The sequence below is a fragment of the Lytechinus pictus genome, chromosome 8 (genome assembly GCF_037042905.1).
Source record: "Lytechinus pictus isolate F3 Inbred chromosome 8, Lp3.0, whole genome shotgun sequence".
Taxonomy (NCBI): Eukaryota; Metazoa; Echinodermata; class Echinoidea; order Temnopleuroida; family Toxopneustidae; genus Lytechinus; species Lytechinus pictus.
Genome location: NC_087252.1, coordinates 19,381,021 through 19,610,876, shown reverse-complemented (window position 1 = coordinate 19,610,876; position 229,856 = coordinate 19,381,021). Strand labels below are relative to the sequence as shown.

Below are 229,856 nucleotides of genomic sequence, written 5' to 3'. Positions count from 1 at the left end.
CTAGGTTACAAGACCCTTGGCAAATATCAATTTATAATCAATACATTAGATAAACTGCTGCAGAATAAATATTAATGGCGATTTAACCCATGATATTTCTAACTAAGATATTTGAGAGGGTTGAGTTTGATGAACATGTGATATTTGAAACAAATTACATAGCTAGAGAGAGAAATTAAAAATTCAGTCATGACTACTTTGTAGATTGAACCTACGATTTGATGAAAATAGTTTAGTTTTGAATTGTTGAAAAGCAGAAAACAGTGATATAATTCAATAAAAAGGTACGTTTGGGGCAAAATTTGGGAAATCTCCACACCCACCAAGACAACAAGGGGTCTGCCACATGCAGTATAGTTCGATGTAATGATAATCGTATTATGCAGATAAAGCATTTTTGTATAACTAGTTCCGCTTTTCTCTGAGTAAAGGCCACACGCAACGTCGAGGACTTCTTTGAAAAAAAAATATATCAGATCAAATCAAGTGATAGGCCTACTCATGAAAATGATAAAGGGATATGAAGGTTAGTAATGAAATGTTAAATATATAATATATACTTCCCTATTGTGTTCTATGATATGAAAATAACCGATGTGTAGCGTGTTTATGTCAATGGTCTCGGGTGACTAAATTTTCATTATTTATTTACCTATTCTATTTTTGCATTCTGGATTTATTTCAACCCTTTTTGCTTGTTTATGTATTTGTGAATTCATTAATCAATATTTCATTAAATATACATTTATTTATGTGTGTGTGTGTGCGTTTTTGGGAGTGTAGGTGTGGCATTAATATCTTAAAATTGGATCATGCCGATTTATTATGTATTTCGTGCAATGGGAAGATCAAAGCATTTCTACCAATCCTTCATAGACACACTTAGCTCAATGAATATTATAACCACATAAAAATTTCCATAAACAAACCATTAACTAGAGTACTTTATTTTATCCAGGGTTGAAAAGAAAGAAGGGTAAAAAAAGGTAGTAATCACTCGCCCTAAATATGCCCTATTATATCCACCCATCAAGTATCTGCGGTCCCTCTCATGTAAATATTTGATATTAGATTAAACAATGAAGTCTTACAATCCGGATCAAACTTCTATTGGGTAGTTTCGTTTACTCTGTTCAAAGGCCGACACTATAATTTACTTACACAAATCGGTAAATAGTATCGGGCAATTAGCAATTTTCTCATGTGATCTTGATATTTACTAAAAGGAAATTACGCATATTTTCGCGTTTACATCATCTCATGAACCTTGTCTCTTAAACTTATTATGTTTTATTCTTTAAGGTGTTGGTTAACATTAATTTGATTTCTGGGTTTATCGATATATGTTAGATTTTAGAGCACATCTTTCACACATGTATCGTTTTGCAAATAATTTTTCATATTTACATTAGATTTAAAATTTGAAATTCAATAACCTTCAGAATGACCTAAAACTAATGGATTTTGCATCATATAAAACACATGTATACAACAAATACATTATTTCTCTTTATCTTTCTTTCTATCTTCATTATGTCTTATTTCTCTATCCATCACGTTCCCTATGCTTTCTATCTATCTATCTATCTAATATATCTGTCTGCGTGTATAAATATAGTCTAGAGTATCTCTTTCTTTATCTTCTCTTCTCCACGTCTCCCTCTCATAATATAATTGTTCAAAAGAAATTCCCATATAATTTTATTTTACCCTTTGGATTGTATCGTGATAAAATACTTATATTTGTTCCACCGTATCATCTGATGTCAACATGTATACTTTTTGTAATACACGTGCTTTTTATTCACGTTTTAAATTTATTACGAATGCAATATAAAATAAAACAGGCTTATCAATGAAATAATAATAATAATAATTAGACTTATATCGCGCCAAATCCACTCTGTAGACTGCTCAAGGCGCTTTTTAGGAAATAAAAAAAAATTAAGAAGAATTGAAGAGAAATGTTTAGAGGTAATGTTTAAAAGTTTCAGAGGTCAAGCACTGTTTGATGTTTTCAGGGAGGCTATTCCATAACTTAGAGGATGAGTAAACAAATGATCTTTCACACCAGGTTTTGGAAACTTTGGGGGTAACAAGAGAATTGGAAAAGGAGGAACGTAATGTACGTTTAAACGTACATATCCGAAAATAATTTGATAACGGTTTTCTTCCCTAAAATAGCTATATAGTAATGATGTGGATATTACCTCACTGCCTAGCCTCATATTGATGGCTCATATGAAATTTGGATGCATACAAGAAAAAAAATCATAAAATAAAGATCCTATTGATAAAAGTGACATGTTACTAATTATCCGAAGGCTGTTGGAAGTGGCTCATCTTTTGAATGGAGAGCTCTTTGAATAGCGGGAGCGCCTATTTCCTGGCGAGCAGGTGTTCTTGGCGCCTCCTCTCCATCAAACTCAATGCGTATTCTCAGTGAATGCAGCCGAGACACAGTCAGACTCCCGCCAAAATGGCAAATTAATACACATGCCTTTATATGTATTAATATATATAAATACATATGTATATATTTTTCAATACGCACCTTATTCGAAATGCATTCAAATGAAACTTGACAGTGTTGTACATCTCTGATAAAAGCGAAGGAAAGGATTTTCTTCATTTCTTTCTTTCTTAAAAAAAAATTGATGATGAAAAAAAAGATGGTGTTGGTGATGATGATGGTGATAATGATCCAATGATGATGATGATGATGGTGATGATGATGTTTATGATGATGATGACGATGATGAAAGATAAGAAGGCGGATGATGTTCAGGAGGACAATAGTAATGATAATATGAAAAAAAATCGTAGTCGTATGTAATTGATGATATTGCCAAGTTGCATACACTGTTGCAATACTGCAGCAGCAACTGCTGTCGTCGTCGCAGAAATAGGCTTCGTACTAGCAGTATAAATCAAACTTCAGATTCATCCATTTATTATTCATCGTTTTAATCTCTGATGTGTTTAGTGTGACTGACCCGAAGTAAAGGGATGATGCTATTGTTTCCATCACCAGTCCCCCAAGCCACCAGTCCTGCCAGTAGAGAGAGGCAAATCATTGGAAACAGGCAAGAGTACACAGGATTACCAATTTAGACTCTATCATACTTTATTTAATTCATCCTGGTAATGTGTTTACACCTTGTTATAGTGCACTGCCTAACATCTTAAAAGCAGATTTTGTCCTTTGTGCTGCCATCATCAGAGAGGGTGTATTTCATTTTGGAAGAGAGGACCAGTGAGAGAAACATTGTTCGTCGCAATCGATCTTCTTGGGAATAAGTTTGATCGCGAATTAAGCATAAATTGAAGATGGACGCTCAATGAAATGATGGAGAAATGCGATTGGAATTCACAAATCTTCAGCTATTTATCATGATGATGTGAGGTACCTAGCATATATTGTGATCATTGTGATCTTAACATTGGAATCTGTGCATACCTCATTACTTTTAAAGCACTGAATTAAGTAACATATGGAAGGATACAATTGGCTGAGGATTTTCCTCAAACAAAGGCGGTATGTAAATGCGGGCTCATCGTCACCACCACCACCACCATCACGACTGTAATCACCGTTGTCGTCGTCATCATCTCAATCATCAGCAATCATCATCATCATATATACATACATACATACATACACACATACACATACATACATACATACATTGAGAATTTATATAGCGCTTTTCCATTGAACATGCTCAAAGCGCTTTGCAATAAATTCTACTCTCCACAAAACCGTCGTCATCCTAAATCATCATCATAATCACCGCTATTACCATCAATCCAGTCATCGTCATTACCATCTCATCGCATCATCATCACCTCCATCACCACCATTACCACCACCACCACCTCCGCTGCCACCACCACCATCATAACCAGGCTGTAATCAGTGACCATGCATGCAGCATGGAGATAATTTCTTATAGAACGAGGAGCTTTATTTCGACTGTGCTTTTTCTCCACATACTTACAGGTTTGTTTCATTGACCTTATTATTCTATTTTTTTCTTCTCATATATTGATACTTTGTTAGAGTATTTATTTGTGGGTGTGGGTTAAGGTATGTGGATATCTTATGCATGTGCGGATGAAATTTTAATTTTGTTTGGTTGATGCTTCCAGGGATGTGCAGTTTTTATAAACTGCACCGACTTGATATCTTGATTTACTTTTGCTTTGATAATATAAAAGTGTTGTTCCTGACGAAATCAATTACATATGTATCAAAATGAATTGAAAAGGGAATGTTTGTTCAAGGGTTTGAGATTGGAAGATTTAACAGTCGAGCAAGATTTAGAAGAAGCAGTTACATATATTAGAGGAGATGAGTAGGATGATTATTTGCGCATATTATGAGTGAGCCTGCCAAAAAGTTAGGATGTTATAAGACACCGGAGTAAAATAAGATAAGATAAGTTAAGTTAAAATTAGATAAGATGAGATTCGGGGGGGGGGAGATTGTTTTTCCCCTATGTTCCCTTACAGAAAACGAGAATATTAGATGATAATTGGTTGAAAAAACACACAATGATTACATTCATATATATATATATATATATTTATATATATATATATCTTTCATATCTATCAGGTTAATAATATGATACCAAATATATATACCAAAGTGCAGTTGAGTATATGCACATAGTAACTGCGCTATATAAATGGACATATTATTTTTATAATTATATATATATATATATATATATATATATATATATATATATATATATATATATATATATATACATATATATGAATATGCTCATTGTGTGTTTTTTCAACCAATTAAGAAACAAAGCAAATCTCACATATAACAAGAATATCTTATCAATAATTTACCCCATCAAATAAATCACAAATAAGATACATCTTACTTCTACAGAGGTATCACACACTTGAGCATATTTCATTTTGCATCGCCTACAATGACACTTTTACTTTGCAATAAGTAGAAAATATTACCCCTTTCCATAAAAAGGGCACGTATATAAATATACATGTTAATCAATCCTTTGTATTTGAAATGCATTTATGATTACTATTCGAGATAAGTTTTGCTTAGCATTTCGGGTGAGCACTTAACGGTTATTCTCTTGAATAATCTAATGTTCTAAAGAGGTAATCTTAAATCTGCAATGACATTAAACCATCCCTTATCGTCCAGATGTAACTCGCCCACAATGGCTGGAAGAATGTCCATCGAACTGGCTCGAGTTTAATTCCCATTGCTATTTCTTCGACTTAAACACATCTGTCAACTGGAGTGAGGCACGAAACCAATGTGGGCTGGATGTTGCTGGAGCCGATTTGCTTGTCATGGAAACGGAGGGGGAACTGATGTAAGTGGTAACCCAATGTATGAAACGGTATATTTAAGACATCAATTGATTGATTGATAAATGATTTATATCATTTAAATTTTTCAACAATCAAATTAGAGTAAATCGAAAAGCAGTACAACATAATGAAAGGATATGAGAACATTCTGAAAAGTATATGGCTTGTTGATGAATGTTTCCTTTAATAAATGAGTAAGTTTCATACTGTTACACAATTTAAAACATCTATTATAATGAAATTAATCATATTTTTGCTCATGTAAAACGATATATTAATGTCTTTTAAATATATTGATAACCATTTCTATCATACCACCCCCTTAATAGACAAATGAGGATGGGTGATAACAGGATATGAGATAAGAGAACAATAATTACATTAATATTGTTATTATTTTCATTCTTTATTATCATTATCATTATTATTATTATCATCATCATCATCATTATTATTATTATTTTAACAACAACGGACAACACGATAAAAAAACATTGATCAACATGAAAGGCCTTAGTATTAATATCCTTCGGATAAAAACACCATGAAAGGAAAAATAATCGCGCAGGCACTACCTACATATCCGTAACTAAAAAAAATCTAATGGCGAAATTAATATTAGTACATGGATGAAATAGGGACGATATTTCATTTCATTTTCATTTCGTTTATTTCCAATTCAAACCTTTACAATTAGACTTGTACATCATGCCATAAGCAAGATATAAGCAATAAAATGATACAAATAATGATATAAACAGTATTAAACATAGAAGAGCTATTCAGAAATTAAAGTCACGAAAAAAAATTATACTCAAGACTATCACACAAACATACACACATTGATTTGCTATGATGTTGAATTATTTGTTAAACTGCAGGGCGCCTTTGGAAAGCAGTTTTGCATAACTGAACAGACCTACCCTGTAGTATAAAATAAATAAAACCTATAAATGAATAAATAAATAAATAAACAAACAAACAAATGAATGAATAGATGAATAAATAAATAAATAAATAAATAGATAAATAGATAAATAAATAAATAAACAGGTCGGGAATGGAGGTGGCGGCTAAAAGCGGGGCTTGTAGAGTGCAGCCTCCGGATTATATTCCCGGCCTCTTTGTGTCACCTTTTTTAAAGGAATAATTAATGATTTTCGGGGACCTTTTTTCAGGGCATCATTTTTTATAACATATCACAGGCAGAGAAAAAAATGGAACCTTGCAGCTCAGATTTATAGAGCAAAAGGCAAATAAGTTCCTTCAGTCATATTACATATTTAAACTTTCGCGTATGAAATTCAAATCGAATGTGCTCTCTATATTGAAAACGATTTGCATAAGAATCTGTGTAGGAAAAGGGTATCGAATTTCAGAAAACAAAACACCGGAAACGAAAGTGAATTCAAGTGCATTATTGCCTATTTCCTTTACACGAGGAAATAATTTTACTCCAGATACCTAAAAAAAATCAAGAGTAATTATTTGTTTGCTGTGTCTCAGTGCGTATGGGATTTATTCTACGTGATATCTATCTTTAAAAAAATCGACCTGACTAGTTATCCGATAACTATATACATGTTTTTGTTTTTAGTATGAGGTTTATCAGATATTAATAAGACGATCATTATAGCATGGAAGATTTCAACAGTTAGGATGTGATTTGAATTATGTTACCTATTAGTAGGTCTGGCAAAGGGGAAATCTATACTTCTGCCCTACCTCGCAATAGCTAACTAACATCATATCTATGATAAGATGTTAGCTAGCTGTGATCATCATCTTCGTCATCATCACCATCATCGTTTTTCTTCATGCTTATATATTATAGCAAGTGTTTGTTTGTTTGATTTTTTTCCTTTTTATTGAATTGATACTTAAATAATTCTTAGATATCCATTTTGCTCATAATATGATAAATATATGTTTCGGTTCGTCATATTTCAAGCATTTCTGCTTACAATGGCAATCCATCTGATTTTTATGTTCAATGATATACATGTCTGATTTATTGTCAAATATATTTGTTATATTTATGTTATATGATATCGTTATGTAGAAACAAAAAAACAAATCAAAATCAAATTTCAAAATGAACAAATAATATTCACCAGAATCTAAAGGCGCTTCCAAAAAGTTGTGACGAATTCTATAGCAGACTCTATTTCGTCCTTGGACAAGTGTTTATTTCATAACAGCCATGTCAGACACTAAGCAAACCTGAAATTGACTAGAAACATTTCAGTTGGCACAGAATACCGATAAATTCATAGTTGCTTTATGTTACTGTTTTTGTATCTTTATATCATAAAGGTTCATCAATGGTATAATAAGTCCCCCCTTTCCGCTGGCGTACCTTTGGATCGGTCTCACAGGTAACTATGAATCCGATGGGCGATACTACTGGGTAACGGGGGTGGAGTTACTCGACAATGTATCGTACTGGGAGTATGGGCAACCAAACAATTATTTCGGTGAGTTTATTCTTTCACGACGTTGATCAATCCCAATGATATAAACGTGTTCCTCAAATTTGATAGAAGTTTCTGCGACATATACGTGTAGAAACAGATATTATCATACCATTCATACAGGAATTACATACATGAAGTATATAAACAAACGATCAGTTGTTTCATGATTATGATTATGATAAAGATGATTATATGACTCTGATCATGAACATAATTTTGATTATGATTATTATATTACCCTTGTCTGATTTATGTATATTCAATTTTCAGGTGTAGGGCATTGTGTCATTTTACTTTACTAACATGCGATTATAATCATAATTATGATTAAAAAGATAATAAAGATAATGGTTATAATTGTGATCGTGATTTTCATTATAATCAAGGTTAGTCTAATCATTTTAGTTATAATTATATTATGATTATCATCATGTTTACGATAATAATTGAGTGAAAATTCTGATTATGATTGTGATTATATTATTTTTTAAAATTTTTTGTCTGCATTGAATTTACTGGCAAAAGAACATTTGTCAATTTAAAAGCAGGTGATCATGATCATGATTATTAGAATGATTCTATAATCGTTATAATTATGGTCATGATTGCGATTATTATTGTGATTATGATTATGATAAAGATACTGACTATGATTATGATCGAAATCAAGATCCTGATTATGATGAATAAGATTATGATTATGATCAAGATTATAATCATAATTAAGAATACGATTTTAAAGTTATAATCATGATTGCAATAATGAATATGTTTATATCCTTGCATAATTCAAATCTGCATTCATTTTCTAGGAATGGAGAATTGTGTCGATTTACTAGCAAGTGATTATGATCATGCATATGACTTTGAATATTATTGTTATGATTAATATCCTACTTGTGATCATAATTGTAGTTATGATTATGATCGAGATCAAGATAGTGATTATCGCTATGATTATGATCAAGATTATAATCATGATTACGAATACGATTTTAAAGTTATAATCATGATTGCAATAATGAATATGATTATATCCTTGCATAATTCAAATCTGCATTCATTTTCTAGGAATGGAGAATTGTATCGATTTACTAGCAAGTGATTATGATCATGCAAATGACTTTGAATATTATTGTTATGATTAATATCCTACTTGCGATCATAATTGTAGTTATGATTATGATCGAGATCAAGATAGTGATCATCGCTATGATTATGATCAAGATTATAATCATGATTAAGAATACGATTTTAAAGTTATAATCATGATTGCAATAATGAATATGATTATATCCTTGCATAATTCAAATCTGCATTCATTTTCTAGGAATGGAGAATTGTGTCGATTTACTAGCAAGTGATTATGATCATGCATATGACTTTGAATATTATTGTTATGATTAATATCCTACTTGCGATCATAATTGTAGTTATGATTATGATCGAGATCAAGATAGTGATTATCGCTATGATTATGATCAAGATTATAATCATGATTAAGAATACGATTTTAAAGTTATAATCATGATTGCAATAATGAATATGATTATATCCTTGCATAATTCAAATCTGCATTCATTTTCTAGGAATGGAGAATTGTGTCGATTTACTAGCAAGTGATTATGATCATGCATATGACTTTGAATATTATTGTTATGATTAATATCCTACTTGCGATCATAATGGTAGTTATGATTATGATCGAGATCGAGGTAGTGATTATCGCTATGATTATGATCAAGATCAAGATAGTGATTATCGCTATGATTATGATCAAGATCAAGATAGTGATTATCGCTATGATTATGATCGAGATCAAGATAGTGATTATCGCTATGATTATGATCGAGATCAAGATAGTGATTATCATTATGATTATGATCAAGATCAAGATATTGATTATCGTTATGAATATGATCGAGATCAAGATATTGATTATCGTTATGATTATTATCAAGATCATGACCATAATTATGGTTATGATTACGATTATCATCAAGATTGTAATGATAATAATCATGATTCCGATTGCAGTTATGAATATGATCATATCCTTACATAATCTATATCTGCTTTCATTTTTCCAGGAATAGAGCATTATGTCGATGTACTTGCAAGAGATTTATGATCATGATTACGATTAAGACCCAAAATTGCGATTATAATTGTGATAATGATTATGATTATGATCAAGATCATGATCTTAATCATGTTTACGATTATGATTATGATCAAGATTATAATGATCATATTTATGATTACAATCATAATCATGATTATGATTACGATTTTTATGATGTCATTGCATATTTCATAATTATCCAGGGATGGAACATTGTGTCGATTTACTAGCAGGAGATTATAAGGCCCATGGTGTGTGGAGGGATGTATGGTGTGGAGCCAGACAAGGCTTCATATGCGAAAAGGAACGAGGTAAGAAAATAAGAGAAAAGTGGAGATCTCCGTGCATGATTCTACAGCTCATCAATTATTTTCTTTTGACTTCGACTGTACACAACATGAGGCAGTCGTTTTGTACGACCAAAACATCATTCAACATGCTTCTGATGACAATACCGGCTAATAAATCTTTTCATTCTTTCTAAGTTCTATACATTCACACTCTTGTCAGGGACTCTTGTCAACCCTAAATAACGTATAACGCCGACGCCGGGATTTTAAATAGAGTTCAGTCCATACACTTGAATAATGACATTCTATTAAACACTCACTATATTTACATAGTATTTAAAAGCTACTTGACGGGATGTTTAATACAATTACCTGTATATTGCTTAATTTGTCACAGTATTTATAGTACAGATAGAATAGAATATTCCTTCAACATAAGTATAATTTTTCATAGATATTGTCATATTAAAAAAAATATATATAAAAATTTAATTAATACAACAATTAAACGGCACATATATCTCCTTGTTTTTACTTCTTCCATCTTTCGTCCCTTTTCTCCCTGTCCCCCTTCTCCCCTTTATTAATACTACTAAAAAAAAAGCATTGTAGCGCCGCCCCTTTCTCCCATGTGGTGCCGCCATTGGTGTATCTAAGCACATTGATGACATTGCTTTATTGCGTATTACAGAACCTTCAGTCAGCACCACAATTGCACCAAGCACTGAGGAATCGAACCATCACACTTTTCTGACACCTGGAAACAGGTTCAGCACCCTTGCCACACCAACATTACTTGAAAGAACCTTATTGACCCCATATGTCACTAAAAGCACATCCGTACTACCTGGGTATAGTGAAAACAACTGGAACCTTGAGAGTAACCTTGAGAGTACTAAAGTCGCACCAACCTATAGTAGGAATACGTCTCCAGTAGTAGGATTTAGTACCATATACCCAGACAAGCTGCATTATGATGGAACCACCGCAGTACCATCACGGTATACGGACAGCACAATTAAGATGGTTCCACAATATGGTACCAGCAACAAAGAGGAACCTCAATATAGTGGAAGCACATCAGTACGACCAATGTATACTAATAGCAAACTTGGTGTGGTACCAATATATAGCACCAGCACAGGCGAACCACGAGATATGAGAACCACCTCAGTTATACCAAGCTATATTGACTTCAGTTTTGGGGTGGTACCAAGATATAGCACCAGCACCACATTACATGAACCACGTAATAGTAGAAGCACCTTGGTAACATATCGACATACTAACAACGAACCTGAGGTACCATTCTATAGCACCATCATACCAGGAAGCACATTAGTGCCACCAAAACAAATTATAAGCACATCAATCGTAAACACTTATGGTTCAAGTGTACCAGCATCGCGGGTTGATGGAAACACCTTTCCAACACCAAGCTATGAGGGCACCACGGATTCATCAGGGTCTGGCGAAGGAACTGGTGTTACGTCACATCCGGTGACATATGACACTAGCGAAAGCACTGCAATCACAATTCATTCAACGCGATCTAGCAATTCTGAAAGTACATTATTGACACCGAGTAGCCAGGAAACACCCAAAGGTCAAAACACTGTGGCACCAACACCAAACACTCTATCAAGGCACATAACACTTTCTGTCAGTTTCCAAACCACACGATCAAAGCACATCACGTCTGTCTTTACACCTGTTTCAGGTGTGGGGCTATCAAACCACCGAACAGGTAGGATAATGATTCCTTTCTCAACAATTAAAAGGGAAAAGTCTGAGCCTGTGCACTTATCCAATATCAGTATCATCCCATATTTCTAAGTTCAAGAGAAATATGGAACAAAGAAACTGTTTAGAAGTTGTGGGTAATAAGCAACTTTTTTATGTTGAAAACATTACACATAATTATTCCTTTTGAAAATCCTTTAGAATATTTTTATTTGATTATGTTGTTCATTCCGTATACCGCATGGCAGGTAAGATGATATCAATTTCTCTAGTGTTCTATCATAATGAAATATACGTTGGAGATTTGCATAATTATCGATGGGGAAGAAATGGGGGGTGTACCCAAATAATAAAGAGGCCTGAGCACAAAATGAATCTAAATTAATTAAAGAACAGTTTTTCGTTATCGTTTTTCGTTAATTACGTTATCATGAAGTTTGTTACTTTCTTAAATTACTCTTTATAAAAGCATAGGATATAATTCCCCCAAATCACCTTGACATATTTTAGGACTAAAGTAATGTTTTGTTGTTATTACATCCACAGATGAGCTATCAACGATAACTGATTTATCGTCACTTATTGTGTTCCTAACGAGTGACCTATCCAGCTTCCTATCTAGTCCATCCACCCAACGACCACCCGGTACCACGTCTGACGTCATCCAGACAATGGTAAAAACGAGCCCACCGCTGCCACCAATTGCAACGTCCGGACGAATTTGGAGTTCGTTGAATACACCAGTTGGATCAACCGTTCTGCAGAGTACGAAGGCATTGAGTGAATTTGAATCCGGCGGTAAGACAGCTAGGCCTCTGTCAAGTTTTGTAAGCACAACCCAATCTGCCCAGGATTTTTATCTCTCTGTCACCTCCCTCCTTTCCTCTTCGGGAGCACCCTCCGTTACAACTTGGTTCACCATCCCTGAACTCACTTCCGGTGCATCAAGCTTTGGTGGGCCAAACTTGAAAACCACTTCCTGGATCACAATACCGACTGGCTCGAAAATGACACATTCTAGAGTAGCTTCTGGAGATAGCCTTCAGAGTCTGGAATACCCGTCGACCTTTATTTCTCCTGCACGCACATTAGGAGTTTCCGTTGCCACTTCTAAATACCCATCCATCTCAACAGTACCTGCAACACATGAGAATCGTTCAGTACATAGCCATGTCCTTACTGCTTTTCCACCAGAAAACAACACGTCGACAGTCATATCCACTAAGGACACGATGACAACATCAACAGCCGTCTCCTTGGAGCGGTCAACAACGGCTTCAATTCCGAAAGCATCTCAAGGCACAACATCAGCTGTCCCTGATTCGACAACTTCTATGCCCTCTATAACTTCATCTCTGGCACCCTCCTCCTCCTCCTCATCATACCCTAAATTGTCCCTGTCGTCATCAGCTTTCTCCGCAACTTCGACAACCCTTGATTGGTCGACAGCACAACCGACACCGTTGTACATATCCCCGTCGTATTCGCTTCCGGTGACCTCATCATGGACACCTACCCCGAGCCTCCATTTTACTACGCCTCCATCAACGTCCACAAACGGTAGGTTATTGGGATTACCAAGTACACTTTCTACTGATCCTCTAATCTCTAATTTAACACCCACAGAAATTCATGCACATTCTCGAAAGACGCAACTGCACATCACTCCCCAACGCTCGTTCACGACCACCAGGCATTCTTCTTCGCCATTAGACTCACCAATGCACTTGTCAAGCGACGGTTCTAAGACGGAAATTGAGAAATCCGCAACCTTGACTGCAAGAAATATCATTGTAACAGAATCTATAGATCTAAAGTCAAGTCGTACTAACACTTATCCACTTTGGTTGCACAGTTCACTCTTTGCAGTATCTTCAAGCATTCACCACACTTCTGATGTTATCCCATTAGTAGGACATTCATCACTCACTGCACACGATCCTTTCTCCTTGATGAATTTATCAAGTATTGACGCATCACGATCTTTTTCTAGCACAACAATCGTAAGTCAAAAGGTTTCAGAGAGTCACTTCGAACATTCTTTGACCTTGAACACTTCAAGTGACATAATACCCACGATATCCTCTTCTTACATCCAAGCTGAATCAAACATAGATATATCAGACACCCAATCGAAATTGGAAAACCGTTTCCCAACCGACTATTCCGGAGTGGAAGAGAGTCTGCAAGACACTATGGCACAGTCTTTGACAGATGCACCCTTCAAGACAAGAGGCCCGAGTATGGAGACAGTTGTCAGCAACTCTCAGTCTGGTCTTATTAGCTCTTCCATGGTGGATACTGGAGGTTTATCGGCCCCTTCTTCTCCTCAACATAGTGGCTTCCTTACAAGTGAGGCAAGAACACTTACAGTAAACCCTCACGCTTTTAGCACTTCCGGTGTCATCGGGAGTCAGTCACAGACGTTGTCTTTTACAGTAGCACCGGACCAAAGCAACAGGAGGACGCCTTACTCAAATACAGTATCAATTCAAAGTACAGTTCATTTGAGCACTTCTATCCCTCAAAGGCTTACCACTATGGCAACCCTAACCACCACCCCTTCTAGCACAAGCACCAATAACGTCAACTGCAATTCTTACACTCCTGGTAAAACACTTCCAACAACCTGCACATCAACTGCCATACACGAGGTCCCTACAAAGGATCCTTTGATCAGCACCACTGCACAGAATGGTAAGTTAGAATATTTATGCTTTTATTATATATCTATTTCATTATTTTTTTTAAAATTTCATTATTTATTTATTTTCTTTATTTATTAATTTTCTTTTCTTTATTGAATAAATTATTTTCTGATTTATTTATTTATTTCAATTATTCATTCTACTTTATTTCATTTAATAGTTTATTTTTTAATGTATATATTTATTTTTGATTTTATTATTATCATTATTATTTTTTGGAGGGGGAGGGGGTTCATCGCAATAAAAATAAGTTCATACATTTCCATTCTGTATTGAGTTTCACAAACAATACATGATATATGAGGTAAGACTGTGTTAAACTTTGAAAAAAATACGTTAAAGCAAAATGAACTTAGACTTTACTGGGATAAGGAGAGGGGTAAAATACATTCAATGATTTTTTGCTTAGGACTGATCATAAAAGAAGGAATTTCGATGATGATGATGGCGACGATAATGCTGATTCGATTACAACAACACTTCTAACACAAAACATTGTTGATTAAAATAATGTCAATAATGATAACTGCAAGGATGATGAAAAAAAGAGAGTAAAAACAACAATAAAAGCAATATCAGCCAAATATTAACGACAGAAATATCATTAACATCCACAATCAACAATGACTGATAAGTGAAGGAATAGTTAATATATATATAGTGACATTAGAAATATGAAAGTTACAGGGATGGATTCATTAATCATTTTTGTTTTTTAGTGGTATGCATGGCTGAGATATATTCAGGACAGCGATGGGAAGAAACTCTGATGGGCCATACAGCAACTACACAGTGTCTTGATAATCCATACGGTAGGTTATTGTACGCTCTTAAATAGGTTTGGCCAAAAAAGGCCAAATTTTTAACCATCACTGGGCAACATATTGTCCACACAACTATTGGTTAAAATCTGTCCTGATTGGGTAATACAAACTAATAATTGGGTAGTAAATTTGCTCAATTGGATAATAACTGCCCAGAATATATATATTTTTTTAACAACATACATTACCCAACACAGTTGACAGTATGTTGCCCAACATTTTAAGTGTGTGTATTCATCTGGGGAGCGGACTTGTCAGACGTTTTATCCGAAAAGTCATATTTTATCCGATAGTTACCAAAGTAAAGGGAAACTGCTTCTTAGCCAATTAAAATGAAAGAAAGTTTTCAGATGTGTCAACTTGTCGAACGAAAATGTTGATGAAACGCTCCCTTGGTTAGGACCGTAGCTAAAGTGGGCCTCCCTCATACGAAGTGGATAATAAAAGGAAAAGCGTGAAAAATATGAAGGGAAGAATGAACATAAAGAAGAAGGAAAGAGGATGAAAAGCTAGGTCTTGGTCTTGTAATAATATTGAATCTAGAAAGAAAAAAATGGCGTCAACTAGATCTCATCCTGACCACCTGTGATATTTATATATCTCAGATTGAATCGGAGTAAGTTGCATATGACCATTTCCTTCCATTGTATTCTCCATCTCAATAATGTTATTTGTTTTAATATATATATATATAACCTGAAATGAGACAATTGATTATTTGTACAGAAATCATTACACGATTTTGCTGGACATCTGGGATATGGGCGGAGCCAGACATCCACGCATGCGCCATACCTCCAATTGGACAGCAACTTGAAAACGTAGGTATTCATAGGTCTGTCTATACTTATCTATATACATGTAACTATCTTATTATCTCTGTATGTAAATGATTATTTTTCCATTTTAATCTATTACGAATTATAAAGACCCCTATTCATGGGATTTTTTATGTACATTATATTGACAAGATCCATCACGCGAAGTTCTGGTTTATTAAATGTTTGAGGTACACATAAATGAATTAGGAATTTATATTGAACCAAATAAGAAACGTGAAATAAAACGTGTTTGCTGTTATAGTAAAAATATGCACATAATTCTCTAGCGGAAATCCATGCTGTAATTGATTTAAAAGAATGTCTGAAATATTCGCTTCATATCATTTTTCCAAATGTGTCAAAATGAGGAGAATTGAACAACAAGTGTATGTGTAATTGAGTTTTTTCAGACGCATATCAATCAGATGTGACTATTTACGTCTGGGACCGACCTTTAACATCACCATCCGAAAGACGTGACCAGGGATCGAACCTCTGCATCAATTTGTAACTTCTTTTACGTAACTTGGGTCCCGGGGGGGGGGGCTGGGCTGGAAGTTTGGGTTGATGCACTTTTTAAAACTTTCTTCTTTGAGTTAATTTTTTTTTACTTAGTCCATTGAGACAAGTTTTTTATCCCTTTTTTTAAGTTTTTACTGTTTACTCTGATGGTGAGTCAAGTTGTTTTTTTCCTCATGTAGCCAGTCAAGTAAAACAAATTCAAGCCCCCCCCCCCCGAGGATATCTAAAGGTGCGTCCCTAAAAGGGGACCACAAAATAGCAATAGCTATTTTGAACAGTTGTGAACAGCGATATCATTATCTCATCTGTATTTAATTTGATTGATAAGCTTCTTGCCCTCTTGTCGATTTCCAGTTGATATTGGTATCCTACCAATCGACCATTCAACCACGTGATCTGCCTCGACTGGCCTATCGCCTGTCACGATCTGCCGAGGAGCTCAGTTCCAATTATGACGTCACCGAAGGGAGTAGCCTATTGCATGCATACGTGGAAGCCATGCAGATCCTATCGGAGTTACCGAGTCGGGTGGATGGATGTGTGTTTGAACTTCAACTTGAGTATGCAAATGTAAGGTTACTGGGGTGGTGCTAAGCTCTTGGGGGTTGGCTATTCCAATCATTTTTCGAGAAATAAAAAAACTGGGGAAAAGAGGATAAAACAAGAAATCAAATTATTGGATCCTTATCCAAAAACAAGTACTTTGTAAGAATGTATGGTAAATATTCATAAAATGTATCTAAAATGAATTTTAATTGAGGTATGGAGTATTTTCACGCTATAAATCCACCTATTATTAATAATCAGTCGAGAACGGAATTTAGATTATCATGATTAAAGCACTAAATAGGCATATATAAACTTCAGCCGATCTGGATTTATATCAAATTCTTGCCAATTAGAGTGTATAGCATATGATAAAGGACATACCTCTTAATACTAATTTGAACAGGTAAAACATCGTTAAAACTTTTTGTAATTAAATCAACATTGAAATCTACTTGTAATTCTCATTTGAGCAGCTATTCCTGCAAGCAGTCGATGCTCTTCTTCTCGGGGTAAACATCGAAAAATGGCGCCAAGCACCTGATGTAAGTTTACGGTTTACCTCACGATATTAGGGACATTACGTAAGAGGATGGGGAAACGTCCTGTGAACGCTAAATACTATAAGAGGATTCAATTGAACAAAACTGATCAACCAAATCTGCAAGAATCTTCAATCCTGAAGGAGGCAGATTTAAACTGAAGAAGAAGAAGAAGAAATCGAAAACAAAACCCAAAGAATGGGGCAACGAAAACTTTATTTTGTATTCTAAATTTTCCATATGTCTTCAATTGAACAAAACTGATCAACCAAATCTGCAAGAATCTTCAATCCTGAAGGAGGCAGATTTAACCTGAAGAAGAAGAAGAAGAAATCGAAAACAAAACCCAAAGAATGGGGCAAGGAAAACTTCAGTTTGTATTCTAAATTTTCCATATGACTTCATTAAGACAAAATAGCGACTTTTTGTTAAGCGACCCGGAATGAATCCTACAGCGCAGCATCAAGCCACAATGGGTGATTTCAAGTTCAGTGTTGACCTTTTGGTGTTGGTGTTAAGTCAATTTTTACACGATTATAACACCAAACATAAAATGAAGATGGTCCCGAAAAGTCACTCACTAGTTGTTGAGATGTCAATAATGTGATCTCGATCAGTTTTACAAACTCTGAATAAGTTTTGGAGCTAGGGGAAGCAATCCAAATTTCAACACCAACACCAAGGCCAACACCGGACTTGAAATCACCCATTGAGGTCTTTGTCGAGGGTCAGTGAATCGATACAGCAGTTCGTCCAACGTTTAAAGCTGACGAAAAATCCCAAATATGTCATTTGTCCATGGTCACGCCACGGAAATAAACTACTGTTTTGATTCACAAACCCTCCAAAAAGACCTAATTGTCATGAAGGGAATTTGACAATAGATTATCTACGTTCCAGAAAGCGTCTGAGTAGCTGTTGCGTAAAGTCCGTATTATCGGACAAAACGAGGAAATAAAACATTTGTTCAACACAGCGAGCGGGAAAATTTACATTTTACACTTTACTTATTTGTACATGCTCGACTGTAGTAATTAGCGTTCTCTGAAATACTTTCGTTCTAAATGAAGTCTCAATTTCCTGGAATTGATGTAAACGAATTCTGAGTGTTTCGGCTCGGCTAAAATGAAGTTGGTTTAATTCCACGATTATCAGTTGAATTATAGCCGTATGTATACCATGCGTCTACTTGATATATACCACATCGAAGTGCCCCCGCCAAAAATCTTCCTACAGCTTTGCTAATTAAGGATTCAGTAATGAGAGTCATCCTGCAATATCAACATTCCACTGTTACAAAGGTGTTTTTCACCCTTTTATTTCCAAAATAAAACACAAATTGATTATTCTATTTTAAAAAGCTTGTAAAAGAGGTTATATTCTGAAATTATCATTCTGGTCCGAACTTAAGAGTGCTTATAGCAAGGTAAATATTAATACGAAGGTTATGATTTTTCCATTATTTACCTTCACGTGAAACTGCAAACTGAAATATATATATATCAACTAAAGCGCACTTTTATTCATGTCACCCATGCTATTATAGTTTTATGAAAAATTATGGGTTATATTCATGGGCCTTGTTAACGTGTACAAAACAACGGCCTTGATGAAATATCCGCTACAGTTTATATATAAAAACACATTTGAATTACTTTTCTTTCCACAGGCTGGAGAAGAAGCTGTTAAACTAATCGAAGCCATTGATACCTTTGCAGCAAGAACTTCAAGCAATGAATGTCATCTCACCCTCAACCCTTCAGGCACCATGAAAACATTTGAGGGAATCTACCAGAATATAGGTATGAGATATTCCTGTATTATGATGTAATGCATATCCATTTAACAGTTTTCGAATAAAAAAAAAGAAAGAAAAAAGAAATGTATATGTATATGGAGAGATGATTTAAAAGAGAATTAAAACAATTCTAAAGATCGTTGTATATTTTTGGCGCGGATTTGAACAGCGAATCTATTGTTTAAATTGGTGGGGCTTGATCAATTATACGCCCCCCACACACACATACATTTGAAAAGCATGAGGTCATATACATGTTTGCCGAACAAAATGTCAGTCTAAAAATACGAAGGTGATATAAGTAGAATACTATCCATTGTCGTTATAGAAAAAGTGAATTGGAAATTCTACAGTTGATTTTAAACACGTATTGATTTTAATTGAAATATATGAACAATCTGATTATTCATTTATTATATATTTGGTACTTGAAAACACATTAAAATGATATATCAATCTCAATACAAAAGTGAAAGTAATTATCATACAAATGCAATGTTGTAGCAGTTTTTACAGTACATCAGTCGGTGACCTTGGAAAGGAGAACATGCAGTAATCACTATGACAATGAAGGGTGCCGAAAAGTTAACGTATGAAGAAAGAGGGTGATAATATCTAGCATTATGTATTTACGTCATCTCGCCGCCATCGCAGAGGCTGAAGCTGCTGCCTTGCACCTGGCGCATCCCGATTAACTCTGTTTACACATATTCCTATATCCTCTTTGGGAGGGCGCAATGAAACATCATATGCATAAGGTCTATTCGTCTTGTTCGCTTTTTTTCTCAGTTTTCACAAAGATGCAATTCGAGACGGGTTTCTATGAAGGTGGTAGATACAAGGGAGGCGATGCTGAAATAGATATTACCTCTGGTTTCTATGACCTCAATTACGTGGCCAATGATACAGGTATGTAGTCTATCCAAAATCGACAAACGTGGTGTCTTTAGACAGACAAATAGGGAGAGGGTAAGGGGGGGGGGGGAGATAGAAAGAGAGTTAGGGGGGGGGGGTGTGGTTTGGGACTTTGGTATAAAATCATTGGAAATATAATTGCATACTTTTTCGTGTTAAGAAAATTCTGAGAATCACAATTGATTGCCACATATTGCCACAATAAAACGTGTCTCTGGTGATATCAAAGAACCCATTATTTTTTCCCCATCGAGAAAGAAAAATAGAATTCTAGTGAAAACCTCAATATCCACTGATTTCAACTGAACGTAGTATATATATTTTTCATACTGAATTTTATTAAGTTGAGTTGCAATATATCTCTGAAAGATACAGTAGGTTTTTTTTTGGAAGAAAGTGTATCTTAGTGTAATGGTAATAATATATTATAATCATGATAACACGCAAATAAATCAAAAGATGATGATGATGATGATGACGAACAGCATTTGTATCTGTAAAAAAAAATAAAAGGCGCCGGCTCCCCAGTATGTCACACATTATTTACGCAGTTGCTGGAAAATGTAGGTGTTTAGTTCAAAGTTGAGACTCTCAATGTTCATGTTGAAATCGCGGAGTTAGATGAGTAGAGAATTCCCAAAACGAGAAGCAACTGAGGAATAACGCTTATAATGCTTTGGTTTAAGAAGTGCGATCCCATACTATTCTCTCCGTCATTTCAATCATGAGATTTCTATAATTCTGTTTCATCAGTGACCCTGGTAATAGCTTTTTACCCAACTATTGCTGATTTGGTGGCGCAGATTCTAACAGAAGCTGGCCAAAGGTATGATCTTCTTTTGTCAATCAAAAGATTAATGTGTAAACTAATCATGATGATAAGGAGGAACATGCTCAGCAAGTTATCATTCTAGGGGGGGGGGGCGTTTCATAAAGCTGTTTGTAAGGTACGAATGACTTTACACACGACTGGTGTATGATATATCCCCTATGTAACCGACTTTGCGCTTAAGATCATGTTCTAGTCGGGCGTTAAGACTTGTGTAACCAAGGAGCTTCACACACACTGTGGTGGGTGTTTCATAAAGCTATTCGTATGTTACGAGCGACTTTACGAACAACTGGTGGTTCGTTCTGACGACCTAAAATCCGTCGTTCGTAAAGTCACGAACAGCTTTATGAAGAACTCACCTGGAATTCAAAGGGAAAGGCATTCTTTCAATTGTTATTGAAATTGTATTCAATTTGTATTTCTTTTGCCGAATAAAATAATGATGATTACAATAATAGAAATGATGATAATAATGATACTAATAATAATAATGATAATAACAACAACATCAACGATAATAATAATAAAAATAATAATGATAATAATATCAATAAATATAAAACATTAAATTTATATAGTGATGTATTACACAATAACAGGTAATATATCAATATCTCTTTTCCGGCTGTAGGCCATCTTGTAATGAAAAGCTTTTATTTTCATTATACAGTGCGTCCCACTAAAAACGAAACCGAGATTTATTGATAATTTATCATAACTTAAAGGAGAATGAAACCCTTGAAACCAGCTGAATCCATATCAAAGAGAAAAATCAAAGAAACAAATTGTTGAAAGTTTGAGGAAGATTGAATGAATAATAAGAAAGTTATGAGCATTTGAATATTAAGATCACTAATGCCATGTAGATCCTCCCATTGGCAATGCGACCAAGATCTGTGATGTCACACACGTACAACTCCCTCATTACTTAAGTACTTATTTCACTTATTTTCTCACTTTTATAGAGTCTATCACAAGGTGAGGTGTTCTCTTTATGAGAGGACAAGTACAGAGGTTTCACAACATTATATCATTGATGAATCGTTTGTCATATGATTAGAATGAGCAAAAAGAGATGTTTTGGGGTATATTTTCAGCGTCCAAAAGGGGAGAGTTGTTCATCTGTGACATCATAGATCTTGGTCGCATTGCCTATGGGAGGATCTCCATAGCATTAGTGATCTCGACATTCAAATGCTCATAACTCTTCTATTGGTAGTCCTATTTTACTCACACTTTTGTTGATCTTATTCTTTGATTTTTCTGCAATCACAAAAGCTAACTTGCTCCAAGAGTTTCATTCTCCTTTAATCACAAATACAATAGACAAATGACCTAGATTATTAGATTATTTTTCCTTCACGCATGAGTGAGCAAAAACAATTTTAAGAGGGGATACCAAAAAGTCACTTGGCGGGATGTATCTGGGTTTCAAAAAGAAAACCACATTTTTAAAAAGTTCAATATCTGCTCTTCAATTTGATACCTCAATTACAGAAAATGGTCAAGAAATAACAAAGTTCTGGTTATTCGAAATAAGGCTTGAATTTCAACACTTTCATAAAATGAAGAGGTTTTACAGGCTATCGTCGAGACTCACTCGAGACTCCGTTTTGTTGACGATCAGCCATGCATTAAGTCTTTTGTTAACCGTGCGATAGCTTCGGTGGGAAACCTGTGAAAACACGTTTATTTAATGAAATAATGGAAATACAAGCATTGTTTCGAGGGAACAGAACTTTTTTACTTCTTGACCATTTTCTTTGATTAAGGTATCAAATAAAAGAGCAAATATTGAACTTTTTAGGCACGTGATTTTCTTTTTGAAATTCAGATACCCCCGCCGAATGAGTTTTTGGTATCCTTTCGTCAAATTGTTTTTGCTCACTCATGCGTGAATGAGGAACATTCTAAGTAATGTCAGATGAAAGAGGAGATTCTAAGCTTTACATTGGTAGGTCATTTGTCTAACGCATTTATGATTAAGTTATGATAAATCATCGCAAAATCTTGGTTTCGTTTTTTGTGGGACGCACTGTATTGTAGCATATCAAGAATACATTCAACAATAGTAACCGCATCGACCATACATCAGAGCACGAGTGATTTTACCAACCGATTCAGCTCTCCATTCTGCATGACATTTAAACAGGTAAATGAATCATTGATCTTCACCGAGTTTAATAGTTTATTAGTTTATTGACCTTTCCGGACAATAGTTTATCGACTTCTAAAGATGGGATCTAAAAGTAAGGGACATAATATTCATAGATCGGTGATAAAAAGCAGTACATTAGACCCAAAATGGATTGAAAACTAAAAGCTAGTTATGCATTCCCATTGACATCACGTTGTCAATGAGTACTTAACTATTAATACTTTACGTAATATTCATCCCTGAACAAATAGACAAACGATATTTTTTTTTCTATTAAAGAATAAACTGTGATATTTTTCGGGATCAATTCTCGTTTCGATTGCAAACAGGAAAGATAAAATTGAGACTGAATATCGTTGGAATTATATAGTGATGGATAATTAGCGAATACGAAATGCACAAAAGTCGATGACTTAATCATTGGTTTCGTTTCGGAAGGAAGAGGTAGAATAACTCCTATTTCTCTAACAGATACCACGCAACAAGTACATTTTTCACCTGAAATATGAAATCGGGAAGAGCATGACCATGTGTGAACGAATGGGTACCATGAATTTACAATTCATTTTCGCGCGCATTCACAGGTGCATATGAAATATAATCATAACCAACCTAAGAATAATTTAAAAGAAAAAACATTCATATCTTAGTAAGATATGTATATTTGACTTTCACATGATTTAAAAACAGGCACACTTCTTTCGTAATGGGTTATATATTGCATGCAAAAATCTATTGGTAATTTGATTAATGTATATAATCCCGTCTATCGCATTTTTCGTTTCGTAGGAACAAAATGGAAGCTGGCAGTGTGCATTCATTGCAAGAGCGGCTACGTAAGAAAATCTTTAACGTCTGCTTCTTTAAATCTTATCAATATCGGACACATTATCTCGATGCCATAAATGTTTATAGAAAATTTTGCAAAGTCGTTCAATGAAACAGCCGCCAGTGAAGTTCACTGGCAAATAATTTAAGGTTCGAATAAGTTACTATACGTTTTACTCTATCAACTGATCAGGTATTAGTCAAATTATAAGCAAAAGTTAAGGAATTCAACCAGAAAGGTTAAATTGCATTCAAGTTGACAAAAAAGTTCAATCTTTTTAAATGAGTAAAGAACCGTAAGTCTACACATCAAACAAAGTTGTATTACCTTTATTTGAAGTTTGTTTAACTGCATGTAATAACAGTAAATAAAAGGGGGAAAAAGATGATTAATGCGAGATGAATACTGTTTTACTGTCAATGAAATGCTCGACATTACTTTTTAACTTGAAGAAAATTTTCAGGAGTCATTCTGACTACATATAATGATTGCAAGGAAGAATAGTTATGGATTTGATTATTATTAATAAACCAACAATTAAAGAGTGTGCATTATTTTCCTCCAATATCCATATTACCAGTGGTAAGTCTGAGTGGTCAACAGATGGTTGTTGGCTGGAGACGAAGATCAACCACTCTACAAAATGTTGCTGCGACCACATGACAATCTTTGCACTTCTAGAATTAGAACAGGTAAGACATCAGCCACTGAGCAGAATTGTTAAAACCAAATTTCCAACGATTAACGATTTCAAAAATTAAATCAATCAAACCCTAGGTCGAATGAAATTTAGATTAAAATCAAATGATAACATGGCACCGAGGTCAACAAAATAATGTAAGAAAATAATAACCCAGAAAATGCCTATACGCTCGTAGAATCGATCTATCTTTCATTTATGCAAAAACAATTTATGTAATACTTGGTACTTTCTGTGTGAAATGAAAATATACAATTCGAATTGAAACATGATAGGCATTTAAATAGACATTTAAAAAATCCAAATTAAGAGTCGCGTATTTGTGTGTATTTGAGTTTTGTTAGACATGTATCAATCAGATATGATTATTTACGTCTGGGACCGACCTTTAATATCACCATCCGAAAGACGTGACCGAGGCTCGAACCTCTGCATCAATTTGTAACTTCCCCAAAGCTTGGATTACAGGCGCACGCCACAACGCCCAGTCCATCATCTTTGAACAATATAAAAGAGTAAGTGTAGGCATCAGAGCTAGTTATTGAGTATTTTTAGCGACGTGATACGTAACCATATTTCTATTACTTCTGTCTTGGCAGGCCACGCCTTCCACCGGCGTTGACGTCATCCATGTTGCCTTGTTAGGGGTAGCATGTTTCATTCTCGTCGTAGACATTCTACTGCATTTTGTTTTCAGGTAAGAAGAAAATAGAAGGGCATAGATTTTGTGCTGACATCGGGTTATGAAAATGTGAGTGTATGCAGGTGGGGGCCTTCGTGTCTAGTGTGTTTGTTATGCCCGAGGTGGTGTGTTTTCACCCACAATCGGATTCAAATCGAGGACAGCCCTCCAACCGCAGACTATCCTCGGTTAGATATGAATTGTAAATAAATTTGTGCCAACAACATACACAATAAAAAGGTATAAGCAAAATAAAAATGTGTTGTAGGGTTAGGTCCACGGTTTGCCAGTGACATTCCACACATCGGGGATGTGTCCACAGTAAGCGAGTGAAATTTCACAGAGAGATATTACGTATTTTTTGTCGAATAATATAACTGATTATGCACCGATTGAATATTGCATATTCTTTGAGTCATTCGACTTCAGTCTACCGCAATGTGCGATGGTATGTCATTGACAACGAACATATGTCCTCGGCCGGTTTGGTTAGTTTTGAATTAAACATAAAGGCCCCAATTCACAAAAGTGGTTTTGAAATAAACAAGGGTTGAATCCTTGGTTTATGTAGATTTCCTGTGTAAATTACGCTTAATTTAGTTTGAAAACAGTGGACTCATCAATAAAATAGCGTGGATAACCACGGAAACAGGCATCAATTTGGAGCACTATGACAAAAGCGCACATCAGCATTGGACATTTCTTAATATACGCGGTAAAATAAGCGTAATTTATACAGGGAATCTGCATAAACCATGGACTCAACCGTGGGTTTTTAAAACCACCTTTGTGAATTCGGACCAATGCTAAGCCCTGTATGAAGTAAGAAAATCAGGAATAAAAAGAAAACATTGAAAAAAAAGTTTAAATTCATTAACTGTTCATGTCATCTTTTCTTCTTCAAATGTTTGTCGTATTTCTTTAGATACATTGATAGCGGAATAGTCTGTGCTCATGTTTCGCAGGATGTAGCCAGTATCTTGGCTTTCACATTTATCATCCTGCCATCTATTAAAATATTTACTGGGGTGAGTAAAGCATATTTGCAAAAAAAAAATTAAATAGAAAAGGGGTATCCCCTTTAAGTAAAACCTATTCTGTCTGCGGATGTGCCATCTGGTTGACGAAATTAAGTCAACGTTCAAGGTTTTTTTCAGAGAGACAGGCCTACTTTATTTTAACACAAAAGTTATTTCAAACTTGAATCAGTGTTCTATAAAGAATCGTATGTACATATATCTTCTTCTTTCTAAGCTATTTTATTCTTACTTTATGCTCTTTCAACACATTTAGCGCATAGGGACATGCAACCTGCTATGTATGATACGCTTACAAGAGCCAAATATTATTGTCAAATTGGTGACGAATAAAAAAAGTATGATACAACGAAAATAGGCCTAAGTAAAGCAAATTGTTTTGCATGCGTTCTATTTCTCCCTTCCTGTGAACCTTACTATATTTCCAGAGTCAAGGCCATTTAGTATACTTTGGGGCCAAGTGAACTGAGTTGATTCATAGTAGAAATTATTCCCACTTCAAGGATTTATCTTGGTTTATCTCTGAATTATTGAGAATGGTCAAAGAAATGCATCCCGATAATTATGTAGATGAATTAATGAAATTGTTCTTTATGATTTGAATTCCCTGAAGACATACACAATAAATTTTAAATCACTGAATGTATTGTTGTAGGTGACATGTAACATAATGGCTGGTCTGACGTACTACGGAATCATCTGCCAATTCTTCAAGAACGTAGAGGGCGCAATATATCTTTGTGTGAAGTTGTCCACAAGGGGAGGCCAGAATGCAGTGCGCTATTGGCTTTGGCAAATTATTGGATGGAGTAAGTTTTTTTAAATATTTTTTTAAACCAAAATAATCACTGCAGATGCTATTCAGATGGTTTAAAGTTTCTCCCCCTGCCATTTTTCTCCGCCAGTCCGTAAAAAAATGAATCATGTTATAATCGCCAAAATTTTGAAGGTGAGCATAATACATAATGAAGATTCCTTATTCTCATTGTTGTATGTAATGAGTCAAACTTTTTGAGGGGACTAGATATCACGTATTGGGCAATACTTTTAAAATCTGCCTAAATACAAATACAACATCAGAGCCCACTGAAACATAATGTGTTTTGAGGGTGGTATTGTGTCATTTCGTCAAATAGTCAACATTTGTATGTCTTAAATACCTTCTTAGAAAATTCTTGTTGACACGATGACAATAAACAGACTCTTTTTTTCCGGTAATCCATTGTTTACGGTTTCTTTTTAATTCAGTATCTCCTCTTCTACCGATTGGTGTATCTCTCGCATTCTGGATCGATGATTTTGGGGGCCAAGATGGGTGAGTAGTGCTATAGGAAGACACACCAATTTTCCGTTTTTCTAAAATGCCAGTTCTGTATTTTTTAATGTTCTAAACATCACAATGTATGTTCTTCGGCGATTCTGAATAGTGAAAATCTAAGAAAAAAGTAAAATCCGAATAGCCTAATTTAAAGTTTATTTAGTCTACTTAGAAAAGTACAGACATCTTTATGAAAGAATTTCGTAATTTGAAAGAAACGAACAAAGATTAAAGAAGAAACGAAATTTTGTTGTATTGAAACACCAGTTTCTAATCATACTTATATCATTTGTCCTTTAGTCACTGTTGGCTGCAAGGGAATGCGCAGGTATCAGCAATCGTTACTACTTCATTGGTAGCTATGGTGAGTATATATATATGTATATATATATATATATATATATATATATATATATATGCATATTGCGAAATCCGATTGATAGCCATATGAAATGAATTTGAGTTTTTCCTTGCTTTTGCAGTTCTAGATAAATTTCACAACGGTCTGGGATGTAAGCTTTCAATTACTTTTTAACTATCAAAATTTGACAAAAGTATCCAGTAACAGCAAAAAACAAACATAACCATTTTATAGTTTGATTTATTCTACATGTATAGCTAATAAATCAGCCTATTTCTACTCCAATAATCTAACACGATATCATTTAACTACAATTGTCATGAAAATCAAAAGTTTGTAAGAGATAATAATAATAATAATAATATAGGGTATTTATATTGCGCACATATCCACCTTGTTAGGTGCTCAAGGCGCTCCTATATTTCCCGGCTAAGCTAGGCGTTCATAGCGCACAAAGCTTTTTAAGGAATGACTTCCTACCGGTACCCATTTACCTCACCTGGGATCACTGTAGAATACCTGAGCGATGTCTATGATTATTTTCATTTTTTTTTTTACAATTGTAAACGTAATTCCTTGTACAGCATTTGTATAATTGTTTAAGAGTTTCATATAGGAAATTGAGAAATAGAATTGATGAAATTAATAAATAATTCGCATGCCTTATTATATGGATAAGATTGATATCTGAAAAGATGCTTGATAAATTATGAAAATCGATTTATCTATAAATACTAAGTAAATGTAAATATTTCGAATTTCTATGACTGATTCTTTGGTGTATCTAAAATTGTGTTTTTAATTCTTTTATTTTTAAACCTTAGGCCAATATTTGTTTGTTGGTCGGACTTCACCCTCATCTGCGAAAATCACGAAAAACATTTCCAAGAGGCTACTTCAGGAGACGATCTTACAAGAAAGGAATAAGGTACATTTGAAGAGAATACTTCTGACAAATTTGAATAAAAGACTATTCCTCTCAATCTCTCTGCACACTGTATCATTTTTCTTATAGCAATAAAATAATATTCCAAAAACAACCATACTTCATATATTGTTGATATGGATCCGATCACATGATTGGATCTAATCTATCATTTGATAATAAAATAATAGCTATTCATCATAAAGCACTTTTCCCATCATGGCCCAAAGAGCTTTACAGCGTATTATTACTCAGGTCATCGGATCATTTCATGCCCGCACACAATGTATGCACCTTCTCCATTCCCTGGGCAGTTTTCCAACAAGAGTTCCAAGACTCAATTGCTAGGCATACTACATAGGCTTTCGCATCCCACATGTCCCACCGGGTACCCAAAGAGTGGCAAAGTGTGGATGAACGCCTTGCTAAGGACGCTCGACCACGGTGGAATTCGAACACACGACCCTCTGTTTTCAAGGCGAGAGTCAGAACCGCTACACCACGGCTCTTCCATTTTAGCTAACTGTGGAATATGTTAATGACTGGTAGTAATGATTAGTAGTTATGATTAGTTCTTTTGACTGGTCATGGTCTTGAGATGAGGACGGTTAATCAATTAAGAATCCACATCACTTTCTCAATATTACATAACCATTTTAGAAGATACTTGTATTATTGTACTTGTTTCCATTATAAATGCCTAGAGAACACTTCCGAAGGTAACTCCTGGGTTTTATTCTTACTAAATATCTTTGATGATGTGTATTAGAGAGTTTTCGCTCAGCGACCTACGGAGAATTCAAGAACAGAGTAAATATATTGTTAAATTCTTTTCATGACGAAGAACACTGGTAATTGGGAGTTTTCCCTCAGCAACATACGAAGGATTCAAGAACAGAGTAGATGTATTGTCAAATGCCCGTCAAATGACAAAGAACAACCAAAAAGTCTTTGTCAAAAACTGATGAATCAAAATAGCAGTTTAATCCTTGATTCTATTAAAAAAGAACATTTGCAATTTTTATCAGCTTTGAAGCTAGGTCGAAATTGCTGTTCTGGTTCACCAATTTTCGACAAAGTCTTCTTATTTGGTCTTTGTCATTTGACGGGCATTTGACAATACATCTACTTTGTTCTTAAATCCTCCGCATGTTGCTGAGGGAAAACTCCCAATTACCAGTATACTTACCAACCTTAATTTCCGCCATTGCATACAGGTCTGAGATACTGTGTAACATCCTTTGTCTCGTAGTGTTGATTCTATGCTGGACATGTGGTCTGGTCTATCTAACGAGAGTCACGTCGACTCCCTTACGATATACCTACTCTGCGTTGGCAATAACACAGGTAACACGAATTAAAGATTGTAGTAGTTATGGTTATAATAACGATATAATATAGGTAATGGTCGTGATAGAAAAATAAGACTTAGAATAATACTAGTAATATATTCATTCGTAAATCTACTTTTTGAATAGATACAAAGCTCTTTAAAAAACTAGGGAAATGAAACAATTAAAGAAAAGATAATCTTAGATAATACAAAAATAAAAGTAAGGTAATAAAATATACATTAAAACAATTGTTGATTACTAGTTCCCTGAGTATTCGAGACGATTTGATTTAAGAATTCAAGCATTGTCTTAAGTTTTTTAAGATTTGCCTAAATCAAAGTAGTATTTGCATTAGATAGTAATATCCCGGTTTACCTGTCCCAAGACAATCCGGTAGATCGTGTTTGATTGAATAGGATCAGAAGGGAGTTCATTTTCTGCCCAATAAAAAAGTCAAAAGCTACTCCCCTTCAAGATCCTTACGTTCCTCCACCTCCATTTCTCCCTTTAACCACACAACGCCCGAAACGGGGCGGGAGGAGATCATTATCCACTCATCCTCTAAGTTATGGAAAAGCCCTCCTGAAGATATTAACTAATGTCTTACTTCTGACTTAAAAATAAAGCACTTCTTTTAATTCTTCTTAATTTCCTTTCAAATATCTTTAAAAGCGTCTTGATCAATCAACTGAAAGGATTTGGTGCAATATAAATCCAATTTATTTATTATTATTATTAATATTATCATTATTAAAAATAAATGTATGATTAGCATCTCATGTCAGTTGATTTCTTCGTTTTAATTTCAGAGTTTGGGGTTCGTTGTCGCTCATAACTTTATCTGTTCTCAAATGAAAACTGCCTTCAAACATGCCTCCACTATCTCGAGAGAGAATTGGGTAAGTCATTATTGGACTCTTAATCCACAAAATACTCAACCTGCTTAAAATAATAATAATAATAATAATATTAATAACGTTTTATGTACCAAATGTAGCCACTTCAGTTAGGATGCTGCTCTACCAGCGGGCCCTGTATAACATATGTTATTATTACCCTTCTCCAATCAAAATGCTGAGCGCCTAGCAAGAAGGCAGAAGGTACCATTCTTTTAGGTCTTTGGTATGACTCGGCCGAGGTTCGAACCAATGACATCCCATTCATGAGGAGGACGCTCTACCACTGAGCCACCATGCCCGCTTATGTTCAAATTTCTGTTTCTGAAATACATTTGTCTTGACCGGTCGGTGACGCTTCTTCTGTTTATCATATCAAATGACCATATTGTGTCCTGTATGTTATGTATACATTTCATTCCTTGGCATTCAAAATTTCTTTTCCATTTCATTTTTTGAGAATACGTTTATGATTCGCATTGCAAAGATTCTTAAGTGCAAATTGCTATCAATATCACTAATACAAGTGCCAGAGTGGAATATTTTATTTGAATATTGCTGAAACACTTTCTTAATTAGTTCATCTAGTCTGAAAAAATAGCGAGATTTCTCAGTTATAGAATCATTCAAGAAGTATGTTTAACTTCTTAAATAATATCCCGCTTTTATATAGCAATATAAATCATCGGAACGACGCGATGTTTCTAAAGCACTTCATATTCTTGCCCGTCATCGGATCCTGGCATGCAAGCACACATACTATGCACTTTCTCCACTCCCTGTGGAGCGTTTCAACAAGAGTTTCATAAATGTAATGCGATTATTAATTATTCCTCTTGCGTTTTCAGAGACAGCAGACTGCAACATCGGGACCGACCTCAACGTCTGCTTCTCAGATCCGACCTTGTGAGAGGGATGTTATCGTAAAACATCACGATAAAAAGCCGAGGAAGAGCCACGTGACCAAGTGGGAAGATACCCAGAGCCGTATCAAATCCGACGTAACGACCAGTGCCAGCTCTGCATTCAGGTTGGCATCTTAGAATATTGATTAGAACATACCTCGGGGCCGTTTCATAAAGCTGTTCGTAAGTTAAGAGTGACTTTAAGAACGACTAGTGATCCTTTCTTACGCGCTAAACCATCGACAATTTAATATACCACTTACCGGAAGAAGGGATCACCAGTCGCTCTTAACTTACGGACAGCTTGATGAAACACCCACCTGTTTCAAATAAAGAAGAGAGAAGGGTAGGAGGCACACATCCTCTCCCCGGGGATCGCCACGAGTGTATTGCACCTATGAAAATGGAATAGGATCAGAAAAAAGTAGGATAAATTGATTATGTAACAGTAATGATAATTATGTATGTATGAACGTATATTTTATTTCGCCTTTTACATCTTTATAATATTCAGGCGCTCTTTTTGAAAGTGAATTGAAGAACGAATAACCAAAGGGATCTCATGTATTAAGATATTGAGGAACTTGGTTAGGAAAATTAGTCAATCAAAGGTTTCCATATATAAGTTTGGAACCTGGAGTTTCAATACCAATGACTTCAAAAAGATTTTGTAATTTTTTTCTCCCAAATTTCAGATGGCGAATAGAAAATTGGAGACGGCGAACAAACCTGAGCAGTACGGATCAGAGTCGAAGAACAATGTCTACATCCATTGGCACCGACTCCAGACGTCTCGGCAGTGGCTCCGCTCAACCTCGAGATAGAATGGACACATTGTCTATACCCATAGAAGAAAGTGACCTTGACCTTGAACTCACAAGGTCACTGACAAAGTCAACCTCTAGGTCTGGTCACGCGGGGAATCACATTGGGAGTATTGTCGAAACAGAGAGAAGTTTCAGGAAGGGTAACATTGTCCTAGAGCACCTGAGACTAGAACCAATCAAGCAGGTCTCTTTGGTCGGCAACGATTCCCTGATAAAAGAACAGGGTGGAGGATTTTTGAATAGCAGGCAGAGCTCAAGGAAGCTATCTTCCACAGATCGATCTTTGATCCGACCTCGTCCTTACGATCATGACGTTGGTACGGTGGACGGATGGTCGCAGACAGGCAGGAAACGTGCCAAAAATACCAAACTAGTTTATCCACCAGTGGGATCAGTGTCACAGATGAATCCAGAATACAGTGATAACCTACATGATTCTCGCACCCCCTATTGTGTGAGATATAAAAAAAGGACGAGCAGAAGTTCTCATACCCCCAGCACCCATTCTCAAAGAGAGGTTAGTAGAAAAGGATTGTTGGCAATGATAATCACTTACATGAGAAATTCTAAAAATATCAGTCGAAACAGTGTAATTCAGACATCATTTTTATATCTCGATAATCAGACATATATTTACACTTCCGTTTGACTCTTTTCAGGATACAAGCAGAGTGGCAAAAAAGCATAATATGGCAAGGCGGCATAGATCTACGCTGGACGGTGAATATCAACATTCCCATTCTACGCAACGAGAATCCAGAGAACAATCTTGGAATAATCCTCAGTATCAAAGGTGCATAGAACACAAGGACAGCATCGAGGAAAATCGAGAACTATATAATATCAGTAGCATGGCAATTTCTGGAAAGCTAAACCCTCTATATCCAACAGGTGTTCATGAATATTCCGAAGTTTTCCATCGTCCAGATGGCACGAAGTATAAACATTCTGCAGGAAATACGCAAGGTGAGGATGATATTGGCGTTACTTCGCCATATGAAGCATTATTTTCCCGAGATTCGAGAAAGGCTCTACAGGAATCCTCGAAGACCTCTGACAAAAGAAAAGAGATGGACAAGAAAAGAAAGACTGAAATAGGTAGTGCAAGTCCGCAAGACGAGTCAATGGTTCTTTCGTATGAACCACATGGAAGTCACATGTCTCATGGTTTACCCGTACCTGGAGAAGAACATGCACCAAGAGCAGAAATGTCATCGAACGAGAGAAAAGCTAGGAAAAGATCTAGAAGGAAGAAGAAAAAGAAGTCCCAACTATCACAAGGACAGTTGTAATGAAACTCAGTGCAGAGCGAATTCATGAAATGCATGAACAATTCTGAGGAAGCGACGGCTCATGCTTAATCCCATAATACGAGTAAGCTCTTTGTAGGCTTATCGTCTGAATAAAAAAGGCGTTATACTATAATAAAAACTTTTGTAATTCCTCATAATTTTTCAACAAGTATTTTCTTTTTTTAAAGTCATGCATTAGCCATATCCCCGTCTTAATATATTCAATGTGTTAATCATGGGATAGTTTACATTTCGGTGAAGATGAAACATTCTGATCTCTCAGGTATCTCTCATTTTTATGTATATGATTATGAGACATATTATGACGCATGCGTTGTGTCTGAATTCATGACACAAACCTCGATGAGTTACACAATATACAAGACATATTTCATAAAAAATTAGGTGCAATTCCTTTTTTATTTGGCAACATGTCCTCGTACCCCCACACTTAAATCCCCTGCATACCCTCACTCATACCCCCCACACTCACACCCCCTGCATACCCTCACTTATAACCCCACACTCACATCCCCTGCATACCCCACACTCACATCCCCTTCATACCCCAACACTCACATCCCCTAAATACCCTCACTCATACCCCACACTCTGATTCCCTGCATACCCTCACTCATAACCCCACACTCACATCCCCTGCATACCATCACTCATACCCCACACTCACATCCCCTACATGTCCTCCCTCATAACCCCACACTCACATCCCCTTCCTCATACACCACACTCACATCCCCTCACTCATAACCCCACACTCACATGCCCTCCCTCATTCTTCATGCACCCACACTCGCATCCCCTCCCTCGTACACCCACACTCACATGCCCTCCCTCATTCTTCATACCCCACACTCACATCCCCTCCCTCGTACACCCACACTCACATGCCCTCCCTCATTCTTCATGCACCCACACTCGCATCCCCTCCCTCGTACACCCACACGTCCTCCCTCATTCTTCATACCCCACACTCACATCCCCTCCCTCGTACACCCACACTCACATGCCCTCCCTCATTCTTCATGCACCCACACTCGCATCCCCTCCCTCGTACACCCACACGCCCTCCCTCATTCTTCATACCCCACACTCGCATCCCCTCCCTCGTACACCCACACTCACATGCCCTCCCTCATTCTTCATACCCCACACTCACATCCCCTCCCTCGTACACCCACACTCACATGCCCTCCCTCATTCTTCATGCACCCACACTCGCATCCCCTCCCTCGTACACCCACACGCCCTCCCTCATTCTTCATACCCCACTTTTTTTTTTTTTTTCAATATGTTTTTATTAAGGATTTCATTCAAATGAATTACATAAACTGCAGATAAATACAAAACAAAATACAAATCTTCATTTCATATCAACAAGGATATGCAAAAAAGTACATATATATTTACCAAGAACTGAAGCAAATAAGGACGGAATGAAACTCCTTAAAATTATACTTTTATATCTGAAAAAAAAAATAATAACTCAACTGAGTCCCCAACCCTCTATGTATTTCAATAATAATTAATGTTAAATGGCTATATAAATGATTTGCAGGAAAACAGAAATCAACCTAAATGTATTATCATTGCATCCCATTTTAAATCAAGCTTCAACATAACTTTACATAATTATACACACATACACACACCCACCTTAACACCCATACACACATGCACATACCACGCATACGTAAACAAACATAATATATACAAATCTGCACTCACATCCCCTCCCTCGTACACCCACACTCACTTGCCCTCCCTCATTCTTCATGCACCCACACTCGCATCCCCTCCCTCGTACACCCACACTCACATGCCCTCCCTCATTCTTCATACCCCACACTCACATCCCCTCCCTCGTACACCCACACTCACATGCCCTCCCTCATTCTTCATGCACCCACACTCGCATCCCCTCCCTCGTACACCCACACTCACATGCCCTCCCTCATTCTTCATACCCCACACTCACATCCCCTCCCTCGTACACCACACTCACATGCCCTCCCTCATTCTTCATGCACCCACACTCGCATCCCCTCCCTCGTACGCCCACACTCACATGCCCTCCCTCATTCTTCATACCCCACACTCACATCCCCTCCCTCGTACACCCACACTCACATGCCCTCCCTCATTCTTCATACCCCACACTCGCATCCCCTCCCTCGTACACCCACACTCACATGCCCTCCCTCATTCTTCATACCCCACACTCACATCCCCTCCCTCGTACACCCACACTCACATGCCCTCCCTCATTCTTCATGCACCCACACTCGCATCCCCTCCCTCGTACACCCACACGCCCTCTCTCATTCTTCATACCCCACACTCACATCCCCTCCCTCGTACACCCACACTCACATGCCCTCCCTCATTCTTCATGCACCCACACTCGCATCCCCTCCCTCATACCCCAGCTCTACCCATATTCCCAACACATCTCGTATCTCAAATACTCCCTCATCTATAACCCCACACACTCATTTCCTGTACACAGCCTCACTACCCCCACACCCACCCTCATTCATACCCCACACATGCATGCACGCCTCTACACACCCTCTTCCATTCCCCACACACGTAAACTCGCATCCTCTATATAGGCCTACCCATCGACACACCCACACTAACATATACAACTGCATCTATACCAAGTTCATACCCCCTGCACCCCATTCATACCTCACACACACACCCTCATCCATATTCCACATACCATCCCTCACACCCCTATCTATATCCCATACATGCACCCTGTACTCGCCCATATCTCCCTCAATACAACCATACCCCACACTCGCATATTCTCTCCCACACCCACTCTTTTTCAGCCCAAACTCATATGCGCTCCTTTCACATTTGGTACATCTGAAAGCACTGGTTCGAAATGGTTGCAAAAATTGATTATGATAATATAATATGAAAAAATCTTTAATTCAGATACATGAAAAATATGAGATGTTGGGGTGACAAACAGATTTCTCAACTGACAATAGCATACACAGACATATAGATGACTCTTGACCCATTGGCACTAATGAACTGTTGGGCAAGACAAAAGACTGTTCTGATGATCAAAGAGAGGAGGCTTGGTCAGAAAAGGGTCCTGTTTCAAAAAGAGTTACAGCTACGGCAACTTCCATGGTAACAGGGCTCATCAGCCAATCACAATCCATCTTACCACGGAAGTTACAATGGTTGTGAGGCTTTATGAAATGGGCCCAAGAAAGTATTTTAACCCAATGACTACCAATTCCTGAAATTTCCAAAATGCATTGAAAAGAGACCACATCCGTTCAAGTAGTTAGCAGGTTAAGAAAGGAACATGTGGGATAAAAGCTGCAAGATCAAAATTCCTACAAAGAACAAGGGAGCGTTTCATCAAAAGTTAAGTCTGACAAGTCAGATGTGAAAACTCCCCTATGATGTTGATTGGCTCAGAAGCACAATTCCCATGGGAAGTCCTCCCATGAAACGCACCTCAGGGACAATATGCACTGCTCGTGTAAGATGTCTGCCTTCTTCAAAATTGTTTTCCAACCTGTCGTAGTCTCGATGGGTTGACTATGAATAGCCCCCAAGGAAGCGAATGAACGGCAGCCAGTAAGAAAGTCACTAATAATCTCCATCACTATTTATTTCACTAGCTATGTAAATACACCATAAAAATATGAATAGTTGGAAGAAAATTCTTCTCCATTGATTTTGGACGTATGATTCCGCCTGAGGACAATGCCAAGGTTGGCAAACTGTTGGCCTGAGGCCAGTTTCAACTACATCACTGTTAAGTTAAACTCCTACAAAAATACTTTTTAAAATGATGATATGTTGTATCCATCATACACTCAAAACATACACGTACATGTATGCATATAATGATACAAAAGGTAGTTTAAAACATACTAATGAAATTTTTCTTCTGACGAATGCATTTCCTTTTATTTTTTCTTTTAACCCTAATTCTCCGGGGGGGAGGGGAGGGGCCATAATGGCCCCCCCTCGACAATTTTTGCGATATATCTGCTGCGCAAATTTTTTTTCCTCGCCGCTCAATGACTTTTTACTTTCAAGTCTCGCACAAATTTTGAGACCAAATTTGTGATGCCCGGGTACGCAACATTATGTAAGCGCATGTCAGACCCAAAATTGCTCATAAACGTGATTTCATGTACAAATCCAATGCAAATTGTGTAATTTAGCCAAAATTCATAAATGTATCATTATTTCTACTTTTACTGATAAAACTGAATTAATTTTGCCTTCTTTATGATCAGAATTAAGTCTGGAACGATTTCCATCAAAAAAACAATAAAAAATCAAAAAGTAAAAAAAAACAAAGAAATACATAAGAAATTAGAAAAACAATAAAATAAATAAGAAATCGGTCTTGGTACCAGAATTTTTTTCATTCACAATAGTTAGGAATGCTATAAAGAATATTTTCACCAAAAAATAGCATTCTAGGTGCTTTATTTAGTGAATCAGAGCAAAAAGTATGATTTCATGAATAAATTAGCATAATTAATTCATATAAAATAAAAATATATAAATTCAGTGAAATTTACCAATGCAACTGCGTAGATTACGTCATTCTCTACCATCATGCAAATTTTCGTTGTGATCGCGCAATCTGCGGCCGAGATCTTAAGGGGGGCCATAATGCCCCCCCCCCCCCCCCCCCGGGAATGACAAGAATCAAAATACCCCGGGAGATTTAGGGTTAAGGATGTTTCAAACATCAAATCTTATACTACCAAGAATCATTCATAATTTTTACAATCCTTAGCCAGACATTTCAGTTTAAAATAAATCTGAAAAGAATATCGATTAATGTTAAATAGTACTGGGATACAAACACAATGCATACAAATATTGAAAGACTGGGGTTAATGTTTACTAACACAAATGAATTTTACAAATAAAAATGAAGAAAATCTAAATCAAATAATAAAATATGGGTATAGTTTACAAGCACCATGTCACTAACATAAAGAAAATCATTGTTTTTTAAATTATTGTTTTCATTCTTTAAATGGTAAAATTGAATTGTGTTGCACTCAACCCTGGTGAGGTGAATGGGTACCTAGTAAGAATGTATTCCTTGGAATGCAGTACGTGCTTAGAGACTTCTGATAAGTGCTATATAAACAAGTATAATTATTATCAATCTTCTTTAAAGTAACATTAAGTATTATAATATATAAAAGAAAACAGAAGAAAACAAAAAGAACCAAAGATCTTAAAATCTCAAGTGTAAAATAGCATTTTGTTTTCTTTTACATTTGTTTTTTATACAGGTAAAATGTGTGGTAAGCTTTCCATCATGTCTTAGATTACATTTTGAATAAAAAATCATATACTAAATGACAAAGTTTAGTTTCTATAATGTAATTCAATAGCTACTTTTGCAAAAAGCCCTCACTATTAAACAAAATTATTCAAAATAAGAAAATTAATACATGAAACACATTTCAGTTTGCCATACATAATCTAAACTACCATCTACTTTTATCCCCGAAGCCCACTAACAAATAAATGACTAGGATTAGCTGAAAGCATTTTTAATATATTGATTCAAACTTATAAATGTAGTCTAGTATTAGTTACCTTATTCATGACAAAGGATTAAGACTGGGTTATTTTAGGAACGATTGAAAAGATGATATTGACCATCAGTGTTTAACCTTGGTGCTGGTGTTAAGCAAAGCAGTTGTGAAATATACACTAGATAATATGCAAGGGTGTCAGGCGACTTTCAGCAAGCCTCCGGCAATAAAGGTGCTTTGCGTCTTTTCGTTTGAAGCAGCTTTCCTGCACGGCTTTGTCTTTGTTGTAAGGTGAGAATTGCTTACTTGAAAAGCTGCTTGTGTGTTCATTGTGGCAAAATTAAGCTCTGACTCTTTGACAACTGCATGGAGTTGCCAATTTGAGGAAGGAAAGGCGATCAAACGATCCTTGAAAAAAACATTCCTTGTCATGAGTGGTGAAAGTCACTGAGAAGGTTGTCAAACATCTGGACACCGATAAGCATCTGATACAGAACAATCCAGCACAGGAGAACATAATGTTCCACCACTGCATTCAACACATGGGCTTTGATCTCCTTCACAATCTGTTACCGAAACAAAAAAAAAGAAAACTGCTGATTCATGCTGGTTTCTAAAGTCTTTGATTTCATAGGCCTGAATTCATAAAGGGTGATTTAAAAAACCATTGGTTGAACCGATGGTTAATGCAGATTTCCAGTATTAATCACGCTTAATCTACTGCATATATGATAAAATTACCAAATAAATAGTGATACACGCTTTTGTCACAGTGCGCCAAATTGACGCCTGTTTCCATAGTTGTGCATGCTATTTTACTCACGAGTCCACTGTTTAGAATTAATGAATCCACTGTTAAAAACAGTGGACTCATGAATAAACTAGCATTCAAAACCATGGCAACAGGTGTCAATTTGGTGCACTAAGACAAAACAGCGTATCAGTATTGGTATAAATAGATATCAATCAAGCGTACTTTATAGAGGAAATCTGCATTAACCATCAGTTCAATTAATGGTTTTCGAAACCACCTTTGTGGATTCAGGCCATGATAAATGCTCCCCCGAAATCCCGTAATTGCTGACAATCTGTTATTCTTGAAAGGATTTTCATCAAACCTTAATCAATGATTCCCAAAGTTTGCTGCTTACATTTACACCTAAGTCAAGTTGGCAGGATCGGCTCCCCTTTTTAACAGTTGCAGGTAAAAATAAGTGGACTTTTTCTTACCATGTAGTTCAGCTCTGACGCGGAACTGCAAACTGGTCTCGTCCATTGATGAATCCACGGGTACCATGATAGAAACATAGGCCTCATCACTTAGCACATAGAAGTCGTATATTCCGAATGGAATATCAGTCCCAAAATGTTCAATTTTAGCAACATGAGGATCAAAGAATGGATCTGTGCCAAAAAGGACTTCAGAGCCGGGACTGAGGACATAGGCTGTAGTCACTTCAAACAGGAGGACGTAGGAGTCGCTTGGAGCATAGAAACGCCATATGGCTTCCAGGTAATCACCATTCTCCTGAAGAACACCAATGACATTGTTAACTTCATGCCACTCATTATCCACTGGTACACTCACTTGTAAAGACAACACAGATGAAAAATATGTTAGTTTTTATTTTGTCACATTCTAGTTATATTTAGTTACGTTTGGGTCATATTCAGTTATTTTCAAATATAAATTACTTGTCCATCAGTTTGATTTAGTTACATTTTCGTTATGATTTATTACACTTAATTATATAGATGTTTATATATATATATATATATATATATATATATTTGTATATTATATAATTTATATTTAGTTATAAATAGCCAATTATATTAAGTTATATACAGGAATATTTTCTACAGTATAATGACTTGCATTTTATTTTGAGGGCGGGTTATTCTCTTCTATGAGCTACTTCTCATGACATTACTTGAGAAATTTCTTTACATTTTCCCCAATACATGTGCATAACAACTGAAGGGGGGTTCACAAAGAGTTAAGTATCACTTACATGTGCGTTATCACTTATATGTGCGTGTCAGCACCAAGCATGACTTTAAATCCTAGTTCAATCCTTGTGACACCCCCCTCAATTATACCTCTACATATTGGTATATTATCTTGAGAAATGAGATAGATTGAAATGAACTCCAAGTACTTCTGCTTTTGCATGATAACGTATTTAACTATGCAGCAGTTTAAGCGGGATATTTTGCAACTAACACAGGAAATTTATTATGTCGGGATCAAGGTAGGTAATGACCTATGATTTTGATTTTTTACAAGGAAATTAATCACATAGATATGAAGTTAACCTAATATAAAAAAACATGTACTTTTATCTGTCACACGATTCTTTAATTACTGTGAGAGAAAAAAATGGGACGCACAGACAGATGGACAACCCTAAAACATGATGACCCTGGCAACCAACTATGGTGGACAGAGGCATAAAAACTTAAATCAAAAGATAACAAAGGAAGATAGAGCAAGAGAAAGTGAGGAGACACAGTAAAAGAGGGAGCAATCTAGAAAGAAAGAGTTAATGAGGGAGGGGGAGAGAGAGTGAGAGAAATAGTGAATGAAGGAGGGAGGGGGAGAGAGAGATAGAGAAAGAAACCAGAGAGTGATAGATGGAAACAAAAAACGAACTCTAGCAAAATAAGAGAAAAAGAGGGAAAGATAGAGAGAATTGGTATGTAACCTTCAACTAACCATATGTGTCGGTAGGACTTGTAGAAGTGGTTGTAGTAGTAGGAGTAGGGGTAGTTGTAAGACTGGTTGGAGAACTCGTATCGGGACTAACTGTAGGACTGGTTGGGGAACTAGTATCAGGACTAACTGTAGGACCGGTTGGGGAACTAGTATCGGGACTTATTGTAGGACTGGTTGGGGAACTAGTAGCAGGACTAACTGTAGGACTGGTTGGGGAACTAGTATCGGGACTAACTGTAGGACCGGTTGGGGAACTAGTATCGGGACTTATTGTAGGACTGGTTGGGGAACTAGTAGCAGGACTAACTGTAGGACTGGTTGGAGAACTAGTATCGGGACTAACTGTAGGACTGGTTGGGGAACTAGTATCGGGACTAACTGTAGGACCGATTGGGGAACTAGTATCGGGACTTATTGTAGGACTGGTTGGAGAACTAGTAGCAGGACTAACTGTAGGACTGGTTGGAGAACTAGTTTCAGGGCTGTTTGTAGAACTAGTGGCAGGAGTGGTTGCTGTATAAAAGAATAATCAAAACATGTCAAGTCATGAAAGATGTACACAAATATTGAATGCTCAATGGGGCATGGTCAAACCTGTTCGCCCAGAGAGGATTTCTTCACATTGCTAATATGCAGAGAGTTGTGGATCGGGGGATAAGTCTCCGACTTGGCAAAAAGAGGTTTGTGGCTTCAAATCCCAGCCATGGTGTAATTTCCATTTGCAAGAAATTGATCCATATTATGCTGCACTCAACGCAGGTGAGGTAAAAATGTACCTGACAGGAAATTTTCAGGGTGGAATATATAACAAGGTCCGACATCACGCAACATCGTACTTAGAATATAATCGGTCACATGATGCCTTTTGAACCAATCACCATACATGATTAAATGTATGTAAAGCTATGAACAGCAAAGCAATTGAGTCTGGAGGACACTTCTAGCTGCATTCAGGCAAGTAACATGATTCCAGCCCCAGTCAATTGAACAGAGCATCACCACACCCCTTATACCAGAGAAAGTTTGATAGACAGTTACCTGTAGACCAATCAGAACGAGTTTAGATCACTCCCACCTTAAATTGTTACACCCCTAAAACTAATGATATAAATAAGACTTCTTGATTATTAGAGGAGAGAGAATACAGAAGAATACTAGACCCACACTCATCCAGATAGACTGACTGATTTCAAGACTTAGACGTCCATCAAATATTATCTTAACTTCACAATCTCAATCTGATACTTCTAAATTATTTTATATTCATCGTCTCCTATTATATCTGAATCTTCAAGTACTTCGAACTGTAGCTGAATATTGATAATTAAATACTTTGTGATTTTGAACTGTATAACTTTCTCAAAAGTTTCTTCATTACGCTTCCCTTCTTATAATTACCGATCCCAACACGACACTATTACGAGCACAGATAAAACTATATCCTAAGTCACTAATTTATGGTACACCTGTATACTGTCCACTGTTAAGAGTGTTGTGAATGACTATGCATTTGAGGATTCAGACTTCAAGATGCTTATAGTGGGCGCATCGTGGGCTAGTGGTTCTGACTCTCGCCTTTCAAACAGAGGGTCGTGGGTTCAAATCCAAGCCATGGCTTGTTTTCCTTCAGCAACAAATTTATCCACACTGTGCCATCCACCCAGGTGAGGTAAATGGGTACTGGCAGGAAGTAATTCCTCAAAAAGCTGTGCGCACCAGAATCGGTAGACTAGCTTAGCCGGGGGTAATATAGGAGCGCCTTGAGCACCTAGCAAGGTGGATATGTGCACTATACAAATCCTATATTATTTATTTATTTATGCTGAGATTCCTCTTCCATTCAAGCCATATATAAATTTTACAAGATGGTAATGCAGATTATTGTTATTTGATAAACCATTATATGTATGGTCAATAGATCTGGCATCAAAGGGATGGTCCAGGCTGGAGATCTTTATATCTCAATGAATGAGGGTAAAATTCACAAATCAAAATGCTGAAAATTTGATCAAAATCGGATAATAACGAAGTTATTGAATTTTAAACTTTTGCATTATCCGGTGAAACAGTTCTAGGCATGTATTTATGAATATAAGGTGGGCTGATGATATCATATCCCCACTTGTTCTTTGTATTTTATTATATGAAATTAGGTTTATTCAAAATTTTTCTACCAAGAACTAAAACAAATGGATGGACAATTGATTAAGTACATAATTTATTTATTGCCGCAACTTATTTCATCATAATGGAGACACATAATTTACACATTTATGATTTCATGTATTAACATAAGAAAAGGGAAGTGGGGATGTGACATCATCAGCCCACCTAATGAATATTCATGATGATGTGCATATAATTGTTTTCACAAAATATCAATAAACTTTAAAATTCAATAACTTCATTATTTGTTATCCGATTTTGATGAAATTTTCAGCATTTTTCTCTGTGAATTTTACTCTATTCTAGATATTAATATTTCCAGCCAAGACCATCCCTTTAACTAATTAACCGGTCATTAGCAATTCTTTCTTTTAGCTATAATAAATGGCTGTCACAGGATAGAATTCAGCAAATCATTTGATCTCTAAGCACTTCTTTGCCTTGTTGCTACCTGAAATGGCAAACTATGACCTAATTGTGTTTCTGGTATACTCACCGTTAGCTGTGACCCTGAACTTCACATAAGTATTCACATTCTTGGGGAAAGCAAGGAGAACAAAGCCTGTGCTGTTGGTCAAGGAGAAAGCCCTTAACGAGCTGATACTGTACTCGTACCCTGTTGCATCATAGTATGCTCTGTTATTTGGACCAGATGCTGGATCTTCACCCGCTCCAGCAATGATGCGCAGGAGAGGGATAAGCTGAGGTGCATTCTCAGACCATGTGAAGTTCAACAGCTCCATATACAGTGTTGCACCAGGATCGGAATAGAAGACGTAATGGTAGAAGTCGTAGAACTCGCTGGCCCTTGTGCCGCGATCTTCCACGGCATCTCCTGAACGTTGTTCGATTGTGATCCATTCATCAGCTGTCACATCCACCGGTACTATGATTGGAAAAGACATTCAGAAATATTTGTAATGATTACCCGAAATTGCCACTCCACAAAATGATTCTAAATACGAGAAAGATGGGTTATCGGAGGAAAATAAGATACTAAGGGCACTTGTCACAATCATGATGCACAAAAAATGCAAACTACATTTTAATATCACTGCACAACTTGCCGCTATGTGGACAAAAACAATGGGACACTGCAGAGACAACTAGTACAGACTTTCGCTAATGATAATTTGGGTAAAAATAACAGACAACCTGTGAAGTGTATATTAAAAAAATTCTGCATGGATTAAAGCCGGTTAAACTTTGTGGATCGGCAAAAAAAGATATGCACTGCAACAAATGTTACTGTTTTATTCTCAATCACATTTTCCAAATATTTCAATCACTTGTTACATTCTAGTTGTGGCTGTGCGCCATCATTTTGACGGATAAAAAGTCTTATGAATACCAGTTGAATTTCTCCTGAAGATGAAAAAGTCTACACTGAGATCACCTGGGTCTCTGCTAAAGAATGAAAATAAAATTCTTACTGATACAATTTTCGGTTCTTCTGAAGAATAATAATACAATTATTACTCATATAATTTGAGTTTCTCCTGAAGAATGATAACAAAAGTTTTACTGATAAGAATGAGAACAGAAATCTTACTGATATAATTTGATTCTCTGCTGAAGAATAATAACAAAAGACTTACTGATAAATTCCGAATCTCTGCAGAGACTTTCTGCTTCATCTGCTCCACCATAGCAATTATCATAGAAGTCACAAACCACAGAGTCATAAAGGCAAGTGTAATATCCTGGGCACTTGAAACAATCTATAACAAAAAGATAAAAACAGAAATTGATACAAAGATATTATTACATTATAACCACTGTAAATTTTCATCAAATCCTACTGGGGCTGAACAATTAATTACCTCATACCCTTCTCTTATTAAAATATGCAACAAAGTCTAATGATAATGCAACTGATTTTGGATGATTGCAACTTGCAAGTCCTTATTCTGGAGCAAAGGCCAAATGGGTTTCAAGTCGTAACCAATTGAACAACTGCAATGAGGTCAGTAGATATCCAATTTTACATGTATTCTAGTATAGGATGACAGCATAGTCACAGATGTTAACACAAGTATTTGCAAGAAGATTTACATACAGGGCTTTAAACAATAAGATGCTCCATGTCTCATATTTGTATCAAATTTCACGTTTTATTCCAACATCATATTCCAGATCAATCATAACCATATGGAGTCTGTTAAAGTGGCTTTTACACAAAAAGTGTATATACCTGAATCACAAGCAAATTCATCTTCTCCGCCAGCACAGTCAATCTCGTCATCACAGTAATCATGAGGATATAGACAAGACGATTCATTCAATGCGCAGGAAAAATCACACACACCTGGAAAAGTAATAATCCATGTTATAATGATAATATTGACTGTTTTAACAGTTTATAGTTTCTTGTATAAATGTACCAATATGAATAATCAATGAGGATAGTGAAAATGATGATTGAATGAAGGGCCAGAATATTTTTTACACTGTTGAAACAAAATCACGCTTGATACTGGCTGATAGCGAAGGTTATAATAATACTACTGGAAAAAAGATGTAGTGCATGTTACAAGGATCTTGACCGTTAACAAAGGTTATAGTAAGTATATACATACATTTACCAATATGATTAAAGGGGAATCCAGCCTTGGCCATAAAATGTTGTGTTGGGAAGGAGAAAAATAAATTAAACAGAATGGTGAAAGTTTGAAAGAAACCGGACAAGCAATAAGAAAGTTATAGCTGCTTTGAAATTGAGATCACTAATACTATGTAGATTTCAAATTGGCAACTGCGTAAGTAAGTTATGACAAAGGGCACGGACAACTTTCCCATAGGCCATGTACTTTATTATCAGGGATTTGTGGTTTTCTCCTAAGTACCCATTCCCCTGGGGCAGTAATCTAAATATAACCCAGGTAGTATATATTGTTGTATGTCCTCATGAAAGAAAAATAAATTTGAAATAAAACTTTTGGGAAAAATGACATTTTCGCCATAATATGTATTGGAGTACATGGAAGAGTAGTCCTTGCCTTACATCACTATGACATCCCATATGCGGCCAATTTGAAGTCTACATGTGTATAGAGATTACCAATATTTACAACTGTTAAAAATTCATAACTTTCTTGTTGTTTGTCCAATATTGTTCAAACTTTCACCTATCAACTTGTCTGATTTTTTTTTTCCTTATAAAAACAAGTTTTTATTTGGGTTGGATTCCCCTTTAATTTATGAAGATACACATGATCATTTCAAGGCACAGGAAACATCACACACTGTTAGAAAAGTGTAATCCATGTTACAATGATGATATTGACTATTATTAACCGTATCAGACATCTGAGCAGGGCAACTTTGATACATTGTTGCCTGCTTAAGACTGGGATCAAATGGCCGGTCAATAAATTTCCAATTGTTTATCCACGGGCCCAATTTATTGCCCGCTCAGGAAAGTCAATGAGAAAATGCGTGGAAATGTAGCGGGCAATAAAGCAGAGCTAACATCCGGGTATTCTACGCGTTTTTGTACGCGTCCTTGAACCGCGCAGTGCTATACGTCATAATGGTAATCAAGTTGAGACAATGCTTGATACTGCGTCCCTAGGCCAGGGACGCATCATTTCAATAACGTCACAATGGTAAAGTTCAAAGGCCCAGTCTGCTCAACATGACAAACTAGATTCTCATTCTTAAACTTCAAAATATCTAAATTTTAACGATCTTTGCTCTAGATGTCTGATTTGGTTAATAGCAATGTTGACTGGCCTGGGGGCGAAAGGACATATATCGCCCTCACTAAATTGATATCACCCTCGTCTACGACTCGGGCGATATTAATCTAGTATGGGCGATATATGTCGTATCGCCCCGAGGCCAGTCAATATTGCTTTATTATAAACACAGAGGTTATAGTCATTATATACATTTTACCACTATGAATAATTCACGAAGATAAATATGATCCACAGTCCTTATATAAATACATTTTTAATATTACTCATTGAAGATAGAGATAAAGACAATCCATTGAATAGGTATGATATATTACACACTGTTGAGAAATATAATGCATGCCATAGTAATAATATAAACAATCATAGTAAGCTTGAATTCAATCCATAAAGAATTTGCATATTTTTTACCTTTCTTTACCACAATCATCATCAGCACCATCACCAAAATCATCAACACAATCATTATCAAATTCACCCCCTACCTCATCCGCATCGATCACCATCTTTCATTAGTTTCATCCCCACCATCCCATTCAAGCAATTCTCCTTACCCTCATCACAATTTAATTCGTCTTCCTGACTATTGACGCACTCATATTCTCCATTACATAGGTCAGTTTCCAGGTTAACACAGTGAGGTGATCCATTGCATAGACTCTCAGTCTCGTCACAGGCTGAGAACAAAAGAGAAAATATGGTGTGTTTTTTCTTAGATATTTTATTGTTATTATGATGGAATGTCTTTAAGAATATGATTGTGATCATTCTAAAAGAGAAGCATTAATCAAATGATGTAGGAAGTCAAATTAGCAGAGCTTAGTAGCAGTTGATGAAAACAAGAACTTTCCATTCATTCCAGCACATATTGATAATAATAATAATAATAATAATAATAATAGCGGTATATTTACCCAGGGTAGCCGCTTCAGTTCCGAAAACTGTTCTCCCAGCGGGCCCTGCTATTATTACCCCGGCTTTAGCTGGGCTGCCTAGGCGCTCAAGCATTCAAGGAATTAATCCTGCCGGATACCCATTTACCTCACCTGGGTCGAGTGCAGCACAATGTGGATAAATTTCTTGCCGAAGGAAATTACGCCATAGAAAATGATGATCATTTTGGAAACTAGCACTTATTTTATGTAAAGAACCCATGACCTCTTGACAAATTTTGCAAAATATGGTACCAAAAGATAAGATTTTTTTTTAAATAAGATAATGCATGTAGGTTCTTATTGCCATACTACTACAGGTATGTACAATCTATCTTGAACATTTGACAGTATGTTTGCCATGTTTTGAAATTCTACTCATAATTGGATTAAATTTTTTTCAAAATGCCATGCAGCTAGATCTCATGCCTGCACTAGCCCCAATCATGGGAAATTATTTTTTTCTTCAAAATTCTTACCAATTGCTGTAACCCGAAGCTGAATAGAAGCATTCACATCTTTTGGAATACCAATGAGTCCATAACCAGTGTTACTCCGAAGCGAGAAGTTAGGGGAGCTACTTAGGGACCCACTATAACCATCTCCATATAAGAATGCAACGTTAGACGATTTATCTGTGGGGTCCTCTCCGGAGCCAGCATAGACAAGGAGGAGAGAGGCAAGTGGGCCATCAGACCAAGTATAGTTCTGAATCTCCATGAAAAGGGTCGTGCCTGGATCCCCACGGAACACGTAGTGTGTGAAATCAATGAAGTTGCTTGCCGGGGTGTTGCGATTCTCCACGTTTCCAGACATCACAGTAATATCAACCCATTGCCCGGTTGATACCAGCACATTCTCTTGGGTGGGCCAAAAGAAAATGAAAATCACATGCAAGACATTGCTTTTAAACACAAACACAAGTAAACATTTTTGTGTGAATATAAAAGCAAAGACAGTTGAAAACAAACACGATGTCAAATACAATTTTCCAATATTTCTGGCATAGCGCTTTGTCAAGAAATGACAAAATATGACATAAATATATATATATATGCATTTATATTGGAAAATTTATACCTATTATATATCTGAATAAATATCATCATTCCATGACAAGGGCTATGCATGAAATGTTGGCTTTTTTCTTTTAGAAACTTTAAAATCGTTTTCACCCGTATTTGAAGAAAACTCACTATCTCAAGGGCACTACACAAATTCCACTCAGTCAAACGTGTTTATGCAAGCTAGCTTCAATAATCTTTACTAAACCCATGTAAATAATTACAAGATTCGTTCAATCACAGAGAGGTTATAGCCCCTCACATCAGTTGGTTTCTAAAATCCAAAGTCACAAAATGGCAAAAGAAAGACCAATGAAAATGAGATTCAACAAACTTTCCAGTTTATAAGCCAGTTCGTAGTTCCATTCTGCGCATGATCAGAAGTAGGTCATTTGTACTAAAGTAACATGGTGGTTTAATATTTGATGAGATAAGCACCAACTTTGATGTCTTGATTATTCATATATTCTTTTGAATCATGCTTTTCGATAGATCCACAAAAAAACAACAATGCGTCCACTAACGACTAATATTTCCCAGTTGGCCAAGTACAATGTTATAACATACTAACGCATCCAATGTTGAAATGTATCAAATACCTTAATGGATCGAGTGTTCATTGGGTCGCTTTTCTAGACATCTTCATCAATTTCTTTATCCTGCTATGTAATTCATGCTTACATGTACATGATACCTTTCTTTGTAATCTGCCTATCTTAATGAAAGAAAGGAAAGGTCATTTGACCAAAGTTGCCCATGAGGTAACTACAAACTGGTCTTATTACACATGTCCTTTACGGGCATGTTTAAGTGATTGCCTTTAATCATGCACAAAGAAGCTAAAGGAAGTTAAGATAAACATTTTAAATGACTGGATCAATCACACACAGATCCCCCAGGCTTGACCAGGTGAGTGTATCATGAAAGTTGTCAGCAATGGCTAAATTGTCAGTACGGACAATTTCAACAAAATTTTTGGTTTTGATTGACTCAAAAGCACTGGCCTCTGACTGTTTCTATGGTAACTGTCAGAGAATGACAGCTTGTCCGTGCCGACAACTTTCATGAAACGGTCCCCTGTTAAGCGGGGGATGATTTGAACACGGTGCATATCTGTGTGTATCTCACAATGCGACTGACCAAATGTTAGACTTACGGATGAATTCAGAATGTCTGCACAGATCCTCCGATTCATCTTCCCCTCCTGAGCATTGGCCAAAGAAGTCACAGACCGTACTATCGTACTGACAAGAGGTGCTTCCCTCACAGGCAAAACATCCTATACATGAATGAAAATAATAATAATTCAAATTCATACATGTTTGAAAGAGAATCATGAATCTAAATTGTTGCAAAAATGGACCAGGCAGTGACAACAAGAACAGATCCTAGAAAATGTGGACAAGCAGAAATCAGATTAATGAAATTCTTCTGTCTTGTTTAAAGTATTCAAGACCAAGTTGCAAGTTGATCAGTCTAATGAATATTTTAGTAGAAGCAAGGGTACCAATAAGGATGACCTCAAACTCAATCCGAGGATCGAGTCATGAAAATAAGTCATGGGACTATTGCTGAACCCAACTTGTCAAAAATTTGTGCTGCATCTTTTGGCAAGAAGCCCGCTGTGATAGTGCTACATGCATCTTGCCATTGCAGCTTTCCGAATTCCCCATTATTTTGTCTATGTTGAAATGTGAGGATTAAAAGTAGAAGGCTGATTGCAGGATTACACCAGGAAAAACAAGGCTACAACGTTTGATGCGCTGCCTAAAGATGCTCATAACTTATGTGAAATTGCTACCAAATAAAATTCACTCTTGTGTTTAACAAGGTTTTCCCTAATATTTTAACTAAATAACATTTTTCAATTTCATTATTGAGAATCTAGATTGGGACCCAAGGACATGTTCCAGATGTACATGCCAAATTTCCAAGGACGACTGTTAAGCAGTCCCTAAGAAATGCTGGGTGATGAAATGAAAGAGAATAAGATGAGAAAGGAGACTCTTACCTGTACAGTTGTATTCATCCGTACCACCTGGGCAATCATAGTTTCCATCACATCCAAAAGCAGTATAATTAAGACAGATTGAATCATCAAAGTAGCATGGGTATAGACCTTCTGGGCAAACTGTTGATAGTAAAAGAAAAAATAAACATTCAGACCCTATGCGAGTGAACAAATAAGATTGTGTAGGAAGCATTAATTTGGCTGTGGGTATGTGCACTGTGTAAGGGAAATTATTAACATTCAGATAGAAGATTCATATAGTAATGTGGAAGGGGCTGGGATCATCAACAAGTGGAACGCCTCTGGCAGTCTCGCCTGCATTACGCAATTTAATATAGCAGCAGTGCTAACTTTGAAAACTACAATAAAATAATCATTCACAAAAACACCATTCATATAATGACATAATACCACGTTCATTGACCATAGATGACATTTGAACGGTGACTTAAGACTTGTCAAATACACCCATGTCCACATTTCATTCACTCTATCCATAAACTTTCAAAGTTATGATGGAAATTCAACAATTACCCCAACATGGCCTAAGTTTATTGACCTTAACTGACCTTTGACCTTGGTTTTGTGACCTGAAACTCACAAGGGATGTTTAGTGATACTTGATTACTCTTATATCCCAAGTTTTATGAAATAGATCCATAAACTTCAGAGTTAGGATGGTAATTCAACAAATACCCCCAACACGGCCAAAGTTCATTGACCTTAAATGACCTTTGACCATGGTCATGTGACCTGAAACTCGTACAGGATGTTCAGTAATACACGATTCCTTTATGTCCAAGTTTTATGAACTAGATCCATAAACCTTCAGAGTTAGGATGGTAATTTAACAAAGACCCCCAACACGGCGAAAGTTCATTGACCTTAAGGACGTTCCACAGTTATGTTTGTGCGCATCATGATCTGCGCATAGTTTACACTCTGCGCGCTGACGTCACAATGGATGAACTGGCAATTTAATCAGCTGTAGGTATTGTGAGCTTATTTTTCTCCTTATCTGCATGCACTAACTGCAGATCTGATGTGTTATTTTATGAAGCTAATAAACTGGAATTATTCCATGGACCATTTTTTTATTCCTCTACAATTTCAAAATAGTTTCTCTGTAGTGCTGCAAAGTATGATGAATATGACCCCGAGTTTTGAATAAATGCAATGGGAAAGTGGTTTGGAATTTTCCCTCACATAGATACTGCTTTTGGCGCGTTTTCGGGTGTTTTAAGAAGCAAATTTTCTCTAATAAGAGTGATGATAGTTTGAAAACAGCTGACATGAACCCATATTTTTTAATGTTTGCACCTCTTAGGTATACCTTCCTCTACAACTTGGCGAAGTTTGGTGAAAATGACATAGGTTTTGAATAAGTTGCAGCATTTCTTTAACTTCTCAAGTTTGTTATTGAAATTGGAAATTTTTGAGGTTGAGTATCTTTCCCGCAATTTCTAAGAACTGAGAGTGTTGTTAGACTTAAATGAGCAAACAATTGACAGCAATATAGACAGATTATCCATCTTACGGATACAATTATTAATCATATTGCAAAATTTGATGAAATTTTCATGGATTTTGACTAAGTAATAGGGCTTTAAACTCATTGTTGTGATCTCGTGAGGTCTAAAAATGCCAAATTCTTTTGGATGCGTAATTCTTAAGAACATCATCCATTTTGGGTTAACTTTGAAGCTCTATAGCAAAAAATCAAGCACATGGACCCATGTAAATTTGTGCATATTTGGAATATTCAGGTGCTAAATTATCTATGTGCAAAGTATGATGAAAATGACATGGAATTTCAATGTTTGGGAGCAAGACTACCGAACCATTCACACTTTAGACGGTATTAACAGACTTTTGCTTGTTTTCGGCGAATTTTGGGCTGTTTTAAGCCAACTCGCAATACTTTGGACGCTGATAATTTGAAAACGAGCACATGGACCCCATAGTTTAAATGTCTTAACTTCTTCAGAATATATTCTTCTTCTAATTTAGCGAGTATGATGAAAATAACATGGATTTTGAATGTTTGGGAGCAGGACTAAGGAACCATTCGTATTTTAGACATTTTGGACGGTATTAAACTTTTGCCCGTTTTAGGCGTATTATAGATTGTTTCAAGCAAACTCGCAACACTTTGGACACTGATAGTTTTTAAAAGAGCACATGGACCCCATATATTTAATATTTTAACGTCTCTAGAATATATTCCTCTACAAATCTAGAGAGTATGATGAAAATGACATGGATTTTGAATGTTTGGGAGCAGGACTAAGGAACCATTCGTATTTTAGACATTTTGGACGGTATTATCAGACTTTTACTTGTTTTCGGCGCATTTTTTGGCTGTTTCAAGCCAACTCGCAACCGTTTAGACACTGAAAGTCTAAAAACGAGAACATGGATCCCATGTTTTTAATATTTCAACATCTTCAAATAAAATCCTCTACAAATGTAGAGAGTAGGATAACAAGTGGAATGCCTCTGGCCGTCTCACCTGCATCACGCGATTCAATATAGCAGCAGTGCTGATTTTGAAAACTACTATAACTCGCACAAGATGTTCAGTGATACTTGGTTACTCTTATTTCCACGTTTTATGAACTAGACCAATACACTTATAGAGATATGGCAATTCAACAAATACCCCCAACTAGCCAAAGTTCTTTGACCTTACATGACCTTTGACCTTGATCATGTGACCTGAAACTCGCACAGGATGTTCAGTGATACTTGATTACTATTATGTCCAAGTTTTATGAACTAGACCAACACACTTTCAAATTTATGGCTGTAATTCAACAAATACCCCAATTTGGCCAAAGTTCATTGACCCTAAATGACCTTTGACCTTGATCATGTGACCTGAAACTTGCACAGGATGTTCAGTAATACTTGATTACTATTATGTCCAAGTTTCATGAATCAGATCCATAAACTTTCAAAGTTATGATGGTAATTCGACAGATACCCCCAATTCGGCCAAAGTTCATTGACCCTAAATGACCTTTGACCTTGGTCATGTGACGTGAAACTCATGCAGGATGTTCAGTGATACTTGATTATCCTTATGTATAAGTTTCATGAACTAGGTCCATATATTTTCTAAGTTATGATGACATTTCAAAAACTTAACCTTAGGTTAAGATTTTGATGTTGATTCCCCCAACATGGTATAAGTTCATTGACCCTAAATGACCTTTGACCTTGGTCATGTGACATGAAACTCAGGCAGGATGTTCAGTAATACTTGATTAACCTTATGGCCATGTTTCATGAACTAGGTCCATATATTTTCTAAGTTATGCTGTCATTTCAAAAACTTAACCTCAGGTTAAGATTTGGTGTTGACGCAGCCGCCGCCGCCGCCGTCGGAAAAGCGGCGCCTATAGTCTCACTCTGCTATGCAGGTGAGACAAAAATGACATGGATTTTGAATGTTTGGGAGCAGAACTAAGGAACCATTTGTATTTTAGACATTTAGACGGTATTATTAGACTTTTGCATGTTTTCGGCGCATTTTAGGCTGTTTCAAGCCAACTTGCAACATTTTGGACACTGATAGTTAAAAAACGAGCACATGGACCCCATATATGTAATATTTTAACGTCATCAGAATATATTTCTCTGCAAATCAAGAGAGTATGATGAAAATGACATGGATTTTGAATGTTTGGGAGCGAAATATGAAACCATTTGCATTTTAGACGGTATTATCACACTTTTGCTTGTTTTCGGCGCACTTTAGGTGGATTTCAATATTTTCAAGCCAACTCGCAACACTTTCGACACTGATAGTTTAAAAACAAGCACATGAACCCCATATTTATAATATTTTAATGCCTTTAGAATATATTCCTCTACAAATCTAGAGAGTATGATAAAATTGACATGGATTTTGAATGTTAGGGAGCAACATTACGGAACCATTCGCATTTTAGACGGGATTAGACTTGTACACGTTTTCGGAGCATTTAGGTGGATTTCAATATTTTCAAGCCAACTTGCATCACTTTGGACTCTGATAGTTTAAAAAGGAGCACATGGACCCCATATTTTTAATATTTTAATGCCTTTAGAATATATTCCTCTACAAATCTAGAGAGTATGATGAAAATGACATGGATTTTGAATGTTTGGGAGCGAAATATGGAACCATTTGCATTTTAGAGGGTATTAAGAGACTTTTGCATGTTTTCGGCGCTTTTTAGGCGATTTTCAAGCCAACTTGTTACACTTGGGACACCAATATTTTAAAAACGAGCACATGGACCCCATATTTTTAATATTTTAATGTCTTCAGATTATATTTTTCTACAAATCTGGAGAGTATTATGAAAATGACATGGATTTTGAATGTTTGGGGGCAAAACTACGGAACCATTCGTATTTTAGACGGCATTATCATTAGACTTTTGCACGTTTTGGGCGCATTTTGGGGGATTTTCATGCTAACTCGCATCACTTTGAACACTCATAGTTATTAAAAAACGAGCACATGGACCCCATATTTTTAACTTCCCTACACCTTTGATATGCATTCCTCTACAATTTAGCCGAATTTGATGAAAATGACATGGATTTTGAAAAAAGTGCAGCTTACAAAATACTTTTTTAATTTTTGAGTAGATTCACGTCTTTGAAGATTTGTTTTTTCCGAGTTTTTGCACCATTCTTGCAAAATGAGGGCGCTGCTGACTCCAACTAGATATAGTTTTACCAATTAAAAGACCTATCTCTCCCTTTGGTATACACTTTGTTATATATCTTGAAAATTTGATGAAGTTTGATGCGGTATCCACTAAGTAAAGATGATTTAAACTCATTTGGTGAATTCGTGAGGTCTACGAGAGGCACAATTCTCTTGATTGCGCAAGATTGCATATCCTTCAAATACGGCAACTTTGAAGACCCGTAGAAAAAAAATAAGCACATGAACCTATGTTATATTTTGCATTTTCATAATGCATAGATACCAAAGTAACTCTCTGCAAAATTTGGTGAAAATAACATGGACTTCATTTTAACTGTGGAACGTCCTTAAATGACCATTGACCATGGTCATGTGACCTGAAACTCACACAGGATATTCAGTGGTACTTGATTAACCTAATCTCCAAATTTCATGAACTAGATCCATAAATTTTCAAAGTTATGAAGGTAATTCAACAAATACCCCCAACTTGGCCAAAGTTCATTGACCCTAAATGACCTTTGACCTTGGCCATGTGACCTGAAACTCAGGAAGGATGTTCACTAATACTTGATTAACCTTATGTCCAAGTTTCATGAACTAGATCCATAAATTTTCTAAGTTATGATAGTAATTCAACAAATACCCCCAACTTGACCAAAGTTCATTGACCCTAAATGACCTTTGACCTTGGTCATGTGACCTGAAACTCGAACAGGATGTTCACTAATACTTGATTAACCTTATGCCCAAGTTTCATGAACTAGGTTCATATACTTTCTAAGTTATGATGTCATTTCAAAAACTTAACCTTCGGTTAAGATTTTGAAAATAATTTTCCCAACATGGTCTAAGTTCATTGACCCTAAATTACCTTTGACCTTAGTCATGTGACCTGAAACTCAAGCAGGATGTTCAGTAATACTTGATTAACCTAATCTCCAAATTTCATGAACTAGATCCATAAATTTTCAAAGTTATGAAGGTAATTCAACAAATACCCCCAACTTGGCCAAAGTTCATTGACCCTAAATGACCTTTTACCTTGGCCATGTGACCTGAAACTCAGGAAGGATGTTCACTAATACTTGATTAACCTTATGTCCAAGTTTCATGAACTAGATCCATAAATTTTCTAAGTTATGATAGTAATTCAACAAATACCCCCAACTTGACCAAAGTTCATTGACCCTAAATGACCTTTGACCTTGGTCATGTGACCTGAAACTCGAACAGGATGTTCACTAATACTTGATTAACCTTATGCCCAAGTTTCATGAACTAGGTTCATATACTTTCTAAGTTATGATGTCATTTCAAAAACTTAACCTTCGGTTAAGATTTTGAAAATAATTTTCCCAACATGGTCTAAGTTCATTGACCCTAAATTACCTTTGACCTTAGTCATGTGACCTGAAACTCAAGTAGGATGTTCAGTAATACTTGATTAACCTTATGTCCAAGTTTCATGAACTAGGTCCATATACTTTCTAAGTTATGATGTCATTTAAAAAACTTAACCTTAGGTTAAGATTTGATGTTGACGCCGCCGCCGCTGCCGCCGGAAAAGCGGCGCCTATAGTCTCGCTCTGCTATGCAGGCGAGACAAAAACCTCTTGCAACCGAACCCTTTTCCCTAAAAAAAATAATGTGAATTGTGAGATTTTTTTTACCTAAGAAATTTACCACTTTGCCCTCAAGCACCAATTAAAAGGTAAATGTTACTTGGTTATTCAATTTGTATAAATTAATTTCATAAAAAATATGAATTCAGGCCTGCAAGCATGCCTCAAAACAGAATTTCTTTTCTTAGATTTCTCTTGCAAATTGTGCAAAACTTTCTCCAAGCCTAAGTAACATTTTCACCATAACCTGAAAGTTTGCACTTCCTCCCAATCCAGGTTTTTCGCATTTACTACAGGCTGCACGGCCTAATCACTAGTGGCAGGCCATAGATATTCATTCGAGCCAACCCATTGCTATTTTTTAAATTTTGATATGGCTGATTGACAAAGTGTATGCATATGATTGTCCATCTAACACTGAATCTATTTTTGGTAATTGCTGAACTTCCTTTTCCCAAATTGGGAAGAAATATCACCAATTTTGAACTATATTTTGACTGGCGGAAGGATTAGGGCTATTTTGCTGTTTGAGGTGATGAATCTGCTCCCCCCGACGATGTCTTCAAACATGCCAATTTATTTTTAAAATGAGCCGGTCGAGGGACCCTTTTCTGGTCAGATATGGATTGCCAGATAGATATTCTATCCACTGGTAGTAAACATTTGACCCCCGAATTTCATCCTTATTTTTTATGAATTTTTTAAAGTGCCAATTTAACACACGAGTCTATGGGGAATGAATTAGGCCTGTGATACCTACAGGCTGCACGGGCCTAATCACTAGTGGCAGGCCATAGATTTTCATTCGAGCCAACCCATTGCTATTTTTTTTATTTTGATATGGCTGATTGACAAAGTGTATGCATATGATTGTCCATCTAACACTGATTCTATTTTGGTAATTACTGAACTTCCTTTTCCCAAATTGGGAAGAAATATCACCAATTTTGGACTATATTTTGACTGGCGGAAGGATTAGGGCTATTTTGTTGTTTGAGGTTATGAATCTGCTCCCCCCCGACGATGTCTTCAAACACGCCAATTTATTTTTAAAATGAGCCGGTCGAGGGACCCTTTTCTGGACAGATATATATCCTATCCACTGGTAGTAAACATTGGACCCCCGAATTTCATCCTTATTTTTTATGAATTTTTTAAAGTGCCAATTTAACACACGAGTCTATGGGGAATGAATTAGGCCTGTGATACCTAAGGGGAAGGTCTCTACAAATCACAATGGAGAGCTGAGAGGCTTTTGTTGGAAGTTGGTGGACCGGGACAGCATCGGAATCTCTTGACTCTGGATGCCATATTTGCAATTGTTTGTTGGGTGCAATCTTTGGATGATCTGCTGTCCCAGTCCACTAACTTTTGACAAAAGATTCTCAGCTATCCATTGTGATTTTACTTCCATTTTCAACAGAATCAATGCATTGTTGGAAATTGGTGGACTGGGACAGCATCGGAATCTCTTGACTCTGGACGACATATTTGCAATTGTTTGTTGGGTGCAAATCTTTGGATGATCTGCTGTCCCAGTCCACTAACTTTTGACAAAAGATTCTCAGCTATCCATTGTGATTTTACTTCCATTTTTAACAGAACAGATGCATTGTTGGAAGTTGGTGGACTGGGACAGCATCGGAATCTCTTGACTCTGGACGACATATTTGCAATTGTTTGTTGGGTGCAAATCTTTGGATGATCTGCTGTCCCAAGTCCACCAACTAACTTTTGACAAAAGATTCCCAGCTATCCATTGTGATTTTACTTCCATTTTCAACAGAATCGATGCAATGTAGAGAGTTCCCCCTAGTAAATGCAGAAACTACCTAATATCACTTTGTGATATTCATTGCCTTTGAAAATTTACTTGTCATGTTTCAAAATGTAACAACAAAATCTATTTAACATACACCATGTTTGAGAAAATTTAACATCAAAATCATATTTGTGTATTTCTTTTAGGACGGTCAGAGAGTGGATTGGGCACCTGGAAGTCAGGGAAACTCTTTTATAAACCACATACCTCTTCTAAGTTTGCTTCCTCTGATACTTTTTCTCATCTAGCAACTATCAAGATTTTTTCTTTTCCTCGTCTGCCAGGTGCTCCATCCCCTCACTATGTCCGTATGTTTGTCATTGTAGATAAATCACATGTATTCGTATTTACAGCTGCAGATACCCTTACAAAGGACCCGTCTACTATTTTCTATTTCATTGGGATACGACCAATTCTGTCAAAATATTTCATGTCATCCTTAAACGTCGCAATCGTGAACAGCAATATAATAGATGGGTCTTCTTTCCTTCTTTCTTTCATGTTTTGGTTTGTCTTCCTTGTCTTGTCTAGTAACCTGTGTGTCTCTGTTCTTTGTAACGCTCTCTGTCTTCGTCCTTGCCCAGTTCTGTAACTTTCTCCGAGCTCAGCTCTATTTTTTCTGTAACTATTTTTAGCTATCAATGATTACACATTAATTATTTGTTAAGGGCCTATCCACAACAAGCTTTTACTTTAGGTCCATCCACTTTGAATCTGAATTTATATTGTAATTATGCATACTATTTCGGAATGAGTTATATGTTTTTTTGTATTTTGATTGATTTGTGGAAAATAAAATGAAATGAAATGGATGAAATAATGACATTTAAAGTGTTGGAAAATTTACCAGGGTGAGCTAAATGTAATTGAAGTTCGTTACAATTCAAAACTCACCGTCACATTCAGCTTCATCGCTACCATCCAAGCAATCAGTTATGTTGTCACAGACCCAGTCCTCAGAGATGCAATTACCATAGAATGGATCGCTTGTTGGGCATGAAAACTCAAAACATTCTGTGGCAAGAAATTAAATTGATCCATTGAAATTTTCTCCATATAAATGCTTTCCTTCCACAACAATTCTTTTTGAAAGTGAAGAAGACATGCACAGCTTGTCCTGAAAATTAAAATTACCCGATGGATTTATCCTCGAAGTATATAAAACATGAAAAACGTAATACCTGCAAAATTTGGATGTCCTCAACACAATGATTGGCAGCACTGTATATCACACTGGTTTGTAATTTCTCCCTTTATGAATAGAAAATAAATCTATCATTGAATGGCAAAGTTACTATGACAGTAACTTTTATGCAACAGGACCATGATTCGGGTGTGAAATGTCTTCATGCAAAGTAACATTTCTTTACAAATCACCTAGTGGATCATGTGTGACCTACCACCCCAAAACCACCAATAAGTCGCCAGGTAAGGTTCTCTGTAAATAACCCAAATAGTAATATAGTCTCCAAAAATAAAAAAATAGCTTATCTGAAAGAGTAATTCTTCTTCTTCGTACTGCAAAAATTTGAAGTCGTGAAGTTGAATTAAAAAAAGATACAAGAGTTTCTTGGGCAATACTTTTTCAGACTGTTTGGAAGTTTAACTGAGATTACGCAGTATGCACATTTCATGCTTGAGTGAACCCCAAACTTCAAACCTTGTTTTCTCCTTATTTTTTAAGCTCTTGCTGAATTTCCTCTGCATTCAATCAAGTACTTGTAATGGATATTGTTGGTCAATTTTGACATATCATATATCATTTTAAAGCTTAGGAAATGAATTTTCAAGCTCAATAAAAATCTCAATATTCATTTTGGTCCACTTATTGTTGGTTTTTGGGTCACATAAACAGGATAATACATTACAAAGTAAAAAACAAATAATAAAAATAGGATAAAGAGGAAAATAAGAAAACAAAGTAGATGAAATAGGCTGAAGGTTCTTACCGACTGCAGTAACTCGGAACGTTACGTTGGCTTGAACATCTTTCGGGATGGCTATAAGCACATAGCCCACAGAATCAGGAATGGAGAAGTTCTGAGAATTGCTCATGGTGTAGTTGTGATAAAGTCCAAAGTATGCTACGTTATTTTCATCAATGCCAGGATTGATTCCAGACCCGACTAAAACATTGAAGATCACGTTTAGGGGGCCGGGATCACCATCCACTGTGATGTTGTGCATCTCAACGAAGAGCGTTGAACCAGGAAGAGAGTTGAAGACATAGTGGGTGAAGTTGTAGAAGTTGCTTGCGGGTGTGTCGCGATCCCCGTAAGCACCATCCAGCCAACTTCTCTCTATGGTGATAGACTCCCCAGGAGCAAGATCAACCTCATCTATTGAATATCAAAGTAAAATGGAGACCACGGTGATAAAAGAAATGGAATGCATGTAGATATAACGATATAGAAGAGGAGAAATATGGTTAAAAGGGGTATTATGACAAGAGGAGGAGAAAATGCTAAGGAGTCTGAAGGAGAAAGAGATGATCAGCATTTGAAGAGAGGGACCAAATGGAATTGATAAAGTAGATGCATAGGGTGAAGATGGGTTGAGAAAATCTGGAGCCAGAAAAGGAAGAGAAAATACTTTGAGTGATGAATGTCAGAGGGAGAATAGCACAGATATTGAAGAAGGAAGCATGCTATCTAACTGCAAGCCGTTACTATGGAAATGGATTGAACAATGAACACAATGCCAGGTGGGTGTTTCATAAAGCTGTTCGTAAGATACGAATGACTTTACGCACGACTGGTGATCCTTTCTTGTGCTATGTGTTATCCCTAAGTTATGACCTAAGAACATGTTCCCCTCGTGCGTAAAGTCGTTCGTAACTTTACGAACAGCTTTATGAAACACCCACCAGGTCTTATTGGTAAAATAGTTGACTACTTTTGACTGCACATGTAGGCTTTCCACAGGGACTTGCAGTTGAAAAAGGATCAAATTAACCCACTGCTTCCTGATATCAGCTAACCCTGAAAAAAGCCTGTGGGTTACTACAGAATTTACTCCTCAAAAGGTTAATACAAGATTTTATTACATTTATGTGAGGTGTGCACAGAGGTTTTTAATCAACACAATCAAATTGACCTACATGTACCAATCAATTATCTATGGGAGCATTTCATCAAAATTTGTCATCTGACAATTTCCTTGAATGTGATTGGCTGAGGAGCTCTGTTTCTATGGTTACAGGTAAAACGGCATGTAAGATGAAACATCTGACAAGTCCTTTTATGAAATGCTCCCCTGGGTCGTGTTTCATAAAGACTTGTTACAGTAACAAATACAGAATTTCTATAACAGATTTCCCATCAGCCAATCAGAGGGAAGGATTTCAGTAGCTTTTAACTGTTACTTTAAATATGTTACTATGACAAGTTTTATGAATCTGGTCCCCAATCAAATAATCATGAATTGCCTTAATGAGGAAGGAAATTTGGTAAAGATCTTACTGATAAACGCAGTATGGTTGCAGCGATTTTCTGCCTCATCATCATCACTTGGGCAATCCTTGATATAGTCGCAAACTTGGATATCAGCAGGGCACCAACCAGTTCCGTTACAAGGGGTACATCCTTCAGAGAAATTTAATAACAAGAGTAATAGTAGTAATAACAATAACACTATAATAATAACACTAAAATACAATTAGCTGAGCATAACATCCAGTTTTCAGGACTGAAACACCGTAGCTCTCATTCATCATAATGTCAGGTTGCGGAAAAGGAGGAAAGTGTCTCGGAAAGGATGGACGATGCCAAGCATCATCACATGGTTCTACGTGATAACATCCAGGGTATTACTGAGCTGGCTGTCAGAACCAATTTAAAATAATGCAAACACCTAATATATTATCATTTGATGATAAGATTTCACTATCCTCCTTACATAATCATGACTTTAACAATGCTTCTACACGGAGTATCATAGGCTAATCTGCAGTTGAATGCCCAAAATGCAACGGTGCGAGTCAGGCTTGATGGGATGTCTCCATGTCTTTAGCTAGATCATGAGTTTTTAGATGGAGATTGCAACTTGATCATTACGGAATAGAGATTACAGATTATATATTCTGTGAGCAGAGTTTAGTATGCTTTCCGTTTCATTATGAGACTCTCAGGCCATCATTCTGGAAAGAGGTTGATTGGTACCGTGGAACAAAAGTAACACCATGGACTACGCGAATTCTGCACATAATTACTTTTTTCATCGCATACACTTAGAAAAGTGCAATTATAAATGTACGCTGGCAAAGGGAGCCTAAATAACACACGATAATATAAGAAAAGAGAAAATACTTTGAGTGATGAATGTCAGAGGGAGAATAGCACAGATAATGAAGAAGCATTTTTTTCATCGCATACAATACAATTAGAAAAGTCCAATTATAAATGTACGCTGGCAACAGGAGCCTAAATAAAACATGATAATATAAGAAATGTGAATTTTCCATGGTGTTGTACCATATGGTACAATTGAAACTTCTTTTGAGAAGAAAGGCCTTAGAGTACATGGTAACCACTAGAATTACTCTTACTCTTGTTATCACTGTTCAATAAATGAACTGTATAATTTGTCTCGTGTCTCTATTTCATGTTGTCTGAAACAAAAGAGGGAGCAAAGTCCTTGACGCGATACATGCACAACATGGTGGAGAATCCGCCGGGCAATTGATACCATAATAGCACTAAATGCGAGTTGCGTCTTAGCATAATTATTAGTATAAGAGTACTGTATGAGTAGGCCTATGGATAAGTCTTTATTTCAAACATATACTACAAAGTTAAGTGTTCGTACTTACCTGGGCAATCACTCTCATCACTTCCACTTGCGCAGTCATAAAGTCCATTACATTGATCACGAGGCTGAACACATTCATATTCATACCAGCAATATTCGCCATGGAAACATTCTGTCACAAAAAGAGAAGGAAAATTCAAGAATCCCAAAATCCATATTTTATTTGTTCAAAATATAAATCTGAAACAGAAATACTCTGATAATTTGTTTTCCTCAATTGATCTTGGGCCTGGTAGTTACCGTGCAGCACCAGATCAACGTTGCTCTATCCCTTTAGACAGGGTAGCAGCAATTCTGATTATGTAACATCTTTTTGGTCTGGCGCGGCTCTTGTATGACGGAGGCTCTACTGAGCCAACACACCATTCATGGACAATAGTTTCAAGCAAGTTAGTCAGCATGAACTTAAATTTCAACCCTAGGTGGAGTTTCACCAAAAGTTTAATATAGCCCATAAGAGGGGGGCATTATGCCCCCCTTTAACATTTTCTAGACAAATCGGCCGTACAAAACATAATCTACCAATGCGGTAATGCATTATTTACTGCACCCAAATGGGATTTTTTTTTAGAAACCTTATTAAACTAAGGGGGTCAATTTGACGCTGCGCAAAATTTTTTGACCGCGCTGCTCACTGACTTTTTACTTTCAAGTCTTGTGCATCTTTAGAGATGCCAGGGTTCCGAACTTACGCAACATTTTATAAGTGCATGTCAGACCCAAAGTTGCTCAAAAACGTGATTGCGTGTACAAATTCAATGCAAATTGTGTTTTTCATCCAAAATCATAAATGTATGTTTATTTTTACTTTTGTTGCTTTAAATGGATTTATTTTATGCTATTTATGATCGCAAAAGGGTCCCTGACGAAGTTCATTGGAAAAAACAATAAAAACAAAGAAATACATACATGTAAGAATTTTAAAAACAATAAAAAATATAACAAATTAATTATATTATAATTATCATAATTTTTTTGTAGATATTTGTTAGAAATGTAATAATTGATACTCCAACCAAAAATTAGCATTCTACTAGCTATATAAATTGAGTTAAAAGCAAAAACATACACAAAAAACAAAATTTAGGGTAAATTTCATACGCTTATTTGCATAATTAATAAAAAATATAAACAATTAATTTTGGAAAATTTCACAATACAGTCTTGTAGTTTTCATCCGGCTCTACACGCGTGCAAATTTTCATGGCGATCGCGCAATCATCGGCCGAGATCTAAATCCTACCAGGTACCCATTCACCTCATCTGGGTCAAGTGCAGCACTATGTGGATAAATTTCTTTCCGAAGGAATTTACGCCATGGCTGGGATCCTCTGTTTCAAAGTCCGGAGACTAATCTACTGGGCCACAATGCTCCAGAAAAATAAGACATTCTAAAATTTGAGTACCAATCTGAGTACTTACATTGTAAAATAATGATAAAAAAGATTTTGTATGCTCTCCGTAGCAAAGGATACCAAAACCTTTAATCTCATCCCATTTATCAAATCCCATTCACTATCTATACATTGATTTTTTTCACTTATTCCTTTTTCTCCTTCCTCATAATCTGGACTTCCTCTCCGCATTCATCTTCTTCATTATCAAGACATTGAACTGCGTCTTCACATTTATCATCCATTCTTTCTTTCTCCTCTATCTTTACCTTCACACCAAATTCATCCTACTGTCAATCCAATAAACTCCTGTCACATTTATCTTCCATTCTTCTTTCTCTTCCATCCAGGTATTCTTACCTTCACATCGGTATTCATCCTCTCCACTATCAAGACACTGAACTTCACCATCACAATTATCATCTATTCTTCTCTTTCTCCTCCATCCAAGTATTCTTACCTTCACATCCGTAGTCATCCTCTTCACTATCAAGACACTGAACTTCACCATCACATTTATCATCTATCCTTCTCTTTTTCCTCCATCCAAGTATTCTTACCTTCACATCCGTATTCATCCTCTCCACTATCAAGACACTGCACTTAACCATCACATTTATCATCTATCCTTCTCTTTTTCCTCCATCCAAGTATTCTTACCTTCACATCCGTAGTCATCCTCTTCACTATCAAGACACTGAACTTCACCATCACAATTATCCTCTATCCTTCTCTTTCTCCTCCATCCAAGTATTCTTACCTTCACATCCGTATTCATCCTCTCCACTATCAAGACACTGCACTTCACCATCACATTTATCATCTATCCTTCTCTTTTTCCTCCATCCAAGTATTCTTACCTTCACATCCGTAGTCATCCTCTTCACTATCAAGACACTGAACTTCACAATCACAATTATCATCTATCCTTCTCTTTCTCCTCCATCCAAGTATTCTTACCTTCACATCCGTATTCATCCTCTCCACTATCAAGACACTGCACTTCACCATCACATTTATCATCTATCCTTCTCTTTTTCCTCCATCCAAGTATTCTTACCTTCACATCCGTAGTCATCCTCTTCACTATCAAGACACTGAACTTCACAATCACAATTATCATCTATCCTTCTCTTTCTCCTTCATTCTAGTATTCTTACCTTCACATCCGTATTCATCCTCTCCACTATCAAGACACTGCACTTCACCATCACATTTATCATCTATCCTTCTCTTTCTCCTCCATCCAAGTATTCTTACCTTCACATCCGTATTCATCCTCTCCACTATCAAGACACTGAACTTCCCCATCACATGTTTCCTGTATCCTGTCGAGGCAGTGCAGAGATCCATTGCAGAGTTCCTCTGGATACTCACATTCTAAAGAAAAAACAAGAAGAAAATATTTAGCATTAAGAGAGCTTTTTTTTAATTGATTAGCAAGCAACTAAGTAACTTAACTTTCTGGCAATTACATGTATTACATAACTTTTTTGGTCGCATCATGGTTTGTGGGTGTGTAGTTGATTATTAATGAGAAAGCACCGAAAAAATCACCAATGTGTGTACAGGTAGGTTGGCAATTGATCATTCTTAACGGTTTGTGAAACAAATCCTCCTCCTTCTCTCTTCTAAGAATATTGACTCTATCAAAACAAACTTTAATATGAAGGATGAATCACTAGGCATTTCAAAGGTACCCAAGTCAGAAATCTGATCACACATTCAATAAATAAATCGTTATCCCTCTTTTTACTGTGTTATTTCAGACTAGGTCTTTTACCACTATTTAATTTTTTTTTTATACATGAACAGTTCATACCGATGGCTGTGACTCTGAAAGTGATATTGAAGGTTCCAGCAACAGATTTGGGGATGGCAATAAGAAGATATCCTTCATTATCAACAAGAGAAAAGTTGCTGCTGTAGCTAGGGCTTTCAATATAGCCATATCCATTTGCGTACGCTAGGGTTGTCCCGATATCTGTTGGGTCGGTCCCATAGCCAGCCGAGACATGAACAAGTTCCAAAAGAGGTCCGGTCAGATTCACTGTCACATTCTGAATATAATATGCAGGAGAATACTTGATTATGATAATATTTGGTCCTTGTATACCATGTACCTGTATCATGTACCATTTAAAATCCCCAACTGTTTTCGAGAGACTAGGTTAACATTAGCCTAATTTTAACCCTGTATGCCTTTTATTGCAAACAAGTATTTCAATGAATACATTCCTGCGAGGTAACCTTTTACCTCACCTGGGGGCCGTTTCATAAAGCTGTTTGTAAGTTAAGAGCGACTTTAAGAATGACTGGTGATCCTTTATTGTGGTGAATGATGTTAACCATTTTTTTTAATTGGTGATTATTTAGCGCGTAAGGTACACCAGTCATTCTGAAGTTGTTCTTAACTTGCAAACAGCTTTATGAAACATCCACCTGGGTTGAGTGTAGCATAATAAGGATAATTTCTTGCTAAAGGAAATCGATGCAATGGCTGGGGTTTGAACCCACAAGTTTCTGTTTCAAAATTTGGGGCCTAAACCACTGGGCCAGAGCACTCCACATAACGTGGAGTCAGAATCATAAATTGTTATATTCTACATGTATGTCCATAATATTGACAAGGGGCCCTTTACAGAAAGAGTTGCATTTAAATGCAAGTCAAAAAATCAATCGCAAGTCCCAAATGCGCGCTGTTGATTGGTAGAAAATCAAGTTCCGCATGATTTTTGCAGTTGCGATTGATTGCATCTTTTTCAGCAACAGGCCCAAGGTCTTTTATCTTCCATTTTAATGAAAATAACTGATTCTTGATTCTGCAGTTTTCCATGATATGAAAAACAAACAAAAATTCATGGAACTCAGGAAGAACATTGATTTCCCAGAATTTCACAGGAAACACAATATTTTAGGCCTTTAAACTTGAACTACAAAAATATACAAATAATCATAAAAAACAGAATTATCCAATAACACAAATGAAAAATATGTACCATTCAAAAGTTTTGCATGACCGTGTTTGCAAGGTTTCATCTGCATGGCAACTTCAGTTTTCCTAATATTTGTGCTGTTTTCACTATTTATTTGTATAATTTATCCAACAAGTCCAGTTTTATCCGACAGTTACCATGATAGTAACCATGGTTCTCAGCCAATCAAACTCAAGGGAAGTTGTTAAATCTGACTTGTCAGGAAATGCTGAAGAAACACTAACCTAAGAACTAAAAAATAAAGATCAGCAGACTGACTTTTATGTGACTGGAGAATGTTGAATATTATTGATTTTACCATATGCTGTCATATTTCAAAACTGAAAAATCTATTTGAGTCTGCCGAGAGTCATATGCACGTCACTCAGAACAATTCATCAAATGCACCATACAGTTGTGCTCAAAAGTTTTTGAACCCCACCCCAAAAAATGTATTCCTTCATACTGAGTATTGAATGTTGCCAACAACACTATATTGTTCAGTGAGGACAAAGAAACAAACTTCATTGAATGTAATCTGACTTCACAATTGAATATCTGAAACATGGCAGAACTTGAATGCTGTATATATGTTCATTTTCTGATGAGGTCCACTAACTTTTGAGCACCACTGATACTTAGATATAAAACAAAAACTATTGAGCACCACTGTAAAAATAAATGATTGGTGTTATAACATTTGCTCTTGCGACAATTGCTCTCGGGCTTAAATTCATCTAAGATGTAGGGTTACGGTTAAGGTTGCGATAGGGTTTTATGTTAGGTGTAGGGTTAGGTTTAGTGTAGGGTATAGTGTTAAACCCGATGTTGGGATGGGCCATTCCATTAGTGTATGGAATTTACAGTGGAGCAATTGTCGCCAGAGCAAATGTCATGGAACCAAATGATTAAAGACAAACCTGTATCTCCATAAACAATGTAGATCCTTCAGGACTTTCAAAGACATAGTGGGTGAAATCATAGAATTTACTAGCTGGAGTATTACGATCATCAAGAGTTCTTTGGGATACTAATACTTCACTGAAGTCTGTCCAAACGCCAACTTGGATGTCATGTAAGCCTATGGAATAAAAGGAGACAGAGAAAAGGAGGAGGGGTGAAGGGAATAAGAGATACAGAGAGAGAGATAGGGGGAGAAAGTATTTGAGAGAAATGCAAGCATGTGAGAAAGAGAGTAATTTAGAGAGTAAGAGAGAAAGAGTAAGAGATAGCAAAAGAGAGTAAGAGATAGCAAAAGAGAGTAAGAGATAGCAAAAGAGAGTAAGAGAAAGCAAAAAAGAGTATTAAATTAAAGAGAACATGAGTGTTGAAAAAGAGAGGGAGAGTAAGAGAAAGCAAAAGAGAGTAAGAGATAGCAAAAGAGAGTACTTAAGAGATAGCAAAACAGAGTATTAAATTAAAGAGAACATGAGTGTTGAAAAAGAGAGGAAGAGTAAGAGAAAGCAAAAAAAGAGTATGAAAGAGAGCATGGGCGAGTGTTGACACAAGGAAAGTATTAAATAGATTAAAGAGAGCAAGAGAGAGTAGGAAAGAGAGCAGAAGAGTGAGTGAGAAAGAGGGAATGAGAGCATTTTAAAGATTTTACTGAGGAGAAAACACTTCAATTCAAAGTATTTGAATCTCAATGACACATTCATAACAATGTGATTAAAAGGGCTGTTAGATTAGGGGCAGAGAGACACTTGCCAGATATAAAACAGAGCTTCAAAATTTCCAGAGCATAAATCAGTAAGAGAGAAAGCCCAAAATTACCCATATACTTTTATCATAGTTTAATATCATAATATTGGAGAGCTGTACATGTAGAGCACATAGTGCACTTTTGATTAATAATGTGCTATATAAGCACCAGATTACTATCATTTTTTTATCATCATTATCAAAAAGTACATTTTTTTAATTAGGCTACATTGCAGAAATATAAGAAATTTTTTATTTTGGTTTTCATTTTTAAATATCCAGATTCCAGACTAACATACATGTAGAACTTCTGAAGTGGCACAATTAATTATGATCCCTCCCCACTCCCACACATAAACACACACACATACACAAGAAAGAATAGTCAAAGAATCAAATCTAAACAAAGAAGAACAAAATAAAATTGTTTCAACCGTACCATGGTACAAAACCCTTTAAAAAACCCATGGACTATGCAGATTTCTTGCATAATCATGCTTCATTTGCCAAAAGTGTGCATTTATAATTGGGTTTAAAGGGTTCTCTACCATGGTACCATTGAAACCACCAATTTGTAAATTTGGGCCTGAACGAAGGTTCCCCTTTACTCGAAATAGTTCAACTATTTAATATAGAGGTTCGTAGCACAATAGCTAGTGTTAAAACTACATGTACTCTTCTTGACCAACATTGACTTACACTGACTTAAAATTACTTAATTGTTGAGTCGAAAAGCAAGTGACCAGACAAGTGCTGTAACAGTGTGTGCATATTGAAGTCAACATAGTCACGTTTCAATAGTTCATGTGAATTTATTTTTGCGTTTATATAAAAATGTGCTCAAAAGTTTGTGAAACCCACCAAAAAATGCACTCCTTCATGCCGAGTCTAAAATGTAGACAACACATGTTCAGCGAGCCCAGAGAAACGCACTTTATTGAATGTTTTGATACTTGATCATCTAACTTAACAATTATATATGTAAAACATGGCAGAAATTGAACACCTTACACAGGGGCAGATCCAGGATTTTCCAAAAGGGGGGGGGGGCAAATTTTTCAGAGGAAAATTTTGACAAGCCAAAAAAAAAAGGTTTTCAACCACAAGTTAAGATATTTCGTACCCGAAAAAAATTGACAAACAAAAAAAAATAAAAATTAATTTTGCTTCTTAAAAGGGGGAGGGGGGCACATGCCCCCTGTGCCCCCCCCCCCCCCCCGGATCCGCGCCTGACATTATACTGTTCATTTTCTGCTTGGGTTTACTTTTGAGCACCTCTGTATGCAAAATCCATTATTAACTACTGTAAATAATAGAGACTTACTTTTAAACTCTGTATGATTGCAAAGATTATTAGCCTCATCTTCCCCATCAGGACAATCGTTATAGAAGTTACAAACTTGAAGGTCAAGTAAACATTCCGAAGAACCATTACATGCAAAACATCCTAAGGAAAGACACAGAAAAATACAAAAAGACATACGTGTAATACTGCTTTGAGGCATCATTTACATGTACATGTATAAATCGCTATATAAAAGTGGATTATTATAACGCTGTTTGGAAGTTACCTGAGATACATGTAATTAGAGCAACTGCCGAATGAAACTTACTCCTATTCTTCAAAACATAACGAAAATATTCTGGGTTTTTTTTGTTGTTGATTAACAAAGTGCGAGTCACTTTATTCGAACCTTCAAACCCTACTAACAAATGACACATCAATTCAGAATACTTCGTAACAATAATTTCTAATGAACAAATTTTATGTTTCAACTTGGGTGATCATGGGATTGAAAATGAAATTATTAAACATCCGCTCGGAAAGATGAATACGTCATAAAACAAAATAAAATGAAAATGAAGAATCTTACCTGTACAGTTGTATTCATCAGAACCACCTGGACAATCATAGTTTCCATCACATCCAACGGCAGTGTAATTGTAACAAATGGACTCATCAAAGTAGCATGGGTACAGACCATATGGGCAACCTGTTGGTGGAAAAAGGTTGTATAAAATATACACGTATCACACCAATAGTAAAGGCCCTGTCACATCGTACGGTGCAAGCCTTGTGGGTGAGTTGCGGGTGATTGCCCGCAACTCATCCGCAAAGTTTTGAGCATGTTCAATACTTTTCTGTGTGTAAATCAGACTTGCAGCCCGCACTTCTGCGGGCAATTGCAGAATGCAGGTGACCTGCGGGCGACTTGCGGGTAGCAAAAATAGTTTACCACAAGTTGCACGCAAGGCTTACCTTCACATCCATATACATCCTTTTCACCATTAAGACACTGAACTTCTTCAACATCCATCCTTCTCTTTCTCCTCCATACTAGTACCCCTACAGAAATTTCTCAATGGTATACCATTGAAACGCCATTGAAACTTATCATTGATATACCATTGATCACTGGATATCAATCAACATTGGGACACCATTGAAACACCACTGAAACTAATTCAAATAATTGGAACCCTAATTTGCATATCCAATGGTATTTCAATGGTAAACCAACTGTATTTTTCCAATGATAGGCACTATTGGACCAACTAATTTGTATAAATTAAATCTCAACGGTTCCTACTATTGGCCCACCATTGATTAAAAGACCATTCATTAACCAACAATGACACCTTATACATCCACCATTGGCCTACCATTCACTCATCCACCATTGGCCTACCTTTTACGATCAACCATTGGCCTACCATTCACTCATCCACCATTGGCCTACCATTCACTATCCACCATTGGCCTACCATTCACTATCCACCATTGGCCTACCATTCACTATCCACCATTGGCCTACCATTCACTATCCACCATTGGCCTACCGTTCACTATCCAACATTGGCCTACCATTCATTCATCCACCATTGGCCTACCATTCACTATCCACCATTGGCCTACCATTCACTATCCAACATGGGCCTACCATTCACTATCCAACATTGGCCTACCATTCACCATCCACCATTGGCCTACCATTCACTATCCAACATTGGCCTACCATTCACTATCCAACATTGGCCTACCATTCACTCAGCCACCATTGGCCTACCATTCACCATCCACCATTGGCCTACCATTCACTATCCACCATTGGCCTACCATTCACTATCCACCATTGGCCTACCATTCATTCATCCACCATTGGCCTACCATTCACTATCCACCATTGGCCTACCATTCACTATCCACCATTGGCCTACCATTCATTCATCCACCATTGGCCTACCATTCATTCATCCACCATTGGCCTACCATTCACTATCCAACATTGGCCTACCATTCACTCAGCCACCATTGGCCTACCATTCACTATCCACCATTGGCCTACCATTCACTATCCACCATTGGCCTACCATTCACTATCCACCATTGGCCTACCATTCATTCATCCACCATTGGCCTACCATTCACTATCCACCATTGGCCTACCATTCACTATCCACCATTGGCCTACCATTCACTATCCACCATTGGCCTACCATTCACTATCCACCATTGGCCTACCATTCACTATCCAACATTGGCCTACCATTCATTCATCCACCATTGGCCTACCATTCACTATCCACCATTGGCCTACCATTCACTATCCAACATGGGCCTACCATTCACTATCCAACATTGGCCTACCATTCACCATCCACCATTGGCCTACCATTCACTATCCAACATTGGCCTACCATTCACTATCCAACATTGGCCTACCATTCACTCAGCCACCATTGGCCTACCATTCACCATCCACCATTGGCCTACCATTCACTATCCAACATTGGCCTACCATTCACTATCCAACATTGGCCTACCATTCACTCAGCCACCATTGGCCTACCATTCACTCAGCCACCATTGGCCTACCATTCACTCAGCCACCATTGGCCTACCATTCACCATCCACCATTGGCCTACCATTCACTCATCCACCATTGGCCTACCATTCACTATCCACCATTGGCCTACCATTCACTATCCACCATTGGCCTACCATTCACTATCCACCATTGGCCTACCAATCACTATCCAACATTGGCCTACCATTCACTATCCACCATTGGCCTACCATTCACTCACCCACCATTGGCCTACCATTCACTATCCACCATTGGCCTACCATTCACTATCCACCATTGGCCTACCATTCACTATCCACCATTGGCCTACCATTCACTATCCACCATTGGCCTACCATTCACTATCCACCATTGGCCTACCATTCACTATCCACCATTGGTCTACCTTTCACGATCAACCATTGGCCAACCTTCCACTCACCCACCATTGGCCTACCATTCACTATCCACCATTGGCCTACCATTCACTATCCACCATTGGCCTACCTTTCACGATCAACCATTGTCCTACCATTCACTATCCACCATTGGCCTACCTTTCACGATCAACCATTGTCCTACCATTCACTATCCACCATTGGCCTACCTTTCACGATCAACCATTGGCCTACCATTCACTCATCCACCATTGGCCTACCATTCACTATCCACCATTGGCCTACCTTTCACGATCAACCATTGTCCTACCATTCACTATCCACCATTGGCCTACCATTCACTATCCACCATTGGCCTACCATTCACTCATCCACCATTGGCCTACCATTCACTCATCCACCATTGGCCTACCATTCACTATCCACCATTGGCCTACCTTTCACGATCAACCATTGTCCTACCATTCACTATCCACCATTGGCCTACCTTTCACGATCAACCATTGGCCTACCATTCACTCATCCACCATTGGCCTACCATTCACTATCCACCATTGGCCTACCTTTCACGATCAACCATTGGCCTACCATTCGCTCATCCACCATTGGCCTACCATTCACTATCCACCATTGGCCTACCATTCACTATCCAACACTGGCCTACCATTCACTATCCACCATTGGTCTACCTTTCACGATCAACCATTGGCCTACCATTCACTCACCCACCATTGGCCTACCATTCACTATCCACCATTGGCCTACCATTCACTATCCACCATTGGCCTACCTTTCACGATCAACCATTGTCCTACCATTCACTATCCACCATTGGCCTACCTTTCACGATCAACCATTGGCCTACCATTCACTCATCCACCATTGGCCTACCATTCACTATCCACCATTGGCCTACCATTCACTATCCACCATTGGCCTACCATTCACTATCCAACATTGGCCTACCATTCACTATCCACCATTGGCCTACCATTCACTATCCAACATTGGCCTACCATTCACTCATCTTTGTTACATCTATCCTTCTCTTTCTCCTCCATACTAGTATATTCTTAACTTGAAACCCATATTAACTTTTCACCATTAACCCAATGAACATCTTAATTACATTTATCAATCCTATTCTTTCTCCTCCATCCTTGAATTCTTGAACATCAATTCATCTATCCATCCTTTCCTTTCTCTTCCGTCCCAGTATTCTTACCTTCAAATTCATATTCATCCTCTCCACTATCAAGACACTGACCTTCTTAATCGCATTTATCATCTATCCTTCTCTTTCTCCTCCATCCAAGTAGTCTTACCTTCACATCCGTATTCATCCTCTCCACTATCAAAACACTGAACTTCACCATCACATTTATCATCTATCCTTCTCTTTCTCCTCCATCCTAGTATTCTCACCTTCACATTCATCCTCTGAACTTCACCATCACAACATTTACCATCCATCCTTTTTTTTTCTTCTCCATCCAAGTATTCTTACCTTCACATTCATATTCATCCTCTCCACTATCAAGACACTGAACCTCTCCATCGCAATTATCCTTTTCCATGTCCAGGCAATGCAGAGAGAGATAACATGGGGATTCAGGACTTTCACATTCTGAAAGAGAGAAAAAAAACCTTTCTTGTGAGTTTTTGAGACCTTTCTTTTTCAGAAGAATTCCCTCAGCACGATTATATAGCTGAATTCTCAGAATAGCAGATTAACCTACCCTAATGGAGTACAATAACATTAAACAGTATACAAATATACAATGACACTCGAGGATCTGGATAAAACTATTCGCATCGAAGGAACATCACATATAGTACTATCTGATGTTCCTGAGTGCGAATAGTTTTAGCCTGTTCCGAGAATGGGTCATTGTATATTTGTTTTATATCCCTTCCACTCATACCGTTTTACAGCGAAACGATTTTTAATAAGTCGATATAGAACAATCGTTGAGAAGTTGAGAAAATAATAAGTCTTGCCTTATGGATCGTCAATTCAGCGAGCGCACCTGGTTAGTGCAGCTCGCTGAAAGTTTCCCGTGGCATGCAGTGGAGAGCACCGTTTGGCTGAGCAGTGCTCTGCTCGCATCGCGCCGCACAGCTCGCGAATCGCGAGGTAGGGGGGTAAAAAAAAACGTATAGTTCACTTTTTCCCTAGGGAAAAATGGACTATGCGTGACATCAGCAAGGAAAATGAACTATTTCATGGCAAACGTTTTTCGTAGTAAAACTATTCTTTTTCTCCTTGTGTACACTCTCAATACAACAATCTTAAGTAAGGGATATAACATTAGCTAGAGCACAAAAAAAAAACTCACAGTCCCAGTTTTTCTACCAAGAATACAATATTTGGATCCTGCAGTCTGATAATACATACATGTTCATACAAAAGGACTGGGCTATTTGAGATGTACTGAGGAATGGGGATGGGAAGTGGGGCAATGATGGCCCCCCTTCTGATCTTGGGGTATCACAGGTCTAAAGCATTTCCCGTAGACTCGTGTGTGAATGTGGCACTTTAAAAAAATTCATACAAAATAAGGAAGAAATTCGAGGGTTGAATGTTTACTACCAGTGGATAGGATGTATGTCTGACATTCCATATCTGACCAGAAAAGGGTACCTTGACCGGCTCATGTTAAAAATAAATCGGCATTTATGAAGACTACACCTGACCGGATCAAATTCATCACTTGAGACAGTAAAATGGCGCTAATTCTTCCGCCAGTAAAAAAAAACAGTTCCAAAGTGGTGATATATCTTCCCAATTCGGAAAAAGGAAGTTCAGTAGTCACCTTCCCTAGAATCAGTGTTAGATTGTCAATCATATCCATTCATGCATATTCGGCCATATGCCTATATAGTCAATTTATGATTAGGTATGTGCGCCATGTATATAACAAATCATTCACTCCTTACCAATAGCTGAGACCCTGAAAGTAAAATTGAAGATACCAGCAACAGATTTTGGCATGGCAATAAGAAGATACCCCGTATTTAAAAAAAGGGTAAAGTTTGTGCTAGAGGTGTAGCTTTCCAAATATCCATTTCCATCTGCATATGCCAAGGAAAATGAACGATCTGCTGGGTCTGTCCCAGCTCCAATTGATACATCCACAAGGCCCAAGAGAGATCCAGTCAGGTTCATTGTCAAATTCTGTAATATTGCAGGAGAATAGGCAAAGTTGAAACACTAGGAATCGTATATAAGATAGATTATGTTTCCACGATTACTAGTCTTAATCATCATTCACTGTGCTCTTTGTTAGATTTAAAAAAAAATAATCTCTTATAATTAGGGTGGTTCAAATTTAGACAGAAGATTCTGACATGAAAGTATTCATTGTCATCTGTCATGCATTAAGAACTTGTTCTCAAATCAAAGAAGAAATTTCGATCCTACTACAATAGCCAAATTTACAGTAACAACATTTTCATGATTGTTATAAGACTATCTTTAAAGACGGCTTTCCCTTTTACTGTATGGTATGTAATGTATTAAGATTTACCTGTATCTCCATAAACAGGGTAGATCCTTCAGGACTTTCAAAGACATAGTGGGTGAAATCATAAAATTCGCTTGCTGGAGTATCACGATCATCAAGAGTTCTCTCTCTTACAAACCCTTCACTGAAATCTGTCCAAACACCAACTTGGATGTCAATGTTACCTAGGGAATGGAATTAAACAAAGAGAGGAGAAAGGGAGGAAATAAGGCAGAGAGAGGACAAGAGAAACAAAGAGAGTGTGTGAGAAAGTGAGAGTGTGGGAAAGAGAGAAATAAGAAAAGAAATGAGAGTGTGAGAGAAAAATAGTGAGAAATTGTTGGGAATGGAATAAGATAAAGAAATACAATGAAACAGAGAAAAAGAAGCAGAGAACAGCCAAGTGAGAAGAAAGGAAAATAAGAAAAAGAGCCAAGTGGAAGGAGAGATTAAAGTGAGAAAAGTAAAAATAAAAATGAAGATAATCCAAAACAAAAAACAATCACCTGGTTATAATGGAAAATGTGGTGGGGGAGCTGAAAATTATACATTTCTTAAGTGCATTCAAACCTGAATTTACTTAAAAACATGAATTTGTACACAAATAGTGTTTTTAGCAAAAATTCATAAATGTGTCATTATTTCTCCTTTTACTGATTAAACTCAATCACTTTTGTCATACCGGTGGTGTATAATTTTAATGATAAATGAAAGTAATGAATTTAATTCCCATGTCTCTTGAAAGCTGATAACATCCATTTGACAGCCAGAGAAACAGAATATCAACCCCACCAGTTAAATTTCCTTTGTCTGGTGTAGATGAGTTCTGAGGCATGGCAGCTTGTCATTGTTCAAATTCATCTACACCCGACAAAGGATAGTGGAGTTGAAAATCTGTTTATTTGACAGTCAATCGAAATGGGTTCGCTCTAGCCACTTACCGGTCTCTGTGGTCTAGTGGTTGAGGCATCTGCATTCTACGCTAGGGGCAGGGTTCAATTCCTGGCAGAGACATTTATCCGGCCTCAAGGTTTCCAAAGGGTAAGTAGCTCTGGGGAACCTTGAATTAAGCTATGCCTACCATTGTTCTCTTCATTTATTTTTCTTTCCCAACATACATAACATATATGCAGAGTCAATTACAATTACTACAAAAACCTACTGATATATTCAGAGTGTTTGCAGAGATCTTCCGTCTCATCTTCTCCATCAGGACAATCGCTATAGTAGTTACAAACTTGAAGGTCAAATAAACATGATGACAAACCAGGACATGCAAAACATCCTAAGGAAAGACACAAAAATAAAATATTCAAGATAAACTCTAGTAGTTGCGGAAGCAATAATATGAGAAAGTCTTAAAAATAAAGATTAATTGTTATGAAACCATCATAGATCTAGATGTAGTAAGGTTATGAAAACATAAAGCCTCTATGCCCCATTTTTAACACATTACGTCAAACCCCCGTTTGAAGAAAGACCGCAGTTCAGATAGCAAACTGCGGCATTTTACCCCAATTTGCGTTTGTAAATCTCAAAAATCATTTCCAAGCCCAGGCGGCTGTTTCATAAAGCTGTTCGTAAGTTAAGAGCGACTTTAAGAACGACTGGTGATCATCGCCAATGGTGTGTACCATTTACCGCAAGACAGGATCACCAGTCGCTCTTAACTTACGAACAGCTTTATGAAACACCCGCCTGATCAACCCCGCTTGGCCAGGTAATCCCCGCTGTTTCAATTTCACCTCCACAGGCCAGATTATGAGCGTTGAGCCAAGGACGAAATGATAAACAACAGCTGTGCTATTACGTAAGACTTCTGTGCCTGTAGTAGGACCTTCGGAATGAAATTATCGTATTCGATATTTAATCACGTTTTCAAAGGCATATTGTATTCAGAAATTCAATGTCAGTCCATTTTCAATTTCGAAGGAGGAAAATCGACCTCGAAATAAGGAAAGTAAGTGAATAAAAATGGCGGCATGCTTTGCAAGGACCGCGCTCAGGCTGTTGTGTTATCTTCTGACCGAGGTAAAAAACAGGTGTTTTGATACTTATATTGCTAGCTTGGGGCAGCAGGGTTTGTCGTACAAGGAGAAGAGAATTGATTGAGGGAAACTGGGGTATAGTGTTCTCAAATGGAGGTTTTCGTCATGAGGTCTTTAGAAGGATAAATATTCCAAAATAGACTAAATACAGCTAAAGTTGTTCCAATTCACCAAAAATCCTTGTAAAGATCTAAAGATCATTAATATCACTGAATTGCATGAACGATAGGTTGCTATACATGTATTAATGTTCTTGTATTAAAAAAAAAAAAATCTTGCCTTCGAATTTCAATTAATCTTTTAGGCTTAATAGTTATTTCCATGTTTATGATCCAAGCACAAGGTGGCACTTACACTTGCCATTATACAAATATGATTTTCTCATACATCCTCTGTTGGAATGACAAACCCAAAAATATTAAAAATATGCCCACTATTTTGTCTTTCAAACATAAAATTACAAATTCTACCTTTTCTATAAAACACCTTAAAACACTCTCTATTGATGACTTATACTTCCAAATAAAATAATGAATGATACGTTTGATTTGTTTTGCTTGTTTTGTTAAAACTAACAACTCAATAATTCTATTGATATCTATTTGGGAACTAATCCATGATAGGCCCTTGCATGGCCTTTGCTAATCCCCTTATAGGTTCATTCTATTGTGTATATTACTTGTTTTGTGAATTTTGATTGTATTTGATGTTTTTTTTTTTTTTTTTAGATTATGAAATAAATGAATTGAATAACTTTATAAAATGATGAAGTGTACACTGAAAATCACAAATATAACATAGATATTAGAGCATAAACTTATAATCAGGAATGCCAGGAAAAGGGCCTATTACTTGGCAAGAATAAGTTGGCACATAACATTTATTTGGACATACAGTACAAAGGATTGGATGGAAGCAGATCATTGTCACTCTCTCCTAATATGCATGTACAGGTACCAAATTCGAAATTGATTTGTCAAAGTGTGATTTAGTTATTGCAAGTCTGACTCATTTTTCTATAACTATAAAGAAGAAAAATCTTCAATTGCTGTATATCAGCAGATATTTCAATGAATAAATATAATTTTTTTTAGTTTGTATTGTTTGTATTTATTTCCATATAAAAAAATGAAATATATACATGCTCAATTTAACATTTCGTACAGATCATATGGAGGATGGCCCATTTCAGCGGTATTAATAAAATACCACTGTTCTTCCATGGGGTCCTTAAAAATGTACATGTATAAAATACATGCATACACAAAATTTAATTGAGTACATGACAACATTAAAGGGAAATGAAACCTTTGGAACAAGTTGGCTTGTGTCAAAACAGAAAAATCAAAGAATAAGAAGAAAGAAAGTTTGAGAAAAATTGGACAAATAATGAGAGTTATGAGCATTTGAAAATTGCAATCACTAATTCTATGGAGATCCATTGGCAATGCGACAAGGATGTGTGATGTCACATGTGAACAAATTTCCCTTTGATCGACTATAAAATACCCCCAAAATGTATCTTTTTGCTTTTTCTTATTGTGATACAAACTCTTCATCCATGATGTATTCTTTAAAAACCTGTATTACTTGCTCTCCTATAGAAAGAACACATGATGTACTGATAGATGTGATAAGAGGCAGTTTCAGTGAAATATAAACTAAAGTAATGGGGAGAGTTGTTCACAAGTGACATCACACATCTTTGTCGCATTGCCAATAGGAGGATCTCCATAGCATGAATGATTGCAATATTCAAATGCTCATAACTTTCTCATTATTTGTCTGGTTTTTCTCAAACTTTCGTCGATCTGTTTCTTTGATTTTTCTGTTTTCACACAAGCTATCTTTTTCTAAAGGTTTTATTCTCCTTTAACTTCAACATTCAAGAACACAGTCCAGCCGTTTATTATGACATGACTTAACAAACTGCTTCATGACAACAGCTCCTACATGTACAAAAGGCGAGGTGATGAAATAAATGGAACTAGAAATATAGGAAGAATCTTACCTGTGCAGTTGTATTCATCAATACCAGTTGGGCAATCGTAGTTTCCATCGCACACATCGGCAGTATCATTGTAACAAATAGACTCATCAACGAGGCATGGGTACAGGCCATCTGGGCAACCTGTTGATGGAAAAAACAAGAAAAATTGTATACTCTACAGGATACAACAAAGGTTTTTTTTCAACCATTCAAGTAATTGAATTGAAAGTATTCAAAATAATAAAGCGAGTGATGGCCATCATATTTCAAAACTTGCTACATGCATATTCCATTCCTTGTTTTTATTAAATAATAATAACGCAGTTCTTGTATAGCGCATATCACATTATGTCATAACGTCCCTATGCGCTTCCAAAGGGCTTGGATATTATTACCCTGTCTTTAGCCCCGCAGCCTTTTTACAGACCAGTGGCATTTCAAGGAATGAATTCCTGCCAGGTGCCAATTCATCTCACCTGCATGGGTTGAGTGCAGCACAATGTGGATAAATTCCTTGCTGAAGGAAATTACACCATGGCTGGGATTCGAACCCACGACCCTCTGTTTCAAAGTCAGAAGACCAATCCACTGGGCCACAACGCTCCATGACTTATTTGGCAATAAATCATGATTGAAAGGTAGGGTAACAATTTTCTTTATTATTATTATTTTTTTCTTTTGTTTGTTCACCATCAAATTTAGCCTTTAACCCTAAATAGACTGGGCTATTTTGATGCCTAAGAAGACTGGGGGGGGGGGGGCTGATTCAGCCCCCCCCCCCTATGATCTCGGCCGTCGACCGTGCGATCGCGATGAAAATTGGCACGTGCATTACCCATGGCATAATCTCTAAGACTGTAGGATCAAATTTTGATTTGGCCTACCATTCACTATCCAACATTGGCCTACCAATCACTATCCACCATTAGCCTACCATTCACTCACCCACCATTGGCCTACCATTCACTCATCCACCATTGGCCTACCATTCACTATCCACCATTGGCCTACCATTCACTATCCACCATTGGCCTACCATTCACTATCCACCATTGGCCTACCATTCACTCATCCACCATTGGCCTACCATTCACTATCCACCATTGGCCTACCATTCACTATCCACCATTGGCCTACCATTCACTCATCCACCATTGGCCTACCATTCACTATCCACCATTGGCCTACCATTCACTATCCAACATTAGCCTACCATTCACTATCCAACATTGGCCCACCATTCACTATCCAACATTGGCCTACCATTCACTATCCAACATTAGCCTACCATTCACTCACCCACCATTGGCCTACCATTCACTATCCACCATTGGCCTACCATTCACTCATCCACCATTGGCCTACCATTCACTCACCCACCATTGGCCTACCATTCACTATCCACCATTGGCCTACCATTCACTATCCACCATTGGCCTACCATTCACTCATCCACCATTGGCCTACCATTCACTATCCACCATTGGCCTACCATTCACTATCCACCATTGGCCTACCATTCACTCACCCACCATTGGCCTACCATTCACTATCCAACATTGGCCTACCATTCACTATCCAACATTGGCCTACCATTCACTATCCAACATTAGCCTACCATTCACTCACCCACCATTGGCCTACCATTCACTATCCACCATTGGCCTACCATTCACTATCCAACATTGGCCTACCATTCACTCAGCCACCATTGGCCTACCATTCACTATCCACCATTGGCCTACCATTCACTATCCAACATTGGCCTACCATTCACTATCCAACATTAGCCTACCATTCACTCACCCACCATTGGCCTACCATTCACTATCCACCATTGGCCAACCATTCACTATCCAACATTAGCCTACCATTCACTCATCCACCATTGGCCTACCATTCACTATCCACCATTGGCCTACCATTCACTATCCAACATTGGCCTACCATTCACTATCCACCATTGGCCTACCATTCACTATCCAACATTGGCCTACCATTCACTCATCTTCGTTACATCTATCCTTCTCTTTCTCCTCCATACTAGTATATTCTTACCTTCAAACCCATATTAACTTTTTCACCATTAACCCAATGAACTTCTTAATTACATTTATCAATCCTATTCTTTCTTCTCCATCCTTGAATTTTTGAACATCAATTCATCTATCCATCCTTTCCTTTCTCTTCCGTCCAAGTATTCTTACCTTCAAATTCATCCTCTCCACTATCAAGACACTGAACTTCACCATCACAACATTTACCATCCATCCTTTTTTTTCTCCTCCATCCAAGTATTCTTACCTTCACATTCATATTCATCCTCTCCACTATCAAGACACTGGACCTCTCCATCGCAATAATCCCTTTCCGAGTCCAGGCAATGCAGAGAGAGATAACATGGGGATTCAGGACTCTCACATTCTGAAGGAGAAAAAAAAACTTTCTTGTGAACTTTTGAGACCTTTCTTTTTGAAAAGGCAGTATTCTCTCAGAACAATAGCTGAATTCTCAGAAAAGCATATTAGCTTACCCCAATGGATTAAAATGACATTAAATAGCATTAGCTGGAGCAGCAAACAACTCACAGTACCAGTTTTTATACCCAGAATACAACATTTGGATCCTGCAGTATGATAATACATACATACAAAAGGACTGGGCTATTTGAGATGTAGTGAGGAATGGGCGTGGGGAGGGGGGCAAAGATGGCCTCCCTTCTGATCTCAGCCACTGTTTGCGTGATTGCCCCAGCATTTCTCATGCACATTCTTTACAGCATGACAAATTGCTTATGTATTTCTCTGTTTTCCATTTTTTCTCAATGTCTATTTTAATGGAAATTATAACAGAGCATTTATAGGACAAGTCCACCCCAACAAAAAGTTGATTTGAATAACAAGAAAAAAATCCAACCAGGATAACGCTGAAAATTTCATCAAAATCGGATGTAAAATAAGAAAGTAAAGACAATTTAAAGTTTCGCTTATTTTTCACAAAACAGTGAAATGCACAACTCAGTGACATGCAAATGAGACAGTCGATAAAGTCCCCCATTCACTATTTCTTTTGTTTTTTACTGTTTGAATTATTCAATATTTCATTTTTACAGGTTTGACAATAAGGGCCAACTTGACTGAGCTATATAGTATTAAACATTGCCAGTTCAACATGTTCAGGGGATGAATTAATAATTGTTTCACTTGAAAATGAGGAGATAATTAGAATATTTCATATATCATATAATAAAATACATAAGATATAGTGAGTGGATGACATCATTAGTCTCCTCATTTGCATACCGACCAGGATGTGCATATAACTGTTTTGTGAAATTAAGCAAAACTTTAAAATGTCATAACTTACTTATTTTACATCCGATTTTGATGAAATTTTCAGTGTTATGCTTGTTGGATTTTTCTTTTCTTATTCAAATCAACTTTTTGTTGGGATAAACTTGTCCTCTAACAACTAAATCTAACACGCAATCTATCAAGCAGACCAATAAGAATGAAAAACTATTCGAAAGAAACCCAAAAGACGATTTTTCCGGTTTAATCGGACACATACTGTCTACATATTTAACTCAAAATTAATTTCGATGAAGCGACTTGATGTGGATTTGGCCATATGCCTATATAGTTACATTATGATTAGGTATGTGCGCCATATATATTACAAATCATTCACTCCTTACCAACAGCTGACACCCTGAAAGTCATATTGAAGATACCAGCAACAGACTTTGGCATGGCAATGAGAAGATACCCCGTATTGAAAAATAGGGTAAAGTTTGTGCTAGAGGTATAGCTTTCCAAATATCCATTTCCATCTGCATACGCCAAGGAAAATAAATTATCTATTGGGTCCGTCCCATATCCAACAGATACACGCACAAGGTCCAAGAGAGGTCCAGTCAGATTCATTGTCAAATTCTGTAATATAATATGCAGAAGAATAATAGAAAGATGAAAGAATCAGAATCATATATGAGATGAATTACGTTTCCATGATTACTAGTCTTAATCATCATTCACTGTGCTCCTTGCAAGATATAAAAAAAACTTATCTCTTATAATAAGGGTGGTTTAAATTCAGATGCGAGATTCCATGCAAACCATTTCTGACATTAGTCTTTATCATCATCAGTCATCCATTATTATTATGATTGTTATTTATTTGGCGTCGCCTGTGCCTGGGAGGCGAAAAGGGATTTGAATCACTGTGACCCGCAGGTCTCTCCTCTCAATATAACTGATTGTAGAGCAGGTGGACCACTACATCGGGGTTTCCCCCTACTCATTTACGAATAGTGCAGTGGATTCTTAACGTGCGAAGGTGGTGACACTCCTCTACACGGGGCCTCCATTAAACGTCCTATCCGAGGGATCACTGTAACATAGCCTGCATTTATGCAACAGGGGAGAGATGTTTACACACAACGCACTGGCTTCAGTCATCTGCCCGGGGTGGACTCGAACCCACTAACTTTAATTTTGACAGGCAGACGCTTTACTGACTGAGCCAACTTCGCTTCGTTAACAATTCAGTAAAACTTGTTCCGAAATCTAAAGGCCATCTTTAAAGACAGGTTTCCCTTTTTCTGTATGGTATGTAATGCACAAAGATTTACCTGTATCTCCATAAAGAGGGTAGATCCTTCTGGACTTTCAAAGACATAGTGGGTGAAATCGTAGAATTCGCTTGCTGGAGTATCACGATCATCAAGAGTTCTCTCTCTTACAAAACCTTCACTGAAATCTGTCCAAACCCCAACTTGAATGTCAATGTTACCTAGAAAATGGAATCAGACAAAGAGAGGAGAAAGGGTGAAAGAGAGGGAATAAGCCAGAGAGAGAAAGAGAGTGTGTGAGAAAGTGAGAGAGTATGGGAAAAGGAGTGTGATATTGTAAAAGAAAGGAGCAAGTGAGAAAGAGAGTGTGTGAGAAAGTGAGAGAGTATGGGAAAAGGAGTGTGATATTGTAAAAGAAAGGAGCAAGTGAGAAAGAGAGTGTGTGAGAAAGTGAGAGAGTATGGGAAAAGGAGTGTGATATTGTAAAAGAAAGGAGCAAGTGAGAAAGAGAGTGTGTGAGAAAGTGAGAGAGTATGGGAAAAGGAGTGTGATATTGTAAAAGAAAGGAGCAAGTGAGAAAGAGAGTGTGTGAGAAAGTGAGAGAGTATGGGAAAAGGAGTGTGATATTGTAAAAGAAAGGAGCAAGTGAGAAAGAGAGTGTGTGAGAAAGTGAGAGAGTATGGGAAAAGGAGTGTGATATTGTAAAAGAAAGGAGCAAGTGAGAAAGAGAGTGTGTGAGAAAGTGAGAGAGTATGGGAAAAGGAGTGTGATATTGTAAAAGAAAGGAGCAAGTGAGAAAGAGAGTGTGTGAGAAAGTGAGAGAGTATGGGAAAAGGAGTGTGATATTGTAAAAGAAAGGAGCAAGTGAGAAAGAGAGTGTGTGAGAAAGTGAGAGAGTATGGGAAAAGGAGTGTGATATTGTAAAAGAAAGGAGCAAGTGAGAAAGAGAGTGTGTGAGAAAGTGAGAGAGTATGGGAAAAGGAGTGTGATATTGTAAAAGAAAGGAGCAAGTGAGAAAGAGAGTGTGTGAGAAAGTGAGAGAGTATGGGAAAAGGAGTGTGATATTGTAAAAGAAAGGAGCAAGTGAGAAAGAGAGTGTGTGAGAAAGTGAGAGAGTATGGGAAAAGGAGTGTGATATTGTAAAAGAAAGGAGCAAGTGAGAAAGAGTGTGTGTGAGAAAGTGAGAGAGTATGGGAAAAGGAGTGTGATATTGTAAAAGAAAGGAGCAAGTAAGAAAGAGAGTGTGTGAGAAAGTGAGAGAGTATGGGAAAAGGAGTGTGATATTGTAAAAGAAAGGAGCAAGTGAGAAAGAGAGTGTGTGAGAAAGTGAGAGAGTATGGGAAAAGGAGTGTGATATTGTAAAAGAAAGGAGCAAGTGAGAAAGAGAGTGTGTGAGAAAGTGAGAGAGTATGGGAAAAGGAGTGTGATATTGTAAAAGAAAGGAGCAAGTGAGAAAGAGTGTGTGTGAGAAAGTGAGAGAGTATGGGAAAAGGAGTGTGATATTGTAAAAGAAAGGAGCAAGTGAGAAAGAGAGTGTGTGAGAAAGTGAGAGAGTATGGGAAAAGGAGTGTGATATTGTAAAAGAAAGGAGCAAGTGAGAAAGAGAGTGTGTGAGAAAGTGAGAGAGTATGGGAAAAGGAGTGTGATATTGTAAAAGAAAGGAGCAAGTAAGAAAGAGAGTGTGTGAGAAAGTGAGAGAGTATGGGAAAAGGAGTGTGATATTGTAAAAGAAAGGAGCAAGTAAGAAAGAGAGTGTGTGAGAAAGTGAGAGAGTATGGGAAAAGGAGTGTGATATTGTAAAAGAAAGGAGCAAGTGAGAAAGAGAGTGTGTGAGAAAGTGAGAGAGTATGGGAAAAGGAGTGTGATATTGTAAAAGAAAGGAGCAAGTAAGAAAGAGAGTGTGTGAGAAAGTGAGAGAGTATGGGAAAAGGAGTGTGATATTGTAAAAGAAAGGAGCAAGTGAGAAAGAGAGTGTGTGAGAAAGTGAGAGAGTATGGGAAAAGGAGTGTGATATTGTAAAAGAAAGGAGCAAGTGAGAAAGAGAGTGTGTGAGAAAGTGAGAGAGTATGGGAAAAGGAGTGTGATATTGTAAAAGAAAGGAGCAAGTAAGAAAGAGTGTGTGTGAGAAAGTGAGAGAGTATGGGAAAAGGAGTGTGATATTGTAAAAGAAAGGAGCAAGTGAGAAAGAGTGTGTGTGAGAAAGTGAGAGAGTATGGGAAAAGGAGTGTGATATTGTAAAAGAAAGGAGCAAGTAAGAAAGAGAGTGTGTGAGAAAGTGAGAGAGTATGGGAAAAGGAGTGTGATATTGTAAAAGAAAGGAGCAAGTGAGAAAGAGTGTGTGTGAGAAAGTGAGAGAGTATGGGAAAAGGAGTGTGATATTGTAAAAGAAAGGAGCAAGTAAGAAAGAGAGTGTGTGAGAAAGTGAGAAAGTGTATGGGAAAAGGAGTGTGATATTGTAAAAGAAAGGAGCAAGTAAGAAAGAGAGTGTGTGAGAAAGTGAGAGAGTATGGGAAAAGGAGTGTGATATTGTAAAAGAAAGGAGCAAGTGAGAAAGAGTGTGTGTGAGAAAGTGAGAGAGTATGGGAAAAGGAGTGTGATATTGTAAAAGAAAGGAGCAAGTGAGAAAGAGTGTGTGTGAGAAAGTGAGAGAGTATGGGAAAAGGAGTGTGATATTGTAAAAGAAAGGAGCAAGTGAGAAAGAGAGTGTGTGAGAAAGTGAGAGAGTATGGGAAAAGGAGTGTGATATTGTAAAAGAAAGGAGCAAGTGAGAAAGAGTGTGTGTGAGAAAGTGAGAGAGTATGGGAAAAGGAGTGTGATATTGTAAAAGAAAGGAGCAAGTGAGAAAGAGAGTGTGTGAGAAAGTGAGAGAGTATGGGAAAAGGAGTGTGATATTGTAAAAGAAAGGAGCAAGTGAGAAAGAGAGTGTGTGAGAAAGTGAGAGAGTATGGGAAAAGGAGTGTGATATTGGAAAAGAAAGGAGCAAGTGAGAAAGAGAGTGTGTGAGAAAGTGAGAGAGTATGGGAAAAGGAGTGTGATATTGTAAAAGAAAGGAGCAAGTGAGAAAGAGTGTGTGTGAGAAAGTGAGAGAGTATGGGAAAAGGAGTGTGATATTGTAAAAGAAAGGAGCAAGTGAGAAAGAGAGTGTGTGAGAAAGTGAGAGAGTATGGGAAAAGGAGTGTGATATTGTAAAAGAAAGGAGCAAGTGAGAAAGAGTGTGTGTGAGAAAGTGAGAGAGTACGGGAAAAGGAGTGTGATATTGTAAAAGAAAGGAGCAAGTAAGAAAGAGTGCGAAATTGTTGGGAATGGAATAAGACAAAGAAATAAAAAGAAACAGAGAAATAGAGGCAGAAAAAAGCAAGTGGAAAAGGAAAGAGAATCAGAGAAAGAGAGAAACAGAAATAGTGAACAATCAGGGTTGGGCGGTAAATACCGGTAGCGGTAATTACCGGTGGTAAATACCGGTAAATACCGTCCGGTAAATAAGATGGGCGTCCGGTAAATATGTAAAAAACGGGAAATATGATTTATAATTCTTTTTTTTTCAATAATTTTAGTTGTTTTTAACCTCAACAAATGAAATTGTGTTCTGAAATAATTAGAATCACAAAACTCATAGTAGAAACACACAAAAAGATTAAAATCCATACTGCATACATATGTACATACCCAAACACACATAGGATCTAAGTCCACACATACGTATACAAACTCCAAATATGTTCCTGGAAATTGAATAATCATATTAAAACAAACAAATATTTCTCCCGGGGTTTAACTTTTTACATGCCATTGGCCCGTATTCTGAAGTCTGGTTTAACTTAGACTCAGGTTTAAAGTTGTGGTTTAAGTATGGGAAGCCAAAAGTATCAAATTTTTCATTAAGTTGTACGTTTCTTATGTTTACTGTGCTCTTTCCTGATTCATCAATGGTGAAGACAATCATCTATATATACTTCCTAGACAATTATGAATGATTTGAGAGCCAAATGACCTGAAATATGATATCTCTACCGTTAGTGATTTATGTAACAATTGGCTGTCCATACTTAAACCACAGCTTTAAACCTGAGTTTAAGTTAAATCCGACTTCAGAATACGGGCCATTGTATCTCATTACAATATGATTTTTTTTCAACTTAATAATTCTCTGAAAGTACATGTATTTCATTTGACAACTTGTAAATCAGTGTGATAAATGTCACAACATTCAAGTATATCAAAAGCAAGTTTCATTTCATAAGGCAAAACCCTCTAACTGCAGACTCTAATTATAAAATTAATGACATGTTATGTATGGGATGTTTTGTCTCCTAGAGAATGTACACAATTTTCCCCTGATTTTAAAAATTCAAATAATTTCAAATATATTAGCAATAACAAAAGATTTTTTTTTTCTTTTAAAATGTTCTGAGACATATTTGATATGAATGAAAAGGAAATCTGCTATTACAAAAATTATTTTCATATTTATTCATGGTTTCATGAATTTCTTATGTATATCTATTGTTTTTAATTTTTTCATATTTTTCAATTTTCACATTTTTTTTCCTTCAATTATTTTCTTTTATCAATATTCATAACAAAACAGTATTTAGAAACTCCAGAAAAGGTGAATAAATCTATTTTTGGAGCACTCTTGAAATTTGTTTTTCTCCATTCACTTTGTACACATATTTGATATTCATTTTCCATTGACATTGTGAACAAATGTCCATGCATAGCATATTGTCCCATACCTAACATTTTTTTAATCAACTTTATATTAAAAAGTAAATTATATTTTTGAAACTTTTTGTGGTATTACATTAAAATACTCAATAAATTAGAACTTCCTAGAGATGAAACAATACAGGTATTGTATTTTGGGAAATAACTAAAGAAAATGACCTCAAAATGTTACATATGGGACATTTCATCCTTTGACAAGGCCTAATTTGCATATTAAATTAGATGACACCAAATTTTTTTCCCCAAAAATAATAAAGTGTTATGAATGTATGAATAGATCTCACAAGTTTTGTTTTGATTTTCTATGCTGTTTTATAATTGTCCCATATGTAACGCTCAGATTACCAATTATGCAAATTTGGTGCTCCATATTAGCATAAATTTGCATATCAACAAATTTGTCATAATGAAATTTTAAAATTCAATATTTGGGCTTTCTTATCCCACCAAAGATTACGTCATAAAATGAAGATGAAATTTTGTCTTCTAGGGGGACCTTTTCTTGGATTTGCCTATAATTCAAAGTTTCCATAGATTTAACAACCCAATACATGTCCATGATTTCCATCCTGTAATACTATACATGTATTTATTATTTTCAGATATGTACATTATCTACATTGGTCAGTCAAAATATTTTCATTGATGTGTTTTTCTTTATACCTGACTTGCTTTAGTGCACTTTCCAATCACGTGTGTCCTGAGATAAGGTGTGCTCCTTGCTGAAACAGAATCACTAGTCTAGTGGGCTACATGAATGGATCTAAAAGCACATGGTTTTTGAAGCACATGGCATTTTGTTCATATGCTAATACACGTTTATGCTCATTAATACATGTACATTTAGGTATTCATGAATATGGTAATTATTGACTGACTTAATACATAAGGTTACATAAGGTTCAGTTCTGGACGCAGGATCTTCTGTTCCTCTATGTCCAGCTCCTGGTGATAAACAGTGATGTCTGAAGAATTAGCGCGGTCTTAATGAAGAACATCATATCTAAATTAGATGTACATTTGGGATCTTTTTAGTATTTTATTGTATTTTTCCAGCATTTCATGATAACACACAAAGATAACACCCAAACACAAACATAAACACACATACAAACAAACAAACACACACACAAACACTCACACAGATGGTACACACCAGAGCAACCATACTCACCACCTTTGTTTTTATGTTCAAAATTTGACAATCCCTATATAGAAAAGTGAGTGGAAAATTATATTTCCCGGTATTTCCCGGTGAAAAGTGGTAAATACCGGAAAAAAGCGGTAAATACCGGTAAATACCGCTTATTTCCCGGCGTCCAGGAAATAAGCCTCCGAAGCGGGAAATATGCCAACCCTGTGAACAATGTCTTGATAGCCACCTGGTCATAATGAAAAAGGGTCTTTAGAGGCACAAAACAGTGTTTCCTATTTGAAAACCTGTCTCCACATTTACTGTTCCATCGGATGGCCTTAACTTTAGTAGGTTAATTCACAAGTCTAAAAAAACTGATAACATGTCAATAGTAAAAAATCGTGCAAAAAAGGTTGGTAAAACTGTTAAAACTACACTTGACTAGGGTTGACTGCAATTGAACCGACAAGTGCTGCATCAGTGTACACATATTGAAGAAAAATTATTAATGATCTCCAAGATTTTTTTTATTATATCTGTTATTCCATAAATGAATTTACATATATAAATTATAATATATATATATATATATATAATATATGCATATACATATATATATATATATATATATATATAAATATATATACATGTATATGGCACTTCATTTTATTCTGTGTAATGCCTATGGAACTTATTAAAGGAATGGTCCAGGCTAAATGCTGAAAATCTAATCAAAATCGGAGAACAAATAACAAAGTTATTGAATTTTAGAGGTTTGCATTATTCCGGTGAAACAGTTCTAGGCATGTCTTCATGAATATTAATTAGGTGGGCTGATGATGTCATATCCCCACTTGTTTTTTTGTATTTTATTATTTGAAATTAGGTTCATCCACAAATTTTCTACCAAGAACTAAAACAATGGAATTGACAACTGATTTAGTGCATTTGATATTTATTGCTGCAAATCATATCATTACAATGGAGACATATCATTCACACATGTATGAAAAAATGAAACAATTATGATTTCATGTAATAACATTAGAAAAAGGAAAATGGGGATGTAATATCATCAGCCCACTTAATGAGTATTCATGATGATGTGCCTTTAACTGTTTTCCCAAAATATTGCTTAACTTTAAAATTCACTAACTTTGCTATTTGTTATCCGATTTTGATTAAATTATCAGCATTTTACTCTGAGAATTTTACTCTATTTATTTACATGTAGATATAAATTTCTTCAGCTCTGAGCACCCCTTTAATAATCCTGATGAAAGGCAAGCCCACGAAAGATGAAGAAAATTGGTATTATCTTGCAACATCCTCTCCATACTCTTGATCTCAAAGATATATATATATATATATATGTGTGTGTGCATATACATATAAAAACAATAAACTTACTGACAAAATCAGAGTGTTTGCAGCGAGCTTCTGTCTCATCTTCCCCATAAGGACAATCGTTATAGTAGTTACAAACTTGAAGGTCATGTAAGCATGATGAAAAACCAGGACACGCAAAACATCCTAAGTCTATTAAAGGAAAGATACAAGAAATACAAATTAATATGTCAAAGTTAAGTTACATCAGTTGCAGGAAGCAAAAATATCCTGAGAAAGTCTTTCAAATAAAAGTCAATTGTTATGATACCAGCATAGATCTATATGTAGTAGGGTTAGGTAAACATAACATTGTGAAACACTGTAATCAACAGCGAAAAATCATGAATATAACATATACATATTAGAGCATCACCTATAAACTGGGATGCCAGGAAAAAGAACTATCACTTGGCCAGAATAAGTTGGCACATACATTCATTTCGAAATACAGTAGAAAGGCTTGGATGGTCATTTTGATATCACTAAAATTGGATCATTATCACTCTCTTCTATGCATAAAGGAGCCAGTGCCCTGTTGTACAAAAGTTACTATTATGGTAACTTTGCCATCCAATGGTTAATACCATGGTATCACTGATCAACAGCCAATGAAACTAAAGGATTTCCTGCTAGTTACCATTGGATGGCAAATTCACCATAGTGGTAACTTTAATGCAGTGGTGCCCTGGTTTTTGTTGTCAAAGGCCTCTTTATATAATATAATGAGAAAGAAGAATCTTACCTGTGCAGTTGTATTCATCAGTACCACCTGGGCAATCATAGTTTCCATCGCATCCAACAACAGTATAATCAAGACAAATTGAATCATTAAAGTAGCATGGGTACAGACCGTCAGGGCAAGCTATTGATGACAAAGAAAAAATAAATACACATATTTTAAAATATGCGAGTGAACAAATAGGATTGCGTAGGAAGTTTGAATTTGGCTATGGGTATGTGCATTGTGTGAGGGAAATTTTTAACCTCCAGATAGAAGATTCATATGGTAAAGTTGAAGAGGCTGGGTTTATCGAAATCCTCTTGCGACCAAACCCTCTTCCCTAAAAAATCATGTGAATTGTGAGATTTTTTACCTAAGAATTTTACCACTTTGCCCTCAAGCACCAATTAAGAGGTAAATGTTACTTTTTTATATTCATTGGTTATTTAACTTGTATAAATTATTTTCATTAAAAATATGAATTCAGGCCTGCAAGCATGCCTCAAAACAGAATTTCTTTTCTCTTGTTTCTCTTGCAAATTGTGCAAAACTTTCTCCGAGCCTAAATAACATTTTCACCATAAATCTGAAAGTTTGCACTTTCTCACAATCCAGGTTTTTTGCATTTACTACAGGGAAATTCTCTATACAACACACAGATTTCTTTAAAAGTGCAAGTCAAATCACAATGGTGAGCTGAGAGGCTTATGGAAGTTGGTGGACCGGGACAGCATCGGAATCTCATGACTCTGGACACAGCATATTTACAATTGTTCGTTGGGTGCAAATCTTCAGATAATCTCCTGTCCCAGTCCACTAACTTTCGACAAAAGCCTCTTAGCTCTCCATTGTGGTTTTAATTCCATTTTCAACTGAACTGATGCGTTGTAGAGAGTGTCCCTCCTAGTAAATGTGAAAACTACCTAATGTCATTTTTGATAAGTGGCACCATATAATTGGGTAAAAATCACACTTTTTCCATCAAGTTCTCTAATTTCTGAAATTTCTGAATAGCATGAAATCCAAAGTTTTCATTGGCTGAATTCATAAGGTTTCAAAACAGGATTATTTTAAGTAATTACCACAAAGGAAGTGTGACCTTCGAGGGGCCTCAACAAGGAAACCGTGTGTGATAGTCACTGCATTGGAAAATTAACTCATCATGTTTCAAAATATAACATCAAAATCTGATGAACATTCATCAAGGTTAAAAATTTACCATCAGAATCAAATTGACATTTATAGTGTTGGAAACTTTACCAGCTAAATGTAATTGAAGCTCATTAGAATTCATAACTCACCGTCACAGTCAGCTTCATCGCTACTATCCAAGCAATCACTTATGTTGTCACAGACCCAGTCCTCAGAGATGCAATTACCATAGAATGGATCGCTTGTTGGGCATGAAAACCCAGAACATTCTGTGGCAAGAAATGAAGTTGATCCATGTTGGATGCTTTCTTTTGAAAGTTAAGAAAACACGTACAGCTAGTCTGTAAAATTAAAGTTACCCGATGGGTTTTCTTCAAAGTATACAAAACATGAAAAAACGTAATACCTACGTCCTTAAACACAGTGATTAGCAGCACTGTATATCACATCGGTTTGTATTTTTTTCTCTTTACGAATAGAAAATGAATCTGTTCATAAAAAATTGGGATAGCAACTTTTGCTGGAATGTCAACTACCATGACAACAGTGAAAATGATCCTGATTGGCTCTTCCAATGAAAGTTGATATTTTAGCAAGAGTTACTATATCATAAAAACTTTTTATGAAATGGGGTCCAGGACTATTCATAATTTGTATCTCTTCTTGGATGAATCAAAACATACATCAGTGTAATTTTCCCCTTGATATTCAAGTTAAACTATTGTATGCTTCCAAACACAGATGCAGAATGCAGCTTTCTTATTTTCTCTTAATAAATGTTGTACAATAAGATCCAGGTGTAATGGTACAGGGTAAAAGCGATGTTTCCATGTAAAGTGATATTTCTTTAAAAAAGCACCCAGTGGATCACACACAGGATAATAAATGACAAAGAAATAAAACCGAATAAAGAGGAGGGGAAAGAGAAGACAAAGTAGAAGAAAGAGGCTGAAGGTTCTTACCGACTGCAGTAACTCGGAACGTGACGTTGGCTTTAACATCTTTCGGGATGGCTATAAGCACGTAGCCCACAGAATCAGGAATTGAATTACTTATGGTGTTGTTGTGATAAAGACCAAAGTATGCTACAGTATTCTCATCATTGCCAGGATTGATTCCAGACCCGACTAAAACTTTGAACTGAGCTTGCAGGGGGCCGGGATCCCCACCCACAATGATCTTTTGCATCTCGACAAAGAGTGTTGTCCCAGGAGGAGAGGTGAAAACATAGTGGGTGAAGTTGTAGAAGTTGCTGGCGGGTGTGTTGCGATCCCCGTAAGCACCATCCAACCAACTTCTCTCAACGGTAATAGACTCCCCAGGAGCAAGATCAACGTCATCTATTGAATATCAAAGTAGAAATGAGACCATGGAGATGAGAGAAATGGAATGTGATTACATCAAGATATAAAAATATAGAAGGGGAGGGGAAAGGTGATAAGCGGTATTGTGAAAAGAGGTGAAGAAAAATAGAAAGGGTATTGAGGCAGAGAGATGAATTTGCATAGAGACAGCAAGAGATAAAATGAAATTGACAAAGAAGAAACACAGAGCGAGGATGGGAGTGAGAAAATACAGAGCCAGAAAAAAAATGTGAATAATGAAAGTCAGAGAAGAAAACTGACAAAGAAGAAACTGGAAGTATGCTGTCTTACTGCAAGCCATAACTATGGACATTCTTTGAATGATGTTTGGCCAATGAACGCAGGATTGGTAAACTTGTTTACTATTATGTAGGCTTTCCACATGGACTTCGTGGTTCCAGTCAGGAAAGAATAAAATTAACCCATTGCTTCCTGAAAACGGGTGACCCAGAAACAAAGCCTATAGGAATTTCCGGGCCCCGTCTTACAAAAAGTTACGATTGATCCAATCAATCATAACTCTATGGAAATCCATCAGTATCATAAATTTTACTACAGTAGATTTGCAAAATGTCCTTTGAATACAAAGGCAAGCACACCAAATTGTCAAGAAAACAATGAATCTATGAATATACATCAAAACTATTTTGAACATGCATTTTCATAGATGTGCACGTTGCTGGCTTTCTATAGTTGACGTTGATCAGATCAATTGCAACTCTTTGTAAGACGGGGCCCCAGAATGGACTCCTCAACGGGGAAATACAGGATTTTTCGCAATTAGGTGTGCTTACAGGCCAGGCAAATTATTTTTTAATCAAAACAATGAAATAAACCTACCGATCAACTATCCAAGGGAGCATTTCACCAACATATGTCATCTCACAAGTTTCCTTGAATTTGATTGGCTGAGAAGCATGGCTACTATGGTAACAGTCGGGTAAACCGGCGTGTCGCATGAAACATCTAACATTTAATTTCATGAAATTCTCCCCTGATCGAAAATCATGAATGAGTAATTACATTTATGCAGGAGGGAATTAGGTATAAGGGCAAAGTTCTTACCAATAAAAGCAATATGGTTACAGCGACTTTCTGCCTCATCATCATTACTTGGGCAATCCTTTATATAGTCACAAACTTGGATATCCGCAGGGCACCAAGCAGTTCCGTTACAGAGGGTACATCCTTTAGAGAAATTCAATAAGAGCAATAGCAATAGTAATAATAAAAACAACATCAATATAATCATGATAATAACACTGACTTCGCTCAGCATAACATCTAGTCTTAAGGACTGTACATAACTTGCTCTCATTCATCAAGATGTCAGTTCGCGGAAAAGGAGGGAAGGGTTTTGGAATGAGTGGTGCCAAGCGTCATCACCAGGTTCTACGAGACAACATCCAAGTTATCACAAAGCTTGCTGTCAGAACCAACTTACAATAAAGAAAACATCTAATATAATTTGATGATAAGATGCATTTCACTAGTTTTAGTAAGTAATCACGACTTGTGCAATACTTCTACAGGGAGTATAATAGGCCAATCTGCAACTTAATGCATGCCCAAAATGCAACAGTGTGAGCCAGGTTTTAGGAGATGTCTCCATGTCTTTAGTTAGATCATGAGTTTTTAGGTAGAGATTGCAATGTGATTATTACAGATTACATATCTGTCAGCAGAGTTAAATATGCTTTCCTCTTCACTATGAGACTGTTAGGCCCATACAGTCAGACTGCAGGTCCCAAGAAAGTGGCTTCTTTCATCCAAGTGATATTCATGACTTGAGATGTTTTGCATATTTAATGAGCTTGATGCGGACCAAAACACCTCTTTTCATTCGGTCATTGCTGCTCTAATTGTGCATCGAATTTCATGAATTTGGTACCATTGTAAAGAAGAAGAATCATTCTTTCAGGTCATGTGTTTGGATTTATTCAAAGATTTTGTAATATAGGTTAAATTTTGATCTAAAATATGCTACAAAATAAATATTTTCACCTGACAAAAGCTGCTATTTTCACACTTTATTTTTGTTTGAGCCCAAATGATTTTTATATCATGATAAAGTTGAATATGTATGCTTTAAAATGATAAAGGTTTCAAAATAAGAATTGGTTTAATCGGGTCAAGATCACACTTTTCATTTGCCAGGTACATAAAGCAGTTTGAAAACAAGAATACTGCACTCTGATTGGTCAAAGAGACCACATAATGGCAAATTCCAACGGTCGCAGTGCCTGGGTTCGTGGGAAGGTCACACTTCCCATGTGGTAATCTCCTCAAATACCCCGCGCCTGTTGTTCTGTGAACCTTATCCAGCCAATCAGAACTCTGGATTTCTTGCAAGTACAAAATTTCAGAAATCTCGTCTTGTACCTTGGTGGGAAAAGTGTGATCTTGACCCGATTAAAAGGTGCCGCATATCAAGAGTGGCATTGTGAGAAAGTACAGAAGTTCAACTTTATGGTGATATAGATATCATTGAGGCTCAAAATAAAAAGTTTTGCACAATTTGCAAAAGAAAACAGAGGAAGAAAATTCAGTTTTGAGGCACATTTTCAGGCCAGAAATTTACTTATTTAACAAAATATTGTATACAAAATAAATGACCAATATGAAAGAGTAACTTTTACTCTATCTGATGGTGCAATAATATTTCATTTAACTTGAGGTTAAAACAGTAAATTCTTCGAGAAAGAAAATCTCACGAATCACAAGATTTTGCAAGGAGGAGGATTCAGCCACGAGATGATTTGGATGAATCTGGCCTTTTTGCATAGGGACCTGCGGTCTGACTGCATATTCCCAAAAGAAGTTTGATTTGTATCATATGGCACATAACCATGGACTATGCAAACAATGTACATAATTACCCTTACTTCATCAAATACACCAAGAAAAGTCCAATTATAAATGCATGCTTCTGGCAAAGGGCGCATAAATGAAGCACAATAATACAGGAAATATGCATATGGCATAGCTAAAACTTCTTTTGAGAATACAGGCCTTTAATAGAGTATCCGGTTACCACTAGACTCATACTCTTACTCTTGTTATCATTGGAATATTCAATTTTCCATAAGAGTACTGTATAAGTAAATTTGCCTTGTGCCTCTATTTCATGTTGGCTGAGATAAAAGAGCAACTTCATGCCTAACATACACAACATGGTGGAGAACCCGGGCAAATAAGACCAATGTCAAACAACAATAGCACTAAATATGTGTTGTGTCTTAGCACTAAATTACATAAACAATAATTTAAATGACATATTAAATATGCAAATAATCACCAGAGATGAAATGCTAAATCAAATGTGATCGAAAATCTGGGCATTTTCTCATTTTAGCAGTTATATGTATATTAATTAATGAGGATCTGTATCAGAGTAGGCACTCAAAACAAGTATTATTAAAAAAAGTAGCATTAGTTTAAGCACAAGTACTAGTATAAAAACAAGTATAAGTATAAGAAGAAGTAATAGTATAAGAACAATCATTAGTATAAGAGCAAGCATTAGTATAAGAACAATCACTAGTGTAAGAACTTGTATTATTATAAGAAGAAGTATTAGTATAAGAACAAGCATAAGTATAAGAACAAGTATTAGTATAAGAACAAGCATTAGTATAAGAACAAGTATTAGTATAAGAACAAGTATTATTATAAGAACAAGTACTAGTATAAGAACAAGTATTAGTATAAGAACAAGTATTAGTATAAGAACAAGCATTAGTATAAGAACAAGTATTAGTATAAGAACAAGTATTATTATAAGAACAAGTATTAGTATAAGAACAAGTATTCGTATAAGAACAAGTATTACTATAAGAACAAGTATTAGTATAAGAACAAGTATTAGTATAAGAACAAGTATTAGTATAAGAACAAGAATTAGTATAAGAACAAGTATTAGTATAAGAACAAGTATTAGTATAAGAACAAGCATTAGTATAAGAACAAGTATTAGTATAAGAACAAGTATTATTATAAGAACAAGTATTAGTATAAGAACAAGTATTCGTATAAGAACAAGTATTACTATAAGAACAAGTATTAGTATAAGAACAAGTATTAGTATAAGAACAAGTATTAGTATAAGAACAAGAATTAGTATAAGAACAAGCATTAGTATAGGAACAAGTATTAGTAAAGAACTGTGTGAATATGGAGAAGTCTTTATTTATTTTAAGCATATACTACAAAGTTGAGTGTTCGTACTTACCTGGGCAATCACTCTCATCACTTCCACTTGCACAGTCATAAAGTCCATTACATCTATCACGAGGCTGAACGCACTTATAATAATCATACAAGCAATATTCTCCTTGGAAACATTCTGTCACACAAAGAGAAGGAAAATTCAAGAATCCGTACATTCATATGTTATTGTTTAAAATAGAAATCTGAAATAGAAATACTCTGATAATTTGTTTTGCCCAATTGATCATGGACCTGGCAGTCACTGCACAGCACCATATATCCCTTAAATTGTTTAAAGCCACACAGGCTTGCAGTATTCCTATTTCATAACGTCTTTTTGGTCGGACGGGACTGGGGCTTGAAATCACGACATCCCAGTTGCGTGAAGGAAGCTCTACCAACTGAGCCAACACACCAGTCATGGACAATGGTTTCTAGAAAGTTAGTCAACATAAACTAAAGTTTCAATCCTAGATGGTGTTTCACAAAAAGTTCAATGTATCCCATGGGGAAGGCATTATGGCCCCCCCCCCCTCCCTCGACATTTTCAAGATAAATCGGTAGTACAAAACATGATCTACGAATCTGGCAATGCATTATTTACTTCTTCATTACTTTTTCTTTACATTTATTATCTATTCTTCTCTTTCTTCTCCAGCCTAGTATTCTTACCTTCACATCCGTATTCATCCTCTCCACTATCAAGACACTGAACTTCACCATCACATGTTTCCTGTATCCTGTCGAGGCAGTGCAGAGATCCATTGCAGAGTTCCTCTGGATACTCACATTCTGAATAAAAATAAACAGAATATTTAGCATCAGGAGAGATTTTTTTTATTGAATTACAAGCAACTTAGTAACATAAGTTGCTTGCAATTATATGAAGTACATCACCTCATTGGTTAACTCAAGCTCAGTGAGTGTGCTCTTGATTGTCAATGTAAAGCAGATGAAAATTCAGCAACATGCATGCATGTTGGCCTTTGATCATACCGAACTGTTTGTGAAACAAACCCCCTCCCATCTCCCTTCTAAGAATATTGAATCAAACAATCAAAACCAACTTAAATATGAAGGAGGAACCACTTAGCATTTCAAAGGTCTGATGACACTCTCAATAAATCAATGTTTAGCCCTATTTGACTGTGCTACATGAATTTCAGACCAGGGGATGTTTCACAAAGATTTAAGTATGACTTATAGTCACACTTAAATATCTAGATGCTTGTGGTATAAAAGGCAAACCACATTGGTCAGATCGTGTCATGAGGACGCCCACTACTGCGTATTGATCAATAAGATTGCGCATGGCATAGCATATATCCGTCTAAAGTATGACTCTAATTCATAATTAAATCTTTGTGAAACACCCCCAGGTGTTTACACTATTTACACTTCTTTATACATTAACAACAGTTCCTACCTATGGCTGTGACTCTGAAAGTGATATTGAAGGTTCCAGCAACAGATTTGGGGATGGCGATAAGAAGATATCCTTTATTATCAACAAGAGAAAAGTTGCTGCTGTAGCTAGGGCTTTCAAAATATCCATATCCATTTGCGTATGCTAGGGTTGTCCCGATATCTGTTGGGTCAGTCCCATAGCCAGCCGAGACATGAACAAGTTCCAAGAGAGGTCCGGTCAGATTCACAGTCAAATTCTGAATATAATATGCAGGAGAATATAATACTTGATTATGATAATATTTGGTCCTTGTATACCACGTACCTGTATCATGTACCTTTTAAAATCCACAACTGTTTTTGAGAGACTAGATTAACATTAGCCTAACTTTAACCCTGTATGCCTTTTATTGCAAACAAGTATTTCAAGGAATACATTCCTGCAAGGTAACCTTTTACCTCACCTGGGGGCCGTTTCATAAAGCTGTTCGTAAGTTAAGAGTGACTTTAAGTACGACTGGTGATCCTTTATTGTGGTGAATGATATTCACCATTTATGTTCATTGGTGATTATTTAGCGCGTAAGGTACACCAGTCATTCTGAAGTTGTTCTTAACTTGCAAACAGCTTCATGAAACATCCACCTGGGTTGAGTGTAGCATAAGGATAATTTCTTGCTGAAGGAAATTGACGCAATGACTGGAGTTCAAACCGACAGGTATATGTTTATAAATTCGGGGACTGAACCACTGGGACAGAGCTCTCCCCATAATGTGGAGTCCGAATCATACATCGTTACATTCTATGTCCACAATATTGACAAGATCTCTTCCATTTCGATGAAGATAACTGATTCTTGATTCTGCATTTTTCCACAATATGGAAAACAGACAAAATTTTTGGAATTCAGGAAGAAAATGTATTTAACAGAATTTCACTGAAAACAATTATTTAAACCCTAAATTTTGAATTACGAATATATACCAATAATCATTAAAAAAACAAAGCATTATCCAATAAGACAAATGTGTGGACAAGTAAAAAGTGTACCAATCAAAGATTTTGCATGTGACTGTGCCAGGGTTTACATGTATCTGCATGGCAACTTCAGTTTTTCTAAGATTTTCAACTTTTATTTGTATGATTAACCCTATCTAGGCCGGGTTATTTTGGGAGTTCATATGGCGGGGGAGGGGGGGGGGGCCTGGTCCCAGTTGAGATCTCGGCCATTGATCACACGATCGCGCCGAAATTCGGCACGCAGGTTTTCTAGTAATTTATTTCATGTTAGAGGAAAATAGTATGCAAAATCACACTTTTTCATCTTACTCCCTAAATAAAGCTCGAAGTGTTCTAATTTTTGTTTTAGAAACTCTTTCGGGTTTTCTTAGCAAATGTACATGAAAAAATTGCGATGTCAGATCAATTTCTTTTATATCTTTACAGGTGTATGTTTTTTGCAATTTCTGTATTTGTTGGGAACACTTTTGAGATCATACCAAGCATAAAACAAATCAATTTAGACCAGTAAAACTAAAATTAATCATACATTTATGATTTTTGGTTGAAAACACAATTTGCATTGACTTTGTACACGAAATCACGTTTTTGAGCAATTTTTGGTCTGACAAGCACTTACATAATGTAGCTTTATTTCAGAACCGTGTACCCGGGCATCGCGAAAGTGGTCTCAAAAGTTTCATAAAGACTTGAAAGTAAAAAGTCAGTCGCGGTCAAAACATTTCGCGCAGCAAAAATATTGCCTGAATCGTCGTGGGCCTAGATAGGGTTAATTTGACAAGTCCAGTTTTATCTGACAGTTACCATAGTAACAATGGTTCTCAGACAAACAAACTCAGGGAAAGCTGTCAAATCTGACAACTTGTTGAAAACTGAACATGATGAAACGCTAACCTAACATAAGAACATGTACTATAAAATAAAGATCAGTAGCCTTACTTAAAGTGACTGGATAATGTTGATTATTGATTTACTGTATGCCGTAACATTTCAAAAATTAAGTCTGCCAAGAGTCATATGCCTGTCACTCAGAACATTTTATAAAATGCAGTATATATATAGTAAATGATTAAAGACAAACCTGTATCTCCATAAACAATGTAGATCCTTCAGGACTTTCAAAGGCATAGTGGGTGAAATCGTAGAATTTACTAGCTGGAGTATTACGATCATCAAGAATTCTTTGGGATACTAATACTTCACTGAAGTCTGTCCAAACGCCAACTTGGATGTCATGTAAACCTTTGGAATAAAAGGAGACAGAGAAAAGGAGGAGGGATGAAGGAAATAAGAGAGAGAGAGAAAGGGGGAGAAAGTATGTGAGAGAGAGAGTATAAGAGAGCAAGAGAGAATAAGAGATACAGAGAGAGAGAGAGGGGGGGAGAAAGTATGTGAGAGAGAGAGTATTAGAGAGCAAGAGAGTATACGTAATACAGAAAGAGCAGAAGAGTATGTGTAAAAGAGAGAATGATAGCATTTTTAAGATTGTACTGAAGTTAACATATGATAAATTAACAACAGATAGAGGGCTGTTAGAGGCGGAGTGACACTTGCGCCGGGTATTACAGACAGCTGCATTACTTCCACAGCATTAATCAGTAAGAGAGAAAGCTCAAAATTACTTGTTCTGAGATAAAGTTTTTTTTTTCTGTGAGAGGCTAGATTGCAGATGAATGCAGCTGTTGTAAGATATAGATCATTTCGTTTTTATTTCGGAAGATTGAGATTCTATATATCTATATAACTTACATACATACATGTAGATTTTCTGATGTGGCACAAACCATCATGACCCCCCATCCCCCCCCCCCCCCCCCCCGGACCCTCACATATAAACATACACAAGAAAAATAGCAAAATAATCAAATCTAAATAAAGAAGACCAAAACTCAGAAAATACGGTTTCAATTGTACCATGGTGCAAAACCCTAAAATGGAATATGCAGATTTCTTGTATAATCAAGCTTCATTCAGGCATATAACTTTGCATCTTTTGCCAAAAGCATGCATTTATTATTGGGCTTTTCTTAGTGTATTATTTACACAAAATCTGTATAGACCATGGTTTCCAAGGGTTCTGTATCATAGTACCACTGAAACCACCAATTTGTAAATTTGGGCCTGAACGAAGGTTCCCCGTTTCTCGAAATAGTTCAACTATTTAATATAGAGATTCACAGCACAATAACTAGTGTTAAAAGTACTCTTCTTGACCAACATTGACTTATACTGACTAGGACACCGTTCTCATAACGCTTTCTCAAACTAGTTTATTGGAAACCGGTTCAGGAAACCAGTTTGGAAGATCACTTAGCTAGCGTTGCCATGTGATCACCCGAAAGTAGTTTCAAAATCACTTCACGTAAAGCGATCTTGTTGCTATGGGAACACTCTCAGTGTGGTGACACGTTTCGCGCGAAATTTGAAACCGCATCGTAGGCATTCTACACACAGTGTGTAGAATAGCGCACTCAAAATGTGCGAAGATCGCTTCCCGAAGAACGGTTGTGTCCTCACTTATGCTACAACCAGCTAAACGAGGCAAAGCGATCTTCAAAACTACATCGCGAGGTGGTTTTATGAACCGGTTCGGAAGATCTCTTTCAAAATCGCTTCGACCGTTTCATTACAAATTAAACTATTTTCCACTAAACTTTTGACCAACATTGACTTACACTGACTAAAAATTACTTACTTACTTGGATTAACTTGGATGTTGAGATGAAAAGCAAGTGATCAGACAAGTGCTGTAACAGTGTGTGCATATTGAAGTCAACATAGTCACGTTTCAATAATTAATGTGAATTTCTTTTTGCGTTTATATAAAAATGTGCTCAACAGTTTGTGAACCCCACCAAAAAAATGCACTCCTTCATGCTGAGTGTTGATGTAGACAACAACACTACAAAGTTTGGTGATCCCAGAGAAACACACTTTATTGAATGTTTTATTTGATCACCGGACTTCACAAAACATGGCAGAACTTGAACACCTTACATATATTCATTTTCTGCTGAGGTTTACTTACCTTAGAGCACCACTGTATACAAAATAAATTATTAACTACCGTATATAATAGAGACTTACTTTTAAACTCTGTATGATTGCAAAGATTATTAGCCTCATCTTCCCCATCAGGACAATCGTTATAGAAGTTACAAACTTGAAGGTCAAGTAAACATTCCGAAGAACCATTACATGCAAAACATCCTAAGGAAAGACACAGAAAAACACAAATTGATATACATGTAATTATAATGCTTTGCTGCATTGTTTTCATGTATAAAGCGATATACAGTGCGCCCCACCAAAAAGGAATCCTGTTTTTCGGAGATAGATTTGACAATTATTAAACATGTTTTTACTATGAATTTAATGTTGAGCCCAAAAGCTTGGCAAATCTTTCATGCATGGAAGATTACAAACAATAACACTGAGGCCTATCAGAAACAATTTGCACAAAAACTCACATGTTAATCTGAATACACTCTCATTTCAGGGATCAGTGAGAGAAACTTAACAAAGAACACAATATAAATGCTAATGAGCCAATCGTCGAATAAGCACGGTGGTCGTATCATGACCCAATCTATTCCGATTTTTCTGCGCAGCCTGATTTTGACATTAAAATTTTAAACTTGTCTTGCTCATTATTGTGTGAAGTGTTCATCACATAATAGATATTAAAATGTAGAGAAATTGAATTGTATGATGATGTAAATGAAATATCATGATTAATTTTCCTTTGAAAAACAATGTGGTGAATCCTGCTTTCCTTTTTTCTGGGACGCACACTATAAAAGGGGATTATTATTATAACGCCGTTTGTAAGATGCCTCAGAATATTAGAGTAACTGCTGAATGAAACTTAGTCATGTTCTTTAAAACGTAACCAAAATATTCTGGGGTGTTTGTTATTTAACAAAGTGAGAGTCACTTTATCAGAACCTTCAAACCCTACTTACAAATAACACTTCAATTCAGAATACTTGCTAAAAACAATTTCTAATGAACAAATTTTGTTTCAACTTAAGTGGTCAATGGATTGAAACAGTGATTTGAGAATTTGATTGAATTAATTATTAAACAGCCCCCCTGAAAGATGAGATGAATACGTGACAAAAACATAAAATGAGAAAGAAGAATCTTACCTGTACAGTTGTATTCATCAGAACCACCTGGACAATCATAGTTTCCATCACATCCAACGGCAGTGTAATTGTAACAAATGGACTCATCAAAGTAGCATGGGTACAGACCATATGGGCAACCTGTTGATGGAAAAAGGTTGTACAAAATATACACGTATCACACCAATAGTAAAGGCCCTGTCACATCGTACGGTGCGAGCCTTGTGGGTGAGTTGCGGGTGATTGCCCGCAACTCATCCGCAAAGTTTTGAGCATGTTCAATACTTTTCTGTGTGTAAATCAGACTTGCGGCCCGCACTTCTGCGGGCAATTGCGTGTGAGATACGTGCCGGATACCGTCAATGCAGGTGACCTGCGGGCTACTCTCCACTATCACGACGCTGAACCTCTCCATCACAACATTTATCATCCATCCTTTTCTTTCGCCTCCATCCTAGTATTTTTACCTTCACACCTGTATTCATCCTGTTCAATATTAAGAAACTGATCTTCTTCACTACATTTAAAATCTACCCTTCTCTTTCTCCTCCATACTAGTATCCCTTACATAAATTTCTCAATGGTATACCATTGAAACTTACCATTGATGAACTACCAATGATATACCATTGACCACCATTGGGACATCATTGAAACACCATTGAAACTAATTCAAATAATTGGAAACCTAATTTGCATATCCAATGGTAGGCACCATTGGAAGAACTAATTTGTATAAATGAAATCTCAACTGTTCCTACCATTGGCCCACCATTGATTAAAAGACCATTAATTGCCCACCGTTGACACACCATACATCCATCATTGGCCTACCGTTCACTCACCCACCATTGGCCTACCATTCACTCATCCACCATTGGCCTACCATTCACTATCCACCATTGGCCTACCATTCACTATCCACCATTGGCCTACCATTCACTCACCCACCATTGGCCTACCATTCACTCATCCACCATTGGCCTACAATTCACTATCCACCATTGGCCTACCATTCACTATCCAACATTGGCCTACCATTCACTATCCACCATTGGCCTACCATTCACTATCCACCATTGGCCTACCATTCACTATCCAACATTGGCCTACCATTCACTATCCACCATTGGCCTACCATTCACTCAGCCACCATTGGCCTACCATTCACTATCCACCATTGGCCTACCATTCACTCATCCACCATTGGCCTATCATTCACTATCCACCATTGGCCTACCATTCACTCATCCACCATTGGCCTATCATTCACTATCCACCATTGGCCTACCATTCACTATCCACCATTGGCCTACCATTCACTATCCACCATTGGCCTACCATTCACTCACCCACCATTGGCCTACCATTCACTATCCACCATTGGCCTACCATTCACTATCCACCATTGGCCTACCATTCACTCAGCCACCATTGGCCTACCATTCACTATCCACCATTGGCCTACCATTCACTCATCCACCATTGGCCTATCATTCACTATCCACCATTGGCCTACCATTCACTCATCCACCATTGGCCTATCATTCACTATCCACCATTGGCCTACCATTCACTATCCACCATTGGCCTACCATTCACTATCCAACATTGGCCTACCATTCACTACCCACCATTGGCCTACCATTCACTATCCACCATTGGCCTACCATTCACTATCCAACATTGGCCTACCATTCACTATCCACCATTGGCCTACCATTCACTATCCAACATTGGCCTACCATTCACTATCCACAATTGGCCTACCATTCACTATCCACCATTGGCCTACCATTCACTATCCAACATTGGCCTACCATTCACTATCCAACATTGGCCTACCGTTCACTATCCACCATTGGCCTACCATTCACTATCCACCATTGGCCTACCATTCACTATCCAACATTGGCCTACCATTCACTATCCAACATTGGCCTACCGTTCACTATCCAACATTGGCCTACCATTCACTATCCACCATTGGCCTACAGTACCATTCACTCATCCACCATTGGCCTACCATTCACTATCCACCATTGGCCTACCATTCACTATCCAACATTGGCCTACCATTCACTCATCTTCGTTACATCTATCCTTCTCTTTCTCCTCCATACTAGTATATTCGTACCTTCAAACCCATATTAACTTTTTCACCATTAAGCCAATGAACTTCTTAATTACATTTATCAATCCTATTCTTTCTTCTCCATCCTTGAATTTTTGAACATCAATTCATCTATCCATCCTTTCCTTTCTCTTCCGTCCAAGTATTCTTACCTTCACATTCATCCTCTCCACTATCAAGACACTGAACTTCACCATCACAACATTTAACATCCATCCTTTTTTTTTCTTCTCCATCCAAGTATTCTTACCTTCACATTCATATTCATCCTCTCCACTATCAAGACACTGAACCTCTCCATCGCAATAATCCCTTTCCGAGTCCAGGCAATGCAGAGAGAGATAACATGGGGATTCAGGACTCTCACATTCTGAAGGAGAAAAAAAAACTTTCTTGTGAACTTATGAGACCTTTCTTTTTGAAAAGGCAGTATTCTCTCAGAACAATAGCTGAATTCTCAGAAAAGCATATTAGCTTACCCGAATGGATTAAAATGACATTAAATAGCATTAGCTGGAGCAGCAAACAACTCACAGTACCAGTTTTTTTTACCAGAATACAACATTTGGATCCTGCAGTATGATAATACATACATACAAAAGGACTGGGCTATTTGAGATGTAGTGAGGAATGGGGGGTGGGGAGTGGGGCAATGATGGCCTCCCTTCTGATCTCAGCCACTGTTTGCGTGATTGCCCCAGCATTTCTCATGCACATTCTTTAGAGCATGACAAATTGCTTATGTATTTCTCTGTTTTCCATTTTTTCTCAATGTCTATTTTAATGGAAATTATAACAGAGCATTTATAGGACAAGTCCACCCCAACAAAAAGTTGATTTGAATAAAAAGAAAAAAATCCAACCAGGATAACGCTGAAAATTTCATCAAAATCGGATGTAAAATAAGAAAGTAAAGACAATTTAAAGTTTCGCTTATTTTTCACAAAACAGTGAAATGCACAACTCAGTGACATGCAAATGAGACAGTCGATAAAGTCCCCCATTCACTATTTCTTTTGTTTTTTACTGTTTGAATTATTCAATATTTCATTTTTACAGGTTTGACAATAAGGGCCAACTTGACTGAGCTATATAGTATTAAACATTGCCAGTTCAACATGTTCAGGGGATGAATTAATAATTGTTTCACTTGAAAATGAGGAGATAATTAGAATATTTCATATATCATATAATAAAATACATAAGATATAGTGAGTGGATGACATCATTAGTCTCCTCATTTGCATACCGACCAGGATGTGCATATAACTGTTTTGTGAAATTAAGCAAAACTTTAAAATGTCATAACTTACTTATTTTACATCCGATTTTGATGAAATTTTCAGTGTTATGCTTGTTGGATTTTTCTTTTCTTATTCAAATCAACTTATTGTTGGGATAAACTTGTCCTCTAACAACTAAATCTAACATGCAATCTATCAAGCAGACCAATAAGCATGAAAAACTATTCGAAAGAAACCCAAAAGACAATTTTTCCGGTTTAATCGGACACATACTGTCTACATATTTAACTCAAAATTAATTTCGATGAAGCGACTTGATGTGGATTTGGCCATATGCCTATATAGTTACATTATGATTAGGTACGTGCACCATATATATTACAAATCATTCACTCCTTACCAACAGCTGACACCCTGAAAGTCATATTGAAGATACCAGCAACAGACTTTGGCATGGCAATGAGAAGATACCCCGTATTGAAAAATAGGGTAAAGTTTGTGCTAGAGGTATAGCTTTCCAAATATCCATTTCCATCTGCATACGCCAAGGAAAATAAATTATCTATTGGGTCCGTCCCAGATCCAACAGATACACGCACAAGGTCCAAGAGAGGTCCAGTCAGATTCATTGTCAAATTCTGTAATATAATATGCAGAAGAATAATAGAAAGATGAAAGAATCAGAATCATATATGAGATGAATTATGTTTCCATGATTACTAGTCTTAATCATCATTCACTGTGCTCCTTGCAAGATATAAAAAAAACTTATCTCTTATAATAAGGGTGGTTCAAATTCAGATGCGAGATTCCATGCAAACCATTTTTGACATTAGTCTTTATCATCATCAGTCATCCATTATTATTATGATTGTTATTTATTTGGCGTCGCCTGTGCCTGGGAGGCGAAAAGGGATTTGAATCACTGTGACCCGCAGGTCTCTCCTCTCGATATAACTGATTGTAGAGCAGGTGGACCACAACATCGGGGTTCCCCCCTACTCATTTACGAATAGTGCAGTGGATTCTTAACGTGCGAAGGTGGTGACACTCCTCTACACGGGGCCTCCATTAAACGTCCTATCCGAGGGATCACTGTAACATAGCCTGCATTTATGCAACAGGGGAGAGATGTTTACACACAACGCACTGGCTTCAGTCATCTGCCCGGGGTGGACTCGAACCCACTAACTTTAATTTCGACAGGCAGACGCTTTACTGACTGAGCCAACTTCGCTTCGTTAACAATTCAGTAAAACTTGTTCCGAAATCTTAAGGCTATCTTTAAAGACAGGTTTCCCTTTTTCTGTATGGTATGTAATGCACAAAGATTTACCTGTATCTCCATAAAGAGGGTAGATCCTTCTGGACTTTCAAAGACATAGTGGGTGAAATCATAGAATTCGCTTGCTGGAGTATCACGATCATCAAGAGTTCTCTCTCTTACAAAACCTTCACTGAAATCTGTCCAAACCCCAACTTGAATGTCAATGTTACCTAGAAAATGGAATCAGACAAAGAGAGGAGAAAGGGAGAAAGAGAGGGAATAAGCCAGAGAGAGAAAGAGAGTGTGTGAGAAAGTGAGAGAGTATGGGAAAAGGAGTGTGATATTGTAAAAGAAAGGAGCAAGTGAGAAAGAGAGTGTGTGAGAAAGTGAGAGAGTATGGGAAAAGGAGTGTGATATTGTAAAAGAAAGGAGCAAGTGAGAAAGAGAGTGTGTGAGAAAGTGAGAGAGTATGGGAAAAGGAGTGTGATATTGTAAAAGAAAGGAGCAAGTGAGAAAGAGAGTGTGTGAGAAAGTGAGAGAGTATGGGAAAAGGAGTGTGATATTGTAAAAGAAAGGAGCAAGTGAGAGAGAGAGTGTGTGAGAAAGTGAGAGAGTATGGGAAAAGGAGTGTGATATTGTAAAAGAAAGGAGCAAGTAAGAAAGAGAGTGTGTGAGAAAGTGAGAGAGTACGGGAAAAGGAGTGTGATATTGTAAAAGAAAGGAGCAAGTGAGAGAGAGAGTGTGTGAGAAAGTGAGAGAGTATGGGAAAAGGAGTGTGATATTGTAAAAGAAAGGAGCAAGTGAGAAAGAGAGTGTGTGAGAAAGTGAGAGAGTATGGGAAAAGGAGTGTGATATTGTAAAAGAAAGGAGCAAGTGAGAAAGAGAGTGTGTGAGAAAGTGAGAGAGTACGAGAAAAGGAGTGTGATATTGTAAAAGAAAGGAGCAAGTGAGAAAGAGAGTGTGTGAGAAAGTGAGAGAGTACGAGAAAAGGAGTGTGATATTGTAAAAGAAAGGAGCAAGTGAGAGAGAGAGTGTGTGAGAAAGTGAGAGAGTATGGGAAAAGGAGTGTGATATTGTAAAAGAAAGGAGCAAGTGAGAGAGAGAGTGTGTGAGAAAGTGAGAGAGTATGGGAAAAGGAGTGTGATATTGTAAAAGAAAGGAGCAAGTAAGAAAGAGAGTGTGTGAGAAAGTGAGAGAGTATGGGAAAAGGAGTGTGATATTGTAAAAGAAAGGAGCAAGTAAGAAAGAGAGTGTGTGAGAAAGTGAGAGAGTATGGGAAAAGGAGTGTGATATTGTAAAAGAAAGGAGCAAGTAAGAAAGAGAGTGTGTGAGAAAGTGAGAGAGTATGGGAAAAGGAGTGTGATATTGTAAAAGAAAGGAGCAAGTGAGAAAGAGAGTGTGTGAGAAAGTGAGAGAGTATGGGAAAAGGAGTGTGATATTGTAAAAGAAAGGAGCAAGTAAGAAAGAGAGTGTGTGAGAAAGTGAGAGAGTACGGGAAAAGGAGTGTGATATTGTAAAAGAAAGGAGCAAGTGAGAAAGAGAGTGTGTGAGAAAGTGAGAGAGTATGGGAAAAGGAGTGTGATATTGTAAAAGAAAGGAGCAAGTAAGAAAGAGTGTCAAATTGTTGGGAATGGAATAAGACAAAGAAATAAAAAGAAACAGAGAAATAGAGGCAGAAAAAAGCAAGTGGAAAAGGAAAGAGAATCAGAGAAAGAGAGAAACAGAAATAGTGAACAATCAGGGTTGGGCGGTAAATACCGGTCGCGGTAATTAACGGTGGTAAATACCGGTAAATACCGTCCGGTAAATAAGATGGGCGTCCGGTAAATATGTAAAAACCGGGAAATATGATTTATAATTCTTTTTTTTTCAATAATTTTAGTTGTTTTTAACCTCAACAAATGAAATTGTGTTCTGAAATAATTAGAATCACAAAACTCATAGTAGAAACACACAAAAAGATTAAAATCCATACTGCATACATATGTACATACCCAAACACACATAGGATCTAAGTCCACACATACGTATACAAACTCCAAATATGTTCCTGGAAATTGAATAATCATATTAAAACAAACAAATATTTCTCCCGGGGTTTAACTTTTTACATGCCATTGTATCTCATTACAATATGATTTTTTTTAACCTAATAATTCTCTGAAAGTACATGTATTTCATTTGACAACTTGTAAATCAGTGTGATAAATGTCACAACATTCAAGTATATCAAAAGCAAGTTTCATTTCATAAGGCAAAACCCTCTAACTGCAGACTCTAATTATAAAATTAATGACATGTTATGTATGGGATGTTTTGTCTCCTAGAGAATGTACACAATTTTCCCCTGATTTTAAAAATTCAAATAATTTCAAATATATTAGCAATAACAAAATATTTTTTTTTCTTTTAAAATGTTCTGAGACATATTTGATATGAATGAAAAGGAAATCTGCTATTACAAAAATTATTTTCATATTTATTCATGGTTTCATGAATTTCTTATGTATATCTATTGTTTTTTATTTTTTCATATTTTTCAATTTTCACATTTTTTTTCCTTCAATTATTTTCTTTTATCAATATTCATAACAAAACAGTATTTAGAAACTCCAGAAAAGGTGAATAAATCTATTTTTGGAGCACTCTTGAAATTTGTTTTTCTCCATTCACTTTGTACACATATTTGATATTCATTTCCCATTGACATTGTGAACAAATGTCCATGCATAGCATATTGTCCCATACCTAACATTTTTTTAATCAACTTTATATTAAAAAGTAAATTATATTTTTGAAACTTTTTGTGGTATTACATTAAAATACTCAATAAATTAGAACTTCCTAGAGATGAAACAATACAGGTATTGTATTTTGGGAAATAACTAAAGAAAATGACCTCAAAATGTTACATATGGGACATTTCATCCTTTGACAAGGCCTAATTTGCATATTAAATTAGATGACACCAAATTTTTTTCCCCAAAAATAATAAAGTGTTAGGGGGTCCATGTCCCACCTACATGTATGAATAGATCTCACAAGTTTTGTTTTGATTTTCTATGCTGTTTTATAATTGTCCCATATGTAACGCTCAGATTACCAATTATGCAAATTTGGTGCTCCATATTAGCATAAATTTGCATATCAACAAATTTGTCATAATGAAATTTTAAAATTCAATATTTGGGCTTTCTTATCCCACCAAAGATTACGTCATAAAATGAAGATGAAATTTTGTCTTCTAGGGGGACCTTTTCTTGGATTTGCCTATAATGCAAAGTTTCCATAGATTTAACAACCCAATACATGTCCATGATTTCCATCCTGTAATACTATACATGTATTTATTCTTTTCAGATATGTACATTATCTACATTGGTCAGTCAAAATATTTTCATTTATGTGTTTTTCTTTATACCTGACTTGCTTTAGTGCACTTTCCAATCACGTGTGTCCTGAGATAAGGTGTGCTCCTTGCTGAAACAGAATCACTAGTCTAGTGGGCTACATGTATGGATCTAAAAGCACATGGCATTTTGTTCATATGCTAATACACGTTTATGCTCATTAATACATGTACATGTAGGTATTCATGAATATGGTAATTATTGACTGACTTAATACATAAGGTTACATAAGGTTCAGTTCTGGACGCAGGATCTTCTGTTCCTCTATGTCCAGCTCCTGGTGATAAACAGTGATGTCTGAAGAATTAGCGCGGTCTTAATGAAGAACATCATATCTAAATTAGATGTACATTTGGGATCTTTTTAGTATTTTTCCAGCATTTCATGATAACACACATAGATAACACCCAAACACAAACATAAAGACACATACAAACAAACAAACACACACACAAACACTCACACAGATGGTACACACCAGAGCAACCATACTCACCACCTTTGTTTTTATGTTCAAAATTTGACAATCCCTATAGAAAAGTGAGTGGAAAATTATATTTCCCGGTAAAAAGTGGTAAATACCGGAAAAAAGCGGTAAATACCGGTAAATACTGCTTATTTCCCGGCGTCCGGGAAATAAGCCTCCGAAGCGGGAAATATGCCAACCCTGTGAACAATGTCTTGGTAGCCACCTGGTCATAATGAAAAAGGGTCTTTAGAGGCACGAAACAGTGTTTCCTATTTGAAAACCTGTCTCCACATTTACTGTTCCATCGGATGGCCTTAACTTTAGTAGGTTAATTCACAAGTCTAAAAAAACTGATAACATGTCAATAGTAAAAAATCGTGCAAAAAAGGTTGGTAAGACTGTTAAAACTACACTTGACTAAGATTGACTGCAATTGAACCGACAAGTGCTGCATCAGTGTACACATATTGAAGAAAAATTATTAATGATCTCCAAGATTTTTTTTATTATATCTTTTATTCCATAAATGAATTTACATATATAAATTATAATATATATATATATATAATATATACATATACATATATATATAACGCTATTTTCAGCCATACGGGGAAATGCGGAAAAAATGGTAGTTATGGGTAATTTTCATAAAAAGCATGATAATTCTATCGTACAATACAACTTTAGGCCTTTCTGATATATCATGTGTTAAGATCAACTGGAGGAGGCCTTTCATCAACAAAAGAACAACAAAAATTGATGAATAAGAAATATAAGAATTTCCAAACCAAAATTTATTCCCCTTTGCGGATTTTAACTATAACAGGGGTAATAAAGGGAATTTCGATATTTCCCTCTTTAATCATCCTACAGGGAATGCATATGTTTCTCCTCTGAGTACAAATTGTCATCAATTTCCCCTTTAAATATTTCTTTTAAGCCCAAGTCAGTCAGGACTTCCCAGGAGAGGCCGTAATCCCCAGAAAAGACTTAAATCGTGGCATTATGTAATCGCCGATGGATCTCGATGCTGAGCACGACTGACAAAGTTAATGGAAACAACTTGTCCGTCTCTGACGAACCAGTAAAAAAAAAAAAAAAAAAAAAAAGCATGTTAAAAAGACATCATGGAGACCAATCTTTTTACGCAAATACATGAAAGAAAATTAGAGTTCTCGACTGTATACGGGAGATGTGTATTCGATATGATTTTTTATATGTATTATTATTGACGGGTCGTCAGAGACGAACGATTAAGTCGTTGCCATTCACTTTGTACGATCTGGCTCCTCAGCATTTGGGATCCGTGGAGATTACGTAATGCCAAGTTCTAAGTCTATAATTGTCGGGGATTACGGCCTCTCCCGGAAAGTGAGGAGTTTCACTGACTGAAATATTTTCGCTCTTTTAGCCCAAGTATTCCTTAATTACCCCTTCAAATCTTTTTCCTAGCCAAAATTGTCAATAATTCCCCTTTCAAACTGAATGATTCTCCCTTGAACCCAAATTTTCACATCATGTTGCAAAGTTATTAGTGAAGCAGAAAATTACATATATGTCTCCTTATTTCATTAAACCATTGAGCTGGTTCTGTTGGAAGAATCATATTAGAATATATCCTTTCATAGGAGCTTAACTGCAAAGATGAAACGCACTACTCGAGCAAAAATAAGATGAAGCCAATATTCATCAGTACACATATTTGCCCATGGCAAGGCACAATACTTCTTCAACACCAAAAGTTATTAAGTAAGCACACTCTTCCAGCTAGTTCAACCACACGTCAGAACAATCATGATGAGCACATTTACACTTTCTGTGTGCACTAACATTAACACAGCAACTTTAGATAAAGGCCCTTTCACATATTAGTAAATAGAACCCACAAATGCCCAACAATTAATTCGACAATATACCTGTAAATGTAATGTATTGCTGTGCATTCATCAAAATTTTGGACATGTTCAAAATTTTGAGCATATAAGCAATATAGGCTACTGATCAATCCCCTATATACATTCGCTGTTTGAACGTTTTGCATGCTATAGGTGTATGTTTCTTAGTCGTCTGCCGATCGTACGCATACTCCAACCCATGTGGAACTTCACCAAGACGAATGCACAATACATTGCTCATTGCATTTACATTTATTGTTTGGCATACGTTGACTCTGTTCATTAATAAGTGACAAGGTCTTAACAGGGAACCAACACTAATTGACTTGTAAAAGTTATCTCATTGCATATCATATCCAATACTGCAAGACAAAACCATCAAAATGGAGCCATTTGAATTGATTTCTTTTTCCTGCTTTAATCTCAAGCAAACACTTTGCCCAGCAAAGAAACATAAAACTTTCTCAACACACTGAAGGTAAAAACTCTTCTCCGTGCATCAAAACACATCAGATAATCATACTAGGGAAACCTAAGGGTTTCATATCCCTGTCAAAACCAACAATGTCAACAAACATATAGGTATCAAAGAACTCAGAAAAATCAGTAGATAACGTTTTAAGGTACACAGAAGCAGACCGCATTTGCGGTAAAATATGTGTCACGACAAGAGACCCTCTGGTCTGGGGACCACAACAGTTTCTCATAAACAACCTCTTTACTGTGAAATCAACACACAATTCTCCTACTTACCTATCATTCAATATTTCTCACAATGATGGAAGTACAATATATTTTCTAAGCAATCATTTGTACTTTTCGTTGAACTGTTTTTTAAGAGAGATACAAAATGCATCTTCTGTTGTCTACAAGCTAGAAAGAGGTGTGGGATCAACTGGAAAGAGTTATCGGTATGCAGGGGAAAATACTTTTGTACTGGAATGTGCCTTTACTGTTCCTGCACAATCCTCATGATAAAAAAAAAATGCCTATTTTCCAAAGAAATATTTGCACTACCACATAAGTTTTGTACAAGTTGTATACAAATACCTGAAAAGGAAGATAACATAACGTTTCTCCAAAGTGGACAAAAATGATAGCAACACATTTTTCACAATAACATGGCACTTTAAAAGTATTTACAATCTCTACTTTCAGAAAACATGTTGAATCTATGTAATTTTTTAAAGAAATCTAGTGCCCCTTAATCATTTATATCATTTAATGGACTCCCTTTGCCTACTTTTTCTCAAATTCACTCAAAACATTACAATTGCAAGTCATGTACTAACAAATTAAACATCTTCCCTACCTTTACTTCAAGTAAACAACAAAAAGATAAGGTTCCCGTTCAATCAAAATAGCATAATTTACGAAAATGTCTTCAGCAAAATAACTAAGCAGGAGTGCGCCTACACGTATCGACTAGCTTCTGTGTGAAAATGATTGATCCACTGAGTCTAAAGTAAAAAAAAAAAAAGTCACATATCATTTGGGGGCTTTGATAAACAAGACTGTCAAATTCAGTTTCTTACATAATTTTACCCCCTTACGATATCCTTGACACTTTTCATGTTTTTAAACTTTGGATGATCATAAATACTGTGCTGTTAGCATTCCTAAAATTGCAAAATTCATGCACCAGTACAAGTGTGAATATGCTGGGTAGTCATTCAAATTTTCAGTGTTTCTTGCTTCACTGATACAATGTACTCACTTGACCACAACACAAACATATAATAAACAACACTTTACATATACCAGAAATGTCTTATTTAACAGACCCAAAAAGTGATTCTAATGACTTTTGAAAAGTAATACTTTTATCTTCAACATCTGCTCACTCATTTAAGACTTTAATTTAGTCAATAAGTGTAGAAACAACTCCTGCTAAGCCTTTTTGCTCAAAATATTTTCATTAACTAGACATGTTGTGTGTCCACATGATACAGATGCCCCTGCTGGATTGATCATGCCCCCTCCAGACTAAGTCTGCAAGGCATAAAAAGTTACGCTATTTTGACTTAAGGGGGATTCACTTTTTTTTTGTTGCATTTATTCTAATAATTTTCCATTGAATAAAAAAATACATGTTTGAATATGGCAGTAATTTTGTTTCCTTCATATGTACGTATATTGTGAATAAATTTATTGCGTACTGAGGGCACAGATTATTGGCCCTATTTCTCTCAATGATTAATTTCTTGATATTTTCAGAGATGCCATCTCTATCAAGTAATTAGGGAATTTCACACAACTACCTCTAGCATCACTTCGTTCATTTTGCTATTTCTGATGGAAAAACAGTCCATTTTACAAGTGAAGGTTAAAATGGTTGCTAAGATAGGACTAAGACTCATCTGCATAACTGTTCTTGCTGAATTTTGGGATTTTGGAAAAGCTCCTGATGGATAATTTGACAAATATGAGTATTCACTAAGAAGAACCTGAAAAGCATGTTGTATCAAGTTTTTGACCTTTCATCTTTGTGTAGAAGGTCACAAGATTTATCCTTAAATGACAATTCTAATTTTTGAAGCTATATGTATTCAGGGTCTTACAGCTCTGAAACAAAACAAGATACGTCTTCATGCACAAGAACGTTTAAAAAAAGAAAAGCAGTCAGCAATGAAACTTGTAAGAATACATACATGTACATGTAATAAAAATGAGACATAGCACAGTGATCTTTGCAAACAGGTTCTAATTTACATGCATATGCATATGATTTGCTCTTATTTACTTAGTCATGTTTTTTTAGGTTTACTAACTCTTGCCATGCCTTTCCCCATAACATCACATGGTTCATGAAATCATTTTGTTAATCATAAAGATCAGTATGTTAAACTTAAAAGAAAAGATCTTTCGGAATCTCTTTGTCATTCTGTGTATTTTTTATCTGTTCCACTGGACAGGCCATGAAATTGTTGGTCTTCAGGTCTACCAATATCTTGATACACTGACAGCAATTATTTGTACATGTATTTCATTTACAATGTTTTCTCATCTCTTTGATGTATCAGTTTGTATAGTTTATCAGGACTCTTAGGAAGTTGCTCTTCCAGACAAGAGGAGTTGTGAGAACAGTGCATGATGCTCAATGTTCACCAAAGTACAATCCTGAGAGATTGAGTAGTCTCCTCCACATCTGCATGGATGATAGTATGTCAGGTATCTGTGTTAAAAAGAAAAAAAATAATGATCAGAAATGACAAAAGTGCATAGTTACATAGTTTCATGAATAGAATTTGAATATAGAATTTGGAGTTTTTGTGCATGGTTTCACAATCCTATATCAATATGCTAATTATATATGAAAAAAGAATCCCTACAAACAAAACAGTTATATAAAAAAAGATATATATCACTGAAGGTGATTTATATCACTGTCCAAATGTGTGTGCAAAATTTCCCAATCATTGCTCAAAAAATGAAGAAGTACATGTAATATGATCCACAATATTTCTATCCCAACACCCCCCCCCCCAAAAAAAAAAAAAAAATCTGTACTGCCATAATATGACATAACCTTGGGAACATAGGTTTCCACAAATTAAAACAAAATATGGCTTGCACATCTTCAACACAAGACAAATGTATCCATAATTTCATGAGCATTGCTTGAAATGAGAAAGTAGTTCAGCTCGCAAGATTTGAAATAAAGTGACTGACTGCCCGCTCAACTGACCACACAGTAATTCCAATATACTGTACCCCTTCAAATTCCGTTGAGGGGGTTATAAAAAGAAATTTTTAATCGCTTATGAAACATAAGTCTAGCTACTAATGTACAAATTGCTTCACTTTGGCACTCTCAGTAAATTCAAATGGCCTAAAATTATGATAGAGCATAAACTGTTCTCAAACTTACACATTTTCCTCCTCACAGATACCTAAATATTTGTTTCATTAACAATTCAGTTCTTCACTGCCCCTAGATTATAATATTTCTCCTTATAGATGCTTTATGTTTTGAAATTCCCTTAGATGCTGTTTAAGCCATTCATTTTTTAATCAAATCATTCCAACAAATTCATTAAACAAATGTGTTTCCCATTCCCCTTGCAATATCTTCAAATACCAAGTTCATCCTTTTGTGTCTGCTATTCTACAAAGCATGTCCGCTATTCAATATTTCTCCATATAACACATTTTTCACAGAATTCCCCTTAAATACCATATTTATGCAAGTATTAATTTATCCACAAAACAAGATACATGTAATATAAATCCACTTTTCCTTCAAGTTACTTGTCTGCAATAATACACGAGCGAGCTAATCTTGGGGAAATAAAATAAGAATCTCTTTAATTTCTGTTGCTTCAATCTTACACTATGTGGCTTGCAAATCATCACCCCAGGACAAATGCGTATCTGTCAAATTTCATGAGTATTCATTGGAAAATCAGAAAGTAGTATGATCTACAAGATATGCAAAGAACATACTGATCGACTGCCTGCCTGAATGACCATACAGTGATTCCAATATACTACCCCTTCAAATTCTTTTGATGCAGTTATAAACAAAGTTTATAATTGCTTATGAAAGACAAATCTAGTTACTAATGTACGAATTGCTTAACTTTGCCAATCTCAGTAAATTCAAATGGCCTCTTATGATGATAGAGCATAAACTGTTCTCAAACCAACACATTTTCCTCCTCACAGATACCTAAATATTTGTTTCAGTAAAAATTTAGTTATTCATTGCCCCTAGATTATAATATTTCTCCCTAAAGATGCTTAATGTTTAAAAATTCCATTAGATACTGTTTAAGCCATTCATTTTTTTAATCCAGTCATTCCAACAAATTCAGTGAACGAATGTGTTTCCCATTCCCTTGCAATATTTTCAAATACCAAGTTCATTTTTTTTGTGTCCGCTATTCTAGAAAGCATGCCCCCTATTCAATATTTCTCCCTATAACACATTTTTCATAGAATTCCCCTAAGATAAAATGACGCAAGTATTTCTTGCAACAAAAATATTTTCACCATAGTACCCCATCCTTCATTTCTACATCTACTGTACATATTGAAATGCACCTTTCATCATTACAAATTGTAATTTCTAACCAAAGGTATTTCATATTGTTGAAAAACATGTAAGCAACACACAACTTGTTAGTAAATGCATGTTTCTTTATAAAAGATAATTTAAAGGCACTTTGCCTTTTATTTCCTTGCCTACAAAACATGAGTGAGTTAATTTTTGTAAAATAAAAGAAGCATTTGTTTAAATTCTGCTCCTTTAATCTGACTGCAGTTTCTTTTTCTCAGCAATATGTGTTCATCATAAGTCAATCTGACAAAATAATTATACTTGGAATACAATTCTATTTTTCTAAATGTTCAGAAAATTACATTGCAGTGAATTTGACATACCATCATATTCAATGAAAATTTTGATATTTCAAATTCCTATATTCAGCACTTATTTTTAAAGGACAAGTCCACCCCAAAAAAAACTTGATTTGAATAAAAAGAGAAAAATTCAACGAGCATAACACTGAAAATTTCATCAAAATCGGATGTAAAATAAGAAAGTTATGACATTTTAAAGTTTCGCTTCATTTCACAAAACAGTTATATGCGCATCCCGGTCGGTATGCAAATGAGAGAACCGATGACATCACTCACTCACTATTTCTTTTGTATTTTATTATATGAAATATAAAATATTTTGATTTTCTCGTCATTGTCATGTGAAATGGAGTTTCATTCCTCCCTGAACACGTAGAATTCCATTATTTTAACATTTTGTGGTTCAGGCAATGAGGTCCTAATCGTCAAATTCGTAAAAATTGTAATATTGTATTATTCAAACAATAAAAAACAAAAGAAATAGTGAGTGAGTGACATCATCGACTCTCTAATTTGGATGTCACTGGCTCGTTCATATAACTATTTTGTTAAAAATAAGCGAAACTTTGAAATGTCATAACTTTCTTATTTTACATCCGATTTTGATGAAATTTTTAGCATTGTGCTTATCTGATTTTTCTCTATTGATTCAAATCAACATTTTTCTGAGGTGGACTTGACCTTTAAATTTGATTGTACACAAAGAATTAAAAGCAATGCAGAATATCAAACGTACAGCAGATTTTTCTGTTTTCAAAGGCAACTGCCTATTTCTTCGTAACTGCTTGTGATTTCCCATTGAAAATACTTACAGAAACAAAAGATATCTGCCCCCTCATAATCAAACAACAGGAAGGCACTTGTTTGATCTCTTGTACACCTCATTCATCATCTTGTTGTGTATGGTGTCGATGCCATGAGGAAATGACGCATGTCTTTGCAGGAAGGCGATAATCTCTTTTTTCCCTTGATATGACAAAAAAAAAGAGTTTGCTTCACGTACAATTTTATGTCATTTATGTTAAGTCATGTGGGGTGAATCGCCCTCCAGAAGGATTGCTTTGTTACATTTTGTGCGTTCAAACAGAAGCTTTTCTTGATTTTATCAGAACCACAGAGGCTCCCATATCAAGTTTGGTATCATATTAACCCATTTACTACAAGATTTAAAAATCCCATAGACTTTGTACAGGGCCCACCCGGTTCCCATAGGGAAGAGGTTAAAACTGTATTAACATGATGATAGAATGTAAAGTTTCATAGTTATCTAAAGATAACATGTAACTAGAGTTAAGACACTTTTTTAGTGTAAAGTCAGGGGTGTTGGAAGCGGCACCAAATACATGTATACAAAATGAATGTGAAAATTCAGTTTTTAGAGCTTACTTTCGAAATATGGTAATAATTTTGTCAACACCTGGTATACGACTTCATATTGCGTACCAAATCAAGGCAAATTATGTTTTATGATTAAAAAGTGATTGCCTGAGCAATGGTGGTGTTAAAAACATAAATTCTTAGGGGGCAAAATTGGCATTGCCTGTACAAAGTCAATACAGAATTTATATTTTTGAACAGTTTGGGGGGAAAATGTCCATATTTTGGTCAAAACTTGTGACATGTCTACATCTTTGTTCCAAATAAAAGATTTTATACTCAGAAGAATAAGCCTGACTACCATGGAAATAACAGAATGCTAGATACAATGACTCATTAAAAGTGATACATGAGGGGATATCTGTTTTCAAAGTTAGAAGTACACTTCTGAAGGTAGAATCACCATGCAACACAACAGTAGACGAGCTTGTGGTGCATGACTATAAACAAATTGACAATATGTTGTTCGTCTAACACCTGTTTTCAAAGCATCAGTAAGTGCTTGAAGAACTACACATTCTTATGTCAGAAATATACCCAAAGGACATACATGTACCTGGCAGCTTCTTGCCACCCTTTCCCTTCAGATAGTTGTCAAAGTGCCTGAACAGTTGCTGCTCGTCACATTTCCGCCACTTGGTGTACTTGTGAACTACAAGTGGAAGAGGGAGAAAAGTCAGTAATGATCTTTATATTTTTCCAACTGAATGGTATCTGACTTTATGAAAAAAATCATATCAAGTAGGTGTCAGTGTTTCCTTGGAATTGCCCTTATGAACATCATACAATATGTTGAAAGTATAATCAATTAATTTTTCAATTGTCCTAAATCATTAATTAGTCCACCCTAGTACAGTACATTTATTTTCTGACCACAAATTCAAGATATATCTACTTTTAGTATCGAAAATCAGCCTGTTGCCATCTGAAATAATAGTTCATGGGCAAGAAACAATCACACATAACCAAAACTATCAAATTTGTCCCTTGATCACTTGTGTATAATCTCTCCAAATGAATAATTTCTTGAAACTACCTGTAAGATGCCACATTAACAAGAGTCATGCATTTCTGCAAATCTCACAAAACTACCCCTAGCATCACTTTATTGATATTTCATGCTCAAAAATACAGCTAAAAAAATCTTCCGTTACACACAAGTATCAAGTGGTAAGTTTGAACCATGATCTTACTCTAACAATGTTTACACTTGTTTCCTTCTCTTCAAAAGAATAAATATATACATTAAGAGTGGAATGGGCATACATAATAAAGATTACATAAAGTCAACAAAGATTGTTCTAAGAGACCCCATCTATAAGTTGTTTTGATTTTTTTTCCATTAAATAAGTGTCGCACAAACAATATAAGTTTCAGAAAGGAACACTCTACCTGCCAACCCTGACAGTCAAGAAATAGGAACTATTAAAAAAATGTCAAAAACAGAAACTTTCCTAAATTTCCTATTGAATACAACAGGCAAATTTGTACAAACCTGCATGTAGGAACACATAGCTTAAAATGGCAATTTTCTTTTCTCCAAAATAGGAATATTCCTATTTTGATATGAACAGTTGGCAGATATTGAAGAGTATGGTGTTATAACAGAGGATGTCATGCAATATCAGTAAGTGGTCTTTATAAATTAATATTACACCATAATTACCTTTTTTGGGAAGGGCAGATGTCATCTTCTGTTTACCACGAGAGGCCGTATCTACAGATACAGTTTAATGGAGAAAAAAAAAATATGGAGTGTACCAAGCTTTTATCTATAAAACCCATAAAGCAACAAAAATATGACATGTTGGAGTACGTAAACTGATTATTGCTCAAAATTCTTTCAAAGTGGCATCATCTAAGCTTTATCCTCCAAAGCCATTACAACTACACTGTACAAGGCCTGATTTTATCTCCTAATCAGTTTGAAACCAAAGAGATATTACAGACTGAAATGCACATGTGTTAGAACATTTGTATAAAAAAATACAAGTCATTTCATTTTTTCTTCTGATTTCTACCAGGTTAATACCTTTATGTACATTGATAAACAGAAATAAAACCAACATCGCTCCTCTGGTACATTGTAAATAACACAAAACAAAACAAAAAACAGATAACTATCTTTCTTTGAAAACAACACCAAGAAACAAAAATCATTTTCAAAAATGTACTGTACAAAAATGACAATGAATTGCATTACAATTATATATGGTATTATCCTCACTTGCATGGGAAAGTGAAGGCCCACTTGCATCATCATCATCATCAGCATCTGACTGAGCAGCATGATCATCTACAATTCAACAGAAAGGACAAGACAAAGCGGAAACATGAGTTTCATGAAACTAATGTAAATCATAACAGGTCTAGGGGACTTTCAGAAAATCAGAAGAATTACAGAATGTTCTGATGAAGAGAATTGTGAAAGTGCCATGAAATTGGACAAGAAACAGGAAAGTTATAGAATCTTTAAGATCTTCTTTATTTCCTTGAGAGTAAAGGCACTACTTTAAAAAAAACTGATTCCCCTAAAGGGAAAACCATAGCAACTGATGACATTATATCTCCTTCTCAAGTACACCTTCTTTCCTGTGAAATCAATCAAATTTAGATTAACAACCAAATAAAGGGTTTGGTTCACTTCCTTATGTACTGAAAAAGTTTCAGTGATATACAGTGCGTCCCAGAAAAAAGGAAACCGGGATAGTCCATCAATTTTCTCTCAGTAAAAATGAATTATGAAATATTAAAGATAATCATCATAAAATTTAGTTTCTCCTCTTTTGTTTGACACCATATATGATAGAAAATGTTCACGCATGGACGAGCAAGAAGAGTTTGAAATTCACGCGTCAAAATCAGCTTGCACAGAATAAGTGGTGAAGATTTGTGTGGAAGCTTCACGTTCCTCCAACCCTGATTCAGAAAAGAATCGTTCACTAGCATTTCTTTTATGTTCCTGGTTTCTGAATGGAACTGTTTAAAAAAGATAAAAGAAATGCTAATGAATGATCCCTTTGTGAAGCATGGTTGGAGGAACATGAAGCTTCCATACAAATCTTAACCACTTATTCTGTGCAAGCTGATTTTGACGCGTAAATTCTAAACTCTTCTTGATCGTCCATGCGTGAGCATTTTCTAACATATATGGTGTAAAACAAAAGAGGAAAAACTAAATTTTATGATGATTATGTTTAATATTTCATAATTCATATTTTTCCACGAGAAAATTAATGGAATATCCCGGTTTCCTTTTATCTGGGACACCCTGTATAAAGTCATGATACTTTTAGATTGCACAAGTTTGCCAAATATTTTCTACATCAAAAAGAGAAAATTTTGAATGTTTTTTTAATAGGGGCCTGTTTAACAATGATTAGAGTGATTCTAGGATTGATGCAGGGATACGAGTATAGGCCATCAATTTGTAAGGGGCACATACATGCAGCAATTTACAAAATTATAACTGGTTTGTGAAAGCTATCAAACACATAGAGAATCATAACTTTTTTCATTATATGCCTAATTTCAGTAATATTTTGCTGTCGATTGTAACTTTCTTTGAAAACAACACAAGAAGCAAAAATCATTTTCAAAGATGTACTATACAAAAATGACAATGAATTGTATTACAATTACATATGGTATTATCCTCACCTGCATGGGAAAGTGAAGGCCCACTTGCATCATCATCATCATCAGCATCTGACTGAGCAGCATGATCATCTACAATTCAACAGAAAGGACAAGACAAAGCGGAAACATGAGTTTCATGAAACTAATGTAAATCATAACAGGTCTAGGGGACTTTCAGAAAATCAGAAGAATTACAGAATGTTCTGATGAAGAGAATTGTGAAAGTGCCATGAAATTGGACAAGAAACAGGAAAGTTATAGAATCTGTAAGATCTTCTGTACCGGGTGTCCCAGGAAAAAACGAACAGTGGATTTTCAGTAAAGGAATTTTGATTCTATATCTGGTTTTTTTTACTGTTACACCCCATACTTCCTTGACAGTAAAACCACTGCTTTCAATAAAATTGCTTCCCCTAAGGGGAAAACTATGGCAACTGATGACATTAATATCTCCTTAGATAGGCCTTCTTTCCTGTGAAATCAATCAAATTTAGATTAACAACCAAAAAAAGGTTTGGTTCACTTCCTTATTGAACTGATAAAAGTTTCAGTGATATAAAAAGTCGTGATACTTGTAGATTGCATGAGTTTGAAAAAAAAAACTTCAATAAAACATACTTCTCAGTAAACATTTCTTAGAGTAGTTTAATCTTGAACAATTCCAACAGCAATGACAAAAAACTCACCTGATGTACCTTTATCCATGCACTGTAGTCGTTTGCCTACTACGGTGATTTCTTTTATTGCAAGTGGGGCTTGATACACATGGCAGTTCGTCTCTTCGGAATGACCGAGATGCTTAAAGATATATCCTCGGTCAGCTTCTGGTACATCTGCTAGAGCAAAGAGAACACTGAGCCTGTGTCTGTTCTTTGTTGCCGTTACTGATCTTCGATCGGTTAGGGTCACCTTGTCACAGATATTGTCTAGAGAATGCCAGCCTGAAACATGAGAATCTGTCCCAGTTGTTGTTGGGAACAGATATGTGTTGTTGCTGAGTACCGATGCAGTTGAACGAACTTCTTTGTCCACCAATATGTCCAGTGCTTTATGAGTGTCCTTGGGAAACAAAACAGGTACAAGGTGTCTACCCTTGCCCGTCTGGTATCCAACCCTGATGTCTTGTGCAAGGACTTTATCTATCGGATCCAATTTGTCCAATTGCTGCTTATCAAGCCACGCTCCCGATTTTGCATCCTCCCAACATTTGACGAACAGTCTGCTCGGTTCTCCACCACGTCTTGCATTGAAAAGTGTAAGGCGTGCCACTATGCAGTCACGGAGTTCTACAAACCGATGCTTGTCGAAGAATTCAAGCTCGTTTCCTACTAGCTCGTCGATCCTAGTAGTCGTATACTCTCTGATAATCTTGATGTCAGATTCTAAAGACTGCCCGCTTGGCCTCCTCAACTTTTCCTCTCGGTTGCGGTTCAGATGGTAAGTCGCATCCCCAAATACATTATTGTATTGTAAGTCCAGGACAGCCGTGAATCTGTCTATTTGCTCCGCTTCTCCATCCTGGTCATCCATGAGAAACATGGCTTTAAGGATCTTGCTTGATGACTTAAGCAAATAAAATAGACCCACCTTAAGCCCTGCCTTGATGCCAACACCTTCATTACACTTTTCACGCTCAGTGAACTTCTCAACTGCCTCTTCAAGATGTCTGAAATTAGACCTTTGCATCAAGTCTGACACATTCTGTGCATGCACTGGAAGAGGTCCAAGCTTCTCTTGGGTATCCTTCAATGCAAGATAAAGCCCAGCTAGCCGCCTCATGTCTGTCATCACAGATTTGCGCACTCCTGCTCTTTTGTCCATTTTCCTTTTCTGCTTACTCCACAATCTTCGTCCAATATCAACGAGTACTTCATCTTGCTGACACAGAAGGCCTATTTCATCCTTCCGGAACCTACTTAACACCTCACCGATGAACTGGCCATCCGAAATTTGCACCAATTTGAGAAGGGATGCTTGAAGGTTCAAGCAAGGACTGCTGCTGTCTGAGGACTTTCCACATGTGCGCTTATGTTTCTTCATGTAACCTGCAGCATAGGCACCTGAACATGATCCACAGATAATAAGATCCGTCTTATAGGAGGTCTTCCTTTCTCTCTCATAGGATGGTTCATCATCTCTTGATCTCTCTTTATTAACTTCAAATGTTCCCTCTTTTCGTATGCCATCAAATTCTTCTATTCTTTGCTTCTTGGGGAGGAGAAGCGCATTTTTCACTCTCTCTTCATTCATATGCTTTTTCACAAGATGATCGGACAATTTAGACTTGAACTGTTTGCAGTATATACAGAATCTGTATGGTTTCTTGTAGGATGCTCCCTTCTCACTGCATACATCTTCTTGTCCCGAAGAGCTGTCTATTACACAACTACTGACCTTACAAGTTTGCTTCACCGGTGCTTTCTCTTCAATGCCGACATGCGACTTCTTATCATCAGCAGCTGTATCTGCCAAAGGGAACACCTCACTTCCTTCATCATGTAAATCGGAACCAGATGGAATGTAGCTTGGATCATTGACATCATCATCAGTGGTGTATGTGGGAGAGCTTAATCGCCTCCTCTTGGTTACAAAAAGTGCATCATCCTCATCCTCTCCACTGTCGCTTTCACAACTAGAAGACAAGACACTAGAATCACTAAACTCTTCTATTGGCACAGAAGAGTCTTCTTGTGACAGGCAAGAAGAATTAGGCTGGGTGAAGGCCACTTGTGAAGATGATTCTTCTGACTGGTGAGATTTCTGAGGTAGGACAAGGGCAACAACTGAAGGGGCTCCTTGTGAATGACGGGAAAACATAGGTGCGGTCGGGGCTGCTGCTGAAGTTTTCCTCTTGGTTACAAAAAGTGCATCATCCTCATCCTCTCCACTGTCGCTTTCACAACTAGAAGACAAGACACTAGAATCACTAAACTCTTCTATTGGCACAGAAGAGTCTTCTTGTGACAGGCAAGAAGAATTAGGCTGGGTGAAGGCCACTTGTGAAGATGATTCTTCTGACTGGTGAGATTTCTGAGGTAGGACAAGGGCAACAACTGAAGGGGCTCCTTGTGAATGACGGGAAAACATAGGTGCGGTCGGGGCTGCTGCTGAAGTTTTTTTAAATTGGTAAGGTGATTGATGAAGAGTGTGAGATACTTCTGAAGAGACTCCTAAGAACTGACAAAATGATAGAGGTTGGGTGACAACCACGGCTGAAGAATCTTCTAATGACTGACAAGAAGACTGAGGAAAAGTGAGCGATACTACTGAAGTTTCTTCTGACTGGTAGGCTGACAAAGGCTGGGTGAGGTCCACAGCTGAAGAAGCTTCTCCTGACTCGCAAGATGACAAAGGCTGGGTAAGTTCCATAGATGAAGTACATGTAGCTTCTTTTGACTCCTCAGATGACAAAGGCTGGATGAGGTCCACAGCTGAAGAAGCTTCTCCTGACTCGCAAGATGACAAAGGCTGGGTAAGTTCCATAGCTGAAGTACATGTAGCTTCTTTTGACTGCTCAGATGACAAAGGCTGCGTGAGGTCCACAGCTGAAGAAGCTTCTCCTGACTCGCAAGATGACAAAGGCTGGGTAAGTTCCATAGCTGAAGTACATGTAGCTTCTTTTGACTGCTCAGATGACAAAGGCTGCGTGAGGTCCACAGCTGAAGAAGCTTCTCCTGACTCGCAAGATGACAAAGGCTGGGTAAGTTCCATAGCTGAAGTACACGTAGCTTCTTTTGACTGCTCAGATGACAAAGGCTGGGTTAGAGCCACTGTTGATGCAGCTTCTTCTGAGTGGAAACGTGACATAGGCTGGGTAATGGCAAAAAGAAACATGCAAAATCAAGTTTTTTTTTTTAATGCATGTCATTGCAATAAATCACATTATTGTATTGCAATGAAAAAAATTGTTTGAACAAATGGAAAAAAAAAATCTTACTGGTTGGCAGCTCTGCATGATTACTCTAATTATATTAAGCAGTTTGATCCACACAATTTTCCCTGACTTTTCCTCTTATATTCTAACTTTAATGCCAAGGCAAATGCTGACACACTACAAAAGCAAGGACATGTCTCTTAAATTTTTGCTAAAATACATTCATGTGGGGGCAATGTGTGTTCCCTAAATTCCATTGCCAAGACTTCTTTAACACTGCTAAAAATAATTTTCAAAGGATGAATTTCAACTCAGTGTGTTGATTCTTTAAAAAAATTCTCAAAAATTTGACAGGGGTGCCCCCCCCCCCTCCCTCTTCGTGATATTAGGGTCAAGATACCCTGAAGGGTTAAAGAGGTACTACAAATGAATAATGAATCCATAGCAATCCCAACACCCTGCTTAAGTTCATGAACTTACCTGCCTCCAAGGAAGATCTTGGATGTTGTAGTCGTATCTCAGCTCTGTTCCCGCCTTAAGTTCTCGAAGAGCAAACAGACACAAATGTGGACTTGAATCATTTTTTAAGATGACCTTTTTAATGATGCAGTTTGGGTGCTTATGATCATCATTTATCCACCGGGCAAGGCAACAACCAGGATCTGATGCATCAATTCTGAAAATAACAACAGTGCTAGGTTTACACTATATTCTTTGTGGCCATGACAATTACGTTTCTGGCCACCTTGGACAAAACGGGACAGACATGAGGCAACGTAGGTGGACTGGATGGGCAAAGGTGACATTTGTCGTGTATGCCTAGCCAGATGTCTTAACTCTCAAAAAATTTCCCATGGCAGTCACAGAAATAAAAGGGGCACAGTATATTGGAATCACTGTATGGTCATTCAGGCAGGCGGTCAATATCCACAAAACAAGATACATGTAATATAAATCCACTTTTCCTTCAAGTTACTTGTCTACAATACATGAGCGAGCCAATTTGGGGGAAATAAAATAAGAATCTCTTTAATTTCTGTTGCTTCAATCTTACACAATGTGGCTTGCAAATCATCACCCCAGGACCAATGCGTATCTGCCAAATTTCACGAGTATTCATTGGAAAATCAGAAAGTACTATGATCTACAAGATATGCAAAGAACAGACTGATTGACTGCCTGCCTGAATGACCATACATTGATCATGATATACTGTGCCCCTTCGAATTCTGTTGATGAGGTTATGAAAAAAAAAGGTTTATAATTGCTTACGAACACAAGTCTAGATACTAATGTAAAAATTGTTTCACTTTGCCAATTTCACTAAATTCAAACGGCCTCTTATGATGATAGAGCATAAACTATTCTCAAACCAACACATTGTCCTCCTCAAAAGTACCTAAATATGTGTTTCAGTTACAATTTAGTTATTCATTGCCCCCAGATTATAATATTTCTCCCTAAAGAGGCTTTATGTTTTGAAATCCCCCCTTTTTAATGGAAGCTGTTTAGGCCATTCATTTTTCAGTCCAGTCATTTCAACTAATTTAGTAAACAAATGTGTTTCCCATTCCCCTTGCAATATCATCAAATGCGAAGTTCATCCTTTTGTGTCTGCTATTCTACAAAGCATGTCCGCTATTCAATATTTCTCCATATAACACATTTTTCACAGAATTCCCCTTCAATACCATATTTATGCACATATTACTTTATCCAAACAAGTGGAACGCCCCTGGCGGTCTCGCCTGCATCACACAAATTTTAATGGCAGCATTTTAAACCAGTCATATACATATATATACAATGTATGTATCAAGGGGTGGGTATTAAAATGATCAGAATGTACGGAATACAGTACACTGATCTTAAAACAAGTTTCATGGAATTAGAAAAAATACTTTTGAAATGAGGTTGAAAGTTTAAAAACTTAAAGGTTAAGTTTTTGAAGATATAATTTAAGTTTATTGATCTCAAATGACCTTTGACCTTGACTTTGTGACCTGCCATTCGTTCTACATGATCTTTGATACTTGATAGGCCTAGTGTACCAGTTTCATGAAAATTGAACAAACGCTTTTCAAATGAGGAAGTTTTTGAAATATAATTGGTATATTGACCTCAAATGACCTTTGACCTTGACTTTATGACCTGGAATTCGTTCCACATGATCTTTGATACTTGATAGGCCTTGTGTACCAGTTTCATGAAATTCAAGCAAACACTTTTGAAATGAGGAGGAAGTTTTTGAAATATAATTCAAGTTTATTGACCTCAAATGACCTTTGACCTTGACTTCATGACCTGAAATTTGGTCCACGTGATCTTTGACACTTTATTAGCCTTATGTACCAGTTTCATGAAAATTGAACAAACACTTCTGAAATGAGGGGACAAAATCAAAAACTTAACCTTTGGTTAAGTTTTTGCAACCTGATTTAAGTTTATTGACCTCAAATGACCTTTGACCTTGACTTCATGACCTGAAATTTGGTCCACATGATCTTTCATACTTGATAATCCTTCTGTACTAGTTTCATGAAATTTGAACAAACGCTTTTGAAATGAAGGGGAAAAATCAAAAACTTAACCTTTGGTTAAGTTTTCGCAACATAATTTAAGTTTATTGACCCCAAATGACCTTTGACCTTGATTCATGACCTGAAATTTGGTCCACATGATCTGAGATACTTGATAAGCCTTGTGTACAAGTTTCATGAAAATTGAACAAATACTTTACGAATGGGACCATTTCTTAAAATGTTGACGCCGCCGACGCCGACTCCGCCGCCGCCGTCGGAATAGCGGCGCCTATATCTCGCTCTCGCTACGCAGGCGAGACAAAAACAAGATACTGTATATGTAATATAAATCTACTTTTCCTTCAAGTTACTTGTCTACAATACATCAGCGAGCTAATCTTGGGGAAATAATATAAGAATCTCTTTAATTTCTGTTGCTTCAATCTTACACTATGTGGCTTGCAAATCATCACCCCAGGACCAATGCGTATCTGCCAAATTTCATGAGTATTCATTGGAAAATCAGAAAGTAGTATGATCTACAAGATATGCAAAGAACATACTGATTGACCGCCTGCCTGAATGACCATACAGTGATTCCAATATACTATGCCCCTTCGAATTCTGTTGAGGTTATGAAAAAAAAAGTTTTATAATTGCTTACGAACACAAGTCTAGATACTAATGTACAAATTGTTTCACTTTGCCAATTTAACTAAATTCAAACGGCCTCTTATGATGATAGAGCATAAACTATTCTCAAACCAACACATTGTCCTCCTCAAAAGTACCTAAATACGTGTTTCAGTTAAAATTTAGTTATTCATTGCCCCCAGATTATAATATTTCTCCCTAAAGATGCTTTATGTTTTGAAATCCCCCCTTTTTAATGGAAGCTGTTTGGACCATTCATTTTTCAGTCCAGTCATTTCAACTAATTTAGTAAACAAATGTGTTTCCCATTCCCCTTGCAATATCATCAAATACCAAGTTCATCCTTTTGCGTCTGCTATTCTACAAAGCATGTCCCCTATTCAATATTTCTCCATATAAAACATTTTTCACAGAATTCCCCTTAAATACTATATTTATGCAAGTATTAATTTATCCACAAAACAAGATACATGTAATATAAATCCACTTTTCCTTCAAGTTACTTGTCTACAATACATCAGCGAGCTAATTTTGGGGAAATACAATAAGAATCTCTTTAATTTCTGTTGCTTCAATCTTACACAATGTGGCTTGCAAATCATCACCCCAGGACCAATGCGTATCTGCCAAATTTCATGAGTATTCATTGGAAAATCAGAAAGTACTATGATCTACAAGATATGCAAAGAACAGACTGATTGACCGCCTGCCTGAATGACCATACAGTGATTCCAATATACTACATGTATGCCCCTTCGAATTCTGTTGATGAGGTTATGAAAAAAAAAGTTTTATAATTGCTTACGAACACAAGTCTAGATACTAATGTACAAATTGTTTCCCTTTGCCAATTTCACTAAATTCAAACGGCCTCTTATGACTCAGAAGATAGAGCATAAACTATTCTCAAACTAACACATTTTCCTCCTCAAAGGTTTTCAGTTAAAGTTTAGTTATTTTAGTTATTCATTGCCCCCATATAATAATATTTCTCCCTAAAGATTCTTTATGTTTTGAAATTCCCCCTTTTTAATGGAAGCTGTTTAGAAAATTCATTTTTCAGTCCAGTCATTTCAACTAATTTAGTAAACAAATGTGTTTCCCATTCCCCTGCAATATCATCAAATGCCAAGTTCATCCTTTTGTGTCTGCTATTCTACAAAGCATGTCCGCTATTCAATATTTCTCCATATAACACATTTTTCACAGAATTCCCCTTCAATACCATATTTATGCAAGTATTACTTTATCCACAAAACAAGATACACGTAATATAAATCCACTTTTCCCTCAAGTTACTTGTCTACAATACATCAACGAGCTAATTTTGGGGATATAAAATAAGAATCTCTTTAATTTCTGTTGAGCTCAATCTTACACAATGTTGCTTGCAAATCATCACCCCAGGACCAATGCGTATCTGCCAAATTTCATGAGTATTCATTGGAAAATCAGAAAGTACTATGATCTACAAGATATGCAAAGAACATACTGATTGTCCGCCTGCCTGAATGACCATACAGTGATTCCAATATACTATGCCCCTTCTAATTCTGTTGATGAGGTTATGAAAAAAAAGGGTTATTAATTGCTTACGAACACAAGTCTAGAGAGTAATGTACAAATTGTTTCTCTTTGCCAATTTCACTAAATTCAAACAGCCTCTTATGAGAATAGAGCATAAACTATTCTCAAACCAACACATTTTCCTCCTCAAAGGTACCTCAATACATATATGTGTTTCAGTTAAAATTTAGTTATTCATTGCCCCCAGATTATAATATTTCTCCCTAAAGAGGCTTTATGTTTTGAAATCCCCCCTTTTTAATGGAAGCTGTTTGGACCATTCATTTTTCAGTCCAGTCATTTCAACTAATTTAGTAAACAAATGTGTTTCCCATTCCCCTTGCAATATCTTCAAATACCAAGTTCATCATTTTGTGTCTGCTATTCTACAAAGCATGTCCGCTATTCAATATTTCTCCATATAACACATTTTTCACAGAATTCCCCTTAAATACCATATTTATGCAAGTATTAATTTATCCACAAAACAAGATACATGTAATATAAATCCACTTTTCCTTCAAGTTACTTGTCTACAATACATGAGCGAGCTAATTTTGGGGAAATCAAATAAGAATCTCTCTAATTTCTGTTGCTTCAATCTTACACAATGTGGCTTGCAAATCATCACCCCAGGACCAATGCGTATCTGCCAAATTTCATGAGTATTCATTGGAAAATCAGAAAGTACTATGATCTACAAGATACATGTACGCAAAGAACAGACAGATTGACCGCCTGCCTGAATGACCATACAGTGATCATGATTCCAATATACTGTGCCCCTTCGAATTCTGTTGATGAGGTTATAAAAAAAAAGGTTTATAATTGCTTACGAACACAAGTCTACCGGTAGATACTAATGTACAAATTGTTTCACTTTGCCAATTTCACTAAATTCAAACGGCCTCTTATGATGATAGAGCATAAACTATTCTCAAACTAACACATTTTCCTCCTCAAAGGTACCTAAATATGTGTTTCAGTTAAAGTTTAGTTATTCATTGCCCCCATATAATAATATTTCTCCCTAAAGATGCTTTATGTTTTGAAATTCCCCCTTTTTAATGGAAGCTGTTCAGGCCATTCATTTTTCAGTCCAGTCATTTCAACTAATTTAGTATTAAACAAATGTGTTTCCCATTCCCCTTACAATGTAGATGGCCAGTACAGTGGTACCTCTGAAACACAACCTTAATACATGCTGCCATACTATGAGTATGATGTATTTAAACTAACATAACATTATGAAAAATAATTATAATGTACTGAAATAAAGTCAAATAAGTCGTTTATACCAGTGCATATTTTTAAATTGAACTTACTTATAGTCAGCCCCCTGATGCTTGAAATGAAAGGTGTATTCTTCGTTTTCAGTGTCCTCAGATGCTACACTTAGCACACCCCTATATTCTAGGAGAAAGCTGTCCTTCTCAAACTGCCTTGTTGTGTAAAGTCCATAGCCTACAGTACAATTACAAAAGAAAAAATATTACCCATCCAGTTCAAAGGAGTATGCATAGCCAAAATGCAAGAGCAGAGCTCCTACAAAAAGTACCGGTATTGGTAAGGGTTGTGAAATTCTCTGAAAACCACTTACATGCATGTAAATCACTTTCCAAAAGTAAAACATGCCTATTCACATTTTCTCAAAGAAAGTTGGAAAGAGAAATTTTTTTTTTACTGATAAAAAACATGGTAAAGTTATTAAATGAATTACAATTACCCGATCGTAATTTACCTAGCCTTCCCCAATATGAGCCTTCATTCCATCACCCAATTAAGGTACAATTTAACAGCATTCTCATTTAAAATATAACAGATTTTATATCCCAGTTACATTTGATAAATAGTGCAAAAACCTTAAAGTTTGCATAAAAATTGCCTTATAAATAGGCCCAATACAAGGGTAATTTCTCTCACTCCTGCCCACTGCTTACTATAGAGTTCCCCATAAAACCTTTCGGTTAACTCCTGTTACATCATTTAACTATCATATATTAACATATTTTCTAAAGAATCTTTTGTGTTCTGAGCCATATTTTACCTATTCATCTAGATAAATATGAAATTTCCTTGCGTCTTAAGAAATCTTCCTTTGTAATTGTATACAATGCTTTTAGAGTGTCGCATTATTATATCTCAAGGCATTTTCTATGTCCAACACACCCACCCATTCCCTTCAAATTTACCAACTTGTTGGTGTCACCATTCTTTCTTCATGTATCCAATCTGAAAAGTACTAGATTTCAACCAGTATCTGTAACATAATTTCTTTTTCATTTGCACTTCATGTGTCTGATGGAGAATTTGAGTATTTAAGGAGAAATTCAAAAGGTTGCGAAGATACATGTACATCCTTTCCTCGGTACACAGGACATGAATACATCAATCATGTCCTGTGTACGTCAGTCCATGCATAGATATAAACTTTAGTTTGACCCACCTATAGATTTATTGATGAACTTTATTTCAAATCCTTCCTGGTCAGATCCAATTCCACACCATTTGTTGGCCTCCTCTCTTGGGGAAACACGGGGTCTTCTGCTCCGACTCATGGTGACCTGATATGACAAATATTTTTCAGCTTGTGTACCACATGTAACATCATACGATGTCTTTGCTTAGCATTGATATTAAAAGAAATTTCAGTCTTTAGAGTGAAAATTATATTCAAATAAGACATAATTGGCTAATTTACTTCAAAGAACTGCAGAAGGTTTACAAAAAAGCATAGTTACTGAGTGAGGGTGCCGGACTGCAAGTGTTCATCAGGTACTAAGCATTTATCACCCTACACTTCCAACATCTGATAACCTGGCATGTGTGTAAGAGCCACTGGCGTAAATCCCGGGGGGATGGGGGTGATATATCCCCCCCCACTTTTTTGAGGAGGGGATGGTGTGTACAAATATCCCCCCACCTTTTCACACAAAAATGATATTTTAATTTACCAGTTAGTTATGTTTTTGATAATTTGTCATAAATGACCATTATATTTTAGAATTTCTATCTGAAAATGCGATTAAAACCAGTAAAGTGGTCATTTTTGACTTGCTCGCTCACGAAATAAGTAAAACAATGAGCGTAAACTGGTCTTTTTTGGCTCGCTCGCTTCGCTCGCTCGCAAAATAAGTTAGGAAATGTGCGAAAACTGGTAATTTCTAGCTCGGTCGCTTCGCTCGCTCGCAAAATAATAAAATGTGCGTTAGGGCCCTAGGGGGTCATCAAAAATGTTGATCATCCCCCCCACTCCCCAAAGTGGATTTACGCCGGTGGTAAGAGCCCCCCCCCCCCCCGCCCCACTATTCGTAGCGGGGCCAAGCTGTTCACGGGTACAGACTCCGGTGTCCCCGACCCCCCCCCCCCCCCCCGTGGCGTCAAACAGATAACGTTTAACGTTAAATAGCATCATCATGAAATCTGTCAGTGTCACAGGTCCATGTCATGATTCACTGCCGTTTATTTCGTCAGTCCAGCTGCCTGGGCCTGGCCTGGGCCTGGCCTGTTTCTCAAAACCATCATACGTCAACTTCTTGACTAGTCTAGACCTAATAATCTTTTATCTGACTTAGCCAAGAAGTCTACTTATCGAGAAACAGGCCCCTGCCTGGGGACAACATTCCTACTTTCAAAGCCTAACTTACTAACGTTACTCACATCTAAGTTAGATATGACAATACACATTACATTTACAAGTTGCATTACAACTGCTACAGACATAGCCAATAGTACAATGCGAGCACATACGAACAAACAACACTCAACAGTTAACGTTAGACGATTTCACGATTTATAATGGCCGATAACATAAGACAGGCCTAACGTTAAATCTAATTCATACAGTTTAACATGGGGACAAAACTACTTACCATCGTATCACTCTCACAACCTTGAAACAGCCACCATTTTATGGAACTTCAGATCGAACTTCCAGACCACAGAACGTTACTCCAGGCTAGCCAGATCCACGCCGCGTGGTTGTTGCTTGCAGCGCGCGCGCGCGCTTCTCATGCACGTATTATTACGTACTGGCTTCTATCCGAGCGTACGCACGGGGGGATACCCACATTTTAAGCGATTTGGTTTTGAGGGGGTGTTTTTTATATATTTCTTCCTAAGCAAAAACTAGATGATATTTATAATTCATATTAGCACAAAATATGTCTTTTACTCCGGAGTTCTTTATGGTAGTGAGATAATAAAAACATATATATACTTTATTGAAGATAAAGGAGAAATACCTACATTCCCCCAAGGAGCCGTTTTTCCATACACCCGAATATACACACCGAAATTTTGCATCGCTGTTGATCCCCCCTAAATTAGACAAATGGACCAGTCCTCAGTCTACACGTACTACGACCTCTGTACTCCACTTTGGAACAGTCTGAAGCGTGCAGGACAATGGCAAGGCAATGAAAAACACTGTCAAACCCTTACGGGGAACTGAAAAATTCCCCTTTGGAACGAATTCCCCTAAAGATACCTCTTTTTCAGACGTATATTCCCCCTATGGTCCAAATTAACTATATATATATATATATATATATATATATATATATATATATATATACATGTATATGGCACTTCATTTTATTCTGTGTAATGCCTATGGAACTTATTAAAGGAATGGTCCAGGCTAAATGCTCAAAATCTAATCAAAATCGGAGAACAAATAACAAAGTTATTGAATTTTAGAGGTTTGCATTATTCCGGTGAAACAGTTCTAGGCATGTCTTCATGAATATTAATTAGGTGGGCTGATGATGTCATATCCCCACTTGTTCTTTTGTATTTTCTTATTTGAAATTAGGTTCATCCAAAAAATTTCTACCAAGAACTAAAACAATTGGATTGACAACTGATTTAGTGCATTTGATATTTATTGCTGCAAATCATATCATTACAATGGAGACATATCATTCACACATGTATGAAAAAATGAAACAATTATGATTTCATGTAATAACATTAGAAAAAGGAAAATGGGGATGTAATATCATCAGCCCACTTAATGAGTATTCATGATGATGTGTCTTTAACTGTTTTCCCAAAATATTGCTTAACTTTAAAATTCACTAACTTTGCTATTTGTTATCCGATTTTGATTAAATTATCAGCATTTTACTCTTGAGAATTTTACTCTATTTATTTACATGTAGATATAAATTTCTTCAGCTCTGAGCACCCCTTTAATAATCCTGATGAAAGGCAAGCCCACGAAAGATGAAGAAAATTTGTATTATCTTGCAACATCCTCTCCATACTCTTGATCTCAAAGATATATATATATATATATGTGTGTGTGTGCATATACATATAAAAACAATAAACTTACTGACAAAATCAGAGTGTTTGCAGCGAGCTTCTGTCTCATCTTCCCCATAAGGACAATCGTTATAGTAGTTACAAACTTGAAGGTCATGTAAGCATGATGAAAAACCAGGACACGCAAAACATCCTAAGTCTATTAAAGGAAAGATACAAGAAATACAAATTAATATGTCAAAGTTAAGTTACATCAGTTGCAGGAAGCAAAAATATCCTGAGAAAGTCTTTCAAATAAAAGTCAATTGTTATGATACCAGCATAGATCTATATGTAGTAGGGTTAGGTAAACATAACATTGTGAAACACTGTAATCAACAGCGAAAAATCATGAATATAACATATACATATTAGAGCATCACCTATAAACTGGGATGCCAGGAAAAAGAACCATCACTTGGCCAGAATAAGTTGGCACATACATTCATTTCGAAATACAGTAGAAAGGCTTGGATGGTCATTTTGATATCACTAAAATGAATTGGATCATTATCACTCTCTTCTATGCATAAAGGAGCCAGTGCCCTGTTCTACAAAAGTTACTATTATGGTAACTTTGCCATCCAATGGTTAATACCATGGTATCACTGATCAACAGCCAATGAAACTAAAGGATTTCCTGCTAGTTACCATTGGATGGCAAATTCACCATAGTGGTAACTTTAATGCAGTGGTGCCCTGGTTTTTGTTGTCAAAGGCCTCTTTATATAATATAATGAGAAAGAAGAATCTTACCTGTACAGTTGTATTCATCAGTACCACCTGGGCAATCATAGTTTCCATCGCATCCAACGACAGTATAATCAAGACAGATTGAATCGTCAAAGTAGCATGGGTACAGACCTTCAGGGCAAGCTATTGATGACAAAGAAAAAATAAATATATATATTTAAAAATATGCGAGTGAACAAATAGGATTGCGTAGGAAGTTTGAATTTGGCAATGGGCATGTGCATTGTGTGAGGGAAATTATTAACATTCAGATAGAAGATCATATGGTAATGTTGAAGAGGCTGGGTTTATCGAAATCCTCTTGCGACCAAACCCTCTTCCCTAAAAAATCATGTGAATTGTGAGATTTTTTTACCTAAGAATTTTACCACTTTGCCCTCAAGCACCAATTAAGAGGTAAATGTTACTTTTTTATATTAATTGGTTGTTTAACTTGTATATATTATTTTCATAAAAAATATGAATTCAGGCCTGCAAGCATGCCTCAAAACAGAATTTCTTTTCTCTTGTTTCTCTTGCAAATTGTGCAAAACTTTCTCCGAGCCTAAATAACATTTTCACCATAAATCTGAAAGTTTGCACTTTGTCACAATCCAGGTTTTTTGCATTTACTACAGGGAAATTCTCTGTACAACACACCGATTCCTTTAAAAGTGCAAGTCAAATCACAATGGAAGCTGAGAGGCTTATGGAAGTTGGTGGACTGGGACAGCATCGGAATCTCATGACTCTGGACACAGCATATTTACAATTGTTCGTTGGGTGCAAATCTTCAGATACATGTAATCTCCTGTCCCAGTCCACTAACTTTCGACAAAAGCCTCTTAGCTCTCCATTGTGGTTTTAATTCCATTTTCAACTGAACTGATGCGTTGTAGAGAGTGTCCCTCCTAGTAAATATGAACACTACCTAATGTCACTTTTGATAAGTGGCACCATATAATTGGGTAAAAATCACACTTTTTCCATCAAGTTCTCTAATTTCTGAAATTTCTGAATAGCATGAAATCCAAAGTTTTCATTGGCTGAATTCATAAGGTTTCAAAACAGGATTATTTTAAGAAATTACCACAAAGGAAGTGTGACATTCGAGGGGCCTCAACAAGGAAACCGTGTGTGACAGTCACTGCATTGGAAAATTAACTCATCATGTTTCAAAATATAACATCAAAATCTGATGAACATTCATCAAGGTTGAACATTTACCATCAGAATCAAATTGACATTTATAGTGTTGGAAACTTTACCAGCTAAATGTAATTGAAGCTCATTAGAATTCATAACTCACCGTCACAATCAGCTTCATCGCTACCATCCAAGCAATCAGTTATGTTGTCACAGACCCAGTCCTCAGAGATGCAATTACCATAGAATGGATCGCTTGTTGGGCATGAAAACTCAGAACATTCTGTGGCAAGAAATTAAGTTGATCCATGTTGGATGCTTTCTTTTGAAAGTTAAGAAAACACGTACAGCTAGTCTGTAAAATTAAAGTTACCCGATGGGTTTTCTTCAAAGTATACAAAACATGAAAAAACGCAATACCTACGTCCTTAAACACAGTGATTAGCAGCACTGTATATCACACCGGTTTGTATTTTTTTCCCTTTACGAATAGAAAATGAATCTGTTCATAAAAAATTGGGATAGCAACTTTTGCTGGAATGTCAACTACCATGACAACAGTGAAAATGATCCTGATTGGCTCTTCCAATGAAAGTTGATGTTTTAGCAAGAGTTGCTATCATAAAAACTTTTTATGAAATGGGGTCCAGGACTATTCATAATTTGTATCTCTTCTTAGATGAATCAAAACATACATCAGTTTAATTTTCCCCTTGATATTCAAGTTAAACTATTGTATGCTTCCCAACACAGATGCAGAATGCAGCTTTCTTATTTTCTCTTAATAAATGTTGTACAATAAGATCCAGGTGTAATGGTACAGGGTAAAAGCGATGTTTTCATGTAAAGTGACATTTCTTTAAGCACCCAGTGGATCACACACAGGATAATAAATGACAAAGAAAAAAAAACAGAATAAAGAGGGGAAGGAGAATAGAAAAAAGGGGAAAGAGAAGACAAAGTAGAAGAAAGAGGCAGAAGGTTCTTACCGACTGCAGTAACTCGGAACGTGACGTTGGCTTTAACATCTTTCGGGATGGCTATAAGCACGTAGCCCACAGAATCAGGTATTGAATTACTTATGGTGTTGTTGTGATACAGACCAAAGTATGCTACAGTATTCTCATCATTGCCAGGATTGATTCCAGACCCGACTAAAACTTTGAACTGAGCTTGCAGGGGGCCGGGATCCCCACCCACAATGATCTCTTGCATCTCGACAAAGAGTGTTGTCCCAGGAGGAGAGGTGAAAACATAGTGGGTAAAGTTGTAGAAGTTGCTGGCGGGTGTGTTGCGATCCCCGTAAGCACCATCCAACCAACTTCTCTCAATGGTAATAGACTCCCCAGGAGCAAGATCAACATCATCTATTGAATATCAAAGTAGAAATGAGACCATGGAGATGAGAGAAATGGAATGTGATTACATCAAGATATAACAATATAGAAGGGGAGGGGAAAGGTGATAAGGGGTATTGTAAAAAGAGGTGGAGAAAAATAGAAAGGGTATTGAGGCAAAGAGATGAATTTGCATAGAGACAGCAAGAGATAAAATGAAATTGACAAAGAAGAAACACAGAGCGAGGATGGGAGTGAGAAAATACAGAGCCAGAAAAAAATGTGAATAATGAAAGTCAGAGAAGAAAACTGACAAAGAAGAAACTGGAAGTATGCTGTCTTACTGCAAGCCATAACTATGGACATTCTTTGAATGATGTTTGGCCAATGAACGCAGGATTGGTAAACTTGTTTACTATTATGTAGGCTTTCCACATGGACTTCGTGGTTCCAGTCAGGAAAGAATAAAATTAACCCATTGCTTCCTGAAAACGGGTGACCCAGAAACAAAGCCTATAGGAATTTCCGGGCCCCGTCTTACAAAAAGTTACGATTGATCCAATCAATCATAACTCTATGGAAATCCATAGGTATCATAAATTTTACTACAGTAGATTTGCAAAATGTCCTTTGAAACCAAAGGCAAGCACACCAAATTGTCAAGAAAACAATGAATCTATGAATATACATCAAAACTATTTTGAACATGCATTTTCATAGATGTGCACGTTGCTGGCTTTCTATAGTTGATGTTGATCAGATCAATTGCAACTCTTTGTAAGACGGGGCCAAGAATGGACTCCTCAACGGGGAAATACAGGATTTTTCGCAATTAGGTGTGCTTACAGGCCAGGCAAATGATTTTTTAATCAAAACAATGAAATAAACCTACCGATCAACTATCCAAGGGAGCATTTCACCAACATATGTCATCTCACAAGTTTCCTTGAATTTTATTGGCTGAGAAGCATGGCTACTATGGTAACAGTCGGGTAAACCGGCGTGTCGCATGAAACATCTAACATTTAATTTCATGAAATTCTCCCCTGATCGAAAATCATGAATGAGTAATTACATTTATGCAGGAGGGAATTAGGTATAAGGGCAAAGTTCTTACCAATGAAAGCAATATGGTTACAGCGACTTTCTGCCTCATCATCATTACTTGGGCAATCCTTTATATAGTCACAAACTTGGATATCCGCAGGGCACCAAGCAGTTCCGTTACAGAGAATACATCCTTTAGAGAAATTCAATAAGAGCAATAGCAATAGTAATAATAAAAACAACAATATAATCATGATAATAACACTAACTTCGCTCAGCATAACATCTAGTCTTAAGGACTGTACATAACTTGCTCTCATTCATCAAGATGTCAGTTCGCGGAAAAGGAGGGAAGGGTTTGGAATGAGTGGTGCCAAGCGTCATCACCAGGTTCTACGAGACAACATCCAAGTTATCACAAAGCTTGCTGTCAGAACCAACTTACAATAAAGAAAACATCTAATATAATTTGATAAGATGCATTTCACTAGTTTCAGTAAGTAATCACGACTTGTGCAATACTTCTACAGGTAGTATTATAGGCCAGAAAGGTCCAATTATAAATGCACGCTTCCGGCAAAGGGCACATAAATGAAGCACGATAATACAGGAAATATGCATATGGCATAACTAAAACTTATTTTGAGAATACAGGCCTTTAATAGAGTACCCGGTAACCACTAGACTCATACTCTTACTCTTGTTATCATTGGATTATTCAATTTTCCATAAGAATGAACTGTATAAGCAAATTTTCCTTGTGCCTCTATTTCATGTTGGCTGAGATAAAAGAGCAACTTCATGCCTAACATACACAACATGGTGGAGAACCCGGGCAAATAAGACCAATGTCAAACAACAATAGCACTAAATATGTGTTGTGTCTTAGCACTAAATTACATAAACAATCATTTAAATGACATATTAAATATGCAAATAATCACCAGAGATGAAATGCTAAATCAAATGTGATCGAAAATCTGGGCATTTTCTAATTTTAGCAGTTATATGTATATTAATTAATGAGGATCTGTATCAGAGTAGGCACTCAAAACAAGTATTATTAAAAAAAGTAGCATTAGTTTGAGCACAAGTACTAGTATAAAAACAAGTATAAGTATAAGAAGAAGTAATAGTATAAGAACAATCATTAGTATAAGAGCAAGCATTAGTATAAGAACAATCACTAGTGTAAGAACTTGTATTATTATAAGAAGAAGTATTAGTATAAGAACAAGCATAAGTATAAGAACAAGTACATGTATTAGTATAAGAACAAGTACTAGTATAAGAACAAGTATTAGTATAAGAACAAGTATTAGTATAAGAACAAGCATTAGTATAAGAACAAGTATTAGTATAAGAACAAGTATTATTATAAGAACAAGTATTAGTATAAAAACAAGTATTAGTATAAGAACAAGTATTACTATAAGAACAAGTATTAGTATAAGAACAAGTATTAGTATAAGAACAAGTATTAGTATAAGAACAAGTATTAGTATAAGAACAAGCATTAGTATAGGAACAAGTATTAGTAAAGAACAAATATTAATATAAGAGAACTGTGTGAATATGGAGAAGTCTTTATTTATTTTAAGCATATACTACAAAGTTAAGTGTTCGTACTTACCTGGGCAATCACTCTCATCACTTCCACTTGCACAGTCATAAAGTCCATTACATCTATCACGAGGCTGAACGCACTTATAATAGTCATACCAGCAATATTCTCCTTGGAAACATTCTGTCACACAAAGAGAAGGAAAATTCAAGAATCCGTACATTCATATGTTATTGTTTAAAATAGAAATCTGAAATAGAAATACTCTGATAATTTGTTTTGCCCAATTGATCATGGACCTGGCAGTCACTGCGCAGCACCATCTATGCCTTAAATTGTTTAAAGCCACACAGGCTTGCAGTATTCCTATTTCATAACGTCTTTTTGGTCGGACGGGACTGGGGCTTGAAATCACGACATCCCAGTTGCGTGAAGGAAGCTCTACCAACTGAGCGAACACACCAGTCATGGACAATGGTTTCTAGAAAGTTAGTCAACATAAACTAAAGTTTCAATCCTAGATGGTGTTTCACAAAAAGTTCAATGTATCCCATGGGGAAGGCATTATGGCCCCCCCCCCTCCCTCGACATTTTCAAGATAAATCGGTAGTACAAAACATGATCTACGAATCTGGCAATGCATTATTTACTTCTTCATTACTTTTTCTTTACATACATTATCTATCCTTCTCTTTCTTCTCCAGCCTAGTATTCTTACCTTCACATCCATATTCATCCTCTCCACTATCAAGACACTGAACTTCACCATCACATGTTTCCTGTATTCTGTTGAGGCAGTGCAGAGATCCATTGCAGAGTTCCTCTGGATACTCACATTCTGAATAAAAATCAACAGAATATTTAGCATCAGGAGAGATTTTTTTTATTGAATTACAAGCAACTTAGTAACATAAGATGCTTGCAATTATATGAAGTACATCACCTCATTGGTTAACTCAAGCTCAGTGAGTGTGCTCTTGATTGTCAATGTAAAGCAGATGAAAATTCAGCAACATGCATGCATGTTGGCCTTTGATCATACCGAACTGTTTGTGAAACAAACCCCCTCCCATCTCCCTTCTAAGAATATTGAATCAAACAATCAAAACCAACTTAAATATGAAGGAGGAACCACTTAGCATTTCAAAGGTCTGATGACACTCTCAATAAATCAATGTTTAGCCCTATTTGACTGTGCTACATGAATTTCAGACCAGGGGATGTTTCACAAAGATTTAAGTATGACTTATAGTCACACTTAAATATCTAGATGCTTGTGGTATAAAAGGCAAACCACATTGGTCAGATCGTGTCATGAGGACGCCCACTACTGCGTATTGATCAATAAGATTGCGCATGGCATAGCATATATCCGTCTAAAGTATGACTCTAATTCATAATTAAATCTTTGTGAAACACCCCCCAGGTGTTTACACTATTTACACTTTTTTATACATTAACAACAGTTCCTACCTATGGCTGTGACTCTGAAAGTGATATTGAAGGTTCCAGCAACAGATTTGGGGATGGCGATAAGAAGATATCCTTTATTATCAACAAGAGAAAAGTTGCTGCTGTAGCTAGGGCTTTCAAAATATCCATATCCATTTGCGTATGCTAGGGTTGTCCCGATATCTGTTGGGTCAGTCCCATAGCCAGCCGAGACATGAACAAGTTCCAAGAGAGGTCCGGTCAGATTCACAGTCAAATTCTGAATATAATATGCAGGAGAATATAATACTTGATTATGATAATATTTGGTCCTTGTATACCACGTACCTGTATCATGTACCTTTTAAAATCCACAACTGTTTTTGAGAGACTAGATTAACATTAGCCTTACTTTAACCCTGTATGCCTTTTATTGCAAACAAGTATTTCAAGGAATACATTCCTGCAAGGTAACCTTTTACCTCACCTGGGGGCCGTTTCATAAAGCTGTTCGTAAGTTAAGAGTGACTTTAAGTACGACTGGTGATCCTTTATTGTGGTGAATGATATTCACCATTTATGTTCATTGGTGATTATTTAGCGCGTAAGGTACACCAGTCATTCTGAAGTTGTTCTTAACTTGCAAACAGCTTCATGAAACATCCACCTGGGTTGAGTGTAGCATAAGGATAATTTCTTGCTGAAGGAAATTGACGCAATGACTGGAGTTCAAACCGACAGGTATATGTTTATAAATTCGGGGACTGAACCACTGGGCCAGAGCTCTCCCCATAATGTGGAGTCCGAATCATACATCGTTACATTCTATGTCCACAATATTGACAAGATCTCTTCCATTTCGATGAAGATAACTGATTCTTGATTCTGCATTTTTCCACAATATGGAAAACAGACAAAATTTTTGGAATTCAGGAAGAAAATGTATTTAACAGAATTTCACTGAAAACAATTATTTAAACCCTAAATTTTGAATTACGAATATATACCAATAATCATTCAAAAAACAAAGCATTATCCAATAAGACAAATGTGTGGACAAGTGAAAAGTGTACCAATCAAAGATTTTGCATGTGACTGTGCCAGGGTTTACATGTATCTGCATGGCAACTTCAGTTTTTCTAAGATTTTCAACTTTTATTTGTATGATTAACCCTATCTAGGCCGGGTTATTTTGGGAGTTCATATGGCGGGGGGGGGGGGGCCTGGTCCCAGTTGAGATCTCGGCCATTGATCACACGATCGCGCCGAAAGTCGGAACGCATGTTTTCTAGTAATTTATTTCATGCAAATAGTTATAAAGCAATTATGCTAATTTATGCGTAATTAGTATGCAAAATCATACTTTTTCCTCTTACTCCCTAAATAAAGCTCGAAATGTTCTAATTCTTGTTATAGAACCTCTTTGGGGTTTTCTTAGCAAATGTACATGAAAAAAATTGCGATGTCAGATCAATTTCTTTTATATCTTTGTTTTTTGCAATTTCTTTATTTGTTGGGAACTCTTTTGAGATCATACCAAGCATAAAACAAATCAATTTAGACCAGTAAAACTAAAAATAATCATACATTTATGATATTTGGTTGAAAACACAATTTGCATTGACTTTGTACACGAAATCACGTTTTTGAGCAATTTTTGGTCTGACAAGCACTTACATAATGTAGCTTAATTTCAGAACCGTGTACCCGGGCATCGCAAATGTGGTCTAAAAAGTTTCATAAAGTCTTGAAAGTAAAAAGTCAGTCGCGGTCAAAACATTTCGCGCAGCGAAAATATTGCCTGAATCGTCGTGGGCCTAGATAGGGTTAATTTGACAAGTCCAGTTTTATCTGACAGTTACCATAGTAACAATGGTTCTCAGACAAACAAACTCAGGGAAAGTTGTCAAATCTGACAACTTGTTGAAAACTGTTGATGAAACGCCAACCTAACATAAGAACATGTACTATAAAATAAAGATCAGTAGCCTTACTTAAAGTGACTGGATAATGTTGATTATTGATTTACTGTATGCCGTAACATTTCAAAAATTAAGTCTGCCAAGAGTCATATGCCTGTCACTCAGAACATTTTATAAAATGCAGTATATATATAGTAAATGATTAAAGACAAACCTGTATCTCCATAAACAATGTAGATCTTTCAGGACTTTCAAAGGCATAGTGGGTGAAATCGTAGAATTTACTAGCTGGAGTATTACGATCATCAAGAATTCTTTGGGATACTAATACTTCACTGAAGTCTGTCCAAACGCCAACTTGGATGTCATGTAAACCTTTGGAATAAAAGGAGACAGAGAAAAGGAGGAGGGATGAAGGGAATAAGAGAGAGAGAGAAAGGGGGAGAAAGTATGTGAGAGAGAGAGTATAAGAGAGCAAGAGAGAATAAGGGATACAGAGAGAGAGAGAGGGGGGGGAGAAAGTATGTGAGAGAGAGAGTATTAGAGAGCAAGAGAGTATACGAAATACAGAAAGAGCAGAAGAGTATGTGTAAAAGAGAGAATGATAGCATTTTTAAGATTGTACTGAAGTTAACATATGATAAATTAACAACAGATAGAGGGCTGTTAGAGGCGGAGTGACACTTGCGCCGGGTATTACAGACAGCTGCATTACTTCCACAGCATTAATCAGTAAGAGAGAAAGCTCAAAATTACTTGTTCTGAGATAAAGTTCATTTTTTCTGTGATAGGCTAGATTGCAGATGAATGCAGCTGTTGTAAGATATAGATCATTTCGTTTTTATTTCGGAAGATTGAGATTCTATATATCTATATAACTTATATACATACATGTAGATTTTCTGATGTGGCACAAACCATCATGAAAAATTACTTACTTACTTGGATTAACTTGGATGTTGAGATGAAAAGCAAGTGATCAGACAAGTGCTGTAACAGTGTGTGCATATTGAAGTCAACATAGTCACATTTCAATAATTCATGTGAATTTCTTTTTGCGTTTATATAAAAACAGTTTGTGAACCCCACCAAAAAAATGCACTCCTTCATGCTGAGTGTTGATGTAGACAACAACACTACAAAGTTTGGTGATCCCAGAGAAACACACTTTATTGAATGTTTTATTTGATCACCGGACTTCACAAAACATGGCAGAACTTGAACACCTTACATATATTCATTTTCTGCTGAGGTTTACTTACCTTAGAGCACCACTGTATACAAAATAAATTATTAACTACCGTATATAATAGAGACTTACTTTTAAACTCTGTATGATTGCAAAGATTATTAGCCTCATCTTCCCCATCAGGACAATCGTTATAGAAGTTACAAATTTGAAGGTCAAGTAAACATCCCGAAGAACCATTACATGCAAAACATCCTAAGGAAAGACACAGAAAAACACAAATTGATATACATGTAATTATAATGCTTTGCTGCATTGTTTTCATGTATAAAGCGATATACAGTGCGCCCCACCAAAAAGGAATCCCGTTTTTCGGAGATAGATTTGACAATTATTAAACATGTTTTTACTATGAATTTAATGTTGAGCCCAAAAGCTTGGCAAATCTTTCATGCATGGAAGATTACAAACAATAACACTGAGGCCTATCAGAAACAATTTGCACAAAAACTCACATGTTAATCTGAATACACTCTCATTTCAGGGATCAGTGAGAGAAACTTAACAAAGAAAACAATATAAATGCTAATGAGCCAATCGTCGAATAAGCACGGTGGTCGTATCATGACCCAATCTATTCCGATTTTTCTGCGCAGCCTGATTTTGACATTAAAATTTTAAACTTGTCTTGCTCATTATTGTGTGAAGTGTTCATCACATAATAGATATTAAAATGTAGAGAAATTGAATTGTATGATGATGTAAATGAAATATCATAATTAATTTTCCTTTGAAAAACAATGTGGTGAATCCTGCTTTCCTTTTTTCTGGGACGCACACTATAAAAGTGGATTATTATTATAACGCCATTTGTAAGATGCCTCAGATTATTAGAGTAACTGCTGAATGAAACTTAGTCATGTTCTTTAAAACGTAACCAAAATATTCTGGGGTGTTTGTTATTTAACAAAGTGAGAGTCACTTTATCAGAACCTTCAAACCCTACTTACAAATAACACTTCAATTCAGAATACTTGCTAAAAACAATTTCTAATGAACAAATTTTGTTTCAACTTAGGTGGTCAATGGATTGAAACAGTGATTTGAGAATTTGATTGAATTAATTATTAAACAGCCCCCCTGAAAGATGAGATGAATACGTGACAAAAACATAAAATGAGAAAGAAGAATCTTACCTGTACAGTTGTATTCATCAGAACCACCTGGACAATCATAGTTTCCATCACATCCAACGGCAGTGTAATTGTAACAAATGGACTCATCAAAGTAGCATGGGTACAGACCATATGGGCAACCTGTTGATGGAAACAGGTTGTACAAAATATACACGTATCACACCAATAGTAAAGGCCATGTCACATCGTACGGTGCGAGCCTTGTGGGTGAGTTGCGGGTGATTGCCCGCAACTCATCCGCAAAGTTTTGAGCATGTTCAATACTTTTCTGTGTGTAAATCAGACTTGCGGCCCGCACTTCTGCGGGCAATTGCGTGTGAGATACGTGCCCGATACCGTCAATGCAGGTGACCTGCGGGCTACTCTCCACTATCACGACGCTGAACCTCTCCATCACAACATTTATCATCCATCCTTTTCTTTCGCCTCCATCCTAGTATTTTTACCTTCACACCTGTATTCATCCTGTTCAATATTAAGAAACTGATCTTCTTCACTACATTTAAAATCTACCCTTCTCTTTCTCCTCCATACTAGTATCCCTTACATAAATTTTTCAATGGTATAGGGTCATTCCATGCCAATTCACCCAATGAATGTGCAATTTTGCACCCGACCCTCTCGGAATTCGTTGTAAATTGGTACACATAAAATTCACCATGGCCCACGCACAAAACAAAAAAAATTAGTCCAATTGGTCCGTCGGTTCTCGCGCTACGGCCCGCCCTTTTCTCCTTGTTTTGACAAAAATGGGCGTGACCCTCAACTTTCAATGGCCACTGCGTCGTAACGTGTTGACCATTTTTCATGAAACAGGTACCATTTATTAGGAAATTCAGAGAGGAATCCAAAACATGCATCAAATAATGTATTGGAGCAATTTATAAGGTCGTGACCTTTGACCTTTACTTTGACCTTGAGTTTGACCCCCGGACAAATAATTTTTTAACTTGATTTTCATGTATGTTAATTATTAGTATGATATTGACAAAATATGTTAAAATCAATGATGATATTTTATTTCTTCACCTTTTAAAACTCTTCCAAAGATACCATGAAATTTCACTCTAGTCCTACATACTGATATTCATGTTAGTAAAGTGTTAACCATTTACATGATTTCTTCCCATCTTAAGTTACAGTATGCATGCACATGAAAAGAAATTAAGCTCATCAGTTCACAAATGAAACATTAAACATTTATGCTCATGAATAGTTTAGGCAATTTGATGTTCAGCAATATATGTCATATATATACATATATATATATATATATATATATTCTTGTTAGTAAATAGGCATATACTCAACAATTTGATGATAAAAGTAAACACTTTACTAACAAGAATATATATATATATATATGATATATATTGCTGAACATCAAAATGCCTAAACAGATACCTATTCATGAGCATAAATGTTTAATGTTTCATTTGTGAACTGATGAGCTTAATTTCTTTTCATGTGCATGCATACTGTAACTTAAGATTGGAAGAAATCATGTAACTGGTAAACACTTTTACTAACATGAATATTAGTATGTGGGACTAGAGTGAAATTTCATGGTATCTTTGGAAGAGTTTTAAAAGGTGAAGACATAAAATATCATCATTGGTTTTAACATATTTTGTCAATATCATACAAATAATTAGTATACATGAAAATCAAGTTAAAAAATTGTTTGTCTGGGGGTCAAACTCAAGGTCAAACTAAAGGTCAAAGGTCATGACCTTATAAATCGCTCCAATACATTATTTGATGCATGTTTTGGATTCCTCTCTGAATTTCCTAATAAATGGTACCAGTTTCATGAAAAATGGTCAACACGTTACGACGCAGTGGCCATTGAAAGTTGAAGGTCACGCCCATTTTTGTCAAAACAAGGAGAAAAGGGCGGGCCGTAGCGCGAGAACCGACGGACCAATTGGACTTATTTTTTTGTTTTGTACGTGGGCCATGGTGAATTTTATGTGTACCAAATTACAACGAATTCTGAGACGGTCGGGTGCAACCACTGGGTGAATCCAGATGGAATGACCCTATACCATTGAAACTTACCATTGATGAACTACCAATGATATACCATTGACCACCATTGGGACATCATTGAAACACCATTGAAACTAATTAAAATAATTGGAAACCTAATTTGCATATCCAATGGTAGGCACCATTGGAAGAACTAATTTGTATAAATGAAATCTCAACTGTTCCTACCATTGGCCCACCATTGATTAAAAGACCATTCATTGCCCACCGTTGACACACCATACATCCATCATTGGCCTACCATTCACTCACCCACCATTGGCCTACCATTCACTCATCCATCATTGGCCTACCATTCACTATCCACCATTGGCCTACCATTCACTATCCACCATTGGCCTACCATTCACTATCCACCATTGGCCTACCATTCACTATCCACCATTGGCCTACCATTCACTATCCACCATTGGCCTACCATTCACTATCCAACATTGGCCTACCATTCACTATCCACCATTGGCCTACCATTCACTATCCACCATTGGCCTACCATTCACTATCCACCATTGGCCTACCATTCACTATCCACCATTGGCCTACCATTCACTCATCCACCATTGGCCTACCATTCACTATCCAACATTGGCCTACCATTCACTATCCACCATTGGCCTATCATTCACTATCCACCATTGGCCTGATGGACATGACCTTACATCATCTGACATTTTGACCCCTAGATGACCTTTGACCCCATCATTCTCACAAAAACACAATGTGGTATTACCCAAGGATAATTTGTACCAAGTGCGAACACTATTAATGTACATAAAGAAATGGGAGCAATTTGAAAAATATGGACCTTTTGACCCCTAGATGACCTTTGAACCCATCATCCTCACAAAATACACAATGTGGTATTGCCCAATGATAATTTGTACCAAGTTTAAACATAACTGATGCAGAAAAAAAAAAATTAAATTTCAAAACTTACCAGTACAGTTTGATTCGTCAGATCCATCCGAACAATCAAGTATGGAGTCACAGTACCAACTATCAGGAATACAGTTTAGTTCATCGCTTGTTGGGCATACAAACCCATCACATGATTCTGTCACACAAACAAAATTGACTTATTAATAGGAGTGGGCTACACCTGGGTCAAAAAAATACTTTTTTGTCATTTTAATATGACAACAGTTTTTATTCATTCCTTGTAATATAACTCAATATCAAAAGACAATATTGTTTGTCTCGAGTCCGAGAAAAAGTGTGCCGGGCCAAAATCCAAAATGGCCGCCCAAATAGAATGCGAAATCGTACTTTTTCCTTTAACTCCCTAAATAAAGCTCCAAATGTTCTAATTTTTGGTATAGAAACTCTTTGTGGTGTTCTTAGCAGGTGTATATGAAAATTGCGATATCAAAAAATTTTCTATGTATTATATTGTTTTTTGCAATTTCTTATGTATTTCTTTCTTTTTCATTGCTTTTCAATAAAATTTGTTGGAGACTCTTCTGCAATCATAAAAAGCATAAGATAAATACATTTAGACGAGTAAAACTAAAAACAATCAGACATTTATGATTTTTGGTTGAAAACACAATTTGCATTGACTTTGTACACAAAATCACGTTTTTGAGCGATTTTTGGTCTATCACACTTACATAATGTTACGTAAGTTCAGAACCACGTACCCGGGTGACACAAGATTGGTCTCAAAAGATGTGCAAGACTAGAAAGAGGCATGTTAAAAAAAATTGTGCGGCGGCATGGTCGCAAGATTTGTGGAGGGTTGTGGAGGGGGGGGGGGGGTCAAATTGGACCAATTTAATCCTAATTCTCCCGGGGGGAGACACTGAATGTGACCGAGGTATAATAATACTTGCTTATTGTTGTGTTAGAGGAAAGGATTCTGGGTCGAATCGAGATTTCTTTATGTGATCTCAAAATGGCAGCAATGTATGAAAAGTGGAAGTAATTCATATGGCATTACAATATTGTTGGATATAAATCTTTTTACATGTATTATCCCAAAGATGAAATGTTGCTGCATTATTCTAGCTGTCATTTATATCAAAGATGTTTTATATTGTGCATAGTACAACTCATATGTAATAAAGATATGTAAAAATGTTTTTAACGTCTTTGCAGATTTGCGTGTTTTTTCACCTCTCTTTTCATTTGTCAAGATGCCAAGGTTGTTGTACTGGACCGCAGGAAATTCTTACAAACTACTAGGCCTAACAAACCAGTGCAGGACGGTGTCATGAGAAAATCGCACAGTCTACCTCAGGACAATAACATAGAATCGTCACAGGAAATCCACAAGAATACCCATGGACAGTTAAGCAGGATTACCACAGTATAGTATCACAAGAATGCCTCAGGACCACAGGAATACCACACAAACTATCACAGGACAGTACCGCAAGAATACGGCCGTTGATCAGCGTTACCGTGGTAGTTACCTGACCCATAAACATAGGGTTAGACATCACAACCAGGTAAAAACAAGCCTCCAAATGAAAAAGATATGGCTAAAAATGTGATGTGTATACATGTACATGATGTTTACACTGTTCTTTGATATCTTGCCACACAAGATATCAAAGAACAGTATCACAGGAATACCATAGGACAGTACTGCAGGAATTGTCCTGCGGTACGGTCCCTTGGTATCCCTGCAGTACTGGCCTGTAATATTCTTGTACAAGTGTCCTGTGGTACTATGTTACAGGCATATGGTATTCCTGTAGAACTGTCCAGTGATACTGTCCTGTAGTACTGTTCTGTAGTACTGTCCTGTGCTACTGTCCTGTGATACTGGTCTGTGGTATTCCTGTAGTACTGTCCTGTGATACTTTCCTGTATTACAGTCCTGTGATACTGTCCTGTGATACTATTCAGTACCACAGGATAGTATCACAGGACATTATCCCAGGACAGTACTACAGTGATACCACAGGATAGTACTACAGGACAGTATCGCAGGACAGTATCACAGGACAGTACTACAGGTATACCGCAGGCCTGTGGTACAGGCATATGGTATTCCTGAAGTACTGGCCTGTGGTATTCCTGTAGTACTGTCCTGTGATACTGTCCTGCGATACTGTCCTGTAGTACTATCCTGAGGTATTCCTGTAGTACTGTCCTGTGATACTCTCCTGTTGTACTGTCCTGCGATACTCTCCTGTGATACTGTCCTGTGATATTCCTGTGGTAGAACTGTCATGTGATACTGTCCTGTAGTACTAGTTGTAGTGTGGTAGTAGCGGTTGTGGTGGTCATGTCCTGTCATACTTCCTGCCATACTTATGCGGTTATTACCACAGGAAGTATCACAGGACATGGACCTGTTGTACTCCTGTTGTACTCCTGTTGTACAGTTCTGTGGTACCGTCCCAAATTACGTGCACATAATTCCTGTAGTACTTTCCTGTGATAGTTTCTGTAGTACTTATCACAGGTACTACATTAATTTTTTGTAAGGGACCCCCCAAAATCACAGTTTTTGGCCACAACTTCTTTATTTGGGGGTCTTTTTCTATAGTTTGGGTGTCTATTTATATGTTTTGGGGGGCAGGCAAATTGTTTTACCTGAAATTAGCACATAAAAACCATTATTTTTAGAGTTACAGGGTGATTTTTACCTAAATTTGCACATTTTTAGACCACCTTTTCAGCCAAAAAATTAGGTTTCATCATCTTGTGGTTCTTGGATATTGGATGATACAAGTTCCACAATAGCAAGTAGTTTCATATAGCTATATTGCTCTCATTCTTCTACTTTGGGTTCTCTGGATATTTGTGAAATATATCTTATTAATAAAAACATGTTATTTATCCATAGGGGCCATACAGTATGCAATGTACATGTACATACTGCACTGCATACAGGTATGTCCATGCATTGACCACCATCACATGGCAAGGTCTACAGGTATATCTATATAAACTATAGTGTCATACAAATTACCTCTTGAATTAGATGCCTTAAAAATTGAAGATACTGTATGTTTTGTCAGAAATTGAAGACATTTTTTGTCAAATATGCTCATTCAGGGGGCGGAGAGGGGAAAATATTAACAATGGATTATAGTCAACCCCACATTATGGCATTTACACTGTGGCTATTCTGATTGTGGTAACTTTGCCATTCAATTGTAGCTTGCATGGAACCCTTCATTCTGATTGGCCGTTGATCAGCGTTACCGTGGTAGTTACCTGACCCATAAACATAGGGTTAGACATCACAACCAGATAAAAACAAGCCTCCAAATGAAAAAGATACGGCTAAAAATGTGATGTGTATACATGTACATGATGTTTACACTGTATGTGCAATTCATCTTTATCATCGGGTTACATATGTACATCAGCTATAGGCAATCAAATTCACAAGTCACAATCTAATTCTAAACCTCAGGAACTCACTTCTATGACACTTACGTTTAATACAGGACTTGTTATACATGTATGTCATGGTGGTCAATGCATGGATATATGCAGTGTAGTATGTTCAGTACATTGTATACCATACAGCCCCTATGGACAAATGACATTTTCTTTTTATTTGATAAGATATATTTCACAAATATATCCGTCGACCCCAATTTAGAGGAATGAAAGCAATATAGCTATATGAAGCTGCTTACTGCTGGTCAACTGTTATCGTCTAATATCCAAGAACTATGAGACAATGAAACCTAATTTTTTGCTGAAAAAGGGTCTAAAAAGTAGTTAATTTAAGTAAAATTGCCTTAAAACTCTACAAATAATGGTTTAAAAGTATTAATTTTAGGAAAAACAAATTGCCTGCCACAAAAACATATAAATAGACACCAAAACCAGAGAAAAAGACCATCAAATAGAGAAGTTGTGGCCAAAACTGTGATTTTGGGGGGTTTTGGCAGGCCATTTTGGATTTTGGCCCGGCACACTTTTTTCTCGGACCCGAGACAAAAAATATTATCATTTCATGTTGAGATAAGGTAAAAGGAATACAAAAAATTGTTGGCACAGTAAAACCAAAAATCACCTATTTATAGCCCACTTCTGTTATCAACTTATTTTACTATTCAATTGCATTTTTTCCATAACAATTGGGAATTAGGGAAATTGATTATATTTCAAAATTTACTACTATAAAATTAGTGACTTTCATTTACAATTCAAACTTACCATCAAAATAAGTCACATTTGTTTCATTTCAAAATCCACCATCAAAATCAGTGACATTCATATTGGGAATAATGCCTTTGTTTCAGTAAAAGGAACAGATAATATACAAGCATAATACTGAATATTCCATAAAAATCAGATGTAAAATAAGTCATATTTCAAAATGTTACTTTACTCACAAAACAGCAAATTGGACATTTTGGTTGTGGATTGCAAATGAGAGAAACAATGACATCATTCATTATTTCTTTCATTTCCTTATATAAAATGTAAAATATTGATATTATATTTGATGGCTCAGAATGGAATACCAGAAGTATTCCAAGAGTTCTGCAAAATATTCCATGAATCGCAGATGAATGGAAAATTGGCCCTAACGAGTGGAATATTTCTGGTATTTTATGAAATAAAGCCATCCAATATCATTATTATCATCTATACAACCTCCCCCAAAAAATAGAAAAAGAGATTATGTTGATTTAACAAGTCATATCACTTATCACATTTATGGCATCATCACTTTAGGATCAATTTTGGTCATTGACATGCGACTTACATGTACATGTAGTTCATTATGACGTCATTAAGCGTAATTGTAATCTATGCTGCGCATCGCATTGCTTTCATTGTTGTACACGTTGTATATTTCACACATTTGTGCATGCGCACTACACTGTTGAATAAGTTCTCATGAATACTCAAAGGAAAATTTTGTACAGGAGCCTATGGGATATCCGTTGGATTTCGGTCATTTTGGGGGATACACTCTGATACTGTACAGGCATTTGATGCAGACCAAAATACATGTTTTAAATGTATGGATAAACACTCTGTATAGATGATAATACAATTTCCTCCATAAACAAGTGGAATTGCCTTTCTTGTGACCTTTTATGAATTTGATGAAGAGTCTGACTAAAGTAAAAGCTGCAAAAAACTGATATAGTGTATAGTTCCAACAATAGAATTCAAAAGAAAATGTGAGTGATATTGACTCTCTCATTTGCATATATCATTGTTTTGTGCACATTTAACTGTTTTGTGGAAAACAAGCAAATTTACAATGTCATAACTTTCTTGCTTTAGGTCATTATCATTTCTTTATTATCACTTTCCCAAAATGGCCCAAAACAAATATGTATCCAAAAAGAAAATATGTCAAAGTATGAATAATTGAAATTTTCATTTCTAACACTATGGAGGTCTGATTTCAAAAAAAAATTCAGCATTGTGTATGTATTCATTTTCTCTTTTTTTATTCAAAACTTTTTGTTGGGGAGGCACATCCTTGTCAGTTTTCATCGAAAATTTGACTGCATTGGATGCTTAACTGCAGCAGGTGATGTCAATCATGCAGAGTGGAGGAATATTGTCCTGGGGTGGGGGGGGGGTAGGGGGGTTACTCACCAAATAAGGTATTTGGGGATGTGCCGCTGGAATAAATGGGTTGCTTTTATGGAAGAAATCCCTAAACATGAGGTATGGTTTTATGCTGGAAAATCCCTAAACATGGCCCCAATTTTTAGATACTGGCCTTAAACATGGGTCCATATTCCCCTCCGATTTTGGGTGATAACCTTTTTTTTTTTCATTTGCTTGTCATATTTTACAAATTTTAATAATTAGCCACAATGACCCGTAAATATGGGTATGGGTTTTTAACCTTCAGCCGCAGCCCCCCCCCCCCTGTCCAAACCAAATCTAAGTACCTCCCCCCCCCCCCCGTAGTGCCTTCCCTGTGGTCGCTGCAAAACTATGGAATCCTCTACCTATACTGCAGTGAAGACGGCCTCCTCTGTTGACCAGTTCAAGGAAGCCATTAAATCCCATCTATTTTGCTAAAAAGGACAATGATTTGCATGGACTAAGCTAACCATTCTGAGATGTTGAATTATTGTTATAGTTGCCCAAACATGGAGAAGTGTGTGTGAGTGTGTGAAGCGCTTTGTAACCGAAATGAAAAGGCACTATATATCCAAGGTCTATTGGAATGGATTGTATTAGACGGGAATCGAATATTCATATTGCCAAAGTCCAATTCATCTAGGCCCTGTCGTACAAAGAATTGTGGTTGATCTGATCAACCACAACTATCGAAAGCCTGGAACGTCAACGTCTAAAATTCATGTTAATTCATACCATTTTGTATATGATGTATATTCACACATTCATCATTTTCTTTAAAATTCAATGTGCTTCCCTTTGTTCACAAAGTACGTTGTGCAAATTTTCTAAAGAAAAACTTATGACGTTGATGGATTTCCATATAGTTGAGATTGATTAGACCAATCCATCGGTGTCATAACATTATCTACAGGAAATTTGCACAATATCCTTTGCAAACAAAGGGAAGCACAGTGAATTTTCAAGAAAACAATAAATGTATGAAAATACATCATAGAAAATATCTTGATCACACATGTATAATACATGTTGACTTTGCTGGCCGTCCATAGTTTTGATTGATCGTATCAATTGTAACTCTTTTTAAGACAGGGCCAAGACCTCTCTATCCAGCATGGCTGCATGAACTCAGTCCATTAATGCTACAAAGGCCCGAGTCTTTCTTCAAAGTATTGATATAAGGGAATAAGTACATCAATTCTCTTCATCATTAAAACATGATAGAGCCAAGAAAAGATGCAAACCTCACGATAAATAAATTCTGAATCAATAATTTTGACATTTTTGCTTTTTCCCTTAAATTTAACAGTTAGACCATGATCAAAGTTAAACAAGACTTCAGAATGCGGGCCTAGATCCTCTCCACTGCGTTCACACTGCTCTATCCCATCACAGATCTAATAGAGTGAGAACATGGAATTGTATTATTACTTGTTCACACTGGAAATAAAGTCTAGATGTCAAATACTTACCGCATTCTTGTTCATCCTCTCCACTGAGTTCGCAATGCACTGTCCCATCACAGATCTCATCTTCCAGATAACAATGGTTAGACCTTGAGCATGGGGTTGCATTATAACTTGTACAGTCTGGTAAGAAAACAGGATGAAACAGGGGAATATGAAATCGAACATGGTTTATATTTGCAGGTGGACGATCAAGATTTTAGTAAAGTAAGAATGGCGTCCTTCATGTGCAATACATGTAGAACACCCAGAAGTTTAAAGGAAACTTAAAGGTCAAGTCCACCTCAGAAAAATGTTGATTTGAATTAATAGAGAAAAATCAGACGAGCACAATGCTGAACATTTCATTAAAATCAGATGTAAAATAAGAAAGTTATGACATTTCAAAGTTTTGCTTATTTTCAACAAAATAGTTATATGAACGAGCCAGTTACATCCAAATGAGAGTCGATGATGTCGCTCACTCACTATTTCTTTTGTTTTTTATTGTTTGAATAATACAATATTTCAATTTTTACGAATTTGACGATTAGGACCTCCTTGGCTGAAGCACAAAATATTAGAATAGTGGAATTCCACGTGTTCAGGGAGGAATGAAACTCCATTTCACATGACAATGACGAGAAAATCAAAATATTTCATATTTCATTTAATAAAATACAAAAGAAATAGTGAGTGAGTGATGTCATCAGTTCCCTCATTTGCATACCGACCGAGAAGTGCATATAACTGTTTTGTGAAATGAAGCGAAACTTTAAAATTTCATAACTTTCTTATTTTACATCCGATTTTGATGAATTTTTCAGTGTTATGCTTGTTGAATTTTCTCTTTTTATTCAAATCAAGTTTTTGTTGGGGTGGACTTGTCCTTTAAAGAAAACAAAAATATAGGGTATTTATATTGCGCACATATCCACCTTGTTAGGTGCTCAAGGCGCTCCTATATTACCCGGCTAAGCTAGGCGTTCATAGCGCACACAGCTTTTTAAGGAATTACTTCCTACCGGTACCCATTTACCTCACCTGGGTTAAGTGCAGCACACTGTGGATCAGTTTCTTGCTGAAGGAAATTACGCCATGGCGGGGATTCGAACCCAAGACCCTCTGTTTCAAAGTCCGAAGACTAATCACTGGGCCACAACGCTCCACAAAAGGGGATAATTAATCTTAGAACATAGAGTAAGATGAGGAGATCAGTATAAAAGAAGTTATATCAAATTCCTTTATAAAATAAGAGAGTTATGGAAGTTTCAAGTCTCGATGTACCTTCAATGGAGATCCTCAAATTGGCAAACATTCTTCAAAATGACATTTTTGTGTAAAACTTTGTCAACAAATGTGTAGATTTTACTAGATATCTTTCACAATTGCATCTTGCCTCCTTCTGAGCACAACATTTGTCATGGTAGTGTATAATTCACACGACAAATGTAAAGATCAGTGCCAGCCGCACAAAAACGTTGTTAGGCTAACAGAGTGCCAACAGAAAGCCCATTCACATCTTTCGGATTGTGAAGACAAAACATTTATTTCAATGTATACGTAATGCATTGTTGTAACATTAAGCATCGCTGCCACATTACCGGTTGTAACAGGACCTCTGTTAGCACATTGTTTGCTGTTTGCCTCATAGTAGCTAAAAATGTTCTGCTTGTGCGAATTTTGTTGCTATTTTTAAAAAGTGCATTCAACTAAAAAGTTTAAATTCCTTGATTTAGGTCACTAGGACCAAGTTTAGGCTCGCTTTGGTATTGTCCGAATTTTGTTCAAAAATAAAATTTTAACATTCAAAGAAATGTCTATGGATTTCAGGAAATTTGCGATTCAGTTTCGGGTAATTTGTTTTGGATCTGTGGAAACACTGACTCTTCATGAGACTGAATGGCTCACAAGAGGTGACATAGTTCATAGTAGCGTTGACCTACTAAATGCACTGACACGGACCAACATCTCAATCTCCTCTCCCACAGCCCTCTCCAGCAAGACATAGGCCTCGTTCCCAGGCGATGTTTGATACACTGGCTTAGTATTCCCCACGTATCCCGATCCATTTGTGTAGGTCAATAGAATGTTGTCGTAGTAGAAAGCCTGAGAAAAATTGAAAGTTACGTGAATTTCATTACAGAAGGAAAGTAATGAAATATCAAATGTTTCAATGGAAAGATAATACCTATAAAATTTGAGCATTAGGGGTATAAGCTAGACTACATGTACATGGCCCAAATTCACAAAGGTGGTTTTTAAAACCATCGGTTGAACCCATGGTTTATGCAGATTTCCTGTATAAATTATGCTTATTATGCCAAATTGACGCCTGTTGCCATGGTTAATTATGCTATTTTATTCATGAGTCCACTGTTTTGAATTAATGAGTCCACTCTCCAAACAGTGGACTCATGAATGAAATAGTGTATTTAAAAGGCGTCAATTTCGCACACTGTGACAAAAGCGCTCATCAGCATTGGACATTTTTTAATATAAGCGTAATTTATACAGGAAATCTGCATAAGCCATGGGTTCAAACGATGGTTTTAAAAACCACCCTTTATGAATTTGGGCCTATAATTCTCAGATCAGGAGCCCTTTTCCTAGAATTAAAACTATTGTGACTTCCTGGAAACCTTAATTGTAATTGGCTGCTCTGCCCTATTACCATGGTAGGTACATATACCATGATGGGAAAGTTATCATAGTTGTACATATTTATAAGGCCTGGGGGCCGTTTCATAAAGCTGTTCGTATTAAAAGTTAAGAGCAACTTTAAGAATGACTAATGAACCTTTCTTACGTGCTAAACCATCGCCAATGAATATCATGACGAAAAACTTCCATTTGAGAACACTATACCCCAGTTTCCCTTCTCATCAATTCTCTTCTCCAAGTACGACAAACCCTAACTGCCCATAAGAGCAATTTAAGTATCAAAACACCTGCTTCTTGACGTCGGTCCAAAGATAACACAACAGCCCGGCATATACAGTCACAGCAGGGGGCCACACACGATGGGATGCATGCGCAGCGCTGAGTGCGGTCCCTGCAAAGCATGCCGTCATTTTTATTCGCTTACTTTCCTTATTTCGAGGTCGATTTTCTTCATTCGAAATTGAAAATGGACTTACATTGGATTACTGAATACAATACGCCTTTGAAAACGTGATTAAATATCGAATACAATAATTTCATTCCAAAGGTCCTACTACAGGCAGAGAAGTCTTACGTAATAGCACAGCTGTTGTTTATCTTTTCGTCCTTTGCTCAATGCTCATAAACTGGCCTGTGGAGGTGAAATTGAGACAGCGGGGATTACCCCTGGATTACCTGGCCAAGCGCGGTTGATAAGGGCTTGGAAATGATTTTGGGGAGATCCAAATGGAAAATGGGGTATAACACCGCAGTTTGCAATCTGAACTGCGGTCTTTCTCCAAACGGGGGTTTGACGTAATGATACCATTTACCACAAGAAAGGATCACCAGTCGTTCTTAAAGTTGCTCTTAACTTATGAACAGCTTTATGAAACACCCACCAGTTATTGAATTCTTAAAGCAGATACGAACCAATAGCCCCATCTCGCGTCTTCAACTACTCATACCTGGCCAGTTTCCTGACCCATAATGCTAGTGTAGTCTAGTGATATGGACCCACTTGAATGATAACATGCTAATTGCCTACTCAATACATTTATACCGCAATAATTATGTTTTCTCTACACAAATACAATTATAGGTCAATTGATACTCTGTAGTATTAGTAGATATCTGAAAACGTACCACACAGTCAACAGTCCTTCACGTTTATAATTTCATGGAGCTCGATAAATCGCTCTCCTTATTTTTTTGAGCAGCTCAATTGAGCTCCTCAGAATCGCTCTCCTTGAGGAGCTCAAATCAATTCAATACAATACATGTATGATAAATTGTAGATTTTTCTTAACATCGTATATGCAATAGCTGTGTAGCTATTAATTAATCTGTGGTGAAACTAGGCCTGGGTCAATATGTTTTCAAAATATCGGGCTCCTGCTCAAAAAAAAAAACTTCCATGGTGTTGCCATGAAAATCTACATATGGGACCACAATATTAACCGAGTTTAAATTCAAATCAGAGTCGGGAAAGAGGTGAATATTCTTCATTTTTCTGATAGTTTTCAACTAAATCAAAATAATTTCAAGGAATTATGGAAAATAGATGGTCATTTCATGAATTTAAAGATGTAAAATGTGAAATTTTAGCAATTTTTTTTTTTTTTTTTTGAAGAGCGCGAATTTGTGTTCTCATTTTTTTTGGGAGCGCGGTAGGAGAGCCCGGCGCGATCGCGCTCCTCAAAAATGAAGGTCTGAGTCAATGAGAGACCACACACAGTTCACTCCCCCTTTAATAGGGCCAATGCCCTTATAACTGGTCTACAACTTGTTTGGGAAGAGACTGCATTACAAACATTTTCTTATCATACACTTCTTCTCATTACGTCTTACCCCCGTTTGGGAACGGACCGCAGTTCGGATTGCAAACTGCGGTATTTCACCCCATTTTGCGTTTGAAAATCTAAAACATCATTTCCAAGCCCTGGGGGTCGTTTCATAAAGCTGTTCGTAAGTTAAGAGCGACTTTAACAACGACTGGTGATCATCGCCAATTGTACCATTTACCGCAAGACATGATCACCAGTCGCTCTTAACTTACGAACAGCTTTATGAAACACCTGCCTGATCAACCCCGCTTGGCCAGGTAATCCCCAAAGGCCAGATTATGAGCGTTGAGCCAAGGACGAAATGATAACAACAGATGTGCTATTACGTAAGTCTTCTCTGCCTGTAGAAGGACCTTCGGAATTAAATTATTGTATTCGATATTTAATCACGTTTTCAAAGGCATACTGTATTCAGAAATTCAATGCTAGCCCATTTTCAATTTCGAACAAAGAAAATCAACCTCGAAATAAGGAAAGTAAGTGAATAAAAAATGGCGACATGTTTTCCCGGACCGCACTCGGGCTGTTGTGTTATCTTCGGACCGAGGTCAAGAAACAGGTGTTTTGATACTTACATTGCATGCCTGGGGCAGTAGGGTTTTCGTACTTGGAGAAGAGGGGTATAGTGTTATCAAACGGAGCTCTTTCGTCATGTTCTATTTTTAATGAATACATATTGATATTTATTGAAAGTTCATAATGATTGTTCTAGCGGAAGACAGGATTGACAGACATACCTATACCAGTACCAATAATCCCACAAATGATATCTACTTACAACCCCTTTATAAATCTCTGTTTAACTAATTTGAGTACTTTACAATATTCTTCCAATTTATACATAATGCTTGTTTCCCCAAAAAATCAGACACACAAATTATATAGTGTAAGGAAAATGAATACAATTGATTTCATAAGATAATCACCCAAAGCAATATATAATAAGAAAACTGGAAGCCGGATACAAGGGTAGAAATTCAACAAAAATTCACTAAAAATTGGCATGATTTAAATATTCAAACAGATCATTATTTTCATTAACTTAGAGAATAATCTTATCAGAATTATACAACAGTAATATCATAATCTAAAATCATTACAATCCTTTAGTTAGAAGCAACACACAAATTTTGTAAATATCATAGCTCGTTGCACAATTGCTATACTAATGTCATCTTGATTCGGAAATGTATTCACTTCCATACATAAGGAGGAATGAAACAGCCATTATAAAATTCATATGCCGATTCAAAACGATGGACTCTTGTATGTTCCATTATTTAATTCTCATCAATTGTTACATTATTTCAAATTTGGGTAGTAGAATAAACGTAATTGCTCAAATTCACAAGGTGGTCTTAACGTACCCAATGGTACAAAAACATGGACATTGCATTGAAAATTTTGCTGTTATTCTTTAAATGGGATAACAAACATATTTTCAGTTCAAGGCCAATGATGTTCTTCTGCTCATGTGCAAATTTACTAATTGACTTACTGTACCATCAACTGTTATAAATTTTAACAAGTTCTCTAAGCTACTAGATTATTGTGTCTTGTCAAAACAACTGTACAGTAACAGGCATGATATTCCCCTCTGAAAAAAAAATCTGAAAAATAGCCAAGGGTCGCTCAGTCACCGCCGAAGTCCGAGCCACCCAGTACTGGGTTACAAGTTCTTGTATAGTTAAAAAATCCTAAGTGATTTTTCAAGGTGAGCCTGCATGATAGTTTTATCATTTGACTTTAAAAAGCATGATAATGATCTTGGGCAAAGGATTTCACGTAAAAAAAAAAAATTTTTAAATCAATCAAAAATATAAAAAAATAAATAAATACATCTACATAAAAGAAACATCTAAAAAATTATTTAAAAATTGGAATTCCTAATTTAATAGGGAGAATATCATGCATTCTGAGTAAACAGAACTGCTTACCTCAACGGGGTCTAGTCCACTACCAACAGATACAGTAGATAGAGTGCCATCGAATACAACTCTAATGACTTCAATCAGTAGATGTGAGTCTGGTGGGCTTGATATCTTGTACAGCTGATAGTCATTAGGCGTATCATAATCCCTTGCAGGATAGGAATCCGGGTTTCTCAATATCTCATACTCATCAAATGGAACCATTATTTCATCTGCCAAAAGAAAAAAGAACTTTTTTTTTTACCCAACCTACATGTAGGCCGGGGTGCTTTGGGAGATCATATGCCCCCCCCCCCCACTTGAGATCTTAGCCGTCGACCACGCAAACGAGCCAAATCAGCACGCACGTTGCCTGGGACATACATGTAGCCTTCAAAAGTGTATAGTTATTTATTTCATGAATTATGCTAATTTATGTATAATTAGTATGCAAAATCATACTTTTTGCTCTTAGTATACAAAGCTCCAAATATCCTATTTTATAGTGTATAAACTCTTTGTCATGTTCTTAGCAAATGTATAAGAAAAGATTACGATATCAGATCAATTTTTTCATTTTATATTGTTTTGTAATTTCTTTTAATATGTATTTCTTTGTTTTTATTTTTTTATCTTTTGTTTTTCATTGTTTTTTCGAAGAACTTTGTCGGGGACTCTTGCGATCATAAACAGAATAAAATAAATCTATTTAAACCAGGAAAAAGTAAAAATAATCATACATTTATGATTTTTGGTCGAAAACTGAATTTGCATTGACTTTTTGTACACTAAATCACATTATTTAAGCAATTTTTGGTCTGACATGCACATACAAAATGATGTGTAATTTTGGAACGCGTATTTGTGTGTCGAAAATTAGGTCTAAAAAGATGTGGGAGACTTGAAGATCAAAGGAAAAAATGGACAATCATTGACAAAGCCAGAGTTCATGGTAAAAAAAAATTGGTAAGCAGGAATTCCGGCAACTGCCGGAAAACTGACATCCCTGATACCCGTTATATGAGAGACCATACACAAGTCATCTGTTTCATCTACTTTCAGAGAGAGAGAGAGGGTGGGAGATGGAGGGAGAGAGGGAGGAAGGGGAGAGAGAGGGGGGAAATGGCAGGGGGATACTTACCTGTTATATGAGAGACCATAGACAAGTTATCTATTTTATATCTCCTCTCAGAGAACGGGGAGGGATAGTCGATTTGACATTTTCCGAACCTAGAAATGTTCTTTCGGATAAAGTTTTTTTCTTGATTCGTGTTCCTATGGGGTCCTAGAACAAATTCAGCTTGGTTGCCCAAAGTTGCCGGTTGGGCAATTTTGCTAATTTGCATAAATCCAAAATGGCCGCCACATGCCATCTTAAAAACCTAACTTTTGATCCCCTTGCCCTAAAATGATGAAGAATGTCTCCTTTTATGGGTTTAGGGGTGTGTAGAATCCATTTCTATAATCATTTTTGCAATATAAGGTCATCTTGAGGTCAAATCCAAGATGGCCGCCAGATGCCATCTTGAACAATTGAATTTGAACCCCTTGCCCCAGAATGATGAGTAATACCTTTGTTTAGGGCTTTAGGGGTGTGTGAAATCTCTTTCTGTTATCTATTTTGCAATATAAGGTTATCTTTAGGTCAAATCCAAGATGGCCGCCAGATGACGCCATCTTGAAATATTAACTTTTGAACCCTTTGCTTCAGAATCATGAATGATAACTATATTCGTGAGTCATTTGGTATGTTGATTCAATTTCTGATGTAATTTTTCAAAGAATATTCTTCAGATCAAATCCAAGATGGCCGCCAAGCGCCATCTTGAAAAATTACTTTCCGAGGCTTGTAGTGTAAGAACTTATGTAAGGGGATTTCAGGAAGAATACTATTTTTTTATTATTAATTCTCAATTTTTAGTTCAAGGGGAAGCAGATCTGAGATGTTGTCAGACGTTCGACATTTACTACTCACCTAAAAGAGAATCTTCTTTATGTTTCGGCTATGATCAATTTTGTATATGTATTTTTTTAATGTCCATCCATACTTTTGTACTGAAGAGGCTTTAAAGTCTTATTTGAATTTGAAAGTGTTTTCTCCATATTTTCCCTAAATCAAAGTGTCCAATGATAGGTAGGCATCAGTTCGTCTCAAAAGACGATGGTGTAGCGCGCTAGGTATTACATTTTCGAGAGTGGTTGTAGAGCTCCGCTCTAGAGTGGCAGTCTCTAAAGCAAATTTTGTACAGATGAGGGAGCATGGCGCTGAGACAGGTTCAGATAGAGATGCTGCCCTAGCCTTCCTATTTGTTCTTTGGCCTGCCAATGTAGAATTCCGATTATTTTCTGACGTCTTGACCCGTGTACTTAGTAGCTCTCCATAGATGGCGACTATCATCTACATCTTCACAAGTGTTAGTGTTTATGCCGGCAAGTTTTATGTCACGTTTGCAGGTGTGTTTATAACGGAGGTGATCTATCAGGGGACCAGTCACACAGCTCATCTTACATTGGCGAATCCCCGGCGAACATGAGTCATAAGCTGCATGGGGATGCCAGCATGTTCGTACGCTGAAGGGCCTTATATTCCGGGCTTGTATTTTTCACTCTGTCCTGCCATTTAATGTGTAGGTTACGTCCGAGGCAGCTGGCATGGAAGGTGTTTAGTCGCTTTTCTTGATCGGCGTACGTTTTCCAGGACTTATTTTCGTTCAGGGGCTTGGCCATGGTTGTGACAGAGTTTCCTATCCTGGTGCTTATCTCATTGTCCAGTGAAAGGGAACTAGAGACAGATAGTCAATGCAAGGTTGGTAAGGAGTCCACCACAACCAAACGAGTGTGTGGTGTTGATAGAGATATCTGGAGGACAGTCAGTGTCTTGAGTCGATCAGGATTTCTGTCTTACAGGCTGATGGGTCATCCAAACTCCTTCCATCCTTCTTTATGAAAGGCAGGGGCGACATCTCACGAATGAGAACCATCCTGACCATTGTTTTGGCACGTAGCCGGTCGATGTTGAAGAGTTTCCCATCTGCTCTGGTACGGATATGTAGATGCATTCTGTGCATTCGCCAAGTGCATACTGGGGAAGCATGGAGAAGAAGATCCTGAGTGTCAGGGCCAGGCGCAGCCTAATTGCTTCACGCCACTGCTCACAGGAACTGAGGGAAGCTACAAGATGTTCCAGCATTGTAGCAAACTGTTGACATGGAATGATATGACCATGGATCAGTCTTGGGGAGCCTGTCTTCTACAGGAGGCTAAAAAGTGCACTCGTGCTGACCAAGTCAAAGGCTTTTGTCAGGACGAAAAGTCCAATGATAATTATAAAGGAAGGTAATAAGTTAACAGATTTTCTGAAAAATACTGAGAAATCACTATTTAGTTAAAAATAATACTTTGAAGTTCTTTCACTAGAAAAATATGGCTGGACTTAAAAAATAACTATGAGAACTCCCGAAATAGGTCATAGCCCAAAACTTGAATGGTTTCATTCCAAGGTGAGCGGTAAATGACAAAATATATCAACCATCTTACCATCTCAGACCTTACTTTATTGACCACTGAAAATGGAGAAATTAAAAGAAATGAATCATTCTTACTGAAATACCCTTACATGAGCTCCTACACATAATAGTAAATTTCTTTAGGACAGCATGTCCGATTTTTGGGAGAGTACTTCTTCAAGGTTCAATAGTCTCGGGGGATAGTTGTTTTTTTTCATATGGCGTTTACCGGCCATCTTTTTTTTCTTCTTTATCTGAATGATCCTGTATTGCAAAATTATTAACAGAAATGGAATCAACATATCGAATAACTCACGAAAAGAGGTATTATTCATGATTCTTGGACAAAGGGTTCAGAAGTAATTTTTTTCAAAATGGTATCATCTGGCGGCCATCTTGGATTTGACCTGAAGATGACATTATATTGCAAAATAGATAGCAGAAAGAGATTCTACACACCCCAAAACCCCTAAACAGAGGTATTACTCGTCATTATGGGGCAAGGGGATCAAAAGTAAATTTTTCAAGATGGCATATCTGGCGGCCATCTTTGATTTGACCTGAAGATGACGTTATATTGCAAAAATGATTATAGAAATGGATTCTACACACTCCTAAACCCCTAAAAAGAGTAATTACTCATCATTTTGGGGCAAGGGGTTCAAAAGTTAAGTTTTTAAGATGGCATCTGGCGGCCATTTTGGATTTATGCAAATTAGCAAAATTGCCCAAACGGCAACTTTGGGCAACCAAGCTGAATTTGTTCTAGGACCCCATAGGAACACGAATTAAGAAAAAAACTTCATCGGAAAGAACTTTTCTAGGTTGGTGTATTGAGCCTATGGGACTGTCAAATCGACTAGGAGGGAGATGGAGGGCAATAGCAGGGGGATACTTACCTGTTATATGAGAGACCATACACGAGTTATCTGTTTTATCTCCTCTCAGAGAGCGAGAAAGAGGTTGGGAGAGGAATCGAGAGGGGGGGAGTGGGGAGAAAAAAGTGGGAGGGGGAGGGGTGAAGGATACTAACCCGTTATTTCAGAGACCATACACACTTCCTCAGCTTCATCTCCTCCCGCTGTACAATCAGGCACAAAGTCACAGATCAGTGTCTCATCGATACAGCTATTATCTGGCCAAGGGCATCCAAATTGATCGTCTGGACAAGACACTGTGCAAAATAAAAAAAAATACAGAATCTATCATTGGAAAAGTCAACAACTGGAACACCAACCTACTCTGAGCAACAACAGACTTTATCAATATCATCACCCGATTGCCCCCAAAGGGGGGGGGGGGGGGCACTCACATATATTGGTGGTACAAAGACGTGCCGCTTTGATTACCCCCTTTTTCATACCTCATTTTCAGTTCTCTAGATACTCTGAATGACAAAAGTTCCATTGAGAAGCCGTCCCGCCCCGCTTGCAAGACCTGTTACGAAACATCTCAGTTCCCTTGCCCTGCCAAAATGTCCAGCGCGAGCACCGCAGGCGAGAGCAGCACGCACGGCTTCAGAACTCCCTCTGCCAGCAGGTGCGTGCACTGCTAGCGCCCATATACACATGCACTGCGCAAGCGTGCACTGTACCTACTGTTCCGTAGACCGTTTTTCACACCGCCCAGTATATATTTAGTTCCGAAGACCCTGTATTTTACCCTCGTGGTCAGTTCCTTAGACCCCCATTTCAGGATTTCGTGAGGCACATCCCCATCAAAAAATAGTTTTGAGTGCCCCCCCCCCCCCCCCCCCCCGGGATTGCCCTTGAATTGAACAGGTAATATGGAAATTCTTGATAGGATCATCATGTGCATTCATTAGCTACATTTCGATGCAATTAAAGTAAATGCATGGAATAGATGAATTCTGTTTTTTGGGGAGTTTGATCATGTTGTGTTTTTAGTCTTTAATTTTCACTTTTCCCCATGCTTATTCTGAGAATCGGGTTCCAAAGTCTTCTGTTTTAGACTTTTATTTTTATCATAAAGTGTATATCTCATGCCAAGACACTTATTATCACTGATTGTTAAATACTACATCGTGCGACAAGATGCGTTTCCGTTAATCGCAGTCAGCGATGCATTCAAGGCCAGAAATTCCGAGCCGCGAGGCCGGAGACTTTGGACATGTGACTCGGCCAAGGCCGGCAAAACGTGGCCTCAGGGCTGGCCTCGACCAACATACCAGATTATGGTCTCAGTCATGAAAATCAAGCGTAGATCAATTGTTAACCTCTGTGTTATGGGATCCATGAAGGTCAAGTCCACCCAGAAAAATGTTGATTTGAATAAAATAGATAAAAATCAAACTAGTGTAACACTGAAAATTTCATCAAAATTGAATGTTAAATAGGAATAACATTTTAAAGTTTCGCTTATTATGATATGCACAACTCAGTGACATGCAAATGAGTCAGTCCATGATGTCCCTCACTCACTATTTCTTGAATTTTTAATTGTTTCAATTATACAAATTCTCATATTTTACATATTTGAAAATGAGGACCAACCTGACTGAAACATATATAATTAAACAATGCTAATTCCACATTTTCAGGGAGGAATCAGTTGTTATTTCACTTTACAAGGAGAAAATTACAATTTTTCATATTTCCTATAATAAAATATAAAAGAAATAGTGAGTGGATTAAATCATCAGTCTCCTCATTTCTATACAACCAGGATTTGCATAAAATTGTTTTGTGAAATTAAGGGAAACTTTAAAATGTCCCAACTTTCTTATTTTACATCTAATTTCAATGAAATTTTCAGTGTTATGCTTGTTGGATTTTTCTCTTTTTATTCAAATCAACTTTTTGTGAGGGGTGGACTTGTCCTTTAACAACTTTATCCTACCTGGGCAGTTCATTTCATCCTCTCCATCATTGCAATCTGCCATGCCATCACAAATCCATTCAGGATCATAAACACAGGTATAGGAGGAACCAGATGGACATTCAAAGCAGGGAGCTGCAACAACACAAACAACAATCGAAAAAATAAATCTGAATGTAATCTGAACGTTGGTATTTCCACTTTGAATTTGCATGGAACAGATGTACATGAATATGGTGAATAAATCTGACATGCCTGTATTCTGCGATTTGATATGGCAGTGCTCAGTGCTAACTTTGAAAACAACTTTTGATAATAAAATACTAGATTCATTGACCTCAAATGACCATTAACATTTGCCTAGTGACTTAAAATTCAATTGCTAATACCTGATAATGATGATATGTAAGTTTTACACAATAGGGACTTTCAATATCATCTTGAAAATTCAAAATCATAACCTTGGTTGAATTTCCTTTACGTTGATACTACAACACGCTCAAAAATGCAAAATAGCCTTTGTACTTGATCATGTGACCTACAACTTGTGTAAAATGATCAGTTATACTTTGTTACCTGTATGTCAAAGTTTCAAAAAATAGATCTATAAAGATTCATGACGCCCGTTTCCATGGCTAAGTATGCATTTTCATTCATGAGTTTTCTGTATTGAACAGTGGGCTCATTAGTTCAAAACAGTGGACTCATAAATAGCTTAGCGATCATCATAGAACATTTTTTTTAAGATTGATTGCATTCGCTACAGTGTAAAATTCATCACTAAGACCAAGTGTACAATTCAGGGCTCTGTAAGACAAAGCATAACGATTGATCATACGCTTGAATTTTACGATTGATTGTACATTGCAGTCAATGCAATCAATCGTGAAAATTTTGTATACGATCATTGCTAAGGTTTGTGTTACGGGCTCCAGTTCGTAGTCACTTCAAGGACAATCTTGGTCAATTGATCTTTCATTTCTTTCATTAGGATAGGCAGATTTCAAAGCAAGATTTTATGTAAGCATGCATTACATAGCAGGATGAAGAAATTGAATAGACCAATTGACTAGAATAGCACATCAATTAACACTCTATGAAGGTATTTGTTGCAATGTTGTACAATACACTTGACAAACTGTGAAATACCAGTCGCTCACGGACGCATTGTTGTTTTTTGTGGATGTAAATGAAAAATACAATTCAAAAGAATATATGAATAATCAAAGTTGGTGCTTATCTCATTAAATTTTAAATCACCATGTCACTTTAGTACCAATGACCATCCTCTGATCATGCGCAGAGTGCCACGAGGGTGGCGGGCGAATTCACCCGCCGCCCCTGTTTATTTTTTTCCCTGATGCGGGTAGCAAAAATACTTACCCGCGAGTCACATGAGAGGCTGGCAAGGAACGATGTGGCAGGGCCTTTACATGAACCAAGTATCAGACCAGGGGGGTGTTTCACAAAGATTTAAGTATGACTTAGAGTCGCACTTAAATGCCTAGTTGCGTGCGTTATAAAAGACATCATCGCATTGGTCAGATCATGCAACTACTGCGTATTGATCACTTAGATAGCGCGTTGTATTTCAGATACGCGTCGGCATTTAAGTGCGATTTAAGTCATACTCAAATCTTTGTGAAATACCCCCCAGGTGATGGTTGGACCAAAAGGTAATCTCTTGTTGTGGTGCTAATTAAACACCTTAATCTGTATCTTACCTTTTGTTGTTGTAGTTTCTACTATTGGGGTAGTCACTGGTGTCAATTCTGGTGTAGTCACTGGTGTCACTTCTGGTGTAGTCACTGGTGTCACTTCTGGTGTCGTATCTGGTGTAGTATCTGGTGTAGTTTCTGGTGTAGTATCTGGTGCTCCTGGTGTGGATGCAGGAGTAGTTCCCAGAGTGCTTTCAGGAGTGGTTGCTGGAGTGGTTTCTGTTGGGACTTCTGTTGGGCTCGTTGTAGGTTCTGTTGTTGTCCCTGTAGACGTTGCCACTGAAAATAACAAGAAGGGGTGCCGGCCGGGGTGGACGAATTTCCATTTACCTCTGAGTGCAGTCACATAAATTACCATCGGTTTACTTTAGCATAATGGTTTTTCTCAAGGTAATTTTGATTGCCTCTCGCAACTTGATAATAGTAGTTACCATGTATGTCAAATAATAGTCATCAATTGATTTGATCAACTGTCACACAAAGTGGTACATTTGTAAATTTACGATTGAAGAATAATCATAGGTCATGTACATTGCTTTCCTCCTTTATAGTGAGAAAGAAAAAAATGACCGGCTACTGTTCCTAAAACAAATATCAAATGTAAACAGAATAAAAATGTTTTTTTCAAAAGTATCAAAAGACCAATTGCAACAACGATCACTTCAGAATTAATTCAATTTGCAAAGAGAAGAGTTAATTAGAAACTTGAAAGAAAAGAAATCACATTCAGTATTTTGTTTCATGAGTGTGCATGGAGGAGGGAGAAAGGGGGAATGGAGGGGAGGGGATGGGTGTCGTAGATGGGAAGAAAATGGTAGAGGGGAGGAGTGGGGTGGGGTGGTAGATAGAAGGGGATGGTAGAGAAGGGGGGGTATCAGCAGGTGGGGAAGGGATGTTAGTAGGGAGGGGTAGTAGAGGGGAGGATGAGGGGTTGGTAGAGGGGGGAGAGGAGGGGTCATAGATGGGAGGGGCAGTACAGGGGATGGGGAGCGGAGGGCTGGGTCTTTAGTAGGGAGGGGTAGTAGAGGGGAGGATGGGGGGTTGGCAGAGGGGGGAGAGGAGGGGTCATAGATGGGAGGGGCATGTCAGGGGATGGGGAGCGGAGGGCTGGGACTTTAGTAGGGAGGGGTAGTAGAGGGGAGGATGAGGGGTTGGTAGAGGGGGGAGAGGAGGGGTCATAGATGGGAGGGGCATGTCAGGGGATGGGGAGCGGAGGGCTGGGACTTTAGTAGGGAGGGGTAGAAGAGGGGAGGATGAGGGGTTGGTAGAGGGGGGGAGAGGAGGGGTCATAGATGGGAGGGGCATGTCAGGGGATGGGGAGCGGAGGGCTGGGACTTTAGTAGGTAGGGGTAGTAGAGGAGAGGATGGGGGGTTGGTAGAGGGGGGAGAGGGGGGAGAGGGGGGAGAGGAGGGGTCATAGATGGGAGGGGCATGTCAGGGGATGGGGAGCGGAGGGCTGGGACTTTAGTAGGGAGGGGTAGTAGAGGGGAGGATGAGGGGTTGGTAGAGGGGGGAGAGGAGGGGTCATAGATGGGAGGGGCATGTCAGGGGATGGGGAGCGGAGGGCTGGGACTTTATAGTAGGGAGGGGTAGTAGAGGGGAGGATGGGGGTTGGTAGAGGGGGGAGAGAAGGGGTCATAGATGGGAGGGGCATGTCAGGGGATGGGGAGCGGAGGGCTGGGACTTTAGTAGGGAGGGGTAGTAGAGGGGAGGATGAGGGGTTGGTAGAGGGGGGAGAGGAGGGGTTGGTAGATGGGAGGGGCAGTACAGGGGATGGGGAGCGGAGGGCTGGGACTTTAGTAGGGAGGGGTAGTAGAGGGGAGGATGAGGGGTTGGTAGAGGGGGGAGAGAAGGGGTCATAGATGGGAGGGGCATGTCAGGGGATGGGGAGCGGAGGGCTGGGACTTTAGTAGGGAGGGGTAGTAGAGGGGAGGATGAGGGGTTGGTAGAGGGGGGAGAGGAGGGGTTGGTAGATGGGAGGGGCAGTACAGGGGATGGGGAGCGGAGGGCTGGGACTTTAGTAGGGAGGGGTAGTAGAGGGGAGGATGAGGGGTTGGTAGAGGGGGGAGAGGAGGGGTTGGTAGACGGGACGGGCAGTACAGGGGATGCAAGGGCCGGGGTAAATTGCCAATTCGTCTACTGCCAACTTGTTCACTCACCACATGGTCTACTTTCATTTAGTCTTATGCCACTCTGTCCATCAACATTTCGTCTAAACAACCATTTGGTCCAATCATCACTTTGTCTATTCGCCATTTCGTCTATGACCACTTCGTCTCACAACCAGTTGGTCTCATATCCATTTCATTTTCATTCATTTTGCACAATTTAACACTTAGACCAAATAGTACAGGGAATAAATGGCTATTGGACCAAATGGTATTATTAGACGGAATGGCTATTAGACAAAATGAAAGTAGACCATGTGGTCAGTGGACAAACTGATGGTAGACCAAATGATAGCAGACGAGTTGGCAATTGGACAAATTGGCATTAGACGAATTGGGAATAAACCGGGATGGGGAGGGGGGGCTGGGACTTAAGAAGGGAGGGGTACGTAGAAGAGGGGAGAGGAGCAGGTGGTAGAATGGCTGGAGGAACTGCTATGCTTACCTGTGGTGGTTGCTTCTAGTATTACAACTGTAAGGATCAAATAGAAAGAGAAAACAAAGAAAGAAAAAGAGAGCTATGAACATAATCAATTATGATAATAATAATAATAATCATAATAAGATGAATAATTCTAGCAATAATGATGCAAGTACATAAGCATTGTATCCAATCTTCAGAATACTCAACAAACTGTCGTTATCACCCTGCCTTTAGCTTGAGGAGCACTTCATAAAAGGACTTATTGGCCATTTTCATAGGACAAGTCCTGTTTATTAGCACGGTAACAATGCTTCTCTGCAAATCAAATTCAGAGAATGGTGTCAGATCTGACAACATCCAATGACACATGTTGAATGAATGCTCCCCAGGCTGCCACTCCTGTTCAATATAGCATTTCAAAGAATACATATTTCTACCAATTAAGTACCAATATTACATTACAATAATATTTCAAATAATTTTTTGCAAGTTAAAGGGGAAGGTCACCCTGGCATGAAGCTGAAAAACAAAAGAAACACATTGGTGAATATTTGGCGTGAATCCTCAAAGATTAACATAATTCTGGATTTTTTAAATTTGTTTTTTGTGATGTCATGTATGAGCAGCTCTCCAATTGGTCATGATACAAATTCCATAAAGTGCACTTTTCTCAGAAAATTCAGAATGATTTCACTCCCGCATTCATCATATCAACACATCATTTCATACATGGAATGGCTGCTCACACGTAGTGTCACAAATTTGTATTTGTGAATATCAATAACACTCATTTTTTGAGGAATTTCGTCAAACCTTCATCAATAATTTTCTCAAATTGTTTCTTGATTTTTCCCTTAATTCCATAAATTCAAATTTTTAATGGTTCATTATTACTGAAAATATTTTTCTTATACAAACGGACATGAAAAGATAAATTGGATGATATGATGAATGCAAAAGTAAAATCATTCTCTATTTTGTATATATTTATCAACACACATACATGTACACTTTATGCTCTTAGTGAACTTCCCCTTAAAATTGGGTTTGAACCTAATGCAGTCCTGAGTAATACATACCATTAGAAAGTTCAACAGCGGCACTTTCATTAACAAGGCCCTCTGTGAGTTGTGCAACTAATTCTTCACCGATGATATCCGCAAGGACGTCAATGCCAACATCGACAAGAACGTCAACGAGTTCTTCTGGTAACATGTCGGTTACGATCACAATAATAGCGACGATACTCCCAGGCCTTACAAATTTTTAAATATAAAAAAGAGTGAATTTAAATGGCCACTTATGAGTAACCTATTTCATTCTGAAACACAAAGAAAATCAGACAACAGATTTTTCCTCAGAAAAGCAGTAAGATACTGCATTAAGTATGAATTTAAGGAGGGTTTATAATTTTACTCCATCTATGGACCAATTAATTGGAAGAATGACTAATTTTATAGTCACGCAAACCACTCTCTGTGATGAAAATTGGCATCAGTTGAGTAAAGTTCAAACCGTTGGTATGTAAAAATGAAATGGTATATTGTTTCCATTCATTTTTTTTTTACAGAATTAATTCAAGATCATTACGTGTGCGACTTTAATGTGTGATTCCATCTTTGTCGATGGTGGTTCAGGTATGAGAAATGGGAAGTGTGTTTGTGAATGTGGTCAACTTTCAGGGGGAGTTTACCGAGGAGGGTAAACTAAACAAAATCCCATGGCAGAAATCAAGTGATAAATCAGAGAGATGTAGAATATCTGCTGTTTTTAGCTTGAAAATCAGTCAATTTACAGGGTCTTCTTGATAATCAGGAGACTTGGCAGCCCTGTGATGGTGACAAAAACCTCCAATGCTCAGTAAACTTAATTTTATTACCATTTCTGCAACATCGGGGAAACCCATGACTGGGGCCACAACTAGTTATAATGTTATTTTTTTAATATTTATTCCTAATCCTTAGTAGCTGTATATGTCTAGTTTGAATAACAAATGAAGCTAATTTACCTAAATCCCAAGATGGTCACATTTGAATTAGCATACTCTCCAGACTGCAGTATTCCTTCTATCTGTATGAATTTTAAAAAAAATTCAAAAACTTGTCAAATACACAAGAACATCCAGACTAAACCAAAATGATTTATAATCTTAAAAACTTGTCAAATAAACAGGAGCATATTTAATGCAAACTCTGACAAATTAAAACTAAAATCACGGATAAACTCTGTTTCATGAAGGACGTCCACTTGCCATCTGTCTAACACTGCCATTATACCATGGTAATATGGCTCAGCATTTGCTCACAGTCAAGGTTGCAATCTTAAGATCTTATAAAACGGATTATAACTCTTCATGAAACAGGGCCCATAAAGGATCTCGGAATCCAAAAGGAATATCTTCTCCAATTGCAAGATCGCATTAATATTATTTTACAAATGATTGGGATATATTTCTCTACATATTTGTGAACGAAAAAAAAAGGAATCATGAACAAGTAAAAAGATATTAAAGTATTATATACCAACTTTCCCAGAAAAAACATAGATTTTAATGCACATCAATTTTGGCTACATTCTTAGGAGAAATATGAAAAAATGAAGATAAATGAAACCATCAAAACAAGGGACAAACACCCTTAAAAATATAGCTTGTGATAAAGCCATTCTGAAAACAGGCAACAAAAAAGTGTGTAAATATATCGTTCTTCCCCCTTCCTCCTGTAAATGTTTACTAGTATATATGCACAAAACGTTCATTATATTCATGTTCATTTTATAACAAATTTTGGCAATTTACGCTGTCAGGCTGGGATAACGTTTGCTGAGTCCTAATTTCCTCATCCGATCGAGGCTGAGCACCACACATTTCATATTCATACCGAGTCTCCTACTAAGATGGGCTACTAATACTGAAATAATCACTCAAAATTTATAGATAGGATTATCCGAATAGGAAGAACCAATGTTTCCGGGGATTAATTTAATAATTTGACATTATACTTCCATCCCCATTCATTGAACAAACGTCCCAGAAACTGAACTTGAACTTTTTTTTCAGTTTGAGGGCATGCCACTTTGGTCTAGACCTAATTATAACTTACAAAAGTGATTGCATTTTTAAAAACTTCTCAATATTTTAAAGAATTAGATTAAATCACAGTTGACATGTCAGAAGCTGCTACTAGTATACTCTAGACCACTCGTCATCCCCGACCATTCGCCATACAGCAAAAGGTAGGGGTAGGAATCGTAGGATGAGTGCTCTCAGTGGCGTAGCTACGGGGGGGCCTGGGGGGCACGTGCCCCCCCTGAGATTTGGTGTGCCCCCCCCCCCCCCAGAAAAAATTGGCAGAGCCAAAAAAAAAGGGAGAAAGAAGAAAAGAAAAAAGGAAAAGAAGAAAAGAAAAAAAGGAAAAGAAGAAGAAAGACAGAAGAAAAAAAAGAAGAGGAAAATAAGAGGAGGAAGAGGGGTGAATGAAATAATGTGAGGGGAAGACTTGCAATTAAAAAACAAATCTTTTCATGTTATTATATAAAATTTTTGCCAGAATTGCCTGTTCGATGAGATTCATATGTTGCTCAATAGGCTGATATGGAGCAAGTTTTGAAGTCAATATGCAAAACATATTTTAGCTCGGACATCAAGCTTTCATTGTTTTTTTTCATTTACAAATTTAAGTGCTCTGTAAAATGTCCGTTTTATGGTCTACATATCAGCATTTTAAGCTCACGCTGCGTGGTCACATTGTTTCATTTGCCAAGTTCATATTGTCTACGTGTATTCCATAATGTTCCACTAAACAAATGTATTCAGAATATGCCCAGATTCTAGGTCTAAATCTAAAACATGCGCGATAGCCTGCGTGTTCTTTATTTAAAATGTACTTAAATTATCCAGTTTCACATCAGAATATCAATAATTGTCTGCTCACGCTTCACAATCGCATTATTAATGATACCCAATTGACTATATCCTATTTATGATTTACAAAATATGAATAGAGTGTCCCGCTTTTAGGTCTAAAATCTCAATTTTCTTCCTCTCGCGCTTCGCGCTCGCATCAATTGTTTAGTTACATACCTATCCCATTTATTAATACAAAAAGTGCTTAGAATGACCATTTTTTAGGTCGGAATGTCAAAAAATTTGCTCGCGCTTCGCGCTCGCATTATTGAAATATTTACCGTCTTCGTGGGTAACTGTAAGTAGTCCTTAACAGGTCCCTTTTCGATAATGCTAGAACAGTTGATAAAAATTTCTGTTCGCGCTTGGCGTTCGCAGTAACCATCTGGTTACATACAAATCTTGTTCAGGATCACACATAACATTGCCCAGAAAATTACATTTTCAGGAAAAAATACATGAAAGTAAAAAAAAAAAAATCGCTCGCGCTTCGCGCTCGCACTTTTTATAAGGCTTATGAGATTATTTCATGTTTACGTTGTTTTATAAGAATAAAACTAAGAAGTGACTGATATAGGCCTAGGTGAAGATAATTTCGGGCCCCGTCCCCTATTGGCGAAAGTCGGATCCGCCCATGTGACACATATACACACACCGGAAAAATGGCCGGTGCCGGCCCCCCTGAAAAAGCAAGGACCCCCTAGTGCCCCCCCCCCCCGGGAAAAAAATCCTAGCTACGCCATGACATGAGTGCTGTACCCTACACTACAGATATTTTTTTTAGGGGGGGGGCATTATAGAAGGATCTTGGCAAATGAGTGCCAATCAAACAACACGGGCACGGCAGCCGAAGCCAAAGTGTGGAATGCGCTGACAAGCAAACATACAAAATTACAATCACATTGGCATTGTCGCACAGTTTCATAGTCCAACTTTCGTACCGTACATAAATTTTAGCACGTGGGACCAAAGGCAAACATTAACTATATGCTTTCGCACGATTTGTTCTTGTATTTGTAAGTGTAGAAAGCCCTAGCTCAAGATAGCATGCATCACGGCCTTTTCCGGCAAAATCGTGATATAGGCCCCGCTCGAGAAAAACTTGTAATCGATCATACCTCAATATCTAGGTTGCTAACTTCAGCTCACTATATATACTCGTGATACAGGCCCACTGAACTAGAGATACGTGGAAGTCGTGTTCACCCAAGCAAAACATCGCCGGCGAACTCGATAAGTCACGTGACCGCCGCCATTTTGCTAGGTCAATTGTTCGAGAACGCGCCGTAAAAGGCAATTGAAAGTATGTGCAAGATGCAATATGTTTTCTCTATAAATATAAGATTAATACTGATGTACTACTTAGTGTGGCAAAGTGTATTTTAATGTCATTAAGCCAATCATGTACAAACATATTTCTATATGCACAATGTACTGGGACCTGGTAATTCATGTAGTTTAAAAAAGGGTTTAAATCAGGGTGACCAGATTTCAAAAAATGAAATACGGGACAATCCATAAAAAAAAGATAATCAAAGAAGGCTACACAGTATTATACTTGTGAAAAAAAATATAAAGAATTGGAAGGGAGGGTGAACGAAAGAATGAAGGAGAGAAAGAAAAGAAATGAAATGAGAAAGAAGAAAGAAAAAATGAAGGGGAAAATGAAGGGGAAAACATGAAAGAAAGTTAGAATAATTAAAAAGACGATGAAAGAAAGAATAAAAGAGAAAAAAAGGTTTCCGTCATTCGTTGAATTCATTGAATATAGAAAGAAAGAAAAAGAAATAAAGGGAATATGTGTGACAGACAAAATAAAGGTGAGAAAGAAAAAGTAAGAAAAAGAAGGGAAACAAAGAATGCCGGAAAGAAAAATGTTTTCATTCTTTGAAAGAAAGAAACGAAGAAAGAAGAAAACATGAAGGGGGAATGAAGGAAGGGAGGGAGGGAAAGAAAGAAAGAATTAGAAGGAAAAATAGAATAAAGAATGAAAGAAAGAATGAAAGAGAGGGAGGAAAGATTGGAGGGATGAGAGAATGAAAAAAAAATAATGGAAGGAGAGAAAAAACGAAAAGAAATTAAAGGTGAGGAAGGGAGAAGGAAGTAGATAAAAAGGGCAGATAAGAGAAAGAAGGAAAGAAAGAAAATTAACACACAGACTGGATCAGGAAAGAAAGGTAGGAAATATTAAAAGATAGATGGAACAAAAAAAGCAAGCAGGAAGGATAGAAGGATGAAGAATAAAAATGAAAGAGGAAAAAGTTCAAACTTCAAGCAAACAAAAGCAATCCAATCATCTAACAGAAATAACAATGATATATTTGGTGTTTTTTATCTTTAAAATTTTGAAAAACTAAGTGGTTTAGAAATGAATAAAATTTCAAAGTGAAGCATTGTCAACTTACAAATTAGAGGAAACAGCGCCGGCATCCTACACAACAAGACTCAAAACGAAAGCTAAAACAACTACATGTAGATCCAGTTATGAAAATTAAAAAACTTGTTCCTCCTATTAAATCAGTAATCTGAGAATCTATAATATATGATCATAAAAATTTCCCGCCGATTTTGCGATTATTTTGGTGGAAAAACTGTTTATCATGTGAGATTGTTTGCACCATTGAGAATCTGCTCCGATCCTACATGCATAGAGCCTGCCACACACAGGCAGGAAGCCAGCTCGTTTGCAATGTAGGCCTATTGGGTTAGGATAAAAATCACCCGCAAAACTTTGCAAAAGTTTAGTTATCGATTTATTGTTGTCTCTGCTTCGTCATCTGTTAGGTTATTTGATGAAAATTCGTCACTTTTAAATGTATCAACTACATTTTGTTCAATATTCTAAAAATACGGGACAGATAGGTGTCCCGGAAAGGGTTTGTCGGGACGCCGGGACAAAGGAGCAAAATACGGGACGATCCCGGGAAATACGGGACGTCTGGTCACCCTGGAAATATTTGAAAAGAGGTAGTGGCCTTTTTGTGCAATTTTTGACATGTGGAATATTTCATATATACTGACCAGGATATGCATATAATTATCTGGTATGTGAAAATAAGCGAAATTTAGTGCCACAACTTTTTAAATGGAATTACCATTGCTGTTTTTCTGATCTGTGCTCTAATTAGTAAACTTGTTAGAGTTGAATTTGTTTATCCATCACCCCTTCCTTTATGTAAAGGTGTATTGATGTATAAGCACATGTCGTGCAACATCCATGCTCTTCCAAATTAAATTTCATTAGAATTCAAATTATATTGTGCCCATTTTTATATACACTGTACTTAGTAGATATTTCATGGCTGAGCACACGAAGGTCCAACTTTGAAGGCTCATTAAAAGTAACAACCTTCTTGTCCTCAAACTTTTATCCAATTTTTCACCCTAAAATGTGTGATTGAACAGTATGAGAGGGAGGGAAGGGAATATTTACTCAAAATTTATATAGAGAAAGTTGAAATGAGAAAGGCAAAATGGTAAAGATGCAGCCGGAGAGAAAAAAAGAAACAGACGATCAACGAGAAGAGATGGAAAGAAGAGGAAGATCAAAGAGAGAGAGGGAGAGAAAGGGGGAAATGACGAGGAATGAGAAAGAGGTGAGGAGAGAAAGGCGAGACGAGAGGGAGATAAGAGGGCTTGATATAAGGGAGATGGGGAAATAAAAGAGAGATATAAGGGGGATATATAGAAAGGGAAGGTAAGAGAGAGAGAGATGAGAAAGAAGAGGAAAATCAGAGAGAAAGAAGCCAAAGAGAAAGGAAAAATAATAAAGAGGGAGATCGAGATGATATAAAGGGGAGAAATAAGAGAGAGTTGTTGTTGGGCCTTTCTTTGTCATAGTGTGCGCGTGAAAAAGGTCGAGTTTTTATGATTTCATGTCTGTATATTTACTCCCCTTTAATACAAAAATGTGACTAAATCAACATTTTCAGTTATGAAAGTATTCAATAACATATATTTCATGATTTAACAAAGCAAACTAAAACTTTAAACAGCACAAGGAACACTTTCTTTGCGTTCCTTTCTCCCATCTGCCTTCACGCAGCATTTGTCGACTAGCCAGTATTGACCTAGCAAAATGGCGGCGCGCTCAGTCGAGCGTGAAGTCCGATGCTCTTCGTTGCCGCACTGCTTTGTGTACGTTGGGAATAGGGACACGTATTCCACGTATCTCTAGTTCAGTGTACAGGCCCCGCTACTGTGTTGAATGGCTTAGAATGTCCGTTCGCGGGGCCTGTTTCACGAGTATAATACTATAATCGTTATATAGGCCCCGCACTACGGCACTTCAGACACTCCAACACAGTAGCGGGGCCTGTATCACGAGTATATTATTAAGCTTGCATCCTAAGATAGTCGCGAAACTGGCCCCGTCCAATGCGCTTTTCCCAGCATTCGCACGTGTGTGGGGCTCGGATGACGGCTATTAGTATACTCGTTATCGAGGCCCCTTGCACTGGTATATCATGGAAAATAACGTGGTCCTGGGGCTTGTTTCCCCGGCCGGTGAGAATTATCATGGGCGGCGCTGGAGGGGGGGGGGGGGAGGGCCTCCAATTTATTTTCCAAGTAAACAAGGAGAGAGAATAATAAAAATGTGTATGTATCTACTTCTTCAGAAATTTATTTGTCAATTTACTTATATATTAATATAGTTATTAACTCATTTATCAATCTATTTTTATTGATTAATTAATGTATTTTATTCATCATTTAATTTATTTGTTTTCAGTTTTTTTTTTCTTTTGTGATATAGAGAATAAGAGGTATCATTCGTTTTTTATTATTTCTATGTGTGGAAGTTCACTCATTTCAATCTATTTTAATTGATTAATTAATGTATTTATATTGATTAATTAATGTATTTATATTTATACATTAATCATTTAATTTATTTGTTTTCAGTTTTTTTGTCTTTTGTGATGTAGAGAGTCAGAGGTATTATTCGTATTTAATAATTTTATGTGTGGAAGTTCATTTATTTATTTATTTATCAATCTATTTTAATTGATTAATTAATGTATTTATATTTATTCATTAATCATTTAATTTATTTGTTTTCAGTTTTTTTTTTCTTTTGTGATATAGAGAAAAGAGGTATCATTCGTTTTTTATTATTTCTATGTGTGGAAGTTCACTCATTTCAATCTATTTTAATTGATTAATTAATGTATTTATATTGATTAATTAATGTATTTATATTTATACATTAATCATTTAATTTATTTGTTTTCAGTTTTTTTGTCTTTTGTGATGTAGAGAGTCAGAGGTATTATTCGTATTTAATAATTTTATGTGTGGAAGTTCATTTATTTATTTATTTATCAATCTATTTTAATTGATTAATTAATGTATTTATATTTATTCATTAATCATTTAATTCATTTGTTTTCAGTTTTTTTTCTTCTGCGATGTATATACAGAGTCAGAGGTATCATTCGTTTTTAATTCTTTCTATGTGTGGAAGTTAATTCATTTATTTATCAATCTATTTTAATTGATTAATTAATGTATTTATATTTATACATTAATCATTTAATTTATTTGTTTTCAGTTTTTTTGTCTTTTGTGATGTAGAGAGTCAGAGGTATTATTCGTTTTTAATTCTTGTTATGTGTGGAAGTTCATTTATTTATTTATCAATATATTTTAATTAATTAATTAATATATTTATATTTATTCATTAATCATTTAATTTATTTGTATTAATATTTTTCCTTTTGTGATATAGAGAGCCAGAGGTATCATTCGTTTTTAATTCTTTTTATGTGTGGAAGTTCATTTATTTATTTATCAATCTATATTAATTGATTAATTATTATATATATATTTATTCATTAATCATTTAATTTATTTGTATTTTTTTCTTTTGTGATATAGAGAGTCAGAGGTATCATTCGTTTTTAATTCTTTTTATGTGTGGAAGTTCATTTATTTATTTATTATCTATATATTTATTTATTATATATATATATATTTTTTTTTTATCTGAGAGGCGTGCGTAGGCCTAGGTCTTATGTTGATACAGGCTCGTACATTTCATTTATTTTTATTCATTCTGTAAGTTCTTGTGGATATACAAAATGATGACGGCAATCATTGTAAAGCTCAGAATATCTACTCTTTCACCTGGTATCCTCAGAAGATTCCTCGATCATTCTGGCATGAATGACTTTAACAATTTGAAGAAAGTATAGATATACAATCTAAATTTAAAAATAATCGTTTACCTTTTTTAATTAGTCGTATAGTTGAAGGGTGTTATAACCTTATTTTTTGTTACATAAAAGGAATATATATTTTATTTAAAGGTCAAGTTCACCCCAGAAAAATGTTGATTTCAATAAATAGAGAAAAATCAAACTCGCATAACGCTGGCAATTTCATCAAAATCGGATGTAAAATAAGAAAGTTGTGAAATTTTAAAGTTTCACTTATTTTTCACAAAACAGTGATATGCACAACTCATTTGCTTGCAAATGATACAGTTGATGATGTCCCTCGCTATTTCTTTTGTTTTTTTATTGTTTGAATTATACAATATTTCAATTTTCACAGATTTTACAATAAGGGCCAACGTGACTGAACCATATATTCTACATGTTCAGGGAGGAATTAATCATTGTTTCACTTGACAATGAGAAAATTTGAAAATATATTTCATATAATAAAATACTAAAGAAATAGTGAGTGGGTGGCGTCATCAGTTTCCTCATTTGCATACCGACCGGGATGTGCATATATAACTATTATTTTGAATTAAACTAAACTTCGAAATGTTATAACTTTCTTATTTTGCATCCGATTTTTATGAAATTGTCAGCGTTATGATCGTTCGATTTTCCTCTTTTTATTCAAATCAAATTTTTTGGGGTGGACTTGTCCTTTACATTAATTTTTTTATTCATGTATTTGTTTGTATTAAACTTTTTGTTTTATTTGATGTTAGACCAACAATTATCGTTAATTTCTCTTTTTTGTGTATGGATTTGATCTCTCTCTCTATACCGTATATTATTATATATATAACAAACTATATTTTGTTACCTTATAATACCACTGAAGCCAATACGTGAAACGTATATATATATATGTATATATATATATAGAGAGAGAGAGAGAGAGAGAGAGGGCCTAATACATTACTATTTCAAGTTCTCCTTCGTATTGCTTCACTTATTCATTTCCTGGTTTATTCATTTATTCGTTCATGTTTGTGCTGTTTTGGGAAAAAATGTTGTCTATTAATTGACACGATAGGCCTACCCCGAGAGGGGGCAGTATACCCTGACGTAAAGTTGATGATAATTAAAGCAGAAACTAGAAAAAATGTTCTTAAAGGTTTGCTGAAAATATATTTTTTTAATTGCCACGCATTTTGGTTAAGAAGTTCGCTATTCTCTAATCAAATATTTCCATTCTCACACTTTAATTAGTGTTTATTATATTAAATTGTATTCTACTCATTAATGTAATGAATGACTTGTTAAGATCAATTGTAATGTCACTTTCACCTGCCCAGTAACCTGCACAATCAAGGTACTAATGGATAATTTGTTTTTCTGTTCCAATCATGAAGAAGCAAAAACGAAAATCAGCCCCTTAGTTTGGGTTTTTTGGAAACACATAAACGAAATCACAACGAGAATAACGTGTTGTGATTTGGTTTTTGTATATCAAAAAACAGAAAAATTAAATTAGAAAAACTTTTGTGCTTTATCTGATTTCTCATTCTAAATTTGTGTATTTATATATATATAAAAAAATATCAGAACATGCCACGATTCGTGACCTCACTGTCAACTAAGTATAATTATGTATGATGCAACTGCATGAAAAACAGCGCCTATAGAATTGTTGGTTGTCGCCTAGCAACAGGATACTATGTTAGTGGTAATTAAACTACATGTAAATCGATGTAAAATATTGATATTTACAGATGAATCCAACATGACCAAGCAATATCATTTTTGTTATATATCCTAAATATAATGCTAATCAAATAAAGCTAATTTCCTACCCTCCAGAAACTATTAGACGAAACTGACAAGGTAACAAATGTCACTTAAACACAACAGTCATATCATTTCGGCTTCAAGAAATATAATTTTACAAACAAAGAAGTTTATGAAGCATGATCTGATTATTAAATCAAGAATTATGTAAATCTCAAATATAGAGAAATAAAAAAATATCCACGCAAATCATGTTCGATAAACGATCAAGCAGGGCACTGGGAACGATTTTTAGTAGGGGGTGCTGTGGGTTTTGTTTGAAAAAAAAATGGCAAAAAAGAAGAAAAAAACATTACACTCCAAGATGATGGGGATTTTGGTAAAAATTATTGCTCCTAAATAAAAAAGAATTACAATCGATTATAGACCTATAGTTTTTATGCTCCCATCAATTCAAAGAACACAACGGTTCAAGGAAAACGTCAATTATACTAAAATCATTTAAAATGCATTATTATCCTTTGTAATGGATTAAATTCAACAAGGAAAGTTAAGTGTTGAACAAGATGCCCCCCCCCCCCCTCCTCTCTCACTCCTACATGTCAGCAGTGTTTAAAAACATAACATTTTCGTGACGATATATATCAACAGAATTCATCTCGAACTTCGATTGCATTCGCATCCTATTTTCAAGTGTGAAAAAAAAATCAGCTCGCGCTCCTCTTTCATATCCTGTTCATGCGTCACTGTAAAGCCTTTTTCCCATTTTCAGTTAAGTAATTAAAATATTAAATAAACATTTGTTGTTTAGGGTTAATAAGAACTTAGTGTGCTCCATTCATAGCTTTTAACACATGGATTATAATTTTTTTTTTTTCTCGTTTAGTTCGGCCGTATAGTCATGGTAGGCCTATCTTGTTGGTAAATATTAAAGTAAAATGTACTTAAACTTCCATATCACAACGCCCCCCCCCCAAACAATAAAAAAAAACACTTACCTTTTCCTCTTTGAGTGGCCGACCAGGGATTTCATGAATGGCAATGTGTCCAACCGGCCTGTACGGCTGTACCCCAGCCCCTTTAAAAATACTGAACCCGTACCTGTGTGTATATTTTTTTTCTGACGCATTCAACCAGACAGACCTATGCGCCACCAACTGTCTTCTCAAATTTGCGCTCCCCCCCCCCCCCCCCGCTACGAAATCTCGGATCTGGGGGACACATTAAACTCCTGAAATAAAATATCACAGATAAGGAAATAGTAGAATAATCCGTGCATGAAAATAAATTATAAGAACACATTGAGACACTTTTCCGAAATTATTAAATCTTTTAATAAAATCGGGGGCGAGGGTGTATGAATTAGTAAATAAATGAATACCATATAGGCGAAGAAAAAAATGCAATATTTGGATGGTGAATTAATGAAATGACGATCGATCAATAAATGTTTTTTTTTTATAATTTGTTGATGCGATATGCCATTATTTCAGCCCTACTACCATGACTACCATGTATACCAGCAAACAATCGAAATCCATCATTTTTAAAACCATGCCATCAAATACAGTTACAAACAATCTTCAAGTGGATTGATTAAAATTAAAGCAGGATGAGAAAATGATTTAAGTTGATAGGTTAATTAGATGAAGAAATACTGGGATATCATTGAACGGTATTAGTAAGCTTTTTAAAAAATAAAAGATTAATAAATTGATATTTAGGTAAAAGAGAAAACGTACTTAACGTACTTAGATGATATAGATAATGATAGGCCTATCCCCAATTGTGGGGGCCGGGAGGGGGATAAGTCTCAGTAAAATATAGATTAAGTTAATTATAGCGTAGATATCCCTCAAGCAATAATAAAATTGACAAAAAGAAAATTAATACATTTCCCCGAATGAATATGCCTATTCGTTTTCTTTTCTGGACTTAAAAGGATGAAAAGTGGGGAAGCGGGGGGGGGGGGGGTTATGAAAGGAATGAAAAAAATACAAATTGATAATACGCAGGAAGCCAGATTAAAGATTCAATATTGAATAAGAGAAGAAAGCAGATTTGAAAAAAATGTATATTGACTTCTTACATCCAGGTGATTATAAATAGATTATGATACATGAATGAATAAATGGATTCATTCGCAGCAGTATGTCAAGTGAAAGATTGGGGGAAATTATACAAGAACTATATAATTTAATTATTAATGACACCTCCCTCCCCGCAAAAAAATAATTCAAATGAAAAGCTGAATAAAACGAGGTTATCAAATAACTAGCAAATACAAATTACGATGGATAATGGAACAAAAATAGCAATATATAGGCCCAACGTTACATCGAAAACACTCCAAAAAAATTAGCAAATGAATGAATCATTCACGGATTTATCAAAAGTTATTCAGAGAGCAGATCTTTAATAGCAAAATATTAGCAACACGAGGGCGGCGTCAGGTTGTGAGGGGCCTGGTTGATTTTTCTCTGAAAAATGGAAGGATAACATCATGCCTAAAACAAGTCGCCCATATGGATCCTACTCCATTGTCATGCAGAGTTTTTATACTCACTTCTTTATTATTCCCCTTGTTTTTTTGAAAATAAATAGGAGCCCCCCGGGCCGGCCCTACAGCGCCGCGCATGATATCACTCACCGGGGAATCAAGACCCACGACCACGCTATTTTCCATGATATAACAAGTGTAAGGGGCCTCGATAACGAGTATACTAATAGCCGTCATCCGAGCCCCACACACGGCGAATGCTGGGACAAGCGCATTGGACATTACAAAAAAACTGAAAACAAATAAATTAAATGATTAATTAATAAATATAAATACATTAATCAATCAATGTAAATACATTAATTAATCAATTAAAATAGATTGAAATAAGTGAACTTCCACACATAAAAATAATTAAAAACGAATGATACCTCTTACTCTCTATCTCACAAAAGAAAAAAAAAACTGAAAACAAATAAATTAAATGATTAATGAATAAATATAAATACATTAATCAATCAATTAAAATAGATTGATAAATAAATGAACTTCCACACATAGAAAGAATTAAAAACAAATGATACCTCTTATTCTCTATATCACAAAAGAAAAAAAAATGAAAACAAATAAATTAAATGATTAATTAATCAATTAAAATAGATTGAAATAAATGATACCTCTGACTCTCTATATCACAAAAGAAAAAAAAATGAAAACAAATAAATTAAATGAATAAAATACATTAGTTAATCAATATAATTATAAATAGATTGATAAATAAATAAATAAATAAGTTAATAACTGTATCATATATATAAGTAAATCGACAAAGAAATTTCTGAAGAAGTAAATACATACACATTTTATTATTCTCTCTCCTTGTTTATTTGGAAAATAAATTGGAGCCCCCCCCCCCCCCCCCCCCCCCACTCCAGCGCCGCCCATGATAATTCTCACCGGCCGGGGAAACAAGCCCCAGGACCACGTTATTTCCCATGATATAACAGTGCAAGGGGCCTCGATAACGAGTATACTAATAGCCGTCATCGGAGCCCCACACACGTGCGAATGTTGGGAAAGCGCATTGGACGGGGCCAGTTTCGCGACTATCTTAGGATGCAAGCTTAATAATATACTCGTGATATAGGCCCCGCTACTGTGTTGGAGTGCCTGAAGTGCCGTAGTGCGGGGCCTATATAACGATTATAGTATTATACTCGTGAAACAGGCCCCGCGAACGGACATTCTGAGCAATTCAACACAGCAGCGGGGCCTATATCACGAGTATATATAGTGAGCTGAAGTTAGCAACCTAGATATTGAGGTATGATCGATTACAATTTTTTCTCGAGCGGGGCCTATATCACGAGTATGCCCATTTTCCATATATATCTAAGCATTGGAACCCAAATCAGGCTAATTCCCTCGAAGAACTTTCTTTCGTGTCTGTCCTGCTCAAAATTTTAATGACGTTTACATACCTCTCATTTTCGCTGCGTGCTTTTTACTTCATTTGTCTTAAACCACGCCCACATATCCATTAGACAACACTTGGCCAATCATAACGATGGATTCACATGACATATTTTTTTATTGGACGAAAGTTTTTCAGGCCATGGCTACGAACTACGAATCTGAAGCCGGGAGGGGGGGGGGGGGTAAAGTAGCCAGGGACCGTCCTCGCCTTTACTCATAACAATGTATTTTCAGAGTTGCAATACAATTAGAAATCCGTTTTCTGAAATTCTCTGTAGGCCTAGGCTGGATTTTTCTTTTCAGTTGTTGGCGGAGGAAAAAGAAAAACCGGAAGAATTATCCGATTTTTATTTGCTTGTTCGTTTTTGGTGTTTCTGTTTTATTGTTTGTTTTTCTTGTTTGTCTGTCTTTTAAACCTGGATTCGTCTTACTTACCAACATTGATATTTCATCAACCAAAGCCTGATATTCGGAAGATGTAGAGTCGTTCAAAGCATCGGTGTAATTCCTATTATTGAAAGTAACTACAACCTCGGCTCCTATGTAATCTAAATACCAAAATAACCGGATATGAGTGTATGCATGTTATTCATGTTACTTTTTTTTTTTTACATATCACTTTATTTACAAATCTGCACATTAAAGGAATACAATACACGCCCAGGACACTTCCCTTTCACGAGAAAGTGCAATACGTTTAATAATTATTTGCTATATTAAAGGACTTAGTCCACCCCCAAAAAAGTTGATTTGAATAAAAAGAGAAAAATCCGCCAAGCATAACACTGACAATTTCATCAAAATCGGATGTAAAATAAGAAAGTTATGACAATTTGAAGATTCGCTTAATTTCACAAAACAGTTATATATGCACACGCTGGTCAGTATGCAAATGAGGCGACTGATGACGATATCCACTCACTATTTCTTTTGTATTTTATTATATGAAATATTCTCATTTTCTCCTCATTTTCAAGTGAATCAACGATTAATTCCTCACTGAACATGTCGAATTAGCATTGTTTAATACTATATGGTTCAGTTAAGTTGGTCCTTATTGTCAAATCTGTAAAAAATGAAATCTTGTATAACTCAAACAATAAAATAAACCAAAGAAATAGTGAGTGATACACGTCATCGACTGTCTCATTTGCATATCACTAAGTTGTGCATATCACTGTTTTGTGATAAATAAGTGAAACTTTAAAATGTCATAACGTTCTTATTGAACATCCGATTTTGATGAAATTTTGAGCATTATGCTAGTTTGATTTTTCTCTATTTATTCGAATCAATATTTTTCTGGGGTGGACTTGATCAGGCTACCGGTAATTTTTATTTTTTTAAAAACCTTGGAGCATTTCAAGAAATAATTTTTTCAATAACTATTATAAGCTACTCAAAATCTGGTGTCTGATCGGCTTAGAAGAAATTAGTCAGTTGTCTACTTTTTTTCAGGAGGGGAGGGGGCACACCCCCTTATAAAAATAACCCAGGAGCCTCGCCTAAATAAAATATATAAAATACAATAATTCTGGGGAAAGTGTTTCATCAACTTTTTTGTCCAACAAGTTGTCAGATCCGACAACTTCTTTCCTTGATGTTACTATTGTAACTGCCGGGAAAAAATGGGAATTGTCGGGTAAAATTTCCGATAAGTCCTTTCATGAAACTCTCCACTGATAGAAACGAGTGTGCAGTATATATATATATATATATATACATCCCAGATCAATGAAATTGAAATGACAGATAACGTAAAGAATTACTGTGGGCTGTTTTGGAGCGAACATATATTTTCACGACTTCGTTTGATTATTTCATTGCGTCCATTTTAGGCGATGACTCGCTATTTTTACCTCTGCTATTTTTACCCCTCCAATTTTTACACCTGCCATCTTACCTCTCCAATTTTTAACCTGCCATGTTTACCTCTCCCATTTTATCTTCTGCCATTTCTACATCTGCCCTTTTTGTTTTCACCCGGGCATCGATCACAAACACCGAAATACATCCCCCTCCCCTTTTTGTAAATGGATTTATTGTTTTGAAAGCGAATAAGAATATATTAAATGTATAACTTACCTATCTCAATAAGGGGTTCTGCAGGATTGAGTGAAATTAATAAAAAAAAGTAGAAAATGAAAATTCATTCAGGTGAAACAATATCAATATCATATTAATCCATTCAATAAATGAAGAGCTCACTTGCAAAAGGGGTTAGGTCCATTTTTCATCAAATTTGATTTTTTTGTTGTCTTCAATGTATAGATTTTTAGTAGCTCTATGAGATGATACCAAAGAAAAGTTAAAATTCCCATTAAAAAGTGATCTAAAGGGCAAAGAAAAATCACTTTTTTCAAAAGGGGTTAGGTCCATTTCAGTTTAGTTGCAAAATGGGTTAGGTCCACACAATTTTTTTGGAAAAGAATATTTACAAAAATATGAAGACAGGTGGATTTCTTTTATACCCAATTTTATGTTCTCATGGTTGGGTGTCACGAAAATTTAGTTTCGCTTAAGAATATTGCAATATGGGAGAATAAAAAGCGATTTTCTTGGAGTGGACCTAACCCCTTTTGCAAACAAAATATTCTGAAGAGCTCATTTGTCAAAAGGGGTTAGGTCCATTGTTCATAATTTTTATTGTTTTCTGTCTCAAGACCTCCAATTTTTTAGTCGTTCTGATGAAAACAACAACAATTTGAAATTCACATGGAAACGTGAATAAAAGTGGCAAAGAAAGATCAACTTTTCAATCAAAATAGATTGGATTCATTTTAGTTTAGTTGCAAAAGAGGTTAGGTCCACAAGGATGATTTTTAATGAATATATTGAAAAAATTGAAGACAGGTAGATTTCTTTTATACCCAATTTTATGATCACATGATAGGGTAGTACATCATGACAAATTAGTTTCTCATAAGAGTATTGTAGTAAGTGAGAATAAAAAACATGGTTTTTCTCGGAATGGACCAAAGTGGACCTAACCCCTTTTGCAACTAAACTCTTCAAATAAAAGATTTATACGATCATGAAAATTCGTCTGTGTTGGTTGAAAATCACAAAATATTTAATTCTTTCACAACACACAAAGATTCCTTTGCTGATTTTCTTTCATTTTTTTTCTTCTGTCCTCCTCTTTTTAACTTCTTTCTTCTTTTCCTTTCTTTTTGTTTTTCTTTCTCTTATCATAATTTCCCCCCTTTTAATTCAGCCAATCACTTCCTTCTTGGTTTTTGTTCTTCTTTGATTTTGTTTTGTTTTCATCTTCTTCCACTTTTTTTTCTTCTTTTCCCCTTATCTTCCTCTTTCTTTTTCTTATTTTGCTTCAAACGTCAGAAACATCTGTTTACTTACGTTTCGTGGTTGGTCTTGGAGTAGTAGTAGTAATTTCTTTCGTTGATAAATCTGTAATTTATAGAAATCATAGGTAAAATGTAATAGGTAGGTATACATGGGGATATAATTTCGAGGAATAACAGAAAATTCTACTTTATATCAATTTCCACAAAGAAAAATTCCTGTTTAACAGAAGCCGCCTCACAGAACGATGAAAATGATATCTCGTTCTTCGTCTTCTTGTCCTCCTCACTTTCCTCTTCTTTTTTCTCCTCACCCCCTTCCCTCCTTTTACGTCTTCTCTTTCTCTGTTCTTGTTGTTCTTCTACTACTGCTACTACTACTTTTTCTTCTTCTTCTTTAAGTTCTTCTTCTTCAACTTCTTCGTGCAGGAAAAAGATTAGCTTTTGAAAATTTCAGGGGAAAACAGCATCCCCCCAAAAAGAGAAAATAAATAAATAAATAAATAAATAAATAAATAAATAAATAAATAAATAAATAAATAAATAAATAAATAAATAAATAAATAAATAAATAAATAAATAAATAAATAAATAAATAAATAAATACATAAATAAATAAATAAAAATCTATGGTTGCGATGAGAGTCAAATTCACCATTTCATATAAATAAAATATTAGGAAAGAAAGTGGCGATAACTTAATGAGAAGATGCACCAAAATAATAGATGGTAAAATACCAATTAATCAATCACTTGTTTAGCTGATTGATTATTGGAAAATGAAATAGAGATTGGTTTAATCAAATTCGTATGACAGGGAAAATATTTGATTTGATTGATGTGATAAACACGAGAAAAATTTCTTGGAGCTCGGCCAGTAAAAACTTAAAATTTCATGATTGTAAGAAAAAATAGAACGTGTTCTCGAATTTGCATATATTTCATGATTTACATGTATGAAGTTTATGAATGATTGTACAATGACCATTGTTAAAGCCCTACTGGAAAGAACAAATGTCCCACAGTATGTTCCAAAGTAATGCAGTGTGTCTCACTGTGTGGAACACAATGTCCCACAGTATATTCCACAGTCATGCAGTGTGTATCACAGTGCAGAACACAATATCCAACAGTATGTGCCACAGTCACGCAGTGTGTCTCACAGTGCGGAACACAATGTCCCACAGTATGTTCCACAGTCATGCAGTGTTTGTCAGAGTGCGAATACAATGTCCAACAGTATGTTCCACAGTCATGCAGTGTGTGCCACAGTGCGGAACACAATGCCCCACAGTATGTTCCACAGTCATGCAGTGTTTGTCAGAGTGCGAACACAATGTAAAACAGTACGTGCCAGAGTCATGCAGTGTGTGTCAGAGTGCGGAACACAATGTCCTACAGTCATGCAGTGTGTGTCACAGTGCGGAACACAATGTCCCCCAGTCATGACAGTGTGTGCCACAGTGCGGAAGACAATGTGAAATCACCTTCACACTGTTAAATCTGAGCAATTCAACAGTGTGAATCAGATATTCTCATAGTCGACCATGATTGTGAACACGCTGTGAACAGTCGCACTATTCAGGTGTTCATACACTCTAAAAAACATTGGGTAAACCGACTCCATGAGGGTAATTATACGTCCAACCAACATTGGGCGTTTCTTTATGGCATTTTTATTTAGCCAGTGTGATGAAAACTGTGCCCATTCTAAAGTAATTGCTGCTTATTTTTTCAACCTTACTGGACAATATGCTTCCCGCATTGGGTAAAATACTGCCCCAAATGGTTGGAGACATAATTACCGTTATGGTGGTAAAAGTTTACCCACTATTTGTTACAGTGGAGTGTGAAAATATCCCCCACACTGTTGAACGTTTAACAGTGTGAAAAATATTTTCACATAGTCCACTATGTGAACACACTGTGATAAAACTATGATAACGCTGTGTGACACTGTTTTCTTTTCAGCAGTGAGTTTTTATCATAAGGATAGGAAATTACCTATATAGAATCCGAGGAGTCCCACAATGACTGCGATGAGAACAAATACAAACAGACCGATACATATTTTGATTGACTTTTGTTTTCTGCGATGCAACTCCTCGTCACTCATATCTGTTGTCTTCAGTTTGATACTATCGTATCTGTAACATTTAAAAGTAAATATTCGGAATTAAATCACAGTATTTTATGCGGTTTATGGGCATATCATTTTCATTCTATTAAGTATAACAGGGGCTGCGGAAACGGCGGGCTTCGGGGGCTTCAGTCCCCGCACTTTTTCCAAAACCGTGTAAAAAACCGTAAAAATTACCATCTGATTAGGATTTTTTGCATGATCAGCCCCCCCCCCCTCCCCTTCAAAACCGTTCCGTGGCTCCTGTATTTAAGGGGCACACCAGGCTAAAAAATACATGAGTAAACTAAAAAAAAAACACTGAAAATGCCATCAAAATTCGATGGAGAATAACAAAGTTGTGAAAATTTACAATTTTGCATTATTTCGGAAAAATTGTCCTATGCATGTCTTCATGAATATGCAAAGAGCAAGCTTATGATGTCTTATCTCTACATATTCTCTTGTTTTCTATTATCTGATTTTTTTTTCAAATTCTCTCCCCCAAAAATGTAAAACTTTGCAATTCGCTTCAGAAGATCATCGATAGACCTAGATCCTTAGATTAAATAAACTTGTTGAAGTTAAAATTTTAATGAAACATACAAGAAAAAATATTAATTTTGAATATAACATGATTTAGATATTATGCATTGATATTCCCCACCTCCCTTCACCCGCAATAAAAATATCGTAAATTCACATACTAGTACATCTTTGTTTCCGAGTTTGAAAATAGCCTGACTCTGTTAGATAGATAGATAGATAGATAGGTAGATAGACAGACAGACAGACAGACAGACAGACAGACATACAGGCAGACAGACGGACAGACAGACAGACAGACAGACAGACAGACAGATAGATAGATAGATAGATAGATAGATAGATAGATAGATAGACAGACAGACAGACTGATAGACAGGCAGACAGATAGATAGATATATAGATAGATAGGTAGGTAGGTAGATAGATAGATAGATAGATAGATAGATAGATAGATAGATAGATAGATAGATAGGTAGACAGACAGATATATAGATAGATAGATAGACAGACAGACAGACAGACAGACAGACAGACAGATAGACAGACAGACATACAGACAGATAGATAGATAGATAGACAGACAGACATACAGACAGACAGACAGATAGATAGATAGATAGATAAACATATACTAGATAGATGGATATAAAAGACAGATGGATACAAATATAGATAGATAGTAAAATAACACCAAAAAAAGACTTCACCGAATGATGTATTTGAAAGAAAAGTGAATCACCTTGATTCTTCCTTTAATTTGTTTGTATCGACATATGAATAAACAGGAATCTCTTCATCATCTGGCGTCTCGACATCCTTCTCATCCTCATCATCGACCGCGTCCTCGTCCCCGTCCACCGCATTGACGTCGATCACGGATGAAGGCTCAGTGTCCATATTGGCCGCGATCTCGTCCTCGGCAGAGATGTCATTCACGGGTTCATTGGACGGCGGTGGCATGTCGACGGCGGTCTGCTCCCCGGTGTCTTCCTCGAATGTTGCGTTGTCGTAGGCATGCTCTTCGGTGTTACGACCAAGGTTGCCTCCACCGGCATTGTCGTAAGGGCTCTCGTCCGTCGGAGACTGTGGGATACAAGGAGAAAGTAAGAGGGATATGGTTACGATGATGATGATGGTGGTGGTGATGGTGATGATGATAAAAGTGATGAAAATGGTGGTAATGATGGTAATGACGACGACGACGACGATGATGATGGTGGTGGTGGTGATGGCGGTGATGATAATGATGGTGATGACAATGGTGGCGGCGGGAGTTGGTGGTGATGATGATGATGATGATGGTGGTGGTGGTGATGGTTTTTGTGATGGGGTCAGTTTCTAAAACCGTCTTTGAAATCCTCAACGACACATGGGAACCCCTTGAAAATAGGAAGAAGTGGAAGCACTGCAAAACAGGGCACCTATGGTTGATTCAACTTCATACTTAAATTCTGATAACGTTACCAGCTGTCCTCATGTATTAAATAATTTTTAAGCTTCAACCAACCTTAATGATTATTTGGGGCGAGCTTTATTGATTTATCATCCCCAACTGAAAAAAAGTTTTTTGTATTAGTCCTCGAGTAATCAGTTAGCATGAGTAGGCTATAGTTTAATAAGGCCCAGCCTCTTTAGGCAAGGGTTAAAGGCGTAATGCTATTACGTCTGAATGGTAAACAGATGGGGGATGGGGACACTTGCCTCCCCCCCCCAAAAAAAAAAAGTCACGAACAAGAAAAAAAGAAAGAAAGAAAGAGAGAAAAGGATGAAATATGATATTATTTTCTGAATATTATGTGAAAATCAATTACAAAATAGGATGTCTGTAGTAAAATTGTCAATAGTTTGCTCACTCGCTTCACTCGTTCGCAAGTTTAAATACATTTTACCCGATACGCCATATCTGACCCCCTCCATTTTTGGCTCTCATGCCACTGATAGTGAATGACAATTATTACCAAAAGTATTGAAGAAAGACGTCAACAAGGAGTTGCCGTCACAATTATATAGTGTGGTACGATTTGATCTTACGCCGTGCATATAAGATTATTGAAAAACAGCAATTAACCACAAACGAAGAAACTGGCATATTAACGTTTACCTTCTTAAGCGTTCAGAGAACAGGGACAATCATTCCACGTGGGCGTTTATTTAAAATCCAACCAGCGTGTCGAAAGGTAAAAAAAAAAAAAGGAATCTGCTCGAATCAATTCTCTTTAGTTCAACTTTTCTGTGTTTCCTCACTTCAATGGCCTTGATGATCTTTTGATGTGATTTGGTCAACATGATATACAATATCATACGATTTCGTATTACGGAGGCCAGGCAGAAGTTCAAATGCTTCGGTTTATACAGCTTTTACTGAATGCAGCAGCCCACTCATTATTGACTGTCTTCTAATTCCCATTAACTTGCACACCCCGCCTTTTTATAAATCCATTCCAATTCAAGGATTTATTTTCGAATTCATGTAAAATAACGTACCTTAATCAGCAATACAATTATAAATGATAGAAACTAATAATGAAATAAAGGTTGGCACGTAATTATAACAAGAGAGTTGAAACGAATGAAAAATGGGGCATGCTTTAAAAAACATACACAGTAAAAAAATAATAGATAAAAAATAGTACGTTGTTTAAGCCTGTCACTCCAACAACAAGTTGTTTAATTTTGTGGTTATTGTTTAAGAAGTTTAAAAAGTAGTTGTTAGAGTGACGGGTTTAAACAACATGCTTAAATTTTTTTTACAGCGTTTAAACAGTGTAAAGGTTTTCTTGAATTGAAATGCACATACGAAGGAGAAATTGATCATTAAAATTTTATTTTAAAACAGGCATTGAAACTTCCTAATGTAATAACTTGAAATTTCATATTCTCATATTTCGACTCCTCACTAGTTTTATTTTTTATTGATTTATTGATTCTCGTTATTTGTTATAGTACATTAAATCACTCATTGTACTACAGGGAGTAAGAATGAAGCTACCTTGCCTTATTTTCGTCTAGATATAAACACAACTCCAATGCATTTTATACAAATGTGACTTAAAGTCTAATTATGGGACAAATATTTTTGCACAGTCCTTCCTCATTTTTTTACTGCATTTCTAATCTCGGTTGTCTTGTCATTAGCAAGTTAGTTTTAATTGACATATTATAATACGTTACTATATATTTCATTGTAGCTTCCTTTTTGCTATTCAATATCATGGCCCTGGGACGCAGGTGTGATAGGGGGTGCTGCGTGTATTATTCTCCATAGGCAGCACCCCCTGGAATTCTGGTAGGTGTTGAAAAATGGAAAAATGTAACAAAAATGACGTACTTTTTGTAGAAAAAAAAACACTTTTATTTTTGCTCGTCAAATTTCTCTGGACCAAAAAGGCCTTCATTTTGTGTTATTTATTTTTTGCTTTCAAATTTCTCTTGACCAAAATGACCTTCGCTTTGTAAAGAAAACTTTTTTTTTTCAAATTTACATCAGCACCCCAGTAAAAAAAAATCGTTCCCAAGGCCCTTATTAATAAATGGCTGTTTTGTAAAAAAAAATATATATATGATATTTGCCATTATTGTGTCTCCCAATTTTTTTTCTTATTGTATACCATTGTTTTGTAGCATATGATATCAATAGAGAATAAAGGAATGGAATAAATTTCAGCACCTGCGTAAAATATGTACATAATTACGTACATATGCATCGTGTATAATGTACATAAATTATTACCGAGTGTTTTGTGTTTAGGAATGATAGAGGTACATCTGGAAGTTGACTATTTTGAGAATATTGGTTATTTTGAGCTTGAACTCGAAATTGAGGCGATGACATTTTTAGCTTGAATTCGAAATTGAAACAAGGTTGATTTGATCGAGCCTATGTATATGTGAATTGCGCTCGAAATTGAAACAATGATATTTGAACTAGCAGTCAAAATGGAAACCAAGTTGTTTTACCTTGTACTCGGAATAAAACAATGTTGTTTTGAGCGTGTAGACATATTCAAGTAGAAACACGGCTGTATTAGCTTTTACTCGAAATAAACCCCTCAAAAAAAAGTTCTGCAACTCAAGTTTGAGTGCTAATAAATTTCTTAGTGTGCCATCACCATGTGTAAAAGTGGTATCATTAAGAAGCATAATTATTCCTCTTCACAATCATGTGTTATTTGTAATGCTAATGTTATCATGAAATGCACAGACGTGATAGCAGCAATGTAAAAAATGAAATGTTGCAAAATTTGTTGTTTCCAATAGCGAATTTCCTATTGTTTCGAGGATGGGCTGAGTGCATTCACTATCACCTGCATGGTAACAAATGGAGACTCTTGTTTAAAAAAACAATGCATTTTGCAACATTTCACTTCTGACTTTTCTCTACGTTCTGGATAACTGCATGTTTCACGATGACATAATCACAGCAGATGGCACATCTTTGTAAAGAAGAATAATTAAGCTTTCCAACGATACCAGTTTCATCTTTTATACTTCAGTAACAAAAATATATCATCCCTCAAAAGTGAGTTGCAGAACTTTTTTTGAGGGGTTTAGAAAAATAGCTTGTACTCGAAATAGAAGCAATGTTTTTTTCTGTACTTGAAAGTGAAACAAATTGTTTTAAGCTTGTAATTGAAGTGGAAACAATTTTATTTATTTTTAGTTTTTACTCCGAATTCAAGCAATATTATTTTGAGCTTGCACACGAAAATGAAGCGATGTTGTTTTGAGCCTGTACTCTATATGGAAACAATGTTATTTTGAGCTTGCATTAGAATCGGAAACAAGATTGCTTTGGGTTCGTAACCAAAACTGAATAATTTTTTTTCACCTTGTGCGTAATTTTTGTTTAAGCTTGTAATCGAAGTGGAAACAATGTTGTTCGTTTTAGTTTTTACTCCGAAATTAAGCAATATTGTTTTGAGCTTGCACTAGAATCGGAAACAAGATTGCTTTGAGTTCGTAACCAAAACTAAATATTTTTTAAACCTTGTGCGTACTCCAAATCAATAGTCGTTTTATAAAGTCCATAGATAGTAAAGGTTAAAGAACTAATATGACAATCGGGGGGGGGGTGGGGGAGACAGTGATCGTGGTGAGTGGGAAAGGTGGTGAAGGGAATGGCAGAGAGGGGCGGTAGGAAGAGAGAGTAAAGGGAGCAGATAGGTTAAGAGAGAGAGAGAAAGAGGGGGAGATGGAGAGAGGAGAAGGGGAGGAGTGGGAAGAGAGAAGGAGATGGATGGGAAGAGAGAAAGCGAGAGAGGGGGAGGAGGGGGTTGACGTGAGATGAGAAAGAAGTGGTTGTTCGCGCGACCCCGCCCAGCCCCGCCCCTTAAATCTTTTGACACGGTTTCCCATACATGCTCTGTTCTACTGTGTTTCCACATAAAGGCCTAAACGAGTGAAGGTATGATGCATGTAGTATACACTTACCGACAGGTCTTGATCCATTTTAAAAGGGACCTGAGTTCCAAGATCTAGTCCTAATCCTCAACAGTGTATTTCCATAGGTCTATTGATCTGTTAATTGGTCCTACAGCAACCGTCCACAGTGCAAATGCAATGCAATGACTCAGACAACCGTATCAACCTGTAATATCACAATTTATTTCTAGACCCCATACCAATCCGCATATCAAGTTCATTGCACCATGACCCTCATTCTTTTCATTTGTAAAGAATCATAACTATAAATGGAAAATATCATCTTTTATCAGAGTGTAATCAAGCATGGATTTTGGAATAACTTGAGGTTCAGAAGGGGTATATAGGGGATCGACTTGTTTGGTAATTACTGTCTCTGGAGATCGTCCTCCTACGCAGGGAACAAGTTGAACAGGTCACGTCTACTATCAGGGGGTTCAATCAATTTAGAACAATTAAATAAAACGAGTAAACATGCAGGCAAAAATGAAAACATTGAAAAGACATAATTTCATAAGTTCTGAGGAAGAGCACAAAAGGTTTTTGACACTGTGTTCTACCGAGTGTGTCCTAATTTTCTAATTTATCATAGGATTTTGTTGTTGTTTTCAAGATATCATTCTAATGCACGTGCTTGATGATTGTAAACTTCATGTGACCTCTGAGCCCCGTCTTACAAAAAGTTGCGATTGATCCGATCAACCACAACCACTGAAAGCCAGGATTGCCAGCTTACATCCTAACTGCAAGTTTGTTCAAAACATTTCTAGATAATGCAGTATGTTCATACATTAATCGTATTTTGATCATTCAATGTGGTTCTCTTTGTTTTCAAAGGACTTTATCAATGATGGATTTTCATGTAGTTGAGTTTGATCGAATCAGTCGTATAGTTCTTTGGGGCGGGAATCTGAAGACTTAAAGGAGAATGAAACTCTTGGAGCAAGTTAGTTTTTGTGAATGCAGAAAAATCAAAGAATAAGATCAACAAAACTTTGAGTAAAATAGGACTAGCAATAGAAGAGTTATGAGCATTTGAATGTCGAGATCACTAATGCTATGGAGATCCTCCCATTGGCAATGCGACCAAGATCTATGATGTCACAGATGAACAACTCTCCCCTTTTGGACACTGAAAATATACCCCAAAACATCTCTTTTTGCTCATTCTAATGATATGACAAATGATTCATCAATGATATAATGTTGTGAAACCTCTGTACTTGTCCTCACATAAAGAGAACACCTCACCTTGTGATAGACTCTATAAAAGTGAGAATATAAGTACTAAAGTAATGAGGGAGTTGTACGTGTGTGACATCACAGATCTTGGTCGCATTGCCAATAGGAGGATCTACATGGCATTAGTGATCTCAATATTCAAATGCTCATAACTTTCTTATTATTCATTCAATCTTCCTCAAACTTTCAACAATATGTTTCTTCGATTTTTCTCTTTGATATGGATTCAGCTGATTTCAAGGGTTTCATTCTCCTTTAATATTGTTATCATCTTCTTTTTCTTTTGTTATAGAAATATATATTTAAGTGGATTTATTTACAAGTGTGATCAATCTTGGCGAATATGTATGTGTTAAGATTTGATCTTCTACATGTATGATAAATCTTTGTACGCAATAGGATCAGAAGTAAACAACATTTTATTTCATTTATACATGTACAACAGTTTTGGCAACTCTTTGTATTTAAAAAATGTTGTGAAAGAAATGAATGAAGAGTACAATGGTAGGCGTAGCTTCAAATCAAGGTTCCCCAGAGGTGATATATATATATATATATATATATATATATATATATATATATAAATATATATATATAAATGTGTGAAACTATACATGTACAACAGCTTTGGCAACTCTTTTATTTAAATATTTTGTCAAAGAAATGGATGAAGAGAACAATGGTAGGCGTAGCTTAAATCAAGGTTCCCCAGAGCTATCTGCCCTTTGGAAAAAATTGGTAATGCCGAAAAAATGTCTCTGCCGGGAATCGAACCCGGGCCCCCAGCTTTGATCGCTGGTGCCTTAACCACTAGACCACAGAGACGGGTTAGTGGCTAGGGCGACCCCGATCCGATTGACCGTCATATATATATAAATATATATATATATATATATATATATATATATATATATACATACAAGAGACAAAGGGGTAATGCTGTCAGTTTCAACAACAAAATTGTTTCCAAGTATTATCCAACTTTTTGTTGGAACTGAATGCACTACCTATTTGTCTATTTGCATCTTTATCCAACACGCGGACTATGATCATTTCATTGCAATATATATAAGTATGGAACAAAACATATTGTAAATGTTAGAAATATAAATGAATTAAACCAAATGTTGTTTAATTCTGATCCTATTGCGTACAAAGATTTATCATGAGCAATTTAAATGATACATGTAGAAGATCAAATCTTAACACCAATCTTTGTCATCATGTGAACTCTTAACATACCGAAACCACGCAGAGCTTAAATATGGGTTTTATTTGGAATGCCTGAATCAAATTGGCGCATTTCGTATAATACATTTATAACAAAAACCAGAGGAATGTAATTATTCATTCATCTTTCCAGCCAGGAATCACGGTCTGCCAAATGAATGCATTATATTGTGTACAGTGCACATCATCGGCCTAATGAGGCGTCACTTTTCTTGATCAAGCGTAAGTCAGGAAATCATGCAGACTCATATTTGTAAATTTGATGTTGATTTGAGTTCAATTGCAGCTGAACGCCCGATTGTGTGATGAACTTGATGAAATTTTGAATAGAAAAATGATCAAAGTTTCGTTCATTTTGAAAATAATTATTGTATCCACCTGTTTTCTTGATAATAACAATCACCAGGAAGACAAAACAGAAAACCATTATAAACTGATAAATCATGATAAGGATGAATAAAATGATGTTAACAATACGAGAATACGAGGGATCAATGTGATAAGGAATATAGTAATAATAATATAATAATAATAATCATCATCATCATCATAAAAAGTTATCATAATATACATAAAGCTTCAAGGGCAAGTGTAGAAAGAACTTATAGTGAAGTAAAATTTGTTGAGATGAGATACGTATGTTTTCGATATGCATAATTGTGATTGACGCGAAAATCAAAATTTAAACCATTTGACGCGAAGATGCGTCGTGGATAGCGACACATTAATACCTCAGTCACATTTGCTCTGCGGCGGTCGTACGGCGAATCGAAAACAGCCGGTTTAACATTTTTTGTAATAGCTATATTTAGGTATTAAAACGGCTGTTTTCGACTCGCCGTACTGCCACCGTAGAGAAAATGTGACTGAGGTATTACAAATCATTATCATTCATTACACTCCCATGCATTCGCAGATAACAGCAGAAAGGCAAGCAATCCATATTGCTGTCGACAGCTCGGGCGTGGGCCCCACATTATGATAAATAAGTCTCATAACTGGCAATGGTTTATCTCTCCCCTACCGCCCCTCATATCAACCTAACATTCATGGTATTCATAGTATTCATAACACCCTTGTTTTGCAACGATCCGTGCCCTTTAGAAAACAAACAAGGACAAAAAAAGGCAAGGCCCAATTTTCTATTCATGATGCACGCTTGATCAAGTAATAAACGATTTTCAATTCAATCAGCCCTATTTGAACTAATGCACTGGCTACTGTGTAGTAATACACGGTAAAACTATTTGATTTGTGTATAGGCTGATTGTGGCCCGAAAATATAAGTGGAACAGGTAATGGTATATAATATATGACCACCAAAGCCCTCGATGACTCGTTAGACAAGCAAATCAAGCTGCATGTGTTTGTATAAGGTGTGGCACTGTTATCAAGATCAATCATTTCTTTTCACGCTAGGTCGACGGGTGTTAAAACAGCTTTTCTTGAACCGTTACATATACATATATTTCAAGAAATATATCTGCATTTGGTACTCCAGCGTTTATAAGGATTTGAGGAAGTCGTGTATTTCGAATATTTTGCTGAACCCTTTTAAAATGGTCCTGAATGTAATTTGTCGGCCTTTCAAAGAAAAGGAAGGCCGACATGAGGGCATCATATTTTATGACGATAACTCACAAGAGAGGGAAAGAAAAAGAGAAAGGAAATGAAGAGGGGAGGGGAAATAAAGAATAGAGAGAGAAAAGGAGAAAGGAATGGGAGAGCTAGGGAGAGCTTTTCAGACATGCAGACTGCACCCGGCGTCTTAACAGACATCTTAAAAGACATGCGTCCGGGCTTTAGCGGGGTACAAAGTTGTTTTTCTACCTCGCTTCAACCCTGGTCTGAGCAGGCCGAAATTTGGAAAAATCCTTCCCGATCGACACAGTCCTGCTTTTCTCCCAGTGGGAGCGTCTTAACAGGAAGGGTGATTTCTTTCGCCCTGCTTTTATCGGGGTAGGGCAGTCAGAAAAGTGTCTGTTAAGACGGGGTAATATTCATCGACATGCAGTACCATAAATGGTCGCAGGTATATTTTCTGGCAGACTACCCCGACTGGTACACCCCCCCCCCCCATTCCCATGCAAGCAGGGCTCAAGAGAGGGTTTCACCATGCAACAATCGGCATCTGGCGAATTATCTAATCTGACAACTTTCCTTGATCATGTTTGATTTGCTGTTAATCACAGGTGTCTATTATGTTAACTGTCAGATAAAATAGACTTTGTGAGCTAAAACATGTACTTCACTTTTAGACCAAAACAAATCTTAGAGGGTTCTATGCCTGTCCCATATTTGGGAATCTTAAAGGTTCCTGAATAGGTTCTTACTTACCTTGAACAACAACCTTGAAACCTGTTTTGCTTCTTCAGAAAACCGTTAAAGGTTCCTAAGAACCTTATAGGGAACCCTTTCTCTTGAGGGCTCCAAATAAACGGGACATAAGGGTTCCAATCGCACCTTATTTTCCTATGAGTGTTTCATAATCGATCCTCGGACGTTCAATATTTAAGAGCTTTAACTGTCATGATTTGAAGTGTTTCACTAAAAAAAATTGATAAAAAAATAAAAACGCTTTTTATTCAATTTCCACCAAGAGCGGGCAGTATTACTTTTGTACTCAACCTCTGTTTCAATTTCTTTTTTTGGCAGAGGGTCTGGACTTGTTATTTTATGCCTGTGATGTCATCTCATATAGCGCCCTCCCGCAGAGGCTATATGAATACGCGTGAACAGAGTTGTCAGAGATGCGCCAGTTGCACATCACCAACCCACGCAATGAAATGGCACTGGCCTCTAAGATGGCGGAGCGATGACGTCATTGCATGAGGTCTATTGTTGTCTACAAGGCTTCAAGTAATAGATAAATAATAATAATAATAATAGCATTTTATTTACCCAGGGTAGCCACTTCAGTTAGGGAACTGCTCTACCACCGGGCCCTGCATAACATAATGATGTTATTATGACCCTTCTCCAGTCTAAATGCTGAGCGCCTAGCAAGGATGCAGAATGTCCAATTTTTGTAAGTCTTTGCCCTTTGGCATGACTCGGCCGAGGATCGAACCCACGACCTCCCGTTCATGAGGCAGACGCTCTACCACTGAGCCCCCTCTCTTCCGCATGGTGACAGAGCCATAAGGACTCTGCAATCAGGTGATATTTGACAGATTCTTTTAATTGATCAGATACAATCAAAAATACAAATCTTCATTTTATATCCACAAGGATATGCAAAAAGAAAACATATATAATTTACCAAAAACTGAAGCAAATAAGGACGGAATGAAATTCCTTAAAATTATACTTTTATATCTAAAAAAAAAAAAAAAAAAAAAAAAAAAAAAAAAAAAAACACTTTCACATGCGTGCACACCCACACAAATTGCCTCACTCCCACAATTACCTTCATCGCACGTATCCATCTTATTCTTAATATCAAACTCGTGATTCACGCACACTTTTTTTTTTCGCTCATGTCAATATGTAAATCATAATGTTAAATTAATTATTATATGTTACAAGTAAGTAATGAGTCTGCAGAAAAATGTGCCATAGTATGTGACTTTTTACCTGATTACTAAGAAATCATATAAATGCTTGTAAGCAAGCAACCAGAGGACCGACGGCTTAAGGTCCTCTCCGAAGGACCTGGTACTGAGGATTAATGCCTTACCAAAGGGCACTAGCGCACCAAGTGGGAATCGAACCCGGGTCACCGGAATACGAATCCCCCGCTCTACCGACTGAGCTATATGTGAGGGAGTGTGGATGTGAGGGTTTGGGTGCTTCCGTGTGTTTGTGTGTTTCTGATGAATGTGATGACGGCACTGAGGGTTGGGATTTTTTAAAGATTTATTTCTTGTCTATTTTGCATTATTATGTACTGTATATTTTTACCATTATAATTTGTATGTATTTTAATTAACAGGGCCCAATTGCAAACCAGATTTTTATCTTTGTTAATGTTTTTATCGTGTATAGCTGAATTGGTTACCCTGTGTAAAGATGTGAAATAAACGAATAAATAAAATAAAACACTCTACAAAGAAAATTACACTCATCAACACTTTAAAGAAGCTTGTGTCATAACATTCTTCAATTTGCATTATTTCCTGAACAAATTTTTAATCAAATCATCAAATCTGAAATATATATGTTTCTATTTTATTTCATTTTGTTTTATTTTATTTCATATATTTGGTATGAAAACATAAATAATATGATTCAAAGGTCTGCTGACCAAAATTGCACGTTTTTACAATAATTAAAACATAATCGTAGTTAAATTTAATCATAACAACCAAACAAAAATCTTACCACATCAAAATAGAAACAGAACAAGTGCATCATACACTATACAGTGCGTATAAAAAACGGGACAGTTTTGAAAAGTCTATAAAAAATTTGTTTCAAACTATTATTTGTATATTTTGATGTCAATAGATGCTCTGAGGTCTTATCTTTCAAATGCCATTAAAAACAATAAGTTTCGTTCATGCTTGAGCGCACACGGAACGTTTTTGTCAGGGGTAAAAAAAAAAAGGCTTGCGCCAAATGGCAGAAAATTCGAAAATATTGACGATCAGTGATCTTGCTAATCAGCAGACTTCCTCTTAAGCTTTTCATTATCTTTGCCATAATTTTTTAACTATGCTTTCAAAATACATTCACAAAGCATTAATTTAATTGAATTGTTTTGTATTTTCATTTAACTATGTTATCTTTTAGCATTGAATATTCCTATCAGATCATTATTAAAAACAAACAATTGTCAACCCAAGAAAGGGGATTTGCTTCATCAATGCGGAGAGCTAGTAATTTATTTAAATCCTCTCATTGTGTGCCACAAATGTTATGGTGAATTCAAAGGAATTGAATCTTCTCCTGAAAGAATTGATATTGTCCTGCTAAGCACCATGGCCCTGGGAAGTGGGGGTGAAGCACCCCCAAGATTTTCCTTGGGGTGATGCGTGTATTATTCATCATACGATGCATCCCCTGGAAAACTGTTTGGACTACATGTCTGTATGTTAAAAAGTGAATATTGAACAAAAAATTACCTTAATTTTGTTTCTCTTCATCAAAAGGAGCTTAATTTATTGGTGAAAACTTTTTTTTTCGTGTCAAATGTAATCCAGCACCTCCTGTCAACAATTTTTCCCAGCACCATATGTCAAGTACACAATTTAACTTGTTCATGGACTCAATGCCCCCTTGACAATAGGATTCATGACTTTCAAAGGCACCATAACCTTTGTTTCACATAATAAAAGGATTTTAATAAATTACAAGCTCGCCTATTAATAATGCAAATTTTAATTCTTGCTTGAGTTGACCAAAAAAAAAATTTTCTTACTTATGAAGAAATGCTAAAAGATAAAATAGTTAATGAAAAAACAAAACGATTCAAGTAAATTAATGCTTTGTTAATACATTTTGAAAGCATAATTCGAAAATTATGGCAAAGATAATGAAAACCTATAGAGGAAGTCTGCTGATAAGCAAGATCTCTCATTGTCGATATTTTCTAATTTTCTGTCATTTGGCGCAAGCCTTTTTTTGAACCCCCGACAAAAACGTTCCGTGTGCGCTCAAGCATGAACGAAACTTATTTTTTAACGACATTTGAAAGATAAGACTTCAGAGCATCTATTACATCAAAATATAGACATCAAAATTTGAAACTAAATTTTGATAGACTTTTCAAAACTGTCCCGTATTTTTTATACGCACTGTATATCTATATCGGTCCACACCAGAGAGGTGTTGAAACAACACCGGTTTTGGCGTTAGGTCATACACCAATTTGGCATTTAAGCAGCACAAATTAGTGTTAAACCAATATCGGTTGATTTCAAAATGGTGTTGTTTCAACGCTTCTCTGGTGGGTTCTGATATGGATTAAATCAACACCCGTTTTTTCAGTGTACCTAACGAAAAACAATTGTATATACAGTCTTCATAAACTCACCGATTCCGCCTCCCTATCATCGTTCACTTACTCAAGTAGAGCACTCAATACCGCCATGGATATATCAAGAGAGAGTTTTAGCTCTAAGACGAACGACAGATTCAAGAACATAGGAAATATTGTATCAAATGCACTTCATGACAAGGCACAACCAAGAAGTCATTGTTTAAAATTGGTCAATCTGGGCAAATGACATAGTTGCACTGCAAAAACTCCGGTGTTGATTATAACACCAGCCCGGAATCTATATATGTCCACACCAGAGAAGTGTTAAACAACAGCGGTTTTGGTATTAGTCTAACACCAGATAGGTGTTTATACAACACAAATTAGTATTAAAACAGCATCGGTTTGATTCCAAACTGATGTTGTTTCAGTACTTCTCTGGTATATAGATTCCGGGCTGGTGTTAAATTAACACCGGACTTTTTGCAGTGTGCAATTTTTTCGTCAGCTCGGAAACTGAGGACGAAACTGCTCTTCCAGTTCACTAATTATCGACAAAGACCCTAAGCCAATTGTAGATATTTGACGAGCATTGTCAATACATTTTTTTTGTATTCTTGAAGCTTAAACAGCGTGCTATTTTGTTTTACTGTATAAGATGCAATCAGGGCTCTATTACAGACTTTTGTCAATTTCTTTATAATGGATCGTAACAGGGCGCGCATTGCTTTGTAAGGCAAACACGATTCAAAATAAATTATCAAATGTTGTTACACATTGAAAGAGATTCGACCAAATTCTATAATCAGATAATGGAGTGCTTAGCAAACAGCTGTGTCCCGTGAACCGCTTTAATTAGCGGTGGATGAGCGTTCCTTCCACATGTTCCACAAGGGTGTTCGATAATAATGGAAAGCAGTACTGAGGTCAATCCAGAATCCAAGAAGTTCTTCCAAAAGGGCGTTCGACATCCTTTGATCAAAATCCATCCACATTCCAAACAGCTTTTTTAGGAGGGCTCTCGACAATCCGAGAAAAGTCCATACAAGTTCCAAGACTTCCAAGTGGACATTTAACAACCCTGGAGAGCAGTCCATTAAGTTCCAAGAGGGCAGTCAACAATCCTGGAAAGGGGTCCATCCAAGATCCAAGTAGGTGATCCAGGACAGCATTTGGCAGTCCCAGAGAGAGGTCCAGCCGTGTTTACCAATGCAGTATGCTAGATGTATGATGATAACGATTGAGAATAATGATGCTGCTCGTCTCTGGACCATCTCAAACTGGTTTGTACATTAAGGCAGTACCTGGGTCTAAGACAGTAGTCCTACCGGAGAAGGGGGCATTCTACAGTAACCCAACACGTATGGGGCAAAATGTGTGATAAGGCATTATTAAGACATAACATTAAGGTATATAGTTGCGTAACCCATAGCAACCACCTTCAAATAAAAAAAGAGAAAGAAATCGGCGTAGACTCATGATGAATTTGGTGCTTCTGGACAGATGTAAGATAAGAAATTGTTCATAATGTTTGCAAGTACCGCATCACTGGGATGGATCGCGTCTTTAAAATTCTGAGCGATGGTCATATCCCAAGCGTCGATAATGCCAATTTCTGGACAATCCTGCAAGACCGCCCTCATCGTCCGGTCCAATGATCTAACATACCACTCACTATTCTCCATCTGATAGAGGATCTTCTTGTAATTCCTGGTATTTGCACTCTTAAAAATCACCAGTGTATGAGGACTTCTTTTGTGTAGTCTTTGAACAGCCGCTTTGATGCCTCTTATCCTCTCTTCGTACATCGCTAATGGATACGTCGTGAAGTGTGTTCCAATGCAGATCAATACGACTGTTCTTGAGTCTACAGTGAGATCGTCTAAGTCATTGGCAATGTAACTGATTGCTTCCTTGCGTATAAACTTAGATTGGCGGACGGGAGATCCGTGAAACTTGAAATGTATAGAAATATTAAACTTAGAGCTCTTAGCGTGTGTTGGACCAACAGCATTCTCAGTGAAATCCGCTTTTATCTGTTCTTGCTTTATCTCGGAATTGTACTTCTTGACAAACTCCAAGTACATTTGCCTGGAAGTGGAGTCACCAAAAATATGAACTGCTCTGTTCTGCAGGCATTGTAAGACATCGGGTTTGGTAAATCGACGGAATTTGCATTGATCTGAGAACCAGATGTTCTTAGCGTAGAAGCCTGAAGGAGTAGGGTTGTGTAGATGTTGTCCTGGTTTACAGGATGGTAAGGAATCTTGATAGGCAAAGACGCTCTTCTTCCAACCTGTAGTGTTTAAAGAACCATGGAAAAAACGTTAACAAGTTATAAACATTTATTTCTCCCATGTCACAAATTTCTTCATGTTTGTGAAAAATAATCTCATACAAGATCATAAATTCATAATCATTCACCCAAAATTAGTTTATCATAAAGAAAATAAATATATAAGCTATGTTTATAGGAGGAGGCGGAAGTGGAAGTCTTGACAATGTTATAAGGTAGGAGCTAGGGGGACACGCTCCTTAAAATGATATTTTAAGTATTGGAAAACAAATGAGGAAAAAAGAAAAGAAAAGGAGAACAGGAGAGGGGGGGGGGTGGGACCGAATGGAAAGTGAAGAAAGAAGAGACCTGTGTTGCCGCAAGGCTTGCGTAAATCTATATAGTATATGCCCTATAATTCAATTGAGAAAAACGTGACGTCACATCTATGTCGTTTTGCACCCCCTATAAAAATATTCTGGAGCCGCCCCTACCACTTATATACTATTACTACTTCTTTTACAACTGCATACTACTGTTGCTACTACTATTGCTGCTACTACTACACTACTACTACTATACTACTACTACTACTATTACTACTTCTACTTCTTCTACTACTTCTACTACTTTTACTACTATTACAATTTCTACTCTTTGTATTACTACTTCTATACTGCTACTACTATTTATACTACTACTACTACTATTACTACTTCTACTTTTTTGGAACCACATGTATATCATTTTTGGCGATATAGTTAAAAAGTATACTTTTTGAAGGCGAATGAACATCTGTATGTTTTCTGCTTCTTTGTTTGTCATGATTGTACTATGATATTACTACACTCACTGTCATGGTCTCCAATAACTTTGAGAGGAGACGGTGATTCTTTGATAGGCAACTTGTGTCTGAAATCCAATAAAAGAAATATTTCCCATGAATCATTAACAACCGAAATCATTTTTAAACATAAGAATCATGAAGGGATATATTTTACCATGACTATAAATATAATTCAGATATTTAAAAGGATAATAAAATAGTGATGATGGTGCATTCTATTAAATAAACAAATACACAATCAATTGAACTAAACAGATCTGATAACTGATTTTCATGGTTGGCAACTTTTTACGTCTGAAATATATGTCATTTTGCAGCAAAAATTAACATTTACTCTAGGGATGGAACTAAATAAATCGTTTAAATACTAAATCGAAAATTGGAAAGTAACATAACGAATCCCTATCCCACTATCTTTGCGAGGCGAAGGTCTATGACTAAATTGAAGCATATTTATTAACTTACATCTTTAACATTTTGAATTCAGCCTTGGTAACGACTTCCATTGCATATTTCTCACATAGCCTTGGATCTACAACGTATGACTTCCAGTCATTGCAGGTCAGGTTTCTATTAGAGGGCGCTATGCAAAACCAAGGGTAGCCTGTTCTTTCGTCAGTAAAGTTACAGAGAGTTTCCTGTGAGGTCCAAGTTTAATAAAACAAATCACTCTTTTAAACGGCATGGGTAAACTAAACTCTCAACTCTTCATTTCCGAATACCAGGCCTCAATACAAACCAGGATCAAGCTGTTTATAAGTTACAAAGGCTTATTATTATGGTAGTAATTTTGGTTATTATTCAAAATAATAATCATTTATTTTCTTCAATTTTCACAAAATGTAATTTTCAATATAAGTCATACAATTATTAATTTGTCATAAAAGATTATTAATATACATAATAGATTTTTTAACAGAAGAAGGCACAATTCCCTAAAAGGTATACCAGAATAATAACCGTAATACCATAATGTCACTTATTATTGTAATAATCATAATAATATTATGGTTAGTTTTTGTCAACTCAACCTTGCCATCCAATTATTCCATGATAATGATACTCAATTCATTTGATGTTAAATAATTTATTCAAAGGAGTTGGGTGTAAATAACATCGGCGTATGAATCGATAGGTCCCAGCAATACTTACATTGCGAATAACCCTTGGTAAGCACATTTTATCTTCAAAGACATCGATCCCTGAGTCAAGTGTTCGAAGATATCGCCCCTTGAAGATCATCCTCCCTGGATATATATCCCGAATCCTTTGAAGAACCTTGACAGTCTCGCTAGGATGAACCAACGTCACTATTATATCTACCATCCCAGGCCATCGTAAAGTCACATCAGCAGTATAGGTACCATTTCCAAGGTCCCTTGTGACGTCAATGCTCAAGGATGATTGTGTTTCGGCGGTGTACAGCTTGACCCGGAAGTAATCACCTCCATGGCTCTTGGTGACGTTGTTGATATCCCTTGCAGTAATGCGGAGTTGTAAAGAATCGTTGACCTGATAGGATGTCTTTGCGTTGATGACTTCAGCCGTTGAAAATACATTGCTCGTAGGTGAGAGACCCTTCTTGGTTATCTTTGCGTTTTCTGCAAAAGTTGTTACTATTGGAGTGGTGGATATACCTACAAGAGTCTAGAACGAAAGAAAATCAAGAAGAATTAACAAACCAACATCAAATCCAGTATGGTGCACAAGGCCGGAGAACCTAGTCAAAGGCCAAAAACCAAAAGTCAAGGACATCGGACCTTCAAGGTCAAAGAGATGTCTAAGAGTATAACACCAAGGCTAGGGCTACACCATTGTCCTCAAGGACAAGGCTTAGGCTACAGGATCCCAACACTACAAATGGTTTTCCATAAAGAAAACGGTTAGTTCTATTGACTTATGGTTACTTCCTTATTCTAAAATATTTTTCTTGTTTCGTCCACTTCGTCCAAGGACCTTTGCTGAGGCCAACGACAAGGCCATGATTCAACTCCTCGGATGCCAATATTAAGGGATTATGTATATCATTCAAGAAATAAAAATCCAAGTGTTTTTTTTTTACTTTAATTTAGAATAATGCTATGCTTGTTTATGATGTTTGCTTATCAATAGGTGGACAATTTTTACACCTGGTACTTTTGTGGAAATGTGGAAATGAAATCAAGTCGAATCGTTTCCCCTTTACCATAACTTGACATAAGCTTAGACGACGGTCAACGCCTACCTGCACCCCCCTCCCCCATCAATGCCTCCCCTGCTGGAAATTCCTTCATTTTACTGCATGAAATAGAGTACCGAAGTGATGACTTCACAAAACTTTTTTTTTGCATTTCATTGTTTTTGATACCACATTTCGGTAGAGCATGATAAAAAAAAACCCACTACCAAAATTTGGTGGGAATCGGTCCATGGGGGCCTTAGATATGACTTCATGAATACATAATTAGCCCCATTCTAGTCAGTGTATTACTGGCCTGGTTCTAAATGTTAGGATAATAATACATCGATCTATGGGGCTAATTATGTATTCATGAGGTCATATACTGGGGCCCTTGAACCGATTTCCCACCAAATTTGGGTTGTGGGGGTTTTTCATCATGCTCTACCAAAATATGGTATAAAAAACGCCGATATGCAAAAAGCTCAAATTGATGAGGTCACACTTCGGTACGTTATGGTATCAGATGCTATCAATTTGACGTGGATCTATTAGCTGTCGAGAACTTACTTTCGGACTTGGATGGATATTTCTTGAGTTTCCAGATGACATCTTTTCCGGAGCCGGTACCTTCCATTTTGAATTTACCTTGGTGTAAACTAGTAAACAGGTTATCAATGCAAGACACAACAATATGAAAAAAATGCGATGTTTCTTGTAGGGCTGATTGTCCATCTGTCAAACAATGCATGAGAAAAAATAAAGTTAAAAGTATAACTGTAGCACATATGTATAGTGTAGGAGATAGAGGCTTTATTCAGAATTTTTGGTTGGAAAGGTTTGACCGCTTATCCGGGGTAAATTTGTGTGCTGATTTAAAAAATGTCACTCTTTTTGACCGTCCTCACGCCATTTTGGCCACTTCGGCCAATTTTTGACCAAAAATGACAATTTCGACCACTCTTTGGAAAATGGTCCCTTAACAGAATGCTTTTGTAACCACATCCAATTAAAAGGGTCTATCCTATGTAGAAATGCACCCAGATTCCAGATAAAGTAGTTTCATTTGCCAAATCACAATAAAAGTGGTCATTTTGGCCATGTTTGGCCCGAAAATTACAATTTTCATGAATTTTTTGTCAGAAATATTGATCAGAACTACGATTGGATGTCTTTAGAAATCCACATTTATTTTCAAAATGTGCGCTGAATCATAACAATCAACCTCATGTAATTTATTCCGTCAGTTTTGACCTATGAGGGTTAGTTTGGGTACTTTTATTAGACATAACTGACCTTTCGCGCAGTTTGCATAATAAACTGTACAAAAAGGCAGTAATTTGAGGTCTTCAGCGCCGTATTTTATCTTCTTCCATTATAAAATCGATATGTATTTAAAAGTCTATCTTGTGTAGAATTTTATGCCGTTTCCAAATATATCGGTTTTTAACAGCTTATGGTCATTATGACCACTTATGGCCCTCAAAATGACCACTAACATCAGTTCAATTTATGCAAAAATACTTCTAAGATATCAGAATCGTTACAAGGGTGTGCTGTGACACCTAAAATTGGTGTATCAATCCTTCAGATTGAACATCTCAAAAGTATTTTGACCTCATGGAACTCATTCCACCAGTTTTGACATATGAGGGTCATTTTGGGTACTTTAGACATAACTGACCATTCGCACAGATTTGCATAATATAATAAACTGTGCAAATAGGTAGGAATTTGAGGTCTTCAGCGTGTTTGATCTTCTTCCCTTATAAAATGGGAATGCACTTAAAGGTCTATCTTGTGTAGAATCTTATGCTGATTCAAAAAATATCACTCGTAATGACCCTATTTAAAAGCTTATGTTCATTTTGGCCAATTTTTGGTCCCAAAAATGACCAATACCATCGCGTATAATAAATGTTATATTCAAACTCTAAGTAGGTAATATCTGTATAATATTCTATTAAACCGTAGCAATTTCAAGTCAAGGCTCATTATTTTATTCAGTTTCGTGAGAGGGAAGAGCGGGGGGGGGGGGGAGTCAAATGTATTGCTGTACATAATTATGCGTGACCAATTTGAAATTATTTCTAAACACCCCCTAAACGAGTTTTTTTCTGTGTGCAATATGACCCCTAAACAAGTTTTCCGCTGGCTTCATTTACACATTTTGGCCAATAAATAAGTTGTCGCCGAGAATATGACCCCTAAAAAAAAGCTTTGGAAAAAAATACCCTAAATACGTTTAACCACGCGATTGACCATTGACCAGTCTTTCAAAACCACCTTATTCTTAATAATCGGTATTTTTGATACCCTTAACGAGAGCACGCGCGGCCCGCGTCCAAAACTGAAAGAGGTCCCTTTAAAACGCGTTTTTTTTGTCACACATGTGTACAGCAATATATTTGACTGCCCCCCCCCCCCTGGGGAGGGAACGTGTATTTTTACGAGCATAGCATTGCAAAGATCATGGTGTATCTTTGGCGGATCCGGGGGGAGGGGGCACATCCGGCTCGTGTCCCGGCCCCTTGAGAGCCATAATAAAAAAATGTAATGTAAATATGCCGTTCTTGCATAAGTGTGCCGCCCTTTGAAATAAGTGTGCCGCCCTTTGAAATAACCAGGATATATTCATAATTGGGAATATCTCCTTCGCACACACACACACAAGTAAGGTCCCCTTTTTCTTCTCATTTTGATTGATTGCTTGCTTGCTTTTCAAAGTTTACGCGGACGAAATGACTTTCAATTTTTAGTGAAAGCATTTTTTTTTTTTTTTTTTTTTGGGCTTGTCAATTTTTTTTTCGAGAAAATGTGCCCCCCTTGGAAAATCCTGGATCCGCCCCTGTGGTGCATATCTATAATTGTCGATTTGCTCGCACTTGATGGACTGGTTCATGAAAATTAAATTCATTTCCATAAATTTGGGATACACAGATTTAGTATTTTTTTGATAAACTACATGTACACAATTTTTCGAGACAATAACGCCTGCGTTTTCCCTGGGGATATTCCCAGGCCGGGTCAAGTTCAAAGGTCACGTGGGATCAGTTTCCGATTGCTATTTCGCTCTACAACTGCAAGGTACGTCACGTGACTGGTATGTGATAGTTTTCATGCCTAGACCCTTTCGTTTGAAGCAATTCGTACAGTCCAAACAGAATCGAATCATACATTTTTAATATAATGATGAAAGTATTTGCATTCGTGTAGTACGATACGTTTCTTCTTATAAATCTATAGCGACTAGTAAGGGTTTGGGAAATTTCAAATTCGTCCAATACTCTTAATATAGATATGGGTGTTTCTGTGTGTAATTTATTTCTTTTTCAATCAAGTACTGTCTTGTATGCGCTGCAATAGATAAAAATCTCCATCCATTTCTTGTTTCTTTATATAAAAATGAAATAATCCACTCCTTTTTACATTCATAACTTTTTTGCATGTTAATCACCATAATTTCTCTTTATTTTATTTCAAGACCCTAGCTGTCTGAGGGGCTGCAGGAATCATGGGATACCGATTGTTCAACAATACGCAGTTCATCTTTCATTTTACTCTGATAATGCATCTTTTTCTTTATTTACTCGGGATGTTTAACAAGGGCAAAAACGTGACTGCTTGAATAAATGACTAAGCTATAGATAATTAAGTCATAGACATGTACGCTGGCTCAGATTAACCTTTTATTGTAGGCCTACATGTACATGTATATATCTTCCTTGTGTGATATTCCTTGATATGTTTTGCTAATTCTAATTCTAGACACCCTTTTTAGATTTCTCTATATTTTTTTTTCAAAGAATATTCACGTTCTATAGTTTAGAAGTTTGGTAACAATAATAACGGATCCAATTGGTGCAGTCTTTTTTTATTTTACCCCCCCCCCGCAGTGGATCTAAAATAGGCCTATATCTTATCATTTGTAAGTGGATTGGTAATTTAAGTTTCTAGTGCACCTAAATATCAGAAAATTGTTAGGATTTTGGTTTTCATACCGTTGAAAATGATAATAACAATGAAGATGATGATGATGATGACGATGATGATAATGGTAATAAAATGTTAATAATAACAATAATAATAAGAATGATAATAATAGTGATATTAATAATTATAATAATAATATTATTATGATAATAATAATAGTTACGAACATTAACAGTTTCAATTACAATGTAATAGTGGTGATTTTGTTTTTATAATGGCATTAAATCAAAACAATGATAACGATTTTTACAAGCTGTCTACAATTAGATTAACACAAAATGATAAACACAAAATAGTGAACACGTAAATTGTATAGTATGTAAATTTAAATTAACAATGATAAAGGAGAAAAATAAGTATAAGAGATATCTCACAGAATTACTATTAACACTGTCTTAATAAATAAGGATATAAAGAAACGTGTTTTCAGGGGAGACTTAAAGGATTAAAGACAAGTAGACTGACGGATATGGAAAGATGATTCCAGAGAGTAATTTTCATAATAATAATAATAATCATGATAACAATAATGGTACTACTACTACTACTTCTAATACTATTAATACTAACTACTACTTCTACTTCTAGGCGCCATATCCATCTCGTTATAGATGCTCAAATCGCACAAGTGAAGGGGAGCAAACAAAATAAACCCAAATCATTGCAATGAAAAGAATTATACACATAAGTTTGTTTGGTTTTATCTTAAATGCAAGGACAGTCTGTGGCTATCATTTGTAGGGAATTCCATATAATAGCCATCGATCGAAGACCCCGCGCAAACGAAAGCCCTGGCCTTTCTCCCATTCTCCCACTACATACTACAACTAATACTACTTCTAATACCGAAAGCATAAATCATAATAATGATTATAATTACATGTTTAGTGATAGGGCCTATATGTTAAGATAAGAATATACGAATCTATAGTGATGGCACATAAACAACGTTCCTTACCGCCATACTGTAATATGCGTCATGGATCTGGTGTCCAGTGGAATGCTGCGATCATTTGCTCACCGCCGTTCTCGTATACATAATTCCATGTTATTCAAGATTTAGCCACGACTCAGAACTCCTCATATGACAGCCTCAGTATGCCACGAAAGATACACTGATGAAATATAATATAGAATATTTGTATAGCGTACGTATATCCACCATGAAGGTGCTGATGCGCTCCGATACTACACCAGCTAATAGGCTTGGCTACCATTCCCGGGGCTCACAACGTTTTGAGGAAGATCTCGCTTAAAGGGGTACTCCGGGCTGAAAATAATTATATCTAAATTATAAATAGAGTAAAATTCACAGAGCAAAATGCTGAATATTGTAAATTTGTAAAAATTGTAAATGTTTATACAATGTAACTATGCTTTTCGAAAATAAAGAACCCTGTGGAAGGGGGGAAAAAATATAAAAATGCTGAATATTTCATCAAAATCGGATAACAAAATAACGAAATTATTGAATTTTAAAGTTTAGCATTATTTTGTGAAAACAGATGCACGTCATCATGAATATTCATTAGGTGGGCTGTTGATGTCACATCCCCACTTTCCTTTTTCTTATATGTTATTACATTAAATCACAATTGTTTCATTTTTCATTTTTTCATACATGCGTGAATAATGTGTCTCCTCGACCTATAATGAAATAAGTTGCAGCGATATGAATATCTAATGCAGTGGATCAGTTGTCAATCCAATTTGTTAAGTTCTTGGTAGAATTTTTTTAAATAATATCTAAATTTCATATAATGAAATACGAAAGAACAAGTGGGGATATGATTAATGGATATTCATAAAGACATGCCTAGAACTGTTTCACCGGGGATAATGCAAATGTTTAAAATGCCAAAATGCTGTTATATTCCTTTACCAATTTTGATAAAATTTTCGGTGTTTTGTTTGTCTGAATTTTCTTTATCTGTTCAAATCATATCATTTTCAGCCCGGAGCATCAGTGGCGTAATGAGGAAA

At 36.5% G+C, this 229,856-nt stretch overlaps 7 protein-coding genes across 9 annotated transcripts; 2 read left to right on the top strand and 5 right to left on the bottom strand.

Annotated features, from left to right (window-relative positions):
* Positions 1–10,177: 10,177 nt before the first annotated feature.
* Positions 10,178–14,012, top strand: LOC129267067 (mucin-5AC-like). Its single transcript, XM_064104153.1, has 4 exons — positions 10,178–10,283; positions 10,954–12,009; positions 12,552–13,565; positions 13,999–14,012. The coding sequence occupies exons 1-4, from the start codon at positions 10,178–10,180 to the stop codon at positions 14,010–14,012; spliced, it is 2,190 nt and encodes a 729-aa protein (XP_063960223.1).
* A 533-nt stretch (positions 14,013–14,545) lies between these two features.
* Positions 14,546–34,854, top strand: LOC129267068 (adhesion G protein-coupled receptor L3-like). The gene is made up of 22 exons (XM_064104152.1): positions 14,546–14,702; positions 15,433–15,525; positions 16,264–16,358; positions 17,235–17,450; positions 17,903–17,971; positions 19,638–19,770; positions 20,556–20,675; positions 21,435–21,507; positions 23,560–23,665; positions 24,461–24,507; positions 25,081–25,192; positions 25,800–25,897; positions 26,808–26,910; positions 27,575–27,728; positions 28,168–28,234; positions 28,538–28,601; positions 29,423–29,526; positions 30,741–30,870; positions 31,667–31,756; positions 32,602–32,783; positions 33,354–34,002; positions 34,145–34,854. Exons 1-22 carry the CDS (start codon positions 14,546–14,548, stop codon positions 34,775–34,777), a joined length of 3,495 nt encoding a protein of 1,164 aa, XP_063960222.1. The 3' UTR covers positions 34,778–34,854.
* A 2,857-nt stretch (positions 34,855–37,711) lies between these two features.
* LOC129267069 (uncharacterized) lies at positions 37,712–114,596 on the bottom strand. Of its 2 annotated transcripts, XM_064103725.1 has the most exons (41): positions 114,314–114,593; positions 113,378–113,615; positions 111,984–112,103; positions 109,621–109,740; positions 108,557–108,679; positions 106,551–106,711; positions 104,469–104,706; positions 103,715–103,834; positions 103,065–103,178; positions 99,899–100,021; positions 98,432–98,809; positions 97,619–97,738; positions 96,339–96,458; positions 95,618–95,746; positions 88,405–88,565; positions 87,469–87,706; positions 86,076–86,195; positions 83,793–83,912; positions 80,896–81,018; positions 79,758–79,918; positions 79,168–79,405; positions 77,735–77,854; positions 73,855–73,974; positions 73,305–73,427; positions 71,200–71,360; positions 69,127–69,364; positions 68,565–68,684; positions 65,912–66,022; positions 64,563–64,685; positions 63,051–63,440; positions 61,996–62,115; positions 52,947–53,066; positions 52,092–52,214; positions 50,351–50,731; positions 49,494–49,616; positions 47,433–47,546; positions 46,837–46,959; positions 45,735–46,124; positions 43,073–43,585; positions 41,584–41,940; positions 37,712–40,919 (listed from the first exon to the last, which is right to left on the bottom strand). In XM_064103725.1, exons 1-41 carry the CDS (start codon positions 114,323–114,325, stop codon positions 40,813–40,815), a joined length of 7,254 nt encoding a protein of 2,417 aa, XP_063959795.1. In that variant the 5' UTR covers positions 114,326–114,593; the 3' UTR covers positions 37,712–40,812. The 2 variants fall into 2 exon arrangements, with proteins under 2 accessions (XP_063959795.1, XP_063959796.1); XM_064103726.1 differs by lacking the exon at positions 43,073–43,585 and having other exon boundaries at positions 114,314–114,596.
* A 5,836-nt stretch (positions 114,597–120,432) lies between these two features.
* On the bottom strand, positions 120,433–142,976 carry LOC129255620 (uncharacterized). Its single transcript, XM_064103722.1, has 11 exons — positions 142,890–142,976; positions 141,464–141,581; positions 140,343–140,481; positions 134,756–134,951; positions 131,088–134,211; positions 130,423–130,491; positions 128,990–129,058; positions 128,429–128,479; positions 127,319–127,414; positions 126,198–126,351; positions 120,433–123,196 (listed from the first exon to the last, which is right to left on the bottom strand). Exons 1-10 carry the CDS (start codon positions 142,890–142,892, stop codon positions 126,227–126,229), a joined length of 3,990 nt encoding a protein of 1,329 aa, XP_063959792.1. The 5' UTR covers positions 142,893–142,976; the 3' UTR covers positions 120,433–123,196; positions 126,198–126,226.
* An 849-nt stretch (positions 142,977–143,825) lies between these two features.
* Positions 143,826–188,071, bottom strand: LOC129267072 (low-density lipoprotein receptor-related protein 2-like). Of its 2 annotated transcripts, none has more exons than XM_064103723.1 (22): positions 187,999–188,071; positions 184,985–185,046; positions 184,056–184,231; positions 182,998–183,024; positions 180,391–180,663; positions 178,688–178,801; positions 176,862–177,002; positions 172,350–172,555; positions 167,869–168,031; positions 165,950–166,066; positions 158,881–158,997; positions 155,892–156,011; positions 154,828–154,950; positions 153,721–153,881; positions 151,627–151,864; positions 150,872–150,991; positions 150,223–150,336; positions 148,660–148,782; positions 147,195–147,572; positions 146,369–146,488; positions 145,084–145,203; positions 143,826–144,487 (listed from the first exon to the last, which is right to left on the bottom strand). In XM_064103723.1, the coding sequence occupies exons 3-22, from the start codon at positions 184,189–184,191 to the stop codon at positions 144,213–144,215; spliced, it is 3,186 nt and encodes a 1,061-aa protein (XP_063959793.1). In that variant the 5' UTR covers positions 184,192–184,231; positions 184,985–185,046; positions 187,999–188,071; the 3' UTR covers positions 143,826–144,212. The 2 variants fall into 2 exon arrangements, with proteins under 2 accessions (XP_063959793.1, XP_063959794.1); XM_064103724.1 differs by having other exon boundaries at positions 144,125–144,481.
* A 7,959-nt stretch (positions 188,072–196,030) lies between these two features.
* Positions 196,031–210,378, bottom strand: LOC135155242 (uncharacterized). Its single transcript, XM_064104151.1, has 7 exons — positions 210,215–210,378; positions 205,524–205,867; positions 204,121–204,263; positions 202,172–202,222; positions 200,897–200,914; positions 199,247–199,359; positions 196,031–196,066 (listed from the first exon to the last, which is right to left on the bottom strand). The coding sequence occupies exons 1-7, from the start codon at positions 210,230–210,232 to the stop codon at positions 196,031–196,033; spliced, it is 723 nt and encodes a 240-aa protein (XP_063960221.1). The 5' UTR covers positions 210,233–210,378.
* An 8,833-nt stretch (positions 210,379–219,211) lies between these two features.
* On the bottom strand, positions 219,212–229,065 carry LOC129266736 (NXPE family member 3-like). The gene is made up of 6 exons (XM_054904552.2): positions 228,832–229,065; positions 224,451–224,615; positions 222,875–223,369; positions 222,188–222,360; positions 221,729–221,787; positions 219,212–220,896 (listed from the first exon to the last, which is right to left on the bottom strand). The coding sequence occupies exons 1-6, from the start codon at positions 228,835–228,837 to the stop codon at positions 220,076–220,078; spliced, it is 1,719 nt and encodes a 572-aa protein (XP_054760527.2). The 5' UTR covers positions 228,838–229,065; the 3' UTR covers positions 219,212–220,075.
* Positions 229,066–229,856: the final 791 nt, after the last annotated feature.

Bases quoted from the DNA above. Each gene is read 5' to 3' on its own strand.
- LOC129255620 (XM_064103722.1), bottom strand. The intron at 134,952-140,342 runs GTAAGTTCAATT...TGTTATTTTCAG, and splicing joins CATCAGGGGGCTGACTATAA to AATTGATGCATCAGATCCTG. The intron at 134,212-134,755 runs GTAAGTTCATGA...GCCATTACCCAG, and splicing joins AAGATCTTCCTTGGAGGCAG to CCTATGTCACGTTTCCACTC.
- LOC129267067 (XM_064104153.1), top strand. From the start codon at position 10,178: ATGGAACATTGTGTCGATTTACTAGCAGGAGATTATAAGGCCCATGGT. The intron at 10,284-10,953 runs GTAAGAAAATAA...TGCGTATTACAG, and splicing joins CATATGCGAAAAGGAACGAG to AACCTTCAGTCAGCACCACA. The intron at 12,010-12,551 runs GTAGGATAATGA...TTACATCCACAG, and splicing joins GCTATCAAACCACCGAACAG to ATGAGCTATCAACGATAACT.
- LOC129267072 (XM_064103723.1), bottom strand. From the start codon at position 184,191: ATGTTACCAGAAGAACTCGTTGACGTTCTTGTCGATGTTGGCATTGAC. The intron at 183,025-184,055 runs GTATGTATTACT...TGATCCTTACAG, and splicing joins CGCTGTTGAACTTTCTAATG to TTGTAATACTAGAAGCAACC. The intron at 151,865-153,720 runs GTTTGTCTTTAA...TATTATATTCAG, and splicing joins CATTGTTTATGGAGATACAG to AATTTGACTGTGAATCTGAC.
- LOC129266736 (XM_054904552.2), bottom strand. The intron at 223,370-224,450 runs GTAAGTTCTCGA...CTTTCGTTCTAG, and splicing joins ATATCCATCCAAGTCCGAAA to ACTCTTGTAGGTATATCCAC. The intron at 220,897-221,728 runs GTGAGTGTAGTA...TAAACACTACAG, and splicing joins AGTTATTGGAGACCATGACA to GTTGGAAGAAGAGCGTCTTT.
- LOC135155242 (XM_064104151.1), bottom strand. The intron at 204,264-205,523 runs GTGATTCACTTT...TAAATGTTACAG, and splicing joins AAATTAAAGGAAGAATCAAG to ATACGATAGTATCAAACTGA. The intron at 196,067-199,246 runs GTAAGTAAGACG...ATTTTATTTCAG, and splicing joins TTGATGAAATATCAATGTTG to GAGTTTAATGTGTCCCCCAG.
- LOC129267068 (XM_064104152.1), top strand. From the start codon at position 14,546: ATGGCAACCCTAACCACCACCCCTTCTAGCACAAGCACCAATAACGTC. The intron at 17,451-17,902 runs GTAAGGTTACTG...TCATTTGAGCAG, and splicing joins TTCAACTTGAGTATGCAAAT to CTATTCCTGCAAGCAGTCGA. The intron at 23,666-24,460 runs GTAAATGAATCA...TTCGTTTCGTAG, and splicing joins TCTGCATGACATTTAAACAG to GAACAAAATGGAAGCTGGCA.
- LOC129267069 (XM_064103725.1), bottom strand. The intron at 69,365-71,199 runs GTTTGTCTTTAA...TATTATATTCAG, and splicing joins CATTGTTTATGGAGATACAG to AATGTGACAGTGAATCTGAC. The intron at 63,441-64,562 runs GTAAGATCTTTA...GATATTCAATAG, and splicing joins CAACCATACTGCGTTTATCA to ATGAGGTTGATCTTGCTCCT.